Raw genomic sequence first — 279,279 nt, forward strand, 5'->3', positions numbered from 1 at the left:
CACTCGGGAGGCAGAGGCAGGCAGATCTCTGTGAGTTCGAGGCCAGCCTGGTCTACAAGAGCTAGTTCCAGGACAGGCTCCAAAACCACAGAGAAACCCTGTCTCGAAAAGACAAAAACAGGCTGACTCTGTCTGCATAAGTCTCCTACTTATTCCACCACCACTGAACCCAGGGCTCTGAGCCGACTAAGCTTTACCGCCGAACTCTAGGGCACACACACACACACACACACACACACACACACACGCATCTGAGCAAACAAAATTTTCAAAATGAGCTGGAAAGTTATGAGAGTCCTATTGCCAGAGCTGTTCAAGCAAAGATTATTGTGGATAACAGTCCCCAAAGTCCAGAGTCCATCAACCTTGACCTCCTTCACTTTCGCTATCTGTGCACCTCTTCATCCAACCAATACACACTCACGAATGTGAGAGGCTCAGCACGAAAGACCAGCAGAACTGGAATGGCCCAAGACAGGCTCACAGTGGAAGTCCTTGTCTCTTTTTAAGCTTGTGGGAAAATTGTTCACATTCATCTATCAAAGCTGTTGTGCTTTCCTGTCGCTTTAAGGGACAAGCCACGCCCACTCCATCTTGCCCCCCTTCCTCTTCTGGTTTCTCGGTGTGCGCAGGTGTTCTCTCTGTCTCTCTCTCCTTTTATCTCTTCTCTTTCTCTCTCTATCTCTCTCCCTCTCTCCCTCAATAAATGCTTTTATGGCTACTTTCTGTGTCCATGGGTCTGCTCACAACCGCCGCGCATTGGGAATTCTGCCACGTGGCTTCCCGCTGATAGGAACTCTGCCACCGCTCGGGTGCCAGACTCTGGAGCCGGCGCCGGGTGTTTGCTGCTGCCCCGTGAGCCCACCGGGCGGGGGGAACCCCAAAAAGACCCCTTGTCTCCTTGCTTTTGTTCTACCCCCAGGGCTCCCAAACACTACACTTCCCCTTTTGTGAAAGGTGGAATTTGGGCAGTTCTGTTTTCTAGTTGACTTTCAGCCCTGGGAACTGGCTGTGCAGACACAAGCGTTCCCATCCTTCCCTTACCCCTCTCCACCTCTCCTGTCTTCCCACTTCTCAATCCCCCACCACTAGCATGAACCAAAGAGCTGGACCTGGTGACAAGTGGAATATCTGTGTGTTTTGGTACACTGCAGGGCACAGTAAGGGCGCCCCACTCTCCTGACTGCCCATCAACACAAGAGGCCCCTCTACTACTGACTGCCCATTAACACTGAGGCAGCACAAAAAGACAAAATGAGGTGGTGAGAAGGTAGAGGAGACCCTCACCCCAGAATCTGGTTGAAGCCTTTTGCCAGCTGATGGTTAAGAATTAATTCTAGCACACGGTCTGGAGAGATGGTTCAGCTGTTAAGATCTCTGCTCTTCCAGAGGACCAGGGTTTAATTCCCAACACATACATGGCAGCTCACAACTGTCTGTAACTCCAGTTCCAGAGTATCCAACATGCTCACACAGACGTACACTCAGGTAGAAGACCAAAGCACATAAAATGTAAACAACAACAACAAAAACAGAATTCTAGCACAAGGTCTGAAGAGACGGCCCAGTGGTTATAAACATTTGTTGATCTTCCAGATAGACCTGGGTTCAAATCCCAGTGCCCCACATCAGGCGATTCACACGCTGCCTATAGCTCCAGCTTCAAGGGATGTGAGATGTTTTTCTACACCTCACCTCACATAAGCATGGCTTTAGCCTACCACTCAGTTCCTCTCTTTCAAAAACCCCAAGTTTTCAAATCTACATTAAAGTCTTTGTTCCCAGAATTTGAGAGAAAGAGGCCGAGGCCGGAGGATCTCTGTTAAGTTCAGTCCATCCAAGACTATATAAAAAGACCCTGTCTTTAAAAAAGAAAAAAGAAAAAAAAAACAGACAGGGGGACCGATGGAACTGAATAAAAGACCTGGATATCAATCCACACATCTTTGAACACCTGATATTTGATAAAGAAGCAAAAAAAAAAATCAAATGAAAAAAAGAAAGCATATTTAAAAAGTGGTGCTGGCATAACTGGATATCAACATGTAGAAAAATGAAAGTAGACCCATATCTATCACCATGCACAAAACTCAAGTCCAAATGGATCAAAGACCTCAATCTAAAGCCAGCCACACTGAACCTTATAGAAGTGGGAAATATACTTGAACACATTGGCACAGGGAACCACTTCCTAAATAGAACCCCAGCAGCACAGACACTGAGAGAAAACAATTAATAAATGGGACCTCCTGAAACTGAAAAGATTCTGTAAAGCAAAGAACATGGTCAACAAGATAAAACGACAGCCTACAAAATGGGAAAAGATCTCCACTAACCCCATATCAGACAGAGAAGTCTGATCTCCAAAATGTACAAAGAACTCAAGAAATTGGACACCAAAAAAAAAAATCACATAATCCAATAAAAAAAATGGAGTACAGACCTAAATAGAGAATTCTCAACAGAAGAATCTAAGATGGCTGAAAGACATTTAAGGAAATGTTCAACATCCTTAGTCATCAGAGAAATGCAAATCAAAACAACTCTGAGATTCCATTTTACACCTGCAAGAATGGCCAAGATCAAAAACACTGATGACAGCTTATGCTGGAGAGGTTGTGGGGGAAAAGGAACACTTCTGCGCTGCTGGTCGGAGTGCAAGCTGGTACAACCCCTTTGGATGTCAGTGTGGCGATTTCTCAGAAAATTAGAAAACAACCTTCCTCAAGACCCAGTAATACCACTTTTGGGTATATATCCAAAGGATGCTCAATCGTGCCACAAGGACATGTGCTCAACTATGTTCATAGCAGCTTTGTTTGTCATAGCCAGAACCTGGAAACAAACTAAATGCCCCTCGATTGAAGAATGGATAAAAAAAAAAGTGGTACATTTACATATGGAGTACTACACAGCAGAAAAAATAACGACAGCTTGAATTTTGCAGGAAAATGGATGGAGCTAGAAAACATTATTTTGAGTGAGGTAACCCAGGCACAGAAAGACATTATCACATGTACTCACTCATAGGTGGTTTTTAAACATAAAGCAAAAAAAGCCAGCCTACAAACCACAATCCCAGAGAATTTAGACAACAATGCAGACACTAAGAGAAACTTACATAGATCTAATCTACCTGGGAAGTAGGAAGTAGAAAAAAACAAGATTTCCTGAGTAAACTGGGGGCATGGGGACCTTGGGGGAGGGTTGAAGGAGGGAGGAAAGAGGCAGGGAGGGGAGCAGAGAAAAATGTAGAGCTCAATAGATATCAATTAAAAAAGTATAAAAAAAAAACAACAAAAAAAAAAAGGATTCCCAGCTTCACTTGAATAGAGGTCTCTGAAACCTTAGGCTTTTATGTGGGGGCAGTATAAAGAGAGACCTCACTGGTACCATCGCCTCCATTTTACTTTTTTTTTTTTTTTTTCGTTTTTTCGAGACAGGGTTTCTCTGTGGCTTTGGAGCCTGTTCTGGAACGAGCTCTGTAGACCAGGCTGGTCTCCAGAGTTGTTACACAGAGAAACCCTGTCTTTTTTTTTTTTTGCTTTTTTGAGACAGGGTTTCTCTGTGCTGGGATTAAAGGCGTGTGCCACCACCGCCCAGCTAGAAACCCTGTCTTGAAACGTAACCCAAACCAAGATAGGAAGCTCATTAGATTTTCACCCTACCACAGGTGTGGCCTGTGTCTTTTCCATTGGCTGAGACAATCTGACCTCACAGTCTTGTGACTGGCTAGCTTTAAAAGAATTAGTACCAAAGGAAATGGGAAAGAGTTGGCCACTCTGGGCATTCCTTCCAGGAAGGGAGTGGTGCTTGTGTATAAAGTTTTACCAGGTTGGTAAAAGATGCAGAGAAAGGTTTTACAAGGTGAGAAAGATTCCTGGAATACCAGCCCTTAACAGGCTATCTTCAAAAGTGCAGGTGTGAACAAAATAAAGCAAATTCTTCTAAATCCCCAGGTAGACAAACATGGTAAGGACTCACTCACAGTAGATATTAGACTTAAAGCAAAGGAAAAGCAGCATGTAGTCCACCGTCCCAGAGAACCTAGGAACACCATGCCCGGCTGTTGTTTTGTTTTGTTTTGTTCTGTGCTGTTGTTTTGTCTGTGTGTGTGCCTATGTGAGCCATAGCATTCCTGGGAAGGTTGGAGGACAACTTTTTTATAAGACAGGGTTTCTCTGTTTAACAGCCCTAGCTGTCCTGGAACTAACTCTGTAGACAGACCAGAGTCTGTCCCTCAGAGGACAACTTTTAAGAATCTGCTCTCTGAGCTAGAGAGATGGCTCAGTGGTTAAGAGTATTGCCTGCTCTTCCAAAGGTCCTGAGTTCAATTCCCAGCAACCACATGGTGGCTCACAACCATCTGTAATGGGGTCTGGTGCCCTCTTCTGGCCTGCAGTCATATACACAGACAGAATATTGTATACATAATAAATAAATATATAAAAAAAAAAGAATCTGCTTTCTTTCACCTCATAGAAACAGGGTCTCTCCTGCTGCTCTGTATTCTCCAGAGTAAAATCTCGGGTCTCCACCTCCCAGCTCAACGTAAGAGTGCTGAGAATATAGACACGTGCCCTGACATCCAGCTCTTTATGGGCTCTGGAGAGTCAGCTCAGGTCATCAAGGCTGCACAGCAAACTCTCTCCCTGCCGAGAGCCATGTCCCTGGCCCTCCCTGATCTGTTTTCACTGCCCACTCCTCTCTAGCTCCCAATCACTGTGTTACGTGACTGGATCCTAAGATAGTCCATACATACAGCCCCTGTCAACTGCTTTCTCATGATTATTCATCTACCTGCAGCAGACAGAGCTGTGAACATGGATGACTCTGGGGAGAGCTTCTCCCTCTTCAGGGAAGAAGACCAAATGAAAAGGAAAATAAAGGCCCAGTGGTGCGTGGTGGCACACACCTTTAATCCCAGCACTCGGGAGGCAAAGGCAGGCGGGTCTCTGGGTGTTCGAGGCCAACCTGGTCTACAACAGCTAGTTCCAGGACAGGCTCCAAAACTACAGAGAAACCCTGTCTGGGGAGAGAAAAGAAAGAAAATAAAAAGGAAAGGAAAGAAAACGTGGTGGCTCCCAGGGATGATGGAGGAGAAGGTTTGTGAAAGACCCTCGGAGAGGACCTTTTTTCGGGGAGACCTCCCCAACGCCAAGGAACAGGCCGAGACCGCACGGATGCAAATCGCAAGAGGTTTATTGAGTAGACACAGATACCTGTGGGCAGCAAGATCTCTCAGAAGACCTGCGCACCTGCCAACTGGAGGGCGGGCTTTTTATAGGGAAGAGCAAAACGCAAGTTTACAGAAGCAAAAGCATGGTTATCGGAATGCGGCGGGGGGCATGAATGGTTTTCTCTCTCAGCATGGATGCCTGGCAACAATCATCCTGTTCCTATCTTATAGCTAACCTGCTTTGTTGACATCTTGCCTTGCAGTCTTCCTATCTCTGTCTCAGAGATATCCTGCTCTCTTAAGCACATGGGATGTTCTTACGGGAGCAGGCTGGCTGCTGATCCGGAGAATTTTTTTAAAAGCAAACAGGACGTTCCCCTGGGAGCATGCTAGCTAGGGGTTTTGAGGAGGGGGTCTGTAGGGTCTTTCAGTTTGTATGTAGGAGAGCATAGCCAGAGGCAGGGACATCTGGGAGAGTCCATAGTGGACAGGACTGAGCTGTGCCATGTGGGGAGAGCACAGCCAGAGGCAGGGACATCTGGGAGAGTCCATAGTGGACAGGACTGAGCTGTGCCATGTGGGGAGTGGGGGAGGGAAAGGGAGAGAAGGGAGAGGGGATCCAAGTGCAGCAGTCAGGAGTCCCAAAGGTACAAAGACAGCAGGTAGAGCCCAGCAGTGGTGGTGCATGCCTTTAATCCCAGCAGCACTCGGGAGGTAGGGGCAGGTGGAACTTTGTGAGCTTGAGGCTAGCTTGGTCTTCAAGAACTAGAACTGTTACACAGAAAAATCTTGACTTGAAAAACAAAACAAAAAAAAAAGACAGCGGGTAGCCAAAATGGTTGGGTTACATCTACATCAGGAAGAGAAGTCCAGCCCCCTGGGCTGGAGAATTCAGGGTAAGAAGTTGGCTATGCTAGCCAGGAGGGCCCTGTAGCAAGTGAGGGATGCAGGGAGAACCTGGTGGCCAGCATCTGCTTTGACATGTTAAATAGACACCTCGGTCACTCCTCCCAGGATTGGTACCTAACAGAGATCACCCCAGGGTGGGCAGTGGGAAGAGACATGGTAGACCAAGACTTAAAACTGCAGACACTAGACTCAGTTTAGGCTTCTGCCGCCCAGGCTGTCTGCCCTCACACTGGGGACTCAAAGCACTTTCCACTCTGGTTTCTCACACAAGGACTACACGTTGATGGTTCCCTTGCTCAGCATGTGCCCTGGTGCACATCTTCTTCATAGACCAGGAGAACTCAGACTGCTGATAGAGGGGTTCAGAGAGGATGTGGGGGGAGGCGTCTTTCCTCATCCCTTATAGGTGTGTGTCCTTTTATAGCAGGAGCAAGAGAATCCCAGGAAGAAACTATGTCTGCAGTGACCTATTAATTAAAACCTCCACAGCTGGGGAGAGTGTGGGATGCTGCAGGCCCAGGGCCTAATCACAATCTATCTCAGGCTATCTTTAGCCCACTAAATAGCCGTTCCTTGACCCCTTTGTCACATCCCTGACCTGATGAACAGATAAAGTCCTTTGGGACGTCTTAACAAAATGCTAACCCTATTCTGTACTAATCAAAGGTTTAAGAATGCTTCCATACAGCAGCTGAGACATGTAGCCGGAGTCCTCTGAAGTTTCTATCAGTGTATCTTATTTTATTGTAGGTTTTTTGAGGCAGGGTCTCTCTGTGTTGACCTGGCTGTCCTAGAACTCATGATATAGACCAGGCTGGCCTTGAACTCAGAGGTCTATCTGCCTCTGCCTCCCGAGTGCTGGGGAATAAAATGTACCCTCAGTTTCTTGTGTATGATGTCACATAATTGCCTCCAGTTTGTTTTTCTCTTTGTATTATAAATTATTTTTATTAGTTATTATTAGAGGGGTTATGGTGGCTGAGGTTAGATCCCAGGGCCTCTGGCACTCTAAGCAGGATGCAAAGCCTATCTCTGAAAAGCACACAGCCCTGATTCACTTCCTGTTTCACATGCTGTATCTTGTCACTCAGAGATGTGAAGGTCAGAGCCTGGGCCCTGGCAGCCCAGGCAAGCTGGTGTCGTCCTCCATATACCAATTAAACAGGCAATTATTAGCAGAAAGCAGGGAAAGATTAACTTAGTATGGCCACAGTTGGAAGAAGGACAAACAAAGGGGTCCTACGACACCCCTCCCAAGACTGTTTGCAGGGTGCTAAGGTATGGTTGTATGGTTTAGGGCTTCTTTGCTTGAGACAGGGTCTCGGCTCTGGCTATTCTGTAACTGGCTTCATAGGCCAAGGTGAACTGAAAGTCATGGAGATCCACCCTCCTCTGCCTCCTCAGCGCAGGGATTAAAGCCCTGTGTACCACACTCACTGAGGTCTGGGTTAAAGTACGGGGCAACGGTGAACCGTGAGCACCGAGCTTAACTCAACAGTCCTGCTGCAGTGTGGTCCCGCCCATCACTGACCCATCATTATCTCAGCTCAGTCAGGACTGAGTGAAGTCTCTCTCCTCAGGCACGTGCCAGGGCGCCAGCCGTCCCTTTCTCTTATGGAATTACTGGGAAATTTTTAATTCTTTAGAGTCAGTTGTTTTGTCAGTGGCAGTGATGGAGGGCAGAAGAATAGCTTTACCCTCTTTCCTGAAGTGGCCTGAGTCTTTGTGGGGTATTATTTTGTTTTGGTTGTTTGTTTGTTGTTTTTCTAAGAGACCTCTACTCAGGCAAGGCTGGATTCTTGACTCTTTTCTTTGTTTGTTTGTTTGTTTTTCAAGACAGGATTTCTCTCTGTGTAACAGTCCTAGCTGTTCTAGAACTTGCTTTGTAGACCGGATTAAAGGTGTGTGCCACCACCGCCTACAGTCAGTGTTCTTCACCACAGAGCCAGCCCTCCAGTCCCTAGTCAGGTGGTTTGACTGAGAAGCAGAGTTTACAGTTTAGTTGTGAAATGGTTTGCTGGTCACATATGCTTCATGGCCGTAAGTGTGGTTCACGGCTATTTGCTTTGTTTTGTTTTTTATAGTTTTGTGTGTGACCTTTTCCTTCCTTCCTTCCTTCCTTCCTTCCTTCCTTCCTTCCTTCCTTCCTTCCTTCCTTCCTTCCTTCCTTCCTTCCTTCCATTTTTCAAGACAGGCTTTCTCTGTGTAGGCATAGTCCTGGCTGTCCTGGAACTCGCTCCGCCTGCCTCTGCTTCCAGAGTGCTGGGATTAAAAGTGTGTGCCACCATTGCCCAGTTAGAATAAACCTTTACAAAAACAAAAAAGCACCAGGGTGATGGTAGTGCAAGCCTTTAACACCAGCATTCAGGAGGCAGAAGCAGGCAGATCTTTTGTGAGTTCGAGGCTAGCCTGGTCTACAGAGCTGTCAGGGGCCATTGTCCTAAAGATGATAGCAGGGATCATTGTCCTAAGGATGTTTGCAGAGAGCCCCACACCCAAACTATTTAGAGAATTATTTGTTAACGGAACCCGCCCCATATATTCCAACTATCTAGAGAATTGTTTGTTGATGGAATCACAAAAGGAACGTTTCCGCTTGCACTAGTTGTGCTGACTGGTGACCTTTGCTGCCCTGGAAGGTTCCTTCTTGCCCCTACTCCCATCCCAAGCCAAATTCCTCATTCAAGGGCTATATAAGCAGCAACCCTTACCCTAATAAAGGGAGACCTTGACAACAGAACTTTGCTTGGTATCCTTCTTCTCCCTCGCCCAGATTCTTTCAGGTAGTGCCTCTTCAAGACCCTGAATAACTGGACCTGCTGGGTGGGTCACAGAGCTATTTCCAGGACAGCCAGGGCTATTACACAGAGAAACCCTGTCTTGAAAAACCAAATAAAGCAAACAATCAAACAAACAAAAAAGTAATGAATAAGCCTTTGTGATGAGGTTGGGTGTATCAGGGTAGAATGGCCATAGAAAACTAAATAAACCTTTTCAAAAAATGTTCTCTCCACTCCCAAATCCATGTGGAATTTAATTTTTTTTGTTTTGCTTTATTGAGGCAAAGTCTTACTATGTACACTTGACTATAGACCAGGCTAGCCTTGAACTCACAGAGATCTACCTGCCTATGCTTCCCAAATGCTGGTAATCAAAGATGTATACCACATCAAGGTGGGGAGGTAAATACTTGCACCTCAGCAGAAGGGAGGCCAAGGACGGAGGATCCTATGTTTCAGGCCAGCCTGAGCTAAATAGTGAGACATTGTCTTTTTTTTTTTAATCTTTATTTCATGTGCATTGGTGTTTTGCCTGCATGTATGTCCGTATGAAGGTGTTGGATCCCTTGGAACTGGAGTTAAAGACAGTTGTGAGCTGCTATGTGGGTGCTGGGGATTGAACCCAACCGGGTCCTCTGGAAGAGCAGCCTGTGCTCCTAACCACTGAGCCATATCCCCAGCCCCTGAGACACTGTCTTAAAAAAGGAAAAAGAGTAAGATTTCCTAGATGGGTGTTGGTGCAAGTCTTTAAATCCCAGCATTGGGAAGGAAGAAACAGTTGAATCTCTGTGAGTTCAAGGCCAGCCTGAACTACCGAATTCCAGGACAGCCAAGGCAACACACTGAAATCCTGTCTTTAAAAGAGAAAGAGGAAGAAAGAGAGACAAAAGATGGCTTCCATGGCTTCCCTATTCCACGATGGATCCCATACACACTCCTGGAAAGGTCCTGTCCCAATCCCCCACCTGAACATCTGGAGTAGACGGAACTGGCCAAGAAGGGCCTGACTCCTTCACAATTCTGCGTGACCTATAGGGCTCTCATCACATAAACTACATTTTTGTGGCCGGCAATAAAATCTTGAGAATCTCTAAGTCATAGGGACTTGCTTCTGACTTGAGGACCAACATCATTCAGTGCAGACAGTGGTTTCTGTTCCAGACTTCTAGAAAGGAGCAGAAAGGATAAGGATGCTAACCTCTACCTGACAGACACAGATCTGACATCAGGATAAGACCACAGAGTCTGGGGCTGGAGAGATAGCTCAGAGGTTAAGAGCACTGTTCGCTCTTTAGAGGACCCAGGTTCAATTTCCAGCACCCACATGGCAGCTCACAACTGTCTGTGACTCCAGTTCCATGGGATTTGACATCCTCACACAGATGTATGTGTAGGCAAAATACAAATGAACGTAGAAAAAGGAAAATAAATAAGTCATTAAAAAACAAACAAAACAAGACCAGAGTTTCCTGAACTAGGAGTCTTCGGCAGCCTCTGTCCTAGCTGTGAAGGTAAAAATAAACCAGTGTGGTTCCCCAACTGGTGACTGCACGGGCAACAGGGCCATGAGGGGCAGCAAATCCTGCTCAGGGAGCTGCCTGGTGGGGACTGAGGAGCTGCATCAACCGAGAGACAAGAGGAGACAGACAGCATGCCATGCAGAGTGAGGTTGGATATTTATTTAGTGGGTTATGGAAGGGAAGGGGAAAGGGGAGAGAGGGAGAAGGGGGATGAGGGGAGAGAGGCAGAGAGAGAAGTTACCTCTTCAGGAGAGGGATGGAAAGGAAGAGAGCTTTCAGGCTGGAAGCAGAAGATCCACTTACCTGGAGGGTGGGGGTGGGGCTTGTCTCTTAAAGGGACAGGACAGACCATTAAACTAGGGGCATAAGTCTGTCTGGTCCAGTCAAGCAATAAAATCAGCTTTAATGCTGTAAGAAGGAGGCTGGAGATGTCTCAGTGATTAAGAGCACTGACTACTCTTCCAGAGGACCTAGATTTGTAATTCACCCAACATGGTGGCAAACAACTACTGTGACTCTAGTTCCCAGGGATCTGAAGCCCTCTTCCGGTCTGTACAAGTACCAGGCACACATGTGGTACACAGACATACATGCAGACAAAACACTGAAATGCATAAAATGAGATAAAACAGAGTCCTGGTTTTTTTTCTATTATTTTGTTTTATGTATATGTGTGCCACATACATACCTGGTTTTTGAGGAGGCAAGAGAGTGTGTCAGACTCCCCGAAAGTGGAGTTGTATATACATAGTTATAAGCCACCACATGGGAGCTGAGTACTTAACTTGGGTCCTCTCCCCTGCGAGAGAGATATATGCTCTTAAGCACGGAGCCATCTCTCCAGCCCCTCCCCCTCTAAAATGCTGTCATTGTGAGTGGGTTTGTGTTGTTCCTTTGCAAGACTACAGCGCCCAGCGTTCTGCTGGACTACAAAAGCGCAGGACACATTTCCCAGAAGCCTTTGCATTCCCCATTAAAAAGCAAAGGCCGCCAGGAGTTCCCCCCTTCTCTCTCCCCGCCTTTTCCCATCGTGTCCGCAGCACACCCCTTACCTGCGTGTCACCCCTCCCCCATTAAAGTGCACCCACGTGGGACCGCCGCGTGTCTGTGTCTTCTTCCTCGTAACGTCTTTACCCTCTAACCTGCAGACAAGAAAGCCAGTCAGAAATTAAGAACAACAGTTTGTACATTCACTGATCCCTTCAGGCCCTTGTGAGCTGCCTGATTGGATGCTGGCCGTGTAAGCTGAGAACTGAACTCAGGTCCTGTGGTAAAGAAGCATGCATTCTTAATTGCTGAGCCATCTCTCTCCAGAGTCCTGACTTCCTAGTGGGTCATCTGACCCCTGCTTCATATCTCCTCTTTTGGGAGAAGGCCTGTGAACTGGAAGAACTTTGTACTGAGAACTGCGGGGTATAAGTGGCTGGGACAAGGACAAGACACATGCCACCCTGTGTGAGCATAACACTAACCTCTTTCTTCTTTGAGATTGGGCCTCATGTAGCCATGACTGATTCTGGTTCTGGTCTTGACCCTCCTACCACTGTCTCCAGTGTGCTGGGATTCCACCATGGAGGAATTCCGTTCTGAAGTGCATGGGTGTTGTTCCTTTGCCGAACTACAGTTCCCAGCATTCTCCTGGATACGGACATTTCCCAGAAGCCTTTGCATTCCCCGTTAAAAGCGAAGGTCTTTACGAGTTCGCCCCTTTCCCTTCCCCCTTTTGCTTTCCTAGTGTTTCACACACCTGTACCTGCCTGTTGCCCCTCCCCCCGTTAAAGTGCACCCACGTGGGACCGCCGCGTGTCTGTCTTTTCCTCGCGTAACAGCCTTCGCCTTTTACCTTTGCAGCCAAGCCAGGATTTAATTAATTAACAACAATGGGGCCTGCACCTGGCTCAAAGATTTTTTTTATTTTTAGTGTGTATAGATATTTTGCCTGCATACATGTTTGTGTTTGGTGCCCTCAGAGACCTAATAGGATGTAATATCCTGTGAGGCTGGAGTTACAGATGGTTGTGAGCCACCATGTGGGTGTTGGGAATTGAGCCTCTGTTTACTGGAAAAGCAGCCAGTGTTCATAGCCACTGAGCCATTTCTCCAGCCCCTCAAAAACATCATTAAGTTAACTCAGACATAATAGATGGAGTCTGCCAACAATTCCTGAGATATTATGACATAAAAATAGACTTGTTAAACTGGGCGATGGTGGCACACACCTTTTAATCCCAGCACTTGGGAAGCACAGACGGGTGAGTTCGAGGCCAATCTGGTCTACCAAGTGAATCCCAGGACAGACTCCAAAGCTACAGAGAAAACCTGTCTCGGAAAAAAAAAAAAAAAAAAAGACTTGGTTGAACACAAAACAATTCTATCTCAGTAGGAGCTGGAGAGATGGCTGCTCTTCCAGAGGACCTGGGTTCTATTCCTAACACCTCCGTGGCAGCTCCCAACTGTCTACAGCTCCAGTTCCAGGGAATCTAACACCTTCACACGGACATACATATAAGCATGTAGGCAAACACCAATGAATGTAAAGCAAAAATAAATAAGTCATTTAAAAGAAAGAGAGCCAGGCGGTGGTGGCACACGCCTTTGATCCCAATACTCAGAAAGGAGAGGCTTGTGGATCTGTGGTCTAGAGAGTAAGTTTCAGGATAGCTAAGGCTCTACAAAGAAATATTTTCTCAAAAAGAAAGAAAAAAAAAAGAAAAAAGAAAGGAAGAAAAAGAAGAAAAGAAAGAATTCTACGGTAGGACAGCCAGGTCCAAAAGGAGCCTGAGGTGCCGGGCAATGGTGGCGCACGCCTTTAATCCCAGCACTCGGGAGGCAGAGGCAGGCGGATCTCTGTGAGTTCGAGGCCAGCCTGGTCTACAGAGTTAGTTCCAGGACAGGCTCCAAAGCCACAGAGAAACCCTGTCTCAAAAAAACCAAAAAAAAAAAAAAAAGGAGCCTGAGAACAGGAAGGTCCCACTTCCCTTAATTTGGTACTTTTCCTTACTTCAGAGTAAAAATAGTTTTAAACTGGGAAAATTACAGCAGCCTGTGTTGCTCATTCATGAGAATGAAGTCACAATGGTCTCATTGTTAGGGTGCCAAGGTGACAAGTGATGAAGTCCAACAGTGACTCTCATCTTCTCCGCCTCCGGTGATCCCAACCCCGGACTAAGGAACCTGAAAAGAACACCTGAGTTGCAAGATGCTCCTGCTAGGGTCACGTGATTGACGGTCCTGGCCACCTCTGCCCAGTCTTGACAAGGAATTGAGACCCCCCACCCCCATCTCACAAAAAACGAAACGAAACAAAGCTTTTTCCTTATTTTTGGTATGTTTGCTTGCTTTGTTTCCAGTGAGACAGCGTAGCTAGCTGTCTCTGTTGGCTGACTGTTGGGATTAACGACATATGCCAACAGCTAGACCATGGCTGGACCTAAAACAAAACAGTGAGCCATCTCTTCATTTTTGTGTTCATGCCTTTTACTTGGGCTGAAGGGACAGATAAACAGAGATAAACGCGTCCTAAAGCTGAGGCCGCTTTGGTGAGGACAATTTTCCCACGAGGATAAGGCTGTAAGGCTGCCCCCTAGAGCAAAAGTGATCTTGTTGTGGGAGCTAGGTGAGCTTTCCCAATTGAAGACAGGAAGAAGCTTTCTTACATGGAAGTGGGAGTAGCGTGGAGAATTGGGGTGGTGATGTGTAGGGTCACTCTGTGACTGGAACTGCTTAATGTGCAGACTTCCCTATGCTTCAGTTTCTGCTCCACTTAAACCTAAAGCCCATTGGTTTGTAGAGGTTGCTGAGCCTGTGCTTTTGTCCTAAAAATTACAGGAAAATCTTGTTTGTTTGTTTTGAGACGCGGTCTCTTGGTGTAGCCCTGGCTGTCCTGGACCTGACTGTAGACCAGGCCTCCTGGGACCTGGAAAAAAGGTGTGTGCCACTACATCCAGCCTCCAGTCACACAGTCTTAGAATGTAAAATCCGAGAGGAGGGTGGGTGACAACTGGCTATTCAGGAATGACAATTTTGGCTCTGGATTTGCAGCTTTTTAATCTCTCCACAGTCAGAAAATTCTACTTAGTCCCCAATCTCCAGAATCTTCTAAACAGGTGTGTTTTTCCAGCAAATTTCAGGTTTTGTCTCTGTCTCTGGCTGGCTCAGTACTGACTCACCCATACAACAGAAAGTACCAAGTAGTCGGCCCCAGGGAGAATTAAGTCACGTGGAGCACTCAAACTCTAGAGGTCGGCCAAACCATTGGGCTTCAGTGATGGTCACTGGTTACAAAGGAAGAAAAGCAACCCCTTAAAGCATCTGGCTCCACCAGAACCCTTGCCTTTAGTCTTGGGGTCAATTGATACATCCCATTTAACAGGAGAAAAACAGCTTAATTATGTGCATATGCAGAATCCCACAAAAACCATTGCAAAGCAGGGCCAGAGGTTGAGGTTCGAAATCCTTCCAGTGGGGGTTCTAGAGAATGCTGGGGATGCTGCTGAGAAGCGTGGGGAAACGGAGGGAAGGGATTAAGGTGCGAATAAAGGACGTCTTGTCATGCAGATTGAAGCTGCAGGACCACAAAATCACCTGGAGCATTTCTGAGGGAAGAGCCCCCGTTGATAATGGTGCAGATTGATAATGTGCAGCCCCCCGTTGATAATGGTGCAGATAATGGTGCAGATTGCCGTTCAGCAGGGCACCTTTCACAGGGGCTCTGGAGAGACCAGGTCAGGTGTGAAGCCGCTGCTAGAGCTGTGTATTGGGGGAGTGGCAACAATACTCCCAACCCCAGAGGGGTGGGTGAAAAAGAAGATGCATTTACTTTTAAATAAGTCTTAAGGGCTGGAGAAATGGTTCAGTCTCTAATCACTTGTGGCTGACGATCTGAGTTCAGTCCCTGAACCACACTGTGGAAGGACAGAACCGACAATCCAAAGTTGTTCTCTGACCTCCATACTCAGAACTGCATTCACAGATACACACACACACACCGCAAATAAGTAAATGAATAAATAAATAAGCCTTATGTTGAAATGTCACTCAAAACAGGAGCAATCTGAGGCTTCAAGGACAGTAAGCAATCTCAGCCATTCCTTAGGGCACCATGGGCACAGCCTGCTCTAGGGAAGGCAATGGCTCTTGGCTGCCTCCCCTATGGAAATGGTGAGGATTTCTTTGTCTACACAGAAAACACAGCTTGCTCAAAGGGATGAAAGGTTCTAAAGTCAAATAATTAGTGCATGTGGCTAGGAATACAGATTCAGTTTCCCCAAATACCAAGTTTTGATGGGGTAACAGTTTCAAGATGTTTTCATAGGAACAGAACAAAAGAAATCATAAATTAGGACACTTTGAAACACATGGGTGGTAGCCTAGTGGTGGTAGCTCACACCTCTGATTCCAGCGCTTGAAGGCAGAAGTAGGAAGGTATCTGAATTCGAGGCCAGCCTGGTCTACAGAGCAAGTTCCGGGACAGCTAGGGTTGATACACAGAGAAACCCTGTCTCAAAAACAAAAACAACAGCAAAAATAAGTAAGATCCATGGGTGGAGACATCAGGTAGGCCAGACACTGCAAAGCAAGAAGACTGTCGTAGGCCTCGTAGCTGATGATACATAGCTTTTGGCTGGGTGGAAGCTAGTGGTCTTGGTTGTACATTTCATAAGGATGCTAGGCCGCAGGCACACCTAGGTGGCCACTGAAGGACTACTAGGTGGGCCAAAGATAGCTCCAAACTGTAACATGATTCCAACTCTCCATGCAAACCGGAGTTCTCGTTGGCCGACGGCTTTGTGGGACTCTGCACAGGGTGACTCTCCTCTAGAACTTCACTTCATCTGGATTGGCTTTAAAGACAGGGTCCCAGACAGCTGAGCAACCCTCTCCTTGACCCTAGACAAGTGCACACATCTAGAAAGGACCTTGGGTCGTTCAAAAGAGGGAGAGAAGGCCTCTATTCATAGATGGCCAATTGATGCTGGGAAGATATAGTCCCAGCTTTGCCAACCACAGTCCAGGACCCACACACACCCAACTCCCCTCGGCCCTCAGGGATCCATGACTAAGAAGCAGAAAGAAATTTTCAGGACAAGGTAGAGTGAAGCAATATTGTCTAGTTTATTTCTTTTCTTCTTTTTTCTTTGGAAGTCCTGGGTATTGAACTCAAGGCCTTGCATATACAAGTAAACACTCTATAAGTGAACTATGCTCCTGGTGCTGGCTAGTTTATTAAGATAAGAAAAAAACATACTTCATATATATAATTTAATGTGTAGTTCCATAGCTTCTACTCTGATTATTCTAACTGTAGAGAAGTTCATTGAGTTGTGTGTGTGTGTGTGTGTATATATATATATATATATATAAAATTTGTATATATATAGTATATATATAACTTTAATTGTATGAAGTTTATTATAAGAAAAAACTTGCAAAACTAGATGGTGGCAGCGTAAGCTTTATATCCCAGCATTTAGGAGGCAGAGGCAAGAAAATCTCTATGAGCTCAAGAACAGCCTGGTTTACAAAGCTACTTCCAGAATAATCAAAGCCACACAAAGAAACCTTGTTTTGAAAAACCAAAATGAATGAATGAATAAATAAATAAATAATTGTAAATATTTTTTTTCCTTGTCCTTTCAAGACATGGCTCGCTCCTTCCTTCCTTCCTTCCTTCCTTCCTTCCTTCCTTCCTTCCTCCCTCCCTCCCTCCCTCTCTCTTTTTTTCTTTCTTTTGTTGATTTTTCGAGACAGGTTTTCTCTCTGTAGCTTTGGAGCCTGTCCTGTCACTGGCTCTGCAGACCAGACTGGCCTTGAACTCACAGAGATCCATTTGCCTCTGCCTCCCAAGTGCTGGGATTAAAGGTGTGAGCTACCTGCCCCCCAGCGATACTTGCAAATATTTTTAAAAAAAAAAATAACAAAAAACTTACATACCAAAATTAACCAGACCTAAAGCTTATACATGCAGTGAACTTCTCTACAGTTAGAATAACTATTCAGAGCAGAGGCTGTGGAGCTCCATGTAGAAGCCAGACATGATAAGCTAAATATGAATAGATCACCCAAAGAAAGTTCTTTACTTCCAACCATTATCACCTGCCAGAGTAGGACCCGGCCACTGATAAGTTTAATGGAGGCCTGAGTCTCAGTAGTTTAACCTAAAGCAGTGCCTGGTTGCAGGAAGGACCATAAACTAAGATTACCTGAGCACCACCCAAGAACAGACCATCCAAAAAAAAAGCCTAATGTTCCAACCACTGTAGATAGGATCACCTGCCAGCACACTCATCAGGACACCCCCAGACAAATGTCAGCCAATCAGGAGTCCTGAACCTCAGAAACTCCTGACCCCTACCTTTACTACTATAAAAACCCAATTCTAATTGAGCTCGGGGCTCTCCATTTATTCCAATACGTTGGACGTGTGGAGGGTCCGAGTTTGCAAACTTGCATAAAATAGAGGCTCTTTGCTTTTACACACAGACTCGGTCTCCTTTGTTGGCTTTTGGGGAACTTTGCGGATTTGGGCATAACACTCCTGCCACATAAATCCTAGCATGGTCTCCTTATGAAAGACCCCCGGTGTAGAGAGACTCTCACTCAATTGAGTCTCTGGATAACACAACCCCCACCCCCCCAGTAACTCACGAGAGACCGTCCTCGCTGCAATCACAGGAGGCTTTAATTGATGAGATGAGACGGGAACCAGTGCACTGGGGCTAAGACTCATAACCCACGCAGGGGAAGAGTTTGACCCTGAGTGACCAGGAGAAGGAGTTTTTAAGGGAAGAAACCACAGCCCAGTTATCCAAAAGGATCATAGGAAATTCCAAAAATCCAGTGATGGGCACAGGGGGCAACTCCCTGCCTCTCAGCACCACTCCCAAGGTCATAATCAGCTAGTTCCTAAAACACAGTACGATGATAATCACGAGGGGGAAACTACCTGTTTCTCAAGATTATTCTCAAGATTACAATCTAACTTTATCTTCAGCTAGTTCCTGAAACACAGTCACTGAACCGGCTAATCCTAGATTTTTGATTCTTCTCTTCCTGCTGGGGGCGGGGGTCGGGTCTGGATTTATCCAGGTCTTTCACTTACCTTGGGCATTAGAAGGATCCGTACCTGTAGGCAAAACACTCATATACATAAAATGAATCTCCTTTTCTTTTTGTTTAACGTACATTGCTGTTTTCTCTACCTGTTGGTTTTGTTTGTTTGGTTGGTTGGTTTGGTTTTTCCAGACAGGGTTTCTCTGTGTACCTTTGGCTGTCCTGGAACTCACTTTGTAGACCAGGCTGACCTTGATCTCACAGAGATCCACCTGCCCTCTGTGCTGGGATTAAAGCATGCAAGCGTGCTCTACCACTGCCAACACTTCTTTACGCGTACATCTGTGTGAGGGAATCTGATCCCCTGGAACAGGGGTTACAGACAGTTGTGAGCTGCCATGTGGGTGCTGGGAATCAAACCTGGGTCCTCTGGAAGAGAAGCCAGTGCTCTTAACTGCTGAGCCATCTCTTCAGCCCCCTCTTTTTGGCTTTTCAAGACAAGGTTTCTCTATGTAACCCTGATAGTCCTGGAACTAGCTCTGTGGACCAGGCTGGCCTTAAACTCAAATATCCACCTGCCTCTGCCTCCTGTGTGCTGGTATTAAAGTACACCACTGTGAGAGCCAAAGTTACTTTTTTTTTTTTTTTTTTTGGTTTTACGAGACAGGGTTTCTCTGTGGTTTTGGAGCCTGTCCTGGAACTAGCTCTGTAGACCAGCTCTGTAGACTCACAGAGATCCGCCTGCCTCTGCCTCCCAAGTGCTGGGATTAAAGGCGTGCGCCACCACCACCCGGCCCAAAGTTACATTTTAAGTTTTAATTACTTCGCCTTGGAGATCCATGAAACAGAAATGCCTCTGATCTACAACCCCTTGGCCCAAGTTCCTGAAATGTTGGAGGTGATTGTTTATGGAAGACAACAAGCCACATGTTTTTCATTTCCCTAGACAAGTTTGACCCATATGCACTAGATGTGGGCTGGAGGGTCACAGGCTGGAGGTACTTCCGGATGTATGCTTGCCCCTGATTGAACCTGTGGCAAACACAATGCATTATGGGTTTTCCTTCTTAACCCGTTGATTCTGGGCCATTTCTCAGGAATCTAGGTATGGACCTGGCCAGAGCCCATCCACTTGATCAGTATTTAATTAAAGCTTGCTTCAAGCCAGGCATGGTGACACACACCTTTAAGCCCAGAACTCCGGAGGCAGGGGTAGGCAGATCTCTGTGTTCTAGACCAGCCTAGGCTACAGAGCTAGTTCCAGGACAGGGTCCAAAGCTACACAGAGAAACCCTGTCTCAGCTGGATGGTGGTGGTGCATGTCTTAATCCCCAGCTCTCTGTAGGCTGAAGCAGGCCGATCTCTGTGGGTTCAAGGACAGCCTTGTCTACAGAGCGAATTCCAGGACAGCTAGGGCTGTTATACAGAGAAACCCTGTCTAAAAAAACCAAACCCCAAAAAACAAAAAAAAAAAAACAAAAAAAAAAACTTGCTTCAAATTTGACTTTAACCTGTGATAGTGATGTTATTCTCACCAGCGGATTACCAACCACACCTGGCTCTTAAACACTAAACCGCTTCTCCATCCCCAAGAGCCACTTTTCTTCTTCTTTCCTGGTCTAAAATGCTCCTGAGCCTTGGTGTGGAGAAGGTTGACATCTCCCACTTAGACATCTCTCACTCAGTCACTTTCAGCACGCTGACCAGGTGTGAGTCTCTGCATCCGCGGCTTCCCACAGCAGGACAGAAGCTTCTTTGACCAACGCTGAAGGCAGCACTGGTCTGGGCATATAAACATAACCATTTAGAAGGCAGTGTGACAACATGTCCATTTAGCAAGCCAACAACAGTATGTTTCCCACCTAGAGTCTATACCTCCCTAGCCTTGGTCTTTGTGAAATTCCTTCTGTGGAGCAAGCCTCAAATCTAGTCACAAAGCAGTTGGCTGCTCCCGCAACAGTCAGGCCAGGATTGCACCAGTGGGTACATCTTCGCTGAGGGGTCAGTATTGTTGAATGCGGGGTCCCCTAGCGAGAATGACCGTTGGTGACTTTTCTCCTGGAACATCCCGCACAACATCTTTTTTTTTTTCAGGGTGAGGTTGAATGTTTATTCAGGGGGTTATGGAGGAGGAAGGGTGAAGGGGGGACAGAGAGAGAGGGAGAGAGAGAGAGAAGAGGAGAAAGAGACAGAGAAGGGGGTAAGCAGAGAAGTGGGGAGAGAGGCAGAAGCAAAGCTGCCTCTCCGAGAGGAAGATGGAAAAGAGCCCCGAACAACATCTTATAAGTAGGGTTTCTGGGGCTTTTGTTTGTTTGGGTTTTTTTTTTTTTTTTTTGGTTGGGCGATGGTGGCACATGCCTTTAATCCCAGCACTCGGGAGGCAGAGGCAGGCGGATCTCTGTGAGTTCGAGACCAGCCTGGTCTACAGAGCTAGTTCCAGGACAGGCTCCAAAGCCACAGAGAAACCCTGTCTCGAAAAACCAAAAAACAAAACAAAAAAAAAAAAAACAAAAAACCAAAAAACTAGATATTTCTACCTGGTCCCATCCACCGTCTAGCTATACACATTAAAGGTCGACACTGTCCTGAGGGTAGGCAGAGTGGGGTGTGAGGAGGTAGAAGAGGTCTGGAGACCCTTCCAACGTCCATGTTGCTTAGATAGAGGCCAGCAACGCTGAGGGATCTGCTTGGTGAAGAAGCCACAATTGAGGACCCCTGGCAGATGCAACAGTGCAGGTTGGAGCTGAACTAAGGGAGGCAACATGAGAGAGAGCAAGGTCTCAGGGTTACACGAAGTCACTGAAGTGGGCCCCTAGATTGAAGGAGCTGAGGGGGGGGAATAATGGGGGAAATTTTTTGCTCCTGGGAAGGGATGGAGCAGAAACACACACACACACACCAGGGTGGGGAGTTTGGGGAGGAGGATAGCTTAAGCAGGTGAAAGGACACGGTGCTCTCTGGTCCTGTGGCTGTTCCTGCCTTACCTAGGACTTTCTTGCCCCCAGCTATATGAATAACAGCTGCAGACATCCTTCTGCCTAAACCCAAAGTTCCAGGAATGATGATCAGTACTCTCCAGCCAGCATTGTGGAGGCTCCCCAGCAGGAGATGACTTCTAAGGGTTCCCCCAGCTTGGGCAGGAGACATCTTTAGGAAGCCCCTCAGGCTGGCAGCAAAGGCTGAAAAGTGGAGCCCAAAAAAGATAAGTGGGGGTCCTACCTTCAGCACCTCAGACTGTGGTGACCTTTGTAAGATACAGAAAGACAGGGCCATCCTAGGGCAGTATGAGGACTATCTCAGTGTGACTCCATCCTTAGAACAGAAGGGCTTGCAAGCCAGGCAGCTGAGAACTGTCAGATAGCAGTTCTGCCTGGCAGGCAGAGCAAGAAAGACCCTCCCAGAGCTTCAGGGGCCACAGCTTCAAGTACCTCCTCCATCCCACACATTTGGACTCAATAGTGCCATGGGATAGATACCTGCCATTTGTTCCTTCTGGTCATGCTGAAGGCACATCCAAGGCTTCCCTGAACGCTGGGTGAAGGGTCTGCTGCTGAGCCACACCCAGCCCTGAAACTGATGGTAAGGATTCTGCAGTCCTTTGAAGACTCAGGAAGGGGCCTAGTGAGCTGACAGAGCAGTCAGCAGCAGCCGCGTGAGGACTGTAGGAAAAAACTTTTCTCCTCAAGGCATCCAATGCAGGTGCTTCCTTATCCCAGGGACTGGAAACCACCGGTCCCTTTGCATCTGTTCCTTCAATCTCTGATATTTGGAAACCTGGCCTGGTTCAAAGTTGAGTTTGCTGTCCTGGCACCTGTCCTGCAGGAGTGAGTCTGCATTAGGTTTGGGCAGGTCTGTTGAGCGTGTTATAGAAGCCCACTGTAGAATAATACCTTCTAAGAAATTTCATCTAATAAGCCCATTAAAGGGTCTAAAATTTGTTCAGAAACAAGCAAACAAATAAACATACAAAGCGGGAACTGTGTTGACTGGGGATTAAAGGAGAGAGCGTGAATAAAAGGCCTGGCAGAGATGAGCACCTTTGACCCCTCAAATAATATTGTCATCACCAGAAATGAGTGTCCTTTCACGTACAATAGTCACTTCTCTTTCCAGGGTTTCTCTGTAGCTTTGGTTCCTGTCCTGGCACTAGCTCTTGTAGACCAGGCTGGCCTCCAACTCACAGAGATCCACCTGCTTCTGCCTCCCGAGTGCTGGGATTAAAGGCATGCGCCACCGCCGCCTGCTTCTTTCCCTTTTCTTGCAGTGCTGAGGACAGAACCCAGGGCCTCGTGCGAGCTTGGCAAGTCTCTCTACCATTGAACCGCATCTCTCATCTCCCCTTACTGTCACTCTGTAAAGATGGGTGTGGGGCTGGTGAGTTGGCTCAGAGCTCTTGAAAAGGACCTGAGTTTGATTCTCAGAACCAATGTCAGGTGGAGCACAATTGCCTGTTACTCCAGCTGCAGGGAGAGCCAGAGCCTGTGGCTTCTGCAGGCACATGCACTCCCGTGCACATACTCATACACAGGCGTACGCAAATACACATAATTAAAAATGATCAAAATAGCTGGGGGTAGTAGCACAGGCCTTTAACCCCAGCACTCCAGGGACTGATCTCTGAGTTTGAGGCAAGCATGGTCTACAGAGTAAGTTCTCGGGCAGCCAGGACTACATAGAGAAAACTTGTCTCAACCCTCCACCCCCCAGAAACAATCTTGCAAAACATTTACTCAAGCAATAATTAAAAGAAGAGGAAATGTTATACTCTTGTTAACACACTATCACCATCTGCCGGGCACACTGTCCCCTGCGTAGGTGCACAGCACAACCGTGTGTGTGTGTGTGTGTGTATGTGTTCTAGTTTGCTTTCTGTCACTGTGGTAAACACCACGACCAAAACAACTTGGAGAAGAAAAGGTTTTCCTTCCTTAAAACTATCCCACATTCTCTCTCTTTCCTGGGAGTCACTTCCGTTCTATAGATGCATGCCCCTTCTCCGTTCTCTTCTATGCACTCCCCTCCCCACCCCCTGTGTCCTAGACTCACGTGCCACTGCGAACTCCCCTTTCCTGCCAGCCCAGCCAGCCCAGCGTTAGTCAGTTCACATTACCCTCTCTGTCCGCCCTCTGGTGTCACTCTGGACTCACAGGTGTAGCGGTCCACTCTGTTCTGTCTGTCTACACCCCTCCTCCCTCTAAATGTTCCTTCAAGTTGCAGGATGGACACGGCCTTGGGGTTTAGGGTTACCCTGAGGCAGCATGACATCATTTTTTCCTTCTCTGGTTTTATTTATTTGTACTGTGGCTCTGCCTGGTCTGGAACTAGCTCTGTAGGGACAGGCTGGCCTCGCAGACCTCCAGGCCTAAAGCCGGGGCTGAGGTAAGCTATCCCATCTGATTCCCAGGGATGTAGACATCTTCTACAGGCTGTAAGGCCGCTAGCCTGAAGTCCCAGCAAAGTGTTTGCTAAGTACGCTACGACTCTCTGCCCTGCAGAGACGTTGGTGGCCCCTCTTTGCTGTTGAGCAGATGACTCACGGCAGCCCGAGCCTGGCTCTCCATTTATATTGGAATATGTATGATCTGCTCCCTAAAACTGCTCTCCAGTTCAGGGTAACCTCACTTCTCATCATCACTCAGTGCCTCTCAATCTCAGGCAGCCTGGTAGGTGACAAATGCCACTCCCATGACAGTTTCCAAGATTAATTTATTCATTTTCCCCTTTAGATAGGATCTTACTATGCCACCCTAGCTGGTTCAAAATTCCCTGTGTAAACCCGGCTGGTCTAGAACTCACACTGGAGTAACGTCTCTGCATACCCTCAGGGGATGAATTTATTCTTGCTAAGCGTGAGTGAGAGTCTTCCTGGATCCCATAGCAGAGTGTATTACAGAGCATTTGTCCGTGGGTCTCTGAAAAGATATGGAAACAGAATTATGATTCCTGGAGTTTCTCACTGCAATTTTGCCGTTTTCCCCATTTCTAGCAAATTTTCCTGTGCCCGACTTTGAGAAGCGAGAGGCTGACCAGCCTAAGACAGCTCCTGGGAAGAAACAGGGCAACAGTGAACACACAAACTTTGAGCTCTCATGGGGACTCACTGGAACTCGTAGGGTGAAATTGCACTTTATTGCCACCAAACTCAGTCTCTAGCCACACCGGAGGAAGAGAACAGGAGAGTATGAACTGAAAGAAAAACCACAATGTCTGTGGAACTGGCTCCCCTTCTCGCCAGTTAATGAAGGTGAAACAAGGTTCCTCTCCACCGTCCTGGGGGAGCAGAATGCGGCCCAGCCACCAGTGGCGCTTATCTGAAGACTCCAGACTTCAGCACCCCTTTACAGCGGTGAGGCTGCACGGTGGGTGAGGTACCCGAGTGGACCCTGCTTCAAGTTTCTGCATTTGTTTAGGACAACATCTTACAGGATGTGTTGTGTACATTTTAGAAAGCGGCTCTTCACTCTATTTTTAAAAATAATGTATTTTACCAGGCCAGGCCAGGCCAAGGGCTGTTATAGAGAAACTCTGTCTCAAAAAAAAATTTTTTTTTAATTTAAAATTTTATTTTATGTGCATTGGTATGGTGTCAGATCCCCTGGAAGTGGAGTTCCAGACCATTGTGAGCTGCCATGTGGGTGCTGGGAATGAAATCGGGGCCTCTGGAAGAGCAGCCTGTGCTCTTGACTGCTGAGCCACCTCTCCAGCCCCACTGGATGGCTCCGCGCTGTGCAGGAAACAGCCACGGCTCAGACTGTTAGCTAATTGGTTCACGATAAGTTTTGTCACACACGAACTTATCAAATTGTATCGGGAACACAGGGATACATGGGTGGATAAAAACTATTTTAAAAAGCCCTCTGATGTACTGAAGGCCCAGACTAACAGAAGAAACAACCCTTTCTCACACACCACACACATGCAGTGACGCTTCCTAGTGGACACAGTGGCACCTGCTGGACTCATCAGACCAGAACAAGAGGCAGGCAGCTCCTGACTCTGCTTGCAGTGTGTGTGTGTGTGTGTTTCAGTTAGGCACGATCCCCACTTGAACCGTCAGTCTTTCCCGGCACCTCACTTCATGCAGTCTGCTCCGGGCTCCAGTCCTCCAACAGTTTTCCACCGGATCCCTTACAGCCTTAAGGGACCCTTTATCTGCCCACCTGCGCTGCCCGTTCCATCTTGCACCTGCTTTCTGCCTCTCCCTCCGGCGCGGCCTCCTTAGTAACATACATAAAGGCACGTCTCTGAGGTATAACAGTGCGAGGTGAGACTGAGCACCAATAAGAGCCTGTGATGGCCAAGGCCACGCCTATCAAAATCAGTAGTAACCAGTGAATGGCAGCCACCAAAGAAATTGACCTAGCTGGCGAATTTGTTACTCAGTAAATTCTGCCCCTGTCTCTGGGAGTACGTGTAGGACAACAGGTTCTGCTGGGGTCACAGGCAGGGTCATGGCTGCTGGAAGGAGGCGGGCATTCTCGGATCACAGCAGCACTGGGATGGGTTTGTCTTCAGTCTCAGGTGCAGGATCTGAGAGGCTACGTTCTGATCTACTCCAGGGCTGACTTCCTTGGGGCTAGGAGCCCTGCTTCATCAGCTCCACCCATTCTACCTGGCCTTGGAAGGAGGCCAGGAGGCAGCTGCAGGTGTTCAAGGTGCAAGGGCAAGGCTACAGCTGGGGAGCACATCCTCCTCTGCAAAGCGGGGGTAAGGGCACTGTGGCCGTTGACCTCTTCTGCCACGAGTCAAGTATCAAAGGTAGTTGGGATAAGGAAACAGAAACTAAAAGGTGAGCAAGGGTCAAGGAGCAGCAAGGAGGATTGGTATTCAGTAGGTTAAAGTTTCAATGTTTGGGGCCTGGAGAGATGGCTCGGAGGTTAAGAGCACTGGCTGCTCTTTCAGAGGACCCTGGTTTCTGGTTCAATTCCCAGAACCCACGTGGCAACTCACTACTGTCTGTAATTCCAATTCCAGGGGATCCAACATCCTCACACAGACATGTGTGCAAGCAAAATATCAATGCATATGAAAAATAAAAAATTTTCAATGTCTGGGCTGGAGAGATGGCTCAGAGGTTAAGAGCACTGGCTGCGCTTCCAGAGGACCCAGGCTCATCCCCCAGCTCTCACATGGTGGCTCACAATCATCTGAAATTCCAGTTCCAAGTTATCTGACTCCCTTTTCTGACTTCTGCGGCATAAAGGCACACATACAGTACACAGACATACATGCAGGCAAAACACCCATGCACATAAGAAAAGTTTCAGTGTTGCAATATGAAACACCTCTGAAGCATGTGAGAAGGCTTAGCGGGTAAGGGTGTGTTGTAGGATTTTCTTTGGACTGCCAGCCCCCAAATAACAACACAGAGACTTATTATTAATTATGAAAGCTTGGCCTTAGCTTAGGCTTGTCCTGGTGTGGTGTATTTGTATTGCTTTTATTGGTTGAATAAAGAAACTGCCTTGGCCTTTTGATAGGGTAGTCTTAGATAGGTGGAGGAGACAGAACAGAATGCTGGGAAGAAGGGCAGTGTGGCAGATGCCATGAATCTCCGGCCTGAGACGGATGTATATAGAATCTTACCGGTAAGCCACAGTCACGTGGCGATACACAGATTTAATACAAATGGGTTGATCAAGATGTGAGAGTTAGCCAATAAGAGGCTAGAGATAATGGGCCGGGCAGTGTTTTAATTAATACAATTTCTGTGTGGTTATTTCGGGGGTTAAGCTAGCCGGGCGGTGGGACGCAGCCCTCTGCTCCTCCTAACTACACTGGTGACTCTTATAACTTAGATTAACCGATTATCATTAATCTACGTTCTGTCACATGACTTTTTACCTCTCCTCCATTCTGTATGTCTGGCTTCCTGGGTGTCTTCCTGACAAAATCCTCGCCCCAGGAATCTAACCCTGAATTCCTCTCTCTTCCCAGAAGTCCCACTTATTCTTGCCTGCCTAACTATTAGACACTCCGCTTTTTATTAAACTGACTAGAAGGATCTTAGGAAGGCAAGGTAAGATGGCGACACATCTTCACGCAGTGTGAGCAAATACCCCACAGCAAGGGCGTTGCCACCTGATGAGCTACCTCCATTTCTGTATCCCGCATGGATGGAACCAGGCATGAAGGGTTGTATTCTAACCTCCATGTGCAGGACAACACTGTGGCACCTGCTTTAAATCCCAGCATTCCCAGAGGCAGAGGCAGGAGTGGAATGATTTGACCAGAGAGACCTTGGCAGGTGAGCATCAGAGGCCTCACAGCAGGAGAGATGCAAATATGCCATGCAGACAGAGCTTGCGTTTATTGAGAGAAGGGTAAAGAGGAGGGAAGAGAGAAAGAAAGAAAGACAAGGAGAGAGAGAAAGAGAGATGGGGGAACAGAGAGCTGCTTACCTCTTCAGAAGAACAGCAGGCAGAGTGTGGGAATGGGCCTTTTGCACCTGCGTGCAGACGATCCTGGGCTGGCCAGGGTACTGCCTGGGTGCATCCTGCCAGGTGACAGGGGCCAGCATAATGCCAGAATCCTAACATTTTCACCCTTTTTTATTATAAAAAGGCGAGGAGATTAAAGGGGATAGCAGGTGGGATGGAGATAGGGGGGCCAGGTTTTCCAGACTGCTTCCTGCTGATCTGGGGCATCGACCATCTTTGGGGACCTGAGAAAGCTGGGATGCTGGCCACATCCTAAGGTAACTGGCTGTTTTACTCTACTGGCCAGGCTTGTGGAACAGTGGTAAGGGCTTTGGCTATTGATTGATAGTGCTTATCTGGAGTGTGTCTGATCTGCTCGAAGTGAATCCAAGTCAGCTTTCTGAAACTTAGGAGAATTCTTTGAGTTTGTGAAAGTTTTAGACACATTAGCATTTTTACTGTTTGTAATCTGTATTGAAATGGACGTTGTATAAATGGCAGTATACCCATGCCAGAAATGACTGTGACCGATGTTTTTTTGCCCCATAAAAAGTATCTTTGAGGTCTGTCATTCGGAAACCACCAAAGGGAATTTTAAATCTTGAGCATGTGACTATGATACTGGTAGTATTCTACTAAAGCTAGATTAAAGGCTTGTCAGAATTTTATTGATTAATGTTAAGATTATCAGTACTTAAGTCGTTTCCTCAGAAACACCTTACACCTTACCAGTTTGCATTTGCACACCTTAAAACGTCTTCTCAGACCCTGATGATCTCATCTCAAGCTTTTCACGTAAGCCACCCTCAAAGTACCTGTTCCTTCCCCGTCATCACGGAGTCAGGAGACCTCTGTCTTGTGAGTCTGTCTCTTCCTGAGTCTGGTAGCAAGTCTAAATTCAGTATTAGCTCTAGGAGAGTGAGGCCTGGGGGCTGAATTTTCCACAGAGAACTGAGACTCTCAGACAGCTGGCAAAGACTGCATCAGAAATCTTGAGAAGGATAAATTTTACCTGGGTTATTGCTTAAAAAATGACAGAGACTTACTTGATGTCTGTTTGGACAGCCACTCCCCAGGTTCCTCCATGGCCACTGAGGGCAGGTCTCGGGGCAACATCTTTCTTCCATCGGAAAGAGGAAGGCCTGCAAGGCTCCAGAAGATCCCACAGGCTTCTGTGGCATAAGAATTCATGGGAGGACTTTACTTTTGAGGCAGTGGATTCCCCAGTGTCCTGGCACACACAGTCTGAAGAGGTCTCTGCAGCAGTAGGGGCGAAAGGCAGTTTTGCTCAATGGCTAGTGCTGCCACTTATGAAGCAAGGTTCTTCTGTTCCCATCCACCTCCTTTGGAGATCAGGGTGGTGCCAGGAGCCAACCCATGTCTATTATAAAAAGCCTTTTTAATTAATGCCATATTCCCCAGATCTCTGAGCACTTGAGGGCTGTTTATTGGGTCTATCTGAGTTACGACTACAATGACATTAGTACAGGATCTGCCTGGAGAGCTGGAGCCAAGCTGAGAGGTTATGGAGGAATGGTTTACCCAGAGTCCTTCAGCTTGACTGTAACCAGTTTTAACTTAGCAGGCCAGATTTATACTTGTGAAGGACAAAAAAAGTAAATAAAAATTCGCTTTTGCAGTAGAAGCTTAAAAGTAAATATACCTTATTTATCAAGCATATGTTACTTGCCTAAATTGTCTTGCAGCTTGGTGTTAACTTGTGTGAGAGTAGGCAGAATTATCATGCTATATGATTCTATGGTGGCGGGGATTTTTTTTCCAAAGAATTATTTTGTTTAAAGAAGCTGCCAATATACACATCCTTATCCTCCATAGAAGCCCATGGGAAGGGAAAGATATAAGTGAGAACCATTCAAAATGAAAGTCAAAGGGTGCTGGAGAATTGTGATCTGCCAAGGCAAGATGCTGGAACTTTGTCAAGCCCCTGTGGTAACTGAAAAGTTTCTTCACCCTGATAAACCTTTCTGCCAATCAGACCACAGCAAGCTGAATTATAAAAAGCCCGGGTTTGTTTGTTTATTTTTCGAGACAGGGTTTCTCTGTAGCTTTGCTGCCTGCCCTGGAACTAGCTCTTGTAGACCAGGCTGGCCTCGAACTCACAAAGATCCTCCTGGCTCCCGAGTGCTGGGATTAAAAACGTGTGCCACTACCACCACCGCCCGGCCTACTAGCCCAGGTTTAATGGGTAAAACACTTCTGGATGACTTTCCAGCCCTCCAGAGAGGAGATGGAAAAGAGAGACCGAAAAATCACATGTCTGTTTTCTGGGGGGCAGTTTAAATAATCTGTGGGAGTGGCCTTGAGTATCTTTGTGGGGGGTTTGTCATTTGGTGGACTTTCTGAGGTGCAGCCGGGTTTGGAGAGAGATGGGGAGGGGCTTGGAGTGGAGCTTCCGCCAGAACAATAACCATGCAGGCCTCACTGAACAACAACTTCAAGAACCAACTGGGTGGTGGTGGTGTATGCCTTTAATCCCAGCTCTCTTGGGAGGTAGAGGTAGGTGGATGTCTGAGTTTAATACCAGCCTGGTCTACCAAGGGAGTTCTAGGTCAGCCAAGGCAATTACACAAGAAACCCTATCTCCAAAATACAAAACCTCACTTATACACATTATATATAGCCCTGGCTGTATATAAAAAAGTATGTAGGGCTGGCAGATGGCTTAGCAGGCAAAGGCACTTGCTACCAAGCCTCCGACCTCTACATGCATACCACACACATACATAAAAAAATACAAATAGGGCTGGAGAGATGGCTCAGAGGTTAAGAGCATTGCCTGCTCTTCCAAAGGTCCTGAGTTCAATTCCCAGCAACCACATGGTGGCTCACAACCATCTGTAATGAGGTCTGGTGCCCTCTTCTGGCCTGCAGGCATACACACAGACAGAATATTGTATACATAATAAATAAATAAATATTAAAAAAATACAAATAAAAATGTTTATTATTTCCTCAAGAAGTAAATAAATAAAATGTAATAAAAACTTCACAAATATATGTCCCACTCCATCAGGAATCATATATGTGGAAGTTTTTACTGATGAGCTGAACAGTAGCTGCAACACTTGACTAGAGTGAAGGTCAGTGATGTGGGCGGGGAGTGTTTCTTTTTAGTTCAAGACAGAGTTTCTCTGTGTATCCCTGGCTGTTTGGAACTCAGCCTCAGAGATCCATCTGCCTCTGTGCCCCTCACCAGCGTGCTAGGATTAAGGGCATGCCCCACCATGGCTCAGCTTGTGGGGTCAATTTTAGCATGCAGGCTGTGGTTGGCCCAGCCCTTGATCCCCAGTATGAAGGAAGGATGGGAGAAAGAGAAGGAGGGAGGGAGGAGGGGAGAGAGGGAGGGATGTAGGTTTGAAATATGTTCAGTGTTGCAAAGAGAGAGACCACTATTCCAACTGAAGAATCTGGAAAAAGCAAACTTTCCTCTCCAGCAAGAGGGTGTATTTGAAAGATGGTACAGAGACAGGGAAGTACCTCTGATTTTCATTCCAAGTTAGGTGATGTCTGTGTCTTTTCCCCATTGGCCAGGGTTCAACCTCACAAACTGATTCAACTGGCTAGTCTGAAAAAAACTGATGCACAGGAAATGAAGGAGGCAGGGGAGATGGGCTCACTGCCCCAGGTCAACAAATTCCTGGAATAGAGCCCTGGGCCTTGTGTAAGCAAAGATTTTACTGTGTGTGTGTGTGGGGGGGGAGGATTAAAATATTTGTAAATGTTTAAATAAAAGTCTTACAACATAGGGGAGACAAAACACTTGAATTCCTTTAATCAGAACCCTTGGGAGGTAGAGGCAGGCAGTGCTTTGAGTTCAGGCCAGCCTGGTCTACAGAGAGATCCTGTCTCAAACAAAACAATGTTTGAATTTCTTGTCCTAAACACAAGTTTTGTAGTATTCGATAGAAGAGATTCGTATTTGTTATTTATTTATTTGTTTTTATTGAAGGAAGGAAGGGAACAGTGTAAATATTAAAGTGCTAGATTTTGGTGGAAGCAGCCTCTGGGGAAAAATTCATGCCATGTCCATTTTTTCTTTCTTTCTGTTGTTGCCTTGTTGTGTTTTTTTTTTTTTTTTATGTGTATGGTTGTTTTGCCTGCATGTGTGTATATGTGAGATCACGTGCTTCGAGGCCAGAAAAAGGCATCAGAACCTCAGGAACTGAGCTATAGTCGTGTGGGTGCTGGGAATCAATCTTGGGTTCTCTGCAAGAACAGTCAGAGCTCTTAACCACTGAGACATTTCTCCAGTTGTTAACCCCACCCATCAAAAATAGACTACTGCCACAGTTTAAAGCCACATTTGAAGAAAGCCTTAATTAAATACTGGCCAGGTTGATGGACACTAGCCAGATCCAGCTCCGGCTTTCTAGGAAATGGCCCCAAGTCATGGTTTGCAGAGGCTTAAAAAAGGTAAAATCAGGGCTGGAGAGATGGCTCAGTAGTTAGAAGCACCGGTTGCTCGTCCAGAGGTCCTGAGTTCAATTCCTAGCAGCCACATGGTGGCTCACAACCATCTGTAATGAGATCTGGTGCCCTCTTCTGGCATGTGGGCATACATGCAGGCAGAAAACTATACGAATAAATAAACCTTATTTTTTTTAAAAAAGGTGAAATCAACAATTCACCACATTTCCCATCAGGTCCAGTCAGGGGCAAGCAAACATCCTGGTGTATTTCCTGCCTGTGTACCTCCCACACGTATGTAATCAAACACAGCCAGTGTAGTTGGGCCAACCAAACCCAGTGTGGCTGGGTCAATAAAACTTGTTTAGGGTAGTGAAAACACGTGGCTTTTATCTCCCATAAACCGCAGCCTCCAGCATTTCAGGAACTGTCTGTCCTTGGGCAAGGGCTTGAAGTCAGAGGCATTCTGATTCAGTTTCTTAGGCACAGTGTATAAAACTGAACACATAACTTTGGCTCTCCCACAGCCCAGAGTCTTGTTTTCTGAGAGTCTTACCATGGGCTGTCTGTCATTCCTTTGAGTCAGGGTTTCTCTATGTGGCTCTGGATGTCCTGGTTGGCCTGGAACTCATGGAGATCCGCCTGTTTCTGCCTCCCGAGTGCTGGGATTAAAGACATAAACCACCACCACCTGGCTAAAATTTCCTACAATGTTCATTTATGTGTGTGACTGTTTTGCTTGCATGTATGTATATGTACACCACATGCTTTCTGGTGCCCATGGAGGTCAGAAGGTATTGGATTCCTTGATACTGAGGGGGCAAAAGGTTGTGAGCTGCCATGTGGGTGCTGCAAACTAAACCCAGGTTCTCTATAAAAGCAGCAAACACTTCTAGTGTTAAACCTGAAAGCTAGGAGACAGACCAGTTCCACAGTTATTCAATTAAAGCAACCTTTTTTTTCTTTCTTTCTTTCTTTTTTTTTTTTTTTTTTGGTTTTTCTAGACAGGGTTTCTCTGTGGTTTTGGAGCCTGTCCTGGAACTAGCTCTTGTAGACCAGGCTGGTCTTGAACTCACAGAGATCCGCCTGCCTCTGCCTCCCAAGTGCTGGGATTAAAGGCGTGCGCCACCACCGCCCGGCTAAAGCAACCTTTTTTACTACTGTCCAGGAAGGTGGACATTGGTCAGGTTCATACTCAGGATCTCTGGAGATGTGGCCCCAATTTTAGGTCGGTCAGGTGTTCATAAAGGCAAACTTCTACAAGGCTATGGTACTTCCTGCCTTCGTCCATTTGGAGATAAGCATATGCCCTAACGTACTTCCTGCCCACCTACCTCCCGCCTACGTGAGATCACCCAGAACAGTCTAGGGAAGTGGAAACACGTGGCTTATATAAACAACAGCCTCCGATATCTCAGGAGAACCTGCCCTTAGGCCAAGGGGTTTAGAGATTAACTTTAGCCTTTACACTAGTCTCTGAGCCACGTTTTCACCTCTCCTCATTAAAAAAAACTGTTTTGTTTTTTTTTTTTTTTTGGTTTTTCTAGACAGGGTTTCTCTGTGGCTTTGGAGCCTGTCCTGGAACTAGCTCTGTAGACCAGGCTGGTCTCGAACTCACAGAGATCCGCCTGCCTCTACCTCCCAAGTGCTGGGATTAAAGGTGTGAGTCACTACCGCCCACCTTTTCTTTTCTTTTTTTTTTTAAACTATACCCAACGTTTTCTTTTTTTTTAAATATTTAATTTATTTATTATGTATACAGTGTTCTGTCTGTGTGTATGCCTGCAGGCCAGAAGAGGGCACCAGACCCCATTACGGATGGTTGTGAGCCACCTTGTGGTTGCTGGGAATTGAACTCAGGACCTTTGGAAGAGCTGGCAATGCTCTTAACCACTGAGCCATCTCTCCAGCCCCCGCCCACCTTTTCTTTGTTTGTTTTTTTGTTTTTGTTTTTCTTTTTTTTTATTTATTTATTTATTATGTATACAATATTGTGTCAGTGTGTATGTCTGCAGGTCAGAAGAGGGCACCAGACCTCATTACAGATGGTTGTGAGCCACCATGTGGTTGCCGGGAATTGAACTCTGGACCTTTGGAAGAGCAGGCAATGAATGCTCTTAACCGCTGAGCCATCTCTCCAGCCCTGTTTTTGTTTTTCGAGACAGGGTTTCTCTGTGTAACTGAACTGCCCTGGCTGTCCTGGAACTCCCTTTGTAGACCAGGCTGGCCTCAGAATCACAGAGATCCGCCTGCCTCTGCTTCCTGAGTACTGGGGTTAAAAGTATTTGCCACCACCACCCAGCTCAAAACCACCCTCTTAAATGTAGAATTTGCTGTGTTTTATAGGTTGGGTAATCTCTACAGTGGTCCTCACTGTCCAAACCCAGAGTGCTCCCACCACTCAAAATCTGCTTCCTTCAGCCGTCAGACTCCACCTCCTCCCTACCCTGCTCTAGCCTTCTATGGCATCTGCCCACACGGTGTTCAAGCAAGGAATCTCCTTCTTTTTTCTTAAATAGATTTGTTTTATCAGACATAGCAGTATCTGCCTGTGTCTGAAGTCAGTGATGGAGTCAATGTGAAGTGTGAACCTCAACTAGTGTAAGAGGAAAACAGGCATGACCTTTGACCCAGCTAGGAGGAAGCTAGTCTTGGATGCATTTGCACAAGTGGGCAGAGTTAGGCATGTTAGACATGTGCTGGAGGCTGCTGCTTTGGTCGTGGAGCAAAACCCTCTCCTGGCCCAAGTGAGGAAGACCAACCCACCAGTGGGGTCACAAACCAGAGATCGTGTGTTCCAACTTGGAAGGGTGTATACACTATATTGTTGTTGTTTGGTTTGGTTTTGGTTTTCATTTGTTTTCCTATTTTGCATAGCCCTGACTGGCCACGAACTTGCTTTGACGGCCAGATTGGCCTCAGATTTATAAAGATCTGATGCCTCTGCCTCCCAAGGGGTGGGATTAAAGGTGTTACCCCCAAACCAGGCTTTTGTTTTTATTTCGGGACAGTGTCCTGGCTAGTTTTATGCCAACTTGACACTAGCTAAAGACATCTGAAAAGAGGGACCCTCAGCTGAGAAAATGTCTCCTTGAGATCTGGCTGTAAGACACTTTCTTTTTTTTCTTTCTTTCTTTTTTTTTTTTTTTTTTTTGGTTTTGGTTTTTCGAGACAGGGTTTCTCTGTGGCTTTGGAGCCTGTCCTGGAACTAGCTCTGTAGACCAGGCTGGTCTCGAACTCACAGAGATCCGCCTGCCTCTGCCTCCCGAGTGCTGGGATTAAAGACGTGAGCCACCATCGCCCGGCAAGACACTTTCTTAATTAGTGGTTGATGTGGGAGGGCCCAGCCTATGGTGGGTGATACCATCCCTGGGCCAGTGTTTCTGGATTCTATAAGAAAGCAGGTTGAGGGCTGGAGAGATGGCTCAGCCGTTAAGAGCATTGCCTGCTCTTCCAAAGGTCCTGAGTTCAATTCCCAGCAACCACATAGTGGCTCACAACCATCTGAAATGAGATCTGATGCCCTCTTGTGGCTGCAGGCAGACACACAGACAGAATATTGTATACATAATAAATAAATAAATATTTTAAAAAAAAATTAAAAAAAAAAGAAAGCAGGTTGAATAAGCCACTGGGGAGCAAGCCAGTAATAAGCATCCCTGTATGGCCTCTGTATCAGTTCCGGCCTCCAGATTCCTGTCCTGTTGGAATTCCTGTCCTGACTTTTTTCTGTGATGAACACAGTACTGTGGAATCATAACCCAAATAAACCTTTCCTCCCTAAGTTGCTTTGGAAATGGTGTTTCATCACAGCAATAGAAACCCTAATGAAGACTGACAAAGAGTTTTACTATGCAGCTCTGCTGGCCCTGGACTCTAGAGATGCACCTGCTTCTGCTTCGTGAGTGCTGGGATAAAATGGATGTGCTTGGACATGCAGTATTAGGGATGGAACCAGTACCTCCTACTTGACAGGCAGGTACTCTCTAAGTGCTAGCAAGTCCTACTAGCACTGGGGTATTTGCGGGGGGTGGAGACAGTGGTGGTGAAAAATATTTATTTCTGTGTATACGCTATGTGTGTCTGTGTGTGTATTCACACATGAAGGTGCCTGAAGAAGCTAGAAGAGGTTGTCAGACCCACTGAAACTGAAGTTACAGGCGGTTGTGAACTGCCTGATTTGGGAATGTGGGTGCTGGAAACTGAACTCAGGTCCTCTGAAAGAGCGGCAAGTACTCTTAACCTCTAAGCCATGTTTCTAACTCTGTGGGACATATATTTTAAGACTGAAAATAAAAGTCAAAGAGAAGGGCTGGAGAGTTGGCTCAATGGTTTAGAGCATTTGTTGTTCTTACAGAGATGCCATGGGATAATGCTTTTGTACACTGTAAAGAGTTGTCACTCATATTAGCCGGTATCCAGGCAGGAAGTGCAGGCAGGGCAACCACACAAAGAGAATTCTGGGAAGAGGAAAGGCAGAGAGATGCAGTCACCAGCCAGAAGCAGAGGAAGCAAGATGAGAATGCCTACTGACAAAAGCCAAGTCATGTGACTAAACATAGATAAAAATTATGGGTTAATTTAAGTTGTAAGAGCTAGTTAATAATAAGCCTGAGCCAATAGGCCAAACAGTTTATAAATTATATAAGCCTCTGTGTATTTCTTTTGGGACTGAATGGCTACAGGACCAGGTGGGACAGAAATTTCCTTCTACACAGAGAACACATGGTTCAAGTTCTAGCACCCTATGGTGGCTCACAACTCCAGTTCTAAAGGATTTGACACCCTCTTCTGACCTCCTCAGGTGCCAGGCACGCATGTACTGCACACACATCCAAGTTGACAAAACATTAATACACATAAAATAAAATTAATAAATCTAAAAAAAAAAGTTAAAGGTGGGGATGGAGGGTGAGGAAGAGAAAGTCAAAACAGCCAGGCGAGGTCATGTGAGCACTATAATCCCAACACTAGGGTCCTGAAGTCAGGAGGATCAATAGTTTAAGGTCATCCTCAGCTACATAGTAAATTTGAGACCAGCTTGGGCTACATGAGACCCTGCCTCAAAAACAGTGAGACAAAACAAAAGATGTTAAAGTAAATCCAGGAAAAATAAATCTCAAGGGGATGACTAAGAAAACATGTATATCAACTGAAATACAGTATGAGCATGTCATAGTGACAGCTCCCAGGTGTGTGACACTCCTGGCACAGAGAGCCTAGAATGACCTCGACTCTGCAGTGTCTTACTGAATAGGACCCAAGAGAGGGGTCCTGTGGGCAGTTGTTCCTGTGATTACGCCAAGACGGTGAGGTTTGACTAGGCATGGTGGCACATGCCTTTAATCCCAGGACTCTGGAGGCAGATAGATTTCTGTCAGTATGGGGCCAGCCTTGTCCATACAGCCAAACCGAGAGATATAGGCCACCCTGTCTCAACAAACAAACAAATATACAAATAACAAAAACCCTGAGCTTTCCTCGGCAAGTTGTGGGGTCCTTCGTCTCTGGGCTGATGGGGATGCAGTCCAAAGCTGTGGAAGTGCTCTAGCAGGGGCTTCATCCTCAGCCTGCCTCTTGGAGAAGGCTGTCTGTATGACTGAGCTATGCTCGCTGACTTCAGCTAGGGCTCTGTTCTGTGCCTGAACTGTGTCTCCCAAGTTTGTACATTTGAAGCTCCACCCTTAGGACCTCAGCATGTGACTCTGATTGGAAACAGGCCACCTTGAGACAGAAAGAAGTCACTAGGTCTGACCCTAATCCTAAGGGAGGGACTCTTTATGAAAAGTGGAAACTGTTCCAGGGACAGGTACCCTGAAAGAAGATGACGAAGGGATAGGATGATTTGTCCCCAACAGTTCCCTCAAAGCCTCGGAAGGAGCCAGACTTGAAACACTTGACATCAGACTCTATCCCCCCAACTCAGAAAAACCTTTCCGTTGTTTAAGTTGCCTATGGTCTGCGTATCTATCTGAGTAGAGTGTTGAAGTCCATGGCCCTCTGTCAGGTCCAAAGCAAACTCCAACTCCCCAAATCCCAAAAGGCATCCAAATATCCAGAAATGGGCTCAACCTGGACTATAGGAGGATTTCTGGCCGTTAGATAAAAGCCAGCATTCCACAGGGACTTTTTGAAGATGGTTCCCACCTACCAAAAAGAGTCATTTCCCTTACCTCTAGCAGAAAGACAGACGGTATCTTTTATTTTTTTTAAATTTATTTTATGTGCATTGGTGTGAAAGTGTCAGATCCCCTGGAACTCGAGTTATAGACAGCTGTAAGCTGCCATGTGGGTGCTGAGAATTGAACCCAGGTCCTCTGGAAGCTCATGCTGATCTCCAGGTTCCCCCAGTATCACAAGAACCTGTTCCACATTTCAAAGTCTACACTAGCACCCTAGCCCTGCTCACCACCACCCCTCCCCTAAACTTCCTCCTAGCTACTCATTCTCCTTAGAACCCTGCTAGTCTCAGTGTGGCTTTTCTCTCTCTCTCTGCTTTTCTCCTGCTCCTCTCACTGTGTTCTTCCCCGTTCTCTCTCCCCTGCTATTCTCTCCCTCTTGCAGATAGCCCTTGCCATGTCCTCTCTTCCATCCATGTTCAGTCTACCTTCTCTTTCTGTTCTAGATTCTTCCAGATGCCTCTGGCTGTGCTCTCTCTCATACCGTATCACTCAGTGGTCACGTCAGTGCAGTGGCCTTTGTGCTATCTGTGTGGCTAGAGACTTTTCTAGCTCCGGTCCCTTATTGTGAATGTGTTTTTTTTCAGGCAATCTATAGAACCCAGCTCTAGGGACTTCACAAAGAGTTCGATGTCATCACGTCTGATCTGTATTAGCTGACTTCGTTCCTTTTGAGTTATGTTATGCCAAACTGCCCTCTTGCCTCCCCTGTGAAGGACACAGAGACCCTCCACCAGGGGACCCAACCCACTCTGTGAGCACACGGTACACATACATACCTGCAGGCCAAACACTCAACAAAAGATTATAGCCACACTTGGGAGGCAGATATCTGAGCTCGAGTCCAGTTTCATCTATAGAACAAGTTCTAGGACAGCCAGGGATACACAAAGATACCGTGTCTTGAAAAACCATTAATAATAATAGCCACAACTCTTTCCTTAAGTTGATTCTAGTCATTAAAAAATTGTGTATATATGTATATGTCTGTGTACAGCTACCCACAGAGAGCAGAAGAGGGCATCGCATCCCCTGGAGCTGGATTTGCAGGGGATTGTGAACTGTGAACACGGGTGCTGGGAACTGAACAAGCAGCAAGTGCTCTTAACTACCAAGCCATCTCTCCAGCCCTGGTGATGGTATTTTATCTCAACAACAGAAAGTAACTCGTATACTCAGAGCTGGGTCAGAGCCCTCATATGTACTAGGTAAGCATTTTCCTGCTGAGCCACACCCCAGCTTTCCCTCTCCCTAGTAGAAAAGCAGTCATTGTACTCAGGGCTACCAGCATGACCTCATCCCAACTACCCACTTGGCATAAGCCCCGTTTCCCAATGAGACTGGAAGGTCAACACAGCGTTCAGGGATCACAGTTCCAGAGGCTTGTTTGCACCTAGTGAAGAGTCTTGCTGCCCCTCTGGGCTGTCTGGGTTCAGCACGCACTGCAGTCCCAGGGCAACAGAGACCCTCACTGTACACAGCAATCCTAGAGACCCGTAGCTGACTCACTGCAGCTTCGCAAGCTTACACATGTAGCAAACTTGGACTGTGGGCGAATAATAGATGCTTACAAATGCATGACAAGGAATGTTTAGGCTGTTCCAATTAATTAGGCACACACTCACTTGAACTGTTACTGCGGGTTGGAACATAGCTTGCCTGGCATGTGGGACTTACTGGGTTCCCTCCTCAGGATGGCAAAAATGAAAGGTAAAATATCACTGATTTTACTGTGGACTTTGGGTCCCTTGGGATTTTCTCATTCAGTAAGTAATCAAATTATTGAAAGAGCACACTAATTAAAATTTTGTTTTGATTTTTTTCTCCCCAAGACAGGGTCTCGTGGGCTGGAGAGATGGCTCAGTGGCTAGGAGCACTGGTTGTTCTTCCAGAGGACCCAGGTTCAATTCCCAGCACCCACATGGCAGCTCACATCCTGTTCTGGGGATCTGACGCCTTCACACCAATGCACATGAAATAAATTAAAGAAAAAAAAAAGACAGGGTCTCGTTGTGTTGCCCTGGCTGTCCTGTAACACAGTAGACCAGCCAGGCCTTGAACTCACAGAGACCCATGTGTAGACCAGCCAGGCCTTGAACTCGCAGAGACCCATGTGTAGACCAGCCAGGCCTTGAACTCACAGAGACCCACCTGCCTCTGCCTTTCAATTGATTAAAGACACGCACCCACTACACCTGGCTGTTTTGAGATTTACTTGTTTTTTAATTATGCATAAATGCATATAGGTGTTTTATTTGTATATATGTCTCTGTACCACATGTATGCCCAGTGCCCACAGAGCTCATCCAGTTCCCTGGAACTAAAATCACAGAGTTATGAGCTGCCATGTGGATGCTGGGAATTGAACCCAGGTCCTCTGAACGAGCAGCTCGTGCTCTTAACCACAGAGCCATCTCTCCAGCCCCTTTTAATATTTTTATGTTGTTCTGGTTTCCGTTCCATAGCTGTGATAAAATGCTATGACCGAAAGCTATTAAGAGGAGGAAAGGGTTTGTCTGGCTTACATATGCAGGTCCCAGTCCGTCACTGAGGGAAGTAGGATCAGGAACGCAAGGCAGAAACCTGAAGCAGAAGCCAGGCGGTGGTGGCGCACGCCTTTAATCCCAGCACTTGGGAGGCAGAGGCAGGTGGATCTCTGTGAGCTCGAGACCAGCCTGGTCTACAAGAGCTAGTTCCAGTTCCAGGACAGGCTCCAAAACCACAGAGAAACCCTGTCTCGAAAAACCAAAAAAAAAAAAAAAAAAAAAAAAAAGAAAGCTGAAGCAGAAACCACAGAGGAATAGCTTTCTGACTTAGTCACTGGCTCACTCACAGGCTCATGCTTAGCCAGCTTTCTTTCATAGTCCAGGACCTCTTGCCTAGGGTTGGTACCTCCCACAATGAGCTGGGTCCTCCTGTATCACGTACTGATCAATACAGGTCCCCACAGACATGGCCACAGATAGCCACCTATCCTGCCATGTGGTATATCCTGATGGTGGCTTATCCTTGCCCTGAGGTCTGAAGGAGACCTTAGTAGGCTGGGTCTGGCTGCCTGTCACCACAGTGAGGCCACTGGGGAAATTCTCATCAGCCAAACCGTTGGAGTTTTCTTTTTTTTTTCTTTTTTTTTTTAGTTTTTTGAGGCAGGGTTTCTCTGTAGCTTTGGAGCCTGTCCTGGCACTAGCTCCTGTAGACCAGGCTGGCCTAGAACTCACAGAGATCCGCCTGCCTCTGCCTCCCGAGTGCTGGGATTAAAGGCGTGCGCCACCACCGCCTGGCCGTTGGGGTTTTCTGTAAGAATTGGCACCTCTGTTTTTGGCCCAGCAAATTTCCTCTGCTATCACAGGAGAGTCTGAAGTTAGGCCCTGGGGGTAGTGTGGGAGGGTGGGGGCTGGTGTGGGGTTGGTGGAGCAACCTTGCTGCCAAAAGGAGGCAGGAGATGGGGCTGCCATGGCTCCCTCCCATGCAGCCTGATGTTAAGTAATTCATTCAGTAGGGGAATCAAAAAACTCTCATAGCACCAGGGTTCTCCCAACGGTTGAGTGAGATCTGAGGACAGCCTTGGGTGACCCACAGTAGTGTCAGGACAACTCCATGGTGGTGGTGGGGGGGTGGTTCTAGCATACAGGAGACCCTGGATCCCATCCCAGCACTGTGGCAATAAAACACAAGCTAGTCCCTCTCCTGGGGTCTTCAGCTGTGAGTGCTTTGTACATAGTATCCATTATTCCTTACAAGCACAGGGGTGGGGGTGGGATGAGGGGGTGGGAGGATGGGAGGTGGGGTGGGGAGGTGGTGACACTAGCTTCCAGAGTGACTGGGTCCTGGTGACTCGGACCTGGGCTTCAGACCTGGGGGGTTCCCTGCCAAGGGTTCTTCTGCAGATAGGAGAACTAAAGTTTCAGAGCTAGAGAGGTGCCCTACTTTGGGTTGTCAGCCCAGGGTCACTTGAGCTCTGACAATTAGTGGCTAGCCAGGTCCAGGTGGGAGGCTCCTGTCCCATGGTCCTCTGTCTTTGTAAGTCTGGGGTGTGGCTCATCGGCCCATGGTCATATGGGTGGATTTTGCCTGGAGCTGTGCTCTGAAAGAGAGGATACCGTAGTCACCACAGTGCAAGATTGGGCCTCACTTTTGTTTGCTTGTTTTAAAATCTGTAAAATTTGTCACTCCAGATTACAACAGTTCTGGAAAAATACAAACACATGGCTAACAGCCGTTTTTTTTGTTGAGGTCAAAACAGAAACCTCAGTGCTGTCTTTAGTAAGGGCACCTACATGCGCCCTCCTACGAAGGAGACATTCCTCTCCAATAATTTAGATACAACTGCCAGGTAAAGGTACCCTAATTCTCAAGTGCCTTTACAGATCTGAGAGTATGGCATTTAACAAAAGAGCTTCTTATGACAGAGAGACGTGCCAGCTCCTGCAGCATCCTATAGCGCCTTCAAGAAGATGCACGGCTGCAGAAGACCTTCCTCCTAGAGGCTTGCCTTTGGATATGGTAAAGCCACCCACACAGCACAGAGCTGCCTTTTACCTCATCAGCTGCTTGGACCCTGCCTGGAACGGATGACTGTACACTGGGGAGTTGATCCTGCCAAGACAGGTAGACTGAACCCTACCCCCTCAGGAAAATCTGTCAGGCCTCCCGGGCTGAGCCACTAACAGTAAGTACTGTTTCTTTTTTTTTTTTTTTTTGTTTTTCGAGACAGGGTTTCTCTGTAGCTTTGGAGCCTGTCCTGGAACTCCCTTTGTAGACCAGGCTGGTCTCGAACTCACAGAGATCCGCCTGTCTCTGCCTCCCGAGTGCTGGGATTAAAGGTGTGCGCCACCACCGCCCGGCTTAGTAAGTACTGTTTCTGAGACTAGTGTTTGCCAAAGACCATGGAGAGGCTTGGGATTGTCTGGGTAGCTGGAAAAGCTGTCTCACTTCTGCTCATATACTTATCCCTCTGAAATCTGTCTGACAGCATTTGATGGCTAGGGTACTGGTAGCTCGTTACTTCATTTGTTAAGTTTTCTGCTAAAAGTACAGCCAGGTGTGCCTTCTTCACAGGCTTCATAGTCCAGAATCAACAGCTTTCAGATGTATCTTCAGAGGTTCAGAGTTTTCAGTTTCCTTTAATTGTCTTCTAAAATGTTCATGACTTTTAGCCATAGCCTTTTGCTATGACACCAAGATGTAAATCTGTTCCAGCTGTCTTACAGATATCTGCAGGTTTCTGGGAAAAGTTCTGCTGCTGTGTCAAGAAATCTGGTCTGATGAAAACTAAGTCTCCAGAGCCTTTTTTGACCAAGGAGGCCAGAAAAGGGCATCAGATCCTTTGGAACTGGAGTTAGAGTTAAAGATCTGTGAGTGTGTGTGAGTTAGGATTCAGGCATTATGCAGGCCTGCCCTGTCATCTGGGGTCCTGGTCTGTACACAGGCACAAAGGTCCCTTTAAGAGACAAGCTCCGGCCACTCCCTTCTCTATTTCTTTCTGTCTTTCTCTCTAAGTAGGATGCTTTCTGTACCCCCTCCGTCTCTCTCTCATTTTCTCTTCCCTTCCCCTTTCCTTTTATCTCAATAAACTCCACACTCTGTCTGTATGGCGTATCTGTCTGTCTCTCACTCACACAGTCCCACTCCGGCAGCATTTAACAACAGTATGGATGCTGGGAACTGAACCTGAGTCCTCTACAAGAGCAGCTAGTATTCTTAACTGCCCAGCCATTTCTCCAGTTCCTACCATTAATTAATTAATTTGTTTGTTTGTTTTTGAGATAGCATCTAGGTCCAGCTAGAATTTGGTATGTAAACCAGGCCTGTAATCATCTGCTTCTATCTGCCTGTCTCTGACTCTTGAGTGCTGAGATTAAAGGTGTGTGGCATTCTGTCTGGCCCAAACCATTCATATCGTGTGTGTGTGTGTGTGTGTGTGTGTGTGTGTGTGTGTGTGTGTGTGTGTAAAATACATTTGGTTTTTCCAGACAGGGTTTCTCTCTACATATCCCTGGCTAGCCTGGAACTCACCCTGTAGACGAGGCTGATCTTGAACTAGGAGATCTGTCTGCCTTAAGAAGTTTCTTCTCCTATTGAAGGCCTCCCAGTTCCCGGTAAGCGCACCTAGGGGCGCTACACAGATGATTAGAAATGGGCCAGAGCAGTGTTTGAAAGAAATAAAAAAAAAAAAAAAAAAGAAGGCCTCCCAGGAAGTTTTCTGAGCTGGGCTGAGGGTCAGTACTTCTGTGAGGAGGTATCACACACAGCTGTGGAGAATGAGTTACCCATAGGGTGCTAGGCAGGAAGGGACACTTGATTTCCTCTGCTCATCATCCACCCTTCCCCCAACCCACTCGGCCTTGGTGCAGTGTACTTAGAAGGCAGTGTGCATGGGGGAGGGGCACAAGTACGCAGTCTTTACCGCGTCCAAGGTTGATCAGGGCTAGCCAGCTCTAGGACCTTCAACCCCCGAGACAAAAAGCCAACCTTAAGGCCCTTGGCTTTCCTGGAAGAGATGAGTCTCTCTTTACTGTGTTCTAGGCAGAAGACGGTCTAGGCAAATACCCTGAGGCACCTCAGTCAGCCTAGGACGCTCTGTGGGTTGGGTCTGGGAATCCCCATGGGCAGCCACACCCTGCCTGTGCAGGCTGAGTCAGAACTTAAGTGTGTGGAGCCTCCAGCCTGCACCAACCCTCATCAGCATCAGGTGAGGCAAAGCACTTCCTGAACTCTCACAGCCCCAGCGAGCTTCAGGCTCGGTTCCCAGTAGCCATCCTATGCCTTAAGCACTTCCTTATGGCCTTTCTGCCTCTGCTGCCACACCTGGAAAGGCAGGTGATTGACCTAGGCCTAGGGAGTACTAACACAAAGACTTGTGAACCTCAAGCTCCCTCTGAGACCTGCAAATGGCCTCTCCAGGTGTGGACCAGTCAGCTGGGCTGGAGAACCCTGTGGCTCTCCGTACATATGCATGCCAATATCACTGTCCTGCCTGCACACACACACACACACACACACACACACACACACACACACACACACACGCGCGCGCGCGCGCGCGCACACGCGCGCTTGTATACACCCACCCACTGACATGCTCACATGTGAGAAATACCAAATACTATAAAACTTGTATTTAGGACAAAGAATCAAATCTTTCTTAAAATCTCCACCTTGTGAGATTTGCGTGCAAACATTTTTTACATCCCCCTCCCCAGTAAAACCTTTGTTCAGCCAAAGGCCCCTGCTATATCCCAAGAGTTTGTTGGCCTGGAGAATCCGTTTACTCTTGGCAGCAGTGAGCCCTTCCCCCTTCCTCCTTCATTTCCTGTGCATAAATCCTTTTCAAATCAGCCAGTGAACGAGACTGTGAGGTAGGACCCCAGTCAAGAAGCAGAAGAGAGTTACTATCTGAATCAAAACCAAATGCACCTCCTGTCTTTGCGTTACTCTCCCAAGCCCACCCTTTTGATCGACAGTCAAGTTCTGCCCTGCCCTGCCCAGCCCACCAGGCAGAGTGGTCACCTCTTTCTTTGGGACCCTGGACTTCTCCCATGCACAGCCACACTCAGATGGGTGTGTGCCTGTGTACACATTTGCAACCCTCCTCCTGCTGAAATGCTCCTCGAGCGCCACTGTGCTCCACGAGAGGACAGAGAAGATGGCTGCTGTTGTCCACGGAAGGAGGATCTCTGTGAGTTTGAGGCAAATTTGGTTTTCATAGTGAGTTCCAGGCTAGTCAGGGCTACACAGTGAGACCATCTAGGATTTTCTGGTTGTGCCAACAACAAGCCCAAGCCTACAGTACAGTCTCAACAAGACAGACAGGCCATCCTCCCCTCGGGCAGCTGCTGCCTATGCCTCAATTCTCAGGAGCACCCTACACACACACACACACACACACACACACACACACACACACACACGAAGATGCATCTTTTCATGGAGCGTGCCAGACCGATGCTGCCATTTCACCATGTGATACCTGCTTCCTTCCTGGGTGGGCAGTGATGGTTCACTCCTCCTGTCTGACGTAGCTGTTGATGGGGCCGTGGCTTCCCTCACAGCTACCCCAGAACACTGGGCCTTGTGTCCCAGTTCTGGTGTGGTCATGGTGGGCAACCTGATGGAAATGGACTCTGGAGACAGAACTAAATGGCTTAGTTTAGTGTCTTTGGGTCAAATGTGCTCCCTTTGAGCATGGGCTCCATTCCACCTGTTTCTGCAGAGCAGACTGAGCACGAGGCCTGAGGTCTCCATTTGCTTCTGAGCATCCGCTGTTGATGAGCAGGGACCTGAGCCCATGCCGCACAGGCACAGGGACCCTCCCCCACTGTCCCCCACTGTCCCCCACTGTCCCCCACTGTCCTCTGTGAAGAACCCTTACACATTGTGCAAAAACCACTGGGTTTTCTACCCTTCCCCCTCATTTACCACGTGTGCCACCCCCCACCCTGGGGAGCCCTTCTAGTTCTCACCATCATCCCTAAGGATTGGTATTGTTCCCATTTGGTGTGTTTTTTGGGGAATCAATGTTAGACTCTATCAGGGTTTCATAGACATTAAGGAAAAGATCTGACAGTCAGGGCGTGGTGGTCCAAGCCTTTAATCCCAGCACTCGGGAGGCAGAGACAGGAGGATCTCTGAATTTGAGGTTTGCCTGGTCTACAGAGTGAGTTCCTGGACAGCCAGGGCTACACAGAGAAACCCTGTCCTGAGAAAGAATAAAACAAACAAAGATCTGTTACTATTCTATATCCCCCAGTCTCAAGACATGTCTAATTACAATAAAAATTTAAACATTTTATTTTGTGTTTTTTTTTTTTCTTTTTGTTTTTTCAAGACAGGGTTTCTCCGTGGCTTTGGAGCCTATCCTGGAACTAGCTCTTGTAGACCAGGCAGGCCTCGAACTTACAGAGATCCGCCTGCCTCTGCCTCCCAAGTGCTGGGATTAAAGGCGTGCACCACCACCGCCTGGCTATTTTGTGGGTATATGCTCATGTCACAGCGGTGTGTGTGTGTGTGTGTGTGTGTGTGTGTGTGTGTGTGTGTGTGTGTAGGTCAGAGGATAATTTATAGGAGTCAATTCTTTCCTACCATTTGGGTTCCAGGGATATAACTTGACTCAGGTTTGGCAAGTGCCTCTATCCACTGAGCCACCTTCAAGGACCTAGTTTTGTGTGTGTGTTTGCTCTTTTAATTTAATTTACTTATTCATTTATCTGTTTGTTTGTATGTTTTATCTGAGGTAAGTTTTCTTCTGTGTAGCTCTGGCTGTCCTGGCTGACTCTAATCCAGGCTGGCCTCAAACTCACAGAGATCTGGAGTGCTGGAATTAAATAAAGGCATGCACCACCACTGCCTGGCTTTTTGTTTATTTGTTTTTTTCTCTTGAAGAATGGGTTTATTAACCTACCACTAACAATGCATTTAAAATAACCATATGAGGGCTGGAGAGGTGGCTCAGTGGTTAAGAGCATTGCCTGCTCTTCCAAAGGTCATGAGTTCAATTCCCGGCAACCACATGATGGCTCACAACCATCTGTAATGAGGTCTGCTGCCCTCTTCTGGTCCGCAGACACACACAGACAGAATATTGTATACATAATAAATAAATAAATATTTTTAAAAAACCCAGAAAACTGTTAAAAAAAAAATAAAAAAATAAAATAACCATATGATTTAAAATATTAGCATATTGAAGTTTGTTTTTTTTTTCCAAGGATAAATGCCTCAAAAGTTTCAATGCAAAAACCAAATAAATAAAACAAAGCAAAAATGTCAACAACTAGTGCTGGAGAGGTGGCTCAGTGATTAAGAGCACTGGCTGCTCTTCCAGAGGACCCGGGTTCAATTCCCAGCACCCACATGGCAACTCAGGGAATATTGTAAGACTTTAAGACAATCCTAAAGCCATTTCTGACAATTCTGAATCCTCTCAGCCTCTGTACCATAGTGCTTCCCCTCCTCCCCTGGGAACCAAGGACCTAACAGCTACACATGCACATACTCAGTTCCTGAACAATTACCCATATACGTATGTTTTGATTCAGTCCCCTGGGAAGCAGGGTCAACATGACCTCTTACCTCATCTGATCTGGCAACAGCCCTCCAGTCAATTATTGGTAATAGCCCTTTCGAATAAGCCAATCAGAATAGTCAAAGAACAACCCCCCTTGCTTCTGTGGCCCCTTTAAAAGTAGCCTGTGCCAGCTATTCGAGGTCTCTCGGCTTCCCGAATGCTGGGGGACCCTGTCATGACAGAATTAATAAAATCCTCATGCTTTTGCATCAACTGGGGTGTGTGAGGTGGTCTCTGGGGGCGACTCCTCCTCGGTGTTTGGACGCTAGAGTCCAACAATATGACACCCTCACATACACAAACATGCAGGCAACTCATCAACGTACATAAAATAAAATAAACTCACCAATGTACATAAAAAGTAAATAAATCTTTAAAAAAAGAATAAGTTATGTAGTCACAGGGCATGAGCAAAAATGTCAACAGCTAAACATAAAAAGATGCTTTTAATAATAAAGAAAAAACCGGGATGTCAGCTGTGAAAGACAACTGGATGTAGAAATATGAAGTGTTTGATGCTCTCCACTGATACATAATGAAAACCATCAAACTGATGTTAAAATTAAGAACCCTGCCTAGTCATTCACATTTACTGTTCTTGATGAGCATGTTTCTTGTTAATTAATTTAGATTTTACATACCAGTACCAGTTCCCCCTCCCTCCTATCCTCCTTCCCCCCACCCCAGCTCCATCTGCTCCTCAGAGAGGTTAAGGCCTCCCCTGGGAAGTCAACTAAGTCTGTCCCAACACCTGGTTGAGGCAAACCAAGCCTCCCCTACCACCCATGCCTAAGGCAAGGTATCTCTCTATGGAGAACAGGTTTTACAATGTCAGTTCATGCCCTAGAGTTAGATCCTGGTCCCACTGCCAGGGGTACTGACCAAGCCACACCTTTGTCACCTGTATTCAGGGGCCTGGCTCAGTTCTATGCAGGTTCCCCAGCTGTCAGTCGTGAGTCAGTGATCTTCCACTAGCTCAGGTCTGCTCATTCTGTGGGTTTCTCCATTGTGGTCTTAACCTCTTTGTTCATGTTATTGCTTGTCCCTCTCTACTCCTGGAGCTCAGCCCAGTGCTTAGCTGTGGCTCTTTGTATCTGCTTCCATCTGTTTCTGGAAGACGGTTCTAGCTTTTCTCGGGTTGTGGACTTGTTGTTCTTTGCTTTATGTTTGGTATCCACTTATGAGTGAGTACATACTATATTTGTCTTTCTGGGTCTGAGTTACCTCACTCAGAATCTTTTTTGTTTTGTTTTGTTTTGTTTTTTCGAGACAGGATTTCTCTGTGGTTTTGGAGCCTGTACTGGAACTAGCTCTGTAGACCAGGCTGGTCTCGAACTCACAGAGATCCACCTGCCTCTGCCTCCCAAGTGCTGGGATGTAGTAATATGGGCGGCGGCGGGGCTGCGGCTAGCTTATGCCCCGAAATAATTACACGGACACTGTATTCATTTAAACACTGCTTTGGCCCCTTCCTATCTAGCCTCTTCTAGGCTAATTCTCACATATTAATTTAGCCCATTTCTAATCATCTGTGTAGCGCCCCTAGGTGCACTTACCGGGAAGATTCTAGCCTAAGTCCATCCTGGGTTGGAGCTTCATCACGTGCATCTGCCTGGGAGCTGGGCATGGCGTCTCTCTGAAGCGGCTGCTCCGGAGAGCAGAGCTGTCGAGTCTGTGCTCACTTCCTCTTCCTCCCAGCCTTCTGTTCTGTTTACTCCTCCCACCTAAGGGTGGGCCTATCAAATGGGCCTAGCAGTTTCTTTATTGCTTAACCAATGAAATCAACAGATTGATATATGACACTCCCCCATCACTTCCCCTTTTTCTGTTTAAACAAAAAAGAAAGGCTTTAACATAGCAAAATTACATATAACGAAACAGTTATCAAGTAAAAGTTACATCAGAAACATTTATACATATAACAAAATTGACCGTAAATCTCTATCAATAAAGCAAAATCTATACTAATGCAAATTATTCATGTCTATATCATATCCCCCTTTAAATGTAAAAGAACTTATAAACCATATTTGGGAACATGGGCGCAGTTTTTTCTCTCCAAACTGCTTCCTGCTGAATGGGGGGGTCGTTAATTAGGTCTTTCATGGTATAACCTGTGTGCTAGTTTCATCTCAGTTGGCAGTTGAGCAAAGTAATTTTCTGAAGATGTTCACAGCAACCCTTCAGGAGGACGTGGTCCATCATACCAAATCAGACAATGCTGGCCTCAAACTCAACAGAAATCTACCTCCCAAGTGCTAGGATCAAAGGCATACACCACCACTGCCCAACTATTTTTTTAAAATATTTATTTATTCATTATGGATACAATATTCTGTCTGCGTGTACGTCTGCAGGCCAGAAGAGGGCACCAGAACTCATTACAGATGGTCGTGAGCCACCATGTGGTTGCTGGGAATTGAACTCAGGACCTTTGAAAGAGCAGGCAATGCTCTTAACCACTGAGCCATTTCTCCAGCCCTGCCCAACTATTTTTTTTGTTGTTGTTGTTTTGTTTTTTCGAGACAAGGTTTCTGTATAGCCTTGGCTATCCTGAAACTCACTGAGATTACTGGCCTCAAACTTAGAGACCCACCTGCCTCTGCCTCTCAAGTGCTGGGATTAAAGGTGTGTGCCACCACCGCTGAGCTGCTATTTGGGTTTTTTAAGATAGCGTTTCACTATGTAGCCCAGGCTGTCCTCAAATTCTTTCTGCCTAACTTCCTGTTATGTCTCATACTTAAGACAAATGGCTAACTGAGGTTCAAAGTGCATTCTGCCCACCAGGTTCTCCCAGCATCTCTTAGCACCTGTTACAAAGTCATCCTGGTTGGCACACCTCACCCCTTACCCTAAACTCCCAGTCTAGGGAATGGGCTGGGCGCCCTTCTCCCAGCTTCTCTTCTGTTTATAACTCAGCTATTTTGGCTATGCTGCTCTCTGGGTCTCCTGGCCTCTTGGCTCCTGGTCCCCTCTCCTGCCCTCGCTCCTCCTCTCCCCCACTTCATGGCCGTGTTCAGTCTGGATCCTTCCAGATGCCTCTGGCTGTTCTTTTCCCTCATATCTGCAATAAACCGTTCCCTCAACCAAACACTGGAGCAGTCAGGGCCTCAGTTTCCATTTATCTGGTGCTGAAACCATGGGAGTGGCTAAATGAGCTCCCTTCCCAGGGACTTAGCTGCTCCAACCCAAGCTGCTGAGCTGACTCTCCTAAAGTATGGATGGATCATTTGTTTCTGTTGGTTTCTGCCTCCCCCAAATTTGACAGCAAATTCTAGTCTGACACCTCAGTTACATCTCTCCAGCTGCTCTAACCTTCCTTCTTATTGTCCCCTAGGTAAGTGTCTCTTCAGCTCCTAGAGCCTTGTATGTCCTTCGGGGTACCTGCCTAGGTGTTCGTCTCGTATCTTTCAGCTCTGGCCTGCTACACCCATCTGGGTGATTCTTTACACCCACAAGGGCACATCGTCCTACTAAAGACACACACTGTCTCCCTTGTCCCCAAAGCCTCAGCTGCTCTCTTCTCTCTCTACTGGATATGTGTCACCATGGAAAGGCTGGGTTATTCTGGGTTATAGGAATGAGACACCATAACTGGCAAGAAAATCATGGTCTTCACTGCACACACACACACACACACACACACACACGTCCAGCTCCTCTCTGGACTCATCTGTATACACACTGATGACCTGACTGGTCCTTGGTTAAGGGGAAGGTTTTTATTGTAGATATCAGAGAGAGAACAGCGAGAGGGAGAAATTAGTGCCCTGGACATGGCCAGGCTATCCGTGAGAAAGTGGTGAGAAAGGGGAGCAGAGCAGGAGGTAGAGAATAGAGAGGGTAATGGAGGAGAAGATCTAGTGAAAGTGGGAGGAGCAGAGAGAGGGAGCAGAGAACAGCAGGGTTACAAAGAGAATGCTCAGCTGGGGGGTGCAGGGAAGCCTGTGAGTTTGGGGTAGGGGAGGAGGTGAGAAGGGCACGAACTTTGAAATGTGTAATAGGTATTTGTGATAAGGAAGGAGCCTGGAGGCCAGTGTGAGCTTTGAAATGCGAATAGGCACCACAGGTGGCCCTATGTTCCTTCAGCCAGAAAGGAGGGAAATGACTCCTTTAGGTAGAGGGGAACCTCCTTCATAATTCCTGAGAAATTCCGGCTTTTATCCAGCTGCCAGAAATCTTCCTATGGTCCAGGCTGAGCCTATTTCTGGATATTTGGATGCCTTTGGGGATTCAGGGAATTGGAGTTTCCTTTGGACCTGACACACTGCAGGCCACCTGCTCAGAATGTCCTTCCCAGCAAGACTAGGTGACCTGGGAGTCTGTTTCCATTCTGTTCTCCCCAGTCACTTTCCTCAGCATCCCTGGCTCAGAGTAAGTCAAGGCTTTTGTTATTAGCTCCTCAGGTGCCATGGTGGTCACGTCCCCTCTCTCTCTTTTCCCATTTGCCTGGCTTTGTCCCTGCTATACCAGGTGGTGTGTCCTCTTTCCCCATCCTCCTGTGGCTCTGGTGGTGACCTCTGTGCAGCCCTTCTCTGGTCATAGGTGTTTCAGACGCGCTGCATAGACCTTCGATGCAGAACGCAGTGTGCTGTGTGCACGTTCTCAGACTCCGGCTGCCAGGTGAGGAAATAGCTAGAACAGAAGCCCTTTCAGGCTGGTAGGAAGGTTTGGCCTCCAAGGTCATTCAACCACGGGCCTGCCTCCCAGCACAGCCAGGCAGACCTGTCTGCTCTACCCACCAATGACTCATTGCCACCCACGCTTCTCCACCTACATTGCTGGAGAGCCCCTAATTCCTCCCATCCCCTCCTCTGGGACAAGCCGGGTCTGGGCAGCAAACATTCCCCAAACCACCCTGAGAAAGTTGTCCAGACGCTCCGGATGATAGTGTCCTTCTCTGCTATACCGCTAGTCCTGCAGTCATGTACATGATAGGGGCAACAAGCTGACTCTGCCAGCTCTCAGACACAGGTCCTTTCAGGGGAAAAGTAAGTTCACGGCGCAGGGAGGATCTGGGTGTTTCCAGGAAAGCAGGTCTGGGCAGGGCACCCAGACAGGAGCCCTGAGGTTTTCCAGGGCAATGCCTGGAGGTGCTGCTGCCCTCAGGCACACAACCTTCCACAGGAGGCCCCAGCTCCCCGGTCTGACTCAGTCCTGCCTGGGAACTGCTCTTTTCAGGGATGGACCCAGTCAGCAGGGACGTTTTGTTTATTTCTTACCCCAAGGCTGTTGTATGGCAGCTTATGGGCTGGTAGGGCTACCTGTTGCTTTACTATGTCCTCCTTCCTGCACCCTCTCTATCTTGCATCTTATGCCCTGAATTCTTCATCCTCCATCTTGCAGCTTCCTTGTGTCCTGTATCCTGCATCCTGTTCCATCTATCCTGCACCTTGCCTCTTGTATCCTGCATCCTCCATCTTCCATCCTATGTCCTGTGCCCCGCATCCTCCATTCCCCACCCCGTGTCCCGTAGCAAACGTGCTTGGGGTAGAGTCTGAGGTGTGGGGCTTGAAGCTGACAGATCTTTGTGGTGGTCCGAGGTGTGGGGCTTGAAGCTGACAGATCTTTGTGGTGGTCCGAGGTGTGGGGCTTGAAGCTGACAGATCTTTGTGGTGGTCCGAGGTGTGGGGCTTGAAGCTGACAGATCTATGTGGTGGTCTGAGGTGCGGGGCTTGAAGCTGACAGATCTTTGTTCTGCGCTGCTGTCAGCCACCTGGCTTCTGCTCACCAGGTGCCCTAGCTATCTCCAGACGTGGCCAGTATCCCCTGGAGAGAGAAGTGGGCTGATTATAGTGCCCTAGGTTATCCCCTGGGTTGGGAGTGCTCCCTCAGAGTGAAGGACCTTTGCTGCTTACAGCGCTCGGATCCTCCCTGCATGAGAGCATTCAGTGGACAGGGCTGCACCGGGCCATTTGACCTGGGCGGGGCTGGCAGCTGAGTTGGCCCTGTGTGGTGCCATGGGAGCAGTTGCCTTTGCTGACTACTTTGAATTCCTTGAAGGTAGGAGTAGCCTGGCAAGCTACTCAGCTCTGTTCATTTATCCACCCTGAACAAGTGGTCCCTGCCTCATGGGGCGGGACTTCCTGAGTCATTCCCGTCACACCCAGAGGTTGGCCTAGGACCTCCATGCCTTGGAATGCATGCAGAGCTGCACTTGACTTCCCTGGTGGAATCCTGAGCTTGTGAAGAGGCTCTGCATTAGAACATGGCCTCTCCCAGGATTTAGGCTTAATAAATATTTGCTGGATGACATTCAAATGTGGAAATAACATCAACCCATCAGGCTGGTCAAGACTCATACACAGAAGACCAATGTAAACAGCTGGTGCATAGCATAGACCATCCATGTGTCTGTAGGGTCTGTTGTCATTGACCCTTTCAGCCCTTGTGGGTTTCAGAGCAAGCCCTGTGCCTGATGGAATCTGGGAGCTGATGAGGAAGCTTAGTCTTAAAGGGACAGCAAATAGCCCGGGAGGCTGACCACTGTCACCCCACATTCAAGGAATCAAGGGACATGTAGTCTACATTCAGCCCACATGGGTGTGTTTTATACTTTGGATCCTCCCTGTCTATCTGAAATTCTGGCCTGGGCAGGAACACAAACTCCCAGTGCTACCTGTGGTGGCCTCCAGGAACATGGGAGGTCGCAGCAGCAAGGTTGATTGTAATAATAAGCTGTGAGGACCATGGGCTGGGATTGTGAGGCCGGCTTCCTCCTGTCCCATCACCTCGAGCAGAGGACAGGTAAGAGCCTTGGGAAGGAAGTGCGAGGGCTCCCGTATGGAGACACAGGGAGGCCAAGAATGCCAGCCCCAAATTTTCTGAGGAGACTCAGAATGAGGAAATGCAAAGGAAAACAAGATGAACAGGTCTGGAGTCAGTGGCAGCTCAGCACTATTGCATGGCTTCCAAGCAACCTAGTTCCTTTTCCTGCCATGCAGCAGGGCCCTGGAGACTAAAACTGCCAGGAACTCTGCCAGGACACAGCTTCCTTGTTCTCCTTGTCTGGAACCAGGTGAAGAAATACAAGGTGGGGCTGCTGCTGGCCTTCCCTTCTCCCTCTGGCCTCTTTCTATTTCCTCGTATCTCTGGGCCAAGGATGGCTAATTCTCTTCTCTCTCTTTTGAGACAGTCTCTCAATGTAGCCTTAGCTGGTCCCTAGCTCAGAGAGACCTGCCTGTCTCTGCCTCAGGAGCGCTGGGATTAAAGATGTGCGCCATCAAGCCTGTTTTATCTCTAATCCTTTTTTTGTTTGTTTGTTTGTTTTTGTTTTTTGAGACAGGGTTTCTCTGTGTAGCCTTGCTGTCCTGTAACTCGTTCTGTAGACCAGGTAAGCCTGCCTCTGTCTTTTACCGGCTAGCTTTGGCTTTAGCTCTGGTTATGGAGATTTTAGCTGTTTCCTTCTCACCCAGTATGGACCACAGCCTCCATCTTGAGTCTGCCATCACTCTCCTTTCACCTTTTAAATTTTCAGTTGTTCTTAAACTTATCAAGAGTCTTGTGGGCAGACTAGGTGACTCAGGGAAAAAATACACCTGTTGCCAAGGCTGATAACCTGAGTTTGACCTCTGGAACCTGTAAAAACTGATAACATGGCCACTCCATGGTATAGTTAAAGGGAAGTTGTTGTGATTTTTTTTGAGTGTGTGTGCATGCTATGCGCATGCGAAGGCCCATGGAGGTCAGAAGAGGGTAGCAGACACCTGGAACTGGTGTAGTAATGGGGGTGGTGAGCCACTCTATGGGTGCTGGGAACTGAACCTGGGTCCTCTGCAAGATCAGCTCTCAACAGCTGAATCATCTCTCCAGCCCCCAAGGGGAGAGCGAGAACAGCCAGAGGCATCTGGAAGAGTCCAGAGAAGAGAGCTGTAGACTGAAGACGGGCAGCAGACTGGACCTGGCCAGGGTCGACAGGGAGAATAGCAGAGAGCACTTAGCCAGAATGGCAGGGCTGTAAGGAGAATGAGCAGCTGGGGGAGGAAGATGGTGAGCTGGAGGGAGGGAGTGTAGGGGAGGGGAGGAGGGGAGAAGGGCTAGGATGCTAGTGGACTTCGAGATGTGTAACAGGTACTTGTAAAACCAGAATATGCTTTGATATGTTGATAGGTGACATAGGTAGCTAGCCATTTGTCCCTTCTGCCAGAGGTAAGGGAAGTGACTCCTCTTAGCAGAGGGGAACCAGTTTCCCAACTTCCTGAACACTGGATTTATTTAACCACCCGGAAATCCTCCTATACTCCAGGTCGAGCTCATTTCTGGATATTTGAACTGCCTTTTGGGGTTGGAGAAAGTAGTTTCCTTTGGACCTGACAAAACCCACACGGTAGAAGGAAAGAACTGACTCTGAAAGTTGTCCTCTGCCTTCCATACATGTACCATGGCACATGCATGTGTACACAAAAATTATATAATTAAGTAATTACATGGCTGGGGGGGACTGGCCTCCCACTTCCTGCCTGCCAGCCTTCACTGCCCTACATGGCAACCCTGTACTCTTTTTCTTTTTCTTTTTTGGTTTTTCAAGGCAGGGTTTCTCTGTGTAACAGCCCTGGCTGTCCTGGAACTCACAGAGATCTGCCTGCTTCTGCCTCCCAATTGGTAGGATTAAAGGAGTGCGCCCCCACACCTAGTTCACTCAAGGGGCGAGGGAAATGCTGATGTTCTTTCTGGAGTCTTCTGAGAAGGCAGAGCTGGGTGCTTGGGATCTTATTCCTGCCACACTCAGGTGGCTGGCCACCCGTCACCCCTCTCAGCCTCAATTAGAATGGCTATGTTCTCTGACCATCTACCTAGTCTGTGGCCTTAGGTAGATTGTCCTTCAGAAGGAGCTAAGTGCCTGTGAGTTCTGAGACAGGACAGAAGGGTAGGGAAAACCATGGTGACATCAGAAAGAAGAGAAGCCCTTCACCAGAAGCTGAGCAAGAATTCCAGCACAATTAACAACTGTTTTAGGTCAGTCTCTCATCCAGTTGTAAACCTGCAAGTTTCTCGGGCTGTCACCAGAAACCTAGTGGCTTCTGTTAACAGATTATAATTCCATCCCAGGCATGTTGGGGGAAGAGAAATGGGGAGGGGGGGCGGTAAAAAGGAGGAAGAGTAGGAGAAGAGAAGTGATTCCTTAGCAACCTTCTCGGATGTAACCTGAGAATTATCAGAAGACTGTGTGGCTAATGATAAGACAATTAGTAGCTTTGCTGTCTGTGTTCAGGAGCCAGGCCTACACTTGGGTACCCTTATTCCCCAAAGCTCCCTTGGGAAACACATGCTGCTGCCATGGGGATCTTTCTCCTGTGTGCCCTCATGTTTGGGACTGCACTAAAACACCTCTAGCAAAACTTAGCTTGGCCCCATTGACTAGCTGTACAGTCAGCATTGCTGGTTGGGCCTGAGTCCCTAAAAACTTCATTCCTACTGCTCCGGCTAGACGTGCAGCTATGCAGCTATGCGGAGGGCCCTGCCCTCAAACTCAGGATGACCTTGAGCTCTGCTGATCCTCCCTTCCTCTATTTCCCAAGTACTGCTGAGTGTGCACCACCATGCTGACATTTGAAGCATCTTTTAAAAACCATACACATTTCCTTCCTTCCTTCCTTCCTTCCTTCCTTCCTTCCTTCCTTCCTTCCTTCCTTCCTTCCCTCCCTCCTTCGTTGTTCGTTTGTTTTGTTTTTTTTGTTTTTGGATTTTCAAGACAGGGTTTCTCCGTAGCTTTTTGGTTCCTGTCCTGGAACTAGCTCTTGCAGACCAGGCTGGCCCCAAACTCACAGAGATCCGCCTGCCTCTGCCTCCCGAGTGCTGGGATTAAAGGCGTGCACCACCACCGCCCGGCTTGTTTTGTTTTTTGAAACAGGATTTCTCTGTGTAGCCTTGGCTGTCCTGGAACTTACTCTGTAAACCAGGCTAGCCTTGAACTCAGAGATCCACCTGCCTCTGCCTCTCACGTGCCATCACTGCCCACTTCTGGCTTCTATGGTCACTGCACTGCATGACTATTCTTTCTGGTCACTGCATGATTCTCTCCCCCCCCCCCCCTCTCTCTCTCTCACACACACACACACACACACACACACACACACACACACACACACACACACACACTACATTGTCGTTGGAGGGGTCTGGAGAGATGGTTCAAGGACTGAGAACACTTGTTGCTCTTGTAAAGGACCTGGGTACTATTCCGAGGGCCCACATAACTGCTCACAACCACCTGTAACTCCATTTCCAAGGAGTCTAATAGGCATATCTGGTGCACTTGATGCTCTTCCAAAGGCCGAGTTTGGTTCCCAGTACCCACATGGCAGTTAACAACCATCTGTAACACTAATTCCAGAGGATCTAATGCCTCCTCCTGGCTTCCATGGGCATTGCACACGTCCCAAACAGACAAAGACAAAACACCCAAACACACACACACACACAAAATCAAAATACATTAATCTTTTAAAACATTATGGCTGGTGATATGGGTCTTGCCACCAAGACCGACAACCTGAGTTCAATTCCTGGGACCCACAAGATGAAAGGAGAGAACCAAGTCCTGAAAGCTGTTCCTTGGCACAAGTGTGTGCACACATCATACACACACTAATTAAATAAATAAATGTAACTAAAAAAATTTAAAGGGCTACCATGCCCTTTAAAGGTAGCACATGCCTTTAATATCAGCACCTGGGAAGCAGAGGTAGGTGTGTATGTCTATGAGTTTGAGGCCAGCCTGGTCTAACAGTGAGTTCCAGGATAGCCAGGACTACATAACAAGACCCGGTCTTTAAAGACTTCTCTGTTTATATATTTCAGGTGTATGGTACTTTGTTTTCATGTTCGTCTGTATACCAGAAGATGGCAACAGACAGCTGTGAGCTGTCATGTGGGCACTGGGAACTGAACTTGGAAACTTCGTAAGAGCAGTGAGTGCTCTTAACTACTGAGCCATCTCTCCAGTCCTAAGACCCTTTCTTTCTTAAAATAAAAAAGTATTTAAGGGGCTCGTGAGATGGCTCACTGCTAAAGGTGCTGGCTCTAAAACCTGTAGACCTGAGTTGGCTCCCTGGAGCTCACATGGCGGAAGGAGAGCTGATTGTGTAAGTTGCCCTTTGACCTTTACATATGCACCTTTCCTTGATCCCACAAATCAATATAAATAAAAAGTAAACAGTGTTTGTGTTTGGTATGTGTCACTACCCAACTCCAGAACTTCCTCACATGCTGTCATTCCTTGTCATTCTCCCCCAGCCCTGGAACCACCTAGCCATGCCAAGCCACCTACCTTCATCATTTTCACGTCTGCCACTCTGCAGGTCTTACTGAAGGGGATCAGCAAGGATTTGTTGGTTGGCATCATTGCTCTCCACGCAGTGCCGTCCTCAACCCTTGGCTAATGTGACTAATGCTGAGGATGCTGGTGTGCTATCACCCGTGGACACAGGTTCTTTCCCATGCCATGCCCGAGTGAAACTGCTGGCCTGGAGAGCTGCTCTGGCAGCATTTTTAGATGCCAGAAAAGGAGGACTTACAGTCCTACCATCTGGTGGTCACCACGTCACACAAGCCTGCTCATCCTGTAAATCGTGGCTGGGTAGGGGCTGGCTGCAGGAACCTCTTTTTGTTTTGTGTCCTCAAGACAGGGTTTCTCTGTGTAACAGTCCTGGAACTCAGTTTGTAGACCAGGTGTCTCTGCCTCCCAAGTGCTGGGATTAAAGGCGTGAGCCACCACCACCCAGAGCACCCCTCTTTTGGAGAGGGGTATTGTGCCTTTTGGGTGCAGATTCTCACTGACCGCTAGATGGTGCATGCTCCCTGTTGAGTCTGAGCTTGACTGACCTCGGCCACTAGGTCAGACAGCTCTTGCAAATGGCAGAGGGTTTAGGAAGGAGCCCGTTGGCAAGCACATCAGTGCAGGCCAGCTCCAACAGTGTGAATAAGAATGCACGTGGGTCTTGAAACAAACTCAGCAAAGCCTTTCTTTAAATTTGGTGTGTAGTTGTGTGTGTGCAGGTGCACAGGTGCCATGAATGGCTAGAGAACATTCTCAGAAGCAGATTCTCTCCTGCCTTGTGAGATCCAGGGATCCAACTCAGGTAGGAAGGGCTGCACTCAGCACCAGCGCCACTTAGAGGGTCCAGCAGAGTTTTTCTCCATTGAGCAGATCCATCACTCACCAAGTATTTCTGAGCACCTTCCATGTACTAGGTATTATGCTAGGTGCTGAGAACTCGGCAATGTATTAAACAGACACAGAAATGAAACTTACCCCCATGGGCCCAGTTTTCATAGTGAGTTCTAGAACTACTAGGGCTATGTATTGAGACCTTGTCTCAAACAAAAGATCACACCTGGTACTACTGTGCACCTCAGTTCTGGTTGAGACAGAAAACATCAAGAGGATCTCAAGTTGAGTGGTGGTGGCGCATGCCTTTAGTCCCAGCACTTGGGAAGCGAAGGGAGGGGAATCTCTGAGTTGAAGGCCAGCCTGGCCTACAGAGCAAGTTCCGGGACAGCCAAAAGCTACACAGAAAAATCCTGCCTCTCAGGGGGAAGGGAAGGGAGAGGACTTTCCAGGGCAGATGGAGCCCTTTGCCTCTTGCAGTTCTGGGACAGGAGATGGCAGGGAACAGGGTCATCAAGGTGCTTAAAGGACAGACTAATGGTCTGGGAACTGAAGGCTGGGATGGTGAGGTCTGAGTGGGACACTGGATCAGCGGGACACAACTCTGAGTGTGAGGATGTTTCCGGAGCCAGTTAGATGCAGGGCTCTGGCCCATGAGTGAATTAATCCTTGGATGGACTACTAAGACATCAAGAATGGGGAAAATGAGGTGAGGTCCAGTTCAAGGAAGCAGTCCCTGGGAAAGTCTTTAGGGGGAATCTTGTCCTGGCCCCTCGCTGCCTCTCCTGAGATGAGTTTTTCATGGCTGGATATTCTACAATGATGCTCTACTAACATGCATGGGGCAAGTGACCATAACCCGAACTCTTTAAAAATAGGAGCCAAACCAAAGGGGTTAAACTCTCCCACTGTTACAAGGAATTTAGGTTTCAGTTCTCTGAGAGGGACAAACAGGTGTCTCTCTCAACAAAGAGCCATTTATGAATAATACATTCAGGGTCAAGGGAGAGAACAGAAACAAGGCCTGCCGTCTTATTCCCCACAGTGTCTCAAGGACAAGTTCTACAGCCCCTTTTCTGGGTCACATCCAGACCTGCTCAAGCTTGTGAAATATGTCCAAAGTCAAAGAAAAATATACTAGCCATGTGGTGGTAGTGCCCACCTTTAATCCCAGCACTCGAGAGGCAGAGGCAGAGGCAGAGGCAGGCAGATCTTTGTGAGTTTGAGGCCAGCCTGGTTCAGAGAGAGTTGCAGGACAGCCAGGGTTGTTACACAGAGAAACCGTCTTGAAAAAACAAAACAAACAAAATAAACTAATGTAGCCGATGCTTGCTTAACCGATTACATTTGTAATGACCTCACTGTCCCTGAAATTCCCCTTAGTCTACATGCTCTTTTTAAGCATCGTCACCATTTTGTACAGGAGAATGACCTCACACACATGCTGGCATAATAAATACACTGTAGGAGTGTGGCAGGGGCCCATGCCTTCCAAGGGTGTGCCACACTCGGCACTTGGGCAGGCACTGGACAACAGAGTGAGACGTGCCTTTCAGACTGAGGTAGGAAGGAAGTGTTTTGGCTGACAGTTTCAATGGGCTTAGCCCATGGTTGCTTATTCCTGTGGCCTTGGATAGAACATTATGGTGGCAGGAGTGTGTCCACTGCATTGCAGACAAAATGCAGAGAGAAGGGCTTAGGGACTGGGTACAGCCCCTGGAGTTACTCCTCCAGCAACCTGCTTCCTACAGATTAGCCTCACCTCCTAAAGTTCCAGAACCTACTAGAGTAGCACCAGCAGCAAAGGGCCATCCATTCGGCATAGAGGTCTGAGAGCATGTCATGTTCAAGTGCTCAGAGCATGAGATCCACAGGCAGCAGGGCCAGGAAAGGTGTCTCACCAGAGTTCACACTGTGGCATTTCTAGCTTCCTGTGGTGTCACAACAAAAGGAGATAAATAGAACAGTATTGGTATAGAAGGCGATGTAGCACACACCTTGGGTTGTAGAGGCAGGTTGATCTCTGGTGAGTTCAAGGCCAGCCTGGTCTACAGAATGAGTTGTGGGAAAGCCAGGACTACATGGAGAGACCCTGTCTCAAACAACAATAGCAAAAATAGTGTGTTGGTTGGTAGAGTACTTATCAGGAACATTCTGGAGGCAAAGAGGCACAGGAGTTCAAGGCCATCCTCAGCCACATTGAGTTCAAAGTTAACCTAAGCTGTATGAGAGTCTCTGTCTCAAAAGAAAACTATCCTCTTACACTTTTAGAGACAAATGGGAGACCTGGGTGTCTATGGGATACACCCCTTCTGTGGCTTCTGGGAAGAGTCCATATTTTATTAGTGAACCACATTTGTTAGTGGGTACTGTATCCCTTGAGGCCACATCGCCCCATACCTGCCTCCATTGCCTACGTGTCAGTGTTTGTGTGCGAGGGAGGGAGAGGGAAAGAGAAGGGGGGTAGGGAGGGGAAGAGAGGGAGGGGGAGAGAGAGAGATACCTTCCTTTTCCTCCCATAAACTGGCATGACAGACATGCACCTCCATGCCTGGCCTCTCTTAGGATGATAGGCACCCACTAGAATTAGCCCTCTCACCAATTTACAATCCAGAATGATCTCATCTCAAGGTCTTCAACTACATATGCAAAGATCCTTCCACTAAATAAAGCCTCCTTTATTGGGCTTAAGCTATGCAATCCTATAGGTTGCCACCATTCAGGTCACCAAGTATTACCAAGTATGGTATGAGGTGGCCTTAAACTTCATATGAAAACCGAAGCAAGTGGCACCTGGGATCTGAAAACTTGGTCCCAAGCTTGAAATTGTCCATTTGGCCTAGAGCAAGGCAAAGTAGTCAAACAGAAGAGGAGGTGGGAGGAAGGGAGGGGAGCGGAGAAAAATAAATAGCTTAATAAAAATAATTAAAAAAAAAACCTCACTGTAGTGTTTAACATGTCTTCACTAAACTTAATGCTTTTTAGTTTTTGCTGTTTTTAAGGCTCTCACTCATGCGAGACAAGTGCTCTTCCACTGTGGCACACCTCTGACTCTTAGCTCAAAGCAGCAAACAACTCTTCCTTTTACTTCACCTGCAGGGCCACTGTAGAATTAACTGGACTGATAGCAACACTGCTGTATTTGTGGGACTAGACACTTAATGAGAGGGGCATGGAGACCACTGTTAGTAGTCAGAATATGATATTTATACATAAAGTTCACCCTGTGGTATCCCAAAACAATTTTCTTCTTTTTGAGAAAGGGTCTCTCTCTGTGTAGCTCTGACTGTCCTGGAACTCATTCTGTAGACCATCCTGGGCTTGAACTCAGAGATCCACCTACCTCTGCCTCCTGAGTGCTGGGATAAACAGTGTGTGCCATTGCCCGACTTTTTTTCTTGTTTTTTTTTTTTTAAGACAGGGTTTCTCTGTGAAATCCTGGCTGACCAGGGCTCTGTATACCAGGCTGGCCTCAAACACAGAGATCCATTTGCCCTTGAATGCTGGGAGTAAAGTTGTGCATCACTACCTGCCTGACGCAAAACAATTTCTTACAGGAATAACAAAGACTGTTTATCACAGACAACCATTTCAGAGTAACAAGGGTACAGTAAGTTTGACATGTGACAACTGCTAAACCTGAAACAAAGACGTCAAGAGCCCACTCATGACCTCATATGTATAGTCTACAGGAGGTGTGGCACCTGTGAAGTGTACTCAGTCCAAGTATGCCCAACCTCAGGTTTCTAGAACAGAGGCTTCCACGTATTTAGTGATCTTTTGCACTGGATCTCTGGGTCCCCAGTATGTTTACATTACTATCCAACACTAAAAGTTGAAGTCAGCTAGGACAACTCAAGTACAGCGCTGTCTGGAGGCCTGTGGCCCTTGGGGTGGGTGAGTGACAAGTATGTTCTGGAGCTACCGACACTAGTATACAATACATTGCTTTGCAATGGGTGGATGTGAGTGAAAGAGCAGTAGACTTTTTTTTCCCCCCATTTTCTTTTCTTTCTTCCCTTTTTTCCCCTTTCTTTCTTTTTTTCCGAGAAAGGGCTTCTTTGTTTAACAGCTCTGGTTGTTCTGGAACTCAGCATTTAGACCAGCCTGGACTTGAACTAACAGACATCCACCTGTCTCTGCCTCCCAAGTGCTAGGATGCACCACCACCACCACTGCCCTGCTTTCTTAATTATTTGAGTAGCTATAAATTTTAAGCTTATGCTGTTTTCAGGAAACTTTTGTAAGGATTAACTCTACAACAAGCAGTCTTGAGCATGCACAAAATGCCAGTATCTTAGTGCACTACAGCTTTACAGCTCACATTGGGTGATTCCACATACCTGTGCCCACTTATTGACAGCACACACCTGGTGCTTATGATTTGGTCGGAGAACACTTATGTAATGAGCCCACAGACAACAAAGCAAAGTTCTCTGAGCATGTAACAGCTCATGAGAAACACCCGTAACAACCAATGACCAACCCAATGTTTACGTCTGAGAAAAAAGTTACACAAAGTAAGCAAAATAAGACAAAACATAAAGATACCTAGAACAATGAAGACCTAAGAATCTTACTTTAGGAAGGTTTCATTTTTTCTCAGCAATTTAATCTAAGACCCACTGAGAACTGGTACCTGAGCTCCTCACTTAGTGGGTATTCCAGGGCTGGCTGAATGCAAGGGACCACAGGCTGTGTGGCTTTCTATACTGCACACATATGTGACCAGTGACCTGGGGTAGAACTCCAACACGATCTTAGGGAAAAAGATTTAATGTAAATATTCATCCATTAGGACGTACAAATAAATAAGCTCAGAAGAGCCGATAGAAAAAAAACCACAAATAAGTAAACTGCCAATTTATCTCCAGTATCAGATACTTCACTTCTAAAATACTAATACACAAATTAACTAATTAAAAGATATAGGACATTAAACATAAACATCCCCAAACAAAAAAATAAGATCAAGGATAAACGCTATTTCTTCCTATGTATCAAGACTACAAATAGCATTTAAACACTTTATTATTCAAATTAAGAAATTATACATTTTGTCTGATAATGGTCATTGTTTTAAAAGTGTCATTCAGTTTCCCCACATTTAAAAGTATATTGCTAATTCTGGTCACCTAACCCAACAGCACAAAGAGCCTCCAGGCACAAAGATGCTGGACTTGGCAGAGATGCGGGGTTTGGAGTCCTCACCAGCTCCATGTTGGTCCTTGCATGCGACTTCCTTAGATGCTTCCCTGCTTCCTGCGTGCAGAGGTTGAGGTCACCTCTCCAGTTGGACCCTGATAAAGCGCCTAAATGAGAATCACCTGGCCTGATGCTCTTCCCTGACACACTCCAGGGTCACTGTCTTCTTATCAAAACAGCAGCAGGAAGCAGAGGTGCCAAGGCCTGGCAAGTCCCCCCAAGATACCCAAGAAAATGGGCAGTACTGTTGGGCCAGGAGGGCGCGTGGATCACGGAGAGACGCAGCCCGCCACTTTGGTTCAAATGACTTTAATAAAAGCTGCAGTGCTCACATCCCCCAGTTGCCAACTCACTGCAGGTGACAAAGTACCTCAGGAAGTGCAGGGACCCTCCTCCTCCACCGCCCCGGAAAGCTCTCCAGGTACAAAGCAGAGACAGGAAAAGAGCAACGAGGGCAGCAGCCACCTCACACCCACACAGCCATGTCTAAACCTCATGATGCAGGTCAGTAGGAGTCTGAAGATAAGCATGCGAGTCCCACCTGGGGGACATGGCTTAAAAAGCACAAATAAAATAATACTAGCGTTATCCATTTTCCAAACCTAATCACTTTGGGAAAAGGCAGCAGGAAAAATGCCTTCAGTTCTTATAATTAGGCTTGTAAACAATCAACCACATGAGAAGCAGTGGCTTGGGACTTTGTGTATCAGCCCCAGACCCCGTCTGCAGATACGGGCGCCTGACCCAAAGGGGATATGAACTGGGTCAGCAAGGCCAACGCTTCATCTTTGGTTAATTTCACTGAATTGCCACTAGTCTAAAACCTGTGCTCTTCTTGGTGAACTTACTAAGCCAGCCACATGGCACATAACAATGGTTAAGTTAGGTGAAAAGCAATGTCCATCTATGTAAGTGACTGTCTCAATAAAATTATCTAAAAAAAAAAAATCAGAGAGGGAGGAAAGAAGAAAGAAGGCCTGAGGAGAGCCACGGGTCCCGCCTGAGTGCTCTGGGGGGGTGGGGGTGGTAGGTGATGGTTGCCTCTGGGTCAGATCAAGTTCCCTGGGCTCAACTCAGCTCAACTCAAAGCCAGCAGCACACTCAATAGCATAAAGCAGCTTGCTTCGCAGCAGGGCTTCATCATAAAATTCTGGGAGCTTCAGCAGGTTCATGCAGGTGCTGGCTGTAGGTAGCCGCTCAAGGTCCGAGCCTCCATTGTGAATGCAAAACGCAGGATACAGCTCCTGGAAGACAGGGCACAGGACATGGTTAGAGGGATCTGGCACCGCCTAGAGCCTACCAGAGTCTTGTTCTGCCAGAGAGGTACTGTTGCTCTGGAAGCTACCTTTCTCAAAAATATTCTTTCTTTTAAAAAAGATTTTAAATTATATTTGTGTACATATAAGTGTGTCTGTGCATGAGTGCAGGCACCCAGAAACCAGAGGTGCTAGGATACTCTTGAGGCTCGGGTTACAGGTGGTTGTAAGCTGCTCAACAGGGGTACTGGGAACTTAACTTGGGTCCTCAACAAGAGCAGCATGGGCTCTTAGCCACCCAGTCACCTCCCTAAACCTTTGCCTTTCTTTATGTTATGTTTTTTGCTTAATTTTATTTTTTTTCAAGGCAGGGCTTCTTTTTGTAACAGACCTTACTGTCCTTGAACTTGCCCTATAGACCAGGCCTCAAACTCAGAGATCTGCCTGCTCCTGCCTCCTGAATGCTCAGTACTGTGATTAAGGGTATGAGCCACTATGCCTGACTACCAGCCCACCTTTAAAAAAAGATACATTTATTGCTGGGTGGTGGTGGTATACACCTTTATTCCAGCACTAGGAAGGCAGGAACAGGCGGATCTCTGTGAGTTTTAGGCCAGCCTAGTCTACAATAGCTAGTTCTTGCCGGGCGATGGTGGCGCAAGCCTTTAATCCCAGCACTCGGGAGGCAGAGGCAGGCGGATCTCTGTGAGTTCGAGACCAGCCTGGTCTACAGAGCTAGTTCCAAGGACAGGCTCCAAATCCACAGAGAAACCCTGTCTCGAAAAACCAACCCCCCCCCCAAAAAAAACAAAAACAAAACAAAAACAAACCTCTGGAACTGGAATTAAAAGATGGTTGTGAGCCACCTTCTGAGTGCTGGGAACAGAAACCAGTTTCTCGAGTCCTTCACTGAGTTATCTTTCCATTTCCATGTTGGTATTATTATATTACTGTTGTTGTTGCTGTTAGGCAGGGTTTTTCTGTGTAGACCAGGCTGACCTTGAGTTCCAGAGATCCACCTGCCTCTGCCTCCTGAGTGCTGAGATTAAAGATGTGGGCCACCACTGCCTGGTCGTTACTTTTAGTGTACAACATAGATCCCCTCATTTATATGTGTAGGTACTCAGATCCCTTAGGTGTGTCCAGACAGTTAAAGCAAAGAAGAAAGTATGTTTTCTTCTCTCGTATTGTATCAGCACATCACAGCCACCACTTTGTGCCTTTTTTTTTTCTGTTATTGTGTCTTACGAATCTGAGTAGCACAGTGTTCCCACTGCATAGGAACACACAAACTCCTAATAGGCACACATTCAGTTTCAATACTGCATAAATAATAAGACTGTGAACACTACTTCTTTGCTTGAGACTTATTTGTGTATTCTGGGCTGACCTTGAACTCATTATGTAGCCAAGGATGACTTAACTCCTGATTTTCCTGCCTCTACCTCCAAGGAGCTAGGATGGATGACAGGTGATCTTTACACTTAGCAAGGATTGTGTGACTAAGTTAACCATTGCACTTGTCTGTAGGCTAAATATATATCTGATAGATGCTGATGGTACTGCAGACCTGTGAATGAGATCCAAAGAAAGGCCAAACAGTACAAGCAACTAATAATGACACCTCATTTTACCCAAGAGCACCATTAGGTACCATCTCATACCTGAGATGTGACCATACTCCTCTCCAACACAGAACAACAAAGCAGAGACTGCCCTGAACTGGCTTACTCTCCCACCTGGTTGGTACTTATTTCAAATCCCTGCCTAGTTCACCCCTCATTGCAAATGTCTACAAGATGAGGCCCTGGGGAGCAAAATAGTAGCTAGCTGTACATCTGGTTGGTAACAGATTCTGGATCTGCTCTTCAGGTGCTGTGACTGAAGTGAAGGCCAGTTATTTAAGGCCATATGATGGGGCACAATGTTCACTCAAAGTATTTCAAGCTGTCATTCCAGCACTGGAAAAACTTTAGCTTTCTTTGCTAAGTTTTATGTCAATTGACACAAAGCTAGAGTCATCAGATAAGAGAGTAACTTAGTTGAGGAAAAAGTCTCCACAAGATCAGAATATTCTCACTCTGTGGGTCGTGACCTTTTCTTTCAAAGGGGTCACCTAAGACCATTGGAAAACACAGATATTTACATTATGATTCGCAACAATAGCAAAATAACAGTTATGAAATAGCATCAAAATCGACTTAATAATTGGGGGTTACCACAATATGAGGAACTGTATTAAAAAGTCACAGCATTAGGAAGGTTGAAAAAAAAAATCACTGCTGTAGAGCATTTTCTTTCTCTTTTCTGAGACAGGTTTTCTCTGTGTTGTAGCCCTGGCTGTCCAGGAACTCACTCTGTAGATCAGGCTGGAACAGAACTCAGATCTTCAGGCATCTGTACTGGCCTGAACTTGGGGTTTTGACAGGATATGTCCTCAGCTACAGTCACTAAGACAACCTCCTATGTAAATTCATTATGTTCCCTTTTAAAAGGACCCTACGCACCCCCCATCTCTCTCTCTCCTCTCCTGTTACACCTATCCCCAAAGGCCTGTCTCCCCTCTGCCCTCCCCCTCCTTTCCCATTCACTATCACCCAATAAAAAACCCACCCGAGCTCTGTCGCATGGTGTATTTTTCTCTGGTGCCGCTTTTTCTAAATTACAACATATGCTAAGCAAGTGCCTTACATGTAAGCTATATCTCCAGCCCAAGATAATGCTGAATAAAAGCAGTAGCTTATGACAGTGAATAAAATAAGATGTAACAGTGGCCCGAATTGGAAAAAAACAGATGTTTTTATTCTTCTACCTAACCACTGATTCCCATTTACTATACTGAAAACATAGATTTTGTTAGAAGAAAAAACCTGGAAAGGGCCAGGTGTGGTGGTACATGTCCTTAGTCCAAACACTTGGGAGGCTGAGCTACAAAACAAGAGACCCTGTCTCAAATAAACAAGACCTTATTGGGGTGTGAGCGCGGGGTGGTATACCTGTAAATTCCAGTACTTAGGAGACTGAGGCAAGAGGTCTGTTGTAAATCCCAGGACAGCCTGGACAACTTTAAGTTCTGTTTCAGTGAAACAGAAGCTGGCTGAAATACAGTAGCAATACTGTCTCCAAAACAAAACATAAACATAAGAACAAAACATTCTCGTTCTATCCTTAATTACAACATATTGTGCCACTATGTATCTCTCATAAACAGGAAGCAAAGGATGTAGTTCTGAGTACACAAGGGCAGCCAGTTTTCTCACACACTTGAGGCTAAAAATAGACACCATAGATTTGTTTGTTGGTGCTGATACACCTTTAATCCCAACACTTGGGAGGCAAAGGCAGGTGAATCTCTATGAGTTTGAGAACAGCCTGGTCTACAGAGCAAGTTCCAGGACAGCTAGGGCTGTTACACAGAGAAATCCTGTTTCAAAAAACAAACAAAAACCCACAAAAAAAACCAAACCCAAACCAACAAAAATTCCAAGAGCTCAGGAGGCAGATGCAGGTAGATCTTTTTGGGTTTGAGATCAGCCTCTCTACAGAGTGAGTTCCAGGACAGTCAGGGCTACACAAAGAAACCCTGTCTCAAAAAAGCAAACAAAAAACCCAAAAACTCACCAACAACAAAATAAACCTACCACAAACAAGACAGAAGTATTTGATGGCACGGTCAGCAATACCTTTGTAAATGGAGAGCTCTAGATACACTTCACAGTGAAACACTGTGAATGTCCAGTCAGTCCACAAGGTCTCCCCTCCCTCTCTCCCCTTGTCCTTCTTTTGGTTTCTGGAGACAGGGTTTCTCTGTGTAGCCTTGGCTGTCCTGGAACTCACTAAGTAGCCAGGGTGGTCTTAAACTCAGAGATCTGTCTGCTTCTGCCTCTTGGGTGCTGAGATTAAGGGTGTGTGTCAGCACTGCCAAGAAAATGTCCTATTTTATTATTTCTTTCATAATGCTAATTGGGTTTCCTACTTGGGAGTCTTAAAAGTAAAAAAATGAAGTTCTTTACTAAAGTCTGAATCAAGGGCAGTACTTTATACATAATTAAATACAACACAATGAGAATTTGCATTAATTCAGAGAAAGAAAAAAATCAATTTACTGTGTGGCCTGATGGTAACTTAACAATTTTTCTACAGCATTTAATGATTTCTTTTTTCTGCAACAATCCTACTTATTAAACATACTAAGTTCTAATTACCCAATATTGGGCACAGAGGTGTTCGGTGAGTTTCTTGCTATCTGCATCACAATAGATCTACACCGGTCCTCCCTCTCTGTGTCTGTCTACTCCGAAGCACTCAAGAGGCACCTCCGAGAATCACAAGGTCAACATGCTTTGTAAACTCTGATGTCTGACATGACAATTGTAAAAACTAATATGGGATTCTTTTCTGGTAGAGAGGATCTTGCTGTGTATTATGGTATTGCTTGGAACCACTACCCTTCCTGCCTCAGCCTCACAAAGTACTGGATTACAGATACGCATTACCATGTAGCTTTTTCCTTCATAGGTGAGTTCAGCCTTAGTACATTCTTTATCGAAGAGTTCATGCTTTTCTTGTTAATATTTTCTCTTTCATGATTTTTGACAACTTTTTTTGTAGTTGTTGCTTTTTAAGATACGGTTTCTCTGTGTAACTAGGTTGTTCTAGAACTCACTTTGTAGATCATGCTAGCATTCAATCTTGTCATTTTTTAAAAGACTTATTTTAATTTTAGGTGTGTGGATGTCTTGCCTGCATTATGTTTGTGTACCACACTGCCTGGTACCTGCAGAGGCTAGAAGATCTGTTGGAACTATTGTTACACAGATGGTTGTAAGCTGTCATATTGCTGGGAACTGAACCTGAGTCCCAAGAGTGGCCAGTGATCTTAACAGCTGAGCATCTCTCCAGCTCACCTGACATTATCTTTACTCTCTATTTCTGTCAATATAACTGGTTCTTTACCTTGTTTCAGTAACTTGGAAGACTCACATGATTACTGCCCTACTTATTTGATGTTCCTTTTTTTCCCTTTTGTTTTGAGACAGGGTTTCTCTGTGTAGTCCTGGCTGTTCTGAAACGTGTAGACCAGGCTGGCCTTCAACTCAGAGATCCGCCTGCCTCTGCCTCTCAGGTGGTGGGATTAAAGGCGTGCACCACCACTGCCCAGCTGAGCAGATCTTTCTCATTACTGTCCCTAAACCCAGCAGTACAGACAGCTGCTTCCTGTGAAAAATTAGCTTCTGGCAGATCTTCCTCCAATTTTCATCTGAGTACAAACTGAGATGTTTTACTGATGGACTGTTTTGTTTTTTGATTTTGGGGTTTTTGAGACAGGGTTTCTCTGTGTAGCAGTCCTAGCTATCCTAGAACTTGCTTTGTAGAAGCAAAGCCGTGTAGAAGACAGAAGCCGTGTCTGCCTTCCAAGTACTGGGATTAAAGGCTTGTGCAACATTGCCCAGCCCACTGTCCATTTTTAAAAAACGGTTTAAAAACTGCAATCTGCCTACTTTAGAATTTAGTCATTAAATTTATAATTCAGTAATCTAGAAAACTGCTACATTTGTGCCACTATCCCCACTATCTGTGTTTGGAACATGTCCACACCCTCACTGAGTTTTTCCTTCTGCCTTCAGCCCTACATCTATCTTCAGAGCTCTGCCTTTAAGGGTAGTTCATGTGGTAGAAGTCACAGCAAGATGTCAATGCTCACACTTTCTGATTCATACTACAGTAATTTGTTTCTTTTACATTTCTGAATATCTTCAGTTCATGGTGTCCATTACCAGATGACCCTTGGCCTTCTTGCAGGTTGGGTCATCATAACCAATGCTGTCATTTATCCTGAGCACACTACTTAAAATGACACCCAAAACACCGTCAAAAGAATCTGCGTATACCTACCCAAACTGTCCAGAACACATAGATGGAAGGAAACGAAAGAACATACCCAGCCTGGTAAGGTAACATAGACCCCAAATCCCAGCACTCAAGAGTCCAAAGCAGCAGAACTGAAGAGTTTGAGGCCAGCCTGGGTTAAATAGTGAGTTCAAGGGTAGCCTGAACTACAGAGCCATAAAACAAAACAAAACGAAAAAATCATGCCCATGCCTGCCCTGTGTAGCATTGCACTAGATCCTTACCTACAAGACAAATTTTACAAGGGACATTAAGCAACAAGCGGTATCACCTCACCAAGCTTCAGATACTTGAAAGAGGTTAAAAACATGGCTACCTAGCTCTACACAGCAGTATAAGGGAGCTGGTCCCAAGAGCATACAAATGTCTGTTTCTAACAAGCTCTCCAATGCTGCTAGAGTTTTAGATTGAACAGTCAGACTCTAAACCATGGTGTTAATACATCATGGGTAAATTCCTCTATTGCTGATCAATGAATTGTGGTGATTTACAGGAATATCCATTTTAGGGAAATATGAAGCCAATAAGAGGGAAAAAGAAATGCCCTAACCTGATCTGAAATGACTCAAAACTATAGAGCAAACATGGTCACGTCAGTAGTTAAAGTGGGCAAAGAAAGTCTTTTCCAATTTTGCCACAGCACATGTACGGGGGTAGGGGAGAGTCTTGGTGTTAGTCCTTGCCTTCAACTTTGTTTGAAATTGGGGTCTCTCTTTTGTTCATTAAGCATATTAATATTTAAAGATTTACTTATTTATTGTGTATACAGTGCTCTGCATGTGTGCTTGCATGGCAGAAAAGGGAGCCAGATCTCATTAAAGAAGGTTGTGAGCCACCCCGTGGTTGCTGGGAACTGAACTCAAGACTTCTAGAAGAGCAGTCAGTACTCTTAACCTCCAAGTCATTACTCCAGCTTCAAGTATATTATTTTTTAAAAATCAATCAATCTCTCACTCACTCACGCACTCACCCACCCACCCACAGGGATCCTGGGGAATGATTGAACTAAGTCTACCAGGCTTAGCAGTAGTTTAACCACTGGATAATCATGCTGATTCCATATGTGTATGTACACACACTCGCATGTATGAACACCTGAGCCATCTTTGTTTTTGAGATAGGATCTTACCATATAACTCTGGCTGGCCTGGAAATCATAGATATCCACCTGCCTCTCTGCCTTCCAAGTGCTCTGATCAAGGTGTACACCACTTGTCCATCTAAAAATTTTTAATACACTTACCTGTTGTGTGTGTTTGCATGATATACGTGTGTAAGCAAGGGTGTGGTGGTCAGAGGATAACCTTTAGGAGCTTGTTTTTTTTCTTCTATCACATGGGTTTTGGGGATTGAGCACAAGTGCCTTTTCTCAGTGAGATACTTTAACAGGCCCTGCTGGCTCCACTATGTATAGTCCTTAAGTATGTATGCTGCTTCAAATTATTTTATAATGAATATAGGAAATATCACTAAATGTTTCTCAAACAACCTTTTTTGTGTGTGATATGTTGTGTGGGTGGGTATGAGTATGTATGTAGATGCAAGAGTTTGGGTGACTTCCTTGACTGCCCCCCACCTGATATATATAAATAAAATGTGTGTATGTATAGTATAGTATATACTAAGGTTAGAGAACAACTTTAAGGAATTTATTCTCTCCTTCTTTCAAAGCAGAATGCCTTATTTCTGCTACCTTGCATACCAATTGGAGCTTCCAGTCTCCAATTCCCAATGTACTGTGGGAGTGCTGGCATCACCAAAGCACAGTACTGAACCAGGATTAGACTCAAGCAGACAAAGAGGCAGGAAAGTGACTTTACCAGCTAAGTCGTCATGCTGGCCCTTGACTCATGTTTTGAGGGAGGTCTTCCAGTGAACTTCAAGCTTGCTAATTCAGCTTGACTGGCTGGCCCCGGTCTCTACTTTTCTAGTGCTGGGATTACAAGCCCAGCATTTGAATACTGGTTATCTGTTTGTTTTGTTTTGGAGACAGCACGGTCTCACTGGCTCTGACTACCTTGGAACTCACTATTAGATCAGGCGGGCCTCCAACCCACAGATATCAAAGTCCTGGTCAACCTGAGTGCTGGGATTAAAGGCATGTAACACCTTGCCTGGTAGATACTATGTAATGAATTTAGCCTCTCCTGCATGCATGGCTAGTTATTTACTAATTAATTGAACTACTTCCCCAAACCCCAATAACTTTAATTACTAAAAACAACAGGTAGGCCAAGTTATGTGAGATTAATACTAATTTTCAGAAGTAATCAATCAAGGCTAGGATAATGTAAAGCAAGTAGTACTAACAACCATTACCAATGTTTAGGCTGTATATTCTTCAACTGAGAGTGGAAAAGAATCACCACGACCTGAGGCTGGGCTGATGATTTCAATTGCAGGCAGCTTATCTGAACACAGGCTCTCTAGATACAATTCTAAGTACAATTATCACAGCACCTAGTACTTACAATAGGACAAAAGACAACAAACATAGAGTGGCCAGGCCTGTATGGTTTAAAATAAATAGCATGAAAGATGCATACCTTAAACCCCAGGAGAGGTGGGCGAGAGCAACTTGTTACAAACTTGAGTAACTTGCGCTTTTCTTCATCAGTGAAACCTTCTACAACTCTCCAAAAGATTTTAATGACAGGATGATCAGCAGAATAGCCCCCTATGACAAAATGAGCACATTATGCATTAAAGATAAAATCAATGCAAAAGCAGGAGCAACAAACTTGGAAGTATGACACCCATGTTTTGAGGGAACTTTCAGAAATGAGAGTGGATTCACTAAGAGCCAAACTGGAAAATACTTGCTGCAGTAGTCTGAATGTAATTGGCTCCCATAATCTTGCAGGAAGTGGCACTATTAGGAGGTGTCACTTTGTTGGAGGAAGTGTATTACTGTGGGAGCAGACTTTGAGGTTTCCTATGTTTGGAATACCGCCCAGTGTGTCAGTAGACTTCCTGTTCCTGGCAGGTCAAGATGTAGCCAGCAGTATGTCCGCCAGCACGCTGCCATGCTCCCTGTCATGATGACAATGAACTAAAACTCTGAAACCGTAAGAAAGCCACCCCAATTAAATGTTTCCTTTATAAGAGTTGCCATGGTCATGGTGTCTCTTCACAGCAATTGAAACCCAAACTAAGACCCGTGCCTCTGGTTCTTGGTGGAGGGCAGATGTGACTAACCACGACAGAGCAACGGTGAGCCAGAATAAGCATGATGAGAACATGAAATGCCTAACGAATGCTAGAAACCAACAATTCCTTTCTGGGTAGGACTGACACTTGGCTACACATCTAAAACGGTAGACACATCTTATTTCTCAGAGAGCTAGGCATTTGGCCAATATGATCTCCATGTCTTCATAATTTTATTGCCTCTTCTTCTTATAATAAGGTTCAGAGTATAGCTGACAACCAGCCCTGCCTGTGATTAGACACAATTCTAAAATGTACTATCTGCTACTTACAGTTTTTAATCTCATTAAGTGCTTTCTAAAACTAAAATAATTGCTATATATTGTTCCCTCATTGTTAATCCACTACAGAAATAACATCAATAAGGTATCTTAAGTGCATTAATTGGCACCAAAATGACTACGGTACTATTTTAAATCTATTTACTGGAATAGCTGGGATCCTTAAAGGTATAAGCTCTCAGTGCAAGTCAAGGAAGGTCAAACAACCCAGGGCAAGTTCTTGGCAAAGAAAGGTCAGAACAATGGCATTTTCTTAAACACATGACTTGAGAGTGCAGACACTATGACTTTTGGCATTATTTGCCTTTATGTAAATTTAGAGTTCGGGTTTAAAGCAACAACTACAGAAGAAACAAATGCACACACACAAATAAACATATACATTTAAGTGACTAACATAACTAGATTTAGAACATTTCCATTTTCTCACAAAGATCCTACAGTCGGGGCTGGAGAGATGGCTCAGCGGTTGAGAGCACTGACTGCTCTTCCAGAGGTTATGAGTTCAATTCCCAGCAACCACATGGTGGCTCACAACCATCTGTAATGAGATATGGTGCCCTCTTCTGGCCTGCAGGTATACATGTAGACAGAACACTGTATACATAATAAATAAACAAATCTTAAAATAAAAGAAAAAAAGATCCTACAGTCATCTCTGACCTCTGTCTCTACCTTAACAGATGGTGTACACAAAACGCCATTTAACGGAACACAATAGCCTGAATTGGGTTTTTCCTTCTCTCTCCTTTCCTTTCTCTTCCCATTCCACCTGCTAATTTGTTTTTGATACAGAGTCTCACTTTGTAGCCCAGATTTGCCTTGAACACAGTAAATCCTACTAGTGTATGCCACCCCAACCAGCTGGGTTTCTTTTCTTAATTTAAAAGTTACATTTTTCATATCTATTTTTAAATTTTATTTATTATATGGACAGTCTTCTGCCTGCATGTGTGGTTGCATGCCAGAAGAGGGAACCAGATCGCATTACAGAAGGTTGTGAGATACCATGTGGTTGCTGGGAATTGAACTCAGGACCTCTGGAAGAACAGCCAGTGCTGTTAACATCTGAGCCATCTCACCAGCCCCCCCCCTTGTGTATTGTTTGTTTGTATGTATGTATGTATGTATGCATGCATGCATGCACATCATGTGCATACATTATACATGGATAGCAGAAGGGGGACTCCTGGAACTAGAGTATAGTTGTGAGCTACCATGTAGGTACTGGGAAATGAACACATGTCATCTGAAAGAGCAGCCAGTATTCTTAACCACTGAGCCATCTCTAAAGCCAAACAACTCCAGGGAATCTGATGCTTCTGGCTTCTGTGAGCACCAGGCAAACATGTGATGCACAGACATACATTGGAAGCAAAACAGACACATAAAATCACACAATTAGATTGAATTAATAGGTCAATTTGGAGATAATTACCATTTTAATAATATTAGTTTTCCAGTCAAAGAAAACAGTTTTTCTGTTTATTTAGCTCTCCTTGAATTTCCTTTTTCCTTTCTTTCCTTTTCTAATTGTTTCATTTTGAGAGTTTCTGACTCAGTAGACCAGGCTGGCCTTGAACTCAATTTAGAGATCCACCTACCCTTGCCTTCTGAGTGCTGGGGTTAAAGGTGTGCCTCTACTGCCCTGCTAGATCTCCTTTAATTTCTTACAACTCTTTGCAGTTTTTATTATATATACCTTATATTTACATTACTGGGTCCATTTGTAGTCTATAATTTTTGATGCAGTCAGTGGAATGATCAATTCTTTTTTTCTCCACACAGGGTTGCTTTCTTTTTTCTTCTTCTCCTTCCCCCTTTCTTTTTCCTCTTTTTTTAAAAAATTTTATGCATATGAGTGCTTTGTTTTCTTTTTTTTTTAAATATTTATTATGTATAGAATATTCTGTCTGTGTGTATGCCTGCAGGCCAGAAGAGGGCACCAGACCTCATTACAGATGGCTGTGAGCCACCATGTGGTTGCTGGGAATTGAACTCAGGACCTTTGGAAGAGCAGTCAGTGCTCTTAACCTCTGGGCTATCCATCTCTCCAGCCCCGAGTGCTTTGTTTTCATCCATACCAGAAGAAGAAATCAGATCTCATTACATATGGTTGTGAGAGCCACCATGTGGTTGCCGGGAATTGAATTCAGGACCTCTGGAAGAGCAGTCAGTGCTCTTAATTATTGAGCTATTTTTCCTGTAGAATGGAGGAGTGAGCTGAGTCCTGCTGCCTGGCTAGCTTAACCCCCAAAATAACCACAAAGAAATTGTATTAATTTAATTACTGCCTGGCCCATTATATCTGGCCTCTTCTTGGCCAACTCTCACATCCTGATCTCCAACTCTCACATCCTGATCTAACCCATTTCCATTAATCTGTGTATCACCACAAGGTTGTGGCTTACCGGCAAAGATTCAGCATCTCTGATCTGGCGACTTCATGGCAGCTCTCTCTCTCTCTGCCTTCCTCTTCCCAGCATTCAGTTCTGTCTACTTCGCCTATCTAAGTCTGCCCTATGAAAAGGCCAAGGCAGTTTCTTTATTCAACCAATGAAAGCAACACACCGTCAGACGGATCTTCTACACCATTCTCCAGTCAAGAGACAGGGTTTCTTGGGTAACAGCCCTGGCTATCCTAGAATTCGCTTTGTAGACCAGGATGGCCTCAGACTCACAGAGATCCATCTACTTTTGCCTCTTGAGTGCTGGGATTAAAGGTGTGCTCTACCACGCCCAGCAGAATGATCAATTCTTGTGTATAGAAGCCCATGTTTTGCTGAGTTGTTTTTTGTTTTCAGAAACCCATCTTATTGATTTTATTTTATTTTGGTTTTTTGAGACAGGGTTTCTTCGTGTAACAGTCCTGGCTGTCCTGGAACTCGCTTTGTATGCACCATCACACGCAACACAATTAAAATAGATTACTTAAAAACTAACCTCCCCACTACCCCTAAAGGCACATGCCTTTAATCCCAGCACACCTTGTTTGTTTGTTTTTTTTTTTTTTTTTGAGACAGGGTTTCTCTGTGGCTTTGGAGCCTGTCCTGGAACTAGCTCTGTAGACCAGGCTGGTCTCGAACTCACAGAGATCCGCCTGCCTCTGCCTCCCGAGTGCTGGGACTAAAGGCGTGCGCCACCATCGCCCGGCACACCTTGTTTTTTTAAATGTGAGTACATGGAATGTGAATTTAGATTCTCATGCCTGGGCAGAAAGTGGTCTTACCACTTGCTAATCTCTGAATCTAATTTTCCAATCTTTACTAGTGTTTGTCTTTTGATAATGGAATCATTAGTACTGTTGTATTCTTTCATTCAATTAATTATTTCTGTGCTGGAGCTTGAAGCCAGAGGTTCACACATATTAAGCACATTTAACTATAGAGTGCTATGCTAATTTATCACCCCCTTTTACTGTTGTTACTTTTGAGACAAGGTCTCTCTATATAGCCCTGACTGTCCGGGGACTTAGTATATAGACTAGGCTGGCCTAGAGCTCACAGAGATCCATCTGCTTATATGGATCCTAACTGTTGAGATTAAAGGCATGTACCACCATGACACCTCCTTTAAAAACAAGAATGGAAGCAACCAAATGTCTATGAGTATAAGTAAAAGAAGGCAGGTTATGAAGAAGAGAATACACAAGGTACAGAACACTACAAAAATTAGAAAAAGTTCATACTTGTACTTGTTGGTAGCCCAGCAAATGACTGAGAAGAGCTCTTAACAGTAAGGTGGACAGATAGGAATGGAGCAGTGTCCTGTGTCTCACAGTACACAACCCATGTAAGAGATTGTGTTGATAGCTGACCTATGGTACACCTAAACGTGGTGCCACATACCTGAATAATTTGTAAAGGATTTTAGGTCCTCCAGACTTACAGGAACTTGTGCACCAGAAATTAATACCTGGGGGGAAAAAGGTTAAATTGTAAACCCAAAGGGAGATTTTTCAGAAAGTGTCTTATTTCCTGAGGCAATGGTCTTTGATAGTAGTAGCTATGGCACCTGAATTTCCTGCTGGTCAAACATTCGGAGCCACTCTAGGCTCACAACGTTGGCCAGGCCCTGGCGGAAAGCTAGGCAGTGTGGTCGAATCTGCTTGTTCAGCCGGTAGTCAGCCACCAGGTGGATGTAGGCAATGCGGTTGGCCCCAGTTACTGGGATATCTTTCCCACCAAATTTTAGTTCAACCACCTGTGAACATAAAGCACAGGGTTCTAGAGGGTTCAACAGGGAAACAAAGTTCCAGAAAACAAGAATCCAACACATAACAGCAGCACAAGCTCACAAGACAGCATGGCAAGAGGCAGCACTTTCTGTCTTTCCTTCCATTAAGCATCCTGTCATCTCTCAGCACTAAGGAATCATGTAGTAATGGAATTATTACACTTCATTTAAAAACAGTAGAGCCATTAAGGGCAAACTTATGAATCAGAGGGTGATTTGAGTCCCAGAGACAAGGTACTCATTCTGGAGAATAAAAAGTCATCATACTCCGTTTTACATTTTCAGAATGTTGTCTCTACTGTAAAATGTTTGATTTAAGGACAGTGGTAAATTATTTTTGAGGGGGGAAGGAGTAAGATATATTGAATGCCTTTAATTCCATTACTAGGAAGGCTGAGGCAGGAAGATTCCTGGTTATACTGAGTTACACAGAGAAAACTGTAAAAACAAAATTCAAAACAAACCAAAATATAAAGAAAAAGACAAACCCTCCCCATCCTAATGCAGTTACACTGTGTTTCTAAGTTTAGAATGAACATGAAGAATAGCTCTGTAATTGTCATGGCAGGATCAGTATGAAAGTAGTGCAGTGAAAATGTAGCTCTCACCTTGCAGTGAGTCCTTGCCTCAGCAGCAGGTGCTATGACTGTGTAAACTTTCACATACAGAAAAGACCACCACAGGTCACCAGAGATGCGGTACCATCAGCTACAAGAGCATGCTCTGAAATGCCTTGTTTATAACAATGTAAAAGAAATACATTTCTGGGGTTAGTGAAGGTTACCTATTCTGTGAATAAAGAACATACAATAATCAAGGGTAGGGCTGCACACTTGTAACCCTGGCACTTGGAAAGCAAAGGCAGACAGCTAATTCTAAGCTATCCTGGGCCACATACTGGCAGTGAGAGGGTGGAGACACACAATAAAAGAGCAAAATCATTTTTGTGTATCCACTTTAACATTCACTGCTAGTGAACTAAGAACGACAGTCTGAAATGGGATCAGTGTCTGGGAAAGCAGGAGGCAAGTTCTGACTGTAGGGTGCTTATAATGTAGATTACAGAACTACTGGCAACACCACCACCCCAGCTTTACTTTTTTTCATGGCTCCATTAACTCTCCAGAATAACAAGAACATACTATGAGCTGAGTAGTGGCTTTTATACCAAGTATACCACTTTTTATAAAGGTATTTCAATGTGAGGTGAAGAACTTTACTTATCTGTATCTGGTACTGGACGGCAGAGTGGTCTAATTGCCATTTTATTAAAGTTATGCAGCTTTAAACTTGAGTGTTAAACTTGACTGATTCCTTCCTGCAGTATCTCACATTTTAGACATTCAATCTTTCTTACTAATTTGCTTTTTCAGTTTGGGACCCATCAAATCTTACAATGGGCTTTCAAGCCATTGTCTCTGGGCTGAGTGAGGACTGTTCATTACCTTAATTCCTCTCCTTGTATTCAGCTGACAGTTCATCTGTTAACCAGGCCTCCTGAGGCTGGCTATTATATTACCATATATAAAAACATTGCTTCCTTTAAATGGATTAAGGAAGGTAATAGATGATGATGTGATTGTATGATGTGAAGACAAAGAAACAATCAAGTTTTCAGTTAAATGGACTTCCAAGACCACCAATTATTTTGCCTAGTAAGATAACAGTGAAATTTCTAGTGACTTAATAAAGAGGCAATACTACCTTTAATTTAAAATCTGCCCTCAGACTAAATCTAAACATCTATGTTTATTTAAAAGTCACCCAAATGCGCCAAAATTCTAGGTTTGATAGAAACATTAAGGCACCCTTTGAAGACTGGACAGGTTGTGGGCATAGTTTAGTGGTAGAGGAAATGGCCAGCATCATGAGACTCTGGGTTCCACCCCCAGCAGTGCAATGAAAAGGCACCACAAGGAAGCTCTCCTTGTAGGCATTTTCCTCTGGGACTTCTGAGGGTCAACTGTGATACCACCACAGTTGCTCCCACATCAGGGAAGGCCCTCTGACTTATCTAAGGTCATATAGCCAAGAAAATTGAGGACGCCAATCAAGGTTTTATGACTCTATTCCCACTATTCATGATTAGTTATGGTGTGGTCACACCCTTGGCGTTTTCCTCCAGTAAACACACGTAAATTAGCATCAAAACTTGAAGTTCATTTTTAGACTAAGAACAGGCAGACTGTTCACACTAAGGAAATACTCCAGGAACAGAGGAAGAGTAGTGGTACATGGCCCACAGAGGGTTTTCTGCTTCTAAGGACTTCTGCAGAAGTCCCTTAGATTGGTACTTCTGTACTCTTCTCATGAGATCTTTGGTATAGCAATTTCTACACCAGCATTTATCACTTCTTAAATCAGTGGAAAATTCTATGCCACCAGTAGCTGCCTCAGGAATCACCTCACAGAATTAATCAAGTGTGCCGACTAGTTTTTTTTTTTTTAAATCAACTTGACATAGAATAGAGTCATTTGGAAAGCAGTATCCTCAATTGAGACTATAGGCCATCAGACTGGCCTATAGGTATTTTCTTAATTAGTGACTGACGTGAGAGGGTCCAGACCATTGTGGGTGGGGTCACCCCTGGACTTGCGGTCCTGGGTTCTATAAGAAAGCAGGCTGAGCACACTACAAAAAGCCACCAGTAAGCAGCACTCCTCTATTGCCACTGCATCAGTTCCCGCCTTTGGGTTCTTTCTGAGTTCCTGCTCTGACTTCCCCAGAAGACAGACTATAAACTGAAGGACGAATAAACACTTTCCTCCCCAAGTTGTTTTTTGGTCAGTGTTTTACCATAGTAACAGAAACCTTAACTAAGAGATCATGCTGCCAAGATACAGAACAACAGTAGCATACATACTGGCCGTACAAAGAAAACATCCTTATGATGGTACAAACCTCACCTTCCAGCCAATCTTGCCCCCGCCCTCTGTGCTAGGATTACAGTTTATTCCCTAGGTGTGACTGATTGGTGAATTCTGGAACCTTGGCACAGAACACACCCAGGATGTTTCCAGGTTACAACACTTGGCTTTCTACATGGGCAATGGGGTCCTCATAATTGAGCAGCAAGCATTTTATGAACTGAAATTTCTCCCCAACCCCCTAAATTTATTTTTCATTTGATACATTAAAAACAAAAAAAGTATGCATTTATGGGTTCCTATGTAATGTGATGTCATGATGTTTGCTATTAAAGTCAGGTTAAACACATAGCCACAAAGTTTTTTGTTTTGAGACAGGGTTCCTTTGTGGTTTTTGGAGCCTCTCCTGGAATTTGTTCTGTAGACCATGCTGGCCTCAAACTCAGATTCGCCTGTCTCAGCCTCCAGAGTGCTGGGATCAAAGGCGTGCACCGCCACTGCCTGGCTCACTTATCATCTTTTCAATGATAAAAGCAACCGAATTCCTTTCTTCTAGATATTTGAAATACACAGGGACTTTTTCTCTACAGTCACTTTACTATGTGAATACATACTTGTATTTCATGCATTGATTACCTTTGAATAACCAACAAAGTAAATTTAAAAAAAATAGCTAGGTGTGTTAGCACATGCCTTTGATACTTGGGAGGTAGAGGCAGGTGGATCTCTGTGAGACTGGGGCCAGTTTGGTCTACATCGTGAGTTCCAGAACAGTCAAGAGCTACATACTGAGATCATTCCTGTCTCAAAAAACAAACAAGAAAAACAAACTTTGTTACTAACCCAATTACTGAACTCAGAAAAAGATTACTGCTGTACATCAAGGACTAACAATGCTGTCTGGAGGCACAGTGCCTGCCTAGCACATGCCTGGGTTCTAGCTCCAACTTTTCTACCTATAACTTTTAAGTCATGCTTGTTAATACTTCACAGCTTATAATTTGTGTTTCCTTAGCTCACATTTTGTTTGGTGGCTAGTAATGATCCACTTATGAGGATGACGTATGTTTTCTGCTCTTTGTTGAGACAAATTCTGGATATAGACCAATCTAGCTTAGAATCTGTTAGTCTGTTGCCTTAGTCTCTCAGGTGCTAGAATTACTACATCCATCAGTATGTACAGTTTTGTAAGCATTTTAAGGAGTTTTCTAAGTTTTGGGAACACTTAACACATACTACAAAAGATAGAATAGTATGCTGCTGTGCCAAGGTTGGGCAGAAAACAACTGTTTTTCTTCCTTTTCTTTCCCAGAGCTACACAATGAGTTCGTGTCTGGTCTATAGCATGAGTTCCAGGACAGCCAGGGCTAGGGCTACACAGATAAGCCCTGTCTCAAGAAACTACACAACAAACAAAAAACTAGTTTGGAGGTGGATATGGTAGTTTATGACTTCAATCCAAGCACTAGAGACAGAAGCAGGTGAGACCCTGTCTCACCAGACCCTCCCATACAAAGAAAGAAAGAAAGAAAGGAAGGAAGGAAGGAAGGAAGGAAGGAAGGAAGGAAGGAAGGAAGGAAGGAAGGAAGGAAGAAAAAGTGATTTTGGGTTAGGCACATGTCTTTAATCCTAGCACTTAGGAGACAGAAGTAGGCAGACCTGTGTGTTGAAGATCAGTCAGCTTCACCTACATAGTGAAACTCTGTCTCACAAAAATCCACATGAGCTGGGCGGTGGTGGAGCATGCCTTTAATTCCAACACTGCAGATACAGGTGGATCTCTGAGTTAAAGGCCAGCTTGGTCTTAGCTAGCTAGTTCCAAGACAAGCTCCAAAGCTACAGAGAAACCCTGCCTCAAAAAACCAACAAACAAAAAAAACCCATGCACACAAAGTGCACACACACCAAATAACAAAAGCCCAACAAACTAAAAACAACATCAAAACCTAGTCTGACTCTAATATAGGCCTTTTTATTTATTTATTTACTTATTTACTTATTTATTTATTTATTTATTTATTTATTTATTTTTTCCTTTTTGCAAATAGGATGAAAGCAGCAGGAGCGACCAGGTAGATGTGAGGGAGGAAGGTTTGGCAGTCTCTCCCCAGGATGGAAATGAGAGAAGCTCCAGCTGCAGCACAGCTATGAGGCACTAATTTAGAGAGGGAAGGACTGCCAGGCAGGGCAAGCTATCCCTAAAAAGATGTTGAGAATAGGAGTGAAATGGAAGGCTTGAGCTGCTGTGGCTGCCAAGCCCACCCCAAAAATCTTTTCCAATTAAGAATACTGCCATGGCGACAGAGGTATGAAGAACATCTTCCCACTGAAAGAATTAAATGAGCCCCAGCTCACCTGTGCTTCCCCCAGGTCATTGTTCACAACAGTAAAGTTCAGTCCCAGCTCTTCCACATCCTCCTCGTAGCTCTTGAGGAAAAGCAGGTTCTTATAAACTTCAGGGTCCAATGAGGCCAGATGGTGAATGTCCACATCTGCACTGGTTCCCAGTAGCTTAGACAGGAAAAACCCAGCAAATGGTAGCTCCACCAGCATGTTTTCATACAGAGCCTTCAGACAGACCAGAGGGCAGACAGGGATTACTAACATTCAATATTATCCTCATGCTTCCTATAACCCAAACACAGTTTGATTCAACAGTGAAAGAATTCTGAGTAGTATACTCTGTCTCCATGATAATGAGACAACCATAAGTGAGGCCAATGCATTTACCATGTGCTAGGCCAGGGCTAAAACCACAGAGTGCTAATACCAAGTGGGACTTCTAAGGTCATTGCCAAGTCCTTTATGCCATAATAGGTAAGCAAATGTTTTCCACAGAGTCAGACATGAGTGCTTTAGGGTTTGTAGTACTGTTAGGCACCAACAGGAAACTCAAACACACCAGAGTACTGTCTCACAACACTACAGATGGATCCTTCAAGCTCCGGGCAGCTTGGAACACCCATAATCTATGGCTTCAGCTGTACCCCTCTACTTCCTGCCTCTGCACCTGCTGGAACACCCATAATCTATGGCTTCAGCTGTACCCCTCTACTTCCTGCCTCTGCACCTGCTGGAACACCCATAATCTATGGCTTCAGCTGTACCCCTCTACTTCCTGCCTCTGCACCTGCTGGAACACCCATAATCTATGGCTTCAGCTGTACCCCTCTACTTCCTGCCTCTGCACCTGCTGGCCTTCACTGTCTCTTCTTTGTGTCACATCTTTCATTTATCTTTGACAGACACTGGTCATTGGATTTTGGGACCTCTTCTAATTCAGCATGGTTTCATGTTTTAACTTGACCACATTCACAGACAGGGTGCACTAAAACTTGAACACAGCTCCCTGGAGATTATAGATCTGGACATATCAGCTGCAGCTGCTCACACTCTACTACTATAGTTCAGAAGACTGCTGTTCTTCCAGAGGACCTGAGTTTGCTCCTGTAACTATGGCTCCAGAAGATCTAATGTATTTTTTGGTCTCTGTGAGCTCTTGAATACATACGGCATATGCTCACACAGATACACACATACACGCCTCTTAAAAAGAAAAAAGAGAAGAAATATGTTTTTATAGCAGGTCATTTCTACCTTTAATGCTAACATTTTTTTTTGAAATTATTTGCACAGCAGTATAACTGACAGACAAACCTTGCATGACACTTGATAAATTTCTTACTTGGTTATACCTGAGTAACTTAAGGGAACCCCCTCCACAGATCTACCCTTAGTCTGCTCTCTTAACAGTAAGTTTCACCACTCTTATAAGATAGCACACATTAGGTTTTTACTGAGGTGTGATAGATTCACCTATTTGCCTGGTGATGGGTATGCGTGGTGTTGTCACTTGTGAACTCTCGTGAACATTTACTTAGGAGCAGAAGAGCACAGAGGTAGCCGGCACAAGGAAGACACTATCCAAAGAGTTCTGAAATGCTAGTACTTTTCTCCTACCAGTGACGTGTAAAGACTCCTGCTGGCTCTCATGCTCCCACCTGTCAGCACTGCCAGCTTTCTAATCTTGGCCCTGGTTGTTGAGGCAATGGATGATCATCTCACTGTGGCTGGAAGCTGACAACTATTGGATTAATTAGTGTTAGTTAGTATGTATTTCTCCAGAGATTTCTTGGCAGAGATGGAAAGTAAAGTTTCCAACATCAGGTCAGAGATTCACGCCACAAGGTAAATATTCCAATGGCCACAGTTGTAAAATGCAATAAAGACTCAAAAATGTGTGGTGAGATTAAAAAAAAAATTTAGAGTTAGTGGCAAGGTAGCTCAGGGGGTGAAAGCTCTTGCTGCCAAGCCTGATCCTCGGGACCACATGAAAGAACTTTTACCTTTACATCCACATGTGCACCATGGCAGATGAGCACACACAAAAGCACGTGAAAACCAACCACCCCCATATTATTGGTGTCTTATTCTGACAGGCAAACTTGGAAACTGTAACCAACCTTTGTCTAGTTTTCTAGTAAACAGCTTGGTTGTTGTTGTTCGTAAACACTCTTGTAAACATAGGCATCACATTGAGCAGGTCATGACCAACTCATTTCCCCAAGATCTAACATGCTAAGAAACTGACTTCTAAGGAACACAGAAATCTGAGTTCCTTCACAAGTGTTTTTTCTATTGGGATATGTCTAACCTAGAGATCAATGTTCATGGCGAGTCTGTGCTCCTTCCCCACCTCCCAGGGCAGTTGCATGTCCAGGTAATGTTCAGATAAAAAAATAAATCTCCTCCATGGGCAATTTCACTCTACAGTAACCCCTTACCCAGCGCTCCAGGCAAGGGGGCATCACCAGCTACATCATACACTTCATTTGAGACCTGACAGTAAGACATTAAGAGGTGAATCACTTTTCACTCACTCTCAGTTCCAAGTAGCCACAGTCCTCATTCACTGTTTCATACTGTGTTCTATGATGTCATTAGCTCTCAAACAAATAGTGGAAAGCCTAGATACAGTGTATGCAGATCTTGGAGGAGGACCACAATTTGAAAACTCACTTGGGTCAGAGGATTGAAGGACACTAGAAAATAGTTGAGGATCTCTTCCCCAAAGTAAGCATTTTGCATGGCACTGGTGTTTTGCTTTAAAAAGCTACTATCAGACACTCTAAAATGCTCCTTTCCAGGTTACCCAGTAGGAAAACCTTGTCAACCTTATCTAGGAAAAACAAGATGCATGTCCCTGTGATTTATAGCCAATCTGAAGATGAATCATTTCCCAATCAACGTTTTAAAAGTTGACAACATAGTACAAAATGAGAGAATGAATAATAAAACTGCAACCACTCACATAGTATCCACTGACAATATTAAAAAAGTTGTTCCAAAAGGTCATAGTTCACTGAAGTTAAAAATGGTTAATACACTGTGATGGAGGAAGGTCATTGGCTAATAAAGAAACTGCCTTGGCCCATTTGATAGGCCAGCCTTTAGGTGGGTGGAGTAAACAGAACAGAATGCTGGGAGGAAGAGGAAGTGAGCTAAGACGCCATAGCTCTGCTCTCTGGGGCAGATGCGGTGAAGGATGGACGTAGGCTAGAATCTTCCTGGTAAGGGCACCTCATGGTGCTACACACATTAATAGAAATGGGCCAAGCAGTGTTTATATGAATACAGTTTGTGTGTTGTTATTTTGGGGCATAAGCTAGCCAGGCGGCCGGGAGCTGGGTGGCAGGAACGCAGCCCGCAGCTCCTTCAACAACACTGGAAGGGGTGGGCTGGATCTCTGACTTCAAGGCCAGCCTGGTCTACAAGAGCTAGTTCCAGGACAGGCTCCAAAGCTACTGAGAAACCCGTCTCGAAAAACCAAAAACCCAAACCAAAAAAGGTGAAAACAAACAAAACAAACCACAACAAAATCTGAGAGTTCAAGGTCAATCTGGCCTATGTAGTGAGATCCGGGACAGCCAGAGCTACATAGTGAGATCCTCTCAAACAAACACAAAGCCCCCCCCCCCCAAAGCAAACAAAAAACTCCAACCAACCAACCAACCAACCAACCAACCAACCAACCAACCAACCAACCAACCAACAAACAAAAAAACGGTTAATATTATTAACCTGGAGTACTTATAAACACCATTACTTCTAAATGAAAGATGAGTTCAAAGCCAAGGAGAGCATTCTGTATAAAGCCGCATGATTGATCCCAGGTGTTGAGAAAAAGCCCTCATTTACACAGTAGACTTTGAAAGTAAGCTGGAGTGTAAATCATTGGATGTTCAATATGGAAGGTCATTGTTTGCCATTTCTGCATTAGTAACAATAAACCAGAGAAATTCGTTAAATATATCAGGGCTACCTGAATTTTAAGCAGAAATCCCACTGTGACTCATAAAATGTAAATGTATAGGTATAATTTTTTACATAAGGCAGGTTTAAACCTTTAAAGCATTTAATATACAAGCACTAATAAATGATAGCACTGAAAACTATGACTGCATCAGCTAAATGGATTATAAATTAAATTTCCATAATGTATGCAACTGAGATACAGATGTAAGCATAAATCAAGGTATTTTCTAAATACAGGTTAGTTATATAACTCTAAAACTGTCTATTTTTTATGCAAAATAACCCACTTAGCATTTTCCAGCCCATTGCACCATACTTATTCCTAGAAACATATCAATAACTACCTGTCACAGGAGAAAAAGATAGGTATACAGAAAACCCTGTGCTGTGTTTTCCAGCTATCTGTCCTTTATGAGTGTTTATAGCCAGAAATGGTGCCAAAATGGTTTGAAATGAAAAGGATTAATTATAGTAGAAGCCTTTTAATATAAGTGAGTGCAGTCTCAATGTAATTAATGCAAATTGTGGCTCTATCAGGAGAAGAAATGTGAGCCACAGCACAGGCCACTTCTGTTTGCTGCCAAATAACTTTGGTAATTTACTACATTAAGAATCAATAAAAAAATAATGCTTTTCAAATGCATCTCTATCAATCTTCAGGTAGTTCTAAAGTGAACATTTATAACTTAATCTAAAAACTATAGGAGATGATGTCTTGCTTTAAAGCCATCCTAAATGAGTAAGCAAATAGTAATTTTAATTATTTCCAGTCAGGCTAACCACATAGTTTAAAAAACAAAACAGAGCTCTGAGCTAAGTATGTATACCCAGAGTAGTACACTCTAAACCTGAGCTTTGGAAGTTAAGAACTGGACTGACCCATGAGGATCTGGAGTGTAAGCTCCTACTCTACAGGACACACCAAATCTTGGCTATAGGGCTCAAGTACATTAATAGTATCATCCACTTAAAACACTTATTAGTTGCCAACTACATCAGGCAACATTTTACAGACAGGACTACTCCTATGAGTTTGTTTATAAAACCACATGCCCTTTCTTGACCCTTTCAGGTCACCTACAAATGTGTAGGTCATCAAGACTCATTTAAGCTGCAATGGCTGCACAAGCCTTTGATTCCAGCACTCAGGAAACAGAGGCAAGTGGATCTCTGCAGCCAGTCTGGTCTAAAGAGAGAGTTCCAGCACAGCCAAGGCTACAGAAAGAAACCCTGAATAAAAAACAAAACAAAACAAACCAAAAAAGAAAAGGAAAAAAAAAAAAAAACAAAAAAAACCCTCATTTAGAATCTTTGGTTTTCAGTCACAGGCAGTTCCTGTAGCATTTAAGCCGACAGAGTCACCTGTGCTTACAGAGCACACATTCTTCTTGTGATATCTACACTGGGACAGGTCCATGACACCTTGCCAGCACTGTCAGGCCTTCTTTAATACAAGATTTTCACTTCTGGGCTCAGCAGGTAAAAGTGAATGCCATGCAAGCCTGAGAAACTAAGACCCATTTTCAAAACCCATAGTGGAAAAAATTCTTTCACAGTTGGCCTCTGACCTGCAAAAGTGCATTGTGGCACACGCTCACTTCATACTGCATGTGCATAACAACAATAACAAGGATAATATAAAAAAGCAAAAGCTTTTTACTCCAACAGCCTTGTGACAACCTTTGGGGACATCAGTGACCCAGATGGCCATTATCTAACGTTCTAGCTACTTAGTTCATGTCACCTTCACTAGTTTGGCATGGCCACCTGGTCTTTAAGTCTATTCTGCTATGTACTGACCCTCACTCAGATCCCTTTACCCTCTGGGTTTGACAGTCCATGCTAATTTCTGCCTGACTCCCTATCTCACCCCAACTTTAGCCCCTTTTTCTCCTTTCCACTGTCTTTCTCTTCTTTTCCCACTCACAGACTGATTTCCTTCCTGCCTTATTTTTTAATGTGTGTAATTATTTTGACTGAATGTGTGCACCACAGGCGTGCCTTGCGCTCTTAGGGGTCAGAAGGAGTCAGATTCCCTAGAACTGGAGTTACAGACAGTTGTGAGCCAACATGTGTGTGCTGGGAACCAAACATAGATCCTCTGCAAGAGCAGTACATGCTCTTAACTGCTGAACCACCTCTCCAGTCTGATTTCCTTTCTGAACAGTCCAGACTTTAAGATGGGATCCCGTAATCATTGTCCGTGTTTTTAATTTGTTTGCACCCAGTTCATCATTTTGTTTTCTTTAGTTTCTTGATATAGGGTCTCAAATAGCTCAGGCTGCCTTGAACTCTACCTCTCAAGTGCTTGGGTTATAGATGATGCCACATCTGGCCCAGCTCAGCCGATTTTGCCTCCTTCTAGTTAGTGGTCACTTTGGCTCACTCTAACTCAGACCTCAGTCAATTGACAACCCATGTTTCTCTAGAGAGTTACTCTCAGGGTCAGCCCAGCAAATGCTATGAGACTGGCAAAATACAGCTTACAGGCTTGGCAGCTAGCTAGCCCAAGGGGCACACAGATTTCTATCAAGTCCCAGGTAAAGCTGTTATACCTGGGTCACCCTTGGAGAGTATCAGCCTCCTTCACACACAGGCTCTATTCATTCATCTTAGTACCCTTTGAAGCATACCACCTATGACTTCACGGAGGTCTTTCTGCTTGTCCATGTGAACGCACTCTGAGAGAAGTACCGGGAATCATTAGCACTCTCGCTGCCCTTCTGTCTTTTTCTAGTCACGCTCCCAAAGACCCCTTAGCTCTACCTGAACCAAATACATCCCAATGGGATCCTGCAGGTCTGTGCTTCAGGCTGAGCTAAAGCAGCAGTTTGTTTGTCTACCGCTAAGGAAAATGTCCTTCATTTCACTGCTTGTCAGTTCAAATGGCCATATAGCAGTTCCCAGATGACAGTCACAGGTGCAGAGCACAGAATGTACCTTAGCTGCAGTGATGCTACTGTCCTTGACCATCTGCTGGGGCTTTGCTTCCACTCCAAAGTGATGTCCACACTGATAAATAATAAGGTGACCTCTCTGGTTCTAATGTTATTTGGCCCATCAGTAACACTGCATAGCAATTATCCTTCTTTTCCCTTGAGACAGTCTTTATTATACTTCTGAGACATTGCACTCTCCTTGTTTTTTCTTTCCTTTGTAGAATTCTGCTGCTCCATGGAACCTGGCTCCCAAGTTCCACCTTCTGTGTGCCCCCCTCCAGCTTGTAACTCTCTGGATTTTTTTTTTTTTGAGACAGGGCTTCTCTGTTTAACAGTCCTAGAACTAGTTCCATAGACCAGGCTGGCCTCAAACTCACAGAGATCTGCCTGCCTCTACCTCTCAAGTGCTGGGATTAAAGGTGTGTGCCACCTCCTGGCCAGACCTCGTTCTTGAATACAGTGTCTGTCTAAGGTCCCTAGGTATGCCTCAGGTATCTAAACCAAATAACTGGTCATCCTTACCCAACGTTCCCTAGCTTAGCCAATACCACTTCCATCCTTCTGTTCTCAGAACAAACTAGGCAGCCTCCTTTCCATCCTGACGTGGGATGTCCCTCTGTATGCTGTGAATTCCAATGGTTAATAAAGAATCTGTCTTGGGTCTGGCAGGGCAGAATAGAGGTAGGTGGAGAAAACTAAACTAAATGCTGGGGAAAGTAGGCGGAGTCAAGGAGAAGCCATGTAGCTGCCAGAGATCCTCCTGCCTCTGCTCCCCGCCCTCCCAGTTCTGGGGTTAAATGTGTGCACAATCATTTCTGGCATGGTCACTAAATGAGTATTTGTGTAGAAGGCTCTGCCTCAGTTTTAGGAAGCCTGTGCTACTGCCAAGACCACAAGTCTAAGGAAGACAAGAGCCTTTGGTCTGATGGCAAGGGGTGAGGCAGGGGACACCATGTACTAATAAGCTTAGGGCTGAAAGATGACTGCAGAGGAGAGGAGCTGTGTCATGTGAAGGATGAGGCAAGCAAGGGTCCTAATGTTCACCTCAAACTTCACAGATTTAAACCCAGAGAGCATTTTCTAAAGGGACACTAATGACATATAAGAATAAGTTCTTTTAGCTTCCAGAAAGGTCAAGATCAACTGCTAACTGTCAATATCACACTTTATGATACATTAACTGCATACTTACTCTACCAAAATACACAATTATAAAGCATGCTGAAGTTATACAATCTGCTAATTAAAATTTTCAAATATATGACCACAGAATTACCAAATAATCTGATTTATAGGCATTCTGTTCCAATTAAATCAATATTCTGAATCAAGGGGAAAAATTTCAAGTAGAATTCAAATACGATAAAGGATTTGTTCCAATAAATATTCTGAACTTAATTGGCTTAAATGGACTAAGGTGCTTCTGTCTGTGAAAAAGTCCAACATGACATGACCACATCCCAGGCTGTTTACTTATCCCTGTCTAGGGTCTGATTTACAGGCAACAAAGTGCAGCCGCGACCCAGAGCCCAGGCAGGAACCATCTGCTAATGGAACTTTTAACTGAGAAGTGACCAGTGACGGGAGGTAATTCTTCCTGTGCAAAGCTGCTCTGAAGACCTTTGTGCACTTTATCACAGTAAACAATCACTAACATATGCATTAAGAAAATTTAAATATATTATGACCCAATAAATACCATAATCAATCAATAGCTAGTTTTCTTCTCTTGCAGATTTAGTGTTCAGGTGCTCACTATTAGTGCTGTATGGGTGCATTCATTTGGATGCAGACATGCTGATGCAAAGTTAACCACTTACAATCAGATGGTAAACAGGTATTTTGGAAATCCCTTAGGAATTCCCACGCAGAAAACTCTGTGGAACTAAATCAACCACTATTCTCAAGGAGCTAGTTTAAAAAAAATAATTTAATTAATTCACTTCTATTTTTATTCTGCAGTCTTAGGGTTTAAACAATGTGTACACATACTCAAACACTGAGTTATGTGCCCAGTCCTTGCTTTCTGAGACAAGGTCTTGTTAAGGTTGGCCCTGAACTCACAATCTTCTTGCCTTAGCCTCCTAGGTGCTGAAATTAAAGCATGTGCCATTACACTCTGATAAATATTTATACTAAGATAAATATGGTTCAGTGTGAACATTTCTACACATGTCTGTGGTGGTATCTTGTTTGTGATCTAGCAAATAAAGATCAGAGTTCAGAGCTAAGCCACTAGTTAGCCATAGAGGGCAGGCAGTGGTAGCATATACCTTTAATTCCAGCACTTGGGAGGCAGAAGCAGATGGATCAATGTGAGTTTAAGCCCACCCTGGGCTACATGAGTTTGATCCAGTCTAAGAGAAAACAAGAGCAGTGGTGGCTCACACCTTTAATTCAGCTCTAGGAAGGTGAAGACAGGAAGTGATATGGCTGGGTGGAGAGAGGAATATAAGGCGGGGATAAGGATGGAATGATGGACTGGGGGGGAGGAGGAATGAAGGAAGGAAGGACAGATAGACAGAGACCGACAGGAGTCTGGTCTCTTTCTGATCTGGAGATTTCAGCTCTAGTGGCTGGCTACTCTGTTTCTCTGATCTTTCAGCTTTCACTTCCTAATATTTGACTCCTGGTTTTTATTTTTAAGACCAATTAGAATTTGTACTACATATGTACTACACACGTACACATGCCCACAGTGCTCACTGATCAAATCCAGCCTACCTTATCTACCCCCTTTTCTCCCCAACTTCTATAAATCATCATTCTATTTTCAGGACAGCTTAATTTTAGCTTTCACATACCAGGTTGTACATGTGGTACTTGTCTTTCTGTGTCTGAACTACTTCACTTAAATCCCCCCTCCCTCCCTTTTTTAATGAGACAGGGTTTCTTTGTGTAGCCCTGGCTGTCCTGGAACTAGCTCTATAAACTAAGCTGGCCTTGAACTCACAGAGATCTAAGAGCCTCTGCCTCCCAAATATTGGGATTAAAAGTGTTCCATTTATTTTGCTGCAAATACCAAGGCTTCATTTTTTACAACTGAATATTATTCCATCATGTACATATACTATAATTTCTTTATATCTTCCACTGTTGAGCACCTAAGTAAATTTCACATCTTAGCTATTATGATCAGTAACAGTGAATATGGAACAAGGACTTGATATGCTGACTTCATTTTCTCTGGAAATACGTCAGACCTTATAAGATTCAGTTTCCAGATCTGAGGGCTCTACTTGTTCTTTGAGGAACTATGCTAAAGTCTATATATACATCCTCACTAACTGTGCATCAAGATTCTTCCTTTTCTCTTTTTCAAGACAGGGTTTCTCTGTATGGTTTTGGTGTCTGTCCTGGAACTAGCTTTTGTAGACCAGGCTGGCCTCAAATTCACAGAGACCTGCCTGCCTGTCTCTGGCTCCTGAGTGCCGGGATTAAAGGCATGCACCACCACCAGCCGAAGGATCAAAATTCTTTTTCCCCTTCTCATTAGCATTTCACCTACCCAAAGCTCAGGCTAATATGAAACTTAAAGTAATTATCCTGTGTTCCAAATAATGGGATTATAGTCATGAGCCACCATGCCTGCCTATGTCTTTTAATAGTAGTTATTCTAACTAGGGAAAAGTGGAATCTCATTTTATTTTTTTAAAAATTGTCTGAAAGCTAAAGATACTGGAATTTTACACACATACCCTTTATTACACTTATTTATTTAGGGAGGAGGCACACATCATAGAGTATATATGAAAGGTGGTTTTCTTCTTTTACCATGTTGAATACAGAGATCAAACTCAGGTCATCAGGTTTGGTAATAGGAGTCATTAGTGGGCATGCTGCGTGTACACTACAATGTTACTTTATACTACCAAATACGCTACATCTTCCTTCTATACTTTAAAACCCCTAATTCAGGCTGGGTGTGGTGGTTAATGCCTTTAATTTCAGCACCCAAGCGGTAGAAGCAGATGGATCTCTTTGAGTTTGAAGCCAAGTCTGGTCTACATACTGAGCTCCAGGACACCAGGGCTATGTTGTGAGACCTGTTTGCAAAAAAGGTAAAAGACCTGGGGGCATAACTTAAACTGAAAGTGGGCCAGAAGAGAGGGCAGATGAACCACCTCCTTCCTCAGCTGCCCTGCTACAACTGGCTGGGTACTTTGTATCTATCTTTTGTCCTCAAGCTACAAGGATTCAAAATGGGTTTGAGTTAGAGGTAGTATAAAATCTTCCCTGTATCATACTAATACGAACTGGGTAGTTAAGAGCCAGAAGGCAGAGATGGCTCAGTAATAAAGAGCAGTATGCCGTTTTTCCAGAGGACCTGAGTTCAGTTCACAGTCCCCATGTCAATCAGCTCTCAATCACCTGTAACTCCAGCTTCAGATGGATCCAATGCCTCTGGCCTCTGAGGGCACCTGCACTCACATACACATATTCACAGACCTCTACATAATTAAAAATAAAAATAAATCTTGATAAAAATATTGAGCCTGATAGCAGACACATATCTGCTATTGGACATATCTCAGATGCACTATGCTTCCCACTCCAAAACTGCATGTCCCTTGGGATCAAATTAAAGCTCAAATACACACTCATTTAAGACACAATGGGTATGAATTTCAGCTCCTGATTTGACTGGAACAGTCTACTAGACACATGTATCCATAATTAGCAGTAACCAACATTTTTACTTAAAATTCAAGTAAGCAAAAAATAAACATGTTCTAGAAATATATGCTTGTATGGAAGAGTTCTACATTTAAAAACACTAGTAACCAGTAAATATACCAACTACATCCTGTTGGTTACTTACAGGGAGCAATTACAATGCTGATCTCCCAGTGTCGAGTCTTGTATCTGACTTAAATTAGAGGGAACACTGCACATTTCACCATTAAACCATAAGTTTGCATTCAGTTCCATACTCCCCTTTTATTTAACAGGTCTAAACTACATTAAACAAATTTAAAATAGGTCCTGTGGGGCTACAGTGATGGCTAAATAGGTAAAGTGCTTGCCATTGTAAACAGGAGGAGTTTCATCCCTAGCACACATAGTAACAAAACAAAACCACTAACAGTCAGCATGCATCTGTATTTCCAGTGCTGGGGAGATGGGGAAAGGTGAGGCTTGAGGGTCAGTTAAGTGAATGAACAAGCACTAGGTTCAGTGAGAGACCCTAATGCAAAGAATAAGGAAGATAGGGAGCAACTGAGGAAGACACCAGTGTCAAACTATGGCCACGCACACACACAGAAATCAAATGAAAATAAATATATAGGTAGCTATTATAAAACTTCTATGTGCAGAGTTTTATAGTACTTTCCGTTTTCATACTATACTATTTTTTTAAAGTCTAACTACTGCCCATGCAATATATGACGATGAACTGTAGTTGCTATATAAATATTAGCTAGGGATCACTAAAATGACTTTTAACAGTTTTGAATAATAATAATCAATGAAATTCAGACAACAACAAAAACAGTGGAATGACAGACGTCTTTGTTTTGAGTCTTATTATTATTATTATTTTTGGTTTTTCAAGACAGGGTTTCTCTGTGGCTTTGGAGCCTGTCCTGAAACTTGCTCTGTAGACCAGGCTGGTCTCGAACTCACAGAGATCCGCCTGCCTCTGCCTCCCGAGTGCTGGGATTAAAGGCGTGCGCCACCATTGCCCGGCCCTTGAGTCTTATTTTTATATAAAGATTACCTTTCCAAGCATTCTGCCAAGGAAATAGTAATGCCTTGCAAAAGAATCTCCCACAAGCATCTGAGCAGCTGGGTTGGGGTATAGAAGCCCTTCATTAGTAGTTTTAAAGAACCCCTGGTTGGGGTTAAATCCGGATTTCAGTAGTTCATTTAAAAACTCTCTGAAAATACCACCACCATCGATACCAGCTTCATCCAGGCCATGGGCATTAAGCAAGTGCACACGAATTCGTTTTTTCAAATCCGGTTCTGTAAAAAAAAAAAAAAAAAAAAAAAAAAAAAAAAAAAAAAAAAAAAGGCAATAAAATAAACAGTATTACAGGAAGCATTATGTAAAGGCATTGAGATTATCAATCAGGGACATTTAACACTTATGGTTCAATAAAGCAGTAATACTAAAGAGACATCAAAGTTGCTTAAAATGCAAATAAACAAAATAAACATAACCTAGAAATAACAATTTTTATGTAGAAGGTCCCATTAAAAACATTAGCAGCCAATAAAACTGATGGGAACTTGGGGCTGGAGAAATGGCTCAGTGGTTAAGAGCACTGGATGCTCTTCCAGAGGTCCTGAGTTCTATTCCCAGTACCTACATGGTAGCTCACAAACATCTATAATGAGATCTGGCACCCTCTTCTGGCCTGCAGGGAAACATGCAGGCAGAACATTATATTCATAATAAATGAACAAATTTTAAAATAAAACAAAACAACTTATAAGAGCCAGTTCCAGGACAGGCTCCAAAGCTACAGAGGAACCTTGTCTTGAAAAACCAAAAACCAAACCAAAACAACAACAACAAAAAACTGATGGGAACTTTCCCAGGGCTTACATGGAAAGCCTTTTTCCACAGATATATCACACAGGAGATGGCTGGTTAGTGAACCAGTGGGAGAAAGATTCTAAGTAAGAACAACCCACCATCTCTGAAGATGGAAGTTAGGCAATTGAACTAGGTTGGGCAGGGGAAAAAGACTTTTTATAAAGAGAGAGGTTTGGGACAACTAGAGTAATGGATAATAGTGAGTAGTCCTAACACGTTGTCACTGAAATGATCCAAAGTAATTCCAACCAAAGACAAGCCTGACTACAAGCTAAAGACACTGTCTTCTTCATCTGAAATGACCCAGATCGGTTTTCTAGAGTTACACATTTCTATATATGAAGACTCACAGCGAGCTAGAAACACATCTGAAGAAGGAAGCAAACTACTGATAGATATCCTTTGTACTAACTACCCTGTTTCATCAATCTGTGGTGGAAATAGATACACAGCTTTTTATTTTCTACACCAATATCCTGACTCCTAGACATGCAAGTGAAAACTAAAGACACTTTTACTCCATGCTTTCAGTCTGAGTTGAGCCTTTCACTGTCCACCTTGCTGGAACTCAGTCACCACAAGGGCATAGTATATACCAGGCAATTGTGTGAAACCCAAGTATGCTTATGACTCTGACAGCCAAAACATGCACTTCATCAAGTTTAAGGCAACAGTGGCCTGAGAAATTGTTTAAGGAGTGAACTGGCTTGTGACAGAGGAAACTGTAAGTTTTGCTAAGGATGTTTCTGTCACACAAAAGGATTTAATACTCTGAAATGACAAGTGCTTCCTTTTTTTTTCAAAAGAACTAAATTTCATATCACTGCTTCTATGTTGAAAGGCTTTTTTTTTTAAATTAAAAAATATCTGTTCGTGGGTATGCTGATACATGTCTTTAATTCAAGAACTCAGGAGGTGGAGGTAGGATGATCTCAGTGAGTTGAAGGACAGCCTGATCTACATAAAGTTTCAAGATAGCCAGGGCTACATAAAGAGACCTTGTTTCAAAAATCAAAAAACAAATAAAAATTATTTGTTAAGTTTCAGGAAACCTTTCTCCAGATCAAAATATCTAAACAAGCTGGGAAGTGGTGGCACATGCTTTTAATCCCAGCACTCAGGAGGCAGAGGCAGGTGGATCTCTGTGATTTGGAGGCCAGTCTGCTCTACATAGTCAATTCTAGGACAACCAGGGCTATGTAGAGAGATCTGGTCTAAGGAGGAAAAAAAAATTAAAAGCATACTGATCTTTTTAATGCCATTTATTAACATCAACTATAAATCAAACTTTACTCCCGAAATAACCACACAGAAACTGTATTAAATTTAATACAGTTAAATTAATATTAATTAATTTAAATTTAATACAGTTTCACATTTGTGTGTTTGTGTACATCCATTCCTATGCAGCCCTGGCCCTTTTGCTAGGGTTAAAGGCATGTATCATCATACCCAGAACCAGGCTTAACAGAATTGTTTATTTTATTTATATATTTTTGAGAGAGGGTCTCACTATATACTCCTGACTGTCCTGGAAATCAATGTGCACCTCAAACTCAGAGAGATCCACCTTCCTATGTCTCCCGGGTACTAGGATTAAATACCTAGCAACAATTATTATTTTCTACACCAACTCCCTATTTCCCCCCTAACAAATATAGGAACACACAGAGCACTATATGTATATATACCATTTTCTGGAGAAAGTTTGTCATAAGCATCTTCATAAATATAATTTCTTCTTATTGTGACATTGATCCCATCCAGAAATGGACCATCTCCTTGAACTTCTTGCTTATCTGCATAAATCAACCTTTGAAAAATCTAACAAAAAGGTAAAGTTGTTAAGATTATTAGAAACAACAGACTTGCTGTTAAAAGAATCAACAACCTAAAATCAAGACTGTTAAATGTTTTAACTTTATATCTCTATAATTTCTGACATCAGGTTTTTTATACAAGGTAGCAAACATTTTTTTCAAGAAATGAATATTTAAGTATTTCTAAAGCTGTTTCCCCTGCATTTACAGTGTTTTGAAAGATCCATGTCATAGTATGTGTTCATTTATTAAGTACTTTCTTAACAATTTAGGCAGGTAGGGGTACTGAGATGACCCAGTTTGTAAAGCACTTTATGTCAAGAGTTATGACCTGAGTTTGATCAGGGACCTAAATGATAGGAGGTAACAGATTCCTAAAAGTTGGTCTTCAGCCTCCGGACGAACTCTATAGAATACACACACACACACATACACACTGTTTAAAATACTATTTAAGAGGGAAATAAAGCTCTTAAAGCAGTAAGCTAATCTTAGAATATTTTCTCCAAGAATAAAATTCAAATGTCTATGATGGTGAAATACCAGTAGAGGGAGCTCAAGAGTTTGGTACTATGTTATGCCAGCATTTTTAATGAACCTAGAGCAGTGGCTCTCAACCTGTGTACTCAAGATCCCTTCCGCAAACCTGTCTTCAAAAAAATATTTACATCACGATTCATAACAGTAGCAAGTTATTACAGTTATAAGTAGCAATGAAATAATTTTAAGGTTGGTGGTCACCACAACACGAGGAACTGTATTAAAGGGTCACAGTACTAAGAAGGCTGAGAACCACTGACCCAGAGCCTCCTGGGTGGTCAGTCCATGTTTGTTTACCCCAGACAAAGAATGTAGGCCTGAAAAATATCAAGGCCCGTACCTGAGAGAAGGACCTAGCAATTTCTAGAAGATTTCTAATATAAAAAAAAGTCCATGCCGGAAGGTGGTGGCGCATGCCTTTAATCCCAGCCTTGGGAGGCAGAGGCAGGTGAATCTCTGTGAGTTCGAGGCCAACCTGGTCTACAAGAGCTAGTTCCAGGACAGCTAGAGCTTTTACACAGAGATACTCTGTCCCGAAAAACCAGAAGGGGGGGGGGGGAGAGGTCCGAATTAAATGGGAAATATACATGTAATCTTTTAAACATGTGTCAAAATCATCTGGAAAGGAGCTAAGGTATTTTTTCCATTTTACAAGGCAGTGATGGTCATAGTAACTTTTTAATGAAGGTACACAAAGAACCTTTACAAAAAAATTTGTCATTTTTAGTAACAACATATACACTTTAAACAATCTTCCATAGGCCTCACTATCAGAAATCTCTAGTCTAATACGCTGCTCAGCTAACTATAAGGGAAAGCATGTCTTCAGCTTATATAGAAGTAGCTGGTTAGATTTTAAGTATGAAATTGGAGTTGTTTATTTTTCTTTTACTTGAGGTGTTTTTCAATTATGTTAACATCATAGGGTCAGAATAGCATACCTTCACTCGCTCCTCAAATGGAACCACAAAAGGCAGTTCTGTCAGAATGGCAAGCTGTCGTTCCTCAGACACAGACAAGGGTGGGGACTCCAGACCCACTATAACACATTTGTTAAAACTCATTAGTCATTTGTATTTTCTTTCCGTTCACTGCCAGCTATTAAATCAGGATTTATAAGATCATTTTAAGAATCTAAAATAACCCAGTGATCCCATCTATTTCTAGATCCATAAACATCTTCCATGCCCAATCTGAAATCTGTGAGGTCATTCCAGCCAGGTGAGTGAGACAAGCACAGAGTGAACAACCATCTTCAGCTGTCTGTTCATTCTATAAACACAGCCAGCACTCATGGAATGAGTGCACAACTTTAATCCCACTATTTGGGAGGCAGAAGCAGGCGGATCTCTGTGAGTTTAAGGCCAGCCTGGTCTACAAGAGTGAGTTCCAGAACAGGCCCCAAAGCTATACAGAAACTCTATTTCGAAAAAGAAAAACAAACAAACAAACAAAAGCTTTGACAGTTTCACACAATTTATGGTGATCGTATTCATAGCCCATGATCCTTTTATCCTCCTATTCTTGCTGACCACGTTCCTCACAACTAATCTCCCAACTCTCATCTTTTCTGTGATCTACTGAGTTTAACTAGAGCTGCTTATAAGAACCCGGGAGCTGGGCAGTGGTGACGCACGCCTTTAATCCTAGCACTTGGAAGCAAGAAGTAGGTGAATTTTAGTGAGTTCAAGGACAAGCCTGGTCTACAAAGTAAGTTCCAGGGCAGCCAGGACTGTTACACAGAGAAGCCCTGTCTTGAAAAACCAAAAAACAGAAAGAAAAGGAAAAAAGAATATGGGAAGGGAGTTAATACTGGAACATGGGGACATATTGCTAAAGAAAATGACTCCCGGGGCTGGAGAGAGGTTAAGAGCTGGCTGCTCTTCCACAAGTCCTGAGTTCAGTTCCCAGCAACCACATGGTAGCTCATAACCATCTACAATGAGATCTGGTGCCCTCTTCTGGTGTGTGTGGAGGCACGCAGGTTAAATAAATAAATATGTTTTTTTTTAAAAAAAGAAAGAAAATGACTCCCACTTCCTTACAAACATAAAGTGCTAATAGCTCCTCAGAAGTTGCGAAGCCCATGAGTTCCTCCCTCATCAATGCCAGCATGATGAAGGGCCACGCAACCACAGCTACTATTCATTATTGAAATGGCCATGCTACATCCATAAGATCCCAGAAGACATGGTGGAGCACACTTTTAATCCCAGGATTTGGGAGATCGCTACACCAGGTAAGGCTACACATAGTGAGACTTTGTCAAAGAAGTAAAAACCAATCAACCAAAACAAAACATGACAATCCCACGATGACAACCCCACAGACTGGCTGGGATAACAGTGCATAAATCATACATCAGTGGTGAATGCAAGGTTCCATAGCTACTTCAAAACACAGTTCTTAGCAGGGCAGTGGTGGCGCACTCCTTTAATCCCAGCACTCGGGAGGTAGAGGCAGGCGGATCTCTGTGAGTTTGAGACCAGCCTGGTCTACAAGAGCTAGTTCCAGGACAGGACAGGAACCAAAAGCTATGGAGAAATCCTGTCTCGAAAATCAAAAAACAAAAAAACAAAAAACAAACAAACAAAAAAACAACAACACAGTGCTGCAGTTTTTATAAAGTTAAACACTTAGACACTGATAATAGCAGCTACATTCATAACCACCAAAGACTGACAAAATAATCAAATCAAAGGCTTTTAATGGCATAACTACTCAATGTGCAGTGATCAAAAGAAACAGCTACGATACCCAGATCCCTACTGTCTCATGCTGCTTTCCCTGCAGTTCCACCTTTCAGAAAAGTTGAGGTAACAATCATTTTCTACCTGTTTACCAGGGCACACAAGCTAATTGCTATTGGATGAAATGCTGTGTGGTGTTCAGCACAATCAACCAACCAATCAATCAATCAATCAATCAATCAATCAATCAATCAATCGCAGAGCTAACAGTAAAGAACTGAATATTGCAGAGTATTTGCCCTTGCAAAAAGCAGTTCCAACTGAGGAGAACTTACCCTCCAGGGTGGACTGCAGTGGGCCAATCCTGCCCATCCTCCGGAACCGCCACACATGTCTAGATGCAGGTACATAGAGCTGGGTGACCTGTGGGAATCAATTGCTGTCAGCATTTTCTTTGGCTTTAGTACTGTCTGATGGCATCTGAACCTACAATTCCTTAAGGAGCTGGCTGTCTATCCCTTTCCAGGGCAGGGTGCCTTTCATGTCCTCATATTCTAGCCTCAGATACTTTAAAGTGAACTGGTGAGAGTCTGGGCAGAGTAAAGTAACAATGATATAATCACAAAACAAAGCATATCACTTAAAAAAATAATAACTTTAAACTTACCTACTTCCTCTAAAATTTTTCTTTTCCAATTAATTTGGATGAATTAGTATTAAAGTAAGATAAGTAGAGGAAGTTCTCTTAAGTTTTGCTTTAATCTATAATTTTTTTTTCATTCCTTAGTTTTGGTCTTTGTAATTTTATTATAATGAAGGTTCAAATTTCTGCTTATAATCTGGATCATACTCACTACTTAGAGAGGCTTAGAGCACTAGGCCCAATATGTATGGTGGCAGGTTACACTTTCCCAGAACCCACAAGATAAGACACCCATTATCTGGAAGACATATAGCAGGAAGGCATCAATGTTATCTAGATAGCTCTAGAGAGGCAGGTCAAATGTTTACTACTTTTTTCTTTTCAGAAAAGTCTTCAAAATAATGAAATGGTTCCTTCATACTCTATAAAACTGATGGATGAAGGTCTTTTTTTCTTGAGTGCTACTGTGATTTTGCGGAGTTACTATACCAGACCAGTCCATGTGGTTATTTTCAGTGTTGCTCAGAGTTCCCAGGACAGTGTCTATGGCTCTCAGGAATCACTACTTGTCCTCACACTTCAGCAGCCTCTACTGTGACAGGTCACCACACCTCAAATATAGAACTACAACTGTGTTAAAGACTTTTTGTGTTGGCAGGAAAAGTTCCTTAGAGTCACCTACCTGGGCCCAGGAGCTGTTCACTTTGCAAGATCTGTCCATTTACAGACTCTGCCAGTAGGCAGGGCTGGAGGCCTCAGGCTCAACTTGAAGATGGCTTTCCCCAAGGATCCAGTCATACCTCTACTGTCCTGCCACACTCCTGTGTTGGCTTCTTGTTGCACCCGCATTCCTATCCCCACCCCCGAAGATTCTAAAATGCATTAGTGGTGAATTTCTCTGGGACCACCTGATGCCCTCTGTTATATACTCTCGTTTTGATGGTTTGAAGATTTAGTTTGCTTTAGATTCAAATCTTCATAATATTCTATTATATTGGCCCCTCAGACAGCCTAAAGCCCATATTTTTTAACTAATGAAAATACTTTTATTGGTAGTACTACTAAAAGTAAAATTGATTTCAATTCTAATAAACAAATATTGGGCTTCAGTCTAACCTGAGGCAAACAAAACAAAACAAAAGCCCAATCAGATAAAAATAATTAGCATGCTGTCTAGGCCAAGGCTGTTGCTACTTATCTTGCTCTCTGACCAAGAGTTAGCATTGCAGACAACACTGATACCTACTCAGAAGTTAAATGAAGAGTTAAACAATTTTAAAAGACTTACTCTCCCCAGAAATATAAAAGGTGAGAAACTATTTTTAATGAAAACTATTAAGGAGATTTTCACTAACTTTATCTGCTTTGATATCCTCTTGTTCTGACAGCCAGTGGTTTGGAGGACAGAAATTTCTCCTTGTGTCTCTAGACTTCAGCATTTTCACTAGGTTGGTGATGACCTGAAGAGGAATAAAGGCAGTGTCATACAAACTACTCAGTGACTAACACCTCACAGAGCAGGCAGCACCGCCAACCAGATGCCAGAAGACATAGGCACTTTTCTATCTGATAAAATGAATGTGGATTTTTCCAGCTTACAAAAAGTTTCCTTTAGGGACCACAAGAACATGCTAGAGAAATAAACTAGTTGTCTACCAACAGAAACAGAAAAGCAACACAAGTGCACACACGAAGTGGTCTTTAAATAGGAGGTTAGGGGACTGAAGAGATGGCTAAATTGTTATCATCATCATTATTATTATTTTGGGGGGTTTCAAGACAGGACTTCTAAGTGAAACAGTCCAAGTTGTCCCGGAACTCATTCTGTAGACCAGGCTGGCCTCTAACTCACAGAGATCTGCCTGCCTCTACCTCTCAAGTGCTGGGATTAAAGGCGCGCGCCGCCACCACTCAGTTATTAAGAACGACTTCTTTCTCTTGTAAAGAACCCCAAGTTTAGTTCACAGCACTCAGATCAGGTGGATCACAAATAAAACTTGTAATTCTAGTTCCAGAGGATCTAGACCCTCTTCTGGTCTCTAGGGGTACCTATACACATCACATACACACATTTTTACACCCCCCCAAAACACCATGAAGTGGGTAAAATTATTTTTTTTCTTTTTGCAAAAAAGTTCTCATACAGCTCAGACTGTATAATAATAATTTAATTATTATTATTTAATAATAATAATAATTTAATTATTATTAAATTAAAATAATAATTTAAATCCTCTTAAATTCCAAATCCTTGGGCTGGAGAGATGGCTCAGAGGTTAAGAGCACTGACTGTTCTTACAGAGGTCCTGAGTTCAATTCCCAGCAACCACATGGTGGCTCACAGCCATCTCTAGTGAGATCTGGTGCCCTCTTCTGGCATGCAGGCATACAGGGAAGGAATGTTGTATACATAATAAATAAATAAATCTTAAAAAAAAATTCCAAATCCTCCTGCTTCTAATTCCCAAGTGCCAGTGATTACAGGTATGCATCACCACACTTTGTTTGAAATTCTTTAATAGCATCCCCTTTAGATTTATTTTATAAATTTTTGCCTGCATGTATGTATGTATGTGCACCATGAGTGTACCTAGTGCCCTTGGAGGTCAAGAGAGAGCACCACATTTCCTGGAACTACAGTTCTAGGTGGTTGTGAGTGTGGGTCCTAGGAACTGAACCTAGGCCCTCTGCAAGAGAAACAAGTGCTCTTAACTTGACTAGAATTTTTTTTTTTTTCTTGAGACAGGGTTTCTCTGTGTAGCCCTGGCTGTTTTGGAACTCACTCTGTAGACCAGGCTGGCCTCAAACTCACAGAGATTCTCCTGCCTCTGCCTCCTGAGTGCTGGGATTAAAGATGTGGACCACCTCTTGGCTAGAACTTTTAAGACACAACTCTGGCAGTGCAATAGCTTACCTAGGCTACAACGAAGCTCATGTCCCATTATTAGAGATTTTTCCCCCCAGTTTTTCTGAAAAATACCACATGAGGGATGTGGGTGAAATAGCACCCTAAATCTCTATTTTCCCTACACACCTTGTCTGTTCCTCTGGAGCTAATCAATTTTCCACAGTCTTTTATCTTGGTATAATTTCCAAGCTGGCCATGCTGCCTAACTGTAACATCACAGGTATGAGTGTCTTCTGCATGTTCTTGGAGCAACAGCTGTTTTTGCTATGTCACGAGCTCCTTGGGAAGAGAGCCCAACAAATTACCTAGGGATCTAGTAGTTTTCAGTAACTAGTTTTGGATCAAAAGTTATTAGATAGGATTAAAGAAATCTAGCAGTACTATCTTAAAAAGACCTACTCTCTATACTAAAGCTGGCAAAATTGTTCAGTGAGTACAGATGATTTGTACCAATACTGACAACTGAGTTTAAATCTTCAGGAACAACATGATGGAGAGAACCAACTCCCACAGGTTATATAATAACCTTCATACATAAGCTTGCACACATTGTATATGCACACCCTCCCGCCAATAAATACCTGTTACATATCATCTATAAAATCTTCTAGTGCTTGGGGCTGGAGAGATGGCTCAGTGGTTAAGAGCATTGCCTGCTCTTCCAAAGGTCCTGAGTTCAATTCCCAGCAACCACATGGTGGCTCACAACCATCTGTAATGAGGTCTGGCGCCCTCTTCTGGCCTTCAGGCATACACACAGACAGAATATTGTATACATAATAAATAAATATTAAAAAAAAATCTTCTAGTGCCAATTTCATATATAAATATGAAACAACCTTTTTAAAAATATAAGAAGGGGGTAGGGGGGCTGGAGAGATAGCCCAGCAGTTAAGATTGCATACTGCTCTTTCAGAGACCCGAGTTTAGTCTCTACCATCTGCACTTGTGAGATGACTCACCGCTGCCTGTTACTCCAGTTGCAAGGGATCTAACACCTTCTTCTCTACTTCTGTTGTAACATGCACTCATGTGCACATACCCCCACTTAAAAATAAACTCTTGGGAAAAAAATGTAAGTAGAATAAGTTTACTCAAAATTTTAGGAGGTTGGGCTGGAGAGATGGCTCAGAGGTTAAGAGCATTGCCTGCTCTTCTAAAGGTCCTGAGTCCAAATCCCTGCAACCACATGGTGGCTCACAACCATCTGTAATGGGGTCTGGTGCCCTCTTCTGGCCTGCAGGCATACATAGACAGAATATTGTATACATAATAAATAAAAAAAAAATTTGTGATTTAGCCGAAATTCAAATGAACCAGAAAATCTGTATTTTTATCTGTCACAACTAGTATTAAACACTCTTAATTGTCAAACAATATTTTTTCTCTATATAAACTACTTTTCTTCTGAGATTTAAAGAAAAATATAAATTTTATGAAACCATGAGAATATGACTGGATTCGTTTTCATATTGCTTCTGTCCACACTCATTGATGAAACATCCAAGTGCAATGCAACCTTTAGCAAAAAGGTAGGTAGCTACTAGAAAGTACATGCCAGATGGTGGTGGTGTGTATTTTTTAATCCCAGCATTTGGGAAGCAGAGGCAGGCGCTCTGTGAGTTTAAGGAGAGCCTCATCTACAGAGTGAGTTCCAGGACAGCCAAAGCTACACAACACACACACACACACACACACACACACACACACACACACACACACACACACACACACACACAATGCAGCAGCAGAACAAAGGAAGAGAGGTGGGTTTCAGTTTACAGTTTGAGGGACTACAGGATACGTGATAAGAACACCGACTTGGAGTCAGAATAAAAAGGAGCAGATGAGCTAAGTCATAACACTTCAGCCAAGGATGGCTTTTCCATACAATAGGTTCCTGGAAGGTTGTAATACAGCAAGGATTGGGGCAGCCTGTGTCATCTAGGCTCATGGAAACACATTCTACTGGGTTTGCAGACACTGAATTACGCATTTCTAACTGTGACCCCATCTTTAAAGAACATGTGCTGCCTGTTTTGGGAGGTTTTTTGTTGTTGTTGTTTTGTTTTGGTTCTCCAAGACAGGGTTTTTCAGTACCTATGAAGCCAATCCTGGAACTCATTCTACAGACCAAGCTGGCCTCAAACTCAGATCCACCTGTCTCTGCCTCCCAAGTGCTGGGATTAAAGGAGTGTGTCACCACTGCCCTGCATGCTGCTAATTTTAATCCTTTCTACAAACAACGGCAACCTTGACAATTCTCTCATCTGTTATACACAGACACCAATGCTGTCAATTCACAGACTGCTGTAGAGACAACTGGTGTGACATGTCCTTAAGAATCTTTATTCTGGGTGACACCCTTTTCATTAGCACTGTAGTGCTAGTGGGACTGTGAGGGAAGCACAGAAGATGTTGAAATACTCCACTTTTTTTTTTTTTTGAGACAGGGTTTCTCTGTGGTTTTGGTTCCTGTCCTGGCACTAGCTCTTGTAGACCAGGCTGGTCTCGAACTCACAGAGATCCGCCTGCCTCTGCCTCCCAAGTGCTGGGATTAAAGGCATGCGCCACCACCGCCCGGCCCGAAATACTCCACTTTTTGTTCGGGTTTTTGTTACTGTTGTTGGAATACTCTTAAATTAAAACAGCCATCAGGAGCTGGGTGTGATGGCACACACCTTTAATCCCAGCACTTGGGAAGCAGAGGCAGCTGGATCTCATGTGAGTTAAAGGCCAGCCTGGTCTACAGAGCAAGTTCTAGGACAGCCAGGGCTACATCACAGAGAAACTGTGTCTTGAAAAACTGAAAAAAGAAATCAAGGAAGCATGTAAGTTTACTAAATATGATGAAGGTAAGGCTAACTGAAGAAAGGCTTTGAACTGAATTATCAGATGCTCAATTCAAATTCAAAAGATGGTTTTTCTGATGTGGGAATGTCATATATCAAACTGTTGATTTCATTGGTTAAGCAATAAAGAAACTGCTAGGCCCATTTGATAGGCCCACCCTTAGGTGGGTGGAGTAAACAGAACGGAAGGCTGGGAGAAAGAAGCTGAGTCAGTGAGTCGCCATCATTTTCCCACTCCAGACAGACGGGAGGTTAAAATCATTCCTGGTAAGCCAGCTGGTGGGCTACAGCAGATTATTAGAAATGGGCTAGTCCAGGTGCGAGAGCTAGCCTAGAAGAGGCTAGATAGAAATGGGCCAAGCGGTGTTTAAAAGAATAGTTTCCGTTTAATTATTTTGGGTATAAAGCTAGCCGGGTGGCGGGAAGCAGCCCCGCTGCTCCTTATTTCAACATTTTTCTTTCTGTTAACCAATCAAATTTTCTGGATAACTGTATCAAACATAAAAACTCCAAGACTCTTAGGTATACGTTATAATGAAGTCACAGGTGCACTCATCTCAGCTAACTTTGAACAAAGGTTATAAAAATCTGCCCAAAGTGAGTCTACAGATTTGACCTTGTGGTTCTCTGCCTTTCCAGCATATGGGGATATTCTGGAGAGTGAAAAGTATCCACACATAGGCACACCATCATTGAACACCCCAGTCTATCACTGGTTTAAGGGGAGCCAGACAAACTGCCACTTTGAACTGTTAGAGATGAGTCTGAAGGATTTGAGAACCAATGTGGTTCATAAGAAACAAAAGCAAAGAAGCAAAGTTTAGTTACTATGTTACATGTGAATGTAATAGAGCATGTATTGCATGTGTACTGTGATTTTACTTCTGAGCATTGAATGTAAGTCATTGATCTAGGATAAGGAACAACATTTAACATAGCAAGCAAGTATAACATTGTATTCATAAAAGCTGCCAACACTGTACTGTAGATGTTTCCTGGGTGTTGGAATTAAAGGTGTGCACCACGACCACCTGGCTCTTTGTATGTTTTGAGATAGGGTCTCTGTAAGTTGCCTAGAAGAACCTTAACTTCCTTGGTAGCCCAGGCAGCCACAAATTTGCAGTCTTGCCTAGTGCCAGAAATTCACAGGTGTGTGCCACCTGGCCTGGCTGTGGATGATTCTTTAAGGAGCTCTATACAAAGCACACTCAGCAGTAAAACACTTCTAGGTACTGAAGGGGGCAAATGTGCAATGTGATAAATACAAAACCTTTTAAAGATCTGATTTCAAATGAAGAACATATTCAAAGGAGTGTGAGAAAACTAGTGGCAGGCAGCTACAGAAGCAACACCTGACAGAAGAGGTTCTCCTACGGGGAATGGAGAGAAGACAATGCGTCTACCTCAAGCCTTCACTACACAATGATAATGCCAGGGCAGCCAGCACTGGGTTGCTTATGGAATCAATGGTGAAGGCTTGGAATGTTAGGTGTGAGCTGCCTTACAAGTGAAAGTGACCCTTGTACACAGCTCTCAGCTATCATTAAAGATAGCTATCACAAAATACAGAAAGCTGTGTTTTGAAACAACATTGTTAGATGCCTGAAAGAAAAAAATGTTAACTTATATTCACTTCAATTAGCCACCGAAAAGTTAAAAAACAAAACAAACCAACCAACAAACATCCAGCCAACCCTCAATAATGATAGGCCCAGCTTTACAAAATGCAACACCACTCTGGGACTCCTGGTGAAAAATGCACATCAGGATTGCAGCTAGGACACTGTGTTTGCATCCATTTATTTTGTTAAAAATTTGGGTTGTTCTTTTGTCTGTCTTTTTTCTTTAGTGATTGGGGCAGAACTCAAGGGCCTGCCTATGCTAGGCAAACATTCTACTTATTTCTAAGGCACATCTTTATGATGTTTTTTGAAATTAATATGCGTTAATTTTACATAAAACTGTGTTTTTTTTTAAATTTTTCTTTTAAAGACAAGGTTTCTCTGAGTAGTTTTGGAGTCTGTCCTGGAACTGTCTCTCTCTGTAGACCAGGCTGGCCTTGAACTCACAGAGATTCTCCTGCATCCCCTCCCAATCAAGCACTTTCAAGTCTCAGTCCCCCCCCACGCCTTTTCCTCATTCCTCCTCCTTTCATGTCTTCTTGTGTGAGCATCCCAGTAAGATTTGTTATAGTTGTTAACAGGAGCACAGGTGAGTTTGTTTATAGAATCATGAGCACCTTACCAGTGGCTATATTATTGAAGAAAAGTTCTCTCCCTCTTTCATGAACTGCACATCTTAAATCTTATCTCAGGAGCTCCTCGAATCTCAATGATAGGCTACTGAGGACCTAATACTGTAAAGACAAGCAAAGCTGCTGTGAGTTCAAGAGTGCAGCAGCCATGTCATGCCTGGAAGTCAGCATTCTACACCTACTCCCTTTCTCTAATTCGTGGATTCTTTCTGCTAATTCATCTATTATGGTCCACTGCCTCGGATATTGTAGTGAATTGAATGAAAACAGACCCACAGGGAATGGCACCATTAGGAGATGTGGCCTTATTGGAAGTGTGTCACTGGGGGCAGGCTTGGAGAACTCAGATGCTCGAGTCAGGCCTGGTGTCACTCTCTTTTCCTACTGCCTTCAGATCCAATGATAGAGCTCTCAGCTACTTCTCCAGCATCATGTCTGCTTGCATGCTGCCATGCTTCCTGCCATGATGATAATGGGCTGATTAAACCTCTGAACTGTAAGCCAGCCCCCAATAAAATGGTTTCCTTTATAAGGGATGCCATAGTTGTCTCTTCACAGCAACAGAAACGTTAGGACAAATATGGATGTCCCATTTTATGGGTCATTTATTCTTAGTAATTTAGTCAGTTATGAATCTCTGCAGTAATTGCTGATCATTGTAAAGAGAAGCGTTTCTGACCAAAGCCGAGAGCAGAACTACTCTATAGGCATATATTTATATTTATATATATATTTAGATGGTAACGTGATAGGTATATCATGTTCAGTTAGCAAACAGCAACAGTAGCTTCTACACCATGGCGTAAGACTTTCTTAGACATGAACTTTTGACCGGGTCTACAGTATGAGGGCTAGTCAGCAGAAAGGAAGCTAATAGCCAAGTTTCAGCTTTGTTTTTCTGTCCTGTGAGCAAGTCATCCTTCACTCCTGAGTGCTGGGATGTACCAGGTTCACCAGCACACCCAGCACATTTTTTTTCTTTCAAGTAGAAACTACAAACTGATAATCAAGAGAGCAAGAATCATCTCCCACAGCTCTCTCTACTCTCTCTGTGGCAACACATGTTGTGTACCTACCTCCCTGACACACTGCCTTTGTAAGGCACATCAAGCAGGATTTACCACCTCTTCACAGGGTTAAAGTGATTATAGCCATAAATTACACTTCAAAAAGAAGTTTATAAAGTTGATAAATGCATGATCTGCTTTAACAATGTTGATGAAGAATTTAGGAACCAATCTCAATTCCTACAGTGACAAGTAAAGATGACTCTAAGCACTTAAATTCTATGTTCTGTGACCAGACAAGAGAGCCTCTCACACAAATTAATTCAAGAGGGTCATCTGTGACTGAAAAATGAAAATGCTTACACTGGAGGACAAAGCCTCGTCTCAGCGCTTCCTTGCAATTCTGTCAGTCAACAGAAAGCCAGAAATCAATAGCAAATACTTTCACTTCCTTTGGTTGGTTTTATCACAAATATTTCAGCTCTAATTTGGAACTGCAATATACAAAAATAGTGCTGACATTTTGGTACTTTCAGAAAAACATGGCTGGCTCTGTACAGAGACAACATTTAACATCTCCCACACAGAATCATTATTATATGAACAGACAGGCAATGCTTGCTTTTAGGAAAAAGTGACTACTCCTTATTGTTTCTGTTATTTGATATAAAGCTCATTTTCTCCTACAAGAATAGTTAATAGCAGTTGATCACTCATGAGCCATACTGGTTTGTATAATTTCAAGGACTCAACTCATAGCAAGTAGTATAAAATAGATTGCGGACATGTCCTTTAAACAATTCTATTTAAGGCCAGGTCTTTATTAAAACACAATTTCAAACCTAAACCAAACCTGTATCAAAAATAAAGACAACTATTAAGATTTTGAATGTAGTTCAGTGGTAGAATGTATACCTAGTATGTACAAAGCCCTGGGTTCAATCTCTCTTTCACGTACACATACATCAAGAGAGCAAAAATCATCTCCCACAGCACCCTCTGCTCTCTGTGTGGCAATGCACAGATGTGTCTGCCTCCCTGACACACTGCTTTTGATAAGTCCTATTAAATATGGTAGCAAGATACAAAGTTATCTAAAACAGGATTTCATTTCTTTTCACGGGGTTAGGTCAAAGTACACACAAAGTGAATGTTGACCAAAATTTCAGAGGAGAGTGTTTGAGACGGGGTCTTGCTTAATTTATCTTGAAATCAATATAGCCCAGGCTGGCCCTGTGCTTACAATCAGTCTGCCTTGGCAACTTGAGATCTGGGATTAATTACTAACATTCATCATTGCACTTGGCTTCACAAAATTTTTATTTAATGTTTATGCAAAACAAAATATGGTCAGAGTGTAAAATATCTCATGGAGCATTATTAAATTCAGATACTCCTAAGCCCCAAAGATAAGACTGACATATGAAGTTATAAAACACCCAGTAGTAACTGTAAAACAGTGAAGTTATCTTCTAGTGTACACAAAAAACCCAGTGTTCCACAGAAGGGAAGTGTTACTAGCAAAGATCCCAGAGCTTAATTACATATAGAAAGAAAACATACACGTTACCATATGGCCCAAATCCACGAATGGTCACACAAGCATTTCAACCCTGAAGTAGGTGAGCTAGCTTATTTGTAACCTAGAAGAGGTTGCAAAATAGCCCATCTTCGAGGAAGGGCCCAGAAGGCAACTTTTAAAGTTTACTTACAAATGCAGAGAAAGGTGATTAAAATTAATTGTGCAAACATGTATTACATCAATCTGTACAAATTATGAATTCAATGATGCATTAGCTCTGTATTCACACAATCAAAACATTATCAGTTACTTTCACTACTGCTAATGCTTATGCTTCTAAGTGAAATGTGCTGTAAAATCAGGCAGAATGGGCTGCAGAGAGACTCTCATGGACTTGTAGGATGAATAAGCAGTCCCTAATTAGCCCATCAGGTTAAGTGCAAGCATTAATGGGTCTTTCCTAAAGTCTAGCTTGACATCTTTCTCCAAACATGGCCAAGAAGAAAGTTCCATTAGCAATATTAATACAAGCTTAGTTGATCATTTTCATTCAATTAACTTCTTTCAATTAAATAGATAGCTTGACAAAAGCAGTGATAAAAGACCTGAAGGGACAGCTGATGACTCTCATGGAACATTAGTGTGCGAGAGGTCGCTGGTATTAACGGCCTGTAAATCTAGCATTCAATTTGGAAGATGCATTTCTTCTGCTCTCACTCCTTTAACGAGCAATTTTAGCTGACTAGATGTGTCTGCAGCAGAAACTGCATGGGGGTCAGAGTCAAGCACCTTTTTTCTGCTCTTTTTTTTTCCCACCCCAAGTCAGTAGTGGTCTCTTGCCAACACGCCAGCCATGGTACCCCATAACTTCTTTTTCTCTATGGTTAGACATGAACATATACTAGAGTAATAGATACACAGCATGCATAAAAAACAAAGACCAAGTCTACCTTTATGACTCCATTTTACAAAAGATTCAAAAATAATTTTTTACAACCAAAAAAGATCTGTTAGTGAAAAATGGAAACACTTAAAACTTTTTATTACTACTTCAACCTGTCAAATAGTCTTAAGACATTTTACTCATGTATTAACTGTGTAAAAGCAAGGTTTTAACTTTTCATCTTTTTCCCATTTTTTTAATTGAATTTTATTTAAATATCATTTTTCATTTATTTTACATACCGACCAGTTTCCCCTCCCCCTTTACTTTTCATCCTGTGCAGTAGCACTTGTGTGAAAGGTAGAAGACAATGATTAGGAGTGTGTGTGATTCAGGCCTCAGCTCATGTCTCCAGGCTTGGCAGAAAGCCTTTACCTACTAAGGTACTTCACTAGTCCAAAAGCAAGGTCTTAAAACAAAACAGATATAAAATAAAAATATGGTTTTTCTTTAATCGTTTTGTAAATTAAAGTTATGTCTGAAGTTGGGCTGGAGAGATAGATGGCTCAGTTGTTCTTCCAGGAGCCAGGTTCAATTCCCAGCACCCACATGGCAGCTCACAACTGTCAGTTTCTCAAGTTCCAGGAGATGTGACACCCTCACACCATGTTCAGGTGTGAAAATTAAATAAAATTAAATAAAACTAAATTAAATAAAAAATTATGCCTCAAATCAACCCCTACATTTCTATTCTTCTGAAAGGAACCAAGCAGACACAAGTCTGTGCTAGATGCATTCTCCCACACGTCACATACCTTGAACAACTGAACCCATCGCTTCTGCTCCATTTGTATGCACTGTTGCATCTCAGAATTAGTAGTGACCCCAATACTCTGAAATGCAGTGACATATTCTTCCCGAACTTCTGGCTTTGTTTCCGGATATGCTAGCTTGATGATCCCCAAGCAGGCATCCCGAAGGCAGCGAGACAGCAGGATTAGCTCCTCCAGAGTGAAAGGCATCATGGATGATTGTCTCTGACCTACAACTGAAACAACCCAATTTTCTACCAGTTTTTTTTTTTAATCAATATACACAGCAAGGGGGGAAAAGAGCCTCTTTCAAAGTAACAGGCCCTGACACAAGCAGCAAACCCATTTTTCAAAATCCTCACCTTCTATGGGATCACCAAAAAATTCATTGTCGTGTATGGAAATCAGCGAATGACTGAACAAGGAGCTGAAGAGGTAAAAGAGTGGGATAATTCGACTAGAATCTTCAAAAGACATGGGCGAACCCCTTGATATCACCTGAAGCAATGGCACCATAGACCTAAAGTAGGGGAAAGGAGAAACAAAATGGCTATTTTAAGGTAAGTTTTATCTTAGGAATTAAGATATCAGATAAATATATTCAGTGAAAATAAATTTACATCAATGATAAAACTACTTACAAGGAAGGAAAGGTCCCTTCCTGAGACAACACAAGTCAATAACAGGCACCAGAAAAGACAAGAGTCCATCAGATCAGCCTGTTTGATGGGTCCCTGTTTCTGCCACCCACAAGTCTAGGCAGCTACTGAAAGTGGACATAGCCCCAAGCCAAAGTACTGAAGAGTTTTAGATGAAGATTTGGTTCCTGCATGGAAAACCATCCCCTTTCCCCAGGCTTCCATTTAACAAATGCCAGTGTTTGTGGCAGCACAGAACATTTACCTAGCCCCTGATTTCAGGAAGGGTTATACATTGAAAACAAATTACAACCTTCAGGAATCACAGCTTCTACTCCTCTCAGTGCCTTGTGCCTCTTGTCCATGTTTATAAGTGGCTCCCCTGCCTGATATATTGATGGTTTTGTAGAAAAATTGTGTCTCTATTACCTGTCACAAGCTGTAATCTGTTCCTTTCTTTCTAATGGAAGTCTGTCATATGGAACACATGCTGTATCTTTCAAAACAAGAAAGCATCACATCCCTTCTGCAACGGAGACCTGTGAGTCACATTATACCTTCTTGAGTATACATTACACTTTCTTGCCTCCCTGTAGATTTTTTCCACAAAATTTTTCTCTCTCTCTCCTTCCTTCCTTCCTTCCTTCCTTCCTTCCTTTCTTCCTTCCTTCCTTCCTTCCTTCCTTCCTTCCTTTCAAATTTATAGCCCTGACTGTACTGGAACTCACTTTGTAGACTAGGCTGGCCTCAAATTCACTCAGATTCCCCTACCTCTGTCTCCTGAGTGCTGGGATCAAAGTTGTGTGCTCCCAAAAGTTGCATTTTGGAGACAGGAGCAGGGGTGAAGACCAAGAAGCCAATACCACACATGTATGGTGGCAAAGTAGAAGCCTTTTAGTTCTTACTGGGAGTAGTGTGTGTGTGTGTCTTGGTGAGTGAGGCAGATGAAGATGGTCTTCAGGGAGGGTCTAAAATGAGAACAGAAACTATGCAGGTCACAACAATCTGTTAACTCTAGTCACGGGGGATCTGATGTCCTCTTCCAGCCTACTTGGGCATGCATCCATACAGACATACATACTGTCCTATTATACTACCAAAGCCAGGAAAGCCAAGAGCTGACTTAAGCAGGTACAATAGTGGTTTCTTCCCCTGCCCAGTCCCACGAGAATAGAACCTAGCTCCACTTCCTGAGTCCTTACTGTGCCACCAGGCCATCCACAAAATTTTTTCCAACGGGGCTGGAGAGACGACTCCAAAAGGGGATAGAGAGAGGTTAAGAGCACTGGCTGGTCTTCCAGAGGTCCTGAGTTCAATTCCCAGCAACCACATGGTGGCTCATAACCTCCCTAATGAGATCTGGTGCCCTCTTCTGGCCTGCAAGCAGACATGCAGGCAGAACACTGTATATATAATAAATCTTTAAAAAGTTCCAATAAACACAAAAAAATTAATTCATTGCTATATATTTTGTTGAGATTAGTAGAGATAATGGTCAGTACCCTTTAGCCTGCTAGCCCAGAGAAGAGCCATAAAAATCACTTAAAACCAAGAAGCATATAATATTTAAGGGAACAAGGTCCAGCAAGTGTTAAACAGTTGCTGAGTATACATTGTTTCCTACATTTAAGCAGTGCTGAGCAAGCCCTGAAGAATCACTCTTGTTGTGAATCTTGGTCCTTACATTACCATAAGCCACCGCAGGATCACTCAGGCAGACGATTAAGGCTGTTAACCAACACTAACTTATTTGTTCTCTCCTTAATTCCATGAGGTGAGCAAAAGAAGTTAATCACTGTCTTTTGAATGAAGAAAAATGGAACTTGGAAGAAGAGTCACCAGTGGACTCTGAGGCCAGGGACAAAAGAAACACAGGCCATTCTTAACATTACAAAAACAGATTCAAACATCCTTCTCAAATCAGATAAATCTCAAGAGACATGGAAGAAAATAAAAAGTCTATAATTTAATGTGACAAGTAGGACATCAAAAGCTGGTTGATTACAGACTTCAAATGAATCCCTGCCATTAGTAACCCTCAGAATAAGTATGTGCACCTGCCCGTGGAGAGTACTCCCTCCCCCTTTTGAAGTGTTTTCAGCTTTTCCCGTCTAGGGATGCCCTGAGAGCCCTCTGTGGACAGTGCAGTGACCACAAGAAGAGTAGCCTTTGGTAAAGCTGCCTGTTTGCTGGCTGTCGGTTGCTTTAACTTCAGTAAGTTAGAAACTAAACTGTCTCACATTTCAACGGGAAATACTGGAAAGAACACACTTGAATAAAAACAAACCTTTTTTTGTGTCTTGGTGGCGGCGCATTCCTTTAATTCCAGCACTTGGGAAGCAGAGGCAGGTGGATCTCTGTATGTTTAAGGCTAGCCTGGTAGACTACAGAGTGAGTTCCAGGACAGCCAGGGCTACACAGAGAAACCTTGTCTCAAAAAAACAAAACAAAACACCCACACATCTACCCACTCCCATTTCTAGACTTGTTGGCCTGGGCTGCATTTCATTTGGACATGAACCTCTTGTTACCTGATGAGACAATGAGACAGTCTCCTAAGTCTGACCTAAGTCTCCCTACTGAGCTAGTCTTGCTGTGAAACTATTCTCAAACTAAATTCACTATCATTTTCACAAAAATCAGGTGTTTCATTTTTCATTTTATTCCCCAAAGTAGTATGATGAGATGTTAAGTACAAATATACTAATACACTGTTTATGTTTCTGGAATTTATTTAATAAAGTAAACAAGTAACAAGAAACTCCAAATTCCTGACTATCTTTAAAAATTGCTTTTAAAAACTCTCTATAACTTTAGCCATTGTAACGTATTAATAATTTAATATAATTAACATTATCATTTTTCTTTCACACATCATGACTCCATTTCCTCACCAAAAGACAAATGTCATAAACAAACAGGCAATTATCAGGCAGACCATAGCAGTATCTCTGTTGCTAAGCTGGGTTACTTACAGGTCAATGGTAATTTCCTGCGTCCTAATGATCTCCAATCTCCTCTTGCCCTAAGTAAACTATTGTTTAAGTCAAGGTCATGTCAGAAGGATTAAAATGCACCAAAACCTTTTATTTTAAAATCTAATCTAGGTGTCTCTAACCTCTGTTGATTGAACCACTCAGCCTTCATGAGTGTCAACAACCACAGTGGGCTGAGAAAAACTCTCTTATTCATGTAAGAATCATTAAGATCCAAGTAATTCAGAATAATGCTATACGCGAATGGAAGTTCCCACCACCGATAAGAGGATTTCTGAATGAGATGAGCACACCTGTACTCCTAGTGCTCTAGAAGCTGAGCCAGGACTGTAAGCTCCAAGCCAGGCTAGCTGCACATTCAGACCCGGTTAGTTTGCTTTATAAAAACAAACAAAAGGAGCAGAGCAGGGATTGGAAAGATGTTCAATAGTTTAGAGCACTGGCTGCTCTTCCAGAGGACTGGGGTTCAATTCTCAGCACCCCCACGGCAGCTAACAACCACCAGTACAGTCTCAAGGGATTCGACGCCTTTTCTGATCTCCACAGGCATCAACAATACATGTAGTACACAGATATACGTGCAGGTAAAACAAACACCCCCACATATAAAATGAAACAAAGTTTTCAAAGAGAAAAGTCCCAATGTCTGAGATTTTCTTTTTCCTTTTTACAATTTATTTAATTTTATTTTATGTGTGTTGTGTTGGTGTGAGGGCGTCAGATCCCTGCGAACTAGAATTACAGACAGTTGTAAGTTGTCATGTGGGTGCTGGGAATTGAACCCGGGTCCTCCGGAAGAGCAGCAGCCAGTGCTCTTAACCGCTGAGCCATCTCTCCAGCCCTGTCTGAGATTTTCAAAACAAATTTCTCTTCGGATAAAGCCAACATGCAAATGAAGCTTACAAATAGGTTAACTGTAAAATTAGGCACTAATTTTTATGTGTTTGAGTGAAACTGAGGCCATTCAGAATAAAATTTTCAAAAAGGACAGAACAAGAATAAGGAGTAATTTAAATACCCATGCAACCCTTTCTTTAAGCTGCCACTTCCCATGCCCTCAGGCTGAATTTGTAGCCTGCGCAGCACATACCCTGTGATCATCTGTGTTGTCATTGAAGAGATGAGAAACCAAAGGTGCCGCAAAAATCTGGCATTAAAGGCTAAACTGTAGAGAAGCCTGCAGAGAAACAGAAAAAGAGGAAAAGTAAGAAATTATTCATTCAAATCATAACTTAAAAAAAAACAAAGTTACACTACATAGATTTTTCTGAACAAACCACAAATTTCCAAGTCAAAAATAAAAGAAACAGCAAAACAAAAACAAAAACAAAAAATAAAGCTACACAGCCATACAGTGAAGACAATACACAATTTAGAACACTCACATTAATACCACAAAAGCTCACATCTGACATGGGCCCCGTGGTAAAGAAACTGAAAACAAGCAAACAAAAACACGTGCCCTCGCTGCAGGAAGCCTGGCTCTCACTTACTCTTACTGTCCTGAGACTGAGTCCCAGATCCATCAGTACTGAGAATTCACGGCTGCTTTCACTTAAGTTTAGGTTGCCCTCCCCACAGTAAGGTTTACTAAAATACAATAATATTAATTTAAATATGGTGGCATATACTTTTATCCCAGCAGTTAGGAGACAGAAGAAGGAAGACCAGGTGTTTAAGGCTAGTCTTGGCTACATAACATGTTCAAGACCAGTCTGAGACCTTGGGTAAGAAACAAAAAACAGAATTTAAACCTAAAAAATCAAATCCCTGTATGTGAGATGAAAACAACAAAAATATAGGCTAATGATGATGGAAAAACATGTCTGTAAAACAGGGATGTGATTTACTAAACACATCTTAAGACAAAGTAGAAAAACAACTAATTAAGCAAATGTAACTAAACAATTTTCACAATGAAAGAGATACATTAGGAATGATTGTGAGATAAAAATTTAAAGGCAGTACCACCACAAGAGAAGACTGTATATCTTAAATATCAACACAGCAATCACATGTCCTTTATGTGGCATCTCTGTTCCCGTCATGCACTGAGCCTAATATACAAAGCAAGGGGCAAAGAATCCAAATAACTAGCATACAAGTCAGTTTGTGGTAGAAGGAAAAACAAAGTTTCTTCACAGAATTGTCCTCTGGCATCCACACTCCACTGTGGTACATGTGCTATATCATATACACAGCACATATAGAATTAAAAATAAAATTTTATTTAAAAAATTAGTAGTGAAATGTCACACACTTTAAATCCCAGCAACCTAAGATGCAGAGGCAGGTGGATCTCTCAGGTTGAGGTCAGTCTGGTCTATACAGCCAAGTTTGCAGCCAACCTGGATTATATGAGATCCCCTCCCCACCCCAAAAAATAAACCAACCAACAAACAAAAAACCAGGGAAAAGGGACATTTACACAGATTCCTGAAATAGTTTTTCGTGTGTTCAACAGTGTAGCCTAGCCTGGGATTAAGAACTCATGATCTCCCACATCAGCTGCCTGAGAATCAGGATCTCAAGCCTGGGTACCCACAGAGCAATCATAAAATCTTGAACTGGCAAGGCTCTATTAAGATTATTTTGCAGACTGGAGGGATGACTCAACAGTTAAGAGCATTGGCTGATCTTCCAGAGGACTTGGGTTTAATTCCCAGTACTCACAATCATCTGTAACTATAGTCCCATGGGATCTGAGGTCCTCTTCTGATGTGCAAATAAAACACCAATATATATTAGCAAAATATTAATAATTAATAATAATAAAATAATAAAAAGATTATTTTACAAACTGCCTTTTACAATCTGCTTGTATCAGAAAGGGAACTTTTGCCCATCTCAAAAGTATTATAAACTTATAAAAATGTCTGTCAAAGGTTCATGATGAAGTGGTATCAACACTGAAATTCCACATTGAAACATGACTGGGTGAGACTCAAAATTACAGTGGGAACTTCTAAAGAGCCCTCTGAAAGCAATGAAAAATACTAAAAACGTGTATGTTGCCAGACATGGCAGTACATGCCTTTAATTCCAGAACTTGACAGGCAGAAGCAAATAAGTCTCTGTAAAGTTGAGGAGTCTGGTCTACATAGACAGTTCTAGGTCAGTTAGGGCTACATATAGGGAGAACCTGTCTCAAAACAAAACAAAAACTTGAAAAAAAAAAAGAAAGAAAAGAAACACAACTATGAGACAAATTAGGCTAACTTTAACCATACTGTCTGCTGGCATTATTATCCACAAAAAACTACTTCAAAAGATTAGAAAAAGACTATTTTAAAAAGAGGTTGGGTTTGGTGGCTCGTGTCTATAATCCTCACACTGGGGCAGAAGGCTTGCCATCAAGTTGATACCAGTCTAAACTGCACAATGAGTTCTAAGTCAGACTGAGCTACAGTACTACCTCCAAAAAAGGGAGAAAAAAAAACCCCATACTGTAGAAAATTAGAGCTATATTAGGAAATAATACATCCCTTGTATCTGAGATGTTTAAAGTAGTTATCACATGCTCAACTTTTTGTCTGTGTATATGTATATAAGAGTGTCATTCCTTATACGGCTAATGAGATGGCTCAGTAGGTAAAAGAACTTGCCAACCAAGCCTGACAACTTGAGTTTAAATAAACCCCAGGACCCACACGGTGGAAGGAGAAATTGGACTCTTTGCTAAAGGTTTTCTGTCTTCCGTCTTCCATAAAGAGTCCACGATATACAAATGCCGCTTCTCCCAAATAATAAGTAAACAAAAGGAAAAAAACCCCACAAACTTTTCACATGAAACCTTCCTAATAGGCCCTATTTGCTTATTTTAGTTCCCGTCAATCAAGAAATTAAACTTAAAAACTATAGTAATTTTATATGCTTTCAAAATGCATGCCTTGGGCTGGAGAGATGGCTCAGAGGTTAAGAGAACTGACTGTTGTTCCAGAGGTCCTGAGTTCAATTCCCAGCAACCACATGATGGCTCACACCCATCTATAATGAGATCTGGTGCCCAGAACACTATATACGTAAAATAAATAAATTAAAAAAAAAAGAACTGTTTAAAAAAATGCATGCCTTTTTAAAGCTTTTTCTGAAAACAACAACAAATCAAAACAGAACAAGGATAAAGAAGTATTTCACTTCACCCATTCAGAAAATATCTAGTAATATCTAATATACCAATAATCTAATAAAATATCTAATAATCATAGCTAGTAATCCTTCTCGATTATATACCCTTTTGTCTAATTTATACTGGATGGTCTTCTAAAACATCATCTTATGGTAGTTCTACTAAGATTTCTACTAAGAATAACATCTTTCTGAAACATTTATTTTTTTTCCTCCAAGACAGGGTTTCTCTGTGTAGCCCTGGTTTTCCTGGAACTCTCTTGTAGGTCAGGCTGGCCTCAAACTCAGAGATTCACCTTAAAGGTGTATGGCACCATGCCCGGCCATAAAATATCATTTTAAATGCTACATAGTTCAAGTTATATTTAAGGCTGAATTTGAAATATCTGTATTTATTCAATGGGCAATAATAAAATAAATTATTAGACCTTTTAATTAAATTACTAAAGGTAATTTAGTTTGGGGCTCTATTTCCAAGCAGTAAAGAAGTGACTTGCTTTTGCCATGTACTGAGATAGATTAAAAGCACTCATACTTTATTCACTGTAACCACCCTGTAAGTTAATTCGGGAATAGCAACAATTTTATAAACTCAGGCCAGTGCTTCTGGGCCATATGAAGCCACAGAAGTGAACACTTTGGAGACATGACTCATACCCAAGACATTCCTGCCCTCTTGAGACCCTCTATGGGTAGCCTCATAGGTTTTAGAAACATAGCAAGACATATGCAATCCTTCTAGCATATGGGTAGAAATGCCACACTTTGCATTTTGCTGCTGAAGGTATTACTTCCTGGCAAAGAAGTACTAAAATAAGATATGTAACAGTTTGCTTCTGGGATATGCAAGATTAAAAATAAATCCCTCACTCGGGAGGCAGAGGCAGGCGGATCTCTGTGAGTTCGAGACCAGCCTGGTCTACAAGAGCTAGTTCAGGTCAGGCTCCAAAGCCACAGAGAAACCCTGTCTCGAAAAACCAAAAAAAAAAAAAAAAAATAAAAAAATAAATAAATAAATAAATCCCAAACATCCTCAGAGGTAATAAAAAAATTTAAAACTTAGTTCACCTTGAATAAGCTGAGAACCTCCATAGATAAACTAGAAGTATAGAACAGAATCTTTTTTCGAGACAGGTTTCTCTGTGAAACAGTCCTGGCTGTTCTGGAATTTGATTTGTAGACCAGCCTGGCCCAAATTCACAGAGATCTGCCCACCTCTGCCTCTGGAGTGCTGGGATTAAAGGTATGTGCCACCATTGACCAGTGAAGAAAATCTTTAAATACAGAGCTGTGTTAAACTGACAATTCAATACTAAAACTATAACCACTTTGAGCAGACATTTCCCTGTAGAACTAATTGGTTTTCTTTTTTAAGAGTAGACTCTAAAAACACACTTTCCCAGATAAATGTGGCAGCTCACATGTGAGTACTTGGGAAACTAAGAAAAGAGTATTATTATAAGTTCCAGGCCAACCTGGGCTACATGGGAACCTGAAAGCCTGTGTTGAGAACAAAACCCTAAGGGCTGGAAATATGGCTCAACACTTGCAGAGGACTTAAGTGCAGATCCTAGCAGCTACACTGGTGGCCTATAACCACTTCTAACTCCAGGATCCCCTGACCTTTTTCTAGCCTCCATGGGCACTGCCCCTCACATAATTAAAAAAAACACACACACAAAAATCGAGGAGGTGCATAAAAAGACACTGACTCAAACAACAGTCAAAACACACATCTAGCCCTAGTACATAAACCTGTTTTAGTTGAGAAGCGGTGTTCACCACTCAGGATGCTGCCATCCTTTACCATTCCTTAACACTACTAAATGAAAACTTTAAAACGGATGGGATTCTAAAATGATTCTGGTGCGCATCTCTTCCAAATCTACGTATGTCCTTTCCCCTTCTTTTTATATTGAAAGCAGAGTCTCACATAGCCAAAGATGGTCTTGAATTCTTGATCCTCCTGCCTCTACCTCTCCAGTGCTAGCACTATATGCATGTGCTACCACATCAGCAATAAATTATGCCTTGAGAAATCTTACAAATGTTTAAAGAATACTTAGCTTTCAAAAACTCATAATACATTAATATAGTGCTAATCTTGACAAAACAGTCCTATTTCTATTGTGTTTAACAATAAACTACATGAAATTAGCTTAAACTAGATAAGAATCCAACAGAGTTGTTAAAATGTTTAACAAGTTATTAGTTTTATATGATCTTCACTCATAAAACATAACGCAGATTTTAAAGCAAAGTTTACTAATCTATTGATATATTCTGACAACATAATTTAAAGGACACAAAATCACAGGAAAACAGAATTTGTCTCATTATGTCTTTACTGTTTTCTTTAACGCATTATAGAAATACTTACAAACCATACACACATTACATAATAGTTAATATACAACCTAACACAAACTGTAGTTACCAGCATAACTATTTACCCTAAATTATGAAAGGACAAGACATGAACCCATGGTTTGGGCTTATAACCAATGAATATGGCTGCCAGAAAGCTGCCCAAAGCTGTGTAGGCCCTCCCGAAGGAGCTCATGTAAAATAGCAAGACCCAGTCTCAAAAAGAAGTTTGTAACCAAGTTACTAGTTCAAAGAAAATTAGGCGACTCGATAACAAACTAAACATAAAGCATCAGTTGAAAGAGTTCTCCCCACCTCTGGATCATTCCAGCTAGCTCACTGTAGATGCAGCCAATCTATTTATACAACCACAGAATAATACACTATCATTCTTTTCTCCATCTTTATGCAGAACTGTGTCCTTCCATACAGAGTTCTCTGTCCTTTCTTCATACCCATGCTTGTCTCAGAAATCTCTATCAGTATAAAACAGACTACCACACCCTTTATAATCCTGAGAGCCAACACTAAAGAGAAACTAAACCCACCAATCTCAGCTTTGAAACTAGAAAATACTCAAAAAACAAAACAGCCTAAATTTAAAAATTTACTATATTTAAAACATAAATAAAATAAAAAGTCCTGGATAGTTGCTCAGAGAAAACAGGGCTGTACTCATAAAATTGAGCCAACACAGAAAGTTGCTTTATTCTTTTTTTTTTAGCTTAAGTATTTTTTAAAATGTATTAACCTAGAACAAACAGCAAGAACAAATTCGTGTATGTTTCTTCTTTTCTTGACGATAAAGCAGCTGTGATAAGGATGTTCTTAAATGCTTAGAGAGACCCTAAGGCTCATGGTCCACTCTAAAACTGCACTGGACATTATTCACTCCTGTCCTTAAACACCTCTGAAATTAAGCACAACCAAGGCAGCAATGCTCGTGTCCAAAAATTACCATCCAAAGCAAGGGATGACTTCCTGCTATTGATCATGTGCCCCAATCAAGGTGAGGCACCTTTGTGTCTCACACCTGCTCTACTGCAATTGACTACAAGCAGTGGATGGCTCATTAGAGCAGAGAGCCCAGGTGACAGGCTGCATTTAAAAACTTACACACTTTGCTTTATCCCAACCAAAAGTTTCCTTTCTCTTTTCTTTTCTTGACAGGTTTCTCTGTGTGCCCTAGGTTGTCCTCGAACTTGGCTCTGTAGACCAGGCTGGCCTCAAACATAGAGATCTGCCCGCCTCTGCCTCCCAGGTGCTAGGATTAAAGATGTGCACCCCCACCGCCCATTTAAAAGTTTCTCTCACAATTTACATTTCTATGTATGTATGTATGTATGTATGTATGTATGTATGTATGTATGGTATGTATGTGTTGGTATTTTTACTGACTATAGTAATTTGCCACAGGAAACATGACTAAAATAAACCATGAAGAAAGCCTAAAAAGAAATTCAGCATACTGACACACAGCTATAAATCCAAATTTTAAAAATGTATGTTGAGGCCTAAACACTCATATGCAAGATACTACTGCAAGCGAAGCTAGCTGAAGAAATTTGCTACTGTACCACACTCAGGGCCAGGAAGGATATACAATAATAATAAATGGTTCCATAAAGAAAAAAAGTCTCTCATTTTTATGAAGGGTTTGGTGAGTCCAGTATCCTTTGTCCTCTTTTATCAGAAAACAGACAAAGAGGTCACAATTCACATTCCATGATTCATAGGGAGATAGCACACTCCCCCACCTGTTTACATCAACCCCAAGAGACCTGCCTGACTTTGGGCACCATCATACGGTGCTGCACCATCAGTGTGTGGCAGATGGAAGCCATCCTCGTGAAGACCTCCTCACTGGCTGAGTCCCTCCACACCAGGTTCAACAGGGTGTTGGTCTGCTGCTTCGTATCCAGCTTTCTCAGACATTCTTCGGTGATGTATGGGGCTGAGACCCTGCCATCCTCCTACATACAACAGAGAGTGAATCTCAGTGAGTGCATTGCTACTGGAACTTACCCAGCAATCACCTATCACTTTACACCTAACAATCAGCCACTACCTCCCAGTGTTGTTTCTAACACACCCTGAGGGAATCTAACTCCTCAAGGACAGTCACCACCAGGTGTCAACTCTGTTCACCACAGCAGCACACCAACTACTGAATGCTCAAATTCTGCCTAAAATTCAGCATATACTTTAGCATTTATATCTTAAGAAAAATTCATTCCATATATCATTGATCTGAGTTGTACTGAGACACCAAGTGAAACTATCATCTAGTGAAATTTCTACTTTAGATTATGAGACAAAAAAATTTAAATATACAAAATACAATAAATTTGGTGTTTGATAACTTCACTAGGTTTAAATTTATTGAATAAAACCTATGTCATGTGGCTTACTAATTTACAGTATTGACTAAAGATATATGCTTTTTCCGACATATGTGCATACAAAAACATAAATCAGAGTGTCTGTGACAGTACTGTCAACTCTCTGAAAACTTACAGTAATTTACCAAATCCAACACTCCTTTAGAGTAAAAGTCTTAAATTCCAGCCACTAAACTTGAACCTTGAGAACACAATGGTAGTATTGCTGGTTTTGAGACACAAAATTTTGCAAACTACTATACATAAGTGAAAACATTATTCTGAAACCAGAAAGTCAAAAAAGAGTTGAGGGCACACATTTTTGGCGGGGAGGGTTTGAGACATGTCTTCCTACATAGTTCATACTGCCCTCAAACTCACTAGGTAGCTCAAGGTGGTCTTAAACTTGAGATCCTCCTGCTTCAACTTTCCATGATTATAGTAGTGAGCCATGGCACTTGACTTATAGAGCAACTTTGACCTTGGAGAGGTCTCCTATAATCAAATTAAGTTCTACCTAATTAAGTATCAGAGGAAAGAAAAGGTAGTAATATAACCATAAACCTATCGGATCTGACCCAATAAAATTAGTGACAAATTGTTCTAAATTATTACCCCAGTAAATAAGTATAGCCTATCTATCCCTATTTCAGGGTGGTTTTATTTTTTTTCCCCTTCTCCCCTGCAGAGAGGATGCTATTAGGAATGAAACCCAGGGCCTGGGGCATGCTAGGCAAGAGAGTAGTAGTCTACCACTGAACTACATCCTCAGTTCCTTAGTTCCACTGCCAACGTCTGTCTGTCTCTCTCTTGAGATATGGTTTCTCTGTGTAACTCTGGCTATCCTGGAACTGGTTCTTGTAGACCAGGCTGGTCTCAAATTCAGAGATCTGCTTGCCTCAGGCTCCCAAGTGAAAAGATTAAAGGTGTACTCCATCAGACCCACCCCATCATGTAATTTGTCGTTTGTTTGAAGACAGGGTTTCTCTGTGTAGCCTGGCTATCCTGAAACTTACTCTGTAGACCTGGGCTGCCTTGAACTCAAGAGATTCATTCGCCTGCGGCTTCCTGAGTGCTGGGACCAAAGGCACGAGCCACCACTGCCAAGCTCATCATATAATTTTTATGAGCCAACAAAATATACTTAAATTCTTAAGAATTAAGAAGAAGTCAGGTGGACTAGGGAAGTAGCTCAGAGGTAGACCACTTATCTAGCATACTCAAAGCCAGGAGTTTAATCCCCAACCCTACAAAATAAATAAAATTTAAAATACGGGTTTAGCAGTTATACCTTTAATCTTAGCACCCAGGAGGCAGAATCAGGAGAATCTCTATGAGTTTGGAGCCAACCAGGGCTAGACAGTGAAACCTTGTGCCCACCTCCAAAAAGAGTTATGTGTGGCAGCCCACACCAGTCATTCCAGCACTTAGGAGGCAGAGGCATAAGGATGGCTTAAGTGCAAGGTCAGCCTGGACTACACAGTGAGTTCTAGCTCAGCTAGAGGTGCTACACGAGATCTCGTCTTTAAAAAGTCTTAAAAGGGGGACTGGAGAGATGACTCCATTGTTAAGAATACGGGCTGCTCTTTCAGAGGACTTGGGTTAAATTATCAGCACCCACATGGTGGCTCACAAATATTTCTAGTCTTCGGAGGGCACTGCATGCATTTGGCATTCAGACAGACATGCTTGCAAAACAACCTATACACATATAAGGAAAAAAAAAACTAGAACGAAATATCTGGCCCAGAAATGAGTGGTTCTTGGTTTATTTATAACTTGATAATTAATTCTCAACCTAAAGAAGAAAGAATTATCTCCAGGATAGGAGAAAGAAAAGAGGAATCGAAGCATAAAACTGTGTAAGAGATCCCCTAAAACCATTATGTACTATGGGGAGGGAATGACTTAAAATGAAGTAACATTTTCCATAGATGGAAACAGCAATAAAACAGTCAGGAAGGGGGTTTATACACGCTTTTGTTCCTAAATCAGCCTCTGCTCACAGGAAGGAAGAGCATCCTGTAACAAAGCCAACACCACATCTTAACATAGATAGGAAGCAGACTGTATATAACTTTACTTCCCCAGCCTCTCTCAGAGGGAGTTGATATTGGTCATACAATGCTAAGGAAGCTGCTTGAGCTGCAAGTGCGGCATTTACTTCTTTTATTTCCTTTGGCAAACTGAGACACTCAAGTTGATTCTGGGATTGGGAGTAGCTGTAGAAATGAGAGTAGACAGGGGACAAGACTGACCAGTTTAGATTAACAGGGCCTATATACTTTCCTGGCTTTAGAACTAAAGGTGAGTAGCTAGAAGAATACTTCTAGTATGGTTGCTTACAGGGCTGGTAGGTTGGTCAGTCTCCTCATTATCATCCTCAGAGTCACTGGTGGAATCAGGGCAGCCTGTACCAGAGGGTGAAGCAGGTAGCTGAGAGAGGAAGGTCTGGAGCACTCGTAGATAAATCAGCAGGCCATCCTCAGACAGTGCTCCTTTGAAAAACAATCAGCACATGAGTTACTAAGAGTTACTTCAGACATTTTTGGCATCACTTTCTTCATCCAGAGAGGTACTTTTGAACGGGCCCTACTGTTTTAATTAAATCCAAACTGCCGCACACTATGCAATGAATTTGGTCTTTGTTTCAGGGAACCAGCAAAGTCTCTGGTCACTCCTGCAAGCCCTTTCTGGCCACACCCTCTGAGTTTTTGCTTAAGGTTACTGAAGACTTAAACAGCCTAAAGGTGTGCTAATACCTGGACAGGCAAAGTGATAAGCAGGCAAGAGTTTTTACTTTAAACCCAACCCCAGCTTCTAAAGAGAGGTGATCAGGAAAAGGGCTACTGAAACTGGAACAAGGTTCCGAGGGCCTGAACATACCAGATAAGTGTTCAAGTCCCCATACCCTCCCCACAGACCTCAACACTATTGGCTGCTCAACTGTAATGATTGCAATACAATAGTCAACATGCTTCTCAGACTTTAGTAAACTATCAGGCTCAAAGAAGGGGTTTCAGGAACCCCAATTTTGTAACTTGGTCAGGAGCAAAGATAACAATCCATTTTATGCAACAGGGTCTGAAGTGCAGGCAGTTTCATGGTACTAAGCCTTCAACTTGTGGAATCTGACCCTCTCTTCAATTAGCCAGTGTTGGAACTAAAAGGGTTGGGAAAGCTCATATCTTGCTTTTTGATCACAAAAATGGGAATGAGGAAAACAGCCTGGACTTCAAGATTTCTAACAATTTGTGAAATTCATGCTAAAATGTCACTACAGTCTTCTCCTGACTCATCTGCTCAACTATCTATACAGGAGTTAGGAAAAGTACACCTTGCATTTCATACCCAAATAGTTCTCGCCAACAGTTAAAACAAAATAGAAGAGCCATGGCACTCCACTACTCCGTTTTGAATTTCGACTCTCTAGTAACAATAATGCATTCAGAAAGGGCTCATAAGGGAAGACGGTTTGTGCATCTGCTAACGCCGGAATGACGAAATGAAAAATTTGATCAGTAAAAGGTGCTGCCAGAAACTCCTCTGTGAAGGCTGAGAAAACTTGATGTCTGAAAAGGAAAAGGGATTTAAAGAGAATCAAAACATCTTACCCATCAAATCACAGATTAAAATCACTTCCCCAAAAGTTCTCCTAAGTAAATAATCTATATTCCAAAGTAGAGACTAGAACTTGATTTTATATCTTTTCTGTTTTTTAAAATATTTATTTATTATGTGTACAGCATTCCTTCCATGTGTGCTCGCAAGCCAGGAAGGGGTGCCAGGTCTCATTATAAATGGCTGTGAGCCACCATGTGGTTGCTGGGAATTGAACTCAGGACCTCTGGAAGAGCAGTCAGTGTTCTTAACCACTGAGCCATCTCTCCAGCCCCTATATCTTTTCTATTAATGTTTTTTTTTTTCCATGATGGTACTAAAGAGCAGGAAATAAATAGCTAGATCATCAGAATTACAAATTTAGGTTAGGCACAGGCGAGACAGAGAAAAGTACACTGCACACTTCCCCATGAACCATGACATACTAATAAAGAAAACATGTGACTGCCCAATCTTCACTCACCCACCTTGCACCTTCAGGACAAGAGCTGTATGTAAAGTGCAATGGTTTTAGGATATTCTCCAGCAAAATTTTTGCTATAGGAACTCGCGATAAATCGGAATATTCAATACTTGATGGAAGTTTGCTATTAATCAATAAGTAGAGAGATCTATAATACCCTAAAAAAAAAAACGGGGAAAATGCATTTATATTTAGTGCCCTTTTTCATTACAATAGAGAAATGCCTTAAAATTTTTAAAAATATATTTTTTGGGAAGCCTAAGAGGACAATTTGGAGGAATCTGTTCTCTTCTACATTGATGAACCCAGGAATTGAACTCAGTTCAAGTTTCCAGAAGAAAGTGTCTTTACTCATTGAGGTATCTCAATTGCCATCATCAATTTTTTTTTAAAGATTTATTTATTATGTATAAAGTATTGTGTCTGCCTGCAGGCCAGAAGAGGGCACCAGATCTCATTACAGATGGTTGTGAGCCACCATAAGGTTGATGAGAACTGAACTCAGGACCTTTGGAAGAGTAGGCAGTGCTCTTAACCACTGAGCCATCTCTCCTGCCCCACCATCATCAATTTTTAAGTGTTTTATAAAGTTAGATGGATGAAAAGGTGAAGAGTCTCACTCTGTAGTTCAGTCTGGCACCAAACTCATAGCAATCCTCCTTCCTCAGTCTCCCAAGTGCTATGGTAACAGGTGAGTCACCACGTTCAGCTACATTTATTTTGCTAAGACCTGAATGGCACATAGACTCTCATATCTACTGCTTAGTTAGCATCAATAATGCCTACAATGCCGGTATTGACACACCGTTACCTATTCATTCAGAAGCAAACCTAAAACATAATTACTTCAGTATATCATGAAAAGATTAATTTTTTTTTTCAAGATAGGGTTTCTTTGTGTAACAGCTCTGGCTGGCCTGGAACTTGATTTGTAGACCAGGCTGGCCTTGAACTCAGAGATCTGCCTGCCTATTGAGTTCTGGGATTACAGGTGTGTGCCACCATGGACTTGCAAAATATTTTAAGAGGACCATTATCATAGCTAAAAATGAATTCGTACTTTCCCCCTCCCCGTCCCAAGACAGGGTTTCTCTGTAATAGCACTGGCTGTTTTGGAACTCACTTTGTAGATCAGGCTGGCCTCAAGAATTAGTACTTCTTAATATCACAAATAGCTACTAAGTAATCAAGTTGCCAACTGTCTGGTGTTATTAATTTTATTTAATCAACATGTTTGACTCGTAATCCTATAATCCCAGTAAGATCCATAATGTGACCTTCTGATTACACTCCAAACACCTCAGAATGAAATTAATGTTGTAGGCTCCCTTAGTGTTATAATGAAATCATGGATTCAGACATGTTAATGTCCTTCAGTCTACAGTATCCTTAACACTTTCATGCTACCCAGCAATTGTTGGTGGAATGTCTGTCTCACCTTGCTAGCCTGACCAAGACCTGCTTGTCTGTAAGAGCTCCCAAGTTTCTTTTAGAAGAAACAACAACATACTTAAAGACCACAATCTGGACAGTAACACCACAAAATAATTCATTAAAACAACTGAAAAACAGCTACACCACTGCACACAACAAAAGCAGCAGTTTTAACGGAAGATTTTTTAAAATTATTTATTTATTTTATGTGCATTCATGTTTTGCCTGCATGTATGTCTGTGTGAAGGTGTGGGATCCCCTGAATCTGGAGGCACAGGCAGCAATGAGCTGCCATGTGGGTGCTAGGAATTGAACCCAGGTCTCTGGAAGATTAGATGGAGCCCTTAACCAGTGAGCCGTCTCTCCAGCCCCCTTGATGGGATTTTCAATCACCTTTCATTTTTAGAAACATTTCAAAGAAGGTGCAGCTCATGATTATCTTCCTAATAGTTTTAGAAAACAGGAAAACGAAAATTATCATCAAATGCCTAGCCTGAACTAGATATATACATTATACAAGTTCACTCAAGTTCAATGCCATCATGAATCTATTTCTTAGAAAATCAAACTCAACAAATTTCACTGTGATTTTCACTAAGTCAGTAGTTTTCTGAGATTTTTAACAAAGCAAGTTAGGGGTATTTACACTTACTAAGCTCTACAAACAGTAAAAATGAATGAGACCATAATTTTTGTGGTTTGAATATATATCAGCTAATCTATATAGGTTTATACTTCAATAAAAATCAGTTATCAACACTTTGTAGTAACAGTAATTTATAACTTTCAAGAACAACCAACATTTTTTGTTTTTCCAAGACAGGGTTTGTTTAACAGTCCTGATTGTCCTGGAACTCTTTGCATACCAGGCTGGCTTCAAACTCACAGAAGCCTGCCTGCCCTCTTACTCCCAAGGGCTGGGATTAAAGGCACGTACCATCACACCCGGCCTTAAACCAGCTCCTTTTATGATTAACCAGAGGAACTTGTTTTTTATAAAACAATGAATAATTATGTACAGACACTGAAAAGACTTCGGCATTTCCAGAGGTTGGGACCAATGCTAGAACTCAGTGGCTGCGTCACTCTCCCAGAAGGCACACACGCACAGCTTCTGTTCTGAAGATCATAGTGTGTTGTTCAGAGCAGTACCATCCTTCAACAGCACACAAGACAATGCATGCCTCCACAACTATGCCCACCTCCACAGGTTTGCCCCACTTACCATTGTGAACCATGTAGTGCAAAATTTGTTCAATCACTGACACCACATAGCTAGAATCTTGTAAAACAGGCAAGTATGTATTCTCAGATGAAAACACCTCAAGCATTCGCATTGGAAGTGCAACATTCAAACTGTCATCACTACAGTTTTGCAGCAACCTGTAAAACAGATTCACATACTTACTAGAAAGTCAGGGCTGCCAGTTTCCCTGACGGCTCCAGTTTCTGTGACGAGCATGTGAGTCAATGCACTACTGCTCAAGCAACAATGTTCAGAATGCCCGAGTCTTTTATCATGTGTCAACAGTATCCCTTTAGCAGGTAGACATGAAAAATATTCCATCTCAGAGGGAGAGACAGAAGAGGACAACCAAATATTACAAACAGTGACAGAAAACCATAGCCCATGGATTGTTGGAAGAGAAGTTACATTTTCACCTGGGTAAAGTTTTCTGTAAAAAGTGCCTTTGCAACCAGTGACATCAGGTCTGTCCAGACCTGCAGGTTCCCAACAGTACAGAACAGCACACTCTCTTTGGTCCTGACTGAGGCCTCCCCGCCTGCTAGGAGGAGAACTACAGACAAAAGGAATCTTAATTATCACAGTCTGATTTGAAAATGGCCTCCAGCCAGGTGTAGTGTCACAGGCCTGTAATCCTACCATTCAGAAGGCTGACTAAGACACAGAGGCAGGCAAATTTGTGTGAATTCCAGGCCAGTTGGGGTTATAGATGGAGATCCAGTCACAACAAATAAAAAAATTTTAAAAAGGCTCTATGACTCAAAAATTTTTAAGATTTATTTATTATATATACAATGTTTTGCCTGGACACCAAAAGAGCACCATATTTCATTGTAGATGGTTGTGAGTCACCATGTCGTTGCTAGGAATTGAACTCAGGACCTCTGGAAGAGCAGCCAATGCTCTTAACCTCTGAGACATCTCTTCAGCCCTAAAAAAATCTTAACATGTATATGTGTGTGACTATGTGTATATGTGCACATGAGTGCAGGTGCCTGTGGGAAGCCAGAGAAGGGTGTCAGATTCCTTGGGAATATAGTTACAGGTGGCTGTGTACTAGGAACTGAACTCTAGTCCTCTGCAAAAGCAGCAAGCACTCTTAACTACTGAGTCATCTCCAGTTCCTCCATGTCTTTTCTTAAAACTGACGGCATAGGCATTGTTATACACTCTTCTACATCCCATATTTGAAAGATACATACAACCTCGAAAAGGAAGCTGATCTTAGGTGTCTCCAGTCAACTCTCTTCTCATGTTCCATTCTACCACTTGTCTCTGTATCTGTGGATACGGCTGTACTTTTTGGGTTTTTTTTATGCAAAAGAAGATGTACAGTGTGCTCAGTGTATTGGTTCTGTTTACTGTCTCTCTGAGGCTTATCGCATAATACACCTGCAAACCTCAATCCCTGAGCACACTGAACTACTGTCTCCCCATGTGAAAATGTTACATCTGGGGTTGGGAAACTGTGTCTCAGAGGAAAGCTGGGAGAATATTTAATGACAAACGCCAGTGTATTCAATGACTCATCTCTTCTGGGTATTTTCTACATACAGAACTACTGGACTGGGGGCTGGAGAGATGGCTCAGAAGGTTAAGAGTACTGGCTGTTCTTCCAAAGGTCCTGAGTTCAATTCCCAGCAACCACATGGAGGCTCAAAACCATCTGTTATGAGATCTGGTGCCCTCTTCTGGCATACATGCATTCAGGCAGAACACTGGATACATAATAAATAAATAAATGTTTGTTTTTGTTTTTCTTTTTAAAAAAAAAGGACTACTGTATCCCAAATCTAAATTGCACATGAAGCTACCAGGTTCCCACAGACACTGTGAGAGGAAGTCCTGGCTGCACTTGGTAGGAAGCATTAGAATCCAGCAACTCTGAGTCTATGCGTATGTATCACAACATGGATTTCTACTTCTCTAATACTGGTAATATTTTCAAGTGTGTGCTGATCCAATTTAGAGAGAGGTTTTGTTTTCAAAGATGGGCTCACATCTGTTGCCTATTTTCTCACTATTTGCCTCTTGACAGTATAGATAAACTGTTCTTTTTTACCTCTCCAAGGCTACATGTCATGACCTGGAACTATATCATTTTCTTTTCTCTTAATTTGGAAAGTCTTCCTTCTGTACCATCAAGGCTAACTCCTCAAAAGACCAGGTATGATTTTTTCCCCAAATGCTTCTGCCACTCCATTATTTCAATGCTGCAGCAGACCAAGGGTATTGCTGAGGGGGAAAACGAATCACTGAGATAGTTCCAAACAGGCTCCAGAGCACTCTGCCCAGCTCATACAGGCTGCTTCTTTACTTGGCAGAGCCATGGGTCCTACCAAACACTAAACAGGCTATAGAAAGCAAAGATTTCAATCAAGAAGAGAAAGCAGATTTGAGTCAGCTACAGCATCCAGACAGCCTCACATTGAAACATTAAGACCTGACCCATACTCATTGAGGCTTAGATGAAAGTATTCATTCTGACCTATCCCTCTGCTCCACCTCAGTTTTAATCAGCTGGTTCCTTTTGCTCTTTTCAGCAGCCCCCCAGGGCCAGTCTTTTGTTATCTTTCACACAAGTCTTTAGAGTCCTATCTAGGTTAAAGTTCCCAAAGTCTCTAAAACCCTTCACTCACCTGTTTCTTGAACACACCTTCATCAAAGCCCCAGGCTTCACTGCTGCCTAGAGTGACTAACCTGTAGCCCATACCTTCAGATTCAGCTATCACTACCCTTCAGTCATTTCCAACACATGGAGGGTATAGTTCTGGATACAGAGTCAGTATACTCTATCATTGCAGGTTCTGTCTCAAGAACCTGAGAATGGACTGAGAATTTCACCCAATGCTACACTGGGTCTGTCAACCTAGGTGCTTGAACTCTCTGGATTCAGGCAACATCAATCTTAATCATTTTCAAAGTGATCATAACACTGGGGTTTGTAGAGGACCCTTCTTTCTAGAACTGGATATGGGAGTATCTGGGGAATAGAGTGACTCCATGAGACAGAAATTACAATGGTTCAGCAAAACATTCAACTGGTTGACTGCAGTTAAATCATTCCATGCACACCTTATTTAATCACAAGGCCAGCCTGGTCTACACAGTCAGTCTCAAAAAAAAAAAAAAACCAAACAAACAAAAAAAAACAAGTAAACAAAAAAAAAACCTGCTGACTCAAGACAACAGGCAACAGGTGTGGCTTTTTTTTTTTTAAATTCTTTTATGTTGAAAATTTTAGAAAAAAATTCACGCTGTGTGACCTTGATCAAAACTTTCCTTTGGCTCCCCACTTGCTCACCTAAAGCCAAGACGCTTAAAAATCTGCACTGGCTCTCCTCTACAGGCTAGCTCTGACCTAACACATCAAGAACCATCCTGACCTCCAAATGACCTCATTGCAAAGACTTTCTGTTGAGGTACCTCAAGTCCTCTCTTTCCCTTTCTAATGCCCCTCCCCCCCAGTACTAACTAACATCTATGTCTTCCTAAAAAGGTATCTATATTTTATTACTGCACTTGAGAGGCCAAGGCAGGAAGACTGCTTTGGATTCAAGGTCAGCCTGGGCTAAAAAGCAAGTTCGTATCTTTAAAAAAAAGAAATGAAAAAATCATAAGGCTAGAGAGATGGCTCAGTGATTAAGAGTGGTGGTTGCTCTACCAGAGGACTGAGGTTCAGTTCCAAGCACCCATAAGGTGGCTCAACTCTGTAAGTCCAGTTCCAGAGGCTCTCACACCCTTTTCAGGTCTCTGCGCACCAGGCACGTACGTGGCACATAGCCATACACATTAAAAGAAAAAAAAAAGAAAACCAATAAAACAAAACAAAGCTGCTTCCCAAACCACTTAAATTCTAAAGATATCTCACACATTTTTAGGTTTCCAACTATGACAAAACTTACCTGCAACAAAGACTCATCAACCTCTTTATTTGAAATAAGCAGGTCAGTCTTTCTGATCCATCCAACTGCTTTACAAACAGAGAGCTGTGCTTAATTAAGTTCTGATATAGCCATATCTGTAAGAGTAAAACATAAAAATAACCCATAAAACTTGCTTGATTATTTAGATAATACTAAAAAATGTCTTTACATGGTTTCTACACTTTAATCAAAACTTGATAAAGAGTAAGGTTTTTAACTCAAAATTTTCTTAGCAGGCTTGTATATCTCCATCTTAATAACATCAATGTTAATATACACTACTACATTAGTCTCTAAACAAAGAATATATAAAGCTCATTCTACTTAAAACAAGTCATAAGCAAAAGGAAGCAATCCACCAGAACACCACACAGGGAATGTAGCACTTTCCTCAAGTTGCATGAACAATTCTTTGCCCTTCTTGTATGCAGAGCTGCAGTCTCCTTCAACATCCTTTCTGTTTCCTTTCCCTAACTCCATGCACTATTTAAGGTTTTTTTTTGTTTTATTTTTATATTATACACAGAGATTTACTAAAGGGAAATTTCTCCCACACACTCTTCACAGGAAGGCAATAACAGGGCTCCCTGTCCAAGGACAATCACATAACTGGACTGGTCAGAGGAACTGGTCACTTAGAAACAATGATGACTAACTTATGACTTCAGGAAAGCAGAATGTCCTTGTGTTCACAAGGTTTGATTGTAAACCATATGTATGTGGCAGATTCTAAATGACACTGAAACCTCAACACCCAACAAGAACTCTCTTCTATTTCCTCCACTGTATTTTTACGAAATAGATTCATATTGTTTTCTGGTTGTAAAACCTATTTAACACCGCCTGAAAGTAGATCATTCTGATCTGGAACCACCCTATCCATTTTCATGGGAACCAACATGAAATAAACCTTTCAAACTACCTAAGACATAGCTTATCTTAAATTTTGTGGCTCCTATTAACAAATAAAAATAACACATATAAAACTATAATGATAAAAAGCTAGAAGGCAGTTATAAGAACTCCAAGAATAAAGCTTTATTCTATTAACCAGGTATTTGAAGTGAATTAAAAAAAATCTCAAAGTAGTTAAGAATATTATACTATTTTCAACACTTTCTGAATTAGCTTCGGTTCTTCATTTGACAATCTTTTCTAAATTTTTTTCATTTAATTTTTATTTATGTTTTATGTGTACGTATGTGCATGAGCATATACCATGGCATGATGTGTTTACAGTTTAGAGTGACCTACAGGAGTCAGTTTTTTCCTTCCACAATATTGGTCCTAGGAATTCAACTCAGGTCATCAGGCTTTGGCACAAGTTCTTTTAACCTGCTAAGTCATTTTGCCATCCCCTGGATTTGACAAGTGATAGATGTGCCATTATTACCGAAAAAAAAATTGTACTCAATAAATATCTTATTTGCTTAATATTTGTTATTTACTAAAGACAGATGAGAAAATATTTAAAACTATTTTGCTTTTTCGTTTGTGTTTGCTTCTGTAATGCTGGCTAGTTTTTATGCCAACTTGACACAAGCTAGTGATCTGAGAGTAACCTCAATTGAGAAAATGCTTCCAAAAGATCCTACAGGGAAGCCTATAGGGCAGTTTGTTAGTTAGTGATTGATGTGGGATGGCCCAGACTATTGTGGGGGTTATTGGTCCGAAATTTCTCAGCAAATCATCAAGAGCAAGCCAATTAATGTTACCTCTTCATGGTCTCTGCATCAGCTCCTGTCTCCAGGTTCCTGCCCTGTTTGAATGCCTGACCTGACTTCCTTTAATGATGAACTGTGATATGGAAGTATAATTGAAATAAATCCTTTCCTCCCAAGATGTTTTTCATGTTTCATCAGAACAACAAAAACCCTACGATAGGATGGTCTCACACATTTGAGGTAAGCACTCTATCACTGAGCTCTTCCTCCAGAGCCCCACACTGTCCTTATATATCTTTTTTTTTTTTAAGATTTATTTATTTATTATGTATACAACATTCCTTCCATGTATGTTTGTATGCCAGAAGAGGGAACCGGATCTCATTATAGATGGTTGTGAGCCACCATGTGGTTGCTGGGAATTGAACTCAGGACCTCTGGAAGAGCAATCAGTGCTCTTAACCTCTGAGCCATCTCTCCAGCCCCCTGTCCTTATATATCTTAAGTGTCAACCAAGGATGAATGAGTATCAGTAACTTAAGAAAATAAACCAAGAAAAGTCAGAGAAACCAGAAAAAGCAAAACAAAGGCTTTCTCAGAGCAACAGCAGGCCTAGAGAGTGCTAGGAAGAAATGCATGAAGACAGGGACAGCCCGGGTTTATGAAAAGTTGCGCTAAGAATGAAGCACAGAACTGTTGCCAGGTGGAAGAGAGTAAGAGATTCAAAGAAAACCAATTAATTAAAAAAGTGTGGCAAGCTTTAATCCCAGTACTTGGGAGGCAGAGGCAAGAGGATCTTTGTGAGCTCAAAGTTAGCCTGGTTCTACAGAGCAAGTTCCAGGGCAGGTTCCAAAGCTACTAAAGAGAAACCCTGTCTCGAAAACCAAAGAAACAAAACAATAAAAAGTAAGGCAAATATTAATTTAAGAAAAGTTAAAAGTAAGATACATACAGGAAGAAAGTGCAGTCACAGCACATCACTCTCTTGGCATAGGACCACATTAAAGTAACAGTAAAACATGTATTTGTGCTGTGGTTGTGGTGCACACCTTTAATCTCAATGCTTGGTAAGCAGGGGCAGGTGGTTCTCAGGGAGTTCAAGGCCAGCCTAGTCTACAGTACAGATCAAGTTCCAGGACAGCCAGGGCTACAGACCCTGTCTTGGAAAAAAAGAGAGAGAAAGAGAGAAGGGGGAGGGGAGAAGAGAAGGAGAGAGAAATATAAATAAGGGGGGGATGGGCATAAATGTTTAAGTCTGCATTTAGTACCACTAAAAAATCCTGCTTGTTTCCAAGTGGGAATTGGGGAACTAATTAGGTGACTTTGTCACAGGAAAACTGTTCTTGTACTTATTCACGATCTCTTCTGAACTTCCTTATTTATTTTTGAGAAAGAGTCTCACTTATAGCTCAGTTAGTCAGAACTTGCCACAATCCCTAGTACTGGAATCACAGGCATTCACCATCACATCTGGTTTTAACTCATTTTTCTTTTTTTATATTGCGGGTTTAAAACAATATTTATTTTTATTTTATGTGCATTTCTGTTTTTGCCATGGGTGTCAGGTTCCCGGAACTGGACAATAATAGACAGTTGTGATATGTGGGTGCTGAGAATTGAACTTAGGTGCTTTGGAAGAGTGGCCAATGCTCTTAATCAATAAGGTCATTGGTTAAGACCTAATCTCCAGACCCTAATCTCCCCCCTACCTTTAATATGAACTGTGTTTGACGACATTTTGCTCTACTTAGGATTTCACAATCTGCACATGAACTATTTGTTTTGCATGTGCCTGGGGCTGGGCCAAAGACTCCTCTTCACTCTAAGGTTTCATATCCAGCTTCTAAAGCACTTCTGTGTATGCCTCTTTAGAACCAGATTACAGATGAGCTCTCACACACCAAGGGGCTCTGGAGAGAGACAACACCTACATGTTTTCTGCTCCTTAGAAATCTTTCCATATCCAGGAACAGGGAGCCCTAAGGCAAAGGCAGTCTGTTGAGAGGCAAGTTAGATGGTCTGCTACTGTGCCTTTACTCCTCTTCTGGATTTCAGAAAGGATTCCAGGCAGCTGCCCAGAAGCAAAGTCCAGAATGGTGGGCATATTAACTACTGTGCCCAACCCCCTTTGGTTTTTTAAATTAATTTTATATGTATGGGCCTTCTGCCTGCATATATGTCTGTATATCACATGGGGGCTTGGTGCCCTTGGATCCCCTGGGACTAGAGTTATAGACATTTGTAAGCACATGGGTGCTTGGATTTGAATTCAGGTTCTCTGGAAGAATATTTAGTGCTCTCAAACACGAAGCCATCTCTCCAGTCCCTGTTGTACCTCTCTTGATCAGCTTCAATTATACAAAGTTCTTTCATGCCCCAGCATAGCTCAAGTTCGGCTGCAAAGCTAGGACTACAGCCAAACTCTAGATAAATAGCAAAGCAGCCCCCTTTGCCTTGTACTTGCTCCATGTGGGGCTCTATCTAGCATACAGTTTTCACTGTACATCCCCTTTTAATGTGATTTGGAAATTCCAATTACATAAATAAAAATATCTAACCTAACAATTATATAAAAGTCTCATAATATTTCCTGGGGAAGATGAAACACAAGGGGTCTTTTTTGTTTGGTTAGTTTTTTCTAGTTTTTTGAGACAGGATTTCTCAGTAGTTATAGAGCCAGTCCTGAACTCACTCTGTAGACCAGGCTGGCCTTGAACTCTCAGAGATCTGCCTGCCTCTGCCTCAGTGCTGGGGATTAAATGTGTGTGCCACCACTGCCCAGCTTGTTTTTGTTTTTTTTTGTTTTTTTGTTTTTTTTTTTTGTTTTTTTTTTGCAACAGTGTCTAAGTGGTCCAGGTCGGCCTTGAACTCCTGATCCTTCCAGGCGTGAACCAGGCATTCCATTTTTTAAGAATAGTTCTTGCCCTGCCAGGCGTTGGTGGCACACGCCTTTAATCCCAGCACTCTTAAGGCAAAGGAAGGTGATATCTGTGAGTTCAAGGCCAGCCTGATCTACAGAGCTAGTTCCATAACAGCCAAGGTTACACTAAGAAACCCTATCTCAAAAAACCAAAAAAACCCCCCCAAAACAAAAAAACACAAAAACCCACTGTTCACCGAAACAATGTTCTCTATCCCTCATTAGCAGTAACAAAAAACCTGCAATATTTTAGAGATTACATTTTAAAGAGACCCTATATTTGAAGTAAAGTATCACCATATATGCACATAATCAATAATGAGGGTACACACCTCACAGCAGCTGCACAAAGACAAGAGAGGCTGACGAACAGAGGAAAGTGGGCTACACTGACTGATGAGTGTCTACAATATCCTTTTAACACTTAAAATACCATAATAGAGAAATCAATTAAAAAGTATGTTGATTTTGAAAAGTAAAATACATCAACACAAAGGTTACCTATTACAGCTGGATTTAAAAAAAAACAAAAACAAAAAACGTAGACTTGAGGAGACTTGGCTTCCTCAGACACTCACCACTTCCACATGCCCCTCCCCCCAAAAGGAGATGGAAAATAGATACATAGAACTAAGTGAAAATATCTCTATACTCACCAAACGTTTGGAGTCTTCACTCTGTTTGTAAAAGAAGAGAAGCTGCCTTACTAAGAGGGTAAGGTTGGGACCATCGGCAAGGCAGAAGGTGCCACCAGGCTGAGCTGAGTCAGCACATCGGTCAAATGCACTCCTTTGGAGGGAATACTGTAAGCAGAGGAAGTTATGTGTCAACATACTGCTCCACAGTTGTCACAGTGGAGATTAGCAATGAGTGTTTTATAGGTATGGTGACCAACAACTAAGAAATGATTACTGGACCACCAGAGTTAAAGACTAAAAAATAAGCCACAAATGAAAATTCCTAACTTGGAATGCAGTAAAGATGCAAAATGTCTACTAACAGAACTACCCACACCTTTCTTCTTTGTAATTACCACTTGTCTTAAACTTAAAATTTCCCCCAAATTCATCTATTTATAAATCTTTTTAGTAAAACAAATACAATGATTTATTAGGAAAAATACTATTTATTAACACTAAATTCTATAAAGCAAGCATGATAAATTCATTTCAGACAGATATTACTAATACAAACAATACTATATCTAAAATAACTTCTCATACAGCCTTCTATTTCCCTCTCAGTTTTACTTCCCTTCAAGTAAATCTTTTTTTATTTTTCTTCTTTTATTTGAGTCGGGATCTCTCTACATAGCCTGCCCTGGAATTCCATGTACTCCAAGACAGCCTTGAACTCACCTAGATCTGCTTGCCTCTGCCTCGCTAATGCTGGCACTAGACACGTACACCACACCTGGTTTATTTTTTCCTTTTTTTTCTTAAGAATATGGTTGTATACATTCATATGTTTTGCTTCTTTTTTAAAAAGACCTGTCTATTTATTTGTTATATATACAGTGTTCTGCCTGCATGTATGGCTGCAGCCAGAAGAGGATACCAGATCCCATTATAGATAGCAGTAAGTCACCATGTGGGTTGCTGGGAATTGAACTCAGGACCTCTGGAAGAGTAGCCAGTGCTTTTAACCTCTGGGCCATCTCTCCAGCCATGGTTAATTTCTCTTAATTTTTACATTATATTTATTTAGTTTGTGTATGCTTAGGTGATGGATGACATGTTACGTGAAGGTTGAAGAGTTGGTTGTCTCCTATCATGTTGTTGAAATTGAACTCAGGTTGTCAGCCTTAGCCACAAAGTGCCAACATCTCAACTTTAAAAACAAACTTACTTGTTGTTTTCTGTCTCTATAGCCTCGAATAAATGACTGGATTATTATTGCATTTTTCAATCTTCGCCTTTCTTCCTGAATAATGGAGGGAAAAAAAGAAGGAACAATCAGTTAGAACTGGTGAAAATGACAGTTACTAAATTTTTTTTGATAATTAGTTTTATGATCCAAATACCATAAAATTCATTCTTTTTTTTAAAAAAATTCATTCTTTTAATGAACATATGATGTGGGATGTCCCTCTGTATGCTGTGAATGTTTTATTACCACTAGTTAATAAAAAAGCTGCTCTGGCTTATGCCAGGGCTGAATATAGCTAGGCAGGAAGTCCAAACAGAGATATGCGGAGAAAGGTGGATTTAGAGGGACGCAAGCAGGGGAAGAAAAATGTGAGGTAACAAGCCACGAGCCTTGTGGTAAAATACGGAATAACAGAAACGTGTTAGTTTATACGTAGAGCTGGTCAGCAAAAAGCTCGAGCCATCAGCCAAACAATTACAATTAATATTAAGCCCCCAAATGATTATTTTGCAAGCAGTTGCAAAAACCGGTGGTCAGGAGAGAAACAAGTTGAGAGAGACTGGATGGGACAGAAGAAAGACTTCCAGTTACAAACATATTTTAATAATTCATTTTATTATTGTTGTTTTTAATAATTCATTTTATTATTATTATTGGTTTTGCTGTTGTTTGAGACAGGGTCTCTATGTCCTCAAACTCACAAAGATCCTCCTGCATTCTGAGTGCTAGGATTAAAGGCATTTGAGAGCATTTTATCATCCCCCAAAAGAAACCTCTTGATGTGAGAAGTCTTTCTATATATGTGTTGCTTTTATTGGTTAATGAATAAACAAGTGCTTGGGCCTATGACAGGGAAGACTAGAACAAGGCAAGAATTCCAAGCAGAGACAGAGGAGAAAAGAAGGCAGAGTCAGTGAGACGCCATGTAGCTACCAAAGGAGACAGATACCCCCAGAACCTGACCGGGAAACCAAAAGCCTTGTGATAAAATATAAATAATAGGAATGGGTTATATAAGAGTTAGTTAATAAGAAGCCTGAGCTAATAGGCTGAGCAGTGTTTTAATTAATACAGTTTCTGTGTGATTATTTGGATTTGGGCGGCCAGGAAACAAATGAGCAGTCCCTGCCTACAATCCCTTACCTATTCTAGGAGGCAACCCTCATTCCTTGCCTAGTCCTCCAAGTCATTACTCATACACTTTTCTCAATGGATTTTCTTAGCCTGAGCAGTTGATACAATGGAATCACTCAATCTGTCTTCTCTCTGACCTTTTTCATTTGACACAGTGTTTTCAAGCTTTATACACACTGTAGTATGTGTTAGTACATCATTCCCTTTTATGGCCAAATAACATTTGATCATATACATATCTCATATTCTGTTTATCTGTACATCATCTGGTTGGCAATTGTCCTGTTTCCGTTGTGGGCTATTATGAACAATCCTGCTATAAAAACTTATGTCCACCTTTTTTGAAGGAGATAGGCTTGCATTTCCTAAGTATAAACCTAGGAATGAATTAACATTTCTATGACAATGTTTTCTAAAATGGTTACAACCATTTTGCAATCCCATCATAGATATATGAAAAAATAAACACAAAAAAATGGACACACTACAGAACTTCCTCAGACAGTGAAGAACACCAACAAGTAAACACCTTTCCTGACTGAGCATCTGAATCTCAACTGAGTGTTACTTTAACTACGCAACTGGTGATCTGTCTCAACTGGAGAGAAGAAATGCTACTGTGAGGACAGTCCTCACAGCTCAATGTCCTAGCCAAAAATGTCAAAAGTGATGAGGCTGGAAATTAATTTCTGCTATTGCTATGTCCCCTTACCAGGGATGCACAGAGAATGGCTTTAAAGTATAGGAATTTCCCTAAAATGTTAAGCTAAATCAGTTCTAGCAATTTAGTCGACCATAAATGTCATTAGTTCATGAGCTAGTTAATTTAAACTGTCAATGTGACACAACTGAAATCTCCTTGGAAGAGTCTTAATGATGAATTAAATAGAACATGTAGGCCTGTGCATATGTTGTGGGGAATTGTCTTGTTAATTGATGTAGAAAGACCCATTCCATGTGGGTGGTACCATTCCCTAGGCGGAGGATCCTGAACGGCATCAACCTCTAGTTTTTCAGTATCACCCACTCTGCCCTGTTCTCCAGTGCCCATCCATCTTAACCTCCTCAGTGAGCAGCCATGATTCTACTGTCTTAACAGCCCTAAATACCATCTTAGTCTTTGACTGTCACCCAGAACTCACCACCACAGAGCAGGGTCTTGTTTATTAACTGTTTGCTATCTGTATCAAGCAAACACAACAGAACCTGACAAACCACAAGCTCCCAAACATCTATTAAATGCAGGAATGAGCTGTTGAAATAACAAGACCCAGGGAGGTGGTGTAGACAGGCAGAACTAGCAGTTTCAGGCCAGCCTGGTCTACAGAGCAAGTTCTAGAACTGCAGGGCTACCCAGAAATAACAAGACCCATGCCAGGACTATAAAAAAGACTCAGTTTCAAAGATACAAATAATAAACAAACAAGTAAAATAACAAGACCCAAAACATATATCTAGAAAAGCAAGGTCTTATAGTATGTTATAATTAACCATTAAAGTTGTTTGAAGTTAACTATCCCCAAAAGATGTAACATCAAAATAAGATACAATAGCATACAACTGCAATTACAATAATCCAGGAGGCAGGAAAATGGAGTTTGAAACCAGCTTAACATAGCTAGGCTGGCAGGAAACAGGCATTAAAAAATGAAAACAAAACAAAACAAAAAACCCAGAATGGCATTAGCTCCTTTTATCTTTTTTATAAACTTGTGTTAACAAGTACCTTAAAGTTGAGTTTTCTCCTTATATGGGAAAATATGAACACTGTACATTAAGGCTTTCTAGATCTTCTGGAAACCTTCTTATAAACAAAAAAGGCAACCAAAACCCCATATTCTTCTCCAGCCAGAACTCAACCTTTAAGCCCATTTTATCTTTTCCTACAGTGGTTCCAGAATGAAAAACTTACTGGAAAATTTAATACAATCCAAAACCGTTGCAAAAGTTAAAACTCACAAAACATACATGCACGCACTTATAGAACAAAGTTTAAAAAAATGCCGCAGAAAAGGGTTTGTAAAGAGTAATCTACAGACTAGTCAAAACCATTACCTCTCTCTTCCGTCTTTCTTCCTGAGTGCGATGTAAAAGAGAAGCCTTTTCTTCCTAAATCCAAAAAGAGACAAGATAAGGATTATAATTCCAAGCCTGAAAACATTATCATACAAAGATTACAGAATGTTTTGGCCCAAAAGGGATTCCCAAAGATCTACTTAATACTCCCAGCCTTTTCTGACATATGAAGAATCACATGTACAAACAAAAATTGGTGAAATACAGCATATACACTGACACAAAGCACATAATATATAGAATCAAACTTCTCCAACAATATGCAAAGCAAAAGAAAACCTATAGCTTTGTCATGGAAATCTTCAAATAAAAGCCTTTATCTAGGGACTGGAGAGATGGCTCAGAGGTTAAGAGCACTGGCTGCTCTTCCAGAGGTCCTTAGTTCAATTCCTAGCAACCACATGGTGGCTCACAATCATCCACAATTAGATCTGGTGCCCTCCTCTGGCCTGTAGTCATACATGCAGGCAGAATACTGTATACATAATAAATAAATACATAGTTGGGAGTGTGCCTTTATCTAACCCATGTCCAAAGGACACACAATTTGCTTTAAACTTATTAAAGGATTCATTGTCACTAAAAGTTGTTCTTGAAATTGGCCTTTTAAACTCTTTAGACAAAAAAAAAACCCTACAAAAATAATATCTCTAATTTAAAACTGACCTTTTTCAAATTGACCTTCCCTTGTCTGTATACTCCTTCTTGACTTCCCCACACAACCAGAATATCAACAAGAAACTAACACAGGTACAACATCCATTAAACAAGCTTTCTATTAGTGAACTTCACCTATTTCCAAAGCCCACTCAGTATCCCACACAGCATTTATTGCCCTCCACCAACATTTATCCTTAACAGGTTCTGTCTTGATTTTTTTTGTCTTGATCCTGTCTACCAGCTTTGGTTTCCAACATTCTCTCATGATTCCAGCAACATTACGCAATAACAATAGATACTACATTTAATCCACAGGACCAGGTCTATCTCCATGACACCATACTTACAAAAATAACTGAATAAATACAGCGGGAAAAAAATCTTGTCTTTGCCAGGTGGTGGTGGCACATGCCTTTAATCCCAGCAGAGACGGGTAGGTATCTGTGAGTTTGAAGCCAGGCTGCTCTACAGAGCGAGTTCTAGGATAGCCAGGGTGACACAGAGAAACCCTGTCTCAAAACAAACAAACAAACAAACAAACAAACCCAAAAATCTCGTCCTCACTACAACTAGTCAATTGACAGAACAGTCTTAAGCATTAGGCAGTAACTACTGCAGATAAAACCCACTGAAACAGGCTAATACTATCATAGCCCAAAGTTGAAGAATAAGCATTTCCCTGGCCTCAATTTCATATCATAATTACCAAGGGAAAGATGACAAATCACAATGAAGAAACCTTGTAAACACCAACCCAGGAATCAGAGAAACATTACAGAAATAAAACCTCAGGAGCTGTCAACTCCAGCTCTGAACAACACAGAGGACACAATGTGACTATTCTGATAATCTTACCAAAGACTAAGTATGTGCATTTATTTGAAGAAAAGACCTTTACATCTCTATGGTGGAAAATGTATAACACTTGTGATAAACACATGAACAAAATAAATTACCTTTAGGATTACATTTTAAACCAGACAAAGGCCCATAATCCCAGCTATTTAGGAGGGTAATCTCAAGGGCAGTCTGGTAACTTAATGAGATCATCAAAAAAAAAAAAAGTTAAAAGTTTGGTGGGGACAGCTGGAGATATCTTAGCCTTTCTAACTTGTATGAAGTCTCCAGTTCAAACTCCATTACAATCAAAAGCAACCTTTATTTATTTATTTGTTTTGTGTTTGCTTGCTTGCTTTTTGAGGAAGGGTTTCTCTCTATGTAGCCCTGGCTGACCTCAATCTCAGAGACATTCTTGCTTCTGCCTCCTGCGTGCTGGGATCAAAGGTACACATCACTACATTTCGCAAAATAATTTTAAAATTATTATTATTTGGGGGAGTTCAAAATATGGCTTCTCTATGTACCCCTAACTGTCCTAGAACTCGCTCTGTAGACCAACCTAGCTTCCAACTCACAGAGATCCACCTGCCTCTGATTACTGAGTGCTGGGATAAAAGGTGTGTACTACTGCAACCTGGAAATTTAATTTTAAGGGTTTTATGAAATATCATTCTGAAGGAGCTGTCCACCTTGGGGTTTCTGTTTGTTTGCTTGTTTTCTTGTTTTGTTTTGAGATAGGGTCTCACTTGCAGACCAGGGTTGCCTTGAATTCACAGCAATCTATCTGCCTCTGTAGATTAAAGGTCTCCCATTAGGACCTAGAGCTCCTTGATTTGGCTAAACTGTCTGGCCAGCAGGTCCCAGGGATCCTCCAGTATCTACTTCCCCAGCACTAGGGTTAACTGTCTGGCCAGCAGGTCCCAGGGATCCTCCAGTATCTACTTCCCCAGCACTAGGGTTAACTGTCTGGCCAGCAGGTCCCAGGGATCCTCCAGTATCTACTTCCCCAGCACTAGGGTTAACTGTCTGGCCAGCAGGTCCCAGGGATCCTCCAGTATCTACTTCCCCAGCACTAGGATTAACTGTCTGGCCAGCAGGTCCCAGGGATCCTCCAGTATCTACTTCCCCAGCACTAGGGTTAACTGTCTGGCCAGCAGGTCCCAGGGACCCTCCAGTATCTACTTCCCCAGCACTAGGATTAACTGTCTGGCCAGCAGGTCCCAGGGATCCTCCAGTATCTACTTCCCCAGCACTAGGATTAACTGTCTGGCCAGCAGGTCCCAGGGATCCTCCAGTATCTACTTCCCCAGCACTAGGGTTAACTGTCTGGCCAGCAGGTCCCAGGGACCCTCCAGTATCTACTTCCCCAGCACTAGGGTTAACTGTCTGGCCAGCAGGTCCCAGGGATCCTCCAGTATCTACTTCCCCAGCACTAGGGTTAACTGTCTGGCCAGCAGGTCCCAGGGATCCTCCAGTATCTACTTCCCCAGCACTAGGATTAAGTTCATTCACTGCCACCATTACTAAGGATTAAATTCAGGTTCTCATTCTTACATGAGAAGCACTTTACCAACTAAGCTGTCAAGCCCCACTCCAGCTCCTAAATAATTTTTAAAAATAAAGACTGTAATATACCAGCACTTGAGAAATAGAAGGATTAGGAATAAAACTAAAACAAACAAAAACAATACATATCAGACAAATCCTACACTTCAGAAATCCTGGACAAAGAAGGGCTCTGACATCTTCCAGTGTGAAAGAAAAGCAGGTGCCTGCCTTCACAAGTCTGGAGCTGCATCTAACCAGTGTGGACACTCCATATGCTGACACTGATAAAATGTTCCTGCACATCAAGATCAGGAATGCTGCTACATAAGGAAGCAGATTTGATTTTGGATACTTTCCAATATTGGAGCACACCAGACCATGCCCTCTTGTTTAGCAAACACACAGCATGCTTTGGTCATGTGTCAACAATAGATTCCTCTAGTTTAGGGATTAGAAAAGTCTTCGAAGTCTTGGTTATTCAGTAAAGAAGCCATTGATCCAACCTATGACAGGCTGCTGCTTCTCAGAGACCAGATCAACTGTCTGCCTTAGAGAACAGAGTCTATGCAATCTGGTCCTGTCTATAGTAGACTGCAACTGTGTCATCAGAGAGGAAAGAATCTTGTTGGCTGTCTTATTTGCTTTGTCACTAGTTATCACTTCCAGCCCTAACTCAGGGAGCAGGCTACCCACTTAGCAATTTTGCATCCATAACCTTTACAGCTCAATGGGATCCAACTGAAATCTTGAAATGGCTGCAAGATAAAACCTATGAGGGTGGCTTCCGCTGGAATTGGGGTACATAATAGGACAAGTTCATTCTCTCAGTCACTACATTAAAAAAATAAAAACAAAAAAATTGCTCAGAAAGCTCAATCTACTTGTTGACTTATGTTTTTCCTTTGAAGATAACAAGTTTACAACACAGACTAAAAAGATGCCTCCAAAGAGTCAGAAATGCGAGAGATACACAACCATCCCAGTCATAATCAATACTTGTGTTTATACAACCATCTTCACCTTCAGACTTTAAAAAGTTCTATTTCCTTTAATATCTAACTGGTATCAGGGTCAGCAGTCAACAGGAATAAAAAGCACAGGCATGACCCTAATTTCCACAGTGACTCATACTAGTAAAAGTGCAATTTCACCACGCTGCTGAAAATGAACCAGTCTGTAACACAGCAGACAAAATTCCGATCAGAATCCACAAAGTAATATGCAGTTCCATCCTGTGGCTGCATCACCAAACCACCACCACTAGGTGTTAAAAATCTCAATGTGGAGGATGACATTCCCTAAAGAGCTGCAAAACTTAGCTTTGAATGATAAATTTGATCACAGAATTAATTCAGTTTTTTAGAAAGCAAGCCATAACCAAGATTCAAGACGAGAAAAAGTGGAAACAAGTATTTGTAAAAGCACAAACATGACTTGTTATAGCATAGCACTCGGAAATAATAAGTAGGGGCTAAAGTGATGGCTCCGCAGTTAGGAGCACTGGCTGCTCTTCCAGAGGCCCTGAGTTCAATTCCCAGCAACCACATGGTGGCTCACTTCTGGTGCCTTCTTCTGGCATGCAGGCATACATGCATGCAGAACACTGTATACATAATAAATAAATAAATATAAAAAAAGAAATAATATGAAAAGCAAAAGCCAAAGGGAAAAATCAGCAAAAGCATATGCACCAAATAGAAAATAAACCTTTTTTTTTTTGAGACATGGTTTCTCTGTGTAATAAACTGTCCTAGAACTCACTCCTGGCCTCAAACTCATAGAGATCTGCCTGCCTCTGCCTCCCGTGTGCTGAGATTAAGGTGTTAACTACACTGCCCAGTGAAAATAAATCTTTCAAGCACAAGAACTTCAACTTTATTTTATGGAAGAATGAAAACTTATAAAGAAATAAGAGTCTTTTCTAATACTATAAAACTTGTAGGTAGGACAAGGAATTAAGATCTTTTTTGTCTCCACTGCCTTATAAGACTTGCAAATATTTTAATCCTCCCCACCCAACAAAACCTGATTACTCAAAGGCCCACCACTGTTCCACTCTAGAAATTTGATGGCCAGAAGCAGTAATTCTTTTCTCTTAGGAGCAATGACTCCTTCCCCCTTCCTCCATTTCCTATGCACCAATTCTTTTCAGACTAGCCAACTGAATAAAATAGTGAGGTCCAACTTCAGCAATCTAGGAAAAGACAATCACCACCTTCCTTAGTATAAATATCAAATGCACTTCCTGTCTCGGTATATGTCTACTCTCCCAGAGCACACCTTCTTGATCAGGAATAAAGTCTGTTTCATCCAGATACTTCAGTTGGAATGGTGGTCTCTTTCTTTCTTCTAAGATTGATTTATCAAGTATACAGTCTTCTGTGTGTTCACCTACATGCCAGAAGAGGGCACCAGATTTCATTATAAATGGTTGTGAGTCACCATGTGGTTGCTGGGAATTGAAGGCATGACCTCTTAACTCATGAGCCATCTCTCCAGTCTGTTGGTTTCTTTCTTTACAATACTGAACTTATTTCTAATATGTGTTTAGGATATAGAAAGTCAACTAATGCAATGTATAGGGCAGATAGGAAGAAGAGGCTCTGACATAACTTCCTCAGTTTCAAAACTTAGAAATACCTATTAAATTCAAAACTACATACTTAGAAGTTTCACTTCCAGGAATTTAGTCTACAGACAGTAATGACAGTCACAAGAATATTCCTTAAGTATTATATGAATTAGAGAGAAGGGGAAAATTCTGCAAGGTCTGTAGTACACACCTATAATGTCAGCATTTAAAAAGCCGTGTCAGGAGGGTGGCTACAAATTTCAGACAATCAGGGCCTATATACAGCAAGTTTCAGACTAGTCAATAATTAAAACACACACACACACACACACACACACACACACACACACACACACACACACGCAGGACCTAAACTAATCAATGTTGAAAGCAACTTTAATGAGCATTTAAACCATCAGCAGTGGGAATATTCACTGCAGCCAATCTCAGAGCCACTCAGAAGAATGAAGTGGACCTTGCCATTCTCCCAGTTGAATTAGGGGGAAGAGACAGACAGAGGGGCTCAAGGAGCTTCAGACTGCAGTAAACAAGTAGAGGAATGTGGACACCTACATGATTAAACGCAGAGGACAGCACTGGAAGTCTGTGGAAAGTCTACAAGTCAAGTCTTGATGTGGGATTCTCCTCTGTATGCTATGAAGCACTGGTTAATGGATAAAGCTAATTTGGCCTACTGGCAGAGAAGAATTAAATAAGGTGGGAATTCCAAGCAGATACAGGAGGAAAGAAGGCAAAGTTAGAGAGATGCCATGTAGCCGCCAAAGGAGACAGATGCCCTGAAACCTTACCAGTATATCACAAGCCTCGTTGCAAAATATTAAATAATGGAAATGGGTTAATTTAAGACGTAAGAGCTAGCTAGGAATATGCTTAAGCTATTGGCAAAACAGTATTACAATTAATATAGTTTGTGTGATTATTTTGAGTCTGAGCGGTAAGGAACGAACAAATGAACAAGCGACCTCTGCTAACAAAGTCTAAAATAAAGAAATAGCTGGGAGGGAAGAGGAGGAGAGTGAAAAGATAAGTAGACAATCTTATTTCCCACTGTTTGAACTATGTAAATTAGTTATTTTCTTGCTTTTAAAATTTTTTTTAATATTTATTTATTTATTATGTATACAATATACAATATTCTGTCTGTGTGTTTGTCTGCAGGCCAGAAGAGGACACCAGACCTCATTACAGATGGTTGTGAGCCACCATGTGGTTGCCGGGAATTGAACTCAGGACCTTTGGAAGAGCAGGCAATGCTCTTAACCACTGAGCCATCTCTCCAGCCCCCGCTTTTTAAATTTTTAATGAACTCATTTATTTATTAGTTTTTTTTCAAGACAAGGTTTCTCTGTGTAACTCTGACTGTTCTCTGTAGACCAAGGTGACCTCAAACTCACAGATCTGCCTGCTATTTATTATTTTTACTCACAGAAATACTCTTGCCTCTACCTTCCAAGTACTGTCAAGCACCACCATACCTAGCCTTCACTACTCTCTTGAATTTGTTTTATCTTCATTCCCAACAGAACCACTTCCCAAAAGATGTCCTCTGAAACTCACACAAATACCACAACTTGCAAACACTCACACACTTTTAATTAGAAATTGGAAATATATATAGGTTATATGTTTGTGAACATGCATGCAAATATACTCTCCTGTGCATGCACATATGTCGACCAGATCAACTTTGGGTATCTTCCTCTACCCCTATCTTTTCTTTTCCCCTGCCCTCCCCCTTCTTTCTTTCTGTGACAGGGCCTCTCACTGAACACAGAGCTCCCTGCTTTGGTAGACTGGCTAGCCAACAAGTCCTGTGGATTCATCTGTCCGTTCTCCCCCAATTAGTAGGGTTAGTTACAGGCATGCTATAAGAACATAACTTAAAGGCCATTTCCTGTGATTTGGTTAATGGTCTCTAGACTTACTCCTGAGACACAGCTTCTCTAGCCTCTGTACTGATACCCATCAGCAAGAGAACTTGAGACTCTCAGTGGTGCTGGCCTCAGTGACCATTGAACTTCTGGTGCTGTGGCTAGACCCACAAAGAACCTCTACCAGTGCCACCCTCCCAGCTTGCTACAGCTGAAGGACTCAACAGAGGAAATGGGTCAAGCCTGCAAGTGTCTGAAGAACCCTCGCCAGAGAAAATTCCCCAGTGGGACCCTATAGCATTTCTGCCCAAACAATTGTCCCTACTTGATGAGATGTCTGTTTAACTTTTATATTAGCATGATAGTATAAGGAATGTTTGTGCAAATAAACTGAACTTATTCAAAAGACAAATCTTGTATGGACATCCCAATTGCTGAGCACCTTGTTCTCCACACATGTACCCATCACACCCAATTTTTACACTGGTTCTGGGGATCCAAACTCAGGTCTTCACACTTGTGCAGCAGGTACTTTACATACCCTCCCTGAGCCATCTCCTTAGCCCTATAAATGTTTAAAACAAGGAAAGCTCACAACAGTATGGTTTCCTCATTATCAAGAATTATAGTTTCAGGGACCAGAAAAAAGTCTCAGTGGTTAAGAGTTCTGGCTATTCTTCCAGAAGACCCTGGTTCAATTCTTAGCACCCACACAACTACTCACAATAATCCATAACTCCAACTTCAGAGGATCTGACATTCTCTTCTGGGCACCAGACACACATGTGGTAAACAAATAAACACAAGCAAAACATTCTGTCACATAAAATAAAATGTAAAAATTGTATTGTCATGCTAGGCATGGCAATGCATGTCTTTAGATCCAGCACATGGGAGACAGAGGAAAGCCTGGTAAGTAATGAATTCCAGATCAACCAAGGTTACACAGTGAGACTGCTTAAAAAAAAATTAAAAAAAATTTAAAAAAGCACACAGCTAAACTACAGACCAGTTTCCAGGGTACTTTTGACAGTTTCATCCTTTGTAGTAAATTGTTTCATAACACAAAGATGACACAGGCACCAAACTATTTGCCAGTCACTAGAGCTTACTAGCATGATTAGAAGAATTAATTAGTGTTGAAGCTACATCATAAGAAAACCATATTTATGGGGCTGGAGAGATGGCTCAGAGGTTAAGAGCATTGCCTGCTCTTCCAAACGTCCTGAGTTCAATTCCCAGCAACCACATAGTGGCTCACAACCATCTGTAATGGGGTCTGGTGCCCTCTTCTGGCCTGTGGGCATACACACAGACAGAATATTGTATACATAATAAATAAATAAATATTTAAAAAAAACATATTTAAGCTGGGTGGTGGTGGCGCAAACCTTTAATCCCAGCACTCGGGAGGCAAAGGCAGGCAGATCTCTGTAAGTTCGAGGCCAGCCTGGTCTACAAGAGCTAGTGCCAGGACAGGCTCCAAAGCTACAGAGAAACCCTGTCTCGAAAAACCAAGAAAGAAAGAAAGAAAACCATATTTAGACAAATTTAGAGCCTAATGCCCCTTTCTCATGTCCTGAGCATCCAACCACAGGTACAGACAGCAGAATTCACAGCAAGGAGACTGCATACTTCTGTGCCATACTGGACTGTGAACAGACCAGGGCTCAAGCATCCTGGTTTATAGTAGGTTCTGTTTAATTGCTTCCTCTAGACACTAACAGCTCTGCTTCACAGAAGAGTCAATGAAAGAGAATCCCGTAGAAAGGACAACTGAGGGCAACAACTGTCTAGTGTAATATACAAGGAGCAAGCATCCTCCAAAGAAAATACCCTGAGGCTCCCCTAATACTAGGAGATCCAATGCCCTCTTCTGGCTCTGCAGGCACTAAGCACATACGTGACGCACAAACATATATTTCAAGCAAAACACACATATAAGGAAATAAATAAAAATTAAAAATACAAAAAGAAACAATAGTCCTTACAAGAAAAAAATACTGGGACTGGAAAGATACTCAGTGATTAAGAGCACCTTTCTTGGCAGGCGGATCTCTGTAAGTTCCAGGCCAGCCAGATCTACAGAGTGTGTTCCAGGACAGCCAGGACTACAGAGAGAGCTTGTCTTGAAAAATTTTAAGATAAATAAAATAAAAGCACTTGTTCTCAAAGAGGGAGTTTTCTGTCCCACCAGGTCCCCCAGCCATTTAGTCCCAGAGAAAATCACAGAGGTCTATATTAGTCATAAACTGATTGACCCATTAGCTCAGGCTTCTTATTAACTCTTATAACTTATAGTAACCCATTACTCTTATCTATGTTAGCCACGTGGCTTGGTACCTTATTCAGTGGGGTGGTCACATCTTGCTTTTTCTGTGGCTGGGAAAGAACTGTGTTCTCTTCCCAGAATTCTCCTAATCTTGTAGCCCTGCCTCTACTTCCTGCCTGGCTACTGGTCAATCAGCATTTATTTAAATATAATTGACAGAATATAAAACATTGTCCCATACCAGAGCCCAAGTTTGGTTCTTGTTCTCAGTACCTTCATGCTTCATTACCATCCAGAACCCCAGTGCCATAGGATCTAAAATCTTCTAACCTGCATAGTCATGAAGCACATACATAATGCACATACAACATACATTTAGGAAAACACTTATACACACAAAATTTTTTTAAAGGGCTGGAGAGTTGGCTCAGAGATTAAGAGCACTGACTGCTCTTCCAAAGGTCCTGAATTCAATTCCCAGCACCCACATGGTGGCTCACAAGCACCATTAATGAGATCTGGTGCCCTCTTTTGGCCCGCAGGGACATATACATACAGGCAGAACAGTGTATACATAATAAATAAATCCTTTTAAAAAAAATCTAAAGTCTTTAAAAAAATAATAGACAGGCTGTACATAACAAGGGGGCTGGAATACACAGGCAGCAAAAACAATAGAGACCCTGCCTCAAACTAAGGTAGATAGGTACCTTCTAACTTCCACACATCCACTGTGGTATACACAACTATCCCGTAAATATATGCTCCGTTGTGGAACTTTTCTTGGAGAGACTGAACAAATGTCTATTCACTGCAGATTGGGCACCAACAACAGACCAAAGAAACAATTTCACCGAAGTCTAACTTGATGAACCAATTAGTTTACTGGATTACTTACAGAGTATGGACAGTTAAAGACAGCTGCATCACTAAAAACCTCGTCCCATCATGGACCCTCACAAAACTGGCATCCCTGGAGCTTTCCGCAGGACATGTAGACCACAGAACAAGTTGAACAATCTCCTTACTGTTTATATACCCTTCAACAGGAAGGAACCCTGTGAATCTTAACAGGTTTCAGAGTTGTGAGTTGTTTATTTTCCATGTCTCTGACCCTCCCTCTAGTACAGTAATATTTTATTTAGGACATTGCTACACAACCCTACACATACACCCAAAATAAATAAATAAAATTATAAAATAAAACAATTCTGTACAGCAAACAAAACCATCAACAAAAAGAGGCAACAGCATACAGAAAGAAATATTTGACGAAGAGTTAATGATCAGAATATATACACTCAAGGAAAAAAAAAAACAAAATATATTGGTTTTTCAGCACTGGGTTTCTTTGTGTAACAGCCCTGGCTATCCTGGAACTCTCTCTGTAGACCAGAATGGCCTTGAACTCACAGAGATTTGATCTGCCTCTGCCTCCTGACAACAACAACAAAAACATACAGATGGCAGCCAGATGTGGTGATGCACATTTAAACAATCCTAGCACTTGCTTTTAATTTCAGCATAGAGGAATCAGGAGTTTAAGGTCCACCTGGGCTATATATCAGAACCTGTTTCAAAAAACCAGAGACTGGAGATAAGGCTCAGTCGAACAGTTGACCATGCTCAAAGCTCTGGGTTTGGTCCCCAACGTTGTGAAAAACAGTAAGAATAAAAAAGGTACTTATTGGTATTTACCCCAATTCAAAACTTATATACACACAAATGTTTACAGTGGCTTTATTCGTAACTGACCAAAATTTGAAAGCAATCATGAGTCATTATATAACACAGCTGAGTAAGACAAATAATATTAAATAGAAGAGTTATCAAGCCACAAAAGACAAGCAGATTGCTAAGTGCAAGAACCCAATTTGCAGGGTCAGGTGGGGTGGTTCACATGAGCAGCTTAAAGAAGAATTGCTGCAAGTTTTAGGTGAGCCTAGGCTGCATAGGGAGAGCTTGTCTTAAAAAAACAAAAAACAAACAAAACAAGACAATATGCAAACGTCAAACCACAGAAAATATTTAATAACAATACCAGAAACAAAACTATAGTAAATAGTAAGAAGTGAGAAGGAATATTTAAAAACTTTATGTTTTCACCCATTTTTCTATAAACCTCAAACCACTTTTTAAAAATATGCCTTTATATATGTATATAAAATACCATTAATTAACACAAAATAAAATGCAGGCTGGTATGATGACTCAGTGGGTAAAGGTACTATAGCCAAACTTAACACCCTGAGTTTGATCCCTGGGACCTACACAGTGGAAGAACAGTTCTGACTTGCCTAAGATATTCTCTAACCTTCACAGGAGTGATATGGCACTCATACCCACAAATGTGGATACTCATCTTGAAAACTCATAAATAAATAGATATATAGATAAAACAAATAAATAAATAAGGCTAGCAAGGCATGAAAAGATATGGGGGACCTTAAAACACATATAAAAGTGAAAGAAGTCATTCTCAAAGGCTGTGTTTATTTTTATTTTATTTTTTTATTTGAGACAGGGTTTCTCCGTAGCTTTTTGGTTCCTATCCTGGAACTAGCTCTTCTAGACCAGGCTGGCCTCGAACTCACAGAGATTCGCCTACCTCTGCTTCCCGAGTGCTGAGATTAAAGGCACGTGCCACCACCGCCCGCCTAAGGCTGTGTTTTATATAATTCCAACACCGACATTCTGGAAAAAGCAACATTACTATGTAGACAGAAAAAGATCAGACGTTTTTAGGGGTAAGGAGAATTAGGGCAGTGGCTAGGCAAAGAACAATGGGGTTCAAAGGCAATGGGAACTATTCTGTATGATGCTTGGTTAGGGTTAGATCATTATAGCAGTCATTTGTCAGAGTACTGTGGACTTGAGTTAACACAGGAAAAAAACTCATCAAGACATAGGAACTCTACCACCTGCTCCACTGTCTGTAGCCTAAAGCTGCTCTAAAGGATAAAGCAATGAACAAACACTGAAGTGATTATAATTTTATTGCCACTATTAGATTAAGTAGCTATGGAAAACCGCAAAGGTGATGTTAAACTTGCAAAGGTAATGTTAAAGTCATTCCTCTTAACTACAACTCTTTTAAATATACATCCATCCTCATCTTCAATCTGAAAGTAGTTCCAAAGTATATACATTTGTTTTTTCCAGGCTTTCCCCTGTATTTTTACACCCTGTCTCCCCTCTCTTTGCTTTGTCCCATTCTGTAAAACTTGGTCAAAATGCCCTACCACCCAAATCTTCCTTAGGCTTCAAATTCTTTTTTCCTGTCATCCAATCTTCTGGTCTTTTACAAAGAGGCACTGCACCACTCCCTCCATTTCTCATCAAATTGCAAGTCTTGACTTCAGCTCCTGCTACCAGAAGGGGCACACTTTCCAGTCACCAGTTTTCCAGTTCCAAATCTAGACTATGGTGTTATCTGGAGGCACCATTCAGCACCTCTGGCCCACTCCTCAGATGTGAGTCTCTTTAGATCTCCAAGGTGTATAGGTCTATCTGTAATCCTTCCTGTCCAAAGCTGAGTCAGCAACTAAGCCATCAGTTCACTGACATCACCCATACCTATATGTCTATCCAGAATTCCTCTGGTTCCACACATGCCTGAACCTCACATTAACTTCAGCATTCGTTTCTCAAGCCCTATTCTGTAAATCTTTTAGCTTGGCCACACACCTAGAATAATCTGTGCCGAACGATTCCCTCTCCTTGTTCCTCAGAAGTTGGAACTCAGCTTACAAATGGAAATCATGACCCAGTCAAGCAGATTTCCTCTCCAGCAGGAACGGAGATCAAGGCAGTCAACCAGGAAGTCATACATGGCCACTGGCTGGCTAGAATGAAACAAATGGACAGAACCTATGTACAGATCAAGAATGCAGCTCAGGGAGGATGGCTGAGCTAAACTATCTTGGTACTGGTAACATGGAAACTTAGGTCAGTTTTTGGCTTATACGTTCTATGAAAGAAATATCATCATGTCTCTCACAGTTTGTTTGCTTGCTTTTTTGCACTAGTTTCAGTGTACTAGCAATCAAATGACTACTAAGATAGTCTACACACACACACACACACACACACACACACACACAGCTGCCAAATAAACTGTGCCATCAGAATGTATCCTGATTTCAGAACACTGACTCATAGCTGGGTGTATTGCTACATTACTATTGATAATTCCAGCAACTGGAAGGCAGAGGCAGGAGGATTGTACTTAAGCTTGAAGCCTACCTGGGTTATCCTCAGGCCATTCAGGGTTATAAATATAACAAAATATATGTAGATGGTAGAATTGAAGCAGTGGAACCCAGCAAACAACTACTTCAAACCCTTTCAATTATCCCTTCAAACTCCTCTTACTTCTTCCCACCTTTCTAGACCAAGCCAACCAATTCTGCATTTCTCTTATCAGCCTGAGGGAAATAAAAACCAGTCATTAGTACAACACTCTTTAACTTTTCAAGGTTTAAGTCTTACCTCCCCAACAAGACTCATCAAGTCTTGGACTTTTCCAGCATAAACCCTTTACAGATAATAAACATAAAAATATTCATTTAACTTTTTAAAAAGGAAAAGACCTATTCAATTTTAAAAAATCCAATTTTCCACTAAGCACAGGTAGGGGAAGATTGCAAATAAAATTTTAACATGAAAAAGTAAACCTACCAGAATGCCAAAATTCCAAAGACTCTCAATACCACATGTTGGTAAGGATATGAGCCACTGGTGCCCTCAGACTCTGCTGGGGGCAGGATAGTGGGCACAGCAGCTAAGGAAATAAACAGGCAACGCACACCAGCACCATTCACCAAAGCACATACAAAAAGCACACATAAAAACCAGAACGAATTGGGCGGTTAAGAGCATTGCCTGCTCTTCCAAAGGTTCTGAGTTCAATTCCCGGCAACCACATGGTGGCTCACAACCACCTGTAATGAGGTCTGGTGCTCTCTTCTGGCCTGCAGACATACACAGACAGAATATTGTGTACATAATATATAAATAAATAAATAAATAGAAAACCAGAACGAATTAACTGTGTTTTCCTGGACCAATGGGGACACAATGGAATGGGAGGATCTATCAAAAACAGTCCTAGCCAGTGGTGGTTACTGCCTTTAGCCCAGCATTCGGGGAGGCCGAGGCAGGTTGATCACTGAGTTTGAGGCCAACCTGGTCTACAAAGTGAGTTCCAGGGCAGCCAGAGCTAAAACAGTGAAACCCTGTCTCAAAAAAACAAACAAACCACAACAATGCCTAGCTGATGAAGAGGCAAGGCTGATCAAGCTGCACCCATTTCATCTGACCTCATTGGCACCAAGTTCAACAACAGTTAAAACTGACCTGTGGTAACTGGGTGGTGGTGGCACACGCCTTTAATGGGGGGGGGGCAGAGGTAGGTGGATCTCTGTGAGTTTAGGGCTAGCACGGTCTACAAGAGTTAGTTCCAGGACAACTAGGACTAGTACAGAGAGAAACCCTGTGTGTGGGGGACGGGGGAAGTATGACCTGTGTGTGGTTAACACAAGTCGGAAAAGCAGTCACCTTCCATAAGAACTACTACGGCTAGAAATGCCAGGAATAGTTTTTATCAGAAATAAGGGGTGATCCTTTACATATGGGTGTGTCCACATAAAAATCCTTTGAGCTGGAGCAATGGTCCACAACAATAATAATAAATTTCGGAAAGAATTTACATTAAGGAGTTAGGGAGATGGCTGGGCAGTTACCATCACTTGCTGCACTCGTAGAGGGCCTGGATTTGGGTCCTAGTACCTACATGGCGGCTCACAATTGTCCTTAACTCTAGTTCCAGGGGATCCACAGCCCTCTTCTGACCTCTGCTGGAACTAAGCAAGCCTGTGGTGCACATACATATATGACAGCATACACATATTTCTTTTTTAATAAAACTTTAAAAACTTGCTTAAAATTTAAAAAAAAAATCCTCTTAACGAAACTCTAGGGATTCTGTCTAGGTTCCGGACTCAGCCTAGAACTCGATTGGCTGCCCTCCTCCTTCAGACCGTCCAGAATGCTAGGCAGTGTCATTCCGCCTTCACCAGACTTCCCAGGTCTCAGGCAGGCACAACTCTGGAAAGCCCTGAGTGGGACAGGCTAAATCAAGACGCCTGCTCCGAAGACCTTGTCCTACTTGTCCCCCCTACACACACACACACTTCAGAGGCACGAGGGACTCTTCCCTGGGCTGTTCCAGAGAGCGGCACACTCTAAGCTTGTGATGAGCGGGTATGTCACGTTTACAGCTCGTAAAGAGTTCTTTTTGAAAGGACGGAGTGGGGGACAACGACCTTGTGTCGCACAGCTGGACAGCTAACCGTGTAACGCCCAGGCCAGAGACTGCCGGTGCACGTGTATTTCCAGGTCAAACCTGCGGCCCCTGGCCCGGCGCGGCGAGGTCGCGATGAATGACCCACCCGGTCGCTCTCTCCACGGCTCGGCAGCGCTCCTCGGGACCTGTCAGGACAGCGCCCCGGCAGCGCCCAGCCCGAGCTCGCTCCGCGGCGGCCCGCCGAGCACCACCGCCCGGGTGCTGACAGGCCGGCGTTCGCCTCCAGCTCGGGTTCGGTTAACACCTCGGGCCGCACCGCCTCACCTTCCTGCTCGCGCCCCCGAGAGACACCTTGGGCCTCGTCTTGAAGTCTCCTTCGAAGCTGAACATCTTCGCCGCCTATCCCATCTGCGCGGCCCGGCAGGCTGCGGAGCGGCCGGGGGCGGGCCCGGCGGGCTGGGCGGGGCCCGGCAGGGTCGCGGCCTCGCAGTCCCGCGCCGCCCCGCCTGCGGCTCTGCGCTCTCCGCCCTGCCCGCGGGCGCGAGCGCGGCGACGCTAGAGGCCGGCCTGTCCGCGCCGCTTCCTCCACGGCGCGCCACCGCCGAGCGAGGGGCGCCCCGACTCGCGCCTGCACCGCGCTGCCGTCGGAACCAAGATGGTGACCGCCTGCACTGCGCGCGCGGCCCCGGGAACGTGCGCGGCCCTGTCATCGATAGCGCGGCGCTCCTCCCGGCAGCCCCCGCGAGCGTCAGCGCCGGCGCTAGCCATCAATAGCACGGCGCTCCTCCCGGCAGCCCCCGGGCTCGCTTGCGTGCGCGGCCCCGCGGGGTGCACCACACTTCCGTGCGTGCGTCACGCCGTCAGCCGAGCCCCCAAGCGACAACAACGGGGTCGCGCACGTTCCGGAGACTGAAAGCCCGGGAAGAAGGCCACACGCGCCTTCCAGCTAGGTGTGCGGGACTAGGTTACTAACGCTGAGACTCTGCACCATAACTCAGACACGAATAATATATGACATAACAAAAGAGCTGGGCGGTGGTGGCGCACGCCTTTAATCACAGCACTCGGGAGGCAGAGGCAGGAGGATCTCTGTGAGTTCGAGACCAGCCTCGTCTACAGAGTTCCAGGACAGACTCCAACCCTGTCTCGAAAAAACAAAACAAAGCAAAAAAAAAGTAAAAGAACAAAAGTAAAATGCACAGCAACACAAATTATACCACACTACATAATACATGAATATATAGTTAGTATACACATAAGTATGTTTAAGATATAGTCTCTTACAGATACACAAATATACACCAACATAACGAGGAAAAAAATTATACACCAGCATACTATATATATATCACACAATATGAATATCTAGTATACATAAATGCATGTATAAGTTATCACATAGATACACAACACACAAAATACCCTAACATATCCATACATTTATATACATGAACATATATCTAATATATGCATGCACATGTATAAAAACATCATAGACTATTACATATGCACAAACATAACTATACACAGAGCAATATAGATGAATCTACATCATATACAACATAAATATACACATACATGTCACAAAGCTCCATAAATATATATCATGTACATATGTATATACACATGTACATATGCATAAAACTCTATGCAATACATAGAGTTTGATAAACATACAAAACATAAATACATGCCATGGTATATATGAAATATATATCGTATCCACATGTTTGTACTATATGATAGTATGTATATCATATAGTATATGTCTGTGTGCATACAAATGTAAGTTATGTGTATTGTATATGCATGACATAAATAATAGAATATACACATACATAAATATATCTCATATAATACATATACCATGCACACATGATTGAGAATGTTATCTTTTTGGATTTTTTCTTCAAAAGATTTATTTTTTTAAATATTTATTTATTATGTATACAATATTCTGCCTCCATGTATGCCCACACACCAGAGGAAGGCGCCAGATCTCATTACAGATGGTTGCTGGGAATTGAACTCAGGACCTCTGGAAGAGCAGCCAGTGCCCTTAAACACTGAGCCATCTCTCCAGCCCCCAAAAGACTTATTTATGTTATGTGTATGAGTATTTTGCCTGCATGAGTGTCTATGTACCACATGTGTGCCTGGTGTGTGCCAGAAGGGGGCACTGGCTCTCATGGAAGCATGTAGGTGCTGGTAGCTGAACTCAGGTCCTCTGCAACAAGTGCTCATAATTGACGAGCCATCTCTCCAGTCTAGTTTATTTATTTATGGTTTGTTTTTGAAATAAGGTCTCACTGTACAGCCCTGGCTGGTCTGGAACTCACAGAGATCCTCCTTCCACTGCCTTCCAGTGCTGGGATTAGAGGTGTGCATACCACGATAGGCAAGCCCTTTTTAAATTAAAAATAAAGCAATACATCTTCGCATATTTAGTGTCCATGGAGGGGAGAGGCAGACACCCGTGGTGTTCATGTGGAGGCTGGGGCACGGATTGCCAATGCTGATTCTCTTCATCCACCGTATGGGCACCAGGAATGAAACTCAGTCACTCTTGGTGGCAAGTGCCTTTACCTTTCACCTGCTGCACCATCTCACCAGCTCTAACTTACTTCCTACCCCGTCCATGTGTACGCATACATGAAAGACGAGGGACAGCTTGCAAGAGTCTGTTCTCTACTGCTATGAGGGTTCAAGAAGTTAGTTGAGTTTAGTCACCAAGCTTGATGGCAAGCACTTTTCTCTCTAGACCGTCTTACAAGCTTAGTGCTATACTGGCAACAGCACTAAGTAAGAGGGCCCCAAATAGTGTTTGAATGCATAATGACTAAAAGGCCATGGGAAGAGATGGGTCAAACTCCTATAGATACACACTCCTACTAACCAGATGAAGACTCGCACCACCACATACTGTAAGGAGGCCATGCAAACAGACCTCTCCTTCTGTTGAGAACACAGAATGAACGCAGAACTGCCTGCAAAACGCTTTGGTGTTTTTTCTAATAAATATGTGAACACAGTCTTACCACATGAGCCAGCAACTACTCCCTTATGCATTTGTCCAAGCCTGAGGAGGGCTATGACATAAACCACATCTAAATATGGCACACGCAGCAGCTTTGTGATTGCCCAAATCTGGGAACAACCAAAACATCAGAAAGAAAGTAACTATTGCACAACATCTTGGATGGCCCTTGAGGACAGGATGTCACACTGACCAAAAACACCAGTCCCCAAAGGTCACTCTGGCACTGAGATTCCATTTAGAACCAAGCCATGGTGAGAGAGCTGGGGACAGGGCAGAAGAGAACTCAATGGTCTCTGGTGCAGGAAAATCTTTAGATGTGATAGTGTTTGCACAAAAATGTGTTTGTGACAAGGTGACCCACACCTATTTGGGGAAGGCTTTGCATGTGTTGTTATCTTGTTTGTGGTGGTAATATCATAAGGTATATGTTCAAAATAATAAGTGGGATTTACTAAACACACATCTCCCCCTTATACATCTTTTCGGTTACCTACACTCAGTTATGATTTTAAAATATTAAATGAAAAATTCCAGATATAAACAACTCACAAGTTTTGAATTGTGCACCCACCTAAATGATGGGATGAAATTGTGCTGTTCCTCCTAGAATCTGAATGATGCCCTCATCTAATATACACATTGCATTTGCTACTCTCCCATTAGTAATCATCTTTGTTACTGTATCAGTTTTCATAGAATCTTAGGACTTGTGAAGTTGTCAAGTGCCTTCTTCCAAGGAAAACGTGCAAGCCTATCAAGTATGTGTGGGGAAAACACAGTATATTTATGGTTCAGTACTATCCATGCTTTCAGAGTTCCAGTGGGGAACTGAGGACACAGCCTTATGGATTCAGGGACCACAGCTTGAGGAGATTATACATCAATTGTACAGAAAACAACCAATAACTATATAAACACGATGTCACCCTAATTTGGATATTGGGCCATGCTGATTTAAAATGTAATCACACTCAGAAACTAGATTTCCAAACCTGATATCTGAAACACATGTGTAACGTTTTTGTGTCTGTGAATGTGCACAGGCATGAATGGTGTGTGTGTGTGTGTGTTTATGTGTGTGCCTAGAACAAGCGTGGCTGTTGTTTCTCAGGCACCTAGACCTTGTCCTTTGAGACAGGATCTCTCACAGCCTGGAACTAGACTGGTTGCCGCCTCCTTACTCATCCTCCCCAGAACTGAGACTAAAACTCATTCCACTCAGCCAGGCAATGGTGACATATACCTTTAATCCCAGCACTCAGGGTAGCAGAGGCAAGAGGATCTCCGTGGGTTCGAGGCCAGCCTGGTCTACAGAGTGAGTTCCAGGACATCTGGAGATACACAGAGAAACCCTGTCTTGAAAAAACAAAAACAAGCTGGGCGATGGTGGCGCATGCCTTTAATCCCAGCACTCGGGAGGCAGAGGCAGGCGGATCTCTGTGAGTTCGAGGCCAGCCTGGTCTACAGAGCTAGTTCCAGGACAGGCTCCAAAGCCACAGAGAAACCCTGTCTCGAAAAACCAAAAAAAAAAAAAAAAAAAAAACAAGCAAGCAAACAAACAAACAAAAACTCTTTCCACTCAGGTCCTCCAATTCTGTGGCAAACAGTATTCCTGCAACTGTCTGTGGATGTGTATAAGGGACTCAAAATAACAAATTTTAAATGCAGCCTAAAATAATAACTACTACCCTGCATGGCAGGTGTGGTGTGTGTAGACTATGGGGATGGTTTATTTTATGTGTCCAGAAACTAAGGGATGTCCAGATGGCTAGTAAAGCATTATTTTTAGTTGTGTCTGTGAGGGCGTTTCCAGGAAAGATTAGCATTTGAACAGGACTGACGAAAGATCTGCTCACTTCTGCCGGCCAGCATTCTCCAGTTACTGCTGGTCTGACAATAGGGTGAGGGAGGGTATTTCGGGTTAGCTCTCAAGGCAGGAAGCCTTCTCCTGTCACCATCCTGTCAGCCACATCTTGGAGCTCCTGATTCATGGGTACGGGTGGGGGTGGGGTGCGAGGAGGAGGGCTGTATCAGCCTCCGGCCTCCGGCCCAGGCTGAATCACACCACCTGTTCCTTGGGGTCTCTGGATTACAGATGCCAGGGATGACCTTTCCCAGTATCCATAGCATAATCACTTTCCTGAGATCAGGTTGTACCCTTCCCTAATTACTCCATATTGTGTAAACGTGGGTTTGGTTTTGTTTTTCAGATGTGCCTTTTTACAAGCAGCTTTTGACCCCAGATTGACGGTGGAGGATGACTGTGGTCTGGGTAGATGCACAAGCCCCGCCATCTGCCTGATCACTTCTCATGTAGCATGGACTGATAAATGAATTATTCCTGGGAGTAGAAAAAAAAATCATCTTATAAATTTATGGGAGTGAGTTAAGAACTGTAGGGGCACATGGGTGCTTTAAGCTCATATCAGAGAAATCAGGCCTAAGAACACCCCCCATGCCAGACTGCAGAAAACGTATAACTCCCTCACCTGGACCCCACAAAGTGGACACCTAGAGCTGAGACGGCACAGGTCTGCGAGTCTGACTCCTGGTGTGGGTCAAAGATCAACAGGCAGAAACCTCCCAGTTATCCCTGGAGTTCAGTTTGGTTCAGCCCTCCACTGTTGGTGCAGCCTCCTCAATGGCTGTCTGCTGCTCCACCTGCTTCCTCGTCTGGACTTGAAACCACTGTTCTTGCTCTGGATCTGCTTTTGCCCTTTCGTCTCTGCAGCTGGTTGTACCTTCAGTCTCAACCCTGACTCTCCTGTGGGTCAGTTTCTACAGCAATACCTTCTTTCCCGCAACTGGTTCAGGGTCCTAAGTGATATCAATACGGACTATTGGCGTTTCTCACTCCAATTTAAGTAAAACTATTGTGGGCTTTTTGAGGTTGGATTTAGGGTCTGATTCATGCTAGATAAGGGACCTATCACAAACCCGTGTAGGGGTGCACAACTTTAATCCTAACACTCAAACGGTCTCTGTGAGTTCGAGGCCAGTCTGATCTACAAAGTGAATTCCAAGACAACCCAGGGTTACAGAGAGACCTTGTCTCAAAACAAAATAAAATTAAAAACAAAACCTGTCACAGAGTGAAAGCCCCAACTTTTATGATGTTTGGAAGTCTGTGAGACTGGGTGCTTTGAATGAGAAATATCTCTCAGAGGCCAGCTAGTGTTCACCTGAGTGTTTTGCCTGCACGCGTGTCTGTGTCAAACTGTGTTAAACTGGATAACACCAGTTGTGTACTCAGTTGGTAGCATTGTCTGCAGAGTTTTAGGAGGTGGGGGCCTTGGTGGAGGAAGCATCTCCCTAGAGGTGGGCTTTGAAAGTATATTTTCAAAAAGGAAAAGAAATGTTGACACTCCTGTGTTCATTGCAGCATTTTCCAAACTACAGGGAAAGATTAATGTTCATCAGTAGATGAGAGAAATAAGGTAAGATTCAACTATTTTTTTGTTTGGTTTTCTTTCTCTGCTTCTTCTTCTTCTTTTCTTCTTCTTTTTCTTTCTTCTTCCTTCTTTCTTCTTCTTCTTTTTTGAGACAGGGTTTCTCTGTTTAACCCTAGCTCTGTAGATCAGGCTGGCCAGGAACTCAAAGATATACCTGCCTCTGCCTCTGTCTCCTGAGTGCTAGGATTAGAAGTGTACATCACCATCACCCACACCATTCAACCTTTAAGAAGAGAAAATTCTTCCATTTGCAGCAACATAGAGGACACCACACGAAGTGAAGTAAGTCAGACAGAGAGAAGAACTGCGTGCACTCACTGCCATGAATCAGCTGGCTAGGTTCCTTTCGCTCCTCTCGATGGAAGTCCTAGAGAGCCAAGGAGAAGCTCTTCAAGTGCTAGTTTCTAGAAGCTTTCATTTCCTCCTGTTGCAGACAGCAGTGAACTGTGGCAGTAAAGTCACACAGCAGCAGCAGCAGCAGCAGCAGCAGCAGCAGCAGCAGCAGCAGCAGCAGCAGCAGCAAGCGGAGCCCTCTAGTATTCCTGCATTGGCCTCAGGGATGGTACCCTTGGCTAGAGGTGGGAGATTGAGACCCTTGGTCTGAAAACTCGACAATTTTCTTGGATCTTTCCAGTGACTGAGCCTACAGGTTTTTCTTCCAGCCTTCCTGCTTTCTTTAATGGGCTCGCTGCTCCGGCTGCTGTCCAACAGTTCAGCTGTTCCCTTAGCCGCATCTTTTACAACCCGGCGGCGACCGCTGTCGGTCGGTACGGTTGAACACAGGCTCGCTCCTCTGCACTTGGGAGGCTGGGTGCCAGCTGAGACTCCCACTGTTGCTCAGGAACAAAGTACCAGGGGTCGTCAGGATCACTCAAGCGTGGGCAGCCATGGCTGAACCGCCACCAGCTGGGTTCAGGCTCCCAGGCAGCAATGGATAGTATTGGACCCACAATTGGTGCCAAGTGGGATCAAGCTTATGCGTTGAGGTCTTGGTTACAGCTGTGAGGTCATCAACTGTCATGCTGTTGTGGCGTTCACCACACTTTATCGGCTGTCATCGTGGTCTTTGCCACCACAGCTTTCTGCTGCTTCATCCCTCATAGTCCCAGCTCAGCCCACACTGCTGAAAGCCCACAAGAAAGACGCCACTGGAGAGGCGTCTTCATTGGACCTGGTTTGGAAAACGATGGACAATAGCATGAGAGCGTGTCGCCCAGCCAACTCGTGGATTTAGAAATTTCTGAGCCTTAAAGAACCTCTCTCCGTGGTGCAACGTTTCAACTCTGAGGAAATTACTATACCATAGCCAGTCAAGCTGTGCCCAATCACCTGTCCCCTGGAGGTGTCAAAATCCCACAAACAGCCATTAAGGTGGTTTGGATGAGAATGGCCTCCATAGGTTTGTGTATTTAAAGGCTTGGTCCCAAGTTTGTGCAACTGTTGGAAAAGATTAGGAAGTTTGGTCCTAAGGGCTGTGTCGCTGTTGGCTAGCTTTGAGATGTCAAAAGATCCATGCCATTCCCGGTGGCCTTCCTGCCTCCTACCTGTGGCTCTAATGTGAGCTCTCGACTATTGCCCCAGCCACCTGCTCCCATGCCTTCTCTCAACCTCTGGAACCTTAAGTCTAATTTTTATGTTTCCTTGGTCATGGTGTTTTATCACAGCTATAGAAAGTACCTAATACACAAGTGGGACATTGCCATGCCAGACCTGTGTATTTAGGGGGGAGGGGCAAGATGGGGGAGTGACTATGGAAGATTTTGAGACTTTGGACTAGGAAAACAATTGAGCTTAATGGACCATCTGAGTAGGAACTTGGCAGATGGAAGCACTGTTAGCTGAGAGGGCTGACGAGGCCCAGCTCAAAGGCTCCAGAGAGAGGAAAGGACTTTAACAGCAACAGGGCTAGAGACCATTCCTGTGAGGTTTTGACAGAGCCTGGCTCCATTCTTCATCTGGCTTAAGAAATTTGCCAGAGGAAGCCGGATGGTGGTGGCGCACACCTTTAATCCCCTCACTCAGGAGGCAGAGGCAGGCGGATCTCTATGAGTTCGAGGAACAAGAGCAAGTTCCAGGACAGGCTCCAAAGCAAAAAAAAAAAAAAAAAAAAAAAAAGAAACAAAGAAAAGAAAAAAATCGCAGAGACTAATAGTGGATTAATTTCTTTAATGGAGAAGATCTCAAACACAAGGGGCTGGAGAGATAGTACAGTAAGTAGTTAAGAGCACTGGCTGCTCTTCCAGAGAACCAGGGTTCGATTCCCAGCACCCACATGTTGACTCACAACCATCTGTAACTCCAGTTTCAGTGGATCTATGCAGTGCCCTCTTCTGGCCTCTGTGGGTACTGGATGAATGTGGTACACAGACATAACAAGCAAAATACCCATAAAATAAAATAATAAAGGAAAAATATTTACAAAAAAAAGAAATAAAAAAAAACCTAAAATGTACCAAAGAGTACCAGGAAATTTAATGTTGGAGCCCAAGCCTTTGCTGAAAGAGATCTGGAGATTAAGGTGAGGCCTGGTCTACTTGGGAATAAAGGGAAGGGTACCCTCTGGGCAAGACCCCACCCAGCTAAGCTTCCAGCTTGTAAAATAAAAAGGGCTAGGGAATGTTCTGCTCCTAAAAAGCAACAGCATGCGACAAATCAAAGCCGATACAAACGTGATTCAAGGGTGCCAAGGTTCCCCCAAGCTGATGGTTGAACTTGGCCTCGTCATTCATGAGGTTCTGGCTTCAAAGTCATGAATGATACACAAATAGAGGGGTTGTGGAATCTTGCTCAGTGGTTAAGGAGAGCTTGCGAGGCCAGGCAATGTGTAGCAGGGCAGTCCCTTGCACAAAGGCCCCAGAGGGTGAGAGGACCTGAGAGGCCTGGGTGCAAATTGTAAAACGTAAAGGATAGATTTTACTGGAGATTCCAAGATGCTGTTCAGCGTCATGGGATATCTGCCAAGGAGAACTGCAGACAAAGAGTGGGACCAACCCAAGGGAGAGAAGTGTGTCACAGTCAGCAAAGCTGGAAGGGAAGCGCCATCTAGGCTCTTTGGACAAAGATGGGACTATAGGACTTGGAGTTTGCCCTGCAAGGGTTTAGCCGAGTCATACGTGATGGAAGCACGCATGCGCATTTGAGTGGGTCACGGGGGGGGGGGGGGGCTTTAACATTCAGGCATCTCCGCGCCCAGAGCCCATCTGCATGTGCTCACCTGTAGAATCCGGAAGTGCAGCCTTATCTGTGGCTGAGTAATTACAGATATGGCCATAAGACTATGGAGTAGAATGCGGTGGTTTGAACAAGAATGGCCCCCGTAGGTTCATATATTTAAATGCCTGCTCTGCAGTTGATAGTTCTGTTTGGGAAGGATTAGGAGTCATGGCTATCATGGTGGAGAAGAGCGGCAGCAGGCAAGCATGGTGAACTGAGAGCTCACATCTTAAATTGAAAGCAGGAAACAGAAAGAGACATGTCAAACTGAGAATGTTGCACGGCTTTGGAAACCTCAAAGTCAACCCCCAGTGACAGATTTCTTCTGGCAAGGCCACACCTCCTAAGCTTAACCAAACAGCACCACCAACTGGTGACCAAGTATTCAAATGCTTTAGAATACGGGGACATCGCATTCAAACTACCACATCTACTGATACTATTTTTCTGCATTGTCTTCAACATCATTTTAATCATTTAAAGAGACTAGCCAATGACAAGTGTGTTTGGCAGCCATTCCATACGTGGGAACAGATAACCCGAGCACCAGTGCCCGATACTGCCTCCCCATCTTTGAGTACAGGACCAACAAGGAGCAAGGCACTACATTAAACTTAGAGCACACAGCACTCTGAGAAGCTGTGCGCAGGCGTCCACTAGAGTCACCCAGAAGTAATTAGGTACTGGAGTGTATAAACAACGGCAGGGCATCAAAGCCACCGCAGGAGCTCGGGAGTCCTGCAAGGGTCCGCAAATGTTACAGACTCTCACTTGCTTCTCCCTGATGGCAATCCTAGGTGGTAATGAGGACCACCACCTTTTACAAAGAACCAAAGCTCAGAAAGAAAGTCAAGCAAGAGGTTTCCTAGCTTGGAAGCACAGCATTCAGGACTGGGGCCAATTCCTCTGGAGTTCCAGAGCCCAGCGTTTTCCTCAAGGTGCAGCTCTGTGAACCCACCAGAAACCTGGGTTCAATTTCTGGCGGTGGAGATGAGGCTTTTCCTCAAAGATGCCCATGAAATTTTTTTTGTTTACTCGGGTAGGGGGTACTATAAAACATACTGATTGTCTTTAGACAGTATTGAAAATAACACTTCACTTAAGTACTTTCTGGTAGTTAAACATCGGGTGGCAGAGTCTGCCAAAGAGTGAGGACATTTTATTTAAAATTACACTGGCGTAAGACCATCAAAGTATCCTTAACATTTTCATTAAATTGAGATACAGAAGAGTTAGGGCAGTAAATCTCTTCTGATACAAGGAGTTCATGTAAGAGCCAAGGAAGAGGTAGCAGTGGGAGCTAAAAGAGCCACGAGCTGAAGAAATCTAGAAATATCCAAGACTTTGGGGAAAGTGTTTTGTGTGTGTCCAGGTCATGCATGCGGTGGGCATCCAGGTCATGTGGTGGGCCAATGGTGACTGAGCAAGGTCTCAGCGGTCCAGGCCTCCTGAGGCCCTGGCTATGCACCGTGAGGTGAACAGTGCCAGGCACAGCGGCTCTTTGAGATTTGACTCAAGGGCAAGTAGATTAGTGACTCAGACAGTGACAAGAGGGTGTTGTTTACTGTTTCCAGAGACCATAATGGCACAGGGCAATGCGGCAATGGGAAGGAAGGAAGCAAAGGGAGGGGCCAAACTGCTTCTCTCTTTTTTTTTTTTTCTTTTCGAGACAGGGTTTCTCTGTGGTTTTGGAGCCTGCCCTGGAACTAGCTCTTGTAGACCAGGCTGGTCTCGAACTCACAGAGATCCGCCTGCCTCTGCCTCCCGAGTGCTGGGATTAAAGGCGTGCGCCACCACCGCCCGGCCAAACTGCTTCTCATTATGGTTTCTTGGGAAGGAATGTGACACGCTGACCAGTTCTGATGCAAACGGGAAAGCAGTTGCCCAGAAAGTGAGACCCCGATGGGGGAGTCTGAGAGAAGAGGGGACCCTCCAGGGTCATAATAACCAACCGGTTAGAGCATTAAAGGCAGAAAAAAAAAAGACTGAGGATAACACAGCATGAAAGACTTGGAGTTGTCTTAGTCAGTAACCTTAGTCAGGTACTATTGCTGTGATAAAACACCATGACCAAAAGCAAGTTGAGGAGGAAAGGATTTATTTGGTTTCTATTTCCATATCATAGTCCATCACTGAAGGAAGTCGGGGCAGGAACTCAAACAGGGCAGGAACTGACGTAGAGGCCATGAAGAGGTGCAGCTTACTGGCTTCCCCATTATGGCTTGCTCCACCTGCTTTCTTTTCTTTTTCTTTCTTTCTTTTTTTTCTTTTCAAGACAGGGTTTTCAAGACAGCTCTACCTGTCCCGGAACTAGCTCTGTAGACCAGGCTGGCCTCATACTCACAGAGATTCACCTGCTTCTGCCTCCTAAGTGCTGGGTTTAAAGGCGTGTGCCACCACCGCCCAACGCTCAGCCTGCTTTTGAATAGGATCCAGAACCACCAGCCCAGCTATGGCACCAACCACAATGGGCTGGGCCTTTCTCCATCAACCACTAATTAGAAGAATGACCTGCAGGCATGTTTGACTACAGTCTGATCTTCTGGAGGCATTTTCCCAATTGAGGTTCAAGCCTCAGGCACCACTGTGAATGCATCAGGTGTCCCTGGGTCCTGCCCTTTGAGTGTTCCCCAAGATGATAACCTGTTTCTAATTTGTTAAGGAGGCCAGTTTAATGCTTGACAGTTTGTGTATATAGTTAATGTTTGATTGAAAGTGAGACCCCAGCCGGGCGGTGGTGGTGCACGCCTTTAAACCCAGCACTCGAGAGGCAGGCGGATCTCTGTGAGTTCGAGACCAGCCTGGTCTACAAGAGCTAGTTCCAGGACAGGCTCCAAAACCACAGAGAAACCCTGTCTCAAAAAAAAAAAAAAAAAAAGAAAGAAAGAAAAAGAAAGAAAGTGAGACCCCAGCCCTCTGACATCCCTATATCCAAGGAGTCAGGGATGATTGGAAGTGTCACCCCAACTCCTGGCATTCATCCTTGGGGTGCCAATGGAGTACCAATGGAACAGAAAGCTCCATCTCAAGCCCCCTCCCCCTGGGAGTTGCCTTGGTCTGGATTCCCCCTCCAGAAAAGCCCGCCAAGCGCTGACCCCTCCGCAGGGAGGATCAGGACCACTCCCACAGGCTATTTAGGCTGCTACCAAGAAAAAGAACACATGGTCTTTGGGTTTTATGTACCCCCTCCTCCGCCATACTTTCCCGGCCACCTGGGAGCTGCAGTAAACATGGGCATTGATTTGGTCTAATTTGGTCTGATTGGAATTATTTGCATTGGCAGAGAGGCTCATCTTAAAAATATTCCTAACAGTTAAATCTTTTTTTTTTTCAGTTAAATCTTAAGTACATGGATCTGGTAAACATTTAAAACATGCCCACAGACTTTCTAACATCCCCAAGGATGAGGCCTAGTGCTTTCCTGAAACAGGGATTCAGTTTAAGAACCTGTTATCTAAGGAGCGGAAGAACCACAGATTTAGTAGTGTTCAATCATTATCATGCAGGTTGCAGATCTGTGTGCTTCTTCTCTGGGTTCCTTGCCCTGGAGAATATGCAGTGTGTGAGAACCTGAGAGCCAGGAGGTGATTCTAGGGGTTGTGTGACAGAAAACTGTTAGGACCCACTAAGTCAAGTCTAGGCACAAACTACGGCTACTCAGAATCATGGCAGCTTGTCTGGTCTTCACAAGGACCCTGCTATGAGGCTGGATGACTCTTCCTGCCAGTTGACTGTCACATGGGCACAGGAGCTCCAGCTGCCTGGATCTGGGGGCTCGACCACCTTCACAGGCACCCACTCTCCACGCAGGGACAAGAACACTATGAGCTACGGGGATGCTTTGGCTAGAAGCAGGATGCCAAGCTTTTGTGTTCGGACTTTTGCCAAAATTTGTCTCATATTCACTAGAAACACACAACCATGGGAAGATAAGGAAGTAAAGCCTTCGAGGTCTGGGAGGAGAAAACAGAATCATCCCACATCCAGAGACCCAAACAGGCCTACACGAACCCACTGTGATGTCAGAGACCCACACAGGCCTATATGTACAACTGTGAGTATCAGAGACCCACACAGGCCTATATGAACCACTGTGAGTGTCAGAGACCCACACAGACCTATATGTACCCACTGTGAGTGTCAGAGACCCACACAGACCTATATGTACAACTGTGAGTGTCAGAGACCCACACAGGCCTATATGAACCACTGTGAGTGTCAGAGACCCACACAGGCCTATATGAACCACTGTGATATCAGAGACCCACACAGACCTATATGTACAACTGTGAGTGTCAGAGACCCACACAGACCTATATGTACCCACTGTGAATGTTGAACCACAGACTGACTGCTTAACTAGGGAAGATACGCCCTAACTAACAGCACCAACACCCTAGAAACTTCTCAGTCAGTAGGAAGGAATCCTAACGGAATTCTCACTAGTAAATGCCATTGATAAACTATCTAGAAAGCCAGGGCCAGGATTGATTTTTTTCCAGTTTATAATTAAATACTTTAGATACACAATGATTAGAAAGATAAAATAAAACTTTTATAAAAAGAATATGAACTCTGACTTGAAAACTCAATACTGTATAAGTAAATCTTTATGTAATATTGACAGTTAATAGTTTTAGATGGCCAACCTAGGTCCAGTAATCACGCCCTGGAATCTAGGTTTATAGTCTCGTCTACACAGAAAGCAGTGCAATCATAAACTTGCTGTCACCTGTCACCAGACACAAGTCTCCTCACCCATCTGAGGCTCATCTCCCCAACTACACTTGTTCAGCAAGTTTGTGATCGCAGTTTTCCTGACGGAATGTGATTGCTTTGATCTGCTGCTGAGCTACAGAGACAGACACACGTATCAGTGCTGAACAGAACAAAGATTGATGACCGGGGGCCTACTCAGGCCCTCAATTTACAGATGAGAACATGCGGGCAAAAAGAAGCAGGCACAATCACCCAGGCAGTGGAGGTTCCCACCCTTCTCCCACACAGCAATATCCTGATGACTCTCTTGTGCTCCTAGAATCATCTTCCTCCCAACCCCCCACTCCCCACCCCCGACTCTTCAGGGCTGGGAGGCAGACCCAGTACCCTGCCCTGGCTACTCCTCCACCCACTGCAGTCTCTAGTTTCTTTATTCTGTTACAAGCCCCATGCTGCTGGCTAGAGTTCTGGGTCCGCTCTGCTCTTCAGGTCTGGTAGTGGTCCTCTTTGCGGAGGGCGTCTGGCCTAGGTCCAGTATCCCTGATTCTCTGTCTTAGTTGTCGATCTGGAAGTGAGTAGAAACTGGTCACATCACTTAATTTTTTTTTCCTAAATAACTTTTCTCTTAGATTAAATTTTTAGGCTAGCAGGCAAAGTTATGGATTTTGTTATGATTTTTACCTATCCAGTAGTCTCCTTTGTTCTTATCCCCCGCTCCCACATGGCTGCCCCACCCTTCTGCCCTACGCCTGCTGGTTCCCTTTCTCCACTTCTGGTTCCACTTTACATGAATTCTGTTATCCTATTTCCCTTGCTTATCCTTTTGTGGCTTTTCTTACACCTCATGTCCCCTTTCCACCACTGTCACGTACACACTTAACTCTAAATCCCACATACTGTAGAAAACATAAGTGTTTGTCTTTTTGAGTCTGGCTTTTTTTTATTTAACACAGTGCTCTCTCCAGTTCAGTCTATTTTCCTACAAATGCCAAGATTTCATTTTTTTTAAAACCATTGAAAAACTCCATTGTGTCTGTATACTATATTTTCTTCTAATGAATGTCCGTTCGTGTGCGGATGGACAAATAGGCTGTCGCATTTCCTGGACATCATGAATAGGTACAGCAGCAAACATGAACGCACAAGTCCCTCTGTAGTATGACCTAGAACCCTTGGTGTATGTACCCTCAAAATGGAATAGACCATTACGTTTTGAGGTGTGTGAGTGCTTTTGTTGTTGTTGTTTGTTTTTCAAGACAAGGTGTCTCTGTGTAGTCTTGACTGTCCTTCAACTCACTCAGTAAACCAGGCTGGCCTCACACTCACAGACATCTACCTGACTCTGCCTCCCGAGTATTGGGATTAAAGGCGTGTACCACCACTACCTGGCACTGTGCGTGTATTTTAAAGGTTTATTTTATATGAGCTGGTAATCTCAGGTAATCCAAACTGGTTTTGAATTTATTGTCCTGCCTCTACCTCTCCAGTGCTGGGATGACAGGTATGTACCACCACACCAGGTTTATCTGGGTTAACCCAAAGCTTTATGCATGCTAGGCCACTCCACTACCAAATGAGCTATGACCTCCCACCCCATTTTTTGTTTTCTTACTTATTTTAAAAGTTTATTTGTGTGTTTACATGATATGCATGCACACATGCACACATGTGTGGTGGTCAAAGGACAACTTGCAGGAGTTGGTCCTCTCTATTCACCAAATGCATCTCAGGGATGAAACCCAGATAATTAGGCTTCCTGATGGATACCTCTACCTGCTGAACCATTTCACCAGCCCTGTTTTTCTTTTAAGATTTATTTTTACTTTTGTGTATGAGTATTTCACCTTCATATATGTCTGCATCTGTATCGCATGCATGCCTGGAGAATGTGGAGGCCAGAAGAGGGCATCATATCCCCGGAAGTGGAGTTACAGATTGTTGTGAACCTTAATGTGGGTATTGTAAATTGAACCTGGGTCCTCTACAAGAACAGCAAGTGCTCTTAACCGCTGAGCCATTTCTCCAGCCCCATCGTCCATCAGCCCTGTTTTCTTGATAACAGCCATTCTAAGAGGGATTTAGAGGTGGGGATATACTCTCAAAGAGGCTTTAATTTGAATTTCTTTGGTGGATAAAGATGTTGAACATTTTTTTCAAATATTTATTAGCTATTTGTAATTCTTCTTCTTCTTCTTCTTCTTCTTCTTCTTCTTCTTCTTCTTCTTCTTCTTCTTCTTCTTCTTCTTCTTCTTTTAGTTTTTTTCGAGACGGGTTTCTCTGTAGCTTTTGAGCCGGTTCTGGAACTAGCTCTTGTAGACCAGGCTGGCCTGGAACTCACAGAGATCCGTCTGCCTCTGCCTCCCGAATGCTGGGATTAAAGGCTAGCGCCACCACCGCCCGGCTGTAATTCTTCTTGTTTTGTTTGTTTGTTTGGTTGTTTTTTTTTGTTATTGTTGCTGTTTTTTTCCCAGACAGGGTTTCTCTATGTAGACTTGGATGTCCTGGAGCTCACTCTATAGACCAGGCTGGCTTCAAACTCACAGGGATCCGCCTGCCTCTGGTTCTTGAGTGCTGGGATCAAAGGCATGTGCCACCACTGTACAGCTGGATTTCTTCTTTTAAGAACCATCTATTCAGTTATTTATTAGTTGGATGACTTCATGTTTAAATTTTGCAGTTCTTTTTATGGTCTGCATGTTAATCCCCTCTCTGGCGTGGAGTTTGCAAAAGTTTTCTCCCATTCTGTAGGATGTCTTTTCACGATGGTGGTCGTCTCCTTTGCTGTACAGATGGTTTTGACTTTATGGGATCTCACTTCTCAATTCTAGGGACTGTGCCTCTGCTGCCGTGTTTTCCAGAAGGTTCTTGCCTGCACCTGTATCTTGAAGTGTCTCTCCTCAGTTTTCCTCTAGCAATTTGAACGTTTCAGACCTTACATGAAGATCCTTAATGTATTTTGAATTGATTTTTGTGCAGAGTGGGAGATCTGGATCTAGTTTCATTTTTCCACATGTAGATACTCCATTTCCCCAACACCATTTGTTGTACAGACTGTCTTCGCGCCTCCCCCCCACACACACACAATGTATGGATTTTTTTGAGTGGGGAGTGTTCTGCTTTTGTCTGAGACAGGGTCTCTCTAGTACTAAGTCCTGAATCTCCTAATTCACTGAGCAGATCAGGCTGTCCCTGAACTCGCAGAGATCTGCCTGCCTCTGTGTGCCACCAACCCAATTCCAGTGCATGCGTTTGACAGCTTCGTCAACTTTAGGTGGCTCTAGCTGTGAGGTTCGCTTCTAGTATTCTCTTTTGTCCCATCAGCCTCCATGTGGTATCTGGGTCAGTACCATGTTGTTTTTGTTACTTTGGCTCTAATATGATTTGAGACAGGGTACTCTGATATCTCCAGCATTGCTCTTACTGCTTATGATGGATGTTTTGGGTATTTGGGGTCTTTTGTGTTCCCATATGAATTTTAGGACTTTCCCCTAGTTCTGTGAGGAATATCACTGGGATTGTGCTAGGGATTGTGTTGAAAATGTTCATCACTTTTGATTTGCTGTGAGCAGGAAAAGGATTTCCATCTTCTGGTGTCTCCATCCATTTCCTTTCTCAGTATGTTGAAGTTTTCAGTGTTGAAGTTCTATCTCCCTGGTAAGGTTATTCTTGGATGTTTTATTTCTTTTAAAGATATCGTGAGTGTAAGTTCCTTGATTTCTTTCCTGGCAAGAGCATTGTTGATATCTAAAAGACTGGTGATTCTGTGTGCCGATTTTTAGTCTGCTTTACTAAGTGTGCACTGGAGCTGAGCGTTTCTTATTTTTCTTTTGTTTTTTAGAGACAGAGTTTCTCTGTGGAACAGCACTGGTTGTCCTGAAACTCACTCTGTAGACCAGGCTGGCCTCGAACTCACAGAGATCCATGTGCCTCTGCCTTCCAAGTTCTGGGATTAAAAACATAACCACCACTATTCAAATAAGGGTTTCTTAAATAACTTTTATATATGAGACCCTATCTTTGGGAGCTGGAGAGATGGGTCAGGAGTTAAGAGCACTGGCTGCTCTTCCAGAGGATCCAGGTTCAATTCCTAAAATCTACTTGCTGACTCATGATCATTTGGGCCCCATCAGGTATAGCAGGCTACTCTTCCAGGAACTGTAACATGGGACTTGGATTGTGTGGAATCATGGTCAGCACTCGGTCATGCTAGCTTGATCAGAACATAGAAGAATGCCAAGTGAAGCCGCTCCTGTGAGTAAAATGAGTTGTTGGATTCTGGCTCTGAACACACGGCCTGCAGTATCTGTCAGAGAGGGGAGACCTGCTCCAACAGAAGGTGTGCTACACTGGAAGGCCACCTATCCAGGGGGTAGAGAGGGTGACAGCCAGGTGGATGCGAGGACACTGCTGCAGCCTGAACCTGTCTTGATTTCATCTCATCTACAGGGCTGAGTGTTTTATTGGTCTTCATGAAAGGCATGATTTATGCTTTAAGACTGCTGGAAAGGCTCAAGCTTTTAAAAATAATTTCTGAAAATGAATTTCTTTTTAGGGTCAGTGACATGATCGCTGTGCTCAGGAGGACTCGTGGTCCTGCTGATGACCAGGTGTCTTCGTCTTCCTTCAAGATTCATGACTTCTTTCGCATCTTGAGAGTGCACACGCCTCTTCTGATTTTATGCATTGGTGCCCTATTCCCCACTTCCCTCCGAGCTGCTCATCTCTAGCAGGTTGGCAATAGATATTTGCTGATGCAATTACAAGGACCTAGAAATATCTCACCAAGCTGAACATGGGGTTCACACCTGTAATCATAGCCCCTCAGGAAGCCAAGCAGGATGTATTTGAGGTGGGAGGGGCTCATAATCTTGTCTGTGCCTTAATGGCCAACCTCTTGCTGTGTTACCTGCCATTCCAGTGCTGGGTGCATGGTTCCTCACAGTGGCTGGTGTTGGAGAGGAGAGTCTTCCTTGCTGTTTCTCTCCTCTGTCCCATCCCTCATCCCCAAACACTCTCTTCATAGCTGGGAAGCATTGAGGATGCTCAGGAGGCAGGTTGGTATTTCAAAGCAGGGGTGTGGAGCCAGCCATGAACTAACAAGCAGAGATCCTAAATTGTCTCGTATGAATTAGACCCTACATTAAGGGATGTACTTTTCCACAGAACTGCTTCATCAATAAACAAAGAAAGGAATGATTAAAATCATGAACCAGAGTCTCTCCTTGTCTCCATGGTAACCCAACAGGATCTTGGAGTGATCAGTGAACCAGGCAGATGACACCACCTTGATAGCACTCAAAATGGAGCCTGAACCCCACTGACTTCTCACACCTGTCACCTGTACAACGTGTGTTCAAGGACAAAGGAGCCGGTCTCTTCGAAAGCAAGTCATTGGAAAGATTTGCTGTACAGTACGTTGCTGTAGTTAATAATGATACATCAAAATTGTTTAGTAATGGGGCTAGAGAGACAGCTCACCAGTTAAGAGCATGCACTGCTCTTACAGAAGACCTGAATTTGGTTCCCAGCACCAATGTCAGACAGCTCACAATCCCCTGTAATTCCAGCTCCAGTGGATCCAATGCTCTCTTTTGGCCTCGGAGGGCACTGTTTCTCTCTCTCTCTCTCTCTCTCTCTCTCTCTCTCTCTCTCTCTCTCTCTCTCTCACACACACACACACACAGACAGACAGACAGAATAAATAAATAAATAATAGAAATCTTGTTGAGCATAGTGACACAAACCTTTAATCCCAGCACTCTAGAGGCAAAGGCAAGCAGATCTCTCTATAATCTGAGACTAGTCTGGTCTCCTTAGTGAATTCCAGTATAGTCAAAAATGAACAAAAAGAAATCTTTTTTTTTTCAGAAATCTTTAAAAAACAAAGATAATCTTAAAAAATTCAGTGATGTCTTTTCCTGACAAATGTAGATACAAAAATCCTCAATAAAATACTTGAGAATAGAATTTAAGAATACATTAAGATCACATATCAGGACTGTAGCACAATTAATAAAAACCCAGAGACAGACATTGAGGTTAAACTTGAAGGTCAGAAAAGCAAAACAGGGGGCTGGAGAGATGGCTCAGCAGTTAAGAGAAGTGACTGCTCTTCCAGAGGTCCTGAGTTCAATTCCCAGCAACCACATGGTGGCTCACAACCATCTGTGCCCTCTTCTGGTCTGCAGGCAAACATGCAGGCAGAACATTGTATACATAAAAAAAAATAAATCTTTAAAAAAAAACCACCACCACCACCAACAACAACAACAAAAACCAGATGTGGAGGGCTAGAGAGATGGTTCAGTAGTTAAGAGCACTGGCTGCTCTTCCAGATGGCCCAGGTTCATTCCTGGCACCCCCACGGCAGCTCCATTTGACAAGGGCTCTCCAGTACCTTCTGCCCTTCTGGGGCACCATGATATGTAGTTACACAGTTATACATAAAAGCCAAGCACCTATACAAATACAAATTTAAAAAATCCAGATACAGTAACACTCATAAGCTGTTCCAGCCTGCCTACAGGGAGATGGGAGGTGGACACAGGAGTTTTGGGCTACTGTAACATGGCAGAATGACAGAAGGTAAGGCTGTCTGGGAGGCCTGCTTCACAAGACTACCTTCAGAGTCTGGGTGAGAAGCCACAGAGCAGTGAAGGGAACCTAGGACGGCTCCGATCTGAGGGCAAAGGCTCACACGCGTGCTGTTCCAGCCAGGTCTCTTATTGTTCTGCCTCTATTCTAATTCTCCTGTCCTAATTCTAATTCTACCCAGCTTCTCCTATTTAAAAAACAAGAAAAAGAAAAGCAGAACAGCCAGCCACTGGCTCTTACCTCTACCTCAGTCTGAAATGGCGATCCGGCCTCCAGGAATCTCAGAGCAAGACTGTCTACAGTCTGCCCCACACTCTTTTACTTTATTATCTTCACGCAAACTTTATTTATTAAAATACAAATGAAATATCACTGCATAGGACCAGGTTGTTTTAATTCTAGAAATGTAGGGTTGATTCAGCATGAACCAATACATAATGCAGCACGTGTGTACGTGATAGTAATTACATGATCATCTCACAAATGCAGAAAAGGCCTTGGACCAAGTTCAACATCTCTTCATGATAAGATCCCTGATATCAATAATGCATTTGTCAATAAAAAATAAATAAATCATGGAATTCTCACTATATATATATATATATTTGGTTTTTCGAGACAGGGTTTCTCTGTGGCTTTGGAGCCTGTCCTGGAACTAGCTCTGTAGACCAGACTGGGCTCGAACTCACAGAGATCTGCCTGCCTCTGCCTCCCGAGTGCTAGGCTCACTATATTTTTAAAAGAAATAAAACATCCAGGAATAACCTTACCAGGGAGATAGAACTTCAACACTGAAAACTTCAACATACTGAGAAAGGAAATGGATGGAGACACCAGAAGATGGAAATCCTTCTCCTGCTCACAGCAAATCAAAAGTGATGAACATTTTCAACACAATCCCTAGCACAATCCCAGTGATATTCCTCACAGAACTAGGGGAAAGTCCTAAAATTCATATGGGAACACAAAAGACCCCAAATACCCAAAACATCCATCATAAGCAGTAAGAGCAATGCTGGAGATATCAGAGTACCCTGTCTCAAATCATATTAGAGCCAAAGTAACAAAAACAACATGGTACTGACCCAGATACCACATGGAGGCTGATGGGACAAAAGAGAATACTAGAAGCGAACCTCACAGCTAGAGCCACCTAAAGTTGACGAAGCTGTCAAACGCATGCACTGGAATTGGGTTGGTGGCACACAGAGGCAGGCAGATCTCTGCGAGTTCAGGGACAGCCTGATCTGCTCAGTGAATTAGGAGATTCAGGACTTAGTACTAGAGAGACCCTGTCTCAGACAAAAGCAGAACACTCCCCACTCAAAAAAAATCCATACATTGTGTGGGGGGGGTGAAGACAGTCTGTACAACAAATGGTGTTGGGGAAATGGAGTGTCTACATATGGAAAAATGAAACTAGATCCAGATCTCCCACTCTGCGCAAAAAAATCAATTCAAAATACATTAAAGATCTTCATGTAAGGTCTGAAACGTTCAAATTGCTAGAGGAAAACTGAGGAGAGACACTTCAAGATACAGGTGCAGGCAAGAACCTTCTGGAAAACACGGCAGCAGAGGCACAGTCCCTAGAATTGAGAAGTGAGATCCCATAAAGTCAAAACCATTCTGTACAGCAAAGGAGACGACCACCATCGTGAAAAGACAGCCTACAGAATGGGAGAAAACCTTTGCAAACTCCATGCCAGAGAGGGGATTAACATGCAGACCATATAAAGAACTGCAAAATTTAAACATGAAGTCATCGAACTAATAAATTAACTGAATAGATGGTTCTTAAAAGAAGAAATCCAGCTGGGGGCTGGAGAGACACTCAGAGGTTAGGAGTTGCTCTTCCAGAGGTCCTGAGTTCAATTCCCAGCGACCACATGGTGTCTCACAGCTGTCTATAATGAGTTCTCGTGCCCTCTTCTGGCATACAGGTAGAACACTACATACATAATAAATAAATAAATAATCTTTTAAAAAAAGAAATCTAGCTGAGCAGTAGTGTGACATGCCCTTAATCCCAGCACTCAGGAAGCAGAGACAGGCTGATCCCTGTGAGCTTGAGGCCAGCCTGGTCTACAGAGTGAGTTCCAGGCCAGCCAAGGCTACACAGAGAAGCCCTGTCTCAAGCTAGAATGGACTAACATTCTTCTCGGGTCCGCAGTGGGAAAGGTGGGACCCCTCAGCCTTAGCTCCTGAGAGTCTGACCTCCTGCTTTGCACAGCAGAGTGTTGCATGCTGGGAAGATCTGTTCAGAGTGTCTGGGACTGAGGACCAAACCCTGTTGTGGGAGACTGCTCATTCAATTCCCGGCCGCCCAGACCCGAAATAATCACTGAACTATATTAATTGTAACATTGCTCAGCCAGTGACTCTAGTGCATTCCTGGCTAGCTCTGCACTGCAATGGGCCCAAAGCAGCTTCTTTATTAACCAATGGTATTCACAGTATACAGAGGGCAATCTCACATCAAAACCCCTTTCTTCTTAGGAAATATTGCAGCTGTCTGTGCAAGCTGGAGGGGAAGGGCCTAGATGGTCCCGACCTGTCACCTGACTGTAGGCCTACACTATCAGCAATGACACGGAGGCCCCAAGGACGCCTGTGACTGGCTTCTGGGCTTTATTCCATTATCACCTTGAGTCATTTGAAGCCCAGAAACCAGCATGTGGGAGATGGTCTAACAAGTCGGGCACTGACTGCTTCAGCAGAGGAGCCAGCCACTTCTAGGATAGGCAGGTGGCCCCTGGGCCTAGGTTTTGTAGGCAAATGTCTTGCTCTCCAGCTAACCCTAACCTTCACATGTGTGCCTCATGCCCACTCACTTTCTTGTAAACCAGTGGTTCTCAATCTTCCTAATGCTGTGACCCTTTAATACAGTTCCTTACGTTATGGTGATCCCAACCATAAAATTACTACTTCATAACTATAATTTTTCTATTGCTATGAATCATAATGTAAATATTTTTAGAGAAAGAGGTTTGCCAATGGGGTTTTGACACAAAGATTCAAAGTTGACTTTTGAGATATTTTGTTTTTAAGTGTGTGTGTGTATGGATATGCCCTCAGAAACCAGAAAAGGGCTTTGGGTCTCTGGAACTGGAGCTATAGACAGTTGTGAGTCACACAAAATAAATGCTAGGAACCAAACTCTGGTCCTCTAAAAGGGCAGTAAAGTCTTCTAATTTCTGTCCCGATTTTCTCATTCATTTATTTTTGTATGAGACAGTTTCATGAAGTTCAGGGTGGCCTCAGCTCACTATGAGCTGACGATGACATTCTACTCCTGATCCTCTTGTCCAGCTCCCAGGAGCTGCAGTTACAGGCATGTACTAGGGTACCAGGCTTATTCTAATTTTGAGAATTGTCTCAGTTGTCATTTTGAAGGTTGGTGTCAGCCAGAAAGTGCCAGGTCTCTAGCTCCATATGGGGACTATCAGGGATATCAGGGTGCTGTTCTGAGAACTCAAAAAACTTAAAACCCAACAAACAAAAACAAGTAAGAAGAAATACAAATAGCTAATAAATATTTGAAAAAAAATGTTCAATACCCTTATCCAACAAAGAAATTCAAATTAGAGCTGCTTTGAGAGTATATCCCCACCTCTAACTCCCACTCAGTAATCAAGAAAACAGGGCTGATGGACGATGGGGCTGGAGAAATGGCTCAGTGGTTAAGAGCACTTGCTGTTCTTGCAGAGGACCCAGGTTCAGTTTACAATACCCACATTATGGTCCACAATCATCTGTAACTCCAATTTGAGGGATATGATGCTCTCTTCTGGCCTCCACATTCTCCAGGCATGCATGTGGTATACATACATACATACATACATACATACATACACAAATACATAAAGGTGAAAAATTCATACACATAAAATAAAAGTAACTCTATTTTAAATACAAATACTGTTTTATTGTTGACAATCACATAAATATGTCACTGATAAAATTCATATGCAAAAAGTTAATAACATCTTAAATAGATTCTGAGGCATTTTTTCTTCTTTTTTTAAAATTATTTTTATTGAGCTATATATTTTTCTCCACTCTCCTCCCTTCCTCTCCCTTCCCCTTTTGCCCTCCCTGTGGTCTCCACGCTCCTAATTTGCTCAGCAGATCTTGTCTTTTTCTACTTCCTGTGTAGGTTAGATCCATGTATGTCTCTCTTAGGGTCTCTTTGTCTATGTTCTCTGGGATTGTGAATTGTAGGCTGTTTTTTTTCTTTTTTGCTTTATGTCTAAAAACCACTTATGACTCTTTCTGGGTCTGGGTTACTTCACTCAATATGATATTTTCTAGATCCATCCATTTGCCTGCAAATTTCAAAATGTCATCATTTTTTCTGCTGTGTAATACTCCATTGTATCAAATTTTCCTTATCCATTCTTCTGCCAAGGGGCATTTAGGTTGTTTCCAGGTTCTGGCTATGACAAACAATGCTGCTATGAACATAGTTGAGCACATGTCCCTGTAGTATGATTGAGCATCCTTTGAGTATATACCCAAAAGTGGTATTGCTGGGTCTTGTTTCCTAATTTCTGGGAAATTGAAAAATAAATCTTAAGAAAGGAAGAAAAACAGGGCTGGTGAGATGGCTCAGCAGGTAGAGAGGTACATGTCAGGAGCCCTGATTATCTGGAGCTGATCCCTGAGATGAATACAGTGGAAAGAGAGGCCCAACTCTTGCATGTTGTCCATTGACCACCACATATATGTGCATACGTACCATGTAAACACACGAACTAAACTTTAAAAATAAATTTAAAAAACAGTGTGGGGGGTCATAGCTCTCAGGAGCTAAGACTAAAGGTGTCTCAGATTTTCCTCTGTAAGTTCAAGGAGACTGTTTGGTTGTCTAGTCTAGCTTTTAGAAGCCACCAGACTTCAGATAACTCCTTCCTCTGCCACATGGGTGTGCACTACAAGTGTGTGCTTCATTGAAAACATTTCAGAGGCAGTGCTTTAGTTTGTTTCTGTTGCTGTGATAAAAATAATCTGTTTGAAAGCAACTTAGGTGAGTGTCTTAGTTAGGTTCTCCTGCCGTGATCAACACCACAGTTTACAGCTGTAGATCATCATGAAGGGAGGTCAGGGCAGGAAAGTGGAGGAAGGACTGAGGCAGAGCTCATGGAGTCTGACTTACTGGTTTTCTCCCCATGGTTTACCCAGACAGATTTCTTATGTCATCCAGGGTCACCTGTATTAATCAGGACAATGCCCCGCAGACTTGCCTACAAGCCAATCTGATGGAGCCATTTTCTTCACTGAGGTTTCCTTTTTTCAAATGATTCTATCTTGTGTTGAGTTGACAAAAACCCAACCAGGAAAATTGGTCACTTACTTGTCAACTTGACACACCAACACAGTACGGTTAAGCCTTCAATTTCCTTTTCTTGTTTATTGCTTAGATCCTGTGTCAATATTAATATCACTATGTAAAATATGAATAAAAGTTCCACAATCTCTTAAAAAAAAATCTCAGTACTTAAAATTTTAAAGTCTCTTTAAAATATTTAGTCTTTTTCTTAAAAAAAAGATTTATTTATTATGTATACAACTTTCTGCCTCCATTTATACCCACATGCCAGAGGAGGGCGCCAGATCTCTTTACAGATGGTTTGGAGCCACCATGTGGTTGCTGGGAACTGAACTCAGGACCTCTTGAAGAGCAGACAGTGCTCTTAACTACTGAGCCATCTCTCCAGCCCCCTAAAATATTTAGTCTTTTAAGGAGAACTTTGTGGAGCCTGTCCTTTCCTTCTGCTTGTACGTGGATTCTAGGCATTGAATTCAGGTCTCCAGGCTTTTGAGGCAAGAGGCAAGTGCCTTCACCCACTGAACCGTCTCACCAGCGCTTTCCTTCTTTCTTCTTCTTCTTCTTCTTCTTCTTCTTCTTCTTCTTCTTCTTCTTCTTCTTCTTCTTCTTCTTCTTCTTCTTCTTCTTCTTCTTCTTCTTTCTTCTATTTTTCAAGACCAGGTTTCTCCATGTAGCTCCGGCTGTCCTGGAACTTGCTCTGTAGACCAGGCTGGCCTCAAACTCACAGACTTCTGAGTGCTGGGATTAAAGGTGTGAGCCACCACTGCTTATTTAAAAAACAACAACAACAAAACTCTTTTTTTTTTTTTTTTGGTTTTTCGAGACAGGGTTTCTCTGTGGTTTTGGAGCCTGTCCTGGAACTAGCTCTTGTAGACCAGGCTGGTCTCGAACTCACAGAGATCCACCTGTCTCTGCCTCCCAAGTGCTGGAATTAAAGGCGTGCGCCACCACCGCCTGGCCCAACAAAACTCTTATAACACCCTTTTGAGTGTGTAATGATATATCTTTACTAATAACCTGACTAGATTTAGAGCCATCTAGGAAACATGCCTCTAGGATGTCTACCAGGGTGTTTCTAGAGAGACTTTACTGAGGGAGGAAGACACCCCCCCCCAAACATGAACATCACCATTCCATGGGCTGGGGTCCCAGACAGAATAAGAAATGAGATAGCTCAATGAGTAAAGACACTTGCTGCCAAGTCTAATGCCATGAATCTGATCCCTAGAACCCACATGGTGGTGGAAGGAGAGATCTGATTCCCCATAAAAACTGTCCTGGGTGGTGGTGGTGCACACCTTTAATCCCAGCACCTGAGAGGTGGAGGCAGGTGGTTCTCTGTGAGTTTGAGGCCAGCCTGGTCTACAGCGAGTGCTAAAGCTATATAAAGACGGACTCAAGAAAAGCAAAACAAAGGTAAGTTGTCCTCTTATTTTCACAGTGTATCATTGTGTGTGTGTGTGCGCGCGCACACACACACAGAGTAAATTGGAAAAAATGGGGGAAAGGAGAAGGCCTAGAGTACCTACATCCATCTGCCCCCTGACTGCAGATGCAGTGTGACCAGCTCCTGTTGTTATGACTTCCCCACCATTTTGAACTGTCTCCTTAAACTGAACCAGAATCAACCCTACCTTTCTCCTTAAGCTCCTTCTTATCAGGCGTTCAATCACAGGACAAGGAAGGCAGCTAATATAGAGGGTTAGCGTATGGAAGAAGGCTGGAAATGCAGACTCGCAGCTCCTCTGGGAGACACGGCAAATGGAGGCCTATATTTCCCATGCAAACCCTCGATTCAGATAAAACCCAGAGCCATCCCACCAGGCAGGTCTTCCCACAATTCCCTTTCTCTCCTGCTGACCTCCTTGACTCCTTCTCCCTGGAATAACCAATTTGCATCCACATGATACACACATGCCACCCCCACTCTGCACTGCCCAGTCCTTGGCTCCCCTCTTTTCATTGCTGTGTCTCCCCAGCGCCCAGTGATTCAGACTCTACTAGGCCCATTATGTCCACGTTCCTCTCCTCCCTGGAGAGAGGTGTACTGTCCTCATGGCTGTGGGCCCTGACATCACACAGGCACCACAGACCCCAATAATGGAATTTGGTTTCTGCTAATCCTTTCCTGTCCTGGACTGTCTTCTGAGGACAGGAATCATCTCCCAGCCCCTTGCAGGGACAGCACATCTCCTCCACGATTGCCTTTTTTCCTTGCCCTTGATTTCTAGCACCCTGTGGGCTCAAACCTGCCTGCCCTAGTTTAGCACCATGGCTCCTAGATACAGGCCTTGTTTTAAGACCCACACTATCTGCAGGACTCATTTCTGATGACTTTCTGTGATTTGAAGAATGAGATTGGCAAGCCATGTTCTTCTCATCATGAGACCCAGAGCCCTGGACACCACTGTTTAGGTCTCCTTGCCTGTGGTTCTCAGGAGAGGACTGACCAGGCTGGCCAGTCAGGGGACCCTGTTCCTACTCAACATGTCCTCCTGACCTACAACAAGGCCAGCACCCAAGTGTGGTGAGCTATATTAGGAGTCTTGTAGCCGAATGGGAGGCTAATTCCTGTATCTCCCACTGGTGCCCAGGGCCCTGAGTGAAAGGCAATGAATCCGAATGACTGCTACCCAAAATAGTCAGGGGAAAACAAAATGCCATTAAGTAACTTTATTTTAGTTCCAGAGCGATGGCTCAAGTTAAGGGCATTTGCTGATCTTTTAGAGGGCCTGGGTTCAGTTCCCAGCTCCCATAGTATAGTGACTCACAATCATTTGTAATTCCAGTTCTAGAAGACCTGATACCCTTTTCTGGCCTCCTAGGGCACTGCGTGGATATGGCACACAGACATACATGCAGACAAAAATATCCATTACATATAAAATAAAAATATACTTTTAGAAAAAAAAACACTTTATTTTAAAATGACTCTCCCCATGCAGGCACTCTTCCTCAGACCCCCAGAGGCTGCATACTAGATGCACACAGCCCTGTGGCCAAGCTCCATCTGCCCCTACAAGGTGATCCAGAGTCCAGAGACATATATGCTTCACCCGTGCCTCTGACTGTCTGGAAGAAGATGATTGAATGACCCTTTCTTAGTTGGACTTTGGGCATCTTCCTTTATATGAAATAAATCAGACTCCTTAATGAACAAAGGCCCCCGTGATTGCCAAAGCCATGAATTAGTTTGTGCGCTACCTGCGGGATCACAAAAGTACAGTCGTTACAATTAATGGATCCGATCTTAATCGCGAGGGCCTCCGCATCAGGTGCTAACACAGTCCATTCTGGCATCCTTATCGCTCTTTAATGATAATTGATGTACCTGGGAAGAATGTCAGCTGCATCATTTCCCACAGGTGCTCTCCCCGCCTGGTTCCCATCCTGCTGGCCATCGAGGATGACGAGCAACGTGGTTTTGATGAAATCCAAATTTATTAGGGTTATTAAAAGTCATTAATTATTTGGCATCCTCTGGATTTCATTTGCTTCATTCTTAATGAAAATTGACAGCTTTATATTTTTAGGTGTAAAAAGTTGAATTTTGCTTTAAATACTTCCTGTCCTAGCTGCAGGGCCTGGGACTCCCCTATCTTTCCCAAGTTTCTGTTCTGACCTTGCTCCCCAAGTATTGATCAGAAACGAGTTCTGTTTCAGACAAACAGGTCATTTGTCTTCCCTGAGCTCCCCTCCACAGCCCCTGTGGAGACGCCCCCACCAATCCCAAGGACGGCGATCTGGGTCCAGAATGGGCACTGAGGACTCCAAAGAACAGACAGAGCTAGAGACCAGAAGATCCTGCAGCCTGAAATGAGCCCCACATTCTCTTCTCCTCCCACAGGTGGGGAGGACCTGAGTGATCGTCTGGGCTCAGCCTTGTGTGTGGCCACTTCAGCCAGACTTGGCAAGTGAAGGTGTGAGTGTTCTTAGGAGGGGGCCTGGCTGAACACTCCTCCAAACAGAAAACAACAATTTGGGGACCTCAAACCCCTACAGAACCAGAGTGGGACAGAACTTCCGTGGGAATCCTTTCCAGAGGACAGGCAGCCACAGGCGGGCGCAGGCGGGCGCAGGCAGGCACTGCTTCCCCTTCCTAACGCAAAGGCGCCATTGCATTCCGTGTTGTGTTCCAGGAAGAGGGCTAGTAACGGAAGGCATCCACCTCCGGTAGGAGGGCATGCTACTCCAGGGCTTCGGCTCAGTTTCTGTGAGGTTCGCTTGATGTCTGGGACAGGCCAGCACAGCTCCACCCAGCTCCACTGTGCCTGCTTCTCCCTTAGACAGAAAGTTTAGGCACAGTGCGAATTATGGGAGGAATGTCACTACATCCGTCATCCTCCCTCAGGAGTGGTGGCAATTTGAAGAGTTTTAGCACTCTGAAGGTCAAGATTAAGAACTGAGTAATTAATTACCACTGATTTAGAGATAACATTGTGCCAATTAATCAGCTGCTCAATGGGAAGAATTGACAATTAATTGACGGTTCCCTTCCAGCCTGGCAGTGCTTTTGGAGTCCCAGTGAGAAAGAGATGAGAGCTCTAAATTGAAAGGTTATGAGGGTCTCTTCCTAGCTCAAAGTGGAAAAAAATAAAAATAAAGCAAGCCATTCGCAGACACCATTTTGGGACATACCTGCCGCAAATCAGTTCCCCTGAATGGTCAAGTTTCCATACAATGGAAATGAAGATGGCCTCTTAGTGACTGACCACCACATATCTATTTTATTCTTTAAGCAACATTGGCTCTCTTGACAAGAACCCTAATTGTGAACCCCTCATCTTCCAGAGGGCGAAGATGCTCCGAGGAGCAGTTAAAATGGCATCTCTTGTCAGATCGTCTCTGAAGGACCCAAAGCAATCAGGTTTCATCATCTCTCCTCTCTCTCTCTCTCTCTCTCTCTCTCTCTCTCTCTCTCTCTCTCCCCCCCCTCTCTCTTTTCCTTTATTTCTTTCTCTCCTTGTTAATAAATTCTTATGTGGCTATTTCCTGTGTTTATATGTCTGACCTGCCGCCACCGCCGCCGACTGTAGACTGCTGGGACCCGCCGGAGTTTGCTGCCAGGCGGGGGACCCCAGGGATATTTTTTAAGAATAAGACTATCTGAACAGGACTGAGGCTGCTCACTGTTCTAAGGGCCAAACACAATGTCAGGAGGACTTCAGCCAGCTGTTGGGCTAGATGATACACTCCCGACCCCCCTAGAAGGACAGAATGGAAAGGCCAACCTGGGAGGAAGAGGCTGCAGGACTCAGTCAGGTCACGAGCAATGGACAAAGCTGCCTGTCTAGAACACTAGCAAATACGGTGAGTCTAAGCAGAGGGGAAAAGGCATTCTAGAAGACATGTGAGGTGGGATGGATGAGGAAAAACTTAACGGGTGGGGAAGATCTTGGCTACTCCTTTATCCTCTAGAGTTGCCTCTGTTCCCAGATTGTCCGGCATCATCTGTGACCTCTATGTCCCTGACCTCAACTCTCTGGAAGCTCCTCTGTTCCCAGCCTCGCTGGTCCTCCCATTTTGGTCCAGATATTTCTGTTCTTTGTTCACGCTGAGGAAGAGAGGCACTGGAGCACAGCACTGGATGTCGGGAGACTTTTCAAAGGATCCTTCTAGAAGTGTCAGCTGGTAAGGCTCTAACCCCAAAGACCACCCACACTGGACCCACTACCATCATGGCGCCACTTCTAGGACGTCAGCAAGAGGTAGCCAGGGAAGGAGCATTCCCTCCGCTGCGGCTCAAACAAACTAGAAGGAAAATGAAAGAGGAAGAGTCTAACTGCCCCCGCAGCTAACAGACTTCCTCCAGTCTTCGGGCCCTAAATGAATCCTACCCCCTGGTGCCAGCAGTCAGCTTCTCCCGAAGGCATTTTCACTTGAATTCTTGCTCATTTCCTTTGACGGGTGCAGAAAACCCAGCTAAGTTACTGCAGGAGGATAGAGGAGGAAAAGTAGACAAGACACTAATACTCTCGACGGTGGGGCAGCCACAGAAAGGTGCTCACTGTACCTCTGTGGGGTCTATCTTCTTACCCAGTCCTCGGTCACTAGGTTTTGTCTCCACGAGTTCCCTGGGAGGGCTACAAGGACTGAGCCTCTCTTGCCTACAAAGGGACCAAAAGTGGAGGCTGGTGTAAGAACACACAGGAGAGCCTGGGAAAAGGCCACATTTAGTCAAGCTAAGATCAGGAACCCAGAGGTCAGCATCTTTGTGAAGGAAGCTCGGTCCACAATGGTCAGGACCAGAGGTGCTGACGCATCTAGGGGGGAAGCTGAATGGGAAAAGAATGAAAAGAAAGACTGGCTTAGACTGTGACCCTGAGCATTCCTTGGTCCCCTACAGGCTCCTAGAAAGACCACTGCGCACAGAGCCTGGAGATCCGCTATCCTTGATGAAGGGATATTTGGGCATTTATGAGGATGCTGCCTGCTACAGGTACCAGAAAGCTGAGAGACCCTTCTCATGTCACAAGGAGTCCAGGACAGTGACCTAGGATAGGTACAGCATCTCAAAAGTGTGCCAGAGATGCAGGCCCTATCCATCTCTGTCACTTCCTAATGGAAAAGGAATTTCTGTGTCAGGCTGGCAGAAGTTTCTGGACTTTGTGCCTATATTCTGATCTCATCTCACGACTTAGAACTTGAACTTCCCTAGATGCGATCCCTGTGCTATGGGCATTCATTGAATGAGTTTTGAACTGAGTTACACAGCCTGAACGGTCCCGGACATCATGCTTATCCCATTGGACAGAGAGAGTCACATGACCACTTGAACTTTTCCCACTGGTCAGAGTGGTGTCATTTCTCCCTACATCACTGCTACCTCCACTACAGGTGAGCTCAGAGTACACTGGTGTTATATTTGGCCATTTCCCAGTTAATACACAAGGCCTAGGCCTAGAGAGCAATGTGAGATACACGTCTAGTAAAAAGGAGACTGGGTAGAACAAGGGGGCCAACATGCTGCCAGCTTGTCATCAGGCAGGGAGTACCTGGGGCATGCCCACGAGGAAGGGTGACCTGGAAATCATGGTTCCCCACAGGGACACCCAGTTTCTAGACCAAAATGTTCTTTAAGTAAATTGTAGATGGCGGCTGTTCCATCATTTCTCTTAATTAGCAAACCGATTTATTTCACAGCTGGGAGTCCAAACGAGAAATCCGTCATTGTGAGTTCTGGGCCCAGTCTCCAAGCCAGGCAGGGGGTAGAGGGGGCAGATGCCGCCCTCTCCTACTACTGAGGGTGCTTAAGCTCCCTGGGGGTAGACAGTCCAGCGTCCCTGTCCCCGTGTAAGAAGCCCAGCAGCATCTCTGAGCCTATGCAGTGGCAGCCCTGCAATAAAGCAGCTCCTCAAATGCTGCTGGAGCCTGTCCATAGGGAGGAGATCATGAAAAGGACTGCCCAAATGGGCAAGGATAATACAGTTAATGCATTACTGCTTTTATTATTTTATCATCTTTCATTAATTGCTGGCAGCGTGCCTGAGGGAGTTGGTTCTATGGAAAGGGCTTTTAGTTAAATGCCTAAATGAAACGACCACTTAGAACCTGGGAACAAGGTTGAACCAAGGTTCACTCGACTTCAGTAAATCTTTCCTAAAGGGGTACAGGGAGGTGAAGAGAGGCTTTTTTTTTCAGGGACAACCAAGCCCTGCAAGGTTTGGACACCCCGAGTTGTTCAAAACCCACGATCTCAAAAGTCTGAAGCACAAAAGTAAGAGTCAAAATTTTAAAAGCCTCCTCTGCCTTGAGTGGCTGTGCGCTCAGCATGTGACCTTGAACAAGGGACTTGCCTTCTCAGCCTGGGTCTCTTCAGTGGCACCTGACTCAGCAAACACTTCCCCTGGCCCCAAGCTAATTACCTGGCGATTTAAGGGTCACCACTCATTGTTACTAGAGGGAGGAGGGGTGTGACAGGCTGCAGGCTGATGGGGACAGCTCCAGGCCTCAGGTTCCACTCGGCTTTCCATCTCCTCTGCAGACTGCAAAGTGCCTTGGGATGAGGCAGACAGGTGAGGTACAGGTACCCTCCAGGCCTCTTGTGACCCTGGCATTTTGTGGCTTCTCACACTGGCCCACAAAGAATACAGAGACTATGTCACCTAGCTCAGCACTCCATACCAACTCTTCACACTCCCCAAGCAATCCCAGCTCATTCACAGCTAGTCCCCTCGTTATGTGCCCCTGTTGTGCCCATGATGTGGTCATGGTAGACCCTTACTGTGTGCCTATGGTGTGCGCCTGCTTAGCCCATGGTGTACCCTTCTGTACCCATGATGTACCCCTGCTGTGCCCATGGAAATCAAAGGACAGCCTGTAGGAGATGGTTTTCTCCTACCATGTAAGTGTCCTTACCCCTGCCCCATCGAACATCAGGCTTGGCAGCAAATGCCTTTAGCCCCTGAGCCATCTTGCCGGCCCCCATTTTTAATTTTAAAAGGAACTACCAAACACTTAGGAGACTAAGGAAGGAAAACTGTGAGTTAGAGGCCAGTCTGGGCTATGTAGCAAGAACAAATCTCAAACACACAAAAACAAACAAAACACCCTAAAGAATTTAAAACAGAACCAAAAGACTCTTAAAGGAAGCAGCGAGCTTATTCCAGCACAGCTGTGCCCACGTTCCCACCAGCCCTGGATAGCTTTATTTCTCCGCATTCTCCTCCTCTCTTGCCATTACTGCAGGTTTGCAGGTTTTCAAAACCATTCTAATAAGTGATTGTCTCTGATAAGTGATCGTCTCTGATAAGTGATCACCTCTGATAAGTGATCATCTCTGATAAGTGATCACCTCTGATAAGTGATCGTCTATGATAAGTGATCATCTCTGATAAGTGATCACCTCTGATAAGTGATCATCTCTGATAAGTGATCACCTCTGATAAGTGATCACCTCTGATAAGTGATCGTCTCTGATAAGTGATCACCTCTGATAAGTGATCACCTCTGATAAGTGATCACCTCTGATAAGTGATCGTCTCTGATAAGTGATCACCTCTGATAAGTGATCACCTCTGATAAGTGATCGTCTCTGATAAGTGATCATCTCTGATAAGTGATCACCTCTGATAAGTGATCACCTCTGATAAGCAGACACGCCGCTGCCTGCATCCGCACGTCAGTGGGTGGTTCGATACCCCTCCACAGGGGACTGGAGACCTCTGGAGAAATTGACTAAACACAGTTTCTTTCTTGGGGACAAACCACGAGGTGGAAAGGAGAGCTCTCAGAATGCAGCCAGCACTTGGGAAGGAGGTCCAGTTTGTCACCTGGTCATCTAATGAGGGGAGCAGACACTGAAGGTGCTACCATGCACCTATTGTCTAGTGCTGTGTGAGAGGTCACTTCAAAGTGTACTGACAAGGGATCACTCTCCTTTCTCCTTCACACTGTGTCATTCATGATTTGCCTGGGGCAGCTCACTTGCAGGACTGTTGGCTGGGTCGGGTTAACCGGGTTAACCAGGCAGTTAACCAGGGCCTCTCAGTCAGGTTGCCTGGGCTTCCTCACAGCACGAAGCTGAACACTGGTAACAGGAACTCTAGAGAACAGAAGCCAGCAGAGAACAGAAGCCACCAACTCATAAAATGCAGCTTACGGAGGAAGGGTCTGTTTGCTTCCCAGGGTGAGGATACAGTCCACCATGGGAAGGAAGGGACGTGGCTGGAGCAGCTCTCAGTGTGGTGGTAGCAGTGTGAGGCTGCTTGCTCACATCAGGGCAGATGGGAAACAAAGCAGAAAGAGAAACCCTGGTTCCTAAGGTTGAAGGATGTAGGGCCCTGGTCTCCCTTATTCCCATGGTGCATTCGCGGGGACAGTTTATGATCAACTAACTAAGCTTCCTGTGTGTTTCTGTGCTGTCTGCCCCACCTGGTGGTTAGCTGTAGGGCACTCACTCCATTGTTAATATGGTAATTTCCCACCTGCCTGGGCGGAAATCCTTGTGCTGCAGTTAGGTAGAGAAGGACTTCCCAAAGGCTGAATAAAGTGGCATTCGGCTGAACTCCTTTCGAATGACCCTGGTCTCTCTGTGTCTTCTTTTCATTCTCCAGGCCCTTGCCCGACTCGCCTTTGGTACAGTGCCGCGCGAACTGTACCGAGGGTGTAACACCAAATCGGGTGTTACAGAAGGACACTCTCTGAGCTGAGGGCTCTGCTTCTTCACATGTATCCCACAGACTACTGTGGAGGGAAACTTCCTCTGAGATTTGTGAGGTTAGTGGGGGTCTCAGAATTTCCAAATAACAAAAGTGCCTTGATTGTTCCCAGGAGGATTTCTGTCCCCCCACCCCCATGTATGTATGCAGAGGTGTGTGTGTGTGTAGGCCAGAAAACAAACTCAGGTGTCCTCAAGTATTGTCCACCCTTTTCTTGCGGGTAGAGGATCTCTCACTGACCTGGAACTGGCCAGGTAGGTTGACTGGTTGGCTGACCAATGAATGAGTCCCAGAGATCTGTCTATCTGTCTCCCTGGTTCTAGGATAATGTGTGGCATACAGACATGCAAGGCTTTAGAATAAACAAACAGAAAACAAAACAAAATAACTTGGGTCCTGGGGATTGATCTCATGTCCTTGTGCTTGCAAAGTCAACCACTTTACCAACTGAACTATCTCCCCAGACTCCACCCTTACCCCAGCTATTTGAATAAATACCACCAAATTGTCCCCACTCCCATACCTATGCTCACATATGAGCAGTCTACAGCCAGCCAGCGTGTCCTTTATGGAAGCTACAGAGGTGAAGTCTCTTTCAGGAGACTGAGCATTTAAATGGAGTTTGTGAGCAGTGTGTTACAAACTGCTCAATGGCTCGACATAGACCCACTGCATACTTGGAACTTGGGCAATGTGCATGGCTTGCAGAGGTAGTGAATGGACTTCCACCATGTTGGACTGTGCAGAGCAAGCAGGCAGGGCCATATATACGCTAAAAATGCTGCAGCTTAAGTTTTTAAAAAGCACTTAGCATTTTAAGAGGTGCTCCTGGACAATAAAGAATTACAAATACATAATAGGACAGATTCAGACATAAAAGACCTCTAAACGGGTCACAATGTTGGATAAATGTATGAAGACTTGGAAGAGAGACTGTAAAGAATATAGAGAGTTGGGGAAAATATAAAACAAAGTCTTTTTTAAAAAGATTTATTTATTATGTATACAGTATTCTGCCCACATATACCCCTATAGGTCAGAAGAGGGCACCATATCTCATTACAGATGGTTGTGAGCCACCATGTGCTTGCTGGGAATTGAACTCAGGACCTTTGGAAGAACAGCCAGTGAGTGCTCTTAACCTCTGAGCCATCTCTCCAGCCCCCCAAACAAAGTCTTTAAAGAGACAGAGTACAGACAGTCATACATAAAAGGAGCAAAGAAAAAAATAAGCCACATAAAGATGTAGAATATAGAGAATTTGGATTATGTATTTTATTGTGTTTTATTTGAAATTTTTGACTGTGAAGGAGTAAGTACAGACAGATATTTCATTTATGGGCTGCTAAGCTGAATCAGCATATATATTTTAAAGGTACCTTGATTTCAGAATTTGGGTTTAAGCATATGTTGCTTTGGAAAAGAGGTTCTTCTTTTGTTTCCACAGAGGATGAGAACCTGTGAATTCATTCTGGGATAATATGGTTTGATGCACCAAGACCCCATGAATGGTCACTGTGAACACCCCTAAAAAATTACTTCACCCAACAAAAAACAGGAAGCATTATGGAGAGAACTACACCCATATTCCCAAATATTGTCTATACATGTTTCTTTACATTTAAAGGGGGATAAGCTATAAAGATTTGCATTGGTATGGATCTTGGTTTATTGATACAAATTTAAGGTCAATTTTGTTTTATGTATATTTCTGCTCTTGATTAAGGTATTGTGATTGTGCAGTTCATTTAAAAATGTCATGTATAATTAAGAAATATAGGTTAATAGATAATCATCTATAATAGTCAAGCTTGTAGTCATGTTAGTTAGGTTTTCTAGATATATAGAGATATATTTCAATTAGGTAGATATTCTTCAAACCTTTCAAAGTCTACAGAATATGGCATTTAAAATGTTTAAAAACTTAGGACTTTTCATGACAATGAGACACATCTCTTCCTGGCAGCACCAATAACTTCAAGAGGAAGATGGACATCGAAGAGGCTCCTTATGGAGTTTGTTAGCCACCTGGGCAAGAAACTGCTCTTGCCTGGATTGATGAACTGGACATGCAGGACCCACAGAGAAATGACTGCTGAACTTGCCTAAAGGTGAGACCATCCTTCAGGGTTCCTGCTTCATGAAAGAGTCTGCAAGACATCCTACAGGATACAGAAGAAAGTGACTCGCAAACTGTCAAGATAGGCAGAGCTGTCTTTGAAATTTCCTGCTTCATGGAAAAGTCTGCCAGATACTATGGGCCTGTTGGCTGAAGATTGGATGCCCCAACAATACAGAAGAACTTTGGATAACTGTTCAGGTAGCAAGATGTCTCTGTCAATTCTAGAGTTTTGGAAGTTGCTTACAATGTACTTTCTGTTTACCTAGGTAATATTATATCCTTCTGATGTCTTTGATGGAGTTGAAGGGTTGATAGTTATAATTTTTCTTAGTTATGATAAAAGATAAAGTATATATAAATATTGTAACTGTAATTCTTACTTGATACCTAATTTGCTATATGTAATTTACTATGTTAAAGTTAAAACCTTCTTTTTTATTTAAACAGAAAAGGGGAGGTGATGTGGGATTCCCCTCTGTATGCTGTGAATACCATTGGGCCTGCACAGGGAGTAGAGGTAGGCAGGAAAAACTAAACTGAATGCTGGGAGGAAGAAGGGTAGAGTCAAGGAGAAGCCATGGTAGCCCCCACTGGAGACAGACACTGGATGGAACTTTACCTGGTAAGCCATAGCCACATGGTGATACACAGGTTAATAGAGATGGGTTAGTTTAGGATATGAGTTAGCCAGAAATATGCTTAAGCTATTAGCCAAGCAGTATTGCAAATAGTATGGTTTCTGTGTGATTATTTTGGGGCTGAGCAGACAGGAACCAACCAGCAGCTCCCCCCCCCAACAAATAACGACCACCTACTTCAAGGACCCCACATAGGACTGGAATTGCACAAGAGCCTTAGGGTAAGAGTCATTGCCGATGCCAGGTGCCAAGTCAAGAACTGCAGTGTTACTGGATCTTGACCCAGAAACCTAGGAGGTAATGTTCTCAAGTGTCCAGTCTTTGAAGCTGGAAACTGGGACAGGCTCATTTGTGTGTAGGACGCTGATTGCCAACAGTTAATCACCAAGGGTAAGTGGAAGAAATCATTCCTGCTCATTTGCAAATGGAAATCAAATGAGGACTGTGGCGAACACCAGCGCTTTCATTTCCAAATGCAGTTTTGCTGACCTTGGGTTGCCTGGCAGGTGCAACTGAGTCCAAACTTCTGCTTCGGGCACATCTGGGAAAGCTCAGGATGTTCCCAGCATTCCTGCTCATCTCAGGGCACACCTATTTAGTCCACAAAGCATGAGCCATCTTCAGATGTTGTGAATTCATGCACACACACAAATAGCCACATTTCCCTTCTTTATTGCTCTGCAGAAACACACTTCACCTTGCTTGAAGGGCCCCAGCAAATCACGCTGAAACCCTTCCAAAAGCCAAGGGATACACTGATAAAACCCCTTGTTGAAATGCAAGCCTCAAGAAACTTTTTATCGCTAATATGCTCATATACTGGGGAGTATATATAGTATGTTTATGGGGGCTTTCTCCCCTCCATTCCCAATTGTGGGATGTTTTCCATTTATAGGGCAATTTGATAATACTGCATTTTATGCCCTCAAAGGCATGCGCACTGAGTCTTGAAGTAATAGCCCTGTGTATGCAATGTGTAATGGATTTCTCTCCTCTCTGTGGGATTCATTACCATGATTTATGGCTGTTTTAATGTACACAGCCTTCTCAAACAACTTAGAGTTGATTGTTCTGGAACTAGACTTGGGTCCAAGATTGCTCTGGAGCAGGGCCATTGTGCAAAAAGTTATCGGTGTCCCTGAGGTAAACAACCTTGGACCAAAGGCTTCAGATTTGCCATGAATGATGACCAGCCCCACATTCACGCCAGGAGCCATTGGGAACTGTTTCTGGCCTGGACTTCCTATGCTAGGCTTGAGTGGCACAGTAGCACCCAGGTGGAGGGCTGTGAACTCTTACTAGCTTTCTTGCACTCATTAAGTATTGTCATGGAAGATTTGGAAAGTGACAGGAGAGCTGCAGGCTGACCATCCACCGTCACCACTGGAGACAGCCGTGTAGTACTCGGGGCATAGGAGCAACCTTTGTGGTGTTAGCACTCTACCTGCTGAGCCACATCCATAGGCCCTGTGGCATTAGTTTTAAGATTCCTAACTTAATCAGGAATGATTTAGTGCCAGGCAGTGGTAATACATGACCTTAATCCCAGCACACAGCTCTGAGTTCCAGGCCAGCCTGGTGTAGAGAGTGAGTTCCAGGACAGCCAGGGCTACACAGAGAAAGCCTGTCTCCAAAACAAAATCTCTCTCTGTCTCTGTTTCTCTCTCTCTCTCTCTCTCTCTCTCTCTCTCTCTCTCTCTCTCTCTCTCTCACACACACACACACACACACACACACACACACGAATAAATAAATAAATAAAACATATGGTTTAGTATATTGTCACAGTGTATGGCCAGAATAAATATACCTCCAGAAAAAGTCTTTCTCAGAAGGCAGGAATCAGAGACTAGAAACGATAGAGACAGGCTCAAGAGGCCCCTTTGCTATGTAAATAGGATCAGTGTGTCTGTGTGGGCTTCTGCTGGACAGCACTGGCCTCCAGCCCAGAAGGCTCCAAAAGGTGCAGAGGGGCTTCAGAGCTCACTGAAGGGAAGGAAACCCTGTGAAAGGTAGAGAAGTTTGGAGAAGAACAAAAGGGACATCCTCAGACCAAGGGCTTCAGACTATCATGGCCAGGAGATGACCAACTGTGTGTAAAACCTTTCCAGAAACAAGTGACCACTGGTTTCCAGAGGACAGGACCTGGTGCTAGGGACCTCTCCTTCCTTAGAAAACTGCACTCAAAGTTGGGCATAGTGGTGCACACCAGTTATTCCAGCACTCAAGAGGCTGAGGCAGAATGGTTGCCTATGAGTCTAAGGTTAGCCTGGTCTCGAGATGCCTCAGTGGGTAAAGCTACTTTACTGTGCAAGCCTGGCAACCTGGGTTCAATTCCTAAAACTCACGTAGATGTTGAAAGAGAGAACTGACTTCACAAAATTGTTCTCTAACCTTCACATGCACACACACACACACACACACACACACACACACACACACAAAACTAAAAATAAAATAAAAATAAATCTTTAAAAAGGTTTTCACGGGGGCTGGAGAGATGGCTCAGTGGTTAAGAGCATTACCCACTCTTCCAAAGGTCCTGAGTTCAATTCCCAGCAACCACATGGTGGCTCATAACCATCTGTAATGGGGTCTGGTGCCCTCTTCTGGCCTGCAGGTATACACACAGACGGAATATTGTATACATAATAAATAAATATTTTAAAAAAGGTTTTCACTGGGTGGTGGCAGTGCAAGCTTTTAATCCCAGTACTCAGGAGGCGGAGGCAGGTGGATCTCTGTGAGTTCAAGGCCAGCCTGGTCTATAATAGAGCTAGATCCGGGACAGGCTCCAAAGCTACAGAGAAACCCTGTCTCATAAAACCAAATAAATACAAATAAAATAAAAAGGTTTTCTTAGCATGTTCATCACAAACTATACTACCCGTGGTTTGAAACATACTGTTCAGTGACTTTTAGCATAGTCGCACTTAGGAAACTAACTTTGAATGCTCATACCCCTAAAGAGATCCCCCAGGGCCCATTGGCAGTTCACCCTTACCTTCTGCCAATAAACTCTCTCCTTACCTTAGCCCCATGCAATCACGAGTCTGTTTTTTGTGTCAAGAGTTGCTTTGGGGAACATTTCACACACCTGGAATCCTGCACTACCATGTCCTTTGTGACTGGTGTCTTCTGCCTACCAGAAGGCTTTCAAGGCTCCCATGGGCAGTGCATTGTCCTTTCACATCTGTATGGAGGAACCACGCTACGTGCTGCGGGCCACACACCACCTGAGAACATGACCTGAGGCATTTCAGTCACTGGGCAGTTGAGCCATTTCCACTCGTGGGGTGTTTCTGTCTATTTGTGTGTGAGTTCCATGCGGGTTTGTGTTTTCATTGTTCTCAGATGTGTAATTAGGAGTGGGCTTCCTGGGTCGTATGGCTTGCTTAACTTTTTGAGAAATTGATAGCAGCCCTCAACATGGCTGTACATTCAGAGCCCCGTGATACCGTGCAAGGAGCCCGATCCAGCTCCTGAGCAGCTTCCTGCAGTCTGGCAGGTGAGGAGTGATGCATGGCGTGGCTCTGATTTGCATTTTCCTATGGACTCAAGTGCTGTGGACTGCACTTTCAGCTTAGAACTGTCCTGTAGGCAAATCAGGGAGGCTTGGTTATAATTACAAAACAGAACGTAAGCATAAAACTGGAACCTGTTAAAATGACAGCTAAGGAAACCCAGAAGATAAAGAAGAGAGATGTAAAAAGACACTCGAGCAAACTAAAGCCCCCCTCTCTTCTTGGGGAGGCAAGAAGAGGAGAATGAAATATGTTCATATAAATAACAGTACCAGGAAATGAGGAGAGAAGTGGGAGGAGGCACCTGCAGGCCTGAAGTTCATGCTGCATTTTGTGTGGGGAAGCACATTGCTTAGATCAGTCCACTACAGCATAAGTTACGTGTGATGCATATAGTATGTTATATGCTTTATTTTACATTTGAGAAAGTATCTCACTAGGAAGCCCTGGCTGGTCTCAAACTTGCTGTATAGATCAGGCTGACCTCAAACTCACAGCAATCCTCTTGCCTCAGCTTTATTATGTATTTACATGACCTCATAATTACTTATAACAGCACGGGTAGAACTAAAGCCATAGGCTGGTAAGAGTGGAGAGGATCAGGAGAAAAGTTTTCATTTCACTAAAAATGTACACAGTTCACAGTATTGAGCTTTTGTATTCACATGCCAACTTGTATGCTACAGATGGGTGTATGTGTGTGAGAGAGAGTATGTATGAGTGTGTGTGTATGTGTGTGAGAGTATGTGTGTGTAAGAGTGTGTGTAAATATGTGTGTGCATGTGTGTCTGTATGTGTGTGAGAGAGTGTGTGTAAATGTGTGTGTATGTGTGTGAGAGTATGTGTGTGTAAGAGTGTGTGTAAATATGTGTGTGCATGTGTGTCTGTATGTGTGTGAGAGAGTGTGTGTAAATGTGTGTGTGCATGTGTGTCTGTATGTGTGTGAGAGAGTGTGTGTAAATGTGTGTGCGCATGTGTGTGTGTATGTGTGTGAGACAGTGTGTGTAAATGTGTGTGTATGTGTGTGAGAGTATGGGCAAATTTGTGTGTTAGTGTGTGTATATGTGAGTGTGTGTGTATGTATGTGTGTGTAAATGTGTGTGTATGTGTGTGTGTGAGAGTATGTGTGTATGTGTGTGTGAGAGTGTGTGTGTAAATGTGTGTGTGCATGTGTGTCTGTATGTGTGTGAGAGACTGTGTGTAAATGTGTGTGTGCATGTGTGTCTGTATGTGTGTGAGAGAGTGTGTAAATGTGTGTGTGCATGTGTGTGAGAGAGTGTGTGTAAATGTGTGTATGTGTGTGAGAGTATGTGTGTATGTGTGTGTGAGAGAGTATGGGTAAATTTTTGTGTTAGTGTGTGTATATGTGTGTGTGTGTGTGTGTGTGTGTGTGTGTGTGTGTATGAGTGCGTGTGTGCTAAAGAAACCTGGAAGAATGTATAAGAGTTGGGTGGGGAGAGTGCAGGGTGTAAGGAAGATCTTAACTCATTATAGATCACAAAACTACTTAGGTAATTTGCTCATAGTTTTGGTTTCCTTTCTGCTTGCTTGTTTTTTTTCTTTTAAAAAAATTTATTTATTTTTATTTTATGTGCACTGGGGTTTTGCCATGGGTATTGGGTTCCCTGGAACTGGAATTACAGACAGTTGTGAGCTGCCATGTGGGTGCTAGGAGTTGAATCCAGGACCTCTAGAAGAGCAGTCAGTGCTCTTAACCACTGAGCCATCTCTCCAGCCCCTTCTTTGCTTGTTTCTGTTTTATTGGGGCAGGACCTTGTTCTACAGCACAGGCTGACCTGAATTTCATCATCCTCCTGCCTCAGTTTCCCAAGTATGGTAACCATACATGCTCCCCAACATCCTGCTTGTCCATGTGTGTGTATAGATGCTCGTGGAGGCCAGAGGTCAACCCTGAGTGTCTTCCTCAGTCCTCCTCACTTTGTATTTTGAGACAGGATCTCTTATTGAACCTGGAACTCATCAACTGTCTAGAGTAGCTGGCCAGCAAATGATAGGAATCTTCCTATCACTCTTAGATTACAAGCACACAGCCTACACTTGGCCTTTTACACGGGTACAGAAGACCAAACTCAGGCCCTTCTCTTGTGTGGCAATCACTTTACCAACTGGTCCATCTCCTCACCTTCATTTTTAAATGAGAAATCAGTTCCACATTCCTAAAAGTGCCCCCTACAAAAGAGGGAGTTTCTTCTGTTTCTCTCCCACCACAGGGTCTCTCTGTACAGCTCTGGCTGTGCTGGAATACACTCTGTAGACCAGGCTGGCCTTAAACTGGGGGATCAGCCTGTCTTGGCCTCCTGAGTACTGGGGTTAAAAGCATGCACCACCACCACCCAGCTCTCCTGTTTTTTTTCCCCCCTAAAGCTTCTTTCTAAATGTTCTCTCCACTGTCTCTCAGCACATGACTACAGTGTCTTCTAAAGTGTTATCCTACTGGGTAGCATGTCGTACATGGACTTCCCATGTCCGTGTCCCCTGGCCTTTAAGAGTCTTGGTGTCAGTCAGGTGGTGGTGGCACACGCCTTTAATCCCAGCACTCGGAAGGCAGAGGCAGAGATGAATCTCTGTGAGTTTGAGGCCAGCCTGGTATACAAGAGCTAGTTCCAGGACAGGCTCTAAAGCTACAGAGAAACCCTATTTCAAAAAACAAAACAAAACAAAAAAAGTCTTGGTGTCTTTAAAGCCATGACTGCTCAGAATATGCCAATATGACCTGGGCTGGGGGCAAGGGGAAATGCCTCAAAGAACATGTAGTTGCCAGTCAGGGACACTGGCTGACTGTTCAGCTATGAGTGAGTGAGCCAAGAAAACTGTGCAAGTGTTTAACAGTCTCACAGTGGCAAAGACATTTTTAGCACAGCAGAAAGTCCAGGAGCGACAAATGAAAAAAATTGATACATTTTGATTAAATAAAAGCATAACATTTTGTAAAGAAAACGCTCAAATCTAACCAGCAGAGCAGAAATAAATTGAAAATGGATATCCATAACATATGCGGAATGCTGAAAGCTAATCTTCTCAATTTGCAAAGAGCTCCTAAAAATCAATAGGAAAATACCCAATAATCCAAGAGAAAAATCCAGCCAATGACATAAATAGATGACTCGGAGGAGAAGAAATACCAATGAGCTTTGTTTTTGTTTTGATTTCTTTTCAGGCAGAGTCTTACTACATAGCCCTAGCTAGCCTCAAATTTGCTATGTAGTACAGACTGGCCTCTAACTTGTAGCGATTCTTCTGCCTTTGCTTCCCAAGTACTGTGATTAGGATTACATATATGTGTCACCATGTCCAGTTTCAAATGGCTTATACATAAGGCCCCTATCTTCACAAGAGACAATTGCAAATTAAGAGCAAATTAAAATACTATTTCTCATCTGCCAGACCGGCAATGGCTATCAAATTCAAGGTGAGTGAGCAGCAAGGCCCTCTCACACTGTAGAGAAGAGGAAGCAGATGTGAAAGGCAGTTTAGAGGCATCGGCTTTTCAAGTGAGCATACCCCAAGACTTGGTGCAAGCAGCCTTATAAATGTGCACACACAGAGATGTTGTCGTAGGGCACAGCATCAGTGTGGCTCAGGAATCGGCTCCTCCTCTTGGTGTGGCATAAGTCATACACTTATATGTGGGGTCTGCAGTGTGATCACTGTTGTACCAGGGACCGTAACAGAGTACACTTGGGACACTGATTGTCCACCTCCCTCAGGAGGTCATGGCCATGATGGGACTACACAGCAGGGTCCCTGCACCCCATCACTGGCCTCTGACGGGAGAGTCACAGAGACGTCAGCCAGGCACACCTGCCTTCAGACCCAGCTCAAGTTTTCTTTTGTGATCCAAGGTCATTGTGAGTTCACTCACAAAACAAACAAACAAGCAAACAAACACCTACTAAACGCCAAAACTTTTGTCAAAGTTCTCTCCTACAAGAAACGGGAATTTTTGTTCACTTCAGCAAATGGATGAATTATGAATATGATCATGAGTGTAGTATTCCCTTTCCTGCTGCTGTGACAGAGTGTCCTGACCAACACAGCTCAGGGGAGGAGGAACTCATTCGGGCTTAACAGTTCCAGAAGAGTCCATCACGGTGGAAGGGTATGGCCACAGGCAGGCATGGCAGCTGGAACAAGATGTGATAAGTCACACCCTCAACCATCCCCATGAAGGAGAGATAGCAAAGTGGAAGGGGGTCTCCAAGCCTGTCCCCGGTGATATACTTCCTCCAGCAAGGCTGTACCACCTAAACCTCCCCACATGGTGCTGCCAACTGTTCAAATATCCATGCATATGGGGAATAGTTCTCCTTCAAACCACTATACCAGGCCTGGGGGCATGTGTAATCTGCCTCTGGGGTAGAGCTTGGTAGAGGCAGGAGGGTCAGTAGTTCAAGGCCAATCTCAGCTACATAGTGAAATTTTTGTTTTTTGTTTTTTGTTTTTGTTTTTAGAGACAGGCTCTCTCTACGTAGCCCTGGCTGTTCTGAAACTCACTATGCAGACCAGGTTGACTTCAGACCCACAGAGACTACCTCTACCTCTTGAGTGCTGGTATTAAAGGTGTGCACCAGCCCATCTGGCTACATCGTGATCTTGAGGCCATCCCAAGTTACATGAGACCCTGTCTCAAAAAAGGGGGGAAATGAATAAAATAATACAGATTTCTCATGAATTGAGTAGGGAGACTTAGGATAGAGTCAGAAGGTGACAGGAAGTGGAAGGACTAGGTGGTAGAAATGCAGGCATGGTCCCTGCTGCCCGATACCACCACTATTCTAGGATGAATCCTGAATTGTCCGTTTTCGCCTTTCACCCCCTCCAGGTAGCATACATGTGGAAGCAGCCTTTGGATAAGCTGAGGTGGTGTGGTGTGATCCCTTCGGCCTCTGTGGTGGGAGATGCAGGTTTGCAACGGGGACTTCGCAGGCAGCACCAAACACCTACTACAGCACTGGGGCCCTTTGGTTCCGTTAGTCAGTAACCAGGCAATGAGCACCAGGATGGCCTTCCCCAGCCCTCCCAAGAGAAGTGACCCTAGCCCCAGCTCTGGTTCTTTATCTTTGGAACAATGCCTTGGCATCCTTCCTATGGCTAACTACATCAAGAGTGAGCTTATAACCAGAGGGGCAGCCTCAGCCGACCAATTCCTCCTCTTCCTCTGTGAACCAAGAATCTGAGAATTATCAACTAACAGGATCCTTGAACGCAAAGTCAAGATGCTGAGACATAGTTTAAGCAGAGGCTAGTTAAAGGCGTGTGTGTGTGTGTGTGTGTGTGTGTGTGTGTGTGTGTAAGCACATGTGAGCAAAGGCTATCTGTCTCCACAAAATTGGGAGAAGTCTTGTCTTCCATAACTCATTGTATCTGGGACACACATAGCCCACCTCTGTTTGGCTCCTGTCTGTGGTGTCAACAAGGGGTCGACATCTCCCTTCAGCAAGCCTGTGCAATCCAAGCAGGGAAGAGGAAGGTCTGTGCTCCTCATAGCTAGAAAGCCCCTATTAAGAGAGACACCTTCTACCCACAAGCACAACCCAGAGCAAGGGAGTGTGGGTGATCTGACCCGGCCTCGTCCTCCTGTGCATATAGGATGCAAGACCACAGAGGGCTCCAAGGCCTCAGAATATTCCTCTAGCTTGGCCCCTCGCTGATAAAGATGCTTGTCTCAGCCAAGGGCAAGGCTGGGCCCTGTGTGCAGTTCTCCAGCTGAGCCCTTTTCTACTATGTCTGCTCGAGGGTGCTGGACTGAACCCACTGACTTTGCCTCCAGCATTCAGATGTTCCTGCACCCTTCACATAGGCCTATCCCAGGTCTGCCAGGCAAACAAGGAGATCCTAAGTCCTTTGTTGCTACTTTCCATGTGCGAATACACACCTCTATTATCACAGGGCAGCTCTCTGATACATGTGAACCCCAGCTGACAGGTATTAATCAACTGGACACTGTGATAAACAGCTCTGCCTGACACATTGTCAGTGCAAGCGCCGCTGGTTTATAGCTCACTGCCTTGATGGAGGGAATATGAAATAGCAGGAGAAAAGCAAGGCAGCACCAACAGATGCTGAAGAAGGCTCCGTCGGCCTCTGCCACACAGCACCAGTCTACCCAGACACGGAATGAGAGGCAAGACCAGGGGTCTAGGTAAATTAGGCTCGCTCCTAAGTACTGAATTCTACCAGGCCTCTGAGACAAGAGAACTGGAAACTCAGAGGAGCTTCCAATGATAGGATATGATGAACACTGGGGTTATGTCCCCTAAAAATCACATACTAGAATCCTAATGACCCCGCCGGGGCCTATGAATTTAAAAATAAGGTTTTTGAAGATGTAATCAAATTAAGATGAAGTCATTAGGATGGGCCCCAACCCAGTGTGAAGGTGATATAACAGAAACAAGCTGGCCACACAGACAGACACCCAGGGATGCCGTGTGAACAGGCAAGTAGAAACTGGGTGTGTATCTACAAAATAAGGACTGCTAAGAATCACCAGCAATTAGGAGAAGCCAAGAGGGGCTGGGACAGAACCTTGCTCACAGCCCTCACAGGGAACCATCCTGAGGACACCCTGACCTTGACTCCCAGTCTCTAGAACCAAGACCATACTTTGCAGCTGTTTAAGCTGACCAACGACACGCTTCGTTACAGGATTCCCAGGAAGCTAGTAATACAATGTACATAAATCACTATGGCGAGCTGGCTCCTTGACCCTATGAGAAATATAACCAACACCAGATCTATAGACCCAAGTCACGGGGATGAAGTGCCCCCTACCAGTTAATTTAATTACAAGATAAAATAAAGTTTATTGAACAATTGCTATAACTGAGTCTTGTCACTCTTCCCTTAGCAGTTGGCCAACAGACTTCTCTCTTTTGAAACAAGGTCTTATGTAGTCCATGCTGGCCCCAAATTCACTCTGCATCATGATAGGGTCTTGAACTTCTGATCCTCCAGCCTTCACCTCCCCAACTCTGGGATTACAGGTGTGTACCACTGCTGCTGGTTTACTTGGTGCTGAGGGTGGAACCAAGGCTGTGTGCATGTAGGGCAAGAGCTTTATCAACTGAGCCACATTCCCTTGTACTTCAACTTGAGGATCTAATTCAGGAAAATTTCTGTTTCAATACCTGGGGGCAGGGTGAAGGGGTCCTTCCAGAAAGGTACAGGCTGTCTGTCTGTCTGCTCTGTACTGCAGCTGCCCAGGGATAGCGACTCTGTGACCCAGTTAAGGACTACAGCAAAGCCAAAGACGCAAGCCCGTGTCTGCATTAGTGAAGGGGGTGGCCCACGCCACTACTGACTAATGGTTTGTTTGGGGCCAGGAAAATGTCTCCCGTGAGAAAATATATTATTCTATAATTTCCTTAAAATATTAAAAGTGGAGTTGTGCTGTGGGAGCCCAGCCTGCACATATTGGCGCTGTCTGCAGGAGGACATGACTGAAGGGCTTTGCAGCTGGAGTCTGGCTTTGGGAGCTGGAGCCGGGCTCTGGGAGTTAGAGCGGGCTTCTGGGAGCTCTAGTCTGCTTTTGACTTCAGAAGGCTGTCTGGAAAGGGGGGTTTCTATTCCTCCACCCGGCAGGCCCTGCACATACTCAGCCTCCATTACCAAAGGACCTTGGAAGAATTTTGCTCTGGTGTGTCCAGACATATGAGGGTGAAAAACAAGTCACTTAAGAGTTTGGTCCCACAGAGTGGTTGCTGTGTTGGGAAGGCTTGATGAAGACCTCAGTCTGAGTGCACAGGGGACCTGGGTTTTCTCTAGGGAGATGGTTCAGCACTGGCTGCTTTCCAGAGGACCCAGGTTTAATTCCCAGCACCCATATAACAGTTCCTAGCCATCTGTAACTCAGTTCTAGATCTAGATAGACATATTACAGTCGGCTATGGGACTGACTCCATGTATCAGAAAGAAGGAACCTCAAGCCCCAGGAAGATGAGGAAACTGGGGTGAGAACCATACCAGACAGAAGAATATTGTACTTCCTTGAAGCACCCAGCCAACAAGGGAACAGAGTGGGCAGGGAACTGTGATCAGGATCATAAAAGCTACTGTTCCCCATCAAATCGCCATGTGGGTCGCTTTGCTTTTTGCTTAATATGAACAAAAAGAAGATGTCTCACTTTCACTATTTGCAGTCTGGATAATTAGTTATTTCAGAGGAAGAGTCTTATTTCTCAAACCCACAAAAAAGGTCAATGTTATCTGTGGCGTGGATCTCAGTCTCATCATCAGAGTATATGTGCAGGACAACAGGATACAGGCGAAGGCAATACACCGGGGAGGGAGGGTGTCCAAGTCACTGTTCTACGGCTGTGATGAGACACCATGACCACAGCAACTCTTAGAAAGGAAAGCATTTACTTGGGGTTGGCTTACAGGTCAGAAGTTTAGTCCACTGTTGTGGTGTGTTTGTGTGATGGGATGCAGGCAGACATGATGCTGGAGAAGTTGAGAGAGTTCCACGTCTGCGTCTGTAGGCAGCAGAAAGAAGAGAGAGACCCTGGGCCTAGTTTGAACTTTTGAAATCACAGAACCCAATCCCTGTGACACACTTCCTCCAACGAGGCCATGTTCCTTAATCTCTCCCAAGTAGCACCATTACCTAATGGTCAAACGTTCAAATACAGGAGCCTGTGGGGACCATTCTTATTCAAGTCACCCTAGGGGGCTTGGCAGTAGAGCACTGACTTCATGCACAAAACTCTTCTTCCCAAATGGAGATTTAGGGTGGTGGCTGCTCAGGTGACAGTGGAATTGGTAAGTGACAGAAATACCTCAAAGCCTCAGCACAGTTCTCGAAGCAGACAGAATCATAAGGAGGTAAGTCTGTCAGATGCCAGAGGTAGTAGGGGCCACAGAGATTCCCAGAACCCCTTCTCCCTGCTCCCTGGTCAGAAAGCAACTCCTGAGAAGCCTACAGGACTCATCTGACCAGAGACCAGAGAGGAAGCCCACCTGGGAGCCCAGTGCTTCCTCTACGGCCTTGCCCTCCATGGGTGTTCTCTTGATCCACACACGGCCAGCTTAACCATTGCAATCGTTCAGAAATGAAGTTTCATGTGTCAACAGCATGTCAACACGATGCCCACCTGACTCAGGACTGCTAAGCACTCTAGAGAGCAAGTGTCGCAATGCTCAGGAGCCCCACTGCAGCTCCACTGGCCAGGCCTGGCAGGGTCTGTTGGAGCAGCAGCGGTGGTGCCCACAGGAGAAGAACTGGAACCTCACAATTCCAGCTTTTCCGCTTGTACATCTGGAGTGACTAGCTGGCCACCTCCTTCCTGCTTATCACATCCATAATAGCAGGTCATGTTGGGCTACAGACACCACCAAGAGACACAAAATGGAATAATGGAGCCCTCATATTGATTCATTCAGCAGCAGCCAAGCTGGTCTAGAAAATACAGTAAATATGGGTGGTGCCTGCATGAACTAAAACAATCACTGGCTTATTAGCTCTTGGCATCCGGAATAGGCCTGGGATTGATGCCTGGGATTCCCTCTAATCTTATCTATTTTACAAGCGAGCCTGTCTTCCCACTTCTGTGTAAGAATTGCAGTTTTACATCAATTACATTTCAATTAGCATTGCAGATCTCTCTTTCCCTACCACTAGCAGGCCGGGCACATACCGAATGTCAATATTTTCTCTCATTTTATTATGCTAATAACATGAGGAGCCCTTGGAGCGGGGGTGCTGGGCTCCTGCTGGAGTCTGAGCTGTCCGTTTGACTCAGATGTACCATTTACAAGCAGCTCGTTTTCCCGGGCAGGCGCTTCCCACATCCACAGCCGTGCAAGGCTAATGGGCTGAAATAAAGAATGCGTCTGCCTCAGTGACCTCCTCATCCGCGGGCGGGCGTCTGGATATCGAGAAGTCCCACAGCTCTTCATCTATGCATCTCCCCACCCTGCAGCCGGCAGATGCAGAAGTGACCAAAGCCGAAAGAGCAGCAGAACCCAGTCTAGGAACTGAGCGTTGAGTCCTGCGCTTGATCTGCTCACCCTGAGGCTCTGTCCTGTGGTTTTAGTCAGTTGGACATGTGAATGCCAAGGCCGACATCCTACAGTCATGACCAGGGCCTTTCCACAAAAGAGCAAATAACATGTACTTAATATCTCTGTCCTCTGCCAGCAAGATGAGGCAGACAGTCCCCACTGAAGGAGGACTTGTATGAAAGCAAAGTTCATAACACACAAACACACACAAACACACAAACACACACACACACAAAAGCACAGGTTTTCAAGGATGTACCCTGGTGCAAAGTCCCTGTACCAGAGGGACTGTACCGGGATGGGTCTGCAAAGGCTGGCCTTGCCATGAGCTTGGGACAGCTCTTCATGGGCATCCTGCTCTGATGGAAAGGCAGGTTTGGCCACTGCTTCGGGGCTTCTGCTAGCCAACCCTCCCAGCGCTGGGATAGGCTCAGGACCTGGGCTCCCTCCTGGCCCAATGACCTGCTTCTAAGACACTGTCCCCCTGTCCCCCTGCTTGATGATTTTCCAGTTCTTCACAGAGGCCTAAACATGCTCCCGATCCATTTCTGTCCATTTCTTCCCCTCCCTTCCTGTCACCTGGACATTTCCCCTCAGTTCCTGTTCCTGCTCCAGGCTCCTGTCCTTCCCCCTCAGCCATACAGATCTTCCTCAGTTCAACCTTGTCCCACCTCTTTATCCAATTCACATTCGGTTCGCCTTCACCGCCACTCTGAGACCCCTCAATAGCAGTGGTGTGAGAAGAATTATATCTTCCAAAACCAGATGCTGAGGTCTTTACCAGGCCACCTCAGCCTGCATTGTCATTTGGAACTAGGATTGCTTTACATATGCTTAGTGAGGATGAGGTCACACCTAACCTGGACTACACAGAGACCCGTCCAAGGGGAGCAGGAGAGAAGGAGGAGGAATCCATACGCGTGGGAATGAAGCTGTGGTGCAGCGGCAGAGCACTCCATGGGCTTGTGCAAAGGCTGGGGTTCCAAACCCAGTACAGATAAAGAAAAGAAGGAGGGAAGAGGGACGGAGGGAGGGAAAGAGAGGGTCCTTATATTTTCTAGGGGCCTCTGTGGGAACCTGTGGGAACCTGTCGTGTTAGTGTTCAGTGCGGCAGTTCAGCAGTTTTGTTCATTGTTTGTTCTTAGTCTATCTTTTTTGCCCTCTACCAAATAACTGGTCCTGGGGTCTTTGGGGTTTTAGGACTTTATTCTGTCTACCACATTCATCCATTCCAATGGAAACACTGACTGTTCCTCGGCCCATGCCCCTTCCAGAGTATGGCATGGCCGGATGTCCTTCCAGAGTGTGGGCATGGCCGGATGTCCCTTCCAGAGTATGGCATGGCCGGATGTCCTTCCAGAGTATGGCATGGCCGGATGTCCTTCCAGAGTATGGCCAGAGACCTCAGCTCTCCTGCAAGGCTGATGGCCTGGGTAGAGCAAACAACTGCAGAGGAAGCTCTCACAGTGTAGGAGGTTCTTCTGTTTGTGTGTTGCTTTTATTGGTTGAATAAAGAGACTGCCTTGGCCTTTTGATAGGGCAGCCCTTAAGTGGGTGGAGTAGATAGAACAGAATGCTGGGAAGAAGGGAAGTGTGGCAGATGCCATGAATCTCCAGCCTGAGATGGATGTAGGTTAAAATCTTGCTGGTAAGCCACAGTCACGTGGTGATACACAGATTTAATAAAAATGGGTTAATCAAGATGTAAGAGTTAGCTAAAAAGAGACTAGATATAATGGGCCAGACAGTGTTTAAATAAATACAGTTTCTGTGTAATTATTTTGGATGTAAGCTAGCTCGGCGGTCAGGACAAACAAGCTCTCCCCCACCCCTGCTCCTTCTACTGCATCACAGAGTTGGGAGAATCATCTGATAGACCAGACAGGGAAAAGGAGATGCCAAAATTGAGTCTGAGGGTTTGGCAGAAGGAGTAGAAGGATAGAATCATAGTTTCCTGAGGCAGAAGAAAAGTATGTTTGGAGGAAGTAGACGCCAGCCCCCAGGTCTGGATCTGTTGACCAGGTGCTGCAAGGAGACATCAGTGATAGTGGGATGCAGGAGTCCAAAACCCTGGGGAGAGATGCAGATGCTGGACTTATCTGTATGTGAGTAAAATTTAGACACTCGAGGTCTGATCAATATCCCTCGGCACAAAGAAGAGATTTGAGGATGGAGATATCCAATCCCAGAGACAGGAAATAGGTTGGCAAAGAAGCCTGAGAAGGAGCAGCAAGGGAAATCAGAGAAAACCTGATAAAATCTGAAATGCAAGACCTAAGTAACCCACAGCATCCATTGCTAGATGCAAACTAAAAATTAATTGGCTGTTGGCAACACCGCAGGCTTTAAGCATAGGGAGAGGAATCCCAGGGTCACAGAAGGGCAGAGCTGGGTGGAATGGGTCCACAGACTATGGAAGATTGCCAGTGCCCAGAGGAGAACCACGAGGGAAAATTTAGCTTCTGAATCCCAAAATACACTCCAAAGTTACAACGTTCAAGACAAAGTGGGGCTGGCATGGGATAGACAGACAGACATCAGTAGGGCAAGCCTTATGTGTATACTCAACACTTTTCAGCAGAGTTACTAAGTCATCTACCACCAAAGGAGTGGTCAGCTCCAAACAGATGCCAGAACAACAGGATAGCCCCAGGGGAAGAAAGACAGCCTCTTTCTCGTGTTTCTGTTGTTCTTGAATGCAAGCTAAAGAGATGGCTTGGTGCTTAAGAGTATTTGCGGTTCTTGAAGAGGACCCACATTTCATCCCCAGAATCTGCATGGCAGCTTACAAGCACCTGTAACTCCAGCCCCAGGGGATCCAATGCCTTCTCTGGCCTCCACAGGCACCGGGTATACATATGGACACAGACATACATTCAGGCGAAACACTCTTACACATAAAATTAAAAAAAAATCTTTTAAAAAGATGGCTTGCATGTTAACACTGAGCAAAGGCCATGAATGGGCTTATTGTCTGAGAAGCTGTCAGGTGTTCTCACAGCTGAGAAGCGCAGGGCATCGCCAGTCACAGGGCTTACAGCCACACTGAGATAAGCATCCCACCTACTCGGCTGGCTGTCTCACTGAAGACACCTGATGGGTGCTGCTTGGATGTGGTGGGTGACTTCAGAAAACACGGCTGCAGTTTCTCTAGTTAGAGCTAGGTGTGGTATCACACACCTTTAATCCCATCCCTTGGGTGGCAGAGGCAGGCAGAGCTCTGTGAGTTCGAGGTCAGCCTGGTCTACATAGCAAGTCATACATGGCCAGTAAGGGTTAGAGAGAGAGAGATCCTATCTCAAAAACCAACAACAAAAATGTCAGAGAGGGTCAGTAACAGCACAGCAGGTATCGTGTCCATGTTCACTGCTACACACTTCAGGTGTGCAGCACATTCAGGTATGCAGCCTCTGAGCTTCCAGGGATTCTCCTACCCCCACTTCTCATCTCACTGGTGACAGGTATAATGGTCTGTACTGTCCCTTTAAGAGACAAGCCCTGCCCACTCTCCCCACCTTCCACTGAGGCAAGCAGATCTTCCTTCCACTTCCAGCCTGCACTCTCTCTCTCTGCCTAGTCTCTCTTCTGAAGTGGCTACAGTCTCTTCTCCTCTCCCCTCCTCCTCCTCCTCCTCTTCTTCCTCTCTCTCTCTCTCTCTCTCTCTCTCTCTCTCTCTCTCTCCCTCCTCCCTTTTCCTTTTACTGAATAAACTATATCCAAACTCAGTCTGCATGGTGTGCCTATCCATCTCTGTCTCTCACCTGCCGCGGCTCCTTGCTGGACCCGGCTGCAGTGTTTTATTTAAACCATTACAGCAGGAATACATGCTGCTGTGTCTGGCTTTGTGTGGGTTCTGGGGATCTGAACTCACATCATCACATGTAGGCACCAAGTCCTTTAACCATTGAGCCATCTCCCCTGCTTGTTTGTCCCTTCCCCCCTCCCTCCCTCCCTCCCTCCCTTCCTTCCTTCTTCCTTTCTTTCTAAGACAGGGTCACACTATGTAGCTTTGGTTGGCATAGAACTAGCTATGTAGACCAGGCTGATCTTGAACTCCAAGTTGGTCTGCTTCTGCCTCCCAAGTGCTGAGATTAAAGTCATGTGCTACACCTGAACTGCTAGGATTTTTGTTAAAAAATATAAAAATATGAACAACTTGTGGGCAATTATGCCTCAGTTAAAGCTATTGTGGTGGCAGGGCGTGTGGAGGCAAAGGAACATTGCCTAAGAGAAAATATAAACAGCCAGTTACATATAATGAGTGAGTGATCAGCATGTTTGGCAGCTGAGGGAGAAAACATGAGGTACCACCTTTATGTACCAGATGGTGAAACTTCTGTTAAAGGCCTTCTGGGTTTTGAGAGCTCCAGTAGGCAGGGAGTCTAACCCAAACTCACCAAAGTCAGTTCTCCTCTGTTCCACGCCAGAAGGAAAGCTATGCTTGACATTACACAGGGCCCAGGCCTGTGGGCAGGTGGAGCTGCCTTTCCAGAGCTTCCAAATCCAGGATTGAGCAGCTGCAGCCAGGCACATCCAATGATCTGTAAGCTTGAGTCTCCAGCCATGCACATCCAATGATCTGTAAGCTTGAGTCTCCAGCCAGGCACATCTATAGACCTGTAAGCATGAGTCTCCAGCCAGGCACATCTATAGACCTGTAAGCATGAGTCTCCAGCCAGGCACATCTATAGACCTGTAAGCATGAGTCTCCAGCCAGGCACATCTATAGACCTGTAAGCATGAGTCTCCAGCCAAGCACATCCAATGATCTGTAAGCATGAGTCTCCAGCCAGGCACATCTATAGACCTGCAAGCATGAGTCTCCAGATCAAATGGCCCAACCTGGCAGTGCCAGTGCCTGCTCTGATCCTCTGCTATGGGAGCCGTTTTTGAGACAAAGCTGATATTCCTTTGCTTATTCCCAGAGTGAGTCTGTGGACCACCTAATGATGGTCCTGCAAGAAGCTCTAACTCCCGAGTCAGGAAACCAGAGCCTGGCAATTTGACTTTAGAGAGGCACAGAACCCACCTCTATCCCTTGCTCAAACACAGTTGTCTGAAACATGCTTGAAGTCTTCTCTGGTCACCATCTCTGTTGCCTTCTGTGGCTTTGACTTTGTCAAGGCCGCAAGATTGTCCCTCACAAGGAAGATGATTGATTGACATGATTGACAGATGGTCTGCAAAGGCACATTTGCCCCAGGGTGAGAAGACCCAAGTTTAAGTTGACCTGGCCTTAAGATTTAGTTCCCACTGAGTCATAACAAGTCCTCAAGAAGAGAAAGACTCTTCCAGAAGTATGACCACCCTGCATGGAGGAGCCAGCACTGCCCTGGGAGGGGGCTTAAGGGACATTGGTTACTGGTAGAGACCACAATTCTTCCAGACTTGCCCAGATAGCTACCAGGGCAGAACTGAGTACCAGGCAGGGCATAAGTAATTTGTGAACACTCACAGATACTGATAAATTATGGAGACCCAAAAATGTGAGCCTATTTCCACCTTGTCTGAAGGTCAGAGAGTTTCACCCTGACCAAAGGTCAGAGAGTTGGAATGAACTTCTGCCCTCTCAAGGTTAGTGTCAACAGGTGTGGCTAATATCCAGACCTTGTATTTCAGGTATAGAGAAATAGATTTGTTTCTATCTCAAACAAGAGTCTAAAAGATCCAACTAAGTTCCTACTCCCTTAAGGAAATAATAATAGATTCCTTCCAGGGAGTGGTTTGTCTACAGAATGTTTTGGCCTCAGGTGTGAGTGTTACTTGTCCTGTTCCAGCAACAGAATGTTATAACTAAGAATGTAGCCTGCAACTTTCAACTGGTATGTTCATTTTCTTGTATCATGTTAATTCTGTTTTTTTTTTCATATTACTCCTACCTTTTGGGGTGGGGAGGGTATTTTAAGCAAATAGAAATTAAACGCAGGAGATTTCAGTATTCCCTGGAACTCCCTCCCGGTACTATCCTATGCTTCTGTTCCATTATTTTCACTTGCATCTTCGTTCACTTTACTTATTTTTAATCCCCATACGCCTACCCTAGTAAGTGGTATCTTTGGTGAAGCTGGTCTCTGATCATCAATACGTGTGTGGTCCTTCTGATGAACACCCATGGCACAGAAGAGGGAAGGAAACTGTTAATGATATTCCTCCTTGGTTCTTACACCTTTCCGATGAAACTGCCAATCAGTTAGTACGCAGATATTCAAAGGGCAGGACGGCAGCCTCTGGACCCCAGAGTGTCAGGCATCCTAGGTGACACAGGAGAACAGCAGCTGCTGGCCTACTCTTGACTCCCAATCATCGCGTTCTGGGGAGAGATCTGACCATCCTTGAGGTGGCTACAAAACACTGTCATGCTAACTGCCTTGAGGCTGGTTTTTCTCTGTTGTCCCCACTGACTTTGACCTTTTTCTTTTCAGCTCCTTGTAGACTGTGGCTTGTCCCCTACTTCACTGGGCTTCAGTAAGGATCAGAGAAAAGAGCCAGCTGCAAAAATCATTGATGACCACATCTAGCTTCTGCGTGAGCATGTTTTGTTGGAGCTCACTCCCAGAGGGAAATACTGAGGAGTTGTCTACAGGGGTGCTTGGGCACCCATACTCTATTCTGTGATGTGAATGAAGGGGTTCCTAACCATGGAGTGTATTCTCTCACACCCAGACCTCTGTTACCCAGGAATCCCTGTGGGAACCTCATCCGTAGCCTAGCCTGCTTAACCTTGGACTCAGCAATGAGAACCCCAAAATATCACTGTTTAAATATTATGTATTTATATCCTAGGATTGCTAGAACATAGTAAAAACTGGGAAACCCAAATAACAAAAATTCAGTTTTCTTATTTAAACAAAGTATATAATATACACATTGGAAAATACTGCAATAAACCTATTCTTTCACAAAATGATGGTATACTCATAGAAATGCATTCTCTTGTAGTTCAGAGGACAGAGCCCAGTGTCCTGGGGTGGACAGAGCCACCCTCTCTCCAGCTTCCAACAGCTCTTGGCTTGTTCTCGCATCAGGCCAGTCCACACATGACATCCCCCTGTGTGCACTGCTGTCTCTGTGTTTATAAGGACACTGGTCATTTGGATTAGGAACATCCTACTGACCTCAACTTCCTACAGTCATTATCTCTGAGGACCCTTTTTCCAAACAAGATCTCTGCTGGGGATACAGACCTCTACACATGAATACCGTTTTGTCCCTAAGCCAAGAGAAAGCAGGCCTGAGGTCACAAAGGTAAACAATGGAGAGCTTTGCAAAAAAGCAGTGACAGGGTGTATTCCAGGACCACCATTTTCAGGATGACCACAAAAATGAACTGGAATTAGGATACCCTAAAGAGACACCATCCATGTTGCAAGGTGTCCAGATTGATCCACCGAACAGCATGGTGAAAGAGGACAGATTTATATCACTACTGCTTTGACAGGTTCACTATCAAAAGGGAGGCAACTGATGAGATAAACAGTTTCAGGAGAGCTCAGTATTAAACTGTCATTTTGTCAATAAAACGTCATTTCATCAATATAATGTCTGTGTGCCTGAATGCTTCTGCATAGTTAATTCTGCTGATGCATTAGGGAATGTTCTACACAATATTAATCAAAAAGTAGTGTCAATAGAAGGGCAGTATGTAAGCCCAGATATAAAGATTACAAACCTCTCTGAAAGCAGTATTCCCACCAAGACACTTCTCATCTAAGAATATTTGCATTTTTTTTTGTAAAACTGCAATTTGAAAAATTAGCTGGTCAATGGAAAACAATTAGAGTAATATAGAGAAATCCCTTGGGAAATTAATTTCTACAAAACATTGTTTGATAAATTGCACTTAATATTTGGAAAGTCCTCTCAAGATAAAAATGGTCACAACCCCAATGCCTCTAGATAGTTCTACTACCTGGAACCTGACAGAGTTAAGGGGCTATTGGACACAGCCTGAAGCTGCAGGGCTTTGGACATCTCTATGAAATGTGAGTTGTTTTAGAATCTCCTGCTAGTTGGGCAGGTGTCTGGAAAGCTGCTGGAAGTACCAGATTCTCTTTGCAACTGGCCAAAGCCCCTGGCCCTTCACTGTGAGCCAAGGTACTGCTTCCCACTCTTTCTCCAGCCTCCGACTCTTGCGCTTACCCCTCCCTCTCTCTGCCTTACACTGCCTTGCTCTAGCCTTGTCCTGAGCATACCTCTGAGGCCTTGAGGGCCAGATTCCCATTCATAAAGGCCCTCATCCTGAAACCACAGTATGCAGGGGATGTGTAGTCTTCACAGGATCAACAGGAACAAGAAACGAAACTCATGGTCTGGGTTACTGAGTCCTGAACAGGTTCTGGGGAAGACTGGACCCACCAAACCTTGGGCCCAGCCTGACTGACTCAGAAACCCCCACTCTCTTAGTTAGGGTTTCTATTGCTGCTACAGTCATGACTAAAAGCAAACTGGGTTCAACGTGTTACCCCGGGAGGTCACTCTCCCCGGGCTCTGTCCTAGTGGCATAGGGGAGCATAGGGCCTGCCCCTTGATGTACAGTCCCATTCCACAATGTTGGAGATGAAGCTGGCCTTCAAGTCTGCGCCTGCGTATTTCTATGGCTTTTCAGAGTCCTCTGGATGATGACTGAGGAGACAAACCGTGCAGGAAACGGTCTTAAATCACGAGATCTGGGAGTGAGACTGTGTGATTGGGAAATTGCTTTAGAATTTTACTTATGAAAAAAAAAGCCTTCTTTTGCAGAACTCATCGGTAATGACAAGTTACTTGTTGGTTAAGAGCTTACTCATCAGTGATTGCAAGTTATTGGTTGAGGAAAGAAGAGGATCTGCATAGCCACCTGCTGAAGGTTAACAGCAGGTAACCTTCTTGGTGCTTGATTTTGGAGCCTTGTAACTAGAGGTAGTTTGGCAAAGTTGCTGTATTAGGGTTCAACACAGAACATTGCCAGGACTAAGCAAGCACTTCTCCCTAGCTATTCTTGGTCTGGTTAAATGTATATTAAAGAGACTAGGTTTGAACTTCAGCATATTTTTGCCCCTTTTTGAGGTCCGTGTGCTGTGTGTGTCCATGTCCTGGTAGGATGTACACGGACTGCCCTGTTCCTTTCCCCAAGACCATACAGACCACAAGTGGTACAGAATGGGTTACAGAACTTAATTCTAGTCTATAGATATGATATACCTGACAAAACTGATGTTAACACTTGTGTAAATTAAAGGAAAAATTTTGACACCCCCCTCCCCCCAAAAAAGCAAGCTGGGGAGGAAAGGGTTTATTTGGCTTACACTTTCAGATCAGAGTTCATTATTGGAGGAAGTGACCCTAGAGCAGCAGTCTCTGCTGCAGACCAGTGTCAGTGGCAGAGATCTGCATCTGGATTCCTGGCCCTGACACAGATTTTGCCACGGCACACTTTACTCCTCCAGCAAGGGCTTTTCCCGCTGTGTGCATCTGAGAAGAATGGCTAAAGCCCAGACAACCGTTCACAGAATCAGTAAGGCTTTCTGGTGGCTGGGAACGCGTTGAGCAGTACAGTATTTGTCTAACACCGTGAGCCTGGATTCAATCCCAGGTCACCTAGTGATTGCCTTATAGAAGCTGCCAGTTTAATCAGGACTCAGAGCTGATCTAGCTTCTGCTACCCGCGCTCCTCTAGGCCTCCAGCGCGCTGGATTGGTTTGAATAAGAACGTGAATACTTAGTCTTCAGGGAGTGGCGCTATTTGAGAATGATTAGGAGGTGTGGTCTTGTTGGAGTAGGTTTGTTGGAGGAAGTGGGTCACTGAGGGTGGCTTTGGGGTTTCAAAACCCATGCCCCACCCCCATGCACTCTCCCCTCTCCCCTCTCACTCCCCCTCTCCCCTCCCGCAGATCAGGATGTAGCTCTCTACATACCTGATGCTATGTTCCGAAGTACTATGGTGATAATGGACTAAGTCTCCGAAACTATAAGCAAGCCCCCAGAAAGATGCTTCCTTTTTTGTCTTATGACACCTGTGGAGGGGCTGGTTTTAGAGTCAGAGACACGTGGTTTTCATCTCTGCTCCTCCGCCTTACACCACCTCTACAAGCCCCAGACACAGAACCTTTCCAAGCCCCTAGATTCTGCAGGACTGCCTCTGGTCTCTCCACGGCTACTGTGATTAGGTAATTCTTTAGCTTGGACAAGATGAACCAGCAGAGGCCAATAGGACATTGTTGGAAGATTCCAGTCCTCCAGGGTCTGGCAGAGCAGTCACCTGAATTGCTCAACACTCACTTACTTGTTCAAGACCTGGTGGGGCCAATATGCAAAGTCCATCAGGATGGTCACAGCCGGAGGGCCTAAGGTTACAAACTCCCAAAAGCCGAGGAACATGAACAGAATTCAACAGACCTGGGTGCCCCTTTCAGGACACCTGTGTTTTCGGCACACAGCGACCCCACCTACCCTCACTTCCAACTGAGGGTTCCTGCCTGAAACTGGCAAGTCAGCCATCTCTGCTGAAGCCGTCTCTCTAGCCCCTCTGCTAAATATTTTTCATCAGTAAAATAAGGGTATTAGTGGATCATTTTGTTTTCTCCTGAAAATTTTCAGAGATGACACTTGACACACCTAACCTCAAAGGGCAAAGAAACACCAGGCAAGATTACCTGACACAGTCTTTTAAAACCTCTTTAGTTGGCAAGACAGATATTATCAGTTCTGTATATCACTAAGAGGCCCACGCTGGAATCTCACAGTCCTTATTAATTTAATTATCAAACCAAATTTGCAATCATTACAATCTCCTTGAAAAGAAAAATTGTATTATCAATATATTTCCCATCAAGTATTCCTAGGAGCTTACAATTATCTGTAGATATATTCACGCTCGGGAAGAGGTCCTGTGTGTTAAATATTTTATTTCCATCTGATAGCATTTATCATCTAAAAATGTTTTATAACAGTTTGGGAAAGACAAACCATATCTTTTAAGTTCTAGGCCATCAGTTAAAAGGAAGGTAATTTTGATATATTTAAGTCATACGGTAATTTTGGTGCATATTTTTTGATTGGGTTGGAGCTGAGCAAGTGCCCACCCCCCCCGGCGGTGATATAATTAGGAAAGATTCACTAACTAAAAATAAGTGGGGCTCGGACATCATTTAAGATGACGAAAAGGCGACAGTGACGCTGATGTCGAGCATATTAATAAAATGTGCCCTAAATTGCTCTTTAACTAAATCAATAACCCCAGTAGGGGCTTAGCTCTCTGGTGTGCAGAGGGCAGCTCCTGGGAGAGCACAGTCATGCCCTGCAGGCCACCTCAACACAGTGAACGCTAATTGAGACCTTCATCCCCTCTTTGTGATTATAAGCCCTAGAGTATCTGGTGGGAACCAGATGGTGTCTGCTCAACTCAGAGAATCTTTGTCCCGTTGACCAGAAAGAACATCAGGACTTGCTTGGCGGGTTGTTTAAATATAATGCATTATTTTAAATAGCTTGATATGCAACTATTAGATGTGTAGGTCAGTGCTTCTCAGTGCAAAGTTCAAGAAGCAACAGAGCCAGGCCTAATGGCGCACACCTTTAATCTCAGCATTTGGGAGGCAGAGGCAGGCAGATCTCTGCGAGTCTGAGGCCAGATTGATCTACAGAGTGAGTTCTAGGACAGTCAAGGTATATAATGAGACCTTGTCTCGAAAAAAGAAAAAGAAGCCGCAACCAAGTAAATAAACTGCAGGAAAATTATTGCAGATAAATCTATTGTAACTTACTTATTTTAATTTTTAGATTCATTTATTATATATATATATATATGTATATATATGTATATATATATATATATATATATATATATATTTCCTGCTTGGATTCCCTGGAACTGGAGAGTTGTGAATGAAACCAGGATCCCCAGGAAGAGCAGCCAGCGCTCTAAACCACTGAGCTCTACAATAGATTTATAATGAGCACAAAAGGTACAAGAATCACAAATTCTCATAGATTTTAACTACAAAAAAAAAGCCAGACTAAAAAACAAAAAAAGACCAAATAAGGCTGAGAACCAGTTAACACTGGTCTGCACCCTCTGGACCGCATGGAACAAAAATGATATTCTGGGGCTGGAAAGATGGCTCAGCAGGTGCCTGCTGCCGAGCCTAACAGTTGAGCTGTAATCTCTGGGTTGCACATGACGGAAGAAGATAACTGATTCCTAGAAGTTGTCAAGTTGTCCTCTGACCTCCACGCATGGGCTGCACCCCACCCACCCACTCCCACACTAAGTAAACAAATAAGTGCATATGTACATAGAATGTTTTTAAAAAGAATGCTGCTCCATTCTACTCTGTGGAAGATTAGGTGCTATTATTAGGAGCTCTCAGCCTAACCCCTAAGGACGTGAGCCCTTTTCTCACTTCCCAGGCCCTGGTACATACAGTCCTGGGCTTAGGCTGTGAACCTCAGGACCATCAAAGCCTGTCCTCTGTCCAAACTCTGAGACAAAGAAAGGTGTTCTTGTCAAAGAGATTAATTTGACCTTTACAGATTCCTTGTGAAACAGTAGCTCAGGTCTAAGTCCCAGTGCTGGGGAGGCTAAAACAGGAGGACTGTTGCTAGTTCAAGGCCAGCCTGAGCTACTAAAGAGTCGCAGTCCCGCCTGGGCAACAACCAGCTAAAACCTTGTCTCAAAAACAAAACAAAGCAAAACAAAACAAAAAAAAAAAAGAAAAGAAAAAGAATTCTTCGTAAATTTCACCAAGAGAGTTCAGAGGTCATAAAAGGTAGGGCCTCACTATGGCCAAAGGGGCTTCCAATACACAAAGGTTATCCTTGAGACCCTTGCCAAATACACACAAACACCTACCTCACTCACCTCATGATGTTTTACACACGTTTACAATTTTGTGTTAGGCAGCATTCACAGGTATCTTTGGCTGCAAGTTGGACACGCCTCTACAGAAAACAGAAAGCCAATCAACGAATGATCCACACAGAGCCCCTGGGTTATGTGCCAAGCCCTCAGCTCTGCACACATTCCGGAATTTTGAATCCTAGAACCTAAAGACCAAACCACAAAGAACAGCCAACTGTGTGTCCAAGACAGTCAGCTTCCCGACTCTTGATTTCCAAGGCCCAGCAGCTCTGATGAAAGGCAAGGTCGAGCGGGCCTGATTTAGGGTATCATTAGCTGTTTATACAGTACCAAAGCAGCCCATGACGTATGAAAGATGACTTTCCGATCTCAGGGAATAAATCAGGTGCTGTGAGTGATTCCACTTAATACTTAGCTTTAGCCAGTAAAATATTACACCTGCTATTACTCAGGGCAAACACAGCCCCTTCCATTTGTTTATTGAGGAAACCATTTATTTGAGGACATTTAATTGCAATAGTGAAGCCTGACTTGGGGGTTAATCCCAGTTTATCGATGCAATTAAAAGCAGTGTGTGCTGTGTCTCATATTTATTATCTAGACGTAGAATGTTGACACAACCCGGTGTCGAGGTGGGTGTGCTTGAGAATATCCCCGCTGTGCGAGGTGTAAGGTAGGGTTGCTGTCACACAAACACCAAGTACTGCTCAGATCTGTGTCAGCGTTTGCATAACCTAATTGGGGAAAGATTTCTAATTTGATTTTACTTGGAGCAGTACAAGTTCAAATTGTTATATAGATCCAGTGCTGTTTGGTTTCTCGTCAATGATTCATGGGATTTTAATGCCGGTGGGCAAACACTCTCCTCGTCACCAATGTGGCAGCGTTCACAGTCACCTTGCCCTGAATCTCACCCCGTGCCCCTTCCCTGATTGCTGGGTCCAGGTCCTGTGTTACCAGCTCTCATCTAAGTCAATTCTGGAGTCTCCTCTCCCTCTCCTGGAGGCCTGCCTCCTTCAGGCACACTACATAGGTGCCGCCGAGAGAGGGATCTGGAAAGGCTGCCCCTTGCTGAGACCATCACATTCACCCAGGGAAGGCAACTGAAATGCTTCTCTGGGGCTGGATAAAGAGGTCAGTGGGTAGGGGTACTAACTACGCAGGCACCAGGGCCTGAGTTTAGATCCCACTACCACACACACACACACACACACAAAGCTAAATATGGCTGTAACAGCTGTAACCCCAGTTCTGTGGGGACAATGACAGAAAATCACTTGGACTTGCTGTCTACCAGGCTATCTCCAGGTTCAGTGAGAGACCCTGTCTCAAGAGAAACAGGCAAAGGGTGACAAAGCAGGACAGCTGATGTCCTCATCTGGCCACTTTCCGTGCACAGGAGGGTGCAACTGCACATGTGTACATACACTACATTCACACACACATACACACAAATGATGTTTTTGCTTTGTTTTGTTTTAAACGTCTCTCTGGGATTAGAGAGTTGGCATAGCAGTTAAAAGCACTAGCTGTTCTCAAAGAAGACCCAGGTTCAGCTCCCAGCCCCCACATGGCATCGTATCGTCTTCTGTGACTTCAGTCTCAGAGGATCCTATGCCTTCTTTGGCTTTTCCAGGCAACAGACCCTCACATGATGTGATATGTGTGTGTGTGTGCGCACGCGTGCAACACTCATATGCATAAAATAAAATAAATAATTTTTTTAATGTTTCCTTAGGAAGCAACCTCCAACTCGTTTTAGAAATCCAGAGCTCCACTGGGCGGTGGTGGCGCACGCCTTTAATCCCAGCACCCAGGAGGCAGAGGCAGATGGATTCTGTGAGTTCGAGGCCAGCCTGGTCTACAGAGTGAGTTCCAGAACAGCCAAGAATACATACAGAGATGCTGTCTCAAAACAAAACAAAACAAAGGAAAAAAAGGAGAAAAAGACCCCAGAGAGGGTGGGCAGTGTGCACTGCTGAATGGTATTCAGCCACAAACAGAAGGAAATTCATCCTACCCTTTGATCCAGAATGGATAAAGCCTGAAGACATTCTGGTACGTCACAGGGAGGAAGGTTCACGCACAGAATCTAGACAGACTGAGAACAGAATGTTGGTTATACTGCAAGATCCTGGTCTGAGGGAGGAGATTTCAAATTCAGTAGAATGAATGGATTCCAGAGATGTGAAATACATCATGGTGATTAGCTAAGGACAGTCTGCTTGGCATTAGTTAAGACGGAGTATCCTAAGTGCTCTCAGTACATACAAGTATGCATGCACACATGCACACATGCATTAACTGCCTTCATTGTGGTGACATTTTATAACACATATACACACCAAACTACATTGTTCGTTGCAATTTTTGTGACTTTTGTCAATTATTCCTTTAAAAACCTTATTTTCCTCTGTTGATTCTCATCTCCATTTTTCTGGTTACTTTTCAATAATCTGCATTTTGGGGTTTTACATCTTAATCTTTAATTGTATTTATGTTTAATATGTGACTTTCAGGAGTTGCATCCAATGATTGTCCTCCGTGGTCGGCTTCTAGCTTCCTCGCCTGCCTGCTCCTCCTCTCTCTCATCTCACCTGGCCTCCCACTGCGGCCTTCCCACCATCATCACTCTTGAATGACAAGGGTAACCTCCTAAAAGGCAGCTGGAGTTGGTCTTCAGGAAGAGGGCACAAGGTGTCCAGCTTACAGGTCAAAGGTCAGAGGTCACAGGACACACCCCTCCTGTGCAGAGTATACCATGAGTATTCAGCCAGTGCAGAACATACTGGGTTCAATCTCTGGCTGTAAGGGAAGCAACTTTCATTTGTGAGTTTTTTGGGTTTGGTTTTTCAAGACAGGGTTTCTCTATGTAATGGTTCTGGCTGTCCTGGAACTCACTTGTAGACCAGACTGGTCTCAAACTTACAGAGATCCACCTGTCCCTGCCTCCTGAGTGTAGGGATTAAAGGCATGTGCCACCACCATGGCCTTTGTATATGGTTTTTAAAAAATCTGGCAGAAGCTCATGGAGCAGGGGTAGTTTAAACTGGTTGGGAGTCCTCTTAAATTTATTTTTATTTTTTATTTTTTTTTAGAGACAGGATTTCCCTGTAAAACAGTTCCCTTCCAAGTGGTTCAAACCACTTGCTAGATACGCCATTTGGGAGGACATGAAGCAAACCTGTCTCTCACCTGTAAAATGTGGCTGAGTTCACACTCAGCAGTCACCTGTATCTGCCCCTCTGCCAGGAGCCGCAGAGATGGCTGAGCTGGCTCCCAACAGTGGATCATTGATGTGGGAGGTCCTTCTGAATGTGTGTTGCTCCTTTTGGTTAATGAATAAAGCTGCTTTGGCCTATGTTAGGGCAGAATATAACCAGGCTGGAAGAGATAGAGAGAGAGTAGGCGGAGTCAAGGAGACATCAGGTAGCTGCTGAAGGAGACTGCTGGTGATAAGCAGAGACATAGGTACTTTAAGAGAAGGCTTCCTAACTCAGCATGCTGTGTGAATTCTTTAAGAAAGGGCTTCCTGGTTGTATTGACAACAGGGATGGCTCTGGCTCTTTTGGGAGGTCTTACACTTAAATGGGTTTTGTGAGCAGTGTGCTACAAGTTGCTTAATGGTGACATAGACGGGTTGAGGAGCTTGGAAGAGAGTGTGACTCGCAGAGGCAGTGAATGTATCTCCACCATATTTTAAGGTCAAGGCCCAGCATTCAGGGCCAGTGTGACCAAGCTGTTTACCATTTAAAGAATGTTCCTGGTCAGAAAATGACTACAGATATGCAATAAAGACAGATTCAGACAGAAATAAACCTCTGAACAGGTCATAGTGTGTTTAAAATATGTATGTAGGCTTGAGAGAGAGAGAAGAAAAACTATAGACAGTTATAAAAAGAAATAGTTTTAAAAAATAAAACAAAGTCTTTAAAGAGACAGTAAAAGTAATATAAAAGAGCACAGATAGTCACAGATCAAAGAAGTAAAGAAAAAGCCGGGCGGTGGTGGCGCATGCCTTTAATCCCAGCACAGAGACAGGCGGATCTTTGTATGTTCGAGGCCAGCCTGGTCTACAAGAGCTAGTTCCAGGACAGGCTCCAAAGCTACAGAGAAACCTTGTCTCGAAAAAACCACAAAAAAAAAAAAAGAAGTAAAGAAAAATAAGCCAAGTAAAGATGGAATATACACAGAGAATCTGGATTATGCAATTATTGTGTTTTCTTAGAATATTTTTACTGTAGAGAAACATTTGATTCTGGGGACTGATAAGCTAAAACAACATATATATATTTTCAATATTTGAGTCTAAGGATGTGGTACTTTGGATAAGAGGTTCTGCTTTTGTTTCCAGAGAAGATGAGGACCTGTCGATTCTTTACAGGCTAATATGGCTTGATAGAACAAGACCCCTGAAAGGTCTCCGTGAACCCTAAAAATACTTTGCCCAACAAACAGCAGGAAGAAGTTTAGAGAAAACAATGCCCAGATTCCCAAAATGATTATTTAAAAATGTTTGTATTCATTTAAGGGAGGTTGATTATAAATGTTTCATGCTCGCAATAAATCTCTTTCTAAAAAGCGGGGGAGATATGATACAGAAAAGAATACATTGGTATGGATCTTGGTTTATTGATACAAATTTAAAGTCAACTTTGTTACATGTACATTTCTATTCTTGTTTAAGGTATTATGTTTATACAGTTCATTTAAAAATGTATAATTAAAAATTCTGGATTAATAGAATTATTAATTCAATAATAATAATCAAACTTGTAGTTGTATTAGGTAGGTTTTCTAGATATATAGAGATATGTTTCAGTTAGATAGATAATCTTCAACATTTCTAAGACCTACAAAGCATGGTATTTAGACTATTTTCAGAACTTAGACTTTTCTCGACAATGAGACATGTCTGCTTCTGGCAGCATCAATTACTTCAGAGAGGTTGATGGGTATCAAAGAAACCTGTTATGGAATTTGCCTTCAATGTGACAAGACTAGCCATTTGGACAAGAAACTGTTCTTGCCTGGACTGCTTCATGGTATGTTGTATGAACTGGACATGCAGGACCCATAGAAAATTGACTACAGGCTGGGTGGTGGTGGCACACACCTTTAATCCCAGGACTTGGAAAGCAGAGGCAGGTGGATCACTGTGATTTTGAGGTCAGCCTGGTCTACAGAGCAAGTTCCAGGACAGCCAAGACTATTACACAGAGAAAGCCTGTCTTGAAAAACAAAACTAAACAATTAAAACTAAATGTAAAAATGACTCCTAGGTGGGAGGTCCTTGGACTTCCCACAGGGCAGGGAACCCTGACTGCTCTTCGGGCTGATGAGGGAGGGGGAGTTGATTGGGGGAGGGGGAGGGAAATGGGAGGCGGTGACGGGGAGGAGGCAAAAATCTTTAATAAATAAATAAATAAATAAATAATAATAATAATAAATGACTCCTAGCCAGTTTAAATCACCTCTTCTCCATGATTCCAGATTTTTTTTTAAAAAAAAAAAACCAAATGAAAGTGTTTCCCTTACAGTAGATTATTTTGTAGTGGTTGAAATGCCTCTGGAGATAGTAAAATAAAAAATTCATAATGATAAAATTGAAAGCCAAAGATATAAAACCTGTGGCAAGTTAGGTAATGTGGCAAACAAGGAGACACCCAGGAGTGGACTGGCAGAGCATAAGCGGAAGATGGTCCAGTGCTGCTTTTGCATTCTGTGACACACCCAGCACAGAGAAACACCAGGCTCTGTGTTTGACTCTCCCCAAAGCACTGCTCATGCTACCCCTGATTCTGTCCCCTCATTTTAAAACACACGCATGCACACGCACACCTCCTCTTCCAACGGGCTTTCAATTCCACCAGCCCAGTCCTGTCTCTTAGAACCAGGCTGCTCACACAAAGGACCTTAAAAATTCTTTCTAACTTAGACCATGTCAAACAGTGTAGCTGTGGCCAAGAAAGCAGAAATCCTACTGCAAGGGTCGTTTGGAGCAGGGAGGGACCAATGAGATGTTGGGATGAATAGCCAGAGGCAGGAAAATGGCTCTGCTCTACTTGGAAACTGAGCTATGGCAACCAACTCTGGCCAGTGTCAGGCAACTGCTCTAATCACATTCAGCATCCAGTTGAGAAGCCGCTCCCTCTGCCTGGCCCAGCTCTAGTCCAGGGTGGAAGAGGAACTGCTGGGGGAGGCTGGGAGATGGATGGATGCGGGTGGTGGTCAGCTCGGGTGGCTGAACATACCATCCCCTTTAGGACAAACTCAGAGAGTGCTGAGAAGTGGAGCTAGGCAGAGGGACCTTTCCTAGGGGATGGAGGGAGGATTAAGGGGATGTTCACAAGTCCTTTGGGAAAACTGCCCTCCCAGGGGCCAATTGGAGACGCCTTAGAAGGATCTGCTCTCATTCAGTCAGCACTGAAGCAAGGAGCTCCCTCTCTGGGAGACCTGAGTCCACCTTCTCCTTAAAAATGTGGTTATAGAGAACACACACACACACACACACACACACACACACACACACACACACACCTACAGTTTGTGGAAGGAGCACCCAGATGCCGCAGGAAAGAGATCTAGGCCTGGAAGGAGGTCACAAACCTTCTTTTATCTGGTTTGTCAAGAAGCTTGGAGCCTACAGATTTTGAATGGTAAATCCCCCTGCCAGTCCACTGGCCCTGTGGCCAGCCGGCCAGCGCCAGAACTAAGGACAGGAAGCCATCTGTCATGGCTGTTGCTGAGGGAGAGGTGACACCTTCCTGGATCCTCAGTGGGTCTTTAGACCACCCCACCCCACCCCACCTCACCCCCGCCCGGTTTTGGGAAATAGGCCTTAGAAGCGTGGCTTTGTAGAGTCAAATTCAGGTGACAGGCCGTGCAGCTTAGACAGTTCTTCCGACTCTAGTAAAAAAGAAGCTGAGGGGATGTAAAATGTGATTCCCAACCCAAAGCAGACATTTTCCTAACTTCATTCCCCTCCGGGTGTGGAGAAAAGAGGCTATGGTCTCTGGTTTGGCAGAGGCCACACCCTGAGCCCCCGCCTCCCCCCCTCCCCCGCGCATCTGCCAAACAGGAAGATGCGCCCCATCTGCCCCCATCTCCCCGCCACATACACAGGCTGTAGGGCCACTGGGCTACCAGTTACAGGGTAGGGGGGTAGGCAGTCCGCAGAAGACCCGCATCCTAAATTACCCCTCTGCCACGTGTGCATGGTGTGTGGCGGGCTGAGGAAGCAGCGCCAGCTCAAAAGAAGTTGGAGGGACCTGCGCAGTTGAACTAGGAGGAATCTTTAACAGGGACAGCGGACTGCTGGTGGCTGGTGGTTGTGGGTCCCAGCGCTGTCGAGGGTCTTAAGGGTCTGTATGCTCCACCACAGCAAACGTAAGGGGACAGAAAGAGAAAGAGAAAAAAAGAGGAGGGTCCAACTCCGTAGCATACTTAAAAGTAGCTTTATGCGCGTGAAGCGGCGGCACGTGCTTGTGCCATGTAACCCTAAAGTAGAGGCAGGGAGATAGGCACGTTTGAGGTGAGCTAGGGTTATGTAGGGGTTGCAGGCTCGCCAGATTTTATAAGTGTGACCCTATGTAAAGAAGGGGACGAAGACGACACGAGTGGACAAGGACCATTACTACCCAGAATCCTCATCTTTCCCCTCTTTAGGGGGAACACAACCCCTCAGATGTTGAACCACCCCCTTGCTGATACCCTCTGCAGGTCCAGGACCCACTGAGCTAGCTGGTCACGTTTAAAACAAAAAAATCTCAAAGGAAGGCACTAGCAACTGGTCTTTGGGACCAAACTGTGCATGCGTGAGCAGGAGAGCACCGAGGGGCCATGAGGGCCCATCTACCCCAGGAAGGAGACCCAAGGCAGCCAGGTGTTTAAGACAGATGGGGCTGAGTAGTTAAAACCCACATTATATAGTTCTGTCGAGTATAAAACTGAATGCGTTGACCCATATATTCTAACTGGAAACGGACTCCAGTCGCTTAAAATATTGCAACGTCGATAGGACTAATTAATTGGAAATAAGAAACGAAAGAATACAATTAAACGAGAAGAGAATCATTTTCTAATTTAATAGAGGGACATTTATAAAGATCACAAGCTAAAAGGCATCGAATGATTCTATCGACATTCTATTAAATCAGCCCCGCGACCTGTGGGGAGGAGGACCCCGCGGGGCGCGGCGCCGCTTCCCAGCCTGGGTCCGCTGCACCCAAGACTTGCTTGCTGCACTCGGGCGCCTGCTTGAGAGCCAACTCGCCCGCCACCCGCTGCACGCCGCTGGACCTGGCCTTCGCTCCCGCGGCTCCGACCCGCCGCTCTGACCGCCCCGGACCTGGGGGATCCTGTCTTCCTGCCCAGGAGTCCCGGGTTCGCAGATATATTACAACAAAATTACTAATTGGGAAATGAAATTGTCAATAAAGCACACCCCCACGCGTGTACTATATCCTTAAATATTATGATGTTTTATTAGTCTCATTCCCTTACAATAATTTATTGCGATAAAACAGACACTGCAGGTCCCCTTAAATTGTCTTTTCATAATGAATAAATTTAAGCGGGCTAATTAATATATAAACTAGCCCAATTTGTCAAGTTGATTTGTATTTTAGTTAATTGTGAAAGTAATTACCACATGGTCAAATTAACAGCTTTCTGGAAATGACCAAGCCTGAGGTTTTATTTCCTTCCTGGGTGAAGAAAATTCATTTTTCCAAGCTCTTGATGTGATGAATAAAAGTCATAAATCTGGGTGATTGGTGCAGGCAGAGTCTAAATGGCTTCATATTTCATTTTAGGTTTAATAGAAATATTCATGCTCTGTTTTAATGAAATTAAATTGAAGGGGGATGGGGCCCTGGAGGCAGCCCTGGCTGGGGGCTTAAAGGGACAGCGCACATTTTCCTCTCTTCTCCCAAGGGCCAGAGCTAGAGGTCACCTCCACCTCACTGGACTTGGTCAAGTAGTAGAGAGAACTGAGGGAGACTGGGAGCCTTGCCCTCCTTGCCCAGCCCAGCACGGGTTGAGGGTACACTGGTGAGTTGTATTCTGCTAGCTGAGCTTTGCCTATTCTAGCTCCTTCTCCCCGAAAAATCAGTGACAAGGATCCGCCTCCCTTGGAGCAGAAGTGGGGTGGTCAGCATGCTGCAGACAGAACTGTCTGCCTAACAGGTCTGACTTCCTATATCCAGCCCTTCCCATTCTTCCTGGGGAGCATCCCGACAGTGGGCCCTCCGTTTCCCACGCATGCCCCCCCCCCCAGTCTCTTCCCTACCAGAAGGTGGCCTGGTCCAACTTAAATCACAGAGTACCCTCTTTTCAGATCGGTTGAGACTTAGTGTTGTCCAGGGACAGTACACAGCAGTCAGAGAAAGGAAGGAAGCATTGTGCATTTTAGGGTTCTCCAGCTCAAGGGAATGCCTCGTGGACATTCCTCCCTAAGGCAGGTCCTGACAAGTCCGGTCCCTGAGCGGTGCTCATCTGTGACTTGTTGATTCCTTTGAACAAATATGGCTTTGATGCGGTTCCAGCCAGAGTGGTTAGCTGATGAATTGACAAAAACTAATCAGCTTTATTGGGAAACAGGTTAAGGGCACGGGCGTGTCAATAACGCTCAGCCTGACCCCCTTGGTCCATTAGCCAGGCAGGCTGATTAGTGTAAGAAGACCCTCTCGCCGTTTGAACCGAAATTGCTTTCATAAACTCACATTATTAGCAGTCGATGTGAGCAGCTAATTTAGAGAAGACATCCAGGCCCGTCACATCGATCATCGGGTTTATGTATCATTATCTCATTTACAGAATGTCGCAGTGTAATATGTGTTTTTGGCAATAGGCTTGGCCTCTAGCCGGGGGCCGTGTGCGCTCCTTTAGCTACACTGCAGGGGACCTCTAGGCAGTCTCCGCGTGAACTCGAGAACAGAGAACCACTTTGCACACACATGCACACATGGGCCCAGGCTTTCTGTGCGTGCTCACTCAGTGCACATGGACACATGCTTGGACATGCTACCTGAGCTGTCTCCAGTCTCCTGCTGGGATGATGGGGAAATGGGCGCCCTCTCCAGCGAACCCCGGGTGTAAAGCTCGGTACAGGGATGCGCACCAGCCTTGGAGTGAGATGAGAGCACGTGGTTCGATTCTGGCACCAGCATACAGAGAGCGTGGGTGGCTGCACAAGCCGCCTCCCTCTCTCATGAGAAGGCCTTGGCCACCCAGTTGCCGGGTGTCCAGGGATCCACAGTCCTGCGAAGGCCCTTCTCCGCCCTCCCTGGCTCCCGCCTGACCTGCCCTCCCCTGGGCGGGTCGTTCTCTCCCTGGCAGTCTCAGTTCCAGGCCCAGACGCGTCTGGACGCCGAGAGAGTGGGCCACCTGTTCCGTTGGGTAATTATTTTAATGTAAGGGGCCTAGAGTCACCACTTCGCGCCTCCTGCAGTGACAGACGGCAGCGGAACTGCAGAGCGCTCTCAGCCTTTCAGTGGAATTTCCCAGATGGGCCAGGGGGAGGCCAGGGCGGGTCACCAGGGGCCCTTTAACGAGTTCATTAGCCAAATTATCTTGCCCGCAGCACAGGGCCCCAGAGACTCTCAGGAGGGTCGGAGAGAGGGTGTGTCTTTCTACCTTCCTGCTGGTCTCTGCAAGAACAGTTGTGACTGGAGGAGAGAAAGGACACCCTCCCCAAGGGAGAATAAGAACACCAAAGGCAATCTGGCCTCTCTGATATGGCTGTACTCCACAGGTACGAGCCAGATTAGCAGAGGCAGTGTGGCGGAGTGGTGGAGGAGGAATTATAATAATTAGGAAACCAGGAGATTCTAACAACCGATGCACTGACGCACACTGAACCAAACCTAATGCAGAACTCATCCAGAGCCGCTGGGACTTTATTCTGCCGTTCTTAAGCAAAGGGCCTGGACTTTTTGGAGCCTTGGTTTATCCATCTACAGAATGGGGCATAGGTGCCTTTCTTCCACAGGTTTGTGAGACCACTGTCCCAAGTAAGGCAACACTTGGGAAGAGCTTCTGGGGTAACCCAGCTGGGTCCTTCTGGCAAGAGAACTTTCCTGGGATCTCTATGTCTGGGAGGTATTGGCAGTGTTGAGGTGAACCTGATCCTGTGCTGGGAAACAACCCCCACTTCCACCTGTCCCTCCCCAGCTCTGAGGCACAGCACAGGAGCACAGGAGGAAGGCTCAGCATCCCTGCTGCCCCCCTCCCTTGTCCGCACTCTGCCTCCTGCAGCCTCAGTTTCTGCCACCTCAGCAAGTAGTGAATAGACCAATTAGCCAGGACTTCCTGCCATTATCTGCTGTAGACTTGGGCATTAGTGCGCCCTGATTCACCGTAATTTCAAGTCAGAACACACTAAAAATTTCACTCACCGAGGCATTAAAATGTTCCCAGGCAACATCTGTGTTTGTGTATCTGGGTTCTTCTCTGGGTGTCTGATCCATGCCAGCATCACACAGGTCAGGGAGACAGTCCAGGTCAGGGAGACACTTTTTTTTTTTGCTCCTGTGTTAGTTTTTATATTTTTAAAGCAAGCATTATATTGTTTGCCGATGTTTGCAAACTTTGTTTCTGGGACCTCACTGTAGCTAATATCTAGCAGTGTAACTTTCTCCTTCTGCCTGACCAGGGGCAGACTGGTGGCTTAGAAAGGCTTGGGAGGGAGTGCCCGCAAGAACACAGAGAGGTTTTGTTTCCTAGACATGCTTCACAGTGGAGACTAGAAGCTGGGTTATCATGAAGTGCATTGCTCTGCACTTCGAAACATGCGGAAGGCTCACCCCGCTCTTCAGGTGGGTAGTAGTAGAGATGGGTCAGGGCTGCACAGCCCACTTGGAGCTTGCTCCTGCTCTTTGTCCTGACAAGGGTATGGAGTTCCCACATAATGAATCTGCACTAAAATCAAATGAGATCTTGGAGCAAAACCACAGGTTTCCTGGGAAGTATGTCATTTCTTCTAAGGGTGCTATTCCTGCCCCTGGCTGATTAAAAGAACTGAGGTAACCACTGTTAGCTTTGTTTCTCTTTATGACCCAGGCCCATGGTTTCTAGGATATGTAAGGGAAATTGAAAATGCTTTTGACTCCCTTTTTTTTTTTCAGTGAGGAACGGGGCCAGTGAGAATGGCGGCCAGTGAGACTGAAAGGCCTAGTGGGCTCTGGTTCCAGCTGGTCCAGGCAGCTTCAGCTAGGGAAGGAGAGCGTGAAGGATGCTTCCAGAAAAGGATGGCTGGAAATCCAGGTGTGCCCAGAGAGGCAGAGGAGGGGCTGGCAAAAAAGGAACTGGCTAGAGTTCTTGGCAAGGGCAGTTCACCTCAGGGCAGTCTTCTAAGGCACCTTGGAAAACCACCCCTTTCAGAGCTGAACTGGGGATAGGGAGTGAGGAGAGGAGTCGGAAAAGAGGTGGAGAAGAGGTCCACAGATCAAAGGGTGGTGATAAAAGAGTCGGTGCTAACTTTGGCCCTCAGGTCCTGCAAGGTCTGTGATGAGCCAGGAGAACTCACCAGCCTTCCCAATTCCCGATCTCACCTTCCAGTGACCCCAGGCTCTCCCCTGGAGTCTGTATGTCCGTCCTCAGGCTGGGGGGGGGGGTATGACACTAGCGAAATTCTAAACATTGAAGTCAGCCAGGCCTGAAGGAGGTTGGTCTGCATCCCTCCAGGTCCAGCACTCTCGGAACTTGCTCTGTGTCCTCCTGAGTTTAGACAGCCTGGGGAAACACCACCACCACCACCACCACCACCACCACCACTACCACCACCACCACCACCATCACCACCACCACCACCACAGGCTTTAGTCCAGGCTCTGGGTGAGCGTGCCACATCCTCCAGCCTCATTTTCCCCAAGGGAAGCCTTAAACTTTTGATCTGAAATTGTACCGCGCTAACTCCCATGAATGTTCCATAGGGCTGAGAAGTCAATCTTCATGGGCCTTTCTCCATGAGGCTGAGGGTCGGGGAAGGGGCTTGCTTGTTTCAATTCTGGAAACAGCCACACAAGTGGCAGGTGTGCGGAGGGAGGTACAGAGAAGGCTGGCTTCTATCCAGCCTCCCAGGCACACCTCCACGCTCCTAGCTTTCTTGTTAATGGCTATTGTATGTTGTACCTGCGGCATTCCACAGGAAGGGAAGCACATGAGTGAGTAAAAGAATCAGTGCTGGCCTGACCTGCGAACTTGGGCACTTGTAGCTCTGTCCTGAGTTCTTGTATACGTCCAGGTGTAAAAGACAGATTGTACATATTTTTTTTCTTTAAAAAAAAGGTTCTGTTTTTATGTGTCAGTTCTGTGTACGTTTGGGTCTATTTGTGGGTACACAGGGGAGTGCAGTACCCGAGGAGGCCAGAAGAGGGCGTAGTTTCCTGGGGCTGGAGGTGGTGGTGAGTGTAGGGACCCAGCTTGAATCCTGTGTAAGAGCAACAGTAAGCTCTGAACTGTGGCCCCACCGGAACCATTGATCAACCCCCCAACATCTTATTCTTTTGTGGTTGTTTATATAAATCAACACTCTCCTTTTTCAGTAATGAGAAGAGGCTCAATTGCAGGCTATATTCAGTAACTTACTTTAATGCAAGACCCCAAAAAGACATCCTGACTGGGCATGGAGAGAAAATGACTAGGAGTCAACTGATAAAGTTTACCGGCCTTCAATCCCAGCCTCCTTTGGGTAGGAGAGTTCTCCCTCCCTGCTCCCCCAAAACCTCACTGGGTCCCTAAGACTGATGGAGAAGGGAGCTACCTGGAGGTACAGGGCTGGGAACTCTGCTGGGACCAGACCTTTGATCTCTCTCTGAGCTTCTGGTAAGCTCAGTCCTAGGCTGCCCCAAAGCCAGCTGGGCTGGGCCAATAGACACTGGGAACAGGAAGAGACCCAGCATGCTCACTTCACACATTGTAAAACGCACAAAGATCCTAGTTCCAGATAACTCCCAGTGTTCTCTATACTCCTGCCGCTCAGCGAGCAATTTCCCAGGCACCTCCAACGTGCATTAATTTATTCTCAAACAGAAACAGAATATACGATCATGTTCAAACCCTTTGACTTCAGAAGTGTCTGTTTGGCCCAACCCCCACTTTGCCAGACAAAGAAATAAATCCATTAAGTCTGGCACGCAAGTCTGGCATGCAAAGTTCCCACTTGCCCAAAGAGGCTTTTGATATTGTCTCACTCCGCCCACAGATGGTGGGGGACTGGTAGGGTTATGGCCTGGTGGGTTCTCAAACTCCAGACAGTGGAAAGGGATTTAGGGGCTTTGGGAGCATATCACCTACACAGCAAATGGGCAACGAATTCCTCTATTCAGATGAATTTACTGAGAAACCTGTTCCTATACTCAGTAGACCTAACACCCCCTCATCATCAAAAATAACTCTGCTGCAGCAGGTCAGAGGGGATGCAGGTCCCCTGAGGTCTACCTCTGGGAAATTTCACCTGCAGTCATTCTCTTCCATCTTGAACAATTCCTTTTGGGATCAGTCAGCTTACTCTCATCTAGAAAAGGCTGAATCCTGGGGAAGGGGAGCAGCCCAGCATCCTTGCTTGCCTGAGTTGGAATTCCTTCATAGGAGAAGAGGCAGGGAATCTCAGTTCTTCTTTAATGCACCTTCTCCACAGAGAATGAAGATTAAAGGTGATAATTACAGAAAACACACAGAACACAGCAGGTATTCACAGAACAGAAATGCTCCCACTTAGGCGCAGGGCTGCCTTTTAATCACCCCAAAGACAGCACCTAAAGACAGCAACTTTGTAGACGTGGTGCTTTTGTGTGTGTGTGTGTGTGTGTGTGTGTGTGTGTGTGTGTGTAGCGGCTGGCCTTTGCAAAGCTGTGTAGCATTTACTCCAAGTGGCTCCTGCTCTGTTCCCGACTTTCCAGCCAGGACTGTGCACCTGGGAACCACCCTGTCATAATGGAAAAGGAATCCCACTCATTGGAACAGAATCCCTGTGTTAAGTTTCTCCAGAATAAAAAAAAAAACTCTTGAGGAGAAAAGTATAGTCTTTATATTTATCTTTCAAAAATATCTTAAAACAGCCTTGCCTGATACTTTTTGGGGGGGTTGCTTTGTTTTGAAATAGGGTTTCTCTGTGTAACAGTCTTGGCTGTCCTGGAACTAACGCTTGTAGACCAGGCTGGCCTCGAACTCACGGAGATCCGCTTGCCTCTGCCTCCTGAGTCCTGGGATTAAAGGCATACACCGCCATCACCGCCAGGCCCTTGTCTATTACTTTTAAGTTCATCCAGCACCGACTGTCTTGTCTTAGGGATTCCCTGCCCCTTCCTGACCCACTTTCGCCCCTTTATTAACCTCTCACCTGCTTGCGTAGCCAAGCTTCAGGAACCTGGAACTCCCTCCTACCTTTTCCTCCTATTTGGGGAAGATACTTGAGGATGGAGCTAGCGACAAAACCCTGTTAGTGACCGATTGATCTCCCAATCTACTTACTGATTGGTTAAACTTAGAATAAAAATAAAAATTAAAAAACCTGGAAGGAAGCTATTTATTTTAAATATTTGATGTGTGTGTAGGGTGAGGTCAGGAGGAGTCACACTCTGTATCTTGCGCAGTCGGAAGACCTCTCCTGATTTTCCTGGACGCGGCCGGCAGGAGGAGGCGAGAGCCTGAATGTGGCTCCCAGAGCCTTGGGTAGGGCGCAGTCTGAGGGTGCAGCCCTCGGCAGACTCCCGCAAAGCCTTACCCCTGAACGCCCATGAGGCGAGGCGAAGCTCCGCCAAGAGAACTTTGTCACTTAGGTCCGGCTCACTGGCACCTGAACGAACGACTTCAAGCCAACGTGGGTCTCTCACTCGAAGAATTGAAAGACTGTTCCCTCCACCCTGACAGGGGTAGGTGGACGGGGGTGGGGGGTTGGGGGGGTTGGGAGGGGTAAGCTCTTGATAAAGATTTGTGGGCGTCAAACACCATATTTATACACACCGGAAACAAACATCTGCAACGCAGGAGACTTTGCGGGGGTCGTGGGGAGGCAGATTAGAAGGTTCTACCTACAAAGGTTTGGTGACTCAAACCACCTTGAGGCGCCCAAGACTCAGGAACGGGGAGGGGGGAGAATCTGGTCTTCAGTGTGCCAAGCTCAAGGTCTCGTTTTGAACTCCCAGTGGGCATCAGGGGTAAGGAACCACCTAGTTTCCTAGTGTAGAACAGTCCACAACTCCGGCAAGAGCGCAAGAATTACTGGAGGAAGATAAGATTTTGGCCTCTGGAGGAACAAGGTGCAGGGACATTCACAGGGAACCGAGGTTACCAGCGCCCGCCACCCTCTCAGCTCCAACGAAGCAGCAAGCCTGCATTCAGCCTCCAAACTCCCAACCCATCTTTGGTTCCCCTACTACTGCTGCTCACCACCGGCTACTTAGGACCTGGGGGCGCAGGGGCGGGGCGGCAGGAGAACTGGACCGTGACAGGTGCGCCCCTCCGCCAATCGCCGGACGGACACCCCTCCCTGGGTCCCCGCTGCTCTCGCCAATCCCAGACCGCGCTGAGCTTCAAGTGTGCGGAGGGGCGCGGATCCCCACCAAGGCGCCAGCGGCCTCGGCGCTGTCGCTTGAGCGCTTGAGAGCATAGAACCGGCCTCCCCAACCGAAACTCGCAGAAGCGCTCGCGTGGGAGTTTGTGCCAGTGAGTGGAGCGCGGTCGCCGCAAGCGAGGACCGCAAGGAAGAGGCGTCTGGACCATGGTCGCTCTCGGCTGAGTTTCCGACTGCGACTTTGATTATTGGCAAATAATCGCAGTAAGAATACCGAGCCCCAGGGCTGGTCACCATCACGCTCAGTCTCCGCAAGCCTGCACGCGACCACGTCGCCCACCCTTGGGCACTTATTCTCAGCTCCAAACGAGCCGATGGAAAAATCCAAAAATTTCCGCATCGACGCCCTGCTGGCGGTGGATCCCCCGCGAGCCGCCTCCACTCAAAGCGCGCCGCTGGCCTTGGTCACTTCGCTCGCGGCCACATCATCTGGCCCCGGTCGAGGCGGCAGCGGTGGCGGGGGCACCAGTAGCGGAGCGAGTCGTAGCTGCAGCCCCGTGTCCTCGGAGGCCACCACAGCGCCCGGCGACAGGCTGCGGGCTGAGAGTCCGTCGCCCCCGCGCTTGCTGGCTGCGCACTGCGCTCTGCTGCCCAAGCCCGGATTCCTGGGCGCCGGAGGAGGCGGCGGCGCGGCGGGTGGGCCGGGCACTCCCCACCACCACGCGCACCCGGGTGCCGCCGCCGCCGCCGCCGCTGCGGCTGCTGCGGCCGCCGCTGCAGGCAGCCTGGCACTGGGGCTGCATCCGGGGGGCGCGCAGGGAGGCGCAGGCCTCCCCGCACAGGCGGCTCTCTACGGTCACCCGGTCTACGGTTACTCGGCGGCAGCGGCAGCGGCCGCGCTGGCGGGCCAGCACCCTGCGCTTTCCTACTCATACCCACAGGTGCAAGGAGCGCACCCTGCCCACCCTGCCGACCCCATCAAGCTGGGTGCCGGCACCTTCCAGCTGGACCAGTGGCTGCGCGCGTCCACCGCGGGCATGATCCTGCCCAAGATGCCGGACTTCAGCTGTGAGTACCTGCGCAGCACCCGGGCAGTTCTCTCGCGCATCCTCCTTTCCCGCACCCCCTTCCCTTCTGCCTCGGCTCTCAGCGACCTGTGCAAGTGCAGCGAAGCCGCCACGGCTTATCCCTAGGCCTGTGAGAGCCTCGAGTGGGCCGCGCGGCGTGAGAGGAGCAGCGAATTATTAAGATGGCTACGCTCAGCTCAGGCCTTGCTTTCTCTTTCTCTCTTAATGGGCAGGGGAGGTTAGAGATGTGAGACTGAAACCTAATGATTAACTTACAGGTTGGAGAAGGAAGTGCGCAGGAAGGCTAGCAAAAGAGGGCCTAGCCAAAGATGGGGCAGGTTTTAGGGTCATTGAAACTTGGTACTTATCACCGGGGAACATGAACTTGGTTAGGGGCTCCATAACTGGCTATGAAAAAACACATCACTGGATCCAGTAGCTAAGGAGAAAATGGACTCCTAGAGTCGCGGGGCTACAAGACCAGGGCCCAAGCTCTTCTCTGTTCCTTGTCAGGATTTTGCCTTTCTCTGAAGGGCCAAGGTATGTGGTGTGTGTGTGTGTGTGTGTGTGTGTGTGTGTGTGTGTGTGTGTGTGGTGGGGTCCCTACATACAGTGTCCAAGACATCTGTTATGAACAGACGCAGGGACTCTAAATAGCAAGTCTCCTCCTGGGAATTCCAGGTGCCCAACACCCTTGGGAGCTCCTTCCAAGGTGGGAGCAAAGGTCCAGCCTGCTGCGAAATCTCTGCCACCCAAGAGGGGCAACCTTTTAGGGGCCACTTCAGACATCCCTGGCACACGCTGCAGCTGCATGTGTGTAGGGCACCCTGGCTCTGACTCTTGCCCTGTGCCCCACATGGGTAGGGGCAAGCTGCCTTTCCATTCAGGCCAGAACAGAAGATGTATATGACTTTCCCCTGTCAGCCGCCCAACACCCAAACAAAGAGACCCCATTGTTTCCGTCTGAGTGGGTTTGTTTAGACTGGGGAGATGCAGGCACTGGAGGGAAAAAAAGCAAAAAAGAAAACAGAAATAAACACTTGCCAGAATTCAGATTCCTCTGCTAGAAGCAATGATTGTGACTAAACAGAGAGAGTGAGGACCCCGGAGAACTGCAGAAGTAGCAAGGTGGTGAGAGAATCCCCGCAAGCACACTTGTTTGCTCAGAGCCACCCGGGTTTTTCCCAGCTTGGCTCCAAGAAGGCCAGCCTTGTTGATCTCAGCAAAGAGGGAAGGCGAGGCTTCCATTAACCTCAGTTGGGGGCTGCAGCTCAGTTGTCTTGGAAATTGTTCCTATTCTGAAAGTCCTGGGCAGGATCTAAACCCGGGAGGAGCATAGCCTACAGCTTCAGATGGAAACCTACCCATACGGGTCCATTATGGCTGCAGTTCCTAAGCGTGAGATGCATAGGTGCCCAGAGAGGAGCTGGTCACTGGTCACCAACAGACCTCTGTGGCTTTGGGTTTCCTGATCACTCAAGTGCTCTTCTGGGGGAAAAGGATGTTTTTCCGAGGAGCCCAGGTTCACTCAGAATTCCTGCAAGTTGGACCCCTTTGTCAGCACACCCAGCCCATAGTATCTCATGGTCACTACATTAAAAGTATGGTCAGTTCTACATTAGGAAAAGAACCCAAACCCAGACCGCAGACAGGCACTAAGGAATGCAGCAGAGGGTGGCTGAATGTGTTCTATTCCTGGACTTCCCTCTCACCTGGGAAAACAGGCTTGGTTTTCTTTAATTGGTTGTTTCTACCCACTAGATGGCATTTCCCAATGATCCCTTCCGAGCCAGTGTTTTAATTAGAGTTCTAATGTATTGTCAAGTTGGGAATTCGTAGCCTTGTTTAACTAAAGCAGGGGGCGTGGACCTTCCTATAAAGCAAATTGCCCATCCCAGGGGAGCCTGAGCTCATCCCAGCCAGGGGCTGGCCTCTTTCTTTCCTTTGCTTTCTTTCTTTTATTGTCTAACACTCTTTGGACTCCTGGGAAATCAAGGGAAGTCTCGTTTTGAGGTCATAAAATTCTCTGTGATGTAACCGTGCGAAATTATGTAAATAAAGCTGGACAGATCTCCTGGAACACACAGAAAGCCAGATCCACTCACAGCTCAGCCTTTAATTTGAGTAATGAGAATCGTCCGAACAGGCTTCCGTTCCCTTTGCCCTCTGCTCTGGGAGGAGGAGGGAGCTTGTCAAGACCGACGGTGGAGACACCCTGATGAATATGCTTATTTAGGCTCCAGCTCCGGTCTTAGCCTTCTCTCTTCTCTTCTCTTCTCTTCTCTTCTCTTCTCTTCTCTTCTCTTCTTTCTCTCTCTCTCTCTCTCTCTCTCTCTCTCTCTCTCTCTCTCTCTCTCTCTCTCTCATCTTAGTGTTCATACAGGTGGCCACTGCGAGCAGTCAACAGACTCTATTTATTTAATCGAGACCCTCAAATAATGAAAAGATTGTCTATTGAGACAAGCCCTCTACTTCTGCTTGGTGTCTGAGATGTGGCTCCTCTGGTTCGTGGGGAGGAGACACTGATGTTGAAAAAGAAGCCCACGTCCTGAGGGTGGGCGCTGGAGGCTGGGCCCTGGGAGGAACCAGGACAGTGGACAAACCTACAAAGACCTCTCACCCCTTTGGTCCACAGCGCAGGCGCAGTCGAACCTCTTGGGGAAGTGCCGAAGGCCTCGCACTGCTTTCACCAGCCAGCAGCTGTTGGAACTGGAACACCAGTTCAAGCTCAACAAGTACCTGTCCAGGCCCAAGCGTTTTGAGGTGGCCACCTCGCTCATGCTCACAGAGACCCAGGTGCGCACCTGATACCCCGTCCCCTTGGGCAGCCAGTCCCCACAAAACGCCCAGGCGGGTAGTAGTTTGGGGAACTGGGTCCCCGCTTCTTGACCTTCAGGTTGGGTATTAAGTCTCAGTGGGACAGGTTCTAGGAAGACCCAGGGCGTTTTTCCACGCTGGAGGTTTGATTCAATAGGTTGGGGTAGAGGCTGAGAATCTGTATTTAACAGGTTATTCTGGGGAAGGTGACCCTCAGACCACATTCTAGGTGATTCTTTTTCTAGAAAAATGCGGACTTAGCATTTAGAGACCTGCCAGCTGCCCCGGTGTCTCGATAGACTAAGGGCATGGAGTGAAACACTCCCAGCTGTGAGTTTGGGGCACCACACCCAGCTATGGAGTTACTGAAGAATAGAGTGGATGTAGGGGCGAGGAAATCGAGAAGCCGCTACCCAGTCAGCTTCTTAGTCCTCTAGATAGTTCCTTCTAGGGTGAGGGTGGTCCGAGGGGCAGGGGTCCCGGGTGTTCACACCCTCTGCAGCCGTGATGATGCAGGTGTCGGGTTTCTCACGCCAACTTGTGCCTGCAGGTGAAGATTTGGTTCCAGAACCGCCGAATGAAATGGAAACGCAGCAAAAAAGCCAAAGAGCAGGCTGCGCAGGAGGCGGAGAAACAAAAGGGTGGCGGCGGGGGCACCGGCAAAGGCTGCGCTGAGGAGAAGGCCGAGGAAGAGCTGCTGGGGCCGCCGGTACCCGGGGACAAGGGCAGCAGCCGTCGCCTGCGGGACTTGCGAGACAGTGACCCAGATGAGGACGAGGATGATGAAGAAGACGACCACTTCCCCTACAGCAATGGCTCCGGTGCCCACGCCGCCTCGTCTGAGTGCTCATCCGAGGACGACTCTCCTCCACCAAGGCCCGGTGGGCCCGGGCACCATCCTCCGCCTCAATAGTTGCCCTAAGCGCGGCAGCAGGGACGCGCTGGACGGCCAGCCCGGCTGCAGGTTTCCAACCCCATCTGTGGCCTGCAGCCGTCTGACAGCCTGTCTCCGGACCGTGCATTCAGGTGCGGGCTCGGGTGGGCAATCCTATTTGGGCTCTTGAAGGTCAGCAAGAGAGAGAGGAGAGCTCCACTGTGAACTTTTCGTTCTTTTCAATTTAATTTCTGGTTGTGTTGGCCGGCGGTGCTTGTGAGACCATCCCTTGAGAAGTGGCTCCTGCCTGGCTCTTCCCTCATCGGAGAAGGGAAAACTTCAGTGTTAAGTGACCTAGAAACTTGAAACCTTTGGAGACACCATTCTGTTAAGAATTAAGAACAGGAAAAAAAAAGGTTTTATGCCTATGTATGGGGGATATTATGTCATAAGCATTCAGATTGCTGAAAAATCTCAGAATGGTAGTGTATTTTTGTATATTGTATTTATATATAAAGAAAGAAACGTCTACTTATGCATGCTAAATTATTATTTAGCTTCCCCATTCCCCAGGGTGGAGATGGAATGTAAAATAAATTGGTTTTGTACTGGATGAGAGTGAAAAAAAAAACCCTTTAATTTTGGAAGGTGGGGGATTGACCCCAGGGCCATGGGCAAGCTAAGCAAGTGCTGTGCCACTGGTCCACACCGCCAACCCAGGAAGAGCAAACCTCGCGGGGCCTGGCTGTTTTGGTTGTAGGGATGGCGGACAGAGTGTCTACTTAGTGATTATCAGCAAAGGGTGAAAATCAGAACAGCAAATGGATGTCAGAATCACCTCCATGCCCGGGGGGAGGGCCCCCAAGTCTGAACCTAATTCCAGAGGCTGAAGGTGCAGGAGGGGGTGGGGACCACAGGTGTGAAGTGTGGCTAAAAATATCAGAGGCCAGGTGTCAGAGTGAGCCCAGTGCCTGGCTTAAACCCTGTGCTGTTCCTGACGGAGTGATTTTGAACACTGTGTTTATTTCCCATTTGCTTGCTGGATCTTTTAGCTTCATTGGCATGGGACTATAGTATTTGAATATTTCGGAGAATAAGCCGCCAACAAGTAGGTGTCAGTGGCATTTGGGGTCCCAGGCGCTAAGCAAGCACATTTCCCGGAAAAGCACTTAATGGCGACTTGAAGCGTGTTCTCCTTTTGACCGGGGCCCCTCGGCCAGCACGACATCCCTTGAGCTAGCCAGGAACGATTTTGCTGGATCTGTACAAATGTCTTCTGAGAGGAAGCGGCAGGCGGCAAGAATGCATCCATGCCAGGGCCGCAATGGCTCTGGGTTAATAAACCTCTGCAGCGAACGCCATCAATCATCAGTCCCCGGACCATGTGCGGCACAGATGCCGGGTCCAGCTCTAGGCACATCGGTCCTCAGCATCTTGACTCTGTCTAGGGAACGCTGAGTCTTCCGGGTCTGGTTCAATCCCCCTTCCCCCCCCCCCCACCTCCCCATTCCTCCTTGGCTGTCTTGGTGGCCAGCTTTCGACTGAGACCTCTCTTGGGTCTTCCTCCGTTCCTTCACTTTCTCTGGGTGTGGGCGAGCAGCCTCCTCCCTCTTGCTTCTGCCCGCCCTCCCTCTCAGCTGCTGAGAGTTCAGAGGGGCCTGGAGTTTCATTTGGGTGATTACAGCGGGGCCAGCGGGGCACTTCTCCATCTCAGAGCCAAGCCAGATTAATATCCTCCTGGCAGCTCATTATCACCCTGGGCTCCTTCCGTAAAATTCAAGTCGGCTCAAGCCGGCGTGGGACTGGAAGCCAGGCAGGGCAGCTGCTGAGCGCCTTGCGAGCGATGGACCGGAGTCCCTGCAGCCTTCCGATCCAAACGCTCTTTGGGGCGAATTCGGACTGGGTTTACAAATGGTAAAGGGCTGAAGGAAAGGAAATGGGAAAATCTGAAAGGAGTGGATGAAAGAAAGAAAAGTACATGCTTTTTTAAAAAAGACGTATGTATCTCTTTTTAATTTCTAACGCATTGGCGAGGTTCAGCCCGAAGCAATCTCTTCGCAGTCTGGCACCACATCTGGGGGTTATTTCCCTCCGAGGATGGCCATCCCACTCTCAGAGCCTCGAGCCCTAAACACTGAGTAAACAAGAAAAGGTAGGCCTGGAACTGGGACGGAAGGGTAACAACTGACCTGGGAACTCAAGAAACCCCCACTTCATGAAAGAGACACTGCCCGGGAACAAAGGCCAGCGGAACGCTGGGGGAAGAAACAACCACAAGAACAACCCATTCCATTTCTCCCCACTAGGGTACAGCAGGACAGAGATCCTCTAGTTTGGCGGGCAGATCCGCCAGCGGCCTCAGTGTCTTAAGCCAGCAGCTTAATCGCATCGGAATTTATCTCGCTAATAAATTTAATGATCAATTCGTTCTTGTCACTGTAGCTCTTCCCCAAATCAATTATAGCAAATTTAAATATAATCACTGCCTCATCCTAGCTTACTCCGGGCACGGTGCTCATTCATTCCGCCTAAGGAACTGCCTGGAGGCCTCCTGGCGCGCGTGGAGGGCTGCGCCCCCACTCAGGGTCACCGACTTGGCTGTGCCACCCACAAGGACCGCCCTGGGCCTCTCCTCCGTCCTCACTCGAGCCTCTGTGGCCCGGGCTAGGGTGGTGGGGCTAGAAAATGGCTTTGCAGTCTCAAGGATTGGGTTCCCAGAATCACAGCCAGCTAGGTCTACACAGTGGGCATCCTGATGTCGGGAGTTCGAATTCCAAGCTTTGTGCTCACATATCCTCAGGTGACCAAGGGCGCAGCTGGCGATGCCTGGTCCCTATGATGTGGCTCTTTACAGTGCGTCTGTAGAGCGGTTCTGCAGCCCTGCCGTGTGATGTAAGGTCTGGATCCGTCTAGAGAGCCCCCCACCCAAAACTGACCAGGACTCCCATAACTCTGATGACCGATTTCTTTAGTGATCCAATAAAATAATCTACACCCTTTCCAGCCCCTGAGGGCAGTGAGAGGTTAATAGTATGGAGTCTGGAAGCCCCGAGCAACTACAAGTAGAAGAAATGGGTCTGCTCTTTTCATGTTAGCCTTCCCCAGCCCAGTGCCCAGCTTGGAGAGGAAAGTTTATAATTTTATGAGCCCCCAAAAGCGGAAAAGAGAAGCAAAAATAGGCAACTGGGAGTCCATCAGTGAAAAAACTTGAGTGCCACAAAGGACAGAGTTAACAGAAAGGTCCACCCAGGAAAGGCAGGAAACACTGCAAGCCAATGGGCTAACATGGAGAGTAAAGAGCTACAATTCAGCCACAGCAAAGGTCGAAACAACTGAAGACTCCTAAGGACTATAACAGACGCAAAGCAGGAACCGCTAGGAAGAGAAATGCCCGTCAAACCTTGAGGAAGATGCGCCCTCTACAAACACAGAAGACTTGGTATGAGGACCTGGGGAAATCTGATCCCTTGTGTGCTGGCTGGGATGGAAGGGAAGTGGTGCAGTCACCCTGGAAAGCAATGGAGAGGTGTCTTGAAAAAATCAAAACTGGGCTGAGACTACAGCTCAGCAGTAGAGGGCTTGACTAGTAAATGCGAGGCCCCCCCCCGGTTCAATCCCTATTACTACTAAACAGCAACAAAAGTAAACCAAACTACAGTGTGAGCCAGCAGGGCTAGTCTGACTATCTAAAAGAACTGACAGCAAGCTCTGAAGGAGAAATAAGCACACTCATATTTTATGGCATTATTATTCAAAAGAGGTAAGAGCTGAAAGCAAGTTAGGTATTCAACAGCAGGTGAATCTATGAACAAAATGTTCACTCTATGGAGGAAGGAAGGAAGGAACGAAGGAAGGAAGGAAGGAAGGAAGGAAGGAACGAAGGAAGGAAGGAAGGAAGGAAGGAAGGAAGGAAGGAAGGAAGGAAGGGCAGCTCTGCCACACGCCTCAGCATGGATGAGTCCTGGAGACTACTGCCCTGAGGAAATAAACCAGCCACAGGGAAACCATCGCTACTGGACTTCACTTGTATAGGCACCATTTAATTTTTTAAAAACTGTGTATGCACATGTCTCTGTATCATTATGTGACTGCAGGTGTCCTTGGAGGGTAGAGGGAAAAAGAGCCAGATTCTTCTGGAGCTGGGGTTACAGGCAGTTAAGTGAGGCCTTAAGTGGGTGTGGGCACCAAACTGAGATCCTCTGCAAGAGCAGAAACTGCTCTTAACCACTGAGCCATCTTTCCACACTAATGGGGTCATTTTAGGACCTCAGAAAGTGACCTGGTGGTTGACAATGGGTGAAAGGAGAGGCGGGGTGAGGGTGGGGGTCCTAGGGAGTTGTTTACAGGGATAGAACTTTTGTTTGGGAAAATGAGAAAGTTCTAGAGGTCTGGCGGCTACAAGAGGAGTTTAGTTAACATTATTGTACTGGACACTTAGAAACAGTAGTGAGGGAGAAGAGGGCATATGTTTATCACCTCAACACTACCTAGAAGTGCCGATCTGAGAAGGATCTACACAGGGGAACCACATCTAAATGATGAAGTTGGTGATGGCGATTGTGTAAGAAGCCTGTAATCCCACTAGTCTGGTGCCTCAGGCGCCGGTGTGGGCTGCAAAGCAAGACCCCATCTTAAAAAAGAAAAGAGGTGAAGACGTTCCTTTTTCACCCCCTAGCCTCTGCATTCTATACCCCACCCCCTCTGCGCGCCCCTTTCTCCCTTCTCTTATAAATTAAGCGCCAAGCAGGTCGTTCTGTCCTACAGCTTCCGAGAACTGAGTGTGGTCAGGTGCTTCTGGGTGGTTCCACGTACACCTCTCAGGGTTACCAGTTAAAGGCGCCCTGTAGACTTCCTCTATCCTCAGGGGTGCAGGGACAGTCTGAGAGAGTCCTCCGACCCTTCAGTCGAGCCCCAGGGCTAGCTAGGTAGGTGGGAACTCCAGGGAGAAGAATGGCTCTGGGAGGCGTCCTGGAGACGTTGGGAATCCCATGGAAGGGGCTGGGAGCCTTTTCAGAATCGTCGCAAGGTGTGGGTGCCAAGAGGAATGTTCCCTGCCCCCCAGTATCAAAGTCCCGCGGTACTCTGTGTCTCCTTCAATAAAACTAATCCTTCGGAGGTGTGACCTGCGCCAAGAATGCCGCAGTGTTCAGACTACAAGGGCGAATATGTTTTTCAGATTTGGATTTTATGGTCGGATTAAAGTTTATTTTCCATAATAGGACACCTAATAAAACGCATAAAGCCGGTCCGGGCTCCAGCTGGTGGCCTCGTTTAACACTTTCACTTCGTAAATCACTTTAGGGAGCACCAGGTGTGCGACGCGGGCGCGTGGAGGCAGCGGTAGCGACTCGGGTCCGCGCCCCGCATCACCACCGCCCGCGCGCGGCTCCCACCTCCCCGAATCCACATTCAGCAGGAGGTGGAGCGGCCCGGGGTCACCTGCCCGCGGGGTTTCTGGCCGCTCGGCCCCGCGTCGACCCCGCATTCCGCCGCCAGTGCACCTGCCGCCCCGCCCCTGGTACACACGGTGCTTGACAATGCGCGGCTCCGACCCATTGTCCTGGGCGGCGCAGGGGCGGGACTCAGGGTGACAACCCCCCGCGGGCGCGGCAAGGGCGGGCGTGCGGTTTACCCAGCTGGGGAGGAACAAAGGCGCGCGCTTATCTCCCCGGTCCGCGCAACCGACCCCGGGGAGAGCCGCGCGGGGTCAGGCCTGGGGCGCGGGGCGGGACCCTAGGCTGGGACCTCGAAAGGGAAGTACCTGCCCACGGGCGGGCACTGTGAAGCGGCTACCCCGGGGGAGTCCAGAGCTGCACCAGTCCCGTCTCCAGGACCTTGTTCTGCAGGGTGCTAGAACAGGACCCAGGAGCTATCTATGGCTGCAGTAACACGGAGTGCTCCGACCCTGGGTTCAATTCACCCCTAGCGGGTCCCCCTTCTTTCCATAGGTTCCTGTTACAGCCCAGAAAGAGTTCTGGGTGTTTTCAAGAAAAATAAGGAGGCAGGCCATGCAAGTGGACGAGTGGGTTCGGCGACGGGTTAGTGTTGGAAGCCTACCCAGTTTCACCAAGATGCCTGTAGGTTTTATATTTGTTATATTTTCATTTTCCTGATTAAAATGGTTCTTTCAACCATGGTATTTGTTTTTATGCCGGAATTCAAAAAATAAAAGAAAAGGAAGAAAACAACAAAATAAACAAAAAAACAGAAAGGGGTCAGGGAGTATCCGGGCTGTTATGAGCGGCGGTTTGTTCTGCTTACTGGGCTTGGGACTCCCAGGTGGTCACAGGCTGCCTGGGCTAAGCCCTGGTTTAGCTGCCTCTTGCAAACTGTGCCTCAGCCAGTGTCAGAGGCCCTTTCATGCAAACAGAGGCGCAGCTCTCAGGTCTGGCTGTCTCCAGCTCTTCAAGTCAGGGCCAACACAGACAGGAAACTTTGAGTGTTTAAAAACGACGATAATAATTTACAAAGGGAATATACATCATCTCTTCCTCACAGGGCAGCTTGTACATCCTATCCCTCGCCTTCCAGGCCACCCCGCATCTTGGTCTCTTTATTTTAGATCTTCAGGTTCATGGTCAGCCTCAGGTTAGGAACCTGTGCCACCCACTGCAAATAATCCAACCTGTGGGCCTTTCTTTTTTAAAAAAAAAATTAATTTATTTTATGAGTATTTATGTATTTGTCTGCACATATGTGTACCACTTATATGCTAGGTATTTTTAGAGCCCAGAAGAGGAACTGGAGTTTCAGAAGGTCGTGAGCTGCCAGGTAGGTGTTAGAACTCAAACCTCAGGTTCTCAGCAAGAGCAGTCAGTGCTCTTAACAGTTGAGCCATCTCCTTACCCCCTTCCAGCCTTCCACCTGGAAAGGGCATGACTCAGGGGATGGCCATTTAGTCAGTCTCTGAGCCAGCCCCTGATTTGGCCTTATTGCACCTAAGATGAGGCTGTGACTGACCAATGGGGCCCTCGTACATACATAACAACCAGAGCCTTAAAACATGACTGCCACTCTGCCTACTGAAAATACAACTGAAATGTCACAATACTTTCCCTTTTGTCTAAAATAAAGAAGGCTATTAACTAACTAATACAAGAAAAGCTATATACAATAAGTACAATAATTATATACAATATATAAGGCAATGGGCACATGGAGAGGCTGTCCAGAGAAAACCCTCCCAAGATGTCAGCAAGTGAAAGCAATACCCAATATCATGGCCAACTCCCATCTACATGAACAATTATCATGGGAAGATTTGTTGTTGTTGTTTGAAACAGAGTTCCTTTGTGTGACAGTCCAGCTGTCCGGGTACTCGCTTTGTAGGCCAGGCTGGTCTCTAACTCACTAATACTCACCTGCCTCATCCTCCCAAGTACTGGGATTAAAGGCATGAGCCACCTCCACCCAGCTAGCTAGAGCTCTCTGGAAATTACTGTAGACATACCCAGAAGTGTATCGTCTTGGTGATTCTAAATCTGTTCCAGTTGACAGTGACAAGCCCATTAGCCATCACCGGGAGAGAAGGGCGGACGAATGAGGCTCCTTAGGATTTCAGTAATGGATCTTCTCCCCACCCCACTGGCTGGAATCCATCACACAACCACACAGAATCTCTGGGGACAAGAACAGAGCTTCCCCTTTTGGTTTGCTACGGACGTGGCGGAACCCTGCAGCGTGCATGTTGGGTATAAGGATATTGAGAGACAAATTCTGTCACAGGCAATTGATCTAGATCTTCGGCTATTGTGGTAAAATGTGCATGTGTTTGTCTTTTAAAGGCTGTAAGTGGTGCCATATGGCATCTCCCTTCTCTGGACCTCCACTTTCACCACCCAAACATCACCTCTGGGGGCTGCAATCATGCTCTGAGCAGCCAAGCACCATCTGTCCTACTCCTGTGGTACTATTTCAGGAGCTTGGATCTTTCTAAAAAAATTTTAAATTTTAAAACTTTGTTTTTTTCGGGCTGGAGAGATGGCTCAGAGGTTAAGAGCACTGGCTACTCTTCCAGAGGTTCTGAGTTCATTCCCAGCAACCACATGGTGGCTCACAACCATCTGTGCTGAGATCTGGCGCCCTTCTCTGGCGTGCGGGCATACATCGAGGCAGAATGTTGTATACATAACAAATAGATAAATTAAAAATAAAACTTTGTTTTTTCAAGACAGGGTTTCCCTGTGTAGCTCCATCTGTTCTGGAACTTGCTCTGGAGATCACATCGGTCAGCCTCGGAGCTCAGAAATACCTGCCTCTGCCTCCCGAGTGCTGTGCCACCGCACACACAGCTTTTGTTTTGTTTTTTAATGTTTCATTTATTATTTTATGTGTACGTGTAAGTGTGTGCGCCATAGCACACGTGTGGAGGTTGGAGAACAAATTTGCGAGGCAGTTTTCTCCTTTCACCTTTTATTGTATGTTTGTTTGCTTTTGGTTTTTCGAGACAGGGTTTCTCTGTGGCTTTGGAGCCTGTCCTGGAACTAGCTCTATAGACCAGGCTGGCCTGGAACTCACAGAGATCCACCTGCCTCTGCTTCCTGCGTGCTGGGATTAAAGGCACACGGTACCACTGCCCACCCCTCCCCTTTTTTTAAAGACAGGGTCCTACCTCTGTCTCCTGGGTGCTGGAATTATAGGTGTGTACCACACCTGGCTCCCCTTCAACTTTCATGGGTGTTCCGGGGATGGAACTGAGGCCATTAGACTCACACAAGTAAGCATCTCTAAACTTTGGTGGCCCATCTCAGTGGCCCTGTGCTTCCTTCTTTTAAACCACTCTTAGGACCGGAAGAACAGACCTCTGAAATCTTCCTCTTTGGTTCCACAGGAACAGAAAACATCACATCCTCAAGCGGCATGCTTTTGGTATCTTTGAACTTTCAGAAAAACCTTGAGACAAGGGTCCTAGAAGCCCTAGGGGAGCCTCTCCCTGCTCTCCAGCTGCAGGTGGAGCCCAAATCCTAGCTCAGCACCCAGTACCCCAGTTGTCTACCTTCTATGGTGCCCCAATAGTCCACATCTAGAGTTTTGGAGGCCTTCTCCTCTCTATCTTCATAAAACAAAGTAATTTGCTTTTAATGACTGCTGGTGTTTTCTTTCCCAGTTCTATTGGAGCAGATAATGTCTGCAGCCTTCCCCACAGGTTAAACCACCATGACCTTCATAATCAGAGAACAGAAATAAATTATATTTGCTCATGTATGTCGCTCCGTCTCAGGGCCTGGCTGCCTTCTAATCGCAGACAGTGTGATAGTGTTTTGCTTTTATCAGGCCTCTCCCTCGCAGGTAACAAAGCACTTTATTATGCCATTAAGAGGGGGGAGTGCCTCAGCCGGCGGTTTCCACTGTGGCTGCAGTGACACTCGGACTTCCGACCCTGGGACTCTCCCACGGTGGTGCCAGGGAGAGGGTGAGCAGAGCTCCTTACCATCTGTCCAGGCCACGTGAGACATAAGGCCTTCAGAACTGGGTGATATGGACTTGAAAGGAACAGGTGCTAGTGGGCAAGTCTGCCCCCTGGACTCCAGGATGAACTGGTGCCAACTCCTGCTGTGCAGCCCAGACCCTCTTTGCCAGAGCTGTCTGACACGGGGGAAGTTGTTCTTGAGCCTGCTGTTGTAGGTTTTTGTCCTCACCTGCCTCAGCTAGGCCAGGAAGGATCTGGAATTCTGAAGGACATGGTCCTGGGGGTCACTGGGCCCCTTGTTTCTGGGTAAAGCAGCTCCTAGCAGGCCTGGAGGTGGAGCTCTGTTGAGATGTTTCTAATGGCGACAGATGGCCACATAACACCAGGACTCTCTAAGGATATGTCTGGGTTCCAAGGCAGCCCAGACCTGAACAGAACCTTCTGGACCAGTGGCTCTCAACCTTCTTAATGATGTGACCCTTTGATTCAGTGCCTCATGTTGTGGTGACCCCCAACCATAAAATTAATTTTGTTGCTACTTCATAACTATAATCTTGCTACTGTTATGAATAATAATGTAAATATTTGTGCTTAAGTGACCCCTGTGAAAGGGTCATTTGACCCATTTTAACAGTGCCTCTCAGAGAGAACAGAAGGGCCTTCGAAGGGCCACACACAAGCGATACCTGTGGTGTAGCACATCCGCAATGAGTATTGTGTTTGTGGAATGTGAACCCTGGTGCCGTTTTCCCCAGGTAATGTGGGATATTTGTACACCGTGTGAAAATGTATTGCTATGACTGAACTGGTGTAATAAAAAACTGAACGGCCAATAGCTAGGTAGGAGGTCTAGGCAGGACTTTTGGGCAGAGAGAGAACTCTGGGAAGAAGGTGGAGTCACCAGCCAGACACGGAGGAAGCAGCAGAAACAGTACAGAAAGATGAAGTGACGAGCAACAAGACAGAATGTAAATAAGATAAACGGGCTAAAGTTAGAAGAGCTGGTGGGACAAGCCTAAGCTAAGGCCGAGCTTTCATAATTAATCCGTCTCCATGTTTTTTGTGAGCTGGCAGTCCAAAGGAAGTTCAACTACAAGGTAAGGCACGGGGTGGCTGGTCCCTGTATCTTCCTCAGGCCCAGCCTCCTGTGCCAGGGTGAGGCCAGCACCTATCCACAGCTTAGTTTATCAGCGGGCCCTGTTGCTGCTAACATGGAAATGCAGGCCTGTCACCTGCTAGGCCTGCAGAAGACAGAGGGGTTCCAGCCGCACCCTCATCATGCACAGAGTTCTGGGGACCCACCACCGGGTTTCATCCATTGGGGCCAGACCCACTAATCAAATTGGAGGACAAGGACAAAATAAATCTCAACTAATCACATTGTGTCTTTGATGAGTTAACTGTTATATGTCCCAAGTGTAGCCTCACGCTCTGGATAAGAACGTACACACAGGAAGTCTGGTTTGCTGTTGCGGTCTCTGAGTCCCGCCTGGTAATTACACCTTTGGGCACAGCTGCTTGGGCTTGGATCTTTCTAGGAAATTGGTGTTTTTGCCAAGACTATGTAAAATGAAATAATAGTATTAATGATTTTGGTCCCAGTTTTCTGACACACCATTCCAAATCCTGCTCACTGAGACGCTGGAAGCCAGGCTCACCTGGGTGCTTGGGTCTTGTCATAAATGTCTGGCAGCATCCTGAGCTTTGCCTTACTCTTATTAGGAATATTTTCCTGGAGTGAGAAAAAGCACCCTGGATTATCCATCAAATTTTGAGGATTATGAAACAGATACTAGGACCATGGCTGTAGCTTGTTTGGTAAAGTGCTCACAAGTGACACTGGGTTTAATCCTCAGCACCGTATAAACCTAGCATGGTGGTTTATGCCTGGAATCCAGCAATTGGGAGGTGGAGGCAGGATCATCCTCACTTACCTATTTCAAAAAAGTAAAACAGATACTAACATAGACTCAGTGATACTCATGACGAATCAAGTAGAAGAGCTGAAGCGGCTTAGCAGGTAACACGCTTGCCACGCAAGCGTGGGGGTCTGAGTTCAATGCCCAGCACTCACATAAAAAGCCAGCTGTGATGGTGCATGTTCATATATTATCCCAGGACTAAGAAGGCAGAAACAGGATCTGGGGCTTGCTGGCCAGTCAGCCTAGGTAAATCAGTGTGTGTGTCTCAAAAACTAAGTACTGAGGTCCTGACACCCAAGGTTGCTCTTGCCCTCACCCTCTTGCACGCGCGCGCACACACACACACACACACATCACGAAGAGATAAAGAAAAGCTACAGAGACTCTCCTAGTTGCTCTTCAGTGAGAGAACCAGGCTCTGCTCTCAAACTATAGCAGAGGCCTCCTTTCTATGGGTTGGAGCCTGTCTGGTGATCTTTTGAAAGACAAACTGAAGTGCCTGGGGCCTATGAGCTGTCGGGTGTCAGGCTGTCGGCTCTCAGTAGGGCAGTGATGGAAAGAGGAGCCACTGTGGACAGAGAGACACATGCAACCCACAGGAGCTGTGAGCAGACAGCTTGCTCTTGTTCTGCTGTGGTTCCTATCTCCCATCCTGTCCATACAGATGTCACTTGCTCTCCCAAGTGCTGTCTGCTGTGGCAGGATGACCAATCCATGGACAAATCAGAACTGGTGATCTGGCACCTCTGTCAACAGGAACAGTGACGAAGGTCGGCAGAAGCAACTAAGAACAGGATCTTAGCTGATTTTCACGGAGACCACAGCCCCCACTGAACACAAGGAAGCATGCAGGGATGACTTAAAAGATTCTCAGTGTGGGAGCTGGAGAGATGGATCAGTGGCTGAGCACTTGCTGCTCTCGCACAGGACCTGGATTTGATTCTCAGCACCCACATGGTGGCTCATAACTGTAACTCCAGTTCCAGGGGATCCAGTGCCCTCTTCTGACCTCTTCAGGCACCAGGCACACATACAGTGCACATACATACATACATGCAGGCAAAACATTCATACACATAAAACAAATATTTTTTAAAAGATTCCCAGGGTGGCAGGGGTGTTCTATATAGAAGAAAAATAAACAGCAAACATGACTTTTGAGTCCCATTTTCTCCTTTTTAGGGAAAGAGGCTATAGAACTGGCTAGCCAGGAGCAGCATGCCTGGCTGCCCTTAGGACATGTGGTACTCCAGTGCACAGCCTCCAGTGCTGTGATGGTGATGGTGTTGAGGGTATGGAGGAAATGCCTGCGTTCATGGAAGGGGCAGGCTGGAAATCAGGCGTGGAGGAGGGTGACAGCTGCTCATTCAGACAACAGCATCAAAATGTATATAAACTTGCATATGCAACTGTGTATGCCAGCGTATGTAAAAGTGAACATGGCTAGCTCTGCAGGCTGTGAGCAAATAGAGAACCAAAAATAATCAATAAATAAAGGCAATGAACTGCTCTTTGCTTGGAAACCCTTCTGAGAAAGTAAAATGAAACAAACAGCCCATTATCAAGAGTCATCAAGAATCCCTTCAAAAACTGTCTGGTCGTTTTCCCTCCCTCTGACACCCTGCCAAGCTTGCTGTCTTTGCTATCCTCCCTCACAGGTGCTGGGGTAATTGCCAGCCAACAGGGAGGCTGTCAAGGAGTGACTGACATCTCCTTCCCAGGGCAGAAGGTCGGAGCAAAGCCTACTCTGAGATAGTTGCCTTCAGAAACTATACCTATGATGGTTGTGAATGAGCTGGGGACCCAGGGAAGGCTGCTGGCAGTCACATCCTCATCTGGACGTGCCAAGGCCACAATCGCTCAGCATGGACAAAGCTGCCTTCCAGCAGGACACATGCTGCATTGTCTTTGACATGCATGAGAGTCATAGGCCTGAGCGCACCCTTTAATCCGGACCTCATCACTGAGCCCAATGCCCCCTTCTCATCATCTCATGCATCTCACCATTATCCTGCTCTACCCAAGACAAATGTCCCCTTCCCATGAGCTCTACTTCCAAACAACCAACTCCCTCCCACCATTGTGCCAGTATAGCCCATAAAACAAGACATAAAGGTGAGGGAAGGCAAAGTGCCCTGCCCTGCCAGGACTGCCTTCACACGAACCTTTAACTCCTCTGTGGTTGCACACATTCCAGCAGATAAGGGATCTTTTCCGGGCAGGGTACTAATGAGGCTCTGGAGAGCACACAGCTGAGTCCTCCCATCCCAGAACCTGCACTCCCACCGCGTGTCTGACTTTACCAGACAACCTTGTCATCTGTGTCCGGCTGCTGGACCTTCCCTCATGACTTTATTCTCCTCCAGGTTCCTAGATGCTAGAGGCCCACAGGCTCTTCCCGAGGTGGAATGGGCTCTCCCTGGCCTTGCCTGCCAAAGACTCTTCAGGTCTTAGAAAACGCTGTGCGCCTCAGACCTAACGAGCCTTTCTTCACACCCCTCTCCTTCTCAGCTTCCAAATTCTGACAACTGTCCACTACTGCTGTACTGTGGTTTGTTTCCAGAGGTTTGTGTATTGGGAGCACACCCCAGGGTGGCAGTGTGTGGCCTGTGGAGCACTGACAGAGAGTCTCATGAAGGATGTCAAGTCACAGGGTGCCGCCCTGGGAAGGGACTGGCGAGAGGCTCCTGCAGTGGTAGCCTCATTCACTCTGCACTTTTCTAAGCATTTTTTGTTTTGTTGATTGGTTTTCGACACAGGGTTTCTCTGTGTAACAGTCACGACTGTTCTGAAATTCACTCTGTAGACAGGCTGGCCTCGAACTCAGAGATCTGCCTGCCTCTGCCTCTGCCTCCCGAGTGCTGGGATCAAAGGCATGCGCCACTACCACCCGGCACTCTGTATTTTTCTAATCCGCTGCTATGTTGTGCTGCAGTCAGTGGAGAAAAGCCAGAGTAAGATCAGAGAGCATCCCAGCAACCTCTTAGGCAGTGTGGATGCTAAGCGGATAGCATGGCACCCCAACAGCCCCCATCTCTTCAGGGGCTCTTGTGATTTCAGTACAGGTATCTAGCTGGAAAGCAAGTAGTAGCAGAGGAGGCTGGAAGTATCTCCACATCCGGCCTCAGGCCTAACTTGCAGGATGACCTTGGGAAGTTCCAATGGCTGTTGCTGGGTTAGAAAATTTACCACCAACCTCTGAAGAGAAGCAGGGTGTGAGGGTGGCAGGCAGGCCATTCTCCCATATCTGCCTCCACAATAAGTAGGGTTGAGCCTCGTGGTCTGGAGCCCTTATTGAGCAGAACCTGAAGGTGAGGTGTAGGTGGCACACCCAGGCACCCACAGTTCCCAGACTGATGGAGCGGCTGCCACCAGCAGATGAGTTCCTCATTCTGTCTCATGGCTCCGGCCACTATTTTGTGCAATTTCTCTTTGCACAGTTTCTGCCATGCAGCCCCCCTTCCACCCATCCTCTAGAGTCCTCGATTGACTCTATGAGACTTGGCCCCACTGGACACACCTGGCTGGTGCCTTGGGGCCCATCCTGACCCAGCCCAGTTAGCCACAGGCCGGCCAGAGAAAGGAAGCAAGCTGCCTTATGGTGTGTGCGGACAGCTCCACGGTCATAGGAATGGGCAATGGCCTCAGGAGAAGCTTGCGGGGAGTGCAGAATGGTGGTGTAAGAAAGGGAAACTGTAAGGACTAGGGTCCTGCACCTCAGTCAAGCCAGGCAGTACCCGCCCCCCGCCACAACACACACAGGGTTTCTTTCTGTAGCTTTGGCTGTCCTAGAGCTAGCTCTATAGACCAGGCTAGTTTTGAACTCACAGAGATTCACCTGTCTCTGCCTCCCAAGTCCTGGGATTAAAGGCATGAGCCACCACTGCCTGGCTACGGCTAACTTAATTTGATTTCTCAGAGTAAGCCAAGAGAACAATGGGGAGAACTAGCAGGCTCCAGAACATCTGCACCCCACTCCATCTCAGCAGCCCACTGAGATGGCAAAGAGGCAGGTCTGTATGCAAGGTGAGGTGAGGGCCTGAGAGCCACAGCCAGCTGGCTTCAACACTCAGTTCCTGGCACATGTGTCTACATGTAATCAGAACCACAAAAAGGCACACGGCTGCTGCCACTGGCAACAAGCCATACTTTCACAGCTGTGGCACACCAGAGACCCACATCTGGTTTACTGATAAACAGAAATATCTGGAATTTCAAAGGTTCCTTGTTCTGGAATATGTCAGAAGGACACAGCACACAGTAAAACTTCATGAATATAATGGTTTGCTAAAAGTAATTTACAATTCATAAATCAGAAGGATGGAGGGCGGGCTCAAGCAAAATACAAACAGAAACAATGGTGCTATCTACATTTCAGACCATGGAAATGAGAACCAATCCTCCCAACTCAACATCAGGTGGTTTGGCTCTACCCTCTCAGCACTGATCCCAGAGGACTCAAGCACATCTTGAACTAATCACAAAGCTCTCTACAAGTCTTTCAGTCAGCTGACCTAAGACCACTCTCTGGGCTATGTGACTGAGTAAATATGTGCATGTTTGCCACACAGAGGAAAGGGAGGGGATTGCTGGGGTGTTGGGTGGGCACCTGAGTCATCGTGTGAAGGCTGGTTTAGTGCACGCCTAACACAGGCTACACACAGCATTCAGTGTTCTCTCCTTGTTCTTTAAAGGCAATGAGCTGGAAACCTGGTGTCTCAGAAATGAGTGGCCTGCTGTGCTGGCTAGTTTATATCAATTTACATAAGCCAGAGCCAACTGAGAGGAGGAAATCTCAATTGAGAAATTGTCTCCAAAAGATGGTGCTGTAGGCAAGACTGTAGGGCATCTTCTTAACTAGTGATAGAAGCAGGAGAGCCCAACTCATTGTGGGTGGTGCCACCCCTGGGCTGGTGGTCCTGGATGCAAAAAGAAAGCAGGCTGAGCAAGCTAGCAAGTAGCATTCCTTCATGGTCTCTGCATCAGCTCCTGCTTTGAGGTCCCCATCCTGTTCTTGCCTTGGCTTCCCTCAATGGACTGAAATTCAGGATATGTAAACCAAATAACCTTCCCCCACCCCCCCCAATAGCTTTTGTTCATTGTTTCAGCACAGCCACAGAAACCTTAAGACACACACCTACAGATCACCATAGAAATCAGTGGCACACTTTGGTACCTACAGCTCTTACGGTTTGAGTGCAAATGCCTCCCACAGGCTCACACATCTGCATGCTTAGTTTCCAGTTGAACTGTTCAGAAGGGCTAGGAGGTGTGTTGCTTTGAGGTTTCAAAAGCCCATGCCAGGCCCGGTGTCTCTCTGTCTGCTGTCTGTGGGTCAGGGTGTAGTTTTCAGTTACTATAGTACCATGCCTACCTGCTTGCCACCATGTTCACCACCACGGTGATGCGGTAAACCTTCTAAAGTTTGTAAGGAAACACACAGTCAAATGCTTTCTTTTGTAAGAGTTGCCTTGGTTATGGGGTGTCTTCACAGCAATAGAACAGTGACTAAGACAAGCTTCCCTCCTGCTTTGAGACAGGTCTCACTAGGCAGCCCTGGCTGGTCTGGAATTCACTGTGTTGACTGACTGCACTGGCCTGGAACTCACAGAGATCCTGTCTCTGCCTTGTGAGTGCTGGGATTAAAGCCATGTGCCACCATGACCTGCTTCTTTTGCGCTTGGCATTTTTATCTTCTCTTACACCAATTCTAAAGATTTACTTTATTTTATGTGTATATGTGTGTTGTTGAGTGTATGCATATGTACCATATGTGTACAAGTGCCTGTGGAAGCCAGAAGAGGGCACTGAATTCCCTGGAAGTGGAGTTACAGGTGAGATGTACAATGTGGATGCTGGGAAGTGAACCAGGTTTTTCTCAAGAGTAGCAAGTACTCTTAACTGCTCAGCCACTCAGCAGGACCCTATTTCTTGATTTATAAACATCATTCTCCAACCAAGGGGACAAGGCACAGAGAGGACAAAGCTTATTGGAGAAACAGCTGAGAAAGTATGGGAACCCACAACACTTATTGCCAGAAAACAGGCAAATGCCAACAGTATTGCACATACATAGAAAGCTGGGAAGTTGACTGAAGGTTCTTTTCTGATGCAAGCCAACAACACAAGCAGAGACCTATTCATAGTTAGAGCTAAGATGGCAGAAACGGGGATTCTAGCCTTAACCCTCAACAGGATATCCATTTTTGCAACTATTCACTGACAGGAGTACTTTGTGGGAGGTGTCAGGACCCAGTGGAGGAAAACATCCATGAACATATACAAGATGGCAAGAACACTTTGTAATTGTCATGCCCCCTCAGTGGTGGTTTTACTCAAAAGGAAGTGGGTTCCCCAATATTGTAAGGCTTTGCCCAGGGTTGGGCCGTTCTGCCTCACCACAGAACACTAAGAGCCAAACCACACGGAATGCTGAGGAGGGCAGAGCATGAGCGCTCAGTGCCCTCTGAGAGAACACTGACAGCAAGCACTGCAGGAACCAAGGCGAGCTCCAGAGCCTGACCCCAGAGACATAACCCGAGACTCAAGGAGCTGCAGATGACCTGACAAGGCATTAAAGGATCTTCGAACAGTCCAAAGAGCTGCAAGGGAACACTGCAGGACACCTGAGCATTAAGGAAAGCAACACCCAAGCAAGGCATATAAAGAGAAAGAAACCTTAAGGGGAACCTTCATGAAAACTCGGAGTTGAAGAACGTAAGTCCTTCTGTGTATGTGTTGCTTCTATTGGTTAATGAATAAAGAAACTGTCTTGGGCCTGTACAGGTTAGAATAGAGGTAAGTGGGGAAAACTAAACTGAATGCTGGGAGAATGAAGGCAGACACAGATTAATAGAAATGGGTTAAATTAAGATGTAAGAGCTAGCTAATAAGAAGCTAGAACTAATAGGCCGAGCAGTGATTTAATCAATACAATCTTTGTGTGGTTATTTTGGGGCTGAGCATCCGGGAACAAACAAGTGGCCTCCTACAATAAGTGCATGCAATGAAGACATGGCATGAAGTCAGACAGAAGACCCAGCAAGCTCTCCGCAGATATGGAAACTATCTACATTCTGAACAAAAAACCAAGAGGATGAACAGATTAAGGAATCATAGGCTTCAGGGCAGAACACACATCAAAATACACAGCATGGGGTCCCAGAGAGTGGGGAAGAGGGCTATACAGAGAAGTAACTGAAACCTCAAAGCTGGGGGAAAGTGAGTTTCCAGGTCACAATGACAAAGAACTCCAAACAGATGAAGTAAAGGTCTTAACTAAGTAACTTAAGCCAAACTGTTGAGAGTCAGAGAGAGAATTCTGGAAGCACCAAGAGGAAAGAGAATAGGTACTAGGAAAGCCCTTCCCTCTGTAAGACTGTGGGAGAGCTCCTGGAAGAAACCCTGCAGGCCAGGACACTGGGAAAATATGCTAAAAGTACCAAAAAGTGATGGAGGAAGGTCATTGGCTAATAAAGAAACTGCCTTGGCCCATTTTATTGGTTAGAACATAGGTGGGTGGAGTAAACAGAACAGAATGCTGGAAAGAAGAGGAAGTGAGCTCAGACTCGACAGCTCTGCTCTCTGAGACACATGCAATGAAGCTCCAACCCAGGATGGACGTAGGCTAGAATCTTCCCAGTAAGCGCACCTTGGGGTGCTACACACATTATTAGAAATGAGCTAGTCCAGGTGTGAGAGTTAGCCGAGAAGAGGCCAGATATAATGGGCCAAGCAGTGTTTTGTGTGTTGTTATTTTGGGGCATAAGCTAGCCAGGCGACCAGGAGCTGGGGAGACAGGAACACAGCCCGCAGCTCCTACTACAAAAAAGAAAAAAAAAAACAACCAACAACCAAACCCTCTTGGTTCTAATTTCATTTCTGTTGCTGTGATATAACACCCTGAAAAAAAAGGGAGAAGGACTCTGGTGGTTTGAAAGAAAATGCCCCCCAATGAGAGCGGCACCATTAGGAGGTGTGGCCTTGTTGGAAGTAGGCATGGCTTTGTTGGTGGAAGTGTGTCACCGTGGAGGTGGGCTTTCTTTGAGTTGCCAGCAAGATGTAGGACTGTGAGCTACTCCTCCAACACCATGTCTGCCTACATGCCACCATGCTTCCCTCCACGAAGATAATGGACGGAACCTCTGAAACTGTAAGCCACCCGCCCCAATCAAATGTTTTCATTTACAAGAGTTTCTATGGTCATGGTGTCTCTTCACAGCAATAGAAACCCTAAGATAAGGACTTTATTTCAGTTAACAATTTCAGGTTATAGCCCATCATAGCAGGGAAATCAGGACAGGAACTTGAGGCTAGTCACTTCATGACCAATCAAGGGCAGAGAGAAATGAATGCTGCCTGAAATGCAGCTAGCTTTCTTTACTCTTTCTTATACAATCTAGGATTTCCTGCCTACTTCCCTAGAAGCCACCCACAGTGGGCTAGGTCCTCACACATCAACTAGTGAGTAATCAAAACAATCCCCTATAGGCCAATCTGATTTAGACAATTACTCTTTGAGAGTCTTTTTCTGTGTGAATCTCCATTGCAGCAATTTGACAATTAAAACTATCATATAAATATCCCAAATAACCCCATCCTGTTCCAGGAGCAAGGCTGTCCTTCAGAGATGAAGGGGAAGAATTCCCTAAAGTAGTTCATTACTATTAAACCTGCCTTGAAGAAATTGCTAATGGACATCCTTAAACTCAAAATACAAGAGTGTACTGTAATGGGGGTATTAAAATTATTTTTATCTCTAGCATAAAAGATAGAAGTACTAAAATACTACAAGTACTTACACTGTTAGTGGGTACAACAAGGGAACAAGGGGGTGTGAACTGTGACAACCAAATGCCAGGGATGTGTATGCTGTGGAGAAGCAACAGTGTAGTTTCCAAATGTGAGTCAAGTCCTGTCAGCTTAAAACACACTCTTATAACTACCAGATTTTTATGCAAGCCTCGAGGTAATTACAAAGAAAAAACCTGTAATGGAGACAGAACAGGTAAAGAGAAAGGAATCAAAGTATACCAGTACAAAAGACTCATAAAAAAACAGAACAAAATAAAAACAGCAACAGAGGAAGAAAGGGCCAGGGATCCTAGAGCAGTAGACAACAGACAGCCTTACTTAGCAAAAATCTACTTTACTTGTTATTATCCGGGAACTGAAACCTGAGCTGCATGCAAGTGGTTTGCTATCTAGAAAACCCTGAAGATGCCATATTCCTAGCCCCAATAATATAAAAATATAACTTCTCCACCAAAAGACAGGGTAGATGGGAACAACCCCCTCCCCACCTTCCTAAGATCCAACTGTTGCTACACCAGGGACTCACTAAGTTAAGGACACAGAAGCAGAAAGTGGAAAGTCAGTTCACAAAGAGCAGTGGAAGGGAATGGGGTGGACACATGTACATCAGACAAAACCCTGTCCTAAACTCTCAAGTGCCACATTCCCACCACCTCTGAAAGCAATCTCTATCAAAATCCAATGGCAACTCCTCCCATAGAAATAGGCAAAACCAAAACCAAAAATTCATTTATAGCACATTAGACCACAAAGAACTAAGTGATCTTAAGAAAAACAAAGCGAAGATTTCACTCTCCTGATTTCAGACTACATCACAGTGGCAGTCACTAGAGCAGAATGGTCCTGGCACAACAGTCAGACAAGAGGATCAAAACACGAATAACTAATATTTACACAGGGTGCAAAGAACTGACAGTAGGGAAATCATTGTGTCTTCAATAACAGTGCGGGGAAAACTGGATATCCATAAGCTAAAGAACTAGACACCTAAGCCACACATAAAAACCAACTCCCAATTGATCAAAGCCTGACACTGTGGGTCTGGAGGAAAACACAGGGAAAGGCTGTTTGACTCTGGTCTTGGCAATGACTGTGGATATGAATCCCAAAGCAGAGACAAATGAAAAAGTAAACAAGTGGAATAGCATGGAGCTAATAAGATTCCACAAGGAAACAATAGTATAATGTATAAGGCAGCCTTCGGGGCTTGTTCCAAGGTGACCCAAGTTCAATTCCCAGTACCTACCTCCAAGTAGGAGGAGTTGTCCTCTGACCGCTAGGTGTACGCCACAGCGCGCACACACACACACATGCACACGCACACACACCAAATAATAAAATGTAGAAAGGTCGCTTTCAGGATGGGTGAAGGCATTTGCAAATCCTGTATCTTATATGGGGTTAATATGCAAAATACATAAGGAATTCATACAACTAAATGAAAAAAACAAACAAAACCCTCAAAACTTGATTACACAAACAAACAAAAAAACAGGCTAAGGATCTGAGTAAGTTTTTCTCCAAAGTAGACAGAAACGGCCAACAGGAGTGCGGAAAGGGTGCACATCACTCATCAGGAGGGGAATGCAAATCATAACCATAGTGAGGCATTGCCTCCCCCTACCTGTATGGCTACTGCTAAAACAACGTAACAAGTGTCGGAAGGGTGTGAACAAAAGGTAGTCCTTGTACTGTGTGTGTGGGATGAAAATTTGTACAGCCATTATGCAAAACAGGGGGGAAGTTCCTCAAATAAAAATTAACAATAGAAATGTCATAGAGTGCAGTAAGCCCACTGTTGGAACTGAGGTCTGAGTGCTAGAGACACAGCACCCCATGTTCACTGCAGCAGCACCTACAAGAGCCTGAGTGTCCATGAAGGGGTGAATGGATAGAGGGAACACGGCCTGAACACACAACACACACTTAGTCTTCTCAGAAGAGTCCTGTCATTTGTGACCACACGGACGGCACCATGCAGAGTGAAATAGGCTGGACGCAGACACTACACGACATCACCTTTCCATGATCTAAACAGAGTAGGACCGTGCTTGTCAAGGCTGGGGCAGCTGGTTCAAGGGTGCTGGCATCGTGCTTTATTGCACAGCTAACAGCTGGGTCATGTACTTAGACACACCTGACACTGACTTCACCAACCATACCCAAGCCACAGTAGTAATGAAGGGATGGGAATGGACTTTGGCAAACAGAGGATGTGCTCATGACCCTGATGGTGCTGACAGTTTCATGTGGGCATACTTATGCCCAAACTCATCAAACTGTACACACTGAAACGGTTTGCATGTCAATCACACAGGCAGTTTAAAGTAACATGGAGTGATGGCTATGTGGATAAGAGCACTTCCAGAGGACCCAGGTTCACAGCGCTCACATGGCAGCTCACAACATACATGCAAGCAAGTCACTGCACACAGATAAAACAGGTCATAGCTCCTTGCCTTACACTAAGGTAATACAGGGATCTAGAAGTCCGTAGTGATATCAAGTGGAGGAAAGGGTGCTGCTTCTTACTGTAGAGTAAGAATAAACAGGCGGGAGTGGTGGCGCACGCCTTTAATCCCAGCACTCGGGAGGCAGAGGCAGGCAGATCTCTGAGCTTAAGGCCAGACTGGTCTACAGAGTTCCAGGACAGCCAGTGCTACACAGAGAAACCCTGCCTCAAATAAACAAACAAACAAAAAGAATAAACACAGAAGAAATAAAAAGCCACCCAGACACTGTCCAATCGAGAGTTGTCAGAAAAGGCTCACCTTGTGGTGTGCAGCAGTTCCCTCCATTTGAATATATGACCATAGCCAGCTTGTAGCCAACAAGTTTGATTTTTTGCAGGAAAAGTCACATGATAAAGGGAAGAGTCTGGTGATGAACTAGGTATGAATAATCTTACAGTCCTGTATCAGCAGTTTCTGGGATGGCGGAAGCAACTCTTTCCTATGTGAAACTTCTCACATAGACTCAAGCCAGCCTCAGAACTCAGTGGTGGTGACACACTACAAAAAACAGCTTAAAAGAGGTTTATTTTAAAGTAAAGTTTACATCTTTATTTGTTGAGGGAGCGGCGGGGCTGCGTCCCCGGCACCCAGCCGCCCGCATGGCTTATGCCCCGAAATAATTATATGAAAACTGTATTTTTTTAAACATTGCCTGGCCCATTATCTGTAGCCTCTTATTGGCTAGCTCTTACATATCGATCTAACCCATTTTTAATAATCTGTGTAGCCCACGAGGTGGCTTACCAGGGAAGATCTTAACCTGCCTCTGTCTGGAGTGGGAGAATCATGGTGACTACTTGACTCAGCTTCTTTCTCCCAGCATTCTGTTCTATTTACTCTGCCTACCTAATTTTATGTCCTATTAAAGGGCTGAGGCAGTCTCTTTATTTAACCAATGAAATTAACACAAAACAGAAAACTCTGGATTTTAAGGTCAATTTTGTTATATGTATTTCTGATCTTGATTAAGGTATTGTGATTGTGTAGTTCACTTAAAATGTAATGTATATAGGTTGTTAATAGATAATCATAATAGTCAAGTTTGTAGTCATGTTAGTTAAGATTTTCTAAATGTACATAGATATATTTTAGATAGGCATTCTTCATATCTTTCAAAGATTATAAAATATGGCATTTTAAATGTTTTAATAACTTAGGACTTTTCATGACAATGAGACACATCTACTCCTGACAACACCAATCTACTTCAAGAGAAAGATGGACATCAAAGAAGATCCTTATAAAGCCATTTGGACAAGAAACTGCTCTTGCCTGGACTGTTGGATAAACTGGACACAAAATACCCGCAGAAAGAGGACTGCTAAACTTGCCTAAAGGTGAGATGATTCTTTGGGGTTCCTGACTCATAAAAGAGTCTGCGAGACATTTCTGCAGGACACAGCAGATAGTGACTAAACTGTCTTTGGAATTTCCTGCTTCATGGAAATGTCTGCTGGATATTGTGGGCCTGTAGGCCAAAGATGGATGCCCCAACGATACAAAAAAACTTTGGTGACTGTCAAGGCAGCGAGATGTCTCTGTCATTTCTAAAATTTTAAAAGTTACTTACTTCTTGTTTGCTTAGGTAATATTATATCCTTCTAAAGTTTTTGGTGGAGTTAAAAAATAGATAGTTATAGTTTTCCAGTTATAATAAAATATAAAATAGATGTAAATATTATAATTCTTACTTGATAACTGTTTTGTTATATGTAATTTTGCTATGTTAAAGTTAAAGCCTTTTTTTTGTTTAAACAGAAAAAGTGGAAATGATGTGGGAGTGTCATATCTGTTGATTTCATTGGTTAATCAATAAAGAAACTGCTTGCCCTAATAGGTTAGAACATAAGTAGGTGGAGTAAACAGAACAGAATGCTGGGAGGAAGAGGAAGTGAGCTCAGACGCCATGCAACTCTCTCCAGGGCAGACGTGATGCAGCCAGCCACCAGGTCAGACATGCTGAATCTTTCCTAGTAAGCCACCTCGTGGGCTACACCGATTATTAGAAATGGGCTAGTCCAGGTACGAGAGTTAGCCAAGAGGCTCGATATAATGGGCCAAACAGTGTTTAAATGAATACAATTTGTGTGTTGTTATTTTGGAGCATAAGCTACCCAGGTGGCTGGGAGCTGGGGCTGCAGGAATGCAGCCCACAGCTCCTACATTTATTTTATAGATGAAATTCTCCATTTTAAAAAAGTGGTTTTATAGTTCGTTTGAGTTATAGTTTTATAGTAAGTTTGTTGTTTGAGACAGGGGTCTTTATGTAGTTCTGCCTGTCCTGGAAGTCATTATGTGGATCAGGTTGGCTTTGAACTCAGTGATCCACCTGCCTCTGCATACCAACTGTTGGGATTAAAGGTGTGTGCTATCACTGCCTAGCTTTTACATTAGTTCTTAATCTTTATGATAAGAAGTACACGTGTATATATATATACACACACACACAGACAGAGAGAGAGAGAGAGAGAGAGAGAGAGAGAGAGAGAGAGAATTACTGTCTCAAGCCTTGCAGTAGTTTTCAAATGCAGGTATGATACAATTTTAAAAGTACATATTTGGGGCCTGGCATAGTGTTACACACCTTCAATCCCATCACTTGGGGCAGGGTTAGGGATGGCAGGTGGATCTCTGTGAGCTAGAGGCTAGCTTAATCTATATATTGAGTCCCAGGACTAGGGTTACTTGGAGATACTCTTGTCTCATAAAACAAACAAAACACACACACAACAACAACAACAAAGACTCATTTAGGGCTGGAGATCTGGCTTGGTGGTTGAGTGTTTGCTATTTTAAGAGGACCTGAGTTTGGTTCCCAGTACCCACACTGGCAGCTGACAACTACCTAGGATTCCAGCTCCAGGGATCCCTTTTTTGGTCTCCAAACACACTCACACACGCATCCACACACTCTCACACAAATAAAACTTAGAAAAAATAAGAAAATACATTCTTTTCTGAGTGAGCCCAGGGTTCAAGCAAATGTTCTACCACGGAGCTGTACTCTCAGCCCCTAAATGTATACACTGTCAACTTGATAGGATTCAGAGTCGCCTAGAAGGCAAACCTCTGGAGGTTCACAGTGAGTTTCCTGATTGGGCTAATTTAGGTGGAGACCCATCTTGAACGTGGGTGGGGTGAGCTGAGCACCCGTGTCCATCTTGCTGCTTCCTGACCGCAGATGCAATGTGACCAGCTGCCTTGAGTTCTTGCTGCATGGCACTCCACCGTGACAGATTGTCTACACAGTATGAACCCAGGCAACCCTTCCTCCCACTGCTCTTGCCAGGTGTGTGTCACAGCAACAAGAACAGCAGCAGACACTGTTGAACACCTCAGAGCTCAATCCTCCGGGATCTGCAAGAACATCTCTTGACTACACATGGTCACCTCACA

At 44.7% G+C, this 279,279-nt stretch overlaps 2 protein-coding genes and 1 non-coding gene across 3 annotated transcripts; 2 read left to right on the plus strand and 1 right to left on the minus strand.

Annotated features, from left to right (window-relative positions):
- Positions 1-65,401: 65,401 nt before the first annotated feature.
- On the minus strand, positions 65,402-166,824 carry Ube3c (ubiquitin protein ligase E3C). Its single transcript, XM_075955840.1, has 23 exons — positions 166,618-166,824; positions 150,182-150,235; positions 146,972-147,046; positions 145,780-145,926; positions 140,519-140,634; positions 136,593-136,750; positions 133,938-134,091; positions 133,201-133,421; positions 132,196-132,347; positions 129,254-129,441; positions 122,064-122,150; positions 117,702-117,859; positions 117,343-117,575; positions 106,457-106,561; positions 104,794-104,881; positions 102,710-102,807; positions 101,100-101,232; positions 98,584-98,831; positions 85,963-86,175; positions 80,518-80,706; positions 80,352-80,418; positions 75,559-75,689; positions 65,402-67,090 (listed from the first exon to the last, which is right to left on the minus strand). The coding sequence occupies exons 1-23, from the start codon at positions 166,681-166,683 to the stop codon at positions 66,920-66,922; spliced, it is 3,252 nt and encodes a 1,083-aa protein (XP_075811955.1). The 5' UTR covers positions 166,684-166,824; the 3' UTR covers positions 65,402-66,919.
- Positions 166,825-227,563: 60,739 nt separating this feature from the next.
- Positions 227,564-227,765, plus strand: LOC142839621 (small nucleolar RNA SNORA73 family). Its single transcript, XR_012908791.1, has one exon. It is a non-coding gene; the product is annotated as a small nucleolar RNA SNORA73 family (small nucleolar RNA).
- Positions 227,766-248,505: 20,740 nt separating this feature from the next.
- Mnx1 (motor neuron and pancreas homeobox 1) lies at positions 248,506-253,832 on the plus strand. Its single transcript, XM_075955518.1, has 3 exons — positions 248,506-249,535; positions 252,170-252,330; positions 252,902-253,832. Exons 1-3 carry the CDS (start codon positions 248,842-248,844, stop codon positions 253,262-253,264), a joined length of 1,218 nt encoding a protein of 405 aa, XP_075811633.1. The 5' UTR covers positions 248,506-248,841; the 3' UTR covers positions 253,265-253,832.
- Positions 253,833-279,279: the final 25,447 nt, after the last annotated feature.

Source organism: Microtus pennsylvanicus, chromosome 21 (genome assembly GCF_037038515.1).
Source record: "Microtus pennsylvanicus isolate mMicPen1 chromosome 21, mMicPen1.hap1, whole genome shotgun sequence".
Classification (NCBI taxonomy): domain Eukaryota; kingdom Metazoa; phylum Chordata; class Mammalia; order Rodentia; family Cricetidae; genus Microtus; species Microtus pennsylvanicus.

What these genes read in the sequence shown, in the direction of transcription:
- Mnx1 (XM_075955518.1), top strand. Translation starts at nt 248,842, where the DNA reads ATGGAAAAATCCAAAAATTTCCGCATCGACGCCCTGCTGGCGGTGGAT. An exon ending in CAAGATGCCGGACTTCAGCT is followed by an intron (nt 249,536 to 252,169) that starts GTGAGTACCTGC and finishes TTTGGTCCACAG; the next exon opens with CGCAGGCGCAGTCGAACCTC. An exon ending in TCATGCTCACAGAGACCCAG is followed by an intron (nt 252,331 to 252,901) that starts GTGCGCACCTGA and finishes TTGTGCCTGCAG; the next exon opens with GTGAAGATTTGGTTCCAGAA.
- Ube3c (XM_075955840.1), bottom strand. Translation starts at nt 166,683, where the DNA reads ATGTTCAGCTTCGAAGGAGACTTCAAGACGAGGCCCAAGGTGTCTCTC. An exon ending in AGGATATCAAAGCAGATAAA is followed by an intron (nt 104,882 to 106,456) that starts GTTAGTGAAAAT and finishes TGATTCCCACAG; the next exon opens with GTCACCCAGCTCTATGTACC. An exon ending in CACCTCTCCTGGGGTTTAAG is followed by an intron (nt 67,091 to 75,558) that starts GTATGCATCTTT and finishes CCTGTCTTCCAG; the next exon opens with GAGCTGTATCCTGCGTTTTG.